Genomic DNA, 225,837 nt, shown 5'->3' on the forward strand with positions numbered 1-225,837 from the left:
AATAAAATGTGCCTTTCCGTTAACAACAAAGTCGAGCTCTAGGCTGACTGCCTTCTGGGGCTGCACAGGACAGAATCTAGCATTACTAACTGTCCAGAAAAAGAAACATGCTTCTTGAAACAAAATCAACCAAGAGTTTTGAGTTGTGTAACAGGGAAGAGCCCACTACAACCAACTAATACCTAAAATGTGCATTCGGTTGCTCAATTCACAGAGAAAGCAATTGTAGACAGTGGTTGCAAAAGGCTATGGCCTGTAGGAGGCACAGATTGGCCTGCAAATGTTTCTATGGCACGCTCCAAACAATGTAATAATGTTGAGTGATTTCAGCTACCTCAAAACCGTGATTTTGGAATTGTCTAGCTAATTCAGAAGACCAAACCAGAAACAAACCGGTTTGAAGGCAAAACCAGAGATTTATTCTCAACGGCCAAAGAGAATGTCAGCGGAGAAAGCACTCCAAAGTATTGACATCCCACAATTGTGAATACAGAGCATTTTTGCTTCATTTGACAGCTATTCAAGAAACCCACACCAGCTCCTGATTAGTTGGAAAACAGTCCAGCTAGGATCCATGCCTATTGTCAAAAGTGTGCTGATATCCTTGAAATCTTTGATTGGTGTTCTAAAAATGGACAAGGGGGTGATGAAGATGGAGCAAGTATTTTTTTCTTGTATTTGTAACTAGGGTTGTGCAATCCAGGTAAACTGCGATCCATTTTGGTGTCCTGGGTTTCAGTGGAGCCCTGATTCATTTTTTTGGGAGCCTTTGAGGGTGATCTGGCTGTGACATCTGTCACCCCATTGATCACCAGGGTTGAGTCAGCTGCTCTGGCTGGCTAGGCAAGTGACCCCTTCCTCCATCACCACTCCATGTGCGTCCCTCCCAAAGCTGCATGCTCAGTGGAAGAGGACAATGTCCCAGGTATAGAAGGAGCATACCGAGGGAGCCTCCCAAATTCGGGAGGGCAGACATCTGTTTCCACTCTGGGGAGTTGAAAAAAATTGTTTTCTATCCAGCCCATTATGGGGAGGAGGACTTTCCAGGCTCCTCTTCATTTTAGACATTTAAGGCCGGGCTGTGGCACAGCTGGTTAGTAGCCAGCTGCAATAAATCACTACTGATCGAGAGGTCATGAGATCAAAGCCAGGGTCAGAATGAGCTCCCAACTATTAATAGTCTAGCTCGCTGTTGACCTAAGCAGCTCGAAACCATAAAACTGCCAGAAGCGTGTGGAAAGGAATGAGGAAGTACTACCATCAAGGACTCAGTGACACAAGTGGACGGTGAAGCAGCAGCTCCCCCTGTGGTCGGAATCGAGGATACCCTCATGAAGCCGGAAGCTGGAAAATGTTAAATTGCCTCTGTGTCTGTCTATATGTTGTATGTCTAATGGCACTGAATGTTTGCCATATATATGTGCATTGTAATCCGCCCTGAGTCCCCTTCGGGGTGAGAAGCGCGGAATATAAATACTGTAAATAAATTAATTAATTAAATAAGCTGTTTCCTACTCTAGAGGAGGGGAGGGGAGGTGCTGAAGGCAGGCAAGCACATACGCTTTCTCTCCCAGACCTTCACGCCACGCACACACTCTTTCCAAGGCATTTTAAGGAGGCAAAGCTGTTTCCTACTCTAGAGAATGTGAGGAGAGGCTCTGCAGCCAGGCAGGCGCACACACTTTCTCTCCTAGACCTGCATACCATGCACACACGTTTTCCAAAGCATTTAAAAGAGACAAATTCTCAAAGCTGCGTGCTTTCTCTCCTGGATGCCACACACGTTTCAGGGCATTTTAAGGAGGCTTCCCATTTCCAAGTAAGGAAGAGCAATGACCTCCTGGAGCTATCCTCCCTGGACTACCTTTAAAACCCCTCTAATTTATTGGCATGCTTCAATCTCCTTTCTGTTTTGGTTTTAATGCTTCCTTAGAGCTATTTCTACTTTCAAGTAAAGGAGAGGTGGTAGTAGTTTTCAGGAAATGAGGGTTTTCTTTTTGTTTGCTGGATCAATAAAAAAAAGATTAAACTGTGATGCCGAATAGGGGAGGAGGAGCTGAGATCAGCTCCTGCTTGCTTTCATGTTGGGCTGGTTTTCGCACCGGGGGACCATTACTGTTGCATGCTCCTGAAGGTACCAAAAGAAATGGTTGAAAAAAAATCCATGCACAAGTCTATTTGAAACATATTTTAATTAAGTCCTCAGTAAAACTATTGTCTAGCTTTACTTTTTCTTTTATTTACTTTATCTACAAAGATACTTGATACATTACTTCTTTCAATTTGCAATAGAGTTGTTAGTCTTGACAAATTTCCCTAATTGAACTAATTGAAATGCATATTGTTTCAAATTCGGTATTGCTGTGTCTCCTCGTGAAGAATAAACCTCATGTGGCTATTGTGCCCAAAAGTACAGAGATTGTAGGATAAAGTTCTATTATAAGTCAAATTGTGGGGAAAACAATTTATTGCAGGTGAGCTCTATAAAGATCTCTGTCTTCAAAAGTGAGAACAAGGATCTGGAAAATAAAAATCTTAATGCTGCTCATGCTATGTGCAGAAGCACTCGAAGTAGTGAAAACCTGGAAAAAAATTAGAGAATCTGACAATAAAAAATTAGTTAAACAGGATATGGGTGATAGCAGTGCCGTAGCCAGAAAAAAATTTCGGGAGGGGTTTTGAAAATTTTGGGGGGGGGGCACATACCCCTCCCCGCTACAAACCTGTCAATATCTGCTTGAGATAGTGCCTGGAGGGACTCTTAATGTTTTGCATCTCATAGACTTAGCATGGGGATTTGGTTAACCAGTTAAAATTCATGAGTAAACGAGATTTTTTTTTATAACTTGAAAAATTTCGGGGGGGGGGGGTTGAACCCCTAACCCCCCCCCCCCTCTCGCTACAGGCCTGGGTGATAGCTCTTTCAGAAAAAGTAATACAGTAGAGTCCCACTTATCCAACATAAACGGGCCAGCAGAATGTTGGATAAGCGAATATGTTGGATAATAAGGAGGGATTAAGGAAAAACCTATTAAACATCAAATTAGGTTATGATTTTACAAATGAAGCACCAAAACATGTTAGACAACAAATTTGGCAGAAAAAGTAGTTCAATACTCAGTAATGCTATGTAGTAATTACTGTATTTATGAATTTAGCATCAAAATATCACGATATATTGAAAGCATTGACTACAAAAATGTGTTGGATAATCCAGAATGTTGGATAAGCGAGTGTTGGATAAGTGAGACTCTACTGTAGTTCAAGGCCCTTCCACACAGCTGAATAAAATCCCATATTATATAGCAGTGCGGACTGATATTCCAGTTCAAAGCAGATAATGTGGGTTATTCTGCCTTGGTATTCTGGCTTATATAGCTGTGTGGAAGAGCCCATAGTAAGTTGAGCAAAAGGAGAATTTAAAGATCTGTTTGATAGCATTTGGAAACCATTTCTTAGCTTCGTATGTAAAAGCAATGGCAAATTTAAACCATTAAACATCCAAGAAAGGTTGTGGTTGAGCAATTAATAAACACATTACAATAATTACATGTAACATACAAAATTAGAGTAATGTAAAAGTAATATAACTGACAATGCTGTCAGGGGTATTTGGGGGTATAGATCTGGAACAGAAGATGTGATAAATGTTATGGAATTTTAAAATATTTTTGAAATATATTTTAAAACATTTTAAAAATATTAAATTGCTGTTCTCTGGTGAGAGCAGGGCAGAGACGGAGAATAAATGAGAAATGAAGAGTGTTTTTCTGAAGTTTCAGTGCTCTGGGTTTAAGAGGAAGGTTTGTCCCACCCTCCAGCTACTGTTGTTTTCAGATCAGTGAGTTAAGCACCTGCGGAGGAGCTTGTACAGAGAAGAAACACAGGGCACACCGCAAAAAAGAGGTAAAAGAGCTGTTTCAATTTTTAAAAACCCTGTTCTTTAATTCATCAATGGTGGGATATTTTTGGCTGACTTATTGATGGTCTGACACATTTATTCTATTCCCATTTTGCCCTTATTCAAGATTTAATATTTTTTTTCTGCCAGAGTGAAAAAATATTCTCTTTGGGCGAGGGAAGAAAATGATTCCTGTTAACACATAACTTTGTATCTTGTGTTCTGTCACACAAAACCTCTTCAAGTGGCGTAGCACAAACCTGCTAATGCATTTCGCTAACCTTTTTGGCACCTGATTTTCATGTTGTTTTTCTTCATCTATTTTTTCTCTCGCTTGTCTAGGCAATTTCATACTTTCGGGGAGCACATGGGATAGAGGGGGATTTAGCCAAGAACGGTTTCTAGAGTCACTTCAAAAATAATTAATACAGTAGAGTCTCACTTATCCAACATAAACGGGCTGGCAGAACGTTGGATAAGCGAATATGTTGGATAATGAGGAGGTATTAAGGAAAAGCCTATTAAACATCAAATTAGTTTATGATTTTACAAATTAGGCATCAAAACATCATGTTATACAACAAATTTGACCGAAAAAGTAGTTCAATACGCGGTAATGCTATGTAGTAATTACTGTATTTACGAATTTAGCACCAAAATATCACGATGTATTGAAAACATTGACTACAAAAATGTGTTGGATAAACCAGAATGTTGGATAAGCGAGTGTTGGATAAGTGAGACTCTATTGTAATTAAATTGCAAGCCAGTGGTTCTCAACCTGTGGGTCTCTGGTGTTTTGGCCTACAACTCCCAGAAATCCCAGCCAGTTTACCAGATATTAAGATTTCTGGGAGTTGAAGGCCAAAACATCTGGGGACCCACAGGTTGAGAACCACTGCTGTAAGCTGTCAGCTTTCCAGTCTTAAAGACATGACACAAAATAAGAAGGAATGGAAGAAAGGAAAACAGCCTGCACTGGCCAAAATGTATTTTGGTGCCTCAAACTTTATCCCTGTTTCTGGGTATAGTTGATTCCACAAACGGCACCAGTTTTCCCTTATCAGCTCCAGTTTGTGAGATACAGAACACAAGCCATCTACCAGTCTTCATCTGATCTCCCATAGACGATAACAATATCTAAGAAACTAAAGCTGATGTGGTTTATTCAATGCAATTTTCTGAATCAATGCCTAACAGCTGGTAAAATGTCTGGGATTTCTGGAAGTTGAAGTCCAAAACACCTGGAAGACCAAAGGTTGGGAACTCCTGGTATAGGTAGTTGCATGCATGAACGAGTAGATGTTGGGAACAGAAACAGCCCATAGATCAGTGGTTCTCAACCTGAAGTCCCCAAATGTTTTTGGCCTACAACTTCCAGAAATGCCAGCCAATTTACTAGCTGTTAGGATTTCTAGGAGTTGAAGGCCAAAAACATCTGGGGACCCACAGGTTGGGAACCACTGTCATAGATGCGTGACCTCCATTCCTGCTCATTACCTGGATGTTCTGTTAAAGCCACTGTCTTGCCTTATTTCAAGTCTTTGTATGTGTCTAGAGGTTTTTTTAGTTCACCCTTTCTGAAGCATGCATTTCTATATACGATCCTAATTTTAAATTTTATTTCAAGCAGTCGTCTTCACGTCGCGTTCCCATCTCAGGGAACACAACGTGATCTCTGAAAAATCTCATTAAAATTTGTCAGGACACGTGTTTCCATTTGCCTTGGAAATTGCTTTAATCATCAGCTGAGACACCACTAAGCCAGTTAATTCGCATTTCCTTCATTTGCAAGTGATAATTTCTGCCATGCGATGGATCTGCACAATCCCTAGCTAGTTGGCTGGAAAGAGAGCAAAAAAGAGGGGAAGCCAGAGGAAAGAAGAAAAAGGTATAATGTAGGAAGATCAGAAGGTATAAATACAGTAGAGTCTCACTTATCCAGGACTCGCTTATCCAACGTTCTGGATTATCCAACGCATTTTTGTAGTCAATGTTTTCAATACATCATGATATTTTGGCCCTAAATTCGTAAATACAGTAATTACTACATAGCATTACTGCGTATTGAACTACTTTTTCTGTCAAATTTGTTGTAAAACATTATTTTTGGTGCTTAATTTTTAAAATCATAACCTAATTTGATGTTTAATAGGCTTTTCCTTAATGCCTCCTTATTATCCAACATATTCTGCCGGCCCGTTTATGTTGGATAAGTGAGACTCTACTGTAGAAGAGAAAGATGCAGTGGAGTCCAGGTGCAGAGGGAGAAGAAAAGAGATACAGTTTTAAATGGTGGCTGTATGTGTGTGTGTAGTTGATTGATTGACAGATAGTTAAACGTTTCCACTTGACATTAAGTCTAGACGAGTCTGACTTTGGGGATTGGTCTCATCTCCATTTCTAAGCCAAAGAGCTAGCATTGTCCATAGACATCTCCAAGGTCATGTGGTCAGCATGACTGCATGGAGCGCCGTTACCTTCCCACTGGAGCAGTACCTATTGATCTACTCACATTTGCATGTTTTCAAACTGCTAAGTTGACAGAAGTTGGAGCTAACAATACGAGCTCACCCTGTCCTGGGGATTCGGACTGCCGACCTTCCATCAGCAAGTTCTGCAGTTTAGCAGTTTAACCTGCTGTAATAAATAATAATGAAATAAAACTTTATTTGTATACCGCTCTTTCTCACCAAAGGGACTCAGGGCAATTTCCAACATAGGTAAAGTATTCAATTACAGAAACATACAGCATATCCCTGAGGCCCCTTATCTTATTGACATTTAACTACAGATAAACGTGAAACTCTAAAATGGCACCCTCTCAGGAAAAAAAAACCCAAAGCATTTCAGAAATTGAAGTTTCCTAGGGAAGAGTTTGGCAGAAAACATGTTTTCTGCCAATAAGGTTTCCATAGAAAACAGTTTTTCTGCATAAAAACATTTTGTGCACACAGAAAACCCACATGTAAGTTTGCATATAGCAATTCATAAGACATTCTTTGCTTCTCGGTAGGGATTTACAAAAATTGTTCTTGTGTGTCCTCAAGTTGTTTCAGGCTTCTGGGGACCTTAAAAGACAATGGTGTGACAAAGTTTTATCTGCAAAATTTGTTCAGAGATGGTTTGCCACTGACTTTTTACGCCCCATCTACACTTATGATGTTGGGCCGGTCATGCTCTCTCAGGTTGGATGTACACTGCCATACAATCCAGTTTCTGAATATAGATTATCAGCTTTGAATTATATACGGCAGTGTAGACTCAGATAATCCAGTTCAAAGCAGATAATCTGGATTCAGAAACTGGATGATATGGCAGTGCAGATCCAGCCATAACCCATATCAAGGCAGGAAATCCCACAATATCTGCTTTGAACTGGGTTATCTGAGTCCACACTGCCATATATAATATAGGATTTTATTCAGGTGTGTGGAAGGGACCTAAGACTAAATATGACTTGTCCAGAGTCACATAGCAGGTTTTCATAGCTGAGAGAAGATTCAAACCATAGTCTCCTTGAGTCCTTTGACTATCACACATGCTGGCTATGTTGGCTCCTTTCCATGCATTAGAAAACCCATTATTGTACTGAGGAACAAATAGTAACAAATGTTCTCTCCATCCCTATTCAATACACATATAATCTATGTACATTTTGATCTGTTCTTACATACACAATTTTTGATATATAACAGAATATGTGGCCATACAAGGCTTTTTGCATAATAAATGATACGTTACTTCAGTTCAAAACTCCATGGAAATAATGAATTTTGGGACCTTGAGTAAGCGAATTATTGTATTTTAAGCAAATAAATGCTCATAATGTACTGATACTAATCTACAAAGAGGTAATTCATTTTGTGTTTTATGAGACCTGCACAGAGTTGTCCTTTCTGGAAAAAGTTTACCAAAACTAGTAAAGGTAAAGGTTTCCCCTGACATTAAGTCTAATTGTGTCCAACTCTGGGGATGTCTAAACCAAAGAACTGGCGATGTCCGCAAACTCCTCCAAGGCCATGTGGTCAGCATGACTGCATGGAGCACTGTTATCTTCCTGCTGGAGTAGTACCTATTGATCTACCCACATTTGCATGTTTTCAAACTGCTATGCTGGCAGAAGCTGGGGCTAACAGCAGGAGCTCACACTGCTCCCCCGATTCAAACCGCTGACCTTTCAGTCAGCAAGTTCAGCAGCTCAGCGGTTTAATCCGCTGAGCCACCAGGGACTCCTAACTGTTACCCAAGCTGTTACAAATGAAATTAATCCAGTAGTGCTTTTGAAAATCATCTGCTCACAAAAACATGCTTATGGACCTTGAAAATCAAACGGAAAGGATAAAACCTTCTTATTCAGCCAGGCTTTTAAAGATGAGGGTTTTTAAGATCAAGTCAAGGGGTGCTGTGATGTTTAAGTTTGAATGTGTTTTAATGGATTTTAACTGTGAATTTTAATACTGTTTACATTTAATTCTGTTTTAATTTGCATATTTGTATATTTTTAAATTGTATGCTAATGCTTTTATGTTAAGCCACTTTGAGTCTCCTTTGGGAGAGTTTTTTTGTGTGTCAGGAGTGACTTGAGAATGCTAGTTGCTTCTGGTGTGAGGAAATTGGCCGTCTGCAAGGACGTTGCCCAGGGGATGCCTAGATGTTTTGGTGTTTTTACCATCCTTGTGGGAGGCTTCTCTTATGTCCTCGCATGGGGAGCTGGAGCTGACAGAGGGAGCTCATCCGTGCTCTCCGCAGAATCAAACCGGCAACCTTCAGATCAGCAATCCAACCTTCAGGTTAGCAGTCCTGCCGGAACAAGGGTTTAACCTATTGTGCCACTGAGGGTTCTTTCGGGAAAGATAAAGCGGGGTATAAATATAGTAGTAGTAGTAGTAGTAGTAGTAATAATACAGTAGAGTCTCACTTATCCAAGCCTCGCTTATCCAAGCTTCTGGATTATCCAAGCCATTTTTGTAGTCAATGTTTTCAATATATCATGATATTTTGGTGCTAAATTCGTAAATACAGTAATTACAACATAACATTACTGCGTATTGAACTACTTTTTCTGTCAAATTTGTTGTATAACATGATGTTTTGGTGCTTAATTTGTAAAATCGTAATCTAATTTGATGTTTAATAGGCTTTTCCTTAATCCCTCCTTATTATCCAAGATATTCGCTTATCCAAGCTTCTGCCAGTCCATTTTGCTTGGATAAGTGAGACTCTACTGTAATAAAAACATTTACTAGCAAGAAATAACGAGGGAAGAAAATGAAGTCACTAATAAGAATAATAAAAAACCCTTCCATAAGCAAAGCATTGAGGGGGAAGGGAGGCCTCTGTTGCTGGCAGCCTGTCACTTTGACCAGATGAATGAGATGTGAAAGTTTGTAGAAGACATCCTTTTTCTCCAGAGACTTTTCTTGCTTTTTAAAAAACCATTCACTCTTTTTCTGAACTTCCCAGATGTATCTCATTATAACAACAACTCTATTCCATTAATTTTGGGGGTAAAAAGGCTATAACAATTTCCCCTTTTCACATTGTAATATTAATATGTGTTGTTTCCCAAAATGTTATTTGAGGGTGGGCAGTCATTGTGGCAGATTTGAAGGCACTGAAACACCGATGTGTTAAGGTAAAGGTTTCCCCTTGACAGCAGTGTCTGACTCTGGCGGTTGGTGTTCAACTCCATCTTTAAGCCAAAAAGCCAGTGTTGTCCGTAGATGCCTCCTAGGTCATGTGGCTGGCATGACTGCATGGAGCGCTGTTACCTTCCTTCTGATCTACTCAAATTTGCATGTTTTTGAACTGCCAGGTTGGCAGAAGCTGGGGCTAACAACGGGAACTCACTTGTCCCACGGATTCAAACCACTGACCTTCCAATCAGCAAGTTCAGCATCTTAGTGGTTTAACCTGCTGCACCACCACGGCCCCTATCTATGTGTTACCGGTTCAATAATTTTCTTTTTCCTTTCTCGAGTCTCGCATTATCTCTCAGAATGGCTCCCATCAAAAACTCCTTCTAACAAATTGTGCAAAGGGAGACCGGGTTGAAGCCTTCCTACCCTGGGAGCTCCGGGTTTCTAGTCTAATTAACAATGTTTTGTCCAATTTTATGACTCCGCATTCAGAGCCGGCCCTAGGTATTTTTCAAGTGTAGGCGAACAGAATTTTGGCGCCCCCCCCCCCCCACCAATCACTGAAAAATAAAAGCGTTGGATAAGCAAAAATGTTGGATAATAAGGAAAGATAAAGGAAAAGCCTATTAAACACCAAATTACATTATGATTTTACAAATTAAGCACCAAAACATCATGTTTTACAGCAAATCAATAGAAAAAGCAGTTCAATACATGGTAATGTTATGTAGGAATTACTATATTTGCGAATTTAGCACTAAACATTGAACTGGGATATAGGGCAGTGTGGACTTAGATAACCCAGATAGCCCTCAGTATTAAAAAAAAAACTCTAAAATCAGGAAAATAAATAAAGAACAACACTCTGAAAATAGAAGAAATCCAGACAGTAAACAATCAGGGACAGCTAACTCCTCCCAAAAAAAGATTCTCCCAGGCAAGAAGAAGCCAGGCCTTGAAGCCACAGGGCCATTAAATGCTAATCAAGGTGATTAATTACAACATTCACACCTGCTTCAAAGATAAGTTCTTTCTCCCACCCTGGACCTTCTACAGATATATAAACCCCACATACCTAGCTTCCAAGTTCCCACAGACCTCACAATCTCTGAAGGTGGGCTCCCGTGGTGCGAAGGTGGGTCTGCGCCGGCCGGAAAGCCCAGCACGGGCACCGGGAGGCCCAGCGTGGCCGCCGGAAGGCCCAAAAGAGAAGGAGATGGAGAGTGGTGCCCTCCTCCCAGGACGATGGCGCCCCTGGGACGATGGCGCCACAGGCAAGTGCCTAGTTCGCCTTATGGTTGGACCGCCTCTGTCCGCATTACATTTAGAATCCACTGCACTCAATTCTGCACATGGTATTTCTTTGCAAACACTGAAGCAACAGCAGCCTTTTAGTTTCAGAAAGAAACTGAGCCACCCCTGAGATCACTTTTCTGTACTTGCTCCTGCAGACTTTAATGGGGCAAGAGAACTTCATACATTTTTCAACGGTTGCTGAAAATGGGCCAGACTCTTAAAGGATTGCCTTTTCTGATGAGAAGAGCATAATAGCAGTCTCTGAAATTTGGAAACAGTCTATGATTATGCCTGAAAAAGAGTTGCCTTTCAATTGCCTTATCTGAGAGCACTTTTTAGCCATTTTGGTTTGAAATTTGATACAGCCTTATAAACTCCCTACATTACTAAGTTTCATGTTGTTAAATTAACAGCCATTCTCAAGAACAGTAGAGGTTTCCGGCTTTTAATGGCAGAAGTTAATTCTGTTGATGTGTTTTTATTGTTTTATGTAGTTATAATGTTTTTAATTGATTTTTTCTGTGTTTTAACATGTCTTGTTGGGCTTGTTCCCATGTGAGCCGCCCAAGTCCTATCCGGGAGATGGAGGCGGGATACAAAAATAAAATTATTATTATTAAGGGTTTTTTTGCAGCTCCTATTCACTAAAGTGGCACTGACATGCCCCTTGCATACTGCAAAGTTCAGATTTGAAATATTTACATGTGCTGTTTATTATTATTATTATTTTATTGTATGACACAGCAAACAAGATAGACATGCTGGATTTCATATCACAAAATCACAAGTCGAACACTTCCCAAGTGTCTAGGACTGTGTGATGTATTTTCGGATGATGCGCACAGATCTCAGTAGGGTGGCTTTTTGCAGTTGGTAGATCGTAATTTTGTCAATGTCTGTTGTTTCCAAATGCCGGCTGAGATCTTTTGGCACGGCACCCAGTGTGCCCATCACCACCGGGACTACCTGCCCTGGTTTCTGCCATAGTCTTTGAAGTTCAATCTTGGGGTCCTGATAGCGACTGAGTTTTTCCTGTTGTTTTTCGTCAATGCGACTGGGATGGCAACATCAATGATCCAAACCTTTTTCTTTTCCACAACTGTGATGTCTGGTGTGTTGTGTTCCAGAACTTTGTCAGTCTGGATTTGGAAGTCCCACAGTATCTTTGCGTGCTCATTTTCCAATACTTTTGCAGGTTTGTGATCCCACCAGTTCTTTACTGCAGGGAGGTCGTACTTGAGGCATAAGTTCCAGTGAATCATTTGTGCCACATAGTTGTGCCTCTGTTTGTAGTCTGTCTGTGTGATTTTCTTACAGCAGCTGAGGATATGATCAATGGTTTCATCAGCTTCCTTGCACAGTCTGCATTTTGGGTCATCAGCTGATTTTTCGATCTTGGCCTTAATTGCATTTGTTCTGATAGCTTGCTCCTGGGCTGCAAGGATCAGGCCTTCTGTCTCCTTCTTCAGTGTCCCATTCATGAGCCATAGCCAGGCCTTCTCCTTGTCAGCTTTTCCTTCAATTTTGTCAAGGAACTTTCCATGCAATGTTTTCTTGTGCCAGCTGTCAGCTCTAGTTTGTAGTGCGGTTTTCTTGTACTGGTTTTTTGTCTGCTGTGGTCTGAGGAGTTTCTGTTTTTTGACTTCAGTCAAAGCAGGTTCTTCACTTTGCTTTACATATTCTGCCAGGGCATGTTCTTCTTCTTTGACTGCTTGTTTTATTATTATTATTACTATTATTATTATTTTGCTTTATCTCTCCCGAAGGAAACTCGAAGTAGCTTAACATAAAAGCATTAGCATACTATTAAAAATATGAAAACATTAAAATAGAATTAAATAAACAGTATTAAAAAATCAGTTAAAATCCATTAAAACATATTCAAAGTTAAAAACCCCTGACTTGATTTTAGAAACCTTGTAAAGGTCTTCAACACTGAATCATAATGTTCCCTGGGCCTCCCAAAAACCGGTAAATTTGTCCTGGGATTTTGCAACCCCCAAGATGGCTGCCATGAGATGTCTGCTGGAAATGTCAGCATTTTTTTTTAAAAAAAGTGTGAATCTTTGAATAAATTCTGTTCCTGGGTTATAGAGGCTGTGTGGCTATCTGGTGTACTTGTGGCATGGAGCAACAGGGTGCTATTCCTGGGTTGTACATGTCTCTGTTCCTCATTGCTTTTAATCATACAAACATAGGGAAGGTTGATTACATGGCAAAACCTTTGTGTGTCACAAACTTTATTAAATGTGCGGAGGACGAGATTTCTCTTGCCAGGATAAAGTTTTCACCCTCTAGCCAACTGTTGTCATGTTTTTAGAATACAACCTTATTTTGCAGTTGACACACAAATATTAACTGATTTCTTACATACCATAACAATCACAGCATACATTCTTCTCTGTTTTTACCCTGTCACGTCACACAAGAAAATAAACCATTGTTTACCCCCTGCTAGGATCTCTTGGGCAGAAACCCCAGACACCCCTACTTACAGGGGAAGGTGGGTTCCAAAGGAGATGGCCTGGAACGGCAAACTTGTTTCTTTCCTCCTTCACATGGGTGAGTTTTTTTTTAAAGATACATATAATGCATACAATACAGTGGTATTACAGCCACAGGGAGGGGTTCTGTTCTGTTGTGGTTGGGAACATCGGAACAGCGGGAGATTAATATGATGTGCCTGTTTTCTCTCTTCGGCTCAATGTCACCCTTGTTCAAAACCACCAAACCTGATCTGTAGGAAGATTGTTGACTAGTAGCATACGTTCATCACAACCAAAGCTTGGATGATAGCAATGCAGTGTGGGAGTCATGTGGCCAGCATTCCTCATTATGGGCTTTCATGCTCAGGGTTGCAAGGTGCTGTAGTCCATTGGTTCTCAACCTGTGGGTCCCCAGATGTTTTGGCCTTCAACTCCCAGAAATCCTAACAGCTGGTAAACTGGCTGGGATTTCTGGGAGTTGTAGGCCAAAACACCTTGGGACCCACAGGTTGAGAACCACTGATGTAGTCCAACAATATCTGGAGGCAACATAGTTTCCTTCCCTAAAATAATGGCATTATGAACATTACAAGCAGAATGGGACACCCCTGGGTTATTGGGTGAGGAGCAGTACGTTTGGGGGTGGGAATATAGCAGAAAGAAAAATAGTGCAATAGCTCCACCTGTTTTTGCTCTGCTTCTGCTCACTATTGCCTTTGATCGCACCCACCATCCTTTCAGCACAATAGATTTCTCTTGGCGGAAGGCAGCCCTTAACTGCATAAGAAGTCAGAGCAAGAAGGACACTAGGAGCATGAAAAATTAATATTTATTTATTTATTTATGACATTCATATCCCGCCATTCTCAACCCGAAGGGGACTTGGGGTGGCTTACATGGTGGCATTATTTCATGCTCAAACAACAACAATTAAAAACAAATAGGTAAAGGTAAAGGTTTCCCCTGACGTTAAGTCCAGTCGTGTCTGACTCTGGGGGTTGGTGCTCATCTCCATTTCTAAGCCGAAGAGCCGGCGTTGTCCGTAGACATCTACAAGGTCATGTGGCCGGCATGACTGCATGGAACGCCGTTACCTTCCTGCCGGAGTGGTACCTATTGATCTACTCACATTTGCATGTTTTCGAACTGCTAGGTTGGCAGAAGCTGGAGCTAATAGCAGGCACTCACTCCGCTCCCCGGATTTGAACCTGGGACCTTGTGATGACTCATGGGCCATGTAGTCCCATTCCTAGTGCTGTTGTGACTGACGAAGAGGAGAACTTGGGTTTTCCTCCATTTCAGCCAGAAAGGGAACCATTTCAGCCAGAAATTGAGCCTTTGCACCTGCAGGAGGCTTGTCTTCCAGAAATCTCCCAAACAAGCCCGGAGTCGAGTTCTCCCCCTTTTTCGCGCCGTAATTACATTCTCCAGCAGAAAGGAGTGCAACAGGCTAATCGCAGGAGTTTGAGAATAGCAGCAAAGCATTCAGATGATTAAAGCCTGTTCCCATGAGAAATTTTAGGGAGTCATACATCTGGACACAGAGATTGACTTTCGTTTCTGGTTCCCCAGAGAAGTGTTCTCTGGTGGGGAAAACAAGGCCTATTTAGGTTTCTTGCTCCCGGAGGGATCTTGCGGAGTCAATTCGTCAGCAACTGGAGTAGTGTGTGTGGACAGCTACTCCGCTTCCAAGCCTTTGTTCCTGATTCAAGCCTTCGTTTTCCAGCCTTGTTCTTCCACGGATTTTGCCTTGCTTTCCAAGACCCAGCCTTGCCTTGTTTCCCGGATTTTGCCAAGTAAATACCACGGATCTTGTCCTTGCTCCTCGTTCCTTGCTGCCTTGTATCCAAGCCTTGTTTTTTCCAAGAATCAAGTTACTTCCTAGCCTCGTTCAAGTTCATGGACTAAAAGACCTTGTCATCTCCCCTCACTTTGCCTGGCAAAGTGAGTGTTTCGGTTATTGGATTACAACTTTGGACCTTAATATTTCATATTGGGCATTGCTTCTTTGGACTAATTTTGACCTTTCCTGAAAGGTCTACTCCTGGACTAATTCATACGCTTGCTTTTATTAACTTTACATATTTCCTTAATAAAGATATTAGATAGATTCTGGCCTCTGTGTATGGTTATTGGTGCTCTGCTGCCTGGGTCCTGACAGTTTGACTCCGCCACCCTAAGCACCAATTAACCTAGGCCAGAATGTCTACCGGAGCCGGGCCGGGAGGCCAACCGATCAGCTACACCATCGACAAGGATGAGGTGGACTGGATCCGTGATAAGCTCAATGCGCAGGATGGGGAAATAAAGGGTTTGAAGGAACGCGGAATCCGTCTCCCGGCCATGGCGTTGCCAACCAAGTTTTCTGGAGAAGCTTCTAAGGTTCATGTTTTCCGTCGTCAATGCCAGGCTTATCTAGAGGCCCGTGCTGCCGAGTTTCCCCAAGAAGACATCAAGGTGGCGTGGGTTTACAGTCTCCTAGACGGGCCAGCGGCCAACTGGGCGACGGCACTGTTCGACCAAGCCTCCCCACATCTAAGGTCAGCGCAACACTTCTTGGACCACCTTAAGGAGACCTGGGGAATCGAGGACAATTTGGAGGCAGCCGGCCACAAACTCCGGCGCCTCTCCCAAGGGGACAGACCCTTGTCCCAGTACATAGCCGAGTTCCGAGTGCTGGCCCACAACACTGGATGGAACGATGTAGCCCTTAGAGGACAATTTCGGGAGGGCCTCAACATTGAGATGCTGGAAGAAATCTCCAAGGTGGATCCTCCCCACTCTCTTGAAGCACTCATTGATCAATGTTTACGAGCTGAAGTCATGCTTGCCAACAGAAAACAATGGGTCCGAGGCCAGAGCGGTAGAGCTGGGGTGAAACCTCCCGCTCCCACCGGCGTCCAGCCGCGCCCAGTATGGAGACCCCCGCCACCAGCCCCATACCCCAGAGGGAGCGAGGAGGTGCCGATGCAGTTGGGCAATGTGCGTCCCAGATTAGATGCCGCCGAGAAGGCCCGCCGCCAACGCCTAAATCTCTGCTGGTACTGCGGAAACGGGGGCCACTTCGCCAGAGAATGCCCAGCCAAAGGGAAGCCCGCCGCCCGTCTGGCGGCGGCGTCCTCCACGGAGACGAAGACGTCTGAGGCGGCTGGCGCACAGCCGGCGGGGGAAGCCAGCGACCGGGCGTAGAGAGGCTCGCCAACCCGGTCAAAAAACCCACTCAAGAGCCGCCAACCGGGGTCCTGTTTCTTCTAGTGGTCACCTTGTGGTCAGCAAAAAAAGGACCCGTCATGGTCCATGCCATGATAGACTCCGGAGCCACCAACAATTTCATTGATAGAGAGTATGCCGACTCTCTGGGATTACAATATCATGACTTCAAGAATGCCTGTGTGGTGCAAGCCATCGATGGCCGCCCCCTCAAGACGGGTCCCGTAAGTCAGTGGTCGGAACCCACCAGAATGTGGATAAGGGAACATATGGAAGAGATTTCCTTCTTTGTTACCGAGGTTCCCCATTTCCCTGTGATTTTGGGTATTCCATGGCTGACACTTCACGACCCAAGCATCTCCTGGTCCAACAGAGAACTGCAGTTTGCTTCAAAATATTGCCAAAACCATTGCCTTGTAGCTAAGATCTGCCATGCCACAGACACTGAACCCATTATCACCTTGCCCAAGAAGTACTCAGAATATTGGGATGTATTCAATGAAAAAGAGGCCGAGAGATTACCCCCACATAGACCTTATGACTGTGCCATTGACTTGGTGGAGGGGGCCCCGATCCCGCGAGGACATCTCTACTCCCTGACTGAACCGGAGCAAGAAGCTCTCAGGGAGTTCATAGAGTCAAACCTTCGCAAGGGATTCATCAGACCCTCTCAATCCCCAGCCGCTTCCCCAGTGATGTTTGTGAAAAAGAAGTCAGGGGAATTACGCTTGGTGGTGGACTATAGAGCATTGAACAATATCACTAAGCGGAACAGCTATCCCCTGCCCTTAATCTCGGACCTACTAGACCGACTTCGAGGAGCCAAGGTCTACACCAAGCTGGATCTTCGGGGAGCGTATAATCTAGTTCGCATCAGAGAAGGGGACGAGTGGAAGACCGCCTTCCAGACTAAATTCGGATTATTCGAGTCCCGAGTTATGAATTATGGATTATGTGGAGCTCCCGCAACGTTCCAGCATTTTGTCAATGACATCTTTCAGGATTATCTAGATCGGTTCTTGATCATCTACCTGGACGATTTTTTGGTGTTTTCTAGATCACAATCAGAACATGAGAACCACGTCAGAATGGTGTTACAACGATTGCGGGATCATGGACTTTATGCCAAGCTGGAAAAATGTGCTTTTGATCTACAGGAGGTAGATTTCCTGGGGTACCGCGTCTCGCCACTAGGGCTCTCCATGGACCCGGCAAAAGTTTCAGCAGTATTGGAATGGCGGGCGCCAACCAACAAAAAAGAGGTGCAACGATTCTTGGGGTTCGCGAACTATTACCGCAAGTTCATTCCAGATTTTGCCCGCTGGTCTGACCCAATCACCAGCTGCATCCGTGGGAAACAGCCCTTCCGCTGGACAGATCAAGCAGAGAAAGGGTTCCAGCAACTAAAGAAATTATTCACGTCCCAGCCAATCCTTCAGCACCCAGATCCTGAAACCCCTTTTGTTGTGCAGGCGGACGCCTCCGATGTAGCAATTGGGGCTGTACTCCTACAACCGGTGGGAGATCATCTTCATCCTTGTGCCTTTTATTCCCGTCAATTGACCGCACCAGAGAGAAACTACACCATTTGGGAAAAGGAACTATTGGCCATAAAGGCAGCCTTTGAAACTTGGAGACATTGGTTAGAAGGGGCCAAATTTCCCATTGAAGTCCATACTGATCATCGGAATCTAGAGCATCTAAGAACTGCCCGCAAGCTAAATCAGAGACAACAACGCTGGGCTTTATTCTTTGAACGTTTTAACTTCCAAATTCATTATGTAACCCCAGCCCAGACCAAGCAAGCAGATGCTCTGTCACGGAAACCGGAATACGCTGCAGGACGCAAGGAGACCTTTGAGTCCCAGCTGCTACAACCCGGGAACTTTGCCACGCTCACAGTGGGGAACACCAAATCCACTCCCATTGAATCAACTCCCTCTACTCCAGGGCCCCTTTGTGCTCAAGAAATCAGGGCTAGTCAGCAAGCAGATGCCTGGGCGCAGGACCAACTTCGCCAAGGACTACATTTTCCCTTTTCGCTTAAGGATGGGCTGCTTTGCTATAGAAATCATGTTTACATCCCCCCAGGACCGGGCAGGGAAAAGGCACTTCGTTTGTGTCATGACTGCAAGCCAGCAGGGCATTTCGGGCTATTCAAAACTATGCATTTGATCCTAAGAGATTTCTGGTGGCCCAAGATCCGCAAGGATGTAGAAAAATATATCAACACCTGCCCAGTATGCCAGCGCTCCAAGACAAGAAGGGAAAAGCCCTCAGGGCTTCTGCATCCCCTTCCTACCCCATCTCGCCCATGGGAAATAATCTCTGCGGATTTTATAACTGATCTACCACCTTCCTGTGGATTCACCACGATCCTAGTGGTGGTGGACCTTTTCACCAAGTTAGCCCATTTTATTCCCTGCGAAGGCCTTCCCACGGCCAAAGAGACTGCAGATCTATTCCTCCAACATGTTTTCAGATTGCATGGATTGCCCAAGAGTTTGGTCACCGACCGTGGGTCCCAATTCACCTCTCGCTTCTGGAAGGCACTACAAAAACTATTGGGCATAGACTCTCGTTTATCTTCGGCTCATCATCCTCAAACAGATGGGCAAACTGAGCGCACCAATGCCACTTTGGAACAGTACCTTCGCTGTTATGTAAACTACCAACAGGACAATTGGGCTTCCCTGTTACCACTGTCGGAGTTTGCCTACAATAATGGGGTCCAGGCTTCAATTAAGGAAACCCCGTTCTTTGCAAACTATGGCTTCCATCCACGTTTCTTTCCTCCTGTCATTGAAACCTCAGAAGTTCCCGCAGCAGAGGACTGGCTGCAGGAACTCACAGCAGTGCAGCAACTTTTGCTCCAGCAACTGGACCAAGCCAAGGAGGACTATAAACGCCACGCTGACAAGCATCGCCAGCCGGGCCCCGAAATCAAGGTAGGAGACCGGGTTCTTCTGTCCACTCGCTTTTTGCCCTCCCACCGTCCCTGCCGGAAGCTAGATGCCCGTTTCATTGGTCCCTATCCAGTGGTGGCGCAACTTAACCCCGTGACTTTCAAACTCCAACTTCCGCGCTCTATGCGCATTCATCCAGTGTTCCATCGCTCCCTGCTCCTTCCGGCGGATGGTGTGCGCCCTGATGCAGACCGGCCGGCCCCTGCCCCTGTTCTGGTGGACGGAGAAGAAGAGTTCGAGGTTCAGGACATTTTGGATTCTTGCTTTCACCGCCGCCGCCTACAATATCTCATTGACTGGGTGGGTTTTGGCCCCGAAGAGCGCTCTTGGGAAGACGCTTCCACGGTTCATGCTCCTGATCTAACCCGCCGCTTCCATCAGGCCTATCCCGCCAAACCGCGGCCTCGCGCCTCGGGGAGAGAGTCCCAGTTTGAGAGGGGGCTTGAGGAGGGGGATAGTGTGATGACTCATGGGCCATGTAGTCCCATTCCTAGTGCTGTTGTGACTGACGAAGAGGAGAACTTGGGTTTTCCTCCATTTCAGCCAGAAAGGGAACCATTTCAGCCAGAAATTGAGCCTTTGCACCTGCAGGAGGCTTGTCTTCCAGAAATCTCCCAAACAAGCCCGGAGTCGAGTTCTCCCCCTTTTTCGCGCCGTAATTACATTCTCCAGCAGAAAGGAGTGCAACAGGCTAATCGCAGGAGTTTGAGAATAGCAGCAAAGCATTCAGATGATTAAAGCCTGTTCCCATGAGAAATTTTAGGGAGTCATACATCTGGACACAGAGATTGACTTTCGTTTCTGGTTCCCCAGAGAAGTGTTCTCTGGTGGGGAAAACAAGGCCTATTTAGGTTTCTTGCTCCCGGAGGGATCTTGCGGAGTCAATTCGTCAGCAACTGGAGTAGTGTGTGTGGACAGCTACTCCGCTTCCAAGCCTTTGTTCCTGATTCAAGCCTTCGTTTTCCAGCCTTGTTCTTCCACGGATTTTGCCTTGCTTTCCAAGACCCAGCCTTGCCTTGTTTCCCGGATTTTGCCAAGTAAATACCACGGATCTTGTCCTTGCTCCTCGTTCCTTGCTGCCTTGTATCCAAGCCTTGTTTTTTCCAAGAATCAAGTTACTTCCTAGCCTCGTTCAAGTTCATGGACTAAAAGACCTTGTCATCTCCCCTCACTTTGCCTGGCAAAGTGAGTGTTTCGGTTATTGGATTACAACTTTGGACCTTAATATTTCATATTGGGCATTGCTTCTTTGGACTAATTTTGACCTTTCCTGAAAGGTCTACTCCTGGACTAATTCATACGCTTGCTTTTATTAACTTTACATATTTCCTTAATAAAGATATTAGATAGATTCTGGCCTCTGTGTATGGTTATTGGTGCTCTGCTGCCTGGGTCCTGACAGACCTTTCGGTCTGCAAGTTCAGCAGCTCAGCGCTTTAACACACTGAGCCACCAGAGGCTCCACTAAAAAAGCAAAAACAAATAAGCAACCATTTAAAACAACATTAAAACAATATATGTAAACATTTTACGACTATTGTGCATAGATCCAAAGCCAGATAAACATATTCATCAATCCAAAGACAATTCCAACTATATTGCACAGGTAATGGTGCTGTGCCAAATGCTTGCTCCCAAAGCCCAGTTTTCACTTGTTTGCGAAATGGCAGGAGGGAAGGGGCTGATCTGATCCTACTAGGAAGGGAGTTCCACAGTCAAGGGGCCACCATTGAAAAGGCCCCGTTTCACCTGTGAAGGTGGTGGAACCGCGAATAGGGCCTCCCTAGAAGATCTTAAACTCCATGATGGTTCATAGAGGTGGATGCATTCAGACAGGTAAACTGGGCCAGGGCCATTCAAGGTTTTATAGGCCAAAGCTAGCACTTTGAATTGTGCTCGGTAGCAAACCAGCAGCCAGTGGAGCTGGCACAATGGTGGGTTGTGTACTCCCTGTAATGCCACTCCCGTTAGCAATCTGGCTACCGCGCGTTGGACTAGTTGAAGCTTCCAAACAGTCTTCAAAGACAACCCCACGTAGAGCGCATTGTAGTAGTCTATACATGATGACACTAAGCAGGTGCCCATGTGTGGAAGAGACCATTCTGGGTGCTCACACTCTTTCCATAAAAGCCACGCTTCCTTCTAGTTCGGAGTGGAACAGAAGAGTTTGTTTCAAGAGGACAGGATGATCCAGAGCAGTGATTCTCAAGCTAGGGTCCCCAGATGTTTTTGGCCTTCAACTCCCAGAAATCCTGGCTGGGATTTCTTGGAATTGTAGGCCAAAAATATCTGGGGACCCCAGGTTGAGCACCACTGATCCAGAGACTTGGAGTGATTCGCACTCCTCCCCCTTGTTGAACTGATTTGTCGGTGGTGGCCAACATTTACCAAGAAGGGTAAGGTAGTCAGTGCCCAAATGCATAGCAGATCTGTTGTAGCTGCTGCCATTACTCCTTCTATTTAAAACCAGGAACAAGAGGCATCTAGAATACAGTAGAGTCTCGCTTATACAACGTAAACGGGCCGGCAGAACGTTGGATAAGCAAATATGTTGGATAATAAGGAGAGATTAAGGAAAAGCCTATTAAACATCAAATTAGGTTATGATTTTACAAATTAAGCACCAAAACATCATGTTATACAACTAATTTGACAGAAAAAGTAGTTCAATACACAATAATGTTATGTAGTAATTACTGTATTTACAAATTTAGCACCAAAATATCACGATCTATTGAAAACATTGACTACAAAAATGCGTTGGATAATCCCGAACTTTGGATAAGCGAGTGTTGGATAACTGAGACTCTACTGTAGTTCAAAAAAAGTACAAATGAAGCTCCAGCATATCACTCCATGTTTTTGCTAAGAGCTGATAAACTGGCTCTTCATAACTCCTGAGTATTAAGTCAAAACTTACATATCGTCCAGTGCCAAAAATCTGATAAACTAAAAAAAAAATGCACTTTGAAAAACAACTACAACATAAATACAAGAAAATGATAGCAGCATAAAGCAGGAAAAGGATGTAGTGTTGTGGTTACTTATGTGACCTTTAGGCCTCATAAGCTTCATGACAAGCATGAAATTCCCTCCCCCCCCCCTTCCCCGCGCAACCATTAAAGGTACAGGAACCAGCTTCAGTTTGCATTGAGAAATATTTTACTTGTTAAGATTTCTTCATTTTGAGCCTCTTTATCTTTCAGAGGTAATGCTTCCTTTTACAATGGCATCAAAGATAAATGTTGCTGCTGACCAAGAAGTTGTTCTTTGCTGTCCAGCTGGTTGTAAAGAAACAATTTCCCCAACTCCAAATGAAGTGGTCTGGAATTATAATGGAAACAGCATAATTAGATACATGCGGACTGGAGTCTATAAAGGTAAGGCTCCACCCTTTAGATATCCACTGCAGGAAAATAAACTTTTGTTTTTATTAAGAACATTCAACTGTTTGTATTTTCTCTCTTTTCAAAGGTGGCACTACTGAAAAATACAAATTTGTGGCTTCTGACCACAAGAATTTCTCTTTATGGCTACCAAATGGAAAGGAAGGGCAATACACCTGTATAGTGAACGGAAAAGAACAGTGTATCTATGACCTTCGAGTGTGGACTGGTGAGTATGATACTGGGATATTGGAGACAGGTAAAGGTTTTCTCCTGATTTAAGTCTAGACATGTCCGACTCTGGGGGTTGGTACTCATCTCCATTTCTAATCCGAAGAGCCGGTGTTGTCTATAAACAAGGTCATGTGGCCACTGGCATGACTGCATGGAGTGCCGTTACCTTCCCACCGGAGAAGTACCTATTGACCTACTCACATTTGCATGTTTTTGAATTGCTAGATTGGCAGAAGCTGGGTCTAACAGCCAGTGCTCACCCTGCTCCCTGCATTCAAACTGCCGACCTTTCGGTCAGCAAGTTCATCAGCTCTGTGGTTCAACCCGCTGCACCACCACAGACAGAGGAAAGGGGAAATTCCAAGTAGTGCTCCTTCTTTCACCTTCGCAGCATTTCCTTGGGAAGAAGACAGGAGACCCTGGTGTAAAAAGAGCTCACAAACTTTTTTTTTTATAGTACTGAAAGAAATTCGAAACAGATATCTCCTGCGAGGTGAAACTGTACTACTAGAAGTGATTTCGTCTGGCAATGAGTATCCTAGGATTGAGTGGTTTAGCCCACGCAACGCCAAAGTGACAGGCAATGAACCACGTTGGGAACTGTGCAACAGTGAGAGGAGGCTGCAGATAAAGAACCTTGAAGTTCAAGAAGATGATGGCACATGGAAATGTCACATCCTGCCTGATGGGCCCTGGTTCTCCTTTGGAGTCAAGGTGATAGGTAAAAGAAACGTGTGAATCTTGGTTTCAAAAATCTGTAACACACCAGATCTTGCAATGCTTCTTTACGTAAAACTCAATATCATCAAGAATTATGCATTCAGTCAATATTACTGAGTTCTTCCAAATTGTAACAGGAAAGGTCAAATATATTTTAAAGTTTGCATAAATGCCGAGGATCTAAAACACAAGCCCTTTTAATTGGAACTTCTGGTTTTGCACAAAATCCAAGCAATGTTGTTGCCAAGTCATTGCATCTGTGTTGTTCTTCTATGTGTTTTCATATCTCTGGCCCCTTCCACACAGCTGAATAAAATCCCACATTACCTGCTTTGAACTGGAATATATGGCAGTGTGGACTCAGATAACCCAGTCCAAACAGATATTGTGGGATTTTATGCCTTGATATTCTGGGGACCCGTCCAGACATTATCTTTATCCCAGGAGCTCCCGCAGCAAACAGAAGGGTGGCCAGATGCCGTTCCCTGTAAACACAGAAGCAATCATTGCAAACAGCAAAAAACGCGAGATTTCCAGGTGTGGGGATATTCCGGTTCTGAGCCGGAAATCCGCTCTTTGAATCCCTGTCTGTCCCTGCACTCGGAAAGCAAGGGATTTTTTATCTTAGTTTCCTCCTGGGTTTCAATGTGTGTTCTTAATTGGTCGGTTCCGGCAGATGTTTTGCGGAAGCCATCTTGGAGGTTGCAAAATACCAGGACAAAGCAGGAAGTATGGACTATGGAGTCAGACATCCCAGGACCAACTGGTCTGTGTGAGGACCTGCTTGCAGGATTTTTTGCCCCTAGTTAAAGTATGTGATTTGGTGCTGTCTGGACCCGCCCTGGGTTATATGGCTGTGTGGAAGGGCCCTAGGATGCATCAAGGTGTTTGTCTGTTTGCAATCCAACCTACTGGCAGAATTTAATTTACCTGGGCAGGCAGGTACAATGCTTTTGCAACTCTTCATGGTTCCTGTGCAAATGTTTCCCGCTTGTGGGTTTAGTATGCAATCGGTTTCATCATTAGAGTGTCGCCTCCAGATGATGTCTGGGATACAAATGGTAACAGTGATTCAGTACTGAGAAAGCCAATGAATTTTCTTGCAACTTGCCAACAATTTAATAATAATAACAACAACAACAATAATAAAACTTTATTTATATTTATTTAAGGGGACTCAGGGAGGATCACATTGTATATATATAAGGCAAACATTCAATGCCATATATACACATAGAACAAAGACAGAGACAGACGCAGAGGCAATTTAACCTTCTCCTGAGGGGATGTTCGATTCCAGCCACAGGGGGAGCAGCTGCTTCATCATCCACTGCGACGGCACTTCCTCATTCCAACAGCGGCTGGATGATTATTATGGAATCATAAATTAGTTAAATTAGCCTCTCCACTTTATAAGTGGTACCTTATTTTCCTACTTGATAGATGCAACTATCTTTCAGGTTGCTAGGTCAGCAATGACCAGGGGCTAATTTTTTTTAATTGTCAGGTGCTCAGCCCGCCATGGGTTGGCCTTGAACTCATGACCTCTTGGTCAGAGTGATTTATTGCAGCTGGCTGCTCACCAGCTTGCGCCATGAGCAGCCAGCTGCAATAAATACCACTCTATCTCCTTGAGAGGACTCAGGAAGGTTTCCAACATGAACATAAAAAACATTCAATTGTTAAAAAACACCATACAACAAAGTTAAACATATTACACATAATAAACAACATCATAAGACAGATAACATAAGACAACATCATAAAACAGATAACTATTTGTGAAGTAATAAATGCTGTTTTTTGAAATCTATTAGGCTTGAATAAATATCGGCCCTTCTGAGAAAAGGTTCATTTTTTATTTATTTTTTAAAAAGGAGTGCTTCCACTTGGGTTGTTATGGGAAACTAGAGGAGAATCTTCTCTGAAGATAAGAACTTGCAGTTAGGATCTGGTGGGAGAAAATGCTCCTTCTGATCCCACACCTGGAACTTAATGGTGATCTTTAATCAGCACCTTAGATCTGGTTCATAAATTGACAAGGAATTTGTCTAAGTCAAATGGTATCTCTATAGTCAATCATTGGGACCCCACATGTTTTACTCATTGGGAAGTATCTTCAGAATTATCTGACAATGCTTCTCATGAGTCCATAATTGTCACCACTTCATTGAAACAGAGCCCCCAGTGGCGCAGTGGGTTAAACCCTTGTGCCAGCAGGACTGCTGACCGACAGGTGGCGGTTTGAATCCAGGGAGAGCGGGTGAGCTCCCTCTGTCAGCTCCAGCTCTCCATGTGGGTACATGGAGCCTCCCATAGGATGGTAAAACATCAAACATCCGGACGTCCCCTGGGCAACGTCCTTGCAGACAGCCAATTCTCTCACACCAGAAGCAACTTGTAGTTTCTCAAGTCGCTCCTGACACAGAAAAAAAACTCCATTAGAAGGAGCCCAATCGTTACATTTTTACATATTATTACATGACTATGTAGAGGGCTTGCAAGGGATAGAGGAATACCATCAGCCATCTCTCTGAACTTGGTAAGATGGCAAATAAAATAAGACAGTTCTTTTTGTGTTCTCTACCATAAAAACAGATTTTCTCAATGTGTTGGGTGACAATGGCATGACGTTTGCAACTATTGATAGCAGAGTGGTCCTTTCGTGCCCATTGAACATTGACCTCTCAAAGGAAAAGAACGTGGGGAACTTTCCAGAACTCCAGAGTTGGGAACTCATGAAGGATAATAAGGTTATTGTAAATGAGAATTTACCAAGCAATGCCAACAGCACTTATCCTGCCAAAGAAATAACCAACGTCCGGCTGGAAGATGCTGGAAAATACCAGTGCCGTTTCATATTTGCAAAAGGGAATTTGAATACATCTATCCATTTAATAGTCATGAGCGGTAAGAATAAATCTTGATCACTTTGTATCACGCTATAGTAAGTTTTGGTTGAAGTTTCTGTATGCCACTGTGTAGTACTGATAATAGAAATATATCCATGAGCAAAAGCACTGCTGTGTTTTCTATTTCAAAAGACGACTGAGTTAAACAATTGGCAGGTTCCAGAAACCAACATATCTATTTTTATTGTCAAAACTATCTCTTCATTCTTTATTTAACTGGAAATAGTTTTAAACCACCTGCATATCTAAACATGCAAGGCCATGACTAAAATTCACCATGCCAAACCAAAAGTTGTTGGAAATAGCAACCTTCTACAAGCCTCCTATACTAATTATTTGTTATGTATATAATTCAGATTGCTTACTATATTGTATATGTATATTTTGATATGCAGTTTTCCCTTAACTCTATATTGTTTGAGGTTGTGGGAGGGACTACAGACCATGTGACCAGATCTGGGACTATTCTGACAGAGATTCCATTATAAAAGTCATAGTTTACATCAGAATCATTACAGTTTAGAAGTAAAGTCAGTGTCAGTGTGCTGCATTGTGTTGTCAGTCTTTATTGAGCCAATGTTCAGTAATGTATTAGGTTGAAGTGTTAGTCTGTATGTAACAAAGAAGAGACTGAAACAGAATCCTTTAGAGAACTTACTGTTTAAACTCTCGACCAATAAGAAATGTACCTGTATGCTGAATACATGAAGTTTGTAAGTAAATCAACTATATTAGTTTTAACGAAGACTGCCTGTTTTTGGTCTCTTGAAAGCATATATTAAAAGCAATATATTTTATGGGAGAGTAGATGTTTTTGGGCAACTGAAATAACAATTCTGAAGATCTACTATATATTTTATGCATTGGCACATCTTTTTTCCCAACAGTTCACAGAGATAACCAGGTATATCTAACAACTGAGAAACCTCATTTGTCTTGCATGAATACTAGTGGATATTTACCACTAAGGAGAAAATTCACTCAAATGAGTATTTATCTCTTCTCAGGAGGATCATACTTTACAAAAGGATTATAATTATTCCAAATAGTGTGAATGCCAATTAATCTCCAAAAGGGTATGGAGATTTCTGGTTTCCCAAAAGGTTAAACTGTAATCCTGGTATTGCAAAGGGATTGACTGGTGCCTGCTGGAAGAGCACTTTGGTTTTCTTGATGTTCAATGAGAGGCCGAGCTTCTCATTTGCTTCTGCAAAAGTGCTTAGAGTGGCTTGTAGGTCTCCTTCTGAATGAGCACAAATTATGTTATCATCAGCATATTGGAGTTCTATAACAGATGTTATGACTTTGGTTTGGGCTTTCAGTCTGCTGAGGTTAAATAGCTTGCCATCTGTCCATAGATGATTTCCACTCCGGTGGGAAGCTTCCCATCAACAAGATGAAGCATTATAGCAATGAAGATAGAAAATAAGGTTGGGGAAATAACACATCATTTGACCAGTGCTCCTTGGTGGTCAGCACACCTAGCCATGAAGATTTTTCACAGTCTTTATATAGAAAGCAGGTTTTTCACATCCTGTGTCTTAATTATAACAGTTTCAGAAGTGTGATGTTGTCAGGGCTTAGCAAGAACAAGAAACTCTGACACTCTCTTTTTCCACCCTCCATTATTTGTAGGCTCTCCAAACTACTCCAAGGTTTACCAAAACCAAAAATGAGCTTATATGCATGTCTGTTTCTTCTAGGAAGGTGCATCCTTGTGTATACATTATAGAGTTTTTCTATTAACGTTATGTTAAACTATGTGCCTTTAAGCCCCCTCTCCCCTTTTTCAATTTTTCCACAGTTTCTGGTAGTTCCCTTGGGCTCCATGCTGATAAAGAAAACATGCCTTTGTGCTGTCATATCTCTGCTTCTCTTCCTGCCACGGCTGAACTGTGCTGGGCACATACGAATGAAACCAGATGTCAATCTCACCTTCCAAACAACACATTTTGTGAGGAGAACGCAACTACAGGGACTTGGACGTGTAGTCTCAAAGTGGAGAACAATATGAAGATCAGTATTAACTACACCGTGGGTAGGTTCCAGCAAGATGGGAGCTCAGGAGAAGCAACAAGGGACTGAGTCCCATTCTTTGATCCCATTAGAATTGAATTGTAGAAGCAATAGAAATCTAATAAGGTCAACAGCTTTGTAAACCCTTTGAATCAAAACAACTGGTCCCCATGGAAATAAATGGATTTAGGCTAGAGGTCTGCATCAACTTACATATTTTACAGATTGGTACTGTTCCATTTTCCAGGCGGAGACCACCAGGGGGCACTAGAGAGAGAAGGATAGTCAGTTTTATGTGGATGGAAATAATTTTCCCGTTTTCCTGTTATTCCCCTCATCAATGTCCCCATCATGGAAACAATCCTTGTTTAAGACATGGGAAGTGGGCAGGGGAAATAACCAACAAAGACGGGAGAAATGGCTTTCCTCCTTCAAGTCACCCTTGTAAAAATGGACTTTCTCTCTCTCTAGTGCCACCTTGTGGCCTCCACCCAGATAATGAAATAGTAGATAAAGGCAAAGGTTTCCCCTGACATTAAGTCTAGCCATGTCCGATTCTGGGGGTTGGTGCTCATCTGCATTTCTAAGCTGAAGAGCCAGCATTGTCTCCAAGGTCATGTGGATGGCATGACTGCATGGAGCACATGACTGCATGGAGCACCCTTACCTTCCTGCCAGAGCAGTACCTATTGATCTACTCACATTTGCATGTTTTCACACTGCTAGGTTAGCAGAAGCTGAGGCTAACAGTGGGCACTCATTCCTCCCCCCAGATTCGAACTGCCGACCTTTTGGCCAGGAAGTTCAGAAGCTCAGTGGTTTAATCCACTGTGCCACTGGGGGCCTCTAATGAAATAGTACCTAAATGTTTTGTTGTTTTCCTGGGTGGATGGAGTGTGATGTTCATGAGAAGTATGTGGACATAGAAATCATCTGCACATGCATCTTGTGCCAACTGCTCTCAAGATATCGATTTTCCTCCAGCAGAGGAGCCAACTGTAAAGATGACATTCCCACTGGTAGAAATACTTTCCGGAGTTGGTGCTCTGCTGTTGCTGCTGATCTTGGCAGGCCTGTGTGGGTGCGCTCTGAAACCTATCAGACGTAAAAGGGTAAGTCTCTGTGTGTGTGTGTGTGTGACCAAAAGTGGAAATGGGAGGAAGAACTGGACTCATCCACACACCGTGAGAAGTATGCAAAAATTAGAATGAACATGGAAGCAACTCTGCTTTCTTTTTTGGCAGCAACGAGCAAGGAGGATGGCCCAGGCTAAGCAGCACTTGCTGGAAAAGAAGACGTGTCAATGTGAAAGGTAAAGCAGTTAGACCAGGCATGGGCAAACTTTGGTCCTCCAAGTGTTTTGGACTTCAATTCCCACAATTCCTAATAACCAACTGTTGGGAGTTGTGGGAGATGAAGTACAAAACACCTGGAGGGCTGAAGTTTGGCAATGCCCAAGTTAGACAAACAGAGGACAATCAGGACTCTTTGCCATCAGTTTTCCCCATGCTTGCCATAGGTGGATGTGAGGGGTTACCAGCTTACCCGTCTACTCTCATACCACTTCATCACATGTACTAAATTCCACTGAGTGCTACACTGAAAATCCGGGAAGCCATTGATCCCACCACATTCGTCTGGCTTCAAGTATAGGAGAGAGCATTCCTTGTGTATTTTTAAGCGTGGTGGCTAGTAGTCTTTTTCAACGTTTCAAAAGGGGGTGGAGAACTGGATTTTTAAAAAATCATCTGCAAGTTTTGCCTTTTCTGTAATGTAGTGGCCTTCATTGAGCCCAGGTTGAAAATGTGGTAAGGAATAGTTCCACCGGGTTGTGTGTTTTCCGGGCTGTATGGCCATGTTCCAGAAGTATTCTCAGTTCCACCGGGTTGTTGTGCGTTTTCTGGGCTGTATGGCCATGTTCCAGAAGTATTCTCTCCTGATGTTTAACCCACATCTATGGCAGGCATCCTCAGAGGTTGTGAGGTATGGAGAAACTAAGCATGGAAGGTTTATATATCTGTGGATGTTCCTGGGTGGAGGGGAAAGAACTCTTGTTGTTGGAGGCCAGTGTGAATATTGTAATTAATCACCTTGATTAGCATTAAATGTCCTTCCCAGCTTCCGCCATACCGTTTCCTCAGGGAGCAAGTTGCCAAAACAATTTCTTTCTTATTAAAAAGCCTTTCCGGGTCCCTCCCTCCCTTCCTTCCTGAGAGAGAGCGGAAAGGCAGCCGATCCATCGTTGTCAGAGAGAGGGGGGAGAGGTAGGAGAAGGAAGGCAGGCGACAGCTGTCAGAGAGAGGGGGGGGAGGAATAGCCCTGCTGCTTCAAAGCCTGGCTGCAATAATACGAGGGTCATCCACAAAGTAGATTATGTTTTGGAATTAAAAATGAACAAAGTATAGGAGAAAACATTTACCATATGCAGTTGAAAGCCACACCCAAATACCACATCTCATGTAGTCGCCGTTCAAATCTAGGCACTTACTATAGCGATGAATGAGCTTTGCCACTCCTTCCCCACTAAATTCTGCCGCTTGCATCCTCAACCAGCTGGTCAGCCCTTCCCGTAGCTGGAAACAAGTGGTTGAGAATGGCAGAATTTAATGGGGAAGGAGTTGCAAAGCTCATTCATTGTTATGATAAGTGCCTAGATTTGAATGGCGACTACGTGAGATGTGGTATTTGGGTGTGGCTTTCAACTGCATATGGTAAATGTTTTCTCCTATACTTTGTTCATTTTTAATTCCAAAACGTAATCTACTTTGTGGATAGCCCTCGTACTATTAAGCAAGTATCCAGATCTTTGGGATTCAGAAGCTGGATTTCATTTCACCCACATCTGTGGCAGGCATCCTCAGAAGCAAGTGGGATTGTTGCAATTGTCACATCAAGATAAAATTCCTTGGAAATAAGGCCCACTGAGTTCAATTAAACTCTAGCACCTTTCAGGACTGCCTGGCCATGTTCCAGAAGCTTTATTTATTTATTTATTTATTTACTTATTTCTTTATTAGACTTGTATACCGCTACTCCCAGTTTGGCTCGGAGCGGTTTACAGAAATAGATTAAAACAATACACTTAGCTTTAAAATAACAATAAAAACAATAAAAACAACAATAAAAGCAACAATAAAAACAGACATAGACCTGAGTCTTTATCTCATTATTATTAGAGGTAGGTGGGAATTTTACAACTGGCCACCTTGGTTAGCATTGAACAGCTTTGCAGCTGCAATTCTGCAATGATCCAAGTATCCAGATCTTTGGGATTCAGAAGCTGGATTATATGGCAGTGCTGATGGGGCCCTAGATAATGTCACTTCAAGATAAAATTCCCTTTGCTTTAAAAAAAACATTGCATTAAACATATTGTATAATTCACACTGCAAAACAAGTGCACATATCCACATGAAATCTTAAACGAGTAGCATCCCCCATTCTTTCAGTTGTACAAGCTTGCTGCGCTTTCCCCAATACATCTGTGCCTAGGTGTTAAGGTGTATAAATTTCTCTTTCATCTTACAGGGAGCTGACAAATGATTACTACCACGCCTGAGACAAGAGGATCAATCTGACATCGACACCGGCTCTATGCCAGCTCATTTCATTAGTTTGCTTTGTTCTCTTTTTTAAAAGTTTTCTTCCATTACTTAACATGCAGTACTGCTAAAGCTCCAAGGTCATGGAAGACTTGTTGAATATGAGAGCGAACACAAATAACCTTGCTCAGATGCTGCTGCAAATATTCTCTGGTGTGATTATTAATACTGAAAGAAGATTCCACATCTTCCAGCTGATTTCCCACAATAGTGTCTATTCAAAATCTCAAAGTGCTGACAGCCATTGTACATTTTAAGTTTTCATTGTGAACACTTTCCTTCTACCTCTGTTTGGAAATTACAAGTCAGACTCAGGAAATTGACTCAGGTACCTGTAATATGCAGACAGTCTGATGTAAATTCGTTAATATGTTCAAAGCTGGTTCAGAAGAAGTAGAGCAATTAGCTTGGGGTTTTTTTTAGAACATAAATTTACTTAATCCATAATTTTTAAACTAACACACAAACTGAATCCTAATTGTATCCATTTTCAGTTTTCAAATTTTGCAACATAGACCACATACAGAAATGTGTACACTAAAGAGGGTAATAGGCAAAAACTGTTTGATATTAAGGGACATCACTTGCAAAAATAATTGCATGAAAAATGGTAAACAAAAATATTTGCATTAGCAGAAAGTCACAAAAATGTGCATGAAATTTCCATATGTACTCTGAAAAAGATTCAAACATATAGTTAGTGAAGGTAGTTGGAGATGGATTGAAAAAATATATTAAAAATAACATTTGTGTCTAATGTTTAATTTGCTTAACAAAGTCATCCATTTTTTTTTAATATAACCATATTGTATTTGAATAAAATATTTTAAAGTGGTAAGTGTCCAATTGCTTTCTTTTGTTCCAGTGCTTTTTATTTATTTATTTAATGATAAATCAAACCACACAATTCACCATTCTGGACACAAAGATCCATATACAATGACTCCACTGTCTGAAAAATCCACTAATTTGAAGACCACTGTGAAGTTATTGCATGAATTACAATGGAGTTTTTACTGGGACCAATAGTTGAGGCTATTTCTCTTGCTTTCTAATTATTACAAGGAAACTGTCACCTTTTATCATTAATAAATAAATAATAATAATAATAAGATTTGTTAATATTTTAAAACACGTTTTCTTGGAAAAAATATGTATGAATGAATACATTTTATACCAGGCTTTGCATTTATGTCTGCTTTTTGAAATGGTTTTGAAAATGGAGCATTTTAACACACTATATGAAAATGAATGATGACCGCTTAAGAATCTGCAAATATCTTCCTGTGTTCCTGGCTATACTGCATCTTCTTTTTAAAATTAAAATCTAATCTAAACATTCTAAACAGTGTCCAATTGCTTTAATGTTTGTGTTCAACATGTGTCAAATCTCTGGAAGATAGATGCAAAATTGTGACTTTTAGAAGCAGTAAACCTGATAAATACCCTAAAAACACCAGATATTATCCAACTTGGAAACTAAGCAGGCTCAGCCCTGGTTAATACTTGGATGAGAGGCCACCAATAAGTACCAGGTATTGTAGGCTTTATTTCAAAGATAGGAACTAGCAAAGCCGCTTGTGAACATTCCTTGCCTTAGGAAACGCTATGGAATTCATGACATTGGTGACAGGCGACTTGAAGGCACAAACACAAGGACATACACAATATAAATGTTAGAGACTGTCTTTTTTCCCTTTCTTTCTCCCTTTTAAATGAATATTCAGAAAATTTTCATGCAACTGCTCTGCACTATAAAGAAGAACACAGAAATGTTAGAAGATGCTTTTCTCCCAATTCCACCTCTAACCATTTCCATGTTACAACATACTCTGTATATTTGAATCTGCAGCAAAGATAATACCAGCCTTTCACTCATTTCTGTCTTTAAGGTGGTGGGGCTTTGCATGGCAGAAGCTGGAAGATGGCAGTACTTGCTGCCACTTCCATTGCTTCCTAAAGGTACAGGTTTTCCCCTGATATTAAGTCTAGTCGTGTCCGACCCTAGTGGTAGGTGCTCATCTCCATTGCTAAGCCAAAGAGCTAGCGGCGTCCGTAGACACCTCCAAGGTCATGTGGCTGGCATGACTGCATGGAGCACCACTATCTTCCTGCTGGAGCGGTACCTATTGATCTACTCACATTTGAATGTTTTCAAACTTCTAGGTTGGCAGAAGCTGGGGCTAACAGCAGGAGCTCACCCTGCTCTCCAGATTTGAACTTTTCGGTCAGCAAGTTCAGCAGCTTAGTAGTTTAATTCGCTGTGCCACCGGGGGCTCATTGCTTCCTTATACCATTTTAATAAGCACTTACTCTATAAGCCTTGTGAGATTTGTAGAGAGATTGTAATATCTGGAAATTTATTTATTTATTTATTTACAGTATGTATTTATATTCCGCCCTTCTCATCCCAAAGGGGACTCAGGGTGGATCACATTGTACACATATAAGGCAAACATTCAATGCCATATAACATAGAACAGAGACAGAGACAGACGCAGAGGCAATTTAAACCTTCTCCGGCTTCCAGCTTCCTGAGGGTATGCTTGATTCTGGCCACAGGGGGAGCAGCAGCTTCATCATCCACTGGGATGGCACTTTCTCATTCCAACGGCATTTGGGTGATTTTTATGGTGTCATAAATTAGCCTCTCCAGATATAAGTGGTACCTAAATTTCCTACTTGATAGATGCAACTATCTTTTGGGTTGCTTAGGTCAGCAGTGAGCAGGGGCTATATTTTATTTTTAATTGTCGGGTACTCACCCCGACATGGGCTGGCCTCGAGCTCATGACCTCTTGGTCAGAGTGATTTATTGCAGCTGGCTGCTAACCGGCCTGCGCCACAGCCCGTGAAAAAGCTTATTTATGTATTTACTTCATTTCTATCCTGTCCTTTTCCCCACAGGGACTCAAGGTGGCCAACAATAATATGACACAACACAACAGAATTAAAAAACACGGCAAATACATATAACTACAAAACTTTTTTTAACCAATTAAATATTTCTGTCATGGATACAAAATTTAAAATACAGTTTTAAAATGAGTTTGAGCCAGCCTGGGTTGGAGTAAGTTCCCGACGATTAATAGTCTAGCTTGCTGTTGACCCATGCAGCTGAAAGACAGTTGCATCTGTCAAGTAGGAATTTAGGTACCGCTTATGCGGGGAGGCTAATTTAACTAATTTACGACACCATAAAATCTCCAGCAGCGTGCAGAAGAATGAGGAGTACGCCATCAAGTACTTGGTGTCACAAGTGGATAGTGAAGCAGCAGCTCCCCCTGTGGCCGGAATGGAGCATACCCTCATGAAGCCAAAAGCTAGAATGCTAAATTGTCTCTGTGTCTGTCTATATATGTCCTATGTCTAATAGCATTGAGTGTTTGCCATGTATATGTGTATTGTGATCTGCCCGGAGTCCCCTTCGGGGTTAAAAGGGCAGAATATAAATACTATTAAAAAAAATTCCGTGTCAGGAGCGACTTGAGAAACTGCAAGTCGCTTCTGGTGAATTGACCGTCTGCAAGGACGTTGCCCAGGGGACACCCGGATGTTTGATTTTTTTATCATCCTTGTGGGAGGCTTCTCTCATGTCCCCAGCTGGAGCTGGAGCTGATAGAGGGAGCTCATCCGCGCTCTCCCCGGGTGGGATTTGAACCTGGCAGCTTTCAGAGCAGCAACCCAACCTTCAAGTCACAAGGCTTTAATCCACTAAGCCACCGGGGGCTCCTATAAATAAATAAACAAACAAATAAATATACAATTAAAATGTCATTTAAGAGCTAATCCTCCCAAAATATCATTTGCAAAATCCACAGCAACCAGCCACTCATCCCCCAAATGCCTAGTGGCAGCGATATATCTTCACCTGCTTGCAAATTGCAGGTGAAAATATATCTGGGGGGCTTCAAAGTCTGGGAGCAGCCACTGAAAAATTCCCTCTCCTTTGTTCCCACCTAATGCACTTGAGAACATGGTGTGTCAGGGAGAAGGCCCTCCCCAGATGATCTCAAGCTTATACATTAAACCAGGTTCAACATCCTCACCTTTAGGGAGCCTGTTACCCATCCACTTCTATCTCATGGGTGAAGTTTGAAGAACGTGGCATGCCTGGCAACAAGGGCTTGCCATTGCCTTCATTACTGCAGTAAACCACATTAAATTGGAATTTGGGCATGCACATTTTTTGATGTTCAGTGGAGGGTGGATCCCTGGAACCAATCCTTCACGGCTACTATGGGTCCACAATATAAACAATGTGATTAGACAGGGAGGACATTGTTCCCTTGTAAAATTCACTCAATGAGGCAGGATAGTTGTACAGAAAGTTGGAAAGTACCCCATGTTTTGAGTCAGCCCATAACCTTTTAAAAATGCCACACATTCATTATATCTGTTGTTATGGCTAAGCTACTGCAGAGATAAGCACGCTAGTCAGAGATACTTGTAGAAGATCATGCAGCCCTCCTCTTTCCTTCTTTAATACTGGGGTTTCCTAGTGTTGTTTCACTTGGGGACAGAGAAATTAAGCAGCCGAGCTTGCAACCAGCTTCTAGCCATATGATAGGGCCTCTCAGGTCTCAGCCCATCTGCTAAGAGAAACCACAAAGCAGGTTGCCACAAGGCACTGCGCAGGTCTTTTTTCCACCTGAGAGTGAAATATGACCAAAAGGTCCTGTATTAGTAGGGCATGTTCCCATGGATCTTCAACCCAAGACCAAGAGAGACCTTAAAAATAGGTGTGAGTGCTATGCAGGCTCCATGTCCTTCCGAAAATGGATCCAGTCCAATGCCAATGCCACCCTCCCAACATTGAAGCAAGGAGGTACACACACCCAAATGCAGGATAACAAGCCGTACAATCCATCAAAGCCTGTAAGCCATAACGTTTTAACTGAGCGAGAGCGAGGAGAACTAGAGCTGTCAGGATGTCAAATGTTCAGTGGAGGCCACAATATCCAATACTTCTTTAAAATGTGTCATGTTTAAACAGCGTGCGCTAACCAGGCACCTTGCTTTCAAACCACAATGCAGCCTTGTTAGCTCCTATAATTCAGCAACATGACAGCGATGTTACTGCGAAAAGAAAAAGAAGAAAGGACTTGGGGGCTATGCACAGAACCTATGGTTTGCACTTTGCCCACCCTTGTTTAACGTAATCATATCCCAGCTTCTTCAGCCTTTTTTCCAAGTGGAAAACGATTCTTCACTGCCATCACTCATTACTGAAAAAGGACAACAAGAAATTACAGAGAATTCTCTTAGTAATATGGAAGTGCTGTAGATTTACATAATGGGATTATGGTGGTTGCTTTTTATATCCAGTCCCTCCCTCATAATTCCAATAGGTGCATTTGCCTTTTTCAGGGCTGCTGAACATCACGTTGGCATGCTCAGTGAGCATTCTGGTAGAGCCGTGGATTTCTTTCCAAAACAGTTAATGCCAATTCAGAAATCTTGACAAACATGTGTGCATAGCTGGGATTAGTTGTCCCAAGGGATATTAAATTGGCAGTTTTCAATGCTGAATGTCACCTGTCTTTTTTTTTTTTTTTTTTTTGCTAATATTGGTGCCACGTCTGCACAATTCAGCGCCTGCTCCTCATTCAGTGCCTTACCTACTTCCACTGGACTAACCTTCCTTTGATCCCTAAGCCGCACATCTTCAGCTAAAAGCTAAATGTTTTTATGAGGCTGGCAAGGTGGCAAGGCTACTTCTGCATGGCAGCAGGGATTTTATCTGATGGCAATCTTATTTCTGTTACTGTGTGAAGCTGTCACATCCCAGTCTCCCCCCCCCCCCCCAAATATGTGACTCATCTTCCTGAAGGGGACAGCTTCATGTTGTCCTTCTGAATCAGCAATGCCCAAATAAATTCACAGGCAGCTTTTTCTCTTATATTTTCAAAGCCTTGGGGGAGGAAGGAGACACAGAGATACATGCAACCTCTTTCCTTTCCTCTTCATTTTGCAGTGTGATCTATGGTTGTTTCTTTTTAATATACCTCTGTTATCACTAAGGTTTTTCTACTGATTTCCCAATTGTTCCCAATTTCATCCAAGCATAAAAGAGGAGCAGGAAAAAGTAATAAAAGGGAGAGAGACTGGAATCTTCAGATTAACAGGATTCACACCAGAGACTGTTGTGGAATACTGCAAGTTTATTTTCTGGTGTGGTTTCTACTGGATGTAGGCCCAGAACCCAGCTGATATTCAGAACTAGTCCCTGATTCCAACCTGCTTTGTGATCTCATAGATATGTTTTCTGTTTGTAGCCCCAACTAGAGTAGATCAATTAAATAAATAAAATAATAAGATTTACATAAATATTGACAAGCAACTAACTTGCTAGTATCAGCCTCTGGTAACATCTATATGCTACCACTATAGTGATTTCAGCTAGGACCATAGATCAAGAGGTCCATGCCAGATGAGTCTTCGCTAAACCAGATCAGCTAAGACAAAGTACAGACGCTCTGGGTTGAAGGCAAAGCTACAGAGTTTTATTACAATTTGGCAAAATAGGATGCAGATACAAGCAATACATTTCAAAAGATGCAAGCATAAATTCACAGAAAATATATGACATCTTATATAGTTCTAATGGAGCCCCGGTGGCGAAGTGTGTTAAAGCACTGCACTGCTGAACTTGCAGACCGAAAGGTCCCAGGTTCAATCCCCGGGAGCGGCGGGAGCGGCCGCTGTTAGCTCCAGCTTCTGACAACCTAGCAGTTCGAAAACATGCCAATGTGAGTAGATCAATAGGTACCGCTCCGGCGGGAAAGTAACAGTGCTCCATGCAGTCATGCCGGCCACATGACCTTGGAGGTGTCTACGGACAACGCCAGCTCTTCGGCTTAGAAATGGAGATGAGCACCAACCCCCAGAGTCAGATATGACTGGACTTAACGTCAGGGGAAACCTTTACCTTACCTTACAGTTCTAATAGCTATTGAGACTTCTCGCTCCCTTCCCTGATTGCTGAAAAAAGAGGCAGGCTAGGATCCGCACCTGCATTGGTGGTGGTGGTGGTGGTGGTGGGTCCCTTGACGTGATAAGAGGAGATTCCCATGGCGGGAGGGAAGATAGCTGGTGGTTGGATAGTTTAAAGAACCAATCCGTTGCAGAAATGCCCTTTAGGAGGGTGTGAAATGGTGACATGAATATGCTGATGGGTTCCTAATTAACTCAAGTGTCCAGTTCCATGTGAAACAAAGAGTTCAAGACCCAAAAGACAGATGATTCCAAACATTCAAGGGCTTGGATGCTCCTATAGGGAGTTGATGAATTCATGTTTGCTGGGCTATTCCACAGAAACAGCAGACTCTCAGCCTCAAGTTAAATGAATCAACATCTTGAGTTCATCTTGGTGACAAAGAGGAGCAGCAGACTCTATCTGCATACACACACACAAAAGTTTTGATATTTATCTGGCTTGGGAAATAGCTGGAGGGACCCTGGCCATGATCTCCTTTTCCAGGGGATTATGCAAACTGAGGGCATGGAAGGTAGCTGCCTTCAAGATACATTTTGATACATTCAATTGACACAATTTATACATTTTATTCTTTAGGAATTGACACAGTATATGAAAGATACAAGTTATACAAAAATAATTAAGTTGATACATTTTATTAAAGGGCTAAATTTGATAGGATTTTTAAGGTACAGCTGCTTTATTTATTTATTTCGAGTCAAAAGCATTGCATAATAAATAAATTTACAAAGTGATGAAATAAAGGAAATCACAAACAGCTAAATAGTTCTAAACCAAAAGCGGGCAACAGCAACCGTATTGTCCATAGCTTTAAACAACTCCTCCTCCGTACATGAGGCAGGACATTGCGGGCAAGCTGCTGCTAGGTCCTCTAGAGATTTCGACACTTTGCAACTTTGCAGCCACAGAAAATGTTTAGAAAATAAAGAAAAAAATCATATAACTCGCTTGAAGTCTCTTTCTTGTCTTTTGGGGAGAGGATGCCGTGGCTCGATAACATCACAGCAGTAGTAAATGTACTACTAGTAATGGTGGCGCTAATAATAGTAGCAATTCTAATAGCATTACTTTTTCTCTCTCATCTTCTTCTTCCTCCTCCTTATCTTTATTATGTCCTAGCAGCTTCCAATCATGACAACTATCAAAAGGTTTCCCAAGACCCCAACAAAAAATAAGTGCCTGAATCCATTTGTTTCCATTCTTTCGGAGGACTATGGGCTCAAAAGTTCAGCCAGAGGAAAGTATTCTGCCATCTCCAATCATCTTCATATCATAGCTTTGCCTAAACTGAGAGGGTCTTATGTCAATACAGTTGGCCATCCATATCCACAGGTTCTGCATCCATAGATTTAAGCCATGTGTCATTTACAGGCAAACTCCAGTTTAGGAAACAAAGCTTTCATAGCATATACACTTTAAGATAACAGAATTGCTTACCATACAATTAATATTGTTAGATCAAGGAATGAATAACTGAACAATACATGTGTAAGAAAAGCAATTCAAATATTCGGTGTGCATTCATTCCATTTGTCAATGTGCAATGCCCGTCCCTCTTGCATGCCCCCCCCCCCCCCCCCAGCTCATAAAACCAAAATCTTTCCCATATCATCTCACACCAGATCTCTCATGGGAAAGGTCTTGGAGCTATTCTCCAATTACTACTTCCTTTTGCAGCTTCGGTCATAAATCTACCAGGCATAGATAAACACTTCCTAGCTAATGAGAGAAAGTGTCATTCTCCAGCAGCCATCCCCTTCCTCAGGCAAGCAAATACCAGTATGGTTAAAAGATGACCCATCATTCATCGCTCATAGAACATAGCCTAGAGAAGCAAGTACATACAACAAATGAGGAATAAACATGGCAGGGCTCATATTCCTGACAGCAGAGCTTGAAAATATGCTGAAAAATCACAAAAGCAAATCTTGCTTTTGCCACACACCAAGCACTATGCTGATGTGTAGGCTATGGCATACCCTGCTGTAGCCACTCAACATTTGACAGGCTGTCTCTGCTACTTGTTTGAGTTGTTCACCATTTTATATAAGGGATGCCATTTTACTATGTCACTGTAGATAATGGGACTTGAGCATCCACAGATTTTGGTATCCACAGGAGGTCCTGGAACCAATCCCAACAGATTTTATTTCACCGTCCTAGTTTCAAAGCCAAGCTGGGTTTCACAAAATTAAGGAAGTTCGTGCTAGTCACAAAGTCCTTCCAGCAGACAAAAGCATTTACCTCACCAAATTCGTTCACCTGATACAATTCTGGATTAGTATCATGCAATCTATTTCACATTATACTTGGCTCAAGGAATGTTCTCCCATGGCACTAATCAGTGTACGAGACCACAGTGGCTATCAGTAGGCTATGAGTTGCTGTGTTTCGGAGCTAAATTTTGAGCCTATGAAGAAAAAGATACATTGTGGACACAGCAATGATTCCTTCTGATCCAGAAAACTTATCCACGGGTAGCCGTGTTGTCCAAACAGCAAAATACAACAACATCCAAAGTTCACAAAAGAGCAACATCTTTCTTGAGCCAATCATGAATGGTCAAAATTCATCATGCAAGCTTTAGAAGCTCCACCAACTTCTCCATAAGGCAAAAGTGTTAAAAATATAGATTTTTTCCTGATTGAATTTAGCACTTTGCCTAGTGAAGAAGCCAATGGAGGCTTGAAAGCTTGCATTATGCATTTTGTACATTTTTGGCAGGCCCAATGAAGAGCACTTATGGAAACGGACCACCGAAATGGAAAAAAAAACCTAAAATGTTATAGGTTTTAGCTGAATATACTTAGTCCACAGCACAGTATGAAGGGAGTACAAGTCACATCTACTAACAACCTGAATCTGGCTCACTGCAGTTAGCATGATGGGGGAAGAAGCAGTTTACATTGGCCAAGCAGGACCATTATAAGCTGCTTGCTCCTAAACTCCACCTCCTGCCAGTAAACTAGTCTGTCTCTGATTGGCTCCCCCCTCCCCCCCCCCCCCCTGCACCATAGCAAAGACTAGAAAAGCCACTTGTGATTCTGGGAACCGGGTTGTGGGGCCTGTGCTAGCTTCACCCACAGCTGTGACCCACAAATCGACTCTGCTGACGAGCTGGGAAATGCATGTCACATCATTTCCCGCATGCTTCCTTTTTCTTGAAAGCAATCAGAGTTTATCTTGTGATAAAACAGCTGATATATTTGCTATTTCAGTACAAGAAAGGTGTCTCTAAATGCAGCCAGAATAGTATTACTCATTTCAGTAACACTTTTTATGTGGAAAGTACATGGCAATGCTCCTCTCATTCACCCTCAGAAGAGTCTTGCAGAATGACTCATTAAAAAGCCTAATCCAACACGGAGTGAATTAAGATGGAAAGACATCTGCAGAGGTCCATGCAGCAGACTCATAGCCCAGCATAGCTCTAAACTGGGAGCCACCAGGGAGATCAGAGTCAGAATGCACAGTGGTGGGCACATGGACCCCAGCGGGTTCTTATCAATTCTGGGAGCCATTTGCACTCAATGACTATGGAGTGACTGGGAATCAATTTAGTTTCTGCCCAATTTCCTGTAGTGAAATAGTCTGGTTGTCTGAAATAGAAACACCCGCCCATGGCTCTCATTCTTTTGTTTGTTATTTCAATGACTCACATATATGGCTATTTATATTATCTCACATTTAAGTGCCTTTCATTTATGGCCATTTTCTTCACTTGGTTGCAGCACTCAGTTGGCGATCATGAGAGCTGGCATACTTTCCAGTGTAGATTAGTTTACCCTGTCACTTGGGAATGTGCATTTTTTGCTTTGATTTCTTTTTCATGTCAGGAGTGACTTTGGAAGCTGCAAGTCGCTTCTGGTGTGAGAGAATTGGCCGTCTGCAAGGTCATTGCCCAGGGAAAGCCCAGATGTTTTGATGTTTTTACCATCTTTGTGGGAGGCTTCTCTCATGTCCCCGCATGGAGCTGGAGCTGATAAAAGGGAGTTCATCCGCGCTCTCCCCGGGTTCGATTTGAATGGGCAACCTTCAGGTCAGCAACCCAGCCTTCAAGTCATCAGTCCTCCTGGCACAAGGGTTTAATCCACAGTGCCACCAAGGGCTTTGATAAAACTAAGACATCTTTTTATGTACGATCTCGAGCAAAGGGCTGGAATGGATTCTGGCTTAAAATGAATTTAAGTGGAATTTCGACAAATATTTTAAAAAACAGAATCCAAAAAAATACAATTTTGAAAGTACTGGATTTGCTCCTATGGGCATTAGGTCCCATTGTGATGACACACCCTTTGGGAAAACTGCAGTGTCTGGCTTTACTCGGAGGCTATCTGTATACCTTATATTAAGATTAAGACCTTTAACATACAGAGGCACTTTAGGCAAGGTGAAAGGATAACCAAAACAAGTTTACTGAAAACAAGATGAATAAAAGGTTAACTTCATCTGAGACTATTGTAAACTAGCTTAAAACAATACATTGGAGATTTTGCTGATTGCAGCAATCTCTCTGGAATCTTTGAAACGCCTCTCTCTCTGGTGTAAAGCAATGGCTCACAAGCTAGAGCCCAAAGGCTGTCTCAACCTTCTTTCTTTGTGAAGCCTAAGCTGGTCAAAGGCTTCTGTTGTCTCTGGGACTCGTGGTATAAGAATACTGCTGAATACAGTGTTTAGTGCTAAGGATGCCTGTTTTGGATTGCTAGGCCTAGGAATTCCAGACAAAAACCAGGCCTGTAGTCTCTATAGCTCTTCTGCAGAAAAAAAGAGGACTCTAGCAAAGAAGCTCTATACAGGCAAAAGGAATAGACCAACTAAGGCTGGCCTCTAGGGGTTTTTATGCTCCATCCAAAACTAATACAAATGGAGGTATCTACTCTATTGGGAAAACCTAAACAGGCAGAGCCAAGACTTCACACCCATGCTCCTTAGCAAACTACTTTTGAAATGGAAAAAGCAGCTTCTGATATGAGTGGAAGAGAGGGTGTCAACTGTACAAAAAGAACAAAATAGGTTACCAGTTTTACTGTATGTTCATCCAATGTACTTTCTTAAATAATCCCAGATGAAGAGTTTTTATGGGGATTTTCCCCTGAAGTCGTAGCTCTTGTGTCTTGATTTATACATTAATTAGCACGAATACATTTGTACTCATGGAGACCAGATAACTGTTGAGGAACCAGAAGGATAATCTGCTAGCCAAAATGACCTTCTTGACATGTGGTCAGGCGCAATGAATAAAACTTGAACCACTAAGCAGCACTGATTGAATGGTTGTGAAGCAGTTGTGCTCAGCATACCGTGCTAGATTATATATCATATTGCATTCACATTGTAAAAAGGCATACTAAATCAAAATCTGTTTCTGGAACCAACTGGCCACCCCTTTCCAATTCTAGCTTTCTAGAAGGATGACATTAGTTGCAAAGTTGATGCTTGCAACTCAGAATGGCAGCTTCAAATTATGTTGACTCCAGGCTTATTGCAGTCAACAGACTGGGACAGAGAGTGGGCAAATCTACCTAGGATGTATGTCAGTCTCCTTATGCCTGAAAATATAATCCTGTTCCTGGATTTAGATTCTCAATTTATATAAGACAAGCACACATCCAAAGTCACTGGTAAACATTCCTGCTCTCATTTGCATTTTAAAAGCAACCACTGTAGTCACCTCTTTGCAGCATGGTGTTTTGCCACCCCATGGGGTGTTTTTGTTCCTCTCTTTAGCTGAATCCTGCCTCTCCTTATTTCCCCCTGATGACAGTTTCAGCCACATAGGCCTATGCAAGCCTCGGCAGCCTCTCCTAGTTTTGCCCACTGTCATTCCCTCACTTGTTCCCCCGCCTTCTGTATCTCAAGATGAGATGAGGCCTTTCTCATTTTCATGCTGAAGCCAATGCGAGCTTGAAGAAAATTGTCCTCATTTCCCCTCAGTCTTCTGTGCCTTTCTTTCCAGTGAAAGGAGGGGACAGAGCAGATACTTTCTGAGTTTAGGAGTGAGTAACTGTCCAAACCCCTGCTTGGCCATAAAACCCACTTTGGGACCTTGGACAAATCACACCTTCTCTGTCTCTGTACAGATCTCATAGCGTGGCATCGTATGGCATAGGTACCATGAGAACTGGGAGATAAAGAGGTGGGTAACATAAATAGTGGCATACCCACGATGCCATCACACATAATTATTCATCTCCCTCCCCACTCCCACTTGAGACAACTGAAAATGCATGTCATCCTACTAGAGCCATGACATAAGAACAAAAAGAACAATTCCTGTAACTACCACAAACTGTGAAACAGCTAAAAATGAAACAATGCTATATAATCTTGTTTGTTTTAATGGCACCAACATGTGAAGTGTATCTCTGCTTGTAGATTCATCCAGTGATTGCCACTGACAGCTACACAGCTCCAAGGAAATTATGTTACTAGGGGCCGGGACTAACCAGAGCATAGGATAATATGCCCGTTAATGAAGTGACCTCTAGCGGCTGTAGCCACAGCTTCTGGTACGTTTGAGCTTAAGTGAACATGGAAAGCCTCGACATAACATGTGAAACCAAAAGAGTTTCTTGCCTTTGCTTTATTAATTAAATATTTACTCATTAGGCATTGTCAAATGGATTTCATTTATTTTTAAGGGGCAAAGGGCAGAGTCTTCTCTTTTCTGGGTTGCGGTGAGTTTTCTAGGGTGCATGGCCATGTTCCAGAAGCATTCTCTCCTGTCGTTTCACCCACATCTGTGGCAGGCATCCTCAGAGGTTGTGAGGTCTGTTGGAAACTAGGCACATGAGGATTACCTCTGTGGAATGTCCAGGGTGGGAGAAATAATTCTTGTCTATTTGAGGTAAGTTTGAATGTTGCAATTACAATCTTCTCTTTTCTCTAGAAAACCTCTGCATACCAGAATTATTTTTGCAGCTTCCTGGTATATTTGCCTTTACAAGAAATTCTGTATCTACAATCTGAGTATTTCTGCAAATATTATACACCAGCAGTGGAGAAGTACAGTCAGTTAGCTGCCTGTAGCATCAAGACCCTGATTTCTGAGCTTCTTGACTTCAACATCCATGCTGCAGCCACCTTTTCTGGGCTGACTCAGGAGCTCAAGTCCATCCCAACAAATACAGAGGTTTTCCAGGTTGGTCTGTAAGGAATATTCACATATTATCTAGTTCTCAACACAGAAAGATGGTTTAAACTTGTTGAGGAATCTCATTTTATAAATTCTCAACTAGATTTCTGTTTGTTTGATGGATTGATTTTAATCAGAATTTGCAGACATTGCAATAATGCAAAACTGATAGGACTGGCACATCTAAAATATATTCTAATTCAGTGGTTCTCAACCTATGGGTCCCCAGGTGTTCTGGCCTACAACTCCCAGAAATCCCAGACAGTTTACCAGCTGTTAGGATTTCTGGGAGTTCAAGGCCAAAACATCTAGGGACCCACAGGTTGAAAACCACTGCTCTAATTGATGTGCAATTTGGTAATATGTAAACAATTGAAACATTTTAGGATGAGATCTTGAGGGTAAAGGGTGGTTATCTATGTGAAACACTACACAATTAAAATTAATCTCAGAGAGTATGAGAGAACATGATTTTAAGGTTATACTTCCTTGGTCTAGAACTAATGCTTAGTTATGCATGCAACAAAAAAGCTAGGTATGCGCTGGGGGAAAATACTATTGTATCCTATGTATGTTGAAAGGGTTTTGATCAAAAATTCTCACTGAACTGAAGAAAATAGCCAATCAAGGGTTTGTGGTACAGCCCTCTATGGTTCTGCTCTCACTTGATGTAAATGAAACCAAATATCTTGGGCATAAAAAGTTTTATCTTTCTTACTTATACAAGTTGGTAATTGCTCATAAGTGGGAGGGTTTGAATAACCTATCACTAGACAATTGTGTGCGTGGGAGGGAAACTGATCACTCACATTTACAGAGAAACTAACATGTCATATTAGAGACAATACAAATGAGTGTTATGATGATAACATTATTAGCGATTGTTTTCTGTTAATCACACATATGTCAACCAATACAAAGATAGCATCGAGCCATGACAGTTGAAGTGGTGTCAAACTGCATTATTTCTACAATTCAAATGCAACCATCTTCTGACACAGACTCTGGATATCAAGAAAGCTGATATCAATAAGCTTAGGAAAATACCGAGTGAGATTGCACTGTCAGAAATGTTCAATGGAAAGTAAATTTATGATGCGTGGGTGCTTCTTACAGATGAAGATATCATTGCAGACAATTCTAGTGATGAAAAGGTATCCAAAGAACCCAGGACAGATGTACAAAGGACACTTAGATGAGCTGAGATTTAGAAAGACCTTGTAAGAAAACAGCAGAATGGGGAAATTACTAAAATCTAATACAAATGAATAACCATTTGATGAAATGAACAAAATTTAGCTACCAGTATTTTAAAAACCCTATAAAATTAGGACAGTAAATAAAGAACAACACCCTGAAAACAGAATTCCAGACATGAAACAATGAGAGCCGGCTAACACCTCCCAACAAAGGATTCCCCTGGGCAGGTTATCAGCCAGGCCTTGAAGCTGCAAAGCTTTTCAACGCTAATCAAGATGGTTAATTGCAACATTCACATTTGCCTCCTGCAGACAAGAGTTCTTTCTCACACACTGGACCTTCCGTAGATATATAAACTTCCCTTGCCTAGTTTCCAATATACCTCTCAACCTCTAAGAATGTCTGTCATAGATTTGAGTGAAACATCAGGAAAAAATGCTTCTGGAACATGGCCATACAGCCCAGAAAACTCACAGCAACTCAGTGATTCTGGCCATGAAAGCCTTCAACATCACAATAGCCAATTTGTATAGGTGGAAAGTAAGAAAAGCTCAAACTCAGATTGGGCTCATGCTTCATCAAGAGATTAAAAATAATTTAAGTTGGGGGCGAGAATGTCTATGTTTAAAGACAGAGGAAGAACAAGGAAATGGCAATGCCACTGCATATAAAATATGGTAAAATGCTAACAGTGTACATGGCACTTTACAAACAGTCAACTCTACATGAATTCAAGGCTCCAGGATCAGATTAACTTCAGGAATACTAAAGAAACTCATAGGTATAATGTGAGAGCTTCCATTGATAACACTACGTAACAAAATTTGCAGAAAATGTGTTCCTGGTTTGAAAGTGCTATTTCCTGTTTACTTATTTTGAAAGCAGTTGTTATATTTTAGAAACTTCGTTTTTGTGGCTTCCACAAACTATGTTGAATTGGTTGAGACACTATGAAATACTCACAGAAAAACTATAGCAAAATGTGCTGCAGGATATCCCTCCTGCAAAATCAAACTTTTTGCAGTTTAATAAACTTTTTCCATGTTTTTATAATAGAGCCAATTAGGAAATGACACTTATAACACAAGAACAGAAATCATGTTCCATAGTGTAATCTTTGAGAATTTTTGGAGGACATGAGAAGTTCATCTTTAAAAGAAGGGCAAAATAAAGGACATAAGCAATTAGTGATCAGTCAGATTGGTGTCAATAACAGGAAAGGCTCTAGAACAGATAAGTAAAGATTTATTCTGTGCAGACTGAGAAAAGAATGCTTCCTAAGAACCAGTATGGATTTCTCAAAAATGAGTAATGTCAAACTATGCTTACGTCTTTTTTATATTTATAAGTTTGGTAGATCAAGGAAGTGCAGGGGATGTTATATATCCTGATTTCAGCAAGGCTTTTGACAAGGTCCCCCATAGTATTCTTGCAGGCAAGTAGGTGAACTGTGGTAGAAAGTGGTATAGTTAGGTAGATGGGTAATTGGTTCACAAACTGGAGTCTATGAACCACAGTAAAACTGGTATGTTTAGTTTAATGAAGAGAAGATTGATGTGTTCTCTACACCAGAAAAAAACCCCATACCTACCTCTATTCTGGTACTGTAGGAACACATAATGTACAACTGCTTTCAGAGGAACATCACTTGTTGCTCCATAGGGGATGGGCTCTGCCAGGGAAGTGCTTGGCAAGGAAGTCATGGAAACTCTAGAGAAGATTGACTCTATCTGGAACCAAGTAGATGGGTTGTTGCTCTTGTTTCTTTGCAGAGAACGGAATGAAAATATGTTATGATGTGTGTACTATGCTTAATTATTTCCATTTGTAGGCTTCCATAGTACTTCATAAATCTCCAAACTTACTTGATCTGTCTATAAGAGATAACAATATGTAAAGGAAACTCATAGGAGACTACTGTTATCTCGAGGAGGTAAACCAAGTGGTGTGCAGTTGCCCCATTTTTTATATCCATTGCTCCTTTTCTTTCTATGTCCCTTAAAAAGTCCTTAAGGAATGAGGTCTCCTTTAAGGGGTTATTTTTTCTTATGCCTACTTTCAAATAACATGGGCAATGTCGGGTACCCAAGTTAGTAGATATATACATATACATATACATTGTTGTTGTTTATGTGTTCAGTTGCTTCCAGCCCACGCCAGAGCTCCCTGTCAGCCATCACCACCCACAGCTCATTCAAGGAAAAGCCAGTCACTTCAATAATACCATCCATCCATCTTGCCCTTGGTCGACCCCTCATCCTTTTTCCTTCCATTTTCCTCAGCATCATTCTCTTCTCTAAGCTTTCATGTCTTCTCATTATGTGGCCAAAGTACTTCATCTTTGTCTCTAATATCCTTCCCTCCTGTGAGCAACCAGGCATTATTTCCTGGAGTATGGACTGGTTGGATATTCTTGTGTCCAAGGGCATCTGTCTTCCTTTACTCAGCCTTCCTTATGGTCCAGCTCTCGCATCCATACGTTACTATGGGGAATACCATTGCTTTAACTATGCAGTCCTTCATTGACAGTGTGATGTCTTTGCTCTACACTATTTTATCAGGATTGGTCATTACTCTACTCCCAAGAAATAAACATATTCTAATTTCCTGGCTGCAGTCTGCATCTGCAGTAATCTTCGTGCCTAGAAATACAAAGTCTGTCACTGCCTTCAGGTTTTCTCCCTCTATTTGCCAGTTATCAATCAGACTGGTTGCCATCATCTTGGGTTTTTTATGTTTAACTGCAACCTAGCTTTTGCACTTTCTTCTCTCACTTTGGTTATAAGGCTCCTCAGCTCCTCCTCACTTTCAGCCATCAGAGTGGAATCATCAGCATATCTAAGGTTGTTAATGCTTCTTCCAGCAATTTTAGCTCCAGCCTTGGATTCCTCAAGCCCCGCACATTGCATGATGTATTCTGCATACAAGTTGAATAGGTACGATGATAGTATACAGCACTGCCGTACTCTTTTCCCAATCTTGAACCAGTCTGTATATACACATAATAAAAGTGAAAAAGTACATGTGTGTATGTGGCAGAGGTGTTCACTTACACAGACAGCCTGCCTTCACAAACAGCTATAGTTCCCACTGAGCAGGAGACAGCCATGGCCCTCACTCCACTGACATGCAGGTTATGATGAGTGCCAAGAACGTGTAGCTCAAACACTGCCCGTGACCTCCACAAACACCATCCTGCCTCCCACCCAAGTGAAGGCTTTCATGTGTGGGCAAATTCACCCTAGATGTTTTTTCCCCTCCAGAATGGACATCCCAGGGTTCCTTAATTTCCATGACCCTGCCCACTGCCTCTCCCTTAACCCTTTCCTGGGGCACACAGTTCACAGAGGAATTGATCAGTAACTGAACAAGAGGTTTGGGGAGAATTCATGATTTACAAGAGTTGTACTTGACCTACATACAGAGAGCACTATTAACCAACGATGGATTTGGACCACACTTGCCATGGATGATGGGATTTGCAGTACCTTCACTGATACTGTGACCTCCAAGAATGGACTGGGACCAAACTTGGCACAGAAAAACCCCATGAGCAGCTGAACATACTTCAGGGGGTAGTGGGAATGGACCTTCATTTTGGGAGTTGTAGTTCACCCTTATCCAGAGAGTCCTGAACCCAGCTGATGACGGATCTGGACCAAACTTGGCCAACTGTAAATACTGTCAGGGTTCGGGGGTGATTGCCCTGGGAATCTGGGAGCTGTAATTCATCCTTATCCAGCAAGCCCTGAACCCAGTCGACGATGAATCTGGACTAAACTTGGCAACAGACCCAGCATGGCCAACTGTGAATACTACTACTACAACAACAACAACTAATAATAATAATAATAATAATAATAATAATAATAATAATAATAAGCCTTTATTTATATGCCGCTCCATCTTCTCGAAATGACTCAAGCCGGTTTCCAGCATGTACAAAACAGTCTATTGTCAAAGCAGCATACAATGGCATGAACGAACAAACACAATAAAAACAATATCATAAAACAGCAGTAAAAACAGTTCAATCTAAAATGAAAATTTACAGTACCAATCAACATGAAGGAGTCCAATACAGTAATCAGGGCTGCGAGGTAGACATAATCAATTAAAAGATAGGTAAAGACTTGTACTTCAGAGTATCATAGGACCCAGGAGTGGATAGTGTGTAAACCAAGGTCAACATGTTGAACAGCCAACTAATCTTGCTCAAAGACCTCCCGGAACCACCAGGTTTTCAGTTCCTTGCGGAAAGAGAGTAATGTAAGTGCTTGCCTGATCTCTTTAGGGAGCGTGTTCCAGAGCCAGGGGACCATCATCGAGAAGGCCCATTCTCTCATCCCCACCAGCCGTGCTTGGGACAGTGGTGGGAGCAAGAGAAGGGCCTCCCTGGCAGATCTTAAGGCCCGCGCTAAATCATAGGGGGAGATTCGATCAGGGAGATAGGCAGGGCCAGAGCCGTATACTGTCAGGGTTTGGGGGTGATTGCTCAGAGAATCTGGGAGTTGTAGTTCATCCTTATCCAGACAGTAGTGAATCCAGCCAATGACAGATCTGGATCAAACTTAACTGATATTACCTACAAACAATGCCTTCTTCTAATAACCGCAGGATTCCCAGGCAATATATGTGTATATAATAATATAAAAGGTAAAGGTTTCCCCTGACGTTAAGTCCAGTCATGTCTGACCCTGGGGGTTGGTGCTAATCTCCATTTCTAAGCCGAAGAGCCGGCGTTGTCCGTAGACACTTCCAAGGTCATGTGGCCGGCATGACTGCATGGAGTGCCGTTACCTTCCCGCTGGAACAGTACCTATTGATCTACTCGCATTGGCATGTTTTCGAACTGCTAAGTTGGCAGAAACTGGAGCGAACAGCGGCTGCTCCCACAGCTCCTGGGGTTTGAACCTGGGACCTTTCAGTCTGCAAGTACAGCAGCTCAGTGCTTTAACACACTTCGCCACCGGGGCTCCCATATAATAATATATATGTACAGTATTTATTTATTTATTTGTTACATTTATATCCCACTCTTCTCACCCCGAAGGGGACTCAGAGCGGCTTACAAATAAAATGAACATACAATATATCACTAGCATAGCACAATATAAGCATTAAATTACTATATTGTACTATATCATTATATGGTAATATTATTTGTAATATTACATTTAATATATAATATATAATTAATATTATTATATTGTATTATTAGTAGTATAATATTATATTCCATTAGAGTTTTTCTTATCCAAGACTCGCTTATCCAAGGTTCTAGATTATCCAATGCTTTTTTGTAGTCAATGTTTTCAATATATCGTGATATTTTGGTGCTAAATTCATAAATACAGTAATTACAACATAACATTACTGCGTACTGAACTACTTTTTCTGTCAAATTTGTTGTAAAACATGTTTTGGTGCTTAATTTGTAAAATCATAACCTAATTTGATGTTTAAAAGTCTTTTCCTTAATCCCTCCTTATTATCCAACATATTTGCTTATCCAAGGTTCTGCCTGCTCATTTAGCTTGGATAAGTGAGACTCTACTGCATATAATCCACAATTATCTGGGTTTGAACTGGGTTATCGGAGTCCACAGTGCCATATACTCCAGTTCGATGTGGATTTTATACAGCTGTGTGGAAGGGGCCCCAGAGGCATCCTTGGTGCTTCATATTATTCCTCAACCTATAAAGTTGGTGAATATGAGCTTGCTGGGTTGTATTTCACTTTAGTCCTAGCCAGCCTAGCTAGTGGTGAAGGAGTTGTAGTCCAATGTAAGGTAGAAGGTTACACATTCTAAATGTTGGCGCTACTGACTGACTGACTCTCACTACCCGCCCTTCTTCTTCTTCTTCGTCGTCGTCGTCTTCTTCCTCCACGCGTGGCCCGCGCGCCTCCCTCCCTCAGGAGAGACGCAAATCTCTCATCGGCCCTGAGCAGGAGAGGACTCCGCCGTCGCGCGCCCTCCTCTCTGCTTCCCTCGGGAGGCAGGCCACGCGCCAGGGACGCCAACGGCACCGGCACGCGCGCACCCGCTCAGGGCAGGAGGAAGGGAGCGCGTGCGTGCGTCCGAAGGGGAGGGGGCGCCCCCCTCCCCCCCAATCCCTATCCTTTCCCTCTCGCGCTCGGGCGTCCGAGGCTTAGGGCTGGGCTGCAGGCGAGCAGCGAGGCAGGCAGGCGGGCGGGCGGCAAGGCACGCACGCACGCGCCAGCCAGCGCGAGGCGAAGGATGCTCCCGTCGCCATGGCAGCGGCGGCGGCGGCACCAGCAGCGTTGAGAGGTAAGATGGGTCCCCCTGCTCTTGGCTCCCCCTCCTCTCCTTCTTCCTCTTGCTTCAAGGGGTTGAGGCCAAGCGCGGCCTGGCAGGTGTGGCCGCCCCTGTCTCTCTAGCTCTCTCTCTCGCCCCCTTTCTTTTTTTTCTGCCCCCCTCAGCCCCCTCCCCTCCTTTCCAATCACCAGGGTCGGTTCCCCCTCCCTTCGCTTCTCCTCCCCCCTCCTGTTCAGTGGTAACCATGGCAACTTGTTTGAGGTCACGCTCCCACCCGAAGCCCAGGGACCAAAGGGCAAAAAGCAAAGGATCCCTGAGCCTCCCTTCTTTGGACACCATGCCTTCCCTTTCCCCCAGATCCCAACTGCAAGGCCTCATAAGGCTTTTTTCTCCTTTTTTTCCCATGCCACAATGCCCTTTCCTCCCCAGGTAGTGTCATCTCGGTCCCCTTTCCCCCTCCCTTTTGTTATGCCTCTCCTCCTTCCCTCCTCACCAGCTTGCGAGTTCACTAGTTTCCCCTGCCAGACAGAACTTCCCATCTGGAACGGCGGGGAAGGTTAGTGGGAGGCGGCATTTCGCCACAGGAAGCCTGGTTAGTTTGGGGGGTTTTTTTGTATGGTAAGGGGTGCCTTGTAGTTGGGAATCCGCCAGCAGAAAACCAGAGTGGGCCCAGTTGCCAGGCTTGTCCCAAAGGGGAAAGAAAGGGCAAGGGAGGAATTGGTTTTGCAGAATATCAAGGCATGGGCCAACTTTGGCCCTCCAAATGTTTTGGACTGCAACTGCCACAATTCCTAACAGCCAGTAGGCTGTTAGGAATTGTGGGAGTTGTAGTCCAAAACACCTGGAGGGCCAAAGTTTGCCCATGCCTAGAAAAGCAGCTCCAAAATGCTCACAAGTTTTGCATTGGGTTGCTGTGAGTTTTCCGGGCTGAATGGCCATTTTCCAGAAACATTATTTCCTAATGTTTCGCCTGCATCTGTGTCAGGCTTCACAGCCTCTGAGGATGCCTGCCATAGATTTTATTTATTTATCTAATTAAATTTTTTATATCCTGCCCTTCTCACCCCAAAGGGGACTCAGGGTGGCTTACAAGAAGGGCTCAATTCTTTTTTAATTGTTTTTAATAATAATAAAAATAATTTTATTGTGAAATATATATATATATACACACACACACACACACCGCTGAGCTGCTAAACTTGCTGACTGAAAGATCGGCAATTTGAATCCAGGGAGCAGAGTAAGCTCCCGCTGTCAGCTCCAGCTTCTGCCAACCTAGAAGAAAACATGCACACGTGAATAGGTATCAATAGGTACAGCTCCGGCGGGAAGGTAATGGCGCTCCATGCAGTCATGCCAGCCACATGACCTTGGAGGTGTCTACGAACAATGCCGGCTCTTCAGCTTAGAAATGGAGGTGAGCACCAACACCCAAAGTCAGACATGACTGGACTTAATGTCAGGGGAACACCTTTCCCCATACACACACAAATAGAAACATACAATATTTGATATTCCACAATCAGAATACAAGTATTTTCCCCCAGTCCCACCTCCTACCCATTCCCACCCATGAACTCTCACCCTTGACTTCTCTTTATGTAATATTATTGTAAAGGTACAGGAATACTATTGAATATTTATACCTCAGTATGATCAAGAATGTAATCATTTCCCTTGGTTTCACCAGCTATTCTGTTATCACTCAGAATCTTATTAATCTTACACATTATTTAATTATTTATTACAGCATTTCTACCCCACCTTCATCATGTCTCCTCCCAGCCTTCTCTTCCTCAGGCTAAACATGCCCAGCTCTTAAAGCTGCTCCTCATAGGACTTGTTCTCCAGGCCCTAGATCATTTTAGTCATCTTCCTCTGAACACATTCCAGCTTGTCAATATCTCCTTTCAATTGTGGTGCCCAGAATTGGACACAGTGTGGTTCCAGGTGTGGTCTGACCAAGGCAGAATAGAGGGGTAGCATGACTTCCCTGGATCTAAACACTAGATTCCTATTTATGCAGGCCAAAATACCATTGGCTTTTCTGCTGCCACAAATGTGCCATTGGGAGCAGCAGGTGCCAGAATAAATGTGTGCAGACTTAGGGTAAGGTATATTGGGTCCTGGGTATATTGAATGTACACACATGTCAACAGGGACTGAGGACAAACAGTGGATGACTTAGTGGATACTTGAAGGTGATATGCTTACAAAAAAGAGAAAAGAAAACTACTGTTAATCAGAAAACCATAGCGTAGTTTAGTAACAAGAACGTTTTCACATCAAGTCACAGTATAGACAGAAAGACATGGTTATATTCTAAGGAGGGCTTGCAACCAGGTTCAACAGGATAGCAGAAGACCTTCTGTCAGCCTTTGGTGCCATTGAACAGGAAGGGTTGGAAGGCTCTTCCACACAGGAAATCGCACAATATCTGCTTTGAACAGGCTTATCTGAGTCCACACTGCCATATATTCCAGTTCAAAGCAGAAAATGTAGGGTTTTATTCATCTGTGTGGAAGGGGTGTGAGACAGGATTCCAAGCAATGCATTGGCCCATGTGATAGGTAGAACTGTGACCTATCTCATAGGAAGCAAAATGGCGTTGATACAGATAGGAGGTTTTTGTTTTGTTTTGTGAGGCTGACCAAGGTCTTTCTTCCCCTCAACCCTTGAATGGTTGGGCCCAAGAGCAAAATGAATAACCACGAGGCAGGCTGGACTGAGGCTATCGGACAAATTTGGTCAGTGAGACAAGACTGCGATGAGGCTTCTGTGGGACGCTCAGGACTGAAAGAAGCTGGGCAGCAGGGCCAAGTAAAGGATAGTGCCAGGATCATGGTGGGAGCTCTAGGCCAAAATTGCACGTAGGGCCTGAGAGCTGAGGAAGAGAAAGCTGTGGCCTGATCACAGGAGGAGATAAACGGATTAGCAGAGCTAGGTGGATCACAAATGTTAACAGGGATGCAAATAGCATATGTTTTGGAAGTGGAGGGAAAAGAGGGCATGAGCTATCATTACTTCAGAACCATGGCCTTGCAGTATTCCAGAACTGGAGCAGAAAGATTTCATCTAAGACATGTCTGTGTCTAAGGCCCAAACTCCAAATGATTTTGTTTCCTCATGTATCAGTGCTAATTAACATGGGACAATTCAACAGGAAAGTTGGTCTGCTAAAGTGCCAATGATGTGCATTTTGCTCTCACTAGTGTCCTTGGGGTTGTGACTGGAGGGTCTGCCGTGTGTCAGAACTTTCTGCCATCCAGATGGCAATCCATGACTAACTGGGGAACCCGCTGCTTGGGACACTGGCATTCTTTGCCTCATGATAGACTGCCTCTGAGAGCAGAATCTGAGACCTGGGGAAAGAGGCAAAGAGGAACCAAAGAGCTACAAAGGAAACTAGGAACCTTCCCATCCTCCCACACAAGCTGGTACTTTCACCTTCCAAGGTAAAAAGAGCACACAGGCCTGGTATGCGGTTGAATTTGCTGCATATATTCCACTGTTGTGCTAATGCAGTGATGTGGCACAATAGGTGACAAACTCTTTTAACAACTCATTGTGTGGGCTGGTGAATTGGAATGATTTCTAGGGGGTGGGAGGAGACTGGAAGAGATGGGGCTGTTTTCTGATGTTTTCCTTTTTCTTCTTTCTACAGCAAGAAGAGTTTTTTAAACCCTGAGTTGCCAAGGAACTATGGGAAAATAATTAACCCTTCCTACAATTCTCGTCTGGCTATCTACAGATTCCAAACCATAGCAGAGAATTCTTGCTGAGCTCAAGGAGTTGGCAGGTGAACATGTTAGGCTCCTCTGATGACTGGAGTGCTCCCTGGCCAGCTCAGGCATTTGGTGATGGATATCTAGTATTGTGACTTGTGAGAACCAGGCTTTACAGCTTCTTCTCTTCCCTTCATATATCCATTGTCTTTCAGAGAGAGGCAAAGCTGAGTGGGCTGTTAAAGAAAGGTAATAATTTTTAATTATGTGAAGGAGACAGAGAGAAAGAAAGAGAAGGAAAGACAGGAAGCAACAGGGGGAAGTGGTGACCGTAATTAAATCTGTTTCTGCCCCTTCTTTACCTTGTACTTTAAAAAAAATCTTATCGTATTTATTTTGAAGATATATATCTTGCTTCCCTGTGTGTTTGAGGCAGCTCAAAACTCCGTAAAAACAAATTGCAACAAAACAATCTAAAATAGATATTTAATACAATTTTTTTAAAAACCCCAGTAGCACAAATTCAGATCCTATCTCCTCTGCAAATCCTTGCAGGAGCAAACCCTCATACTCCAAAAGAATGACAGTTCATATCAACAGCAAATTGGTAATTGCTTAGGCCAATGCTAAAACGGATTTAACACATACCAACTGAAGGCCATAAACAACTAGGCTTATATTTTCATGGGGAAAAAAAATCTAAACTGGATAATGAAGTACAGACTAACATCCTTGTAAGTAGACCTGCATCTGTAAAAATTGGAAGGATCCTTCAGTTCAGTGCAGATGCTAACTTTCCCTTAAAAACAAAAATGGGTTTTCACAGATAATCCAGAAATCTAGTTTCCCCCCATTGTTCCTCTGTTTTCTATGCATTTTATTAAAAAGAAAATCTGGAATTAAATTCAGTATAGAATTCAATATAAAAGAAAGTAATCTAAGAATAAGAATGGGGGAAGAGAAGACATGAATCAAAAGAAGGATAATTAAGATATCAGAAGGAGAGGTAAGGACATTCAACAGTGTAACAAAGAATAGTGCAAGATGTCTCCCAGATGTTATGTCTACATTTCTCTCCTATTTCCCTTTGGTAGCTGATAAAATAGCAATACTGGCTCCTCTACAACACTCTGGTGCGTAATCCTTTGTGGTGCTTTCTAGAGCTCAAGGAGGAGGCAACACCATGAATCGTGGGGGAGGCAGCAGCCCCATGGAGGAACTATCTAAGGCTACCCTGCATAATAACTCGCTGTGGTGGCTGGCTTGTGGGCTCCTTGCTCTGTTGGCCAACTCCTGGATCATCCTGAGCATCACGGCCAAGCAGCAGAAGCACAAGCCCCTAGAGTTACTGCTATGCTTCCTGGCAGGCACGCACATTCTCATGGCTGCTGTGCCGCTCACCACTTACGCAGTGGTACAATTGCGACGTGAGTCCTCCGACTACGACTGGAATGAGAGCATTTGCAAGGTCTTTGTCTCCACCTATTATACATTGGCCCTGGCCACGTGTTTCACTGTGGCCTCCTTATCCTACCACCGCATGTGGATGGTGAGGTGGCCTGTCAACTACCGCCTGAGCAATGCCAAGAAGCAAGCCCTGCATGCCGTGATGGGCATCTGGATGGTGTCCTTCATTCTCTCCACACTACCGTCCATTGGCTGGCACAACAATGGGGAGCGTTACTATGCCAGTGGCTGCCAGTTCATTGTCAGCAAGATAGGCTTGGGATTTGGTGTCTGTTTCAGCCTACTTCTCCTTGGAGGCATAGTCATGGGCTTGGTGTGTGTGGGCATCACTTTCTACCAGACGTTGTGGGCACACCGAAGGCACCACAGATGCCATCACCAAAGAGCAGAGGAAGCAGCCTCTTCTTGTCCTTCAGTTCACAACACCTTCAATGTGCCAGCCATTGTGGTAGAGGATGTCAGAGGCAAAAGACGATCATCCCTGGATGGATCTGAATCCGCCAAGACTTCAATGCAGATGACCAACCTCATCAGTGCCATTGTTTTTCTGTATGACTCACTAACTGGAGTTCCCATTTTGGTAAGCAGTTCCTCTTTCTGTTGTTTAAAACACTTGTTTACTGACTTTATATATTTCCAAGTTGATTTGTTTGTCAGAGTGTCTAGCAAGTGTTCGTTGAAGGTTGCAGATTATTTGGGGCCATAATTCAATTCATGTGAGGCATGCAACCAAATCTGCTGCTGCATTCTCTAGCATTGCCCAGTATCCTGGCTAAAATATACCTGAACACACTTTTGCATGCAAACGTTACAGGAAAGACTAGTAGTGATGGACAAAATGTTTTTTGAGGAGAAACTTCTTTGTCAGTACTGATAATCTCAATGAAAGCCCCTGCAAGCTTCTGGTCCCCTGAATCACAGTTTGAAAACCACTGTCTTAGAAATCAACTAATTTCCTTTTCAGCAAGAATGAGACAGTGTGTGTTGAAAGTGGTATTGTAAGACATAATTGTCCATGATGTACACAAGAAGTGTGGTTTCTTTCGAGGGTATTTTGCTGCAAGCTACATCTGCTGGTGGGAAGACCAAGGCCGAAGTTTGTAAAGGACAGGTCCAAAAGGGCTATTTACACACTCCCTCATTGTCTGGTGCCCTGATGCCCCATTTCCTCTGTCTCTCCATTCTCTCCCTGTCTTCTCCCCCACTTCTTCTCACCCCTTGTATGTCTGCCTATTCTCTGATCTATGTGTCTCCTCACTTTGTACAATTCTCTCTCTTTCCTCTCCTCCATCCTTCTGTTTGTTCACTTTCCCCGTTATCCAAGGAGCTTGGGTTGTAGGAAAGAGCGATATTGTTCTCTGTCATCTCCTTCTCCCCAACACCATTCTCCCTGTTTCTAAGCTGTCTCTCTTAGATGACAAGAGGAGGGAGGGCAGTGGTGGAAGGACAAGTGACTCTCCTCATGACTCACACACACAGACATACACACGGTTCTCAGTTGATCCATGGCATATGGGCATGAAGCAAGGTAAATGGGAGTGTGGATATGAGCAGTGTTTAAGCAGAGAGTTAGATGGAGAAGGCATAGTGGCCATTCCTGGACAACAGCCAGAGGCTTCCTGTCCTGAACTTACTTATTTGGCTAATGTGTCCCACTGTTTCCTCTCAACCACGAAGGGAAAGGGGAGGCACTTATAAGGTTTTGAAGCCCTACAGAAATATTTTTAAAGCTGTTTGCCAGACAAAACTGCCATCAAGTCTGTGCAACATAAACAGCAATTCATCTATCATCCCACATGAAAGAGAATGAATGTTATTACTCTACAGCTTGAGAGTGTGTTCCTATGCATAGCCTCTAGAGGGCATAATCTTTGTCCAGACTCTTCAGTTTCCACTAAGACTGGAAGATCAAAATAACTTCAAGGAAGGGAGTGGAAAAAGAGAGGGGGAGAGGGAGAGAAAGACAGGCAGACAGGCAGACAATGACACAAAGGTGTTGTGCTTTGAAATACAGGCCTTTGATAATCTGACATAACATTATCTTAAATAATAGGCATTTAGCACTGGATTGTATCCTGAATATTTATACCATTCTTTTCCATCTACTCAGGGCCCTTCCAGGCAGTCCCTATATCCCAGGATCTGATACCAGATTTTCTGTTTATCCCAGATTATCTGGCAGTGCATACTCATATAATCCAGTTTAAAGCAGAAAACCTGGGATCAGATCCTGGGATATAGGGCCTGTCTGGAGGGGCCCTCAGTATCTTCAATGGCCATATCTTCTTTCACTCCTTAACTTTTAGTCTCCATGCTTCAGCTCACATTGTACATGCAGTCATGCACACACCATTTCCAGGCCCAACTACTAGACCAGCAGTGTACTAAACTGGTACCAAGTGTGGTAGCTGCATTTTATTTCAAAAGATGGATGCTACTATTTAGTAGCAGATTGTATTATAACTATGGAGTATCTTCTAGTATATTCCAAGAAAGAATGCAGAAGTACAGTCTTGATCCTCTCTGTGCCACAGTGCAATCAATTTGTTTCCTGCCACAAATAATCAAGCCTCACATATTTTCATTACCCAGTCCATGTTATGTGTACAGACTCATTGTGAGATAGATAGATAGATAGATAGACAGACAGACAGACAGATTGGTTGATTCATTGTCACACTATAGCAGTACTTTCAACGTGAAAACATTTATATTCATTTTTTAAAATCAGCATTATCTGAATCATGATAGCAAATCAAGTTGATAGAATCACAGTGTTAGAAAGTGCCAGAGGGGATATTATTCCAGTCCCACACTATGCAGGAATACACAACTAAAGCGTTCCTGATAAGTGGTCATCCAGGTAGTATAAAAACCTCCAAAAAGGGTCTATTATCTTCTGAGGCATTCTTTTCCACTGTTGATCAGCTTTAGTTGATCAGCTCTTACAGTCAAGAGGTTCTTCTAACTCAGTGAGTCCCAAGGTGTTTTGGCCTACAACTCCCAGAAATCCCAGCCAGTTTACCAGCTGTTAAGATTTCTGGAAGTTGAAGGCCAAAACATCTGGGGACGCACAGGTTGAGAACCACTATTCTAACTATTTAGGAGCAATCTCTTCTCCATCCCTTCATCTTCTAGTCTGTGTAGCAGCAGAAAACAGGCTCCATCTTTCGCATGATATCCAGATATTTAAAGATGGCTCTCATTTCACTGCTCGGTCTTCTCTTCATTGAACTAAACATACCCAGCTCCCAAAGCCATTCTCTTAATAGGTCTTGGTTTCCTGATCTTTTAACTACCCTAGTCACTCTTTTCTGGCTACATTCCACCTTGCGACTCTTCCAAGTGAAGTCTGACCAAAGCAGAATAGGGAGGATGGGTTGAGGCCAGTAGTGGTCCCTGGCATATCATAACCAGCAGTGTCTCAGAGTCACGTTAATGTTGTCCAAAGTGGTACTAAATTCCATCTATGGATATATACTGGTAGTTGACAAGTACCATAAAAGAATGTTGGAAATAACTTTGAAGAGAGAGTTCAAGAGAGCATGAAACTGTTAGAGATCCTGGTTACCACTCGGAGGGGGGGGGGGGGGGGATCAAGCCTTTCTGATCTGTGATTCCCTCAGTTCAAGCATTATGTTCCTATTAATGTGACCTAGAATTGCTTTTTTGTTGCTTTTGATTTTAGCCACCACGTAACCTATTGACTCATGTTTAGCCTGTGACCTACATGCAGAAAGGCCCTAGAGCTTTTTCACATGTACTACTTTCAAGCCAGGTGTCAGTCATCCTCTATTTGTGCATTTCTTTCCTGCCTAAATGTAGTAAATGTATCCTTGTTGAAATGCGTTTTATTAGCCCTACAATCTATAAAGGCTCCCAGTATTTCTCCCAAAATGCCTCTTTTAATACTTCTCCAGAAATTCTGATGTGCAATAAAAAGGAGCATGAAAAACCACCCACTATCTAAAGATTTCAAAAGCTGTTCTCACAGTGGCCTCTTTTGGACATCCTCATACTATGCGGGAAATCACAGAAACCTTAGCTTATTGTGAGTTGTAGCATGCTATTTCCCACTGTCAGTTTGTACCTCAGCACAACAAGTTGCTAAACAAACTATGTCTTGTTTACTGCGGGCCCCTTTCACACAGTCATATATCCCAGAATATCAAGCTTTGATCTGGAATATCTGAGTCCACACTGCCATATATTCCATTTCAAAGCAGAAAACGTGGGATTTTATTCATTTGTGTGGAAGGGACCAGTGATGTCTGAAACCACTGCTGTGGTTCATATCCTCCTCCTTCCCTCATCCACAAAGAGAGAAAGAAATCATAATGCAAATAATGGATTCATTCTGTGACCTTTGGAGGAGAAGCAAGCCAGAGTGCCAGCTGTTCGTGGGACTGGACATCACTTTCCACATCTTCCACTTCCCTGGTTGTTTAGTCATTGCTGTTGCAAATTGGTTAAGTCAGCGTTTGTCAGCACCCTGCCCTGACCTTACCTGGATTATCATGCTGTTCCAATTCACACTTGAGTTGTAGTTTCCTTTCTCCATAGTGTTTTCTTAGATTGCTTTTGGGAGAAGACAGGAAAAAAATTCTATCTCTATCCAATGTTCTGGCAGAGGGAACAGGTGAAATAACAATTATTGATCTGGGTGACAAGAAGAAGAATTATTGCAGTTGTCTGGTTCAGTAAAGCTCCCAGGGATCCTTGCTCACATTGCTTGTTGGAATGTGCATCCTTACAGATATGTATTGCAGCATTGAAGAATAGAGGCATAGAATTTTCTAACTATTTTTTTTACAAAATACATAACAGAATATGTTAGCACACTGGGGAATGTTTGGAGGGAGCCCTTGCTGGCAAATGCATAGTGACAGAGTGCTCAGAATGTAACTCCTTTTTTCTTAATTACCAATAAAAGGATTACAGAGATCTGTGTGTATTAATTTTGAAGCACCAATCTGGTGATGTCACAAGTACTGTCTGGTGCTTGTAATCCTTTTGCCACTGTGTGTGTGTGTGTGTGTGTGTGTGTGTATGTATGTATGTATGTATATATATATATATATATATATATATATATATATATATATATATATATGATTACCCTAGAACCAATATCTGGGTTTTCCACTGGCAGGTAGAATGCTGTTGATGTTCTGGGAAAATGTTTTGTTGAAGGCTTTCATGGCCGGAATCACTGGGTTGCTGTGAATTTTCCAGGCTGTATGGCCATTCTCTCCTGGCATTTTGCCCACATTTATGGCAGGCATCCTCAGAGGTTGTGAGGTCTGTAGAAAACTAGGTAAGTGAGGTTTATATATCTGTGGAATATCCAGAGTGGGAGAAAGTACTCTTGTATGTTTGAGGCAACAAAGGATTCCCCAAGGCAGCAAGCAGCCAGGCCTTGGAGTGCAAGGCTATTCTATGCTAATCAAGGTGTCCAATTGCAAGATTCATGCTTGCCTAGTCTCCAACAGACCTCACAACCATTGAGGATGCCTGCCATAGATGTAGGAGAAACGTCAGGAGAGAATGCTTCTGGAACATGGCCATACAACCCAGAAAACTCGCAGCAACCCAGTTTTGGGCAAATATACCCTATATACTCCTGAATAAATCTAGGAATTGTAGTGAAAAAATTAACCCCCAAAAACTTGGTTGAGTTATCCATGAGTCAATATGAGTACAATACCTTAATTCTTATTTTAAAAAAAGGTACAATTCCCTTCTCTGTGCAGAGTGACAAAAGGTGAGTTCTTAGGCTGGATCTACACTGCCATATAATCCATATTATCCAAGCAAATAATCCAAATTATCTGCTTTGAACTGGATTATATGAATCTAAACTGCCATATAATCCTGTTCAAAGCAGACAATCTGGATTTCATATGGCAATGTAGAAGGGGCCTTACACTGTCCTGGAAGAAGCTTAAAAGAAGCACCAACCTCCTCTACTCTCTCCACTTTTTTAATGCCTGGGAAATGGTGATGGTGCTCAAGGGTAGCTGATCCTTTGAGGTGCATTGGTGCTTTCCCCTCTCCATAGAATGATCCTTAATTTACCCATAAATCATATCAAAATCTTAAATTTCCCCCAAAACCTCCCCTCAGTTTATACATGACATTGACTTGTACATCAGCATATACAGTATTATCCTCGAATGCTTCCAAGTGAAGGCTTTGTCCTGAAATTTCCCTTGCACGAAGCACATATCTTGGGGGTGTGCAGATGCCATTATTTTTCATTTTTAATCCATCTGTGCTTTTTCTACCTCCTCCATCTTTTTTATCCTATCAGCAGAGATAGATTAAAAGGGTTCCACAAAGCTTTTTCATCAGTAAGCCTAAGAGCTCTTCATCATGATGTGCCTGAAGTTTGAATCTGATACACCAAATAACTATACTATACATTTATTTTGTGGAAGAAGAAATAAATGGCAGTAGCCACACATGTTCTATGGCAAAAGCCCTGGCCCTTTAGCAATGTACACTTTGCTTTGGTGCATACATGGCTATTGCAATTATAGGCAGTCATAAAACAGCTGTAAATTATGTTTGTGGTGAATCAGAGACTGTTGTTGTTTCAACATACAAAATTTTAACTTTTAAGCACTCAACACTTATCCCACCTTCAATTAGAATCATAGAGTCATAGAGATGGAAAAAATTACACGGGTCATCCACCCTAACTCCATGCCATGCAGGAAGACACAATCAAAGTACTCCTGACATATGGCCATTTGTCTTTGTTTTTTTTAAAAAGAAAAAGACTCTACCACACTCCAAGATAGCATATTTTACTGCCGAACAGCTCTTACCACCAGGACGCTCCTTGTAATGTTGAGGTAGCATCTCTTTTCCTATACATGCAGTCCCTGAGTTACAAACATATGACTTAACAAATGATTCATAGTTAAGAGTGGGAGAGAGACAACAGGAAGTGAAGGAAGTGAGAGAAATCTACCCCAGGAAGGGAAATTCACTTCTGGAAGAGTTATCATGAGGAAAAGGGATCTCCACTGAAGCTTTAGCACTAATCCTTGTTTCTACAACAAGCCTTTTTTTTTCAAAATCTGGAAATCTGAGACAGAAAGTGAGGTGAAATCTTCTGAACAGAGGCTAGGAACACCACAGGGGTGTTAACCCTTCCCTATGCTATCCAAAGCATGCATGCATGTGTATGTATGTATATGTGTGTGTATATGTGTGTGTGTGTGTTCCAGCTTACATATAAATTCAACTTAAGAACAAACCTGCAAAACCTATCTTGCTCATAATTTGAGGACTGCTTGTAGCTTGAATCCATTATTCCACAACCACGTCTCTGGAGCAGCAGGAAACAAGTTGGCTCCCTCCTCAATACGACCGTCTTTGAAATATTTGAACATGGCTATCATGTTCCCTCTTAACCTGCTCTACTCCAAGCTAAATAAATTGATTGTACTCTCATGTACATTTCCTGCTTCTGCCCTTGGGACACTAGTAAGAAAAAAATCTGTGTGTTTCTACAAGTGAACAGTTGAGATTGAAGTATTCATTAATTCCACACATCAGAATTAAGTACCCATTTCATATTTTGTTTCCCATAGAGTCCTGGAGGTGGGGGGTTAGACACCTTCTAATATTATTATATTACCAATGAAGTGAATGCAGTTTGTCTTGTCTATATAACCAATACTATCAAAATAATGGCTTAATTTCTTATGAAGTATGTGTTTTTATTTTATCACACTCTTCTCCCTGATCAAACATAGTCAATATTGTTTTAAAAGAGCATGAAACCTGAAAAGGTGTTTTATCAGATGGATGAACGTAAACATAAGTATAACCAATACAATTAAATTATGCACAGCAGTTCCTCTTTTAGCATTATGAGACAGAACATCTGTCTCCAGATGTAGTGAATAGAGAGCCTGGCCGTGAACTGCTGCCGCCATTGTCTTCCTGTTGACTGTCTCCTTGCTTTGCAGGTGGTGAGCTTCTTCAGTCTACGCTATGACACCGCTCCCACTTGGATGGTGCTGGCTGTGCTCTGGTGCTCCATGGTGCAGACCCTTCTTCTCCCATCCTTCATCTGGTCCTGTGAGCGTTACCGGGCCGACCTCCGTACAGTGTGGGAACAATGTGTAGCAATAATGTCAGAGGAAGATGGGGATGAGGGTGAGCCCCTCCAATCCAGTAATCCTGTGATGTGTGTTTGAGGAGGAGGAAGATGCATAAGGCAGGCAGGAGGGACAAACTGTGGGAAAGATGGGAAACTCACCACATTAGAACAAGAACTCAGCAAGTTACTCTTTATGGGCCAGCAGATGTCAAGCATCTCTCACCAACAAGACGTTCTTCCTAATGTATAGTCAAAATCTCCTTTTTTTGTAGTTCCAACTATTCAAAACAAATTGCAAGGTCAACAAATCCATGACTAGTTCTCCATAGGTTTGGCTCGATTTTAAAGATAAATGAAAGCACAAGAGTGCATAAAACATATCATTTCCTGGAGCTAATCCCCCCTTACTTTTCTAGTGTAAATCACCACTGGATCTACTGTTTACCACATAATACACTCTCCACCACCACATTTGCTTTTTAAAAATATATGAGACATCTAGTCTAGGAGTTGGGTTCTTGTCATCCCAATTAATTAGAACTATAGTTAATTCAGTGTTTGTTTATGAATGGGAATAAATTATATTTAAAACAGCAGATAGGTTTTATCACCAAAAGCAATGGGCAAATGAAATTGGAACATCTAAATATCTTTCATATGGACACATCTTTGGAAAATTCTGCTATAATATCTCTGTTAACTGCTTTTGAGGAGCATTTCTGGGTTTTATGCAGCTCTGTTTTCTTTAAGGTGGAACTTACATGAACAATGTCTCCCAGTAATTGTGCCCTAGTACCAGAATTGACACTGCTTTGCTTCCAAGATCAGATAGGCTTATAGAATATTTACAATTCCCTGAAAACTTTGTCCATGTAAGCTCCACCTTAAAGAAGGCGCCAGTTCCTGCCTAATCTTGGAACCAACGCAGGGTTGGTCCTGGTTAGTACTCCGATTGGACACCACCAATGAATACAGGGTGCTATAGGTTCTATTTCAGAGTAAGGAACTGGTAAAATCACCTCTGAAAATTCCTTGATTAAGAAAACACCATGAAATTCATAGTGTTGCCATAGATCAACAGGGCATAGAAACACATACACTAGGACACTATGGCACTGGAATCATCCTATAAGGCAAGAGGCAAATGCAGACCCCCCCCCCCCCCCTCTATTTCTATACCTTGTAACAGATTTCACTAAGATACAGTAGAGTCTCACTTATCCAACATAAACGGGCCGGCAGAATGTTGGATAAGTGAATATGTTGGATAATAAGGAGAGATTAAGAAAAAGCCTATTAAACATCAAATTAGGTTATGATTTTACAAATTAAGCACCAAAACATCATGTTATACAACAAATTTGACAGAAAAAGTAGTTCATTACACAGTAATGCTATGTAGTAATTACTGTATTTATGAATTTAGCACTAAAATATCATGATATATTGAAAACATTGACTACAAAAATGCATTGGATAATCCAGAACGTTGGATATGTGAGTGTTGGATAAGTGAGACTCTACTGCAGGGGTCCCCAAACTAAGGCCCAGGGACCACATGTGGCCCATCAAAGCCATTTATCCGGCCCCTGCGGCAGCGGTAGCTCCCTCTCCGCATGCGGCGTGAGGGGGGAGGGAAAGGCACACGCCTTTCCCACCTCCTCCCTCGCCTGGTGCGCGCCTTTCAAAGCTTTGTTTGTTTATAATGGTATTTTAATTATTATTTAATTAATAATAAATTATTAAGGGGTGCTTTTGATGCACAAAGGCAGAAGGGGGTTGGACTAAATTGCCCAAGGGGTCTCTTCCAACCCTATTATTATTATTATTATTATTATTATTATTATTATTATTATTTTATTATGACACAGAAAACAAGATAGATATGCTGGATTTTGTATCACAAAATCACAAGTCGAACATTTCCCAAGTGTCTAGGACTGTGTGATGTATTTTCCGATGATGCGTGCAGATCCCAGTAGGGTGGCCTTTTGCAGTTGGCAGATCTTAATCCTGTCAATGTCTCTTGTTTCTAAATGCTGGCTAAGATCTTTTGGCATGGCATATTATTATTATTATTATTATTATTATTATTATTATTATTATTATTGACACAAAGACATAGTATAACCCAGCAAAATCTCAAGTTGAACACTTCCCAAGCGTTTTGGACTATGTGATTATTATTATTATTATTATTATTATTATTATTATTATTATTATTATTATTATTATCAACATTGAGGCTGGGTGGCCATCTGTCAGGGGTGCTTTGCTTGTGCTTTTGGTGCACAAAAGTAGAAGGGGATTGGATTAAATAGCCCAAGGGGTCTCTTCCCACCCTCTTTATTATTTTTATTATGATGATGATGATTATTATTAACATTGAGGCTGTATTTGTTCCCTTTTTTTTTACTTCAAAATAAGAGATGTGCAGTGTACATAGGAATTTGTTTATAGGGGGTTTTTTTCAACTATAATCCGGCCCTCCAATGGTCTGACGGACTGTGAACTGGCCCCCTGTTCAAAAAGTTTGGGGACCCCTGCTCTACTGTATAACAAAAAGCTAGTGGTCTTGTGTATGAAATTTCTAGCTTACTAAAATAAAAGTTCATATTGTTTCCCTTTTTTCTTTTATCATTTCGCCATTATTGTGCAATTTCACCAAAATTAAACTGAAAAATCATGTGTGCACTGGGTAGAGCATAACTGAACAGGAAGGCATAGTTAGTGAGGCAGTGCAGAAGAGGGATCGCAGGACCATGCATCACTAAAGCAGCACCATAGCATAATTGCAGAGAAGTATGATAGTGATTGTTTCAATATAAGCATGTTTCCATTTGCTTCAACAGTGTGGTTGCTGCGAGGTAACAGGCTACTGTGAAAGGGGGCTTGATCTCTCAGTTCACTAGAAAACAAAAGCTGGGAGATTAAATTCGTTAACTAAAACAAAAACTATGATGAAAATTGACTTCAGTTTTGGCCCTGCCTCCATGCATTACTTTATCAACACACACACACAGTTATAGAGCTGTTTGACTGTGTTTATGGACTAGAGGTGTTGATGGGCTTGTGTGTGGACTGGGAGTGTTACAGTGACAGCCTGTGGGCATACTCCATAGCTAGTTCCATAATTTCACTGATCACATTGTACAATGTAATGTTTTCAGAACTTGATGTAGTATGGGAAATGCCCATTTAAATAAGCATGAGCAATCCTTTTCCTCAAGTGCTCTAAAGATCATATATCTATCTTCATACCACATCAACTTATTATTTCCTAAATAGAAAAACATGGAATTGAAAACAATCCACCAGCTTGCCCATCACCATGTTCCTAGGCAACATGCCCTGTGGCAATAGTATCCCTGCCCAAACCTGTATGCAGTTGTGGAGTGCACCTCTCCCCATTGGTACTTGCTGAAGGATTAAGATTTGCTGAGGGGCCAACCCTCTGTGTACTACTAGTGAGAGCATTATACTAGACCGAAATATGGAAGAGGATCTTCTCAGTTTTGGCACCAAACTGAGGAATGCTGTACCATTGGAGGCCCACCTGACACCAACACCCATGTCATTTAGATACCACCAATGCCCAAGGACTGTTATACAGTATATAATTTCGAAAACTAGAAGCTATTTTAACATATTATGCTATATTGTGTAACACATTTGTAGCCATTATTTTACTGTTTTTAAGCTGTTCATCCTCTTTGAATGCTATTTGTAAACCACGCTGTGGGTAAAATGTGGGCAAGCCATCATTGTGGCAATTAATAACATGGAAGCAAGGCTGCAATGTGAGTGATATGATTATCAGACCAGTTTTGTATAGGATTATTTATTTATTGGCTACATTTATATCCTGCCCTTCTCACCCCGAAGGGGTCTCGGGGCGGCTTACAAGTTATATGTACATACACTGTATTTCATTATTACCATAGCACAATATAAGCATTATATATTACTTTATTGTACTATACCACTATATTGCAATATTATTAGCAATATTACATGTAATATAAATATACAATTATAATAGTGCATTATTATTATATTGTATTACATTATAATATTATCAATATTATATGTATATACAATATATTATATTATTAGTATAGCAATATAATAATATATAATACTCATATTATTAGTATAGCATAATATGAGTATTATATATTATTATATTGTTATATTGACACAGGAGACAGAGTGGAATGGTGTCTTCCTGGCCCCCTTCTTCATTCTGGCCCAGAGTGGCAGTTAGTCTTGGGTGGGAGGGCTCCCATCTGATGACATAGGAGTCATGGTGGAATGATGTCTTCCTGGCCCCCTTCTTCACACTTTACAGCAGTAAGTGTTGAATTTTGGTGGGCAGCTGAGAAAGCTGGTTCACCACAACTAAAGATAAAGGTCACCTAAAAGCACAAGTAGACATGCACTACAATGATCGTACTAACTTCTGTATGTGTGGAGTGGAGGAAACTAAAGAAATGGGGCAAGAAGAGATTGTTAACTCCTGTTGTGTTCTAGATGGTACTGGTGATGACTATGGTGATGGAAGGATCTGCAAGGTGCGATTTGATGCCAATGGTGCTGCGGCATTGAAACGAGACCCCAGGGATGCTAAACTACTGCCAGTCCATCACATGCTTTTGCCCCATGACAGGGTGCACTACCTGCAGGTGAGATGCCCACACTTCTAAAATCTGCTTAGAAACATTGTTCATCTGAAAGACAGCTAGTTCATAAACTTGAAATCTGGAAATAAAGGAGACCACCCCGGACTGTATCAACCTATTTTATACAGATGTCAAGTTTGGTTCGTGTAGATTTGAGATTCTCGAGTTCCCAGGGAACTGAAGTAGTCAATTCTGCATGCAAAATATGCACTGTACCACAAAGCTATAGGGTAAAGATAAAGGTTTTCCCCTGACATAAATTCTAGTCGTGCACGACTCTAAGGGTTGGTGCTCATCTCCATTTCTAAGCCGAAGAGCTGGTGTTGTCTGCAGACACCTCGAAGGTCATATGCCCGGCATGGCTGCATGGAGAGCTGTTACCTTCCTGCCGGAGCGGTACCTATTAATCTACTTACATTTGCATGTTTTCAAACTGCTAGGTTGGCAGAAGCTGGGGCTAACAGCGGAAGCTCACTCCGCTCCCTGGATTCGAACTGCTTACCTTTTGGTTGACAAGTTCAGCAGCTCAGTGGTTCAATCCGCTGCACCAACAGGGGCTCCTCTAAGCTATGCCCACCCTTTAATATCCACTTTTACAGTAAAAAATAAACTTTCCCTTGACAACAGATATTCTAGCCAGTAACTGTGAAGGTACTGAGATCATTGTTAAAGAAACTGACACTAATTTTAATTGTATCCATGATTAATTCAAATTATTTAATCATTTCAATACCTATCAACATTTTCAAGTATATTAATACAAGTTACCATGCATCTTCTGGCTGTGAATCATCAGGGATAAAGAGAGGGGAGGAGCTTGATCAGTATTCTTTTTATTGTATTGGTCCTTTTAATGTTACACTCATCTGTGGATGGCAGATAATAATAATAAACTTTCTTTATGTCCCGTCACCATCTCCCCGAAGGGACTCGGGGCGGCTCACAAAAGACCTCTAAGGAGCCACACATAAAATAGCAGTACCTAAGCATAAGAACAATGCAATATATGTTCGACCGAATACAAAGCAAACGACGATAAATTTATCAGACGATACATTTTAAAATTATAAAACACAGTATAGTCTCTGGATAAACTGGACATCTTCAAATTACGAACTAAAGTGCTGGAGTAAACAAATAGTCCTCATATGTAGCCATTGTGGACTACTCAAGGTCAAAGGCCCATTTAAAAAGCCATTTTTTAGGCTAGAGTGAAAGGTTTGGAAAGTGGGGGCTAACCTAATCTCTCTAGGGAGAGCATTCCAGAGCCAGGGAGCCACCACCGAGAAGGCCCTCTCTCTCGTCCCCATCAACCGTACCTGAGACAGTGGTGGGACCGAGAGAAGGGCTTCCCTGGCAGGTTTCAGAGCCTACACTGGTTCATAGAAGGAGATGTGGTCTTGAAGATAGATTGGACCCAAAGCATATAGGGTTTTATGGGTAATAACCTGCACTTTGAATTGGGTCCGGTAACTTGTCGGAAGCCAGTAAAGCTGCTTTGATAGGGGCGTAGTATACTCCCTATAGCTGTCCCCAGTTAGTAATCTGGCAGCCAACTTTTGCACTAACTGCAGTTTCTGAGCCGTATTCAAAGGCAGATCCATGCAGAGTGCATTATAGTAGTCCATTCTGGATGTAGCTAAGGTGTGGACCACCATGGCCAAGTCAGGCTTTTCGAGATATGGTTGCAGCTGGTGCACAAGTTTTAACTGTGTGAAAACCTTCCTGGCCACCACTGACACCTGAGTGTCAAGCGTCAATGCCGAGTCCAGAATAACACCCTGGAATAATTAATTTTATTTGTGTTTAATGAATGCCTTGCCTTTTGTTTTAGGTCCCTATTTCTCGCAGGATGTCCCACGATGAAACAAACATTTTCTCTGCCCACCGCTCTTCTCCTTCCTTCCTTCACAAGTGGTCCTCATCGGATGACATCCGTGTGGCTACCCCCTACAACCCTGAAGGAGCCCCTGGCTTTCTACCTCCTGAATTTCACAGCTACCATCACCGTCGAAGGCCTCCAGAGGATGAGTTCACTACTCTTCGGCAGTTCTTGGAATCTGGATTGGCCATCCGGGCTCCAGGACCCGGCTCCACAGCCTGCTTCTTTCGCGATGAGATTACCACCTTCATTGATGAAACACCCATGCCTTCCCCGCGCAGCAGTCCACGCCATTCGCTCCTCCCGTTCTCAATACAGCAGGAGGGACAAAGCTCCCCAGCTGAGCAGGACGGAGATATGGACAGGGATAGACAATGTTCACTGACTGGTGGTGAAAACCTAGACCTCAGCAGTGGTGAACAAAATACTGATCAATGGACCACAGCAGCTTATGAGGCACAGACCTTCAGAAAGGTCAACCTATGAACTGGAAACAACAAGAGTTACTGGATTTTAAGTAAAGCTTGAAATGTCTAACCAATCCTAGGACCCAAGGGTAATTTAGGTCCTCATGTCTCTCACCATGTTTATGGGGGAGGAAAATACTGCCAGTCTGTTTCTTTCTGTGGTGTGGAGGAAAGGAAAAAAGGATCAGGGAGCAAATTGCATTGTTGGAAGGAACCATGATGCCCTGCTCTCAGATGATAAATACATACACGGACCACCACAGCTCACAGAGGACATTTTTTGTCAGTTCCACCCCGTTGGTAGGTGTTAGCACCACCCATGTCTCCCCTATCTTAGCTCCACCCATTATGAGAAACACACATTGATTGCCAAGTATGGGGTAGGAAGGTATTAAAAAATTGTATTTGGAGTGTCACATGTGCTTGGCTTTGTGTGTGTGTGTTTTATTCATTTTTTTAAAATGTATTAAAAGATACGATCATCTGGGAGTATGATCCACTGAAAACCATGGGATGGACTAGAAATATAGAGGAATTTGCTGTGAGCATGTGATTAGTGTGACTTTAAACAGAGCCAACTAGGAATCGCGGTGGCGCAGTGGGAACCCTTGTGCTGGCAGGACTGCTGACCTGAAGGTTGGGTTGCTGAAGGTTGGCGTTTTGAATCCGTGAGATGGGATGAGCTCCCATCAGTCAGCTCTAGCTTGTGGGGACATGAGAGAAGCATTCTAGCAGGATGGTAACACATTTGAATGTTCCCTGGGCAACGTTTCTGTAGACGGCCAATTCTCTCACACCAGAAGCGACTAGCAGTATGTTCTCAAGTCGCTTCTGACACGATTAAAAAAAACGGCCAACTGAAAAAGAGAGGTGTTGGAGCTACATTTGCAGGAACTATAGAATACGTTAGATACTAACGGGTCAAAGATTGTTACATTTTATAAATATACAACATACTAACATTCCATAATGCTTCACAAATAAATATAGGCCACTATTTTGGAGGTGTAGCTAATACTCCAAAAGTCATGACCATAATTCAAAATGATCTTAACAGGTCAGAGATCTGGGCCAAAACTAACGAAATGAATTTTATCAAGGAGAAAAGTAAGATACTACACTAAGGCAGGTAAAAGTTAAATGCCCAGATACAGGATGGGTGACACCTGGCTCAACAATACATGCAGGGCCAACAGCAATCTCCACTTGCAGGTTACAGATGATAGAGAGATGGTATTTTAGTGCTAAGTTGGGGTCAAATGTCAACTGAAATCTCAGCAATCATTTCTATTGTGTCAGGCAGTCCATTTCCATCTTCATAGCTTCTGTTTCTTCCATTGAAATTCGCTCCAGTTATCCATTCTGAAGTGCCTGAAATGAAAATGATAGTTACTGCACAACAAGAATTTAAAATAATAGGCCTTGCTCACAGCTTTATGATTTCTAGAGTGTTAGATATGTTTCCTATTTCTCAATGTTCTTTTCTTATCTGAAGAAGCAAATCTTCTCTTCAAGTCCCCACCAAACCTTTCTTTAATGTATCTGACTGGATGTGAACCTTCCCGTGGGTCTTCTGCTGTATGTCTTCCTCATATAAGATTTCCCTGTTCATGAGTTCATGTTTATTTTTCTGGTACCCACATTGTTTGGTTGCCATTCCTCTTTGACAGCACAAAGGCAATATGGGAGGGAAGGCAAAAAGATAGATGAGCCTTAGGAGCCAGGAGAAGAAGTTAGCCAAGGAAGTGTGGCAAATGTTAAAAAGGAGGAACTGCATCAGGAAATATAGGAGAAATCCAGAGAAGAGACTGTTACAGGTATTTTTAAAAATCATCTAATGACTAATGTGCTAACATTTTTGGATAGTACAGAGAATGTCAGATGGAGAATGAAGAAGCTGCACATTATCGTTGCCAGGGAAGAAGGCGAAAGTCCTCGCCATTTCCAGAAGTAATTTATTTTGCATCATGAATAAGGGACTTCAAAGACATCGTCATTTAAAAGAAACATATTTTAAGATACGTATTGCTTGATCTGAATAGAAAACAAGTGCAAAGCAGACTGCAGAGTCATATTTACACTCATCCACTCATCTCTCCCTTGCACAGTGTTACGACAGCAACAGTGTTACCATTGCCATCCTTGGCTCTTTTCAGATCCTTGTAGGACTCCACAAACTTACAAAGGACAGAATGAAGAATTTGTCACAGACATAAAATATACCCTTAGACTCTGCTATTGACTTCACCAGATTGCAGAGAGAGGAGTATTCTCAAACATCTCGCTACTCTGTATGTCCTGATTACAATCACTTTCGTGCATTAAATACATTGAAGGGCCCACGAGGGGTTTTGCAAATTAAATCCCAACCTGGACATCGAGAATTTGAGTTACGTAAGAGATTGGTGTGGATGCATGCAGGTCTTATTAACATGGTGAAATAACAGCTCGATTAACAAGACAACCGCAGAGCATTCAGTCACTAGTCAATTTCGAGCTGATCTGGCCATTTGGACCAAGGACATTCATACTGTGCCCCACTACTCTCATTTTTTTGCCTGAAATGACTGTGTCCTCAGCCCAAACTTAATTGAGATAAGACAAGTCGTACACCGGTCAAAACACTTTAGAATAAACTAGAGCTTAGGCCCTTTTTTAATCCTTAATGTAACATTATCAGATTATTTGTGCGGGTAATGTGCAATTCTAATTGATTTTAAAGCTAGAGGGACCCATTAGTCTTCTATTGCCTGCCCTCTTACATAACCCAAATACACTCACTCATCCCTGTTCTAAAGCCAGAATTCTTGGGGGAACTGAATGTATGTATTTTATAAAGCTAAGAGCTGCGGAATCCATTATTTCTCCAGGGCAGTTATTTCCAAGTTAATTTCCCTCTCTGGAAAACTCTTCACTGCTCTCAGTATTTCTGAGAATTTTGCTGGCTCTTGGCAGAGATCATTAGGCATTTATTTACATGTAACAATACTCTACCCTTCTTTTATTTTACTGGACTTACAGCTCATCTTTATATAAATAATTTTTGTTGGAGAATGTGTATATTAGCAAGTGGAACCTGCGGCAGAATAATGTAACATGGGTCCCAGTTACTGGACAAAGCTTTTACGGTGCCACCAGACTGCCCGGCCATCTCATTCGGCGCAGCAAGGTGGCAGCTGATCTGTGATGCCATGTTCAATAAGCACTTTGCTAATTATTGTACTTTTACTCTTAGGGAGAGAACAGAATGATTTTCTGCCTCAGGTGCCAAAAATCACTTGGCTGACCCTGGGCACCTGTCAGGGGAGGCTGTGCGTCATTCTGTCTGAAAGGAAATGGCACTTGGACTGCCCATTTGCATTCAAGGGATTCCAGGGAGGAGGAACTAGAATCAGAAGTGTACTAAATTGTCCTTATATTGCTGTTGCTTTCACAGTACTCTGATTGTTACCAGCTTCAGTTAGCATGATTACTTATGACGATGGTTTCAATGTGACATAATTTTGTTGTTTTGCAAAAACATACCTGCAACTAGTCCAGATGAACAGCTGCCTCTCAATGTTGCACCCCATCTTAAAAACAGTACCAAGCTGTCTTCCTCCCACAATTGAATGAAGAGGCACGGACAGGCAGCATTAGGAACATTTGGGATTTTTTAAAGTCCACAACTCACCTAGTTTGGAGGCTGCTGTGTTTTAAAAAGGAAAACAAACACATGTTTTTACATGGTTTAAAAATGGAGATAAAATAAGTTAACTTTTATTTTTACATGGTGCATTATAATATATTTTATTACAATCACATCCATCTTTCTTTCAAGGTTCTGGAAGCAATGTATGCTTTTCCTGATTCCACCTCCTGTCAGTTGCAGACTGTGTCTAAAAATATTGTTCAGGAGACAAGAGGGAGCACTAAACATAAAAGCTATCGCTTATGTTTTATAGGAAACTAGCTTAGGTACCTGACAATGCCCAAGATACCCTGTTTCCCCTAAAATAAGACATCCCCAGAAAATAAGACCTAGTAGAGGTTTTGCTGAATTGCTAAATATAAGGCCTCCCCCAAAAGTAAGACCTAGCAAAGTTTGTGTTTGGAAGCATGCCCGTCAAACAACACCAGAGCATGCAGGATTGGTAAATGTATGTACCATAGATAGTTGTACATAGAAATAATGGTAGTAACAAGAACTTCTTGAAAGGATTCACAGTTTGTCTGGTTATGCTGGTTTGTGATGACAACTACTGTAAAGTATATGATAAATTTTCATTTTTTATTCAACAATAAATGTGAATTCTTCTTCATGGAAAAATAAGACATCCCCTGAAAATAAGAACTAGCACATTTTTGGGAGCAAAAATTAATATAAGACACTGTCTTATTTTCGGGGAAACAGGGTATATATTTTGTAATGCTATTTATTAGAAATAGTCATTGTTTGCTTTTAGATGTCATGAATGGTCCCATTTGAAATACACATGATTCTCTGGATGTGGGTGGATGACAACTCCCATCATCCTCTAGCAATCCCCATCAAACCTTGCCTGTATTTTAAGTTGTTTATGATGAATATGTGTGCCAAGTTTGGTCCAAATACAACATCAGCAGATTTCACAGGGTCTTCAGATGTGTATGGACTACAATTCCCATCATCCTCTGTCAAGCCCCCTGCCAGTTTTTTTAATTGGTCATGATGAGTCCAAGTTTGGTCCCAATCCTGGAAAATACATACATAGATACATATTTTGAGGGTTGCTGTGAGTTTTCTGGGCTGTACGGCCATGTTCCAGAAGCATTCTCTCCTGATGTTTCGCCCACATCTGTGGAAGGCATCCTCAGAGGTTGAGGAATCTGTTGGAAACTAAGCAAGTGAGGTTTATATATAATGAAGAGCAAATGAAGACGCTCAGTTGCAACACCCCTCTTTTTAAAGGCAACTCTTTTTACCTTCGAGGTAGCCCGGTTCCCAATGAGGCGCTGAGAGGGAGGAGATGAAAGATATAGCAGACTTTATTTTGCAAAATAGAGACCTGCAGGCAGCCTGAAAAAAAAGTGCCACCCCGAGACACAGCTTGGTTGGGGCTTTATAGGATTTCCAAGGTTATTTTAACACCTCCCAAAATCCTTTTTTCCCAAGCGCTCTTTCCTTTCCCCTTTCATCCTCCCATGGTACCTTTGATTAGATGCTTATCAAAACACTTCAGGAAAGCACATTTTCCCAACTACAGTCATTCAATATATCAATATACCATCTGGGCCTTTTCTCTTCCTTTGAGACATCTATTTTGGTGTAATTCATCAAACACTATTTTGTTTGAACTGTCTATATCTAAGACTTGATTTTGGGGTTATTGTCTTGTCCGCTGTCTTGTCTTGTTCGCCTGTGTGAGTTCCTTGTCTTGACATTCCAGACCTTCAATTGATTCCATTTTGCATATCTAAGGAAGTGATGGGGCTGCTTATTACTGGGATCTGTCTCCTTGCATGTGTTTCTTTGCTCTGTCATGTTTCATTGGTGCCCCTGGCATTCCTCCAGGCTCCCAGTGCCGGCAGGACTGATGACTTGAAGGTTGGGTTGCTGACCTGAAGGTTGCTGGTTCGAATCCAAGCCGGGGAGAGCACGGATGAGCTCCCTCTATCCGTTCCAGTTCCCCATGCAGGGACATGAGAAAAGCCTCCCACAAGGATGGTAAAAACATCAAAACATCCGGGTGTTCCCAGTGCAATGTCCTTGCAGATGACCAATTTTCTCACACCAGAAGCAACTTGCAGTTTCTCACGGCATTCCTGACACACACACAAAAATGTTTCATTGCCCTATCAGCCTGTGTTTTCACATGGCAGATTCTTCAGTCGATTCCTTCTAACACTAAAGACTAAGGCTATTTGTTTATCAAACGAACTCTCCACACTACTGTTATTTATTAATCAAACTAAATCATACCCTCGTTCCTTGTCCCCTTCAATATAACCTAGAACATAAAGGCAGAAAATCCCACAATATCTGCTTTGGTCTGGGTTATCTATTGCTGTGAGCCGCCCCGAGTCCCCTCGGGGAGATGGGGCGGGATATAAGAATAAATTTATTATTATTATTATTATTATTATTATTATTATTATTATTATTATTATCGGAGTCCACACAACCTTATATTCCAGTTCAAAGCAGAAAATATGGGATTTTATTCACCTGTGTAGAAGGGGACACAGATAATCTAGTTCAAAATGTTGTGGGCAATAGGAGAAATAATACCAGAAGAAATCCTTTTGTGAGGCTTAAAAAGGGGAACGGTTTATTTTAAAGCAAACCAGCTGGAACTGACTCTAGCGCGGATTACTCTAAAAGGCACTAGGGTGCGGACAAAGAGCTGTCCTTCTCTACAATGTTCCCTCACTACTTCGCGGTTCACTTTTTGCGGATTCGCTGTTTTGCGGTTTTTCAATAAACTCTAAAATACTATTATAAATCATAAAAATTACAATTTACAGTCTAAGGAAGGGAGGAAGGAGAAGCCAAAGGGAGAGAAAAGGAGCTCAAGTGGCAACGGGAGGAGGAGGAGGCGATTTATCAACACACAATTGGTTGATAAAGACTTAAAATAGTGTATAACTACTAAAAAAATGTATAAATATTAAAATAAATGTAGTATCCCTACTTCGTGGATTTTCACTTATTGCGGGTGGTCCTGGAACCTAACCCCAGCGATAAGTGAGGGAACACTGTATACATTTTCAAAATACAATCAAAGAGCATACTTCTACATACACATCATCAGTACGTCACTTTACGCGTCATAAAAAGCTCATTTTACCTTTTCTACATACATGGGGCACATATATGCATGTCTTGGCATTTTTCTATCTAGAACACTCTGAAAGCAGCTTGCAGGTTCAGCTATAGAGATCAATCAAGGGAGGCTTGCCTTGACCTGTCAAGAGGGAGGGAGAGAAAGACCCACTTCTTACTTTAAGTGCATGGCCCATACCAAGCCATTCCAGGACTCTGGAATGTATAGATTGTCATGGATTATAATGATAAATTGTGTGCCCACGATCCAGAGTCACCTGCAGAACAATAACATGCCACTCAGGTTTTCAGAAAAAAATAGGAACTTTAGTGATTCCAAGAGATTTAAAAAACCAGTAGTACCGGTATTTACAATGGTCCCTCTGATCACTTACAGAAGTCCACAGTCAAACAGTCCTTTCTCAGTCCACAAATCTGCTTCAGAGAAGAATACAGTCCTTGTTCTTTATCCTCTTTTCTCAGCAACAAACAGGCCTCAAAATAGCAAGGCCTCTATGAGTACACAGCTCCCCTCAACAGCAGTATTCAGTCAGCACTGAAAAAACTTGTCCAAACTGGTTCTGCAGCAGCAGAATAAAAACAGTATCAAAATCAATCCCCTGGTCTTTGCAGGCTCAGCCTTCATGCACTTCATTTTCCCGGTAACACACACAGCACAGTGCCTTTGCAAACCATGACATAGATAACAGCCCCCCCCCCCCCCCCCGGCCCAGGTCCCTGTCCTGCCAGTTTGTGCATCTCTAAGAATCTAACACATAGAGCAGTGACTCTCAACCTTTGGGACTCCAGGTGTTTTGGCCTAAAACTCCCAGAAATCCCAGCCAGTTTATCAGCAGTTAGGATTTCTGGGAGCTGAAGGCCAAAAACATCTGGGGACCAACAGGTTGAGAACCACTGACATAGAGAGTCTGATTTGTCTACATTTCACGGCTTCTAATGTGCATACAATATATATTTTCCAGTTCCCTATCAAAAGCAGATACTGTGGATTATCTCCATGGATATTCTGGGTTATATGGCTGTGTGGAATGTATCCTAACATCACAAAAGCCCAGGATTCTGCAAGAGGCAGCCACAGGGTGGAAAGGCGCACTCCCTGCCAGCCAGGCCTCCTCCAGCTGCGTGGGCCTCCAACTCCCAGAAGCCCTTGCCAGCTGGCTCGATGTCCAGGAATTCTGGGAGTTGGAGGCCCAAAGAGTTGGAGGCAGCCCGCTCTAGACCTACGACGTGTAGTGCGTCTGCTTCCCTCCTGCAGGGGCACTCCTCTCCCCCTTCCAAGGCGGCGTTTTTGCAGGCTTTCTTTCCTAGCATCCTCCCAGCTTTCTCTCCCGGCCATGCCTGCCTCCTCCGCTTGCTTCCCCTTCTTCCTCCTCCTGCTGCAACTGCTGCCTCTGCCTGAGGCGTGGGGTGCGGGTACTGACCCGCTCCGGCCCTTCGACCTGCTGTACGCGGACGGGGTGCGGGCCTACTTCTCGGGGGACTGGCCGCGAGCGGCGGAGCTGCTCCAGCGCTCCTTGCACAGCCACGCGCGGCTGCTGGGCGCGCGCCGGGGCTGCCAGCGGGGCTGCCAGGACGAGGCCCGCTTCGGGGCAGGGCGCGCGCCGCCCCCGGGGTCCTGGGAGACCGGCTTCTTCGAGCGCGTGCTGCTCCGGGCCGAGTGCCTGGAGGAATGCCTGGGGCGCCAACTGGGCGGGCAGCCCTCCCTCCACCGCGCCAGCCCCGAGATCCAGCGGGACTTCCAGCAGCGGGAGCCCTACAACTACCTCCAAGTGGCCTTCTTCAAGGTGAGGCCGCTGCCTCAGGCCCGCCCTCCTCCACCTGGTTGGGTACTTATTTATCCTGTCAGAAGCGAGCCCAGAGTACAAGTTGTAATGTATTTGAAAGCACACAGTAAAAAAAAACTTGGAATTATACTAAATGTCCTTTGACCAGAAGCTGGCTACTTGGAGTGCCTCTGGTGTTGCCATAAGGTCCTCTATTGTGCATGTGGCAGGGCTCAGACTGCATTGTAATAAGTGGTCTGTGGTTTGCTCTTCTCCTCACTCGCATGTTGTGGACTCCACTTTGTAGCCCCATTTCACAAGATTAGGCCTGCATGTCATGGTCGCAGAGTGCAGTCTGTTCAGCACCTTCCAAGTTGCCCAGTCTTCTGTGTGCCCAGGAGGGAGTCTCTCATCCAGCGTCATCCATTGATTGAAGTTTTAGCCTGCCACTTTTGGACTCTCGTTTGCTGAGGTGTTCCTGCAAGTATCTCTGTAGATCAGTGGATTTGTAGCCCCAGCCCCAGTCCTGCCCTTTAGTCCTAAAAGGCCTCTCAGGAGAAGTATAGAGGCTCAGCCCTGTCTCGGGCTCTTGGAAGGAGGCCCCGCCCCTTCCCTAGCTCCGCCCCCTGTGTCCCAACAAGCACCTCAGGAGAGGTATAGATTCTCAGCCCTGTCTTGGGCTCTTGGGAAGAAGCCACGCCCCTCCCCTGGCCCCACCCCTGTGTCCTAATAGGTGCCATCACCGTCCCCCTGGATCACTGCAGCGCCCACTAGGGGGCAGTAGCGCCCACGTTGGGAATCACTGCTGTAGATCTTAGAAAACTATTGATTTAAAATGTTGCCTTGCTGGCTGATATCCAAACAGAGGATAGGCCAGAGGTGTCACCATTTTAGTCCTTTCATTGCTGGCTGCTACTTCTCAGCAGATGTCAGGTGGTGCAATGCTGGCTAAACAGTATACAGTAGAGTCTCGCTTATCCAACATAAACGGGTTGGCAGAGCATTAGATAAGCAAAATGTTGGATAATAAAGAGGGATTAAGGAAAAACCTATTAAACATCAAATTAGGTTATGATTTTACAAATTAAGCACCAAAACATTTTTTTACAACAAGTCTGCCACTTGTTTGGGAACATGGCTGCACTTGTGCTGTTATTGGGCATGTTGGCCCACTGTGCATTGCTGCCTAGAGAAATAGCAGTGGATCTTGGCGGGAGGCAGACTGCATTGGATAATACAGAACGTTCGATGAGCAAAGGTTGGATAAGCGAATCTCTACTGTCATTTCTTCAGTGGTGTGGGACGTACACATCCTGTGATAATGTGGTATGTTGCTTTAAGAGCCACATCCACTGTTTTAACATGGTGAGATATATTCCACACTGGGCATGCGTATTCAGCAGCAGAGTAGCAAAGCGCAAGGGCAGATGTCTTCACTGTGTCAGGTTGTGATCCCCAGGTTGTGCCAGTCAGCTTTCGTACGACATTATTTCTAGTGCCCACTTTTTGCTTGATAATCACACAGTGCTTCTTGTCAGTCAGAGCACGGTCTAGAGTAACTCCTAGGTATTTTGTTGTACTGCAATGCTCCAATGGGATTCCTTCCCAGGTAATCCTCAGAGCTCGAGATGCTTGTCGATTCTTAAGGTGAAAAGCACATGCCTGTGTTTTAGATGGATTAGGAATCAGCTGTTTTTTCCCCTGTAATAAGCAGTAAGAGCACCTAAAGCTTCAGAGAGCTTCTGTTCAACCAATTCAAAGCTCCCTGCTTGGACGGTGATGGCACAATCATCAGCATAGATGAAACTCTCTGTCCCTTCTGGCAATGGCTGATCATTTGTGTAAATATCAAACATTGATGGAGCAAGCACGCTCCCCTGAGGCAGACCAGTCTTCTGTTTTCGCCATCTTCTTCTTTGGCCCTGGAATTCAACAAAAACCCCTGTTTTGTAGCAGATTTCCTGGTTAGGTACATCCTTTCCAATGCAGGCAGTCCCCCGACTCACAGTTAAGAAGGGAGCTGAAACAACAGGAAGGAAGAGAAATCTTCCCCCAGGAAGGGAAATTCACTTCTGAAAGAGTTATTCGCATTCATTTTTCAATGAATATTATTATTATTGTTTATGTTTATTTATATCCTACTTTTTCTGGCCATACGGAGACTCAAAGCGGCTCACAACAAAAAGCATTGCAATACAACCTCAAATATACAAGGGTGGGTCAAAAAGTTTTGCCTCCTGTATTATAAAAACGTTATGAATGAACATACTTAACAGCAGAAGTTGCTACAGATCATAGCCTGAACTATCCGCTATGCAAAACTACCACCCAACATAATAGTCACCATTCATTTGTACACATTTTTGCCACCGTTTAACCCAGGCATCAAAACCATTTTTGGAAAAATGAAGTGTTTTGCTTCTGCCCCTGTTCAGAAGATTTCACTGCACTTTCTGTGATAATTGGATTTTGAAAAATTTGGCGTGTTGTGGAAACAAGGATTAGCGATAAAGCTTCAGTGGATACACCTTTTCTCCATTATTATCATAATAACAACTCTTCCAGGATGAATTTCCCTTCCTAGGGGTAGATTTCTCTCACTTCATGTTGTCTCACCTCCGTTCTTAGCTATGAACTGTTTGCAAGTTGGATGTTTATACCTTGGGGACTGCTTGTATTATATTCGTATTGTACTGCTAAGGTTGGGTAGAGGTTTGCCTCAGGTGCCAAAACAACCAACTGGCTATAATGAAGCTGAAAAAACAGTTTTGACCCTGTTCAAGACTATATCTCATACTCCGTTATGCTGAGTAACTTGCATATTTGTTGGGTGGAGCAAATGGTCCCATCTACACTGTCATACCATACAGTTTGAAACTGCTTGTATGGCCAATGTAGACTCAGATCATGCAGTTAAGCTGCATTATATGAATCTACACTGACCATCAAACAGCATTATATTGCAGTCTAAATGGGGCCTACTTCTTATCTTGACATGCCAAAGTCACAAATCCGTTTTACATTAAATAAGATGACTGCTTGACTTTCACTTTAAATGTAACATCACCTATGAAATGCTTTTTAAAGCCCTGTAACATGTCAAAATGTACTGTGTAAAACCCGAGTCCAAGCGTGAGTATTTGGTGGTCTCTTTTCCTTGTTCCCCACCTCTTCAAACTAGGATGGTCCTCTTGCAATTGAGAGCTGCTTCTAAATATACTGTTTCATTCCTACAGCTTAAGAGATTGGATGAAGCAGTATCTTCAGCTCACACCTTCTTTGTGGCCAACCCACAACACTTGCAGATGCGTGAAGACATAGAGAAATACCATCGTATGGCTGGGGTGAAAGCAGAAAGTTTTCGGGACCTGGAGGCCTTACCACATTGGGTAAGAAAGATTTTAAAAGGCAGCTTTTGCACAAGCCAAGTTGCTTAAGGGGGAGTAAAGGAATTCTGCCGTGGGGGCTTATCCCAATCCAGAGCTTTCAACCTTATTTTTAAATCCACTACATTGGTGTTAAAAGAAAAGGTCATTTATGTTTAATTATTTCCACTCTTTAAAAAGTGATATATTACATTACTTGTTAACAGTTTCTAACTTACTAAATTACTCTGTGTGTGTGTGTGTGTGTGTGTGTGTGTGTGTGTGTAACTCTCAGGTTCCCAAATGCTCCAGAAATGACACGTTACTTTACTCCAAATATTAACACCACTCAAAGTAACTATGTCAGTGGTTCTCAACCTGTAGGTCCCCAGATGTTTTGGTCTTCCGCTCCCAGAAATCCTAACAACTGGTAAACTGGCTGGGATTTCTGGGAGTGCTAGGTCAAAACACCTGGGGACCCACAGGTTGAGAACCACTGAATCATGTGGACACTGGTTATTTTTACAGGGTATTTCCAAGCTCATTTCCTTTATCTTGTTTACATTGACTTTTGTTCTGAAGTACCAAAATGCAAACATGCAGAAAGAGATATAAAAATAAAGAATTAAAGGGAACAAAAACAAGTCAAGCAACAAGCGATTTTGGAGAGTCAAATGTTCCCAACCCCAGGTTATGATCATTTCCCCATGGACATTTTTCTGATTGTCCCCTTAAAGATGCTGTTTGCTATGCTAAAGAAAACTGCTTAGTACCACAAAGAAAAAGGTGCCTCCCCCATCTACACGTGTAATGTGGTTCCAATCCAAGAGGCAAACAGATCAAATACCAAGAGGCAAGAGGCACTGTAAAGCATTATATGCTTTGAGGAACAGCCAGAGAATTCTAGGTATATTTATTTTTGTGAAATCAACTTCTTACCTGGTTTTCAACTTCTAAGCTTCCTTTCAACAGAAGAGCAATACAACAGTCATGTTAAATTCAACATTAGTCCTACTTGGAATAGGTGCATGGAAATGAATTTAACTTATTAGCCACTATTTAAGTGTATTCCAGGAGCCCCCAATAATGCAACGGGTTAAACCGCTGAGCTGTTGAAGTTACTGACCGAAAGGTTAGTGGTTCGAATCCAGGAAGTGGGGTGAGCACCCACTGTTAGTCCCAACTTCTGCCAACCTAGCAGTTCAGAAACATGCAAATGTGAGTAGATCAATAGATACCGCTCCGGCGGGAAGGTAACGGCGTTCCATGCAGTCATGCTGGCCACATGACCTTGGAGGAGTCTACGGACAACGCCGGCTCTTCGGCTTAGAAATGGAAATGAGCACCAACCCCAGAGTCGGATATGACTAGACTTAATGTCAAGGGCAAACCTTTACCTTTAAAGTGTATTCATATTGATTTCCATTTGTCTAGGCCCAGCATAGGCAGACTGTGGCCCTCTAGGTGTTTTGTACTTCAGCTCCCACAATTCCTAACTGCCCCTATGCCTCCTCTAAACCTTCGTTGTTAACGTCCACTTTTCTGTTTGCATGGATTTCTCTTTTTTAAGGGTTCTGTCACCTCCATCCTGAACTTTTATGGGCCAGAGCCACATTTGCCACTTCATTGAGAGTCAAGCTTCATGTAATGTGGAATTTCTGCTATTGGATTGTGTCCTGATGCCTTTTTCCATGTCAGTGACTGGGTTGGAAGTGAGACAGACAATTGACTCAAAGCGGAAAATATCTTAACCTTTTGTACTTATATAATATTTGGAATCCATTTCTGTCATCGTCTCTTTGGGGGAAAGAAGACAAATATGGTACAGCTCTTTGTCTTCATTTCTTTAAAGTGGGTAACAGGTCCAGAGGGAACAGTGGCAAAATTGAAAGAACTAGACATGCCTACTGTCCAGGCTGTTTTCCAACCGTAATCATGCTCTGTGGCATCTTGCCTTGAGACGCTTCTGACTGCCCTTCGCTCCCTGTGTGACAGTGTCTTCCTGGGCTTTCCTGAGACATTAATGGCATGGCTTTGATCTGTGTCACTACAGGTGGCATATGAAGCTGGGGTGCACCATTACAGTCAGGATGACTACCAGCAGGCGGTGGTAAAGCTGGAGGAATCACTCAGAGAAGGACTGCAGGCACTGGAGGACTGCAGGGCTCTTTGTGAAGGACCTCAGAATGAAGAGGAGGAGAAAGAGGAGGAGGCTCAGCTTGGCCTTTATGAAGCAATTGCAGGTAGAAGCAAAAGTCTTAATCAGGCATGGGCAAATGTTGACCCTCCAGGTGTTTTGGACTTTAACTGCCACAATTCCTAACTGCCAGTATGCCATTTATTATGTTCCTATAAATTGAAAATCTGTGGTCAGATTCGGATGGTGAAACCGGAAATGTATAAATATTGATGGCATTTGCCTGCTGTGGAGAAGGCATTTCTTTGAAATAGGTGACTTCTAGCCATCTATGGAAATGAATCCGTTTTGCAGAAGCACATAGCTCACGCATGGGCAAACTTCGTCCCTCCAGGTGTTTTGGACTTCAACTCCCACAATTCTTAATAGCCTGCCGGCTGTTAGGAATTATGGGGTTCAAAGAGTAAAACATTTGGAGGGACAAAGTTTTCCCATGCCAGAGATAGATGTGCTGTAAGTGCAGCCTTGTGATCTTACATTTCTCTCCATCCTCACCCCTTGATCTTTCTTCCTTTCTGCCTTCCAGCCCATTACATCCAGGTCTTGAAGTGCAGGCAGGAGTGCATCCTCGGCATTGCCACCAAGCCAGGGAGGGTATCATCCACAGAAGACTTTGTTCCATCTCATTTTGATTTGCTGCAGTTTGCTTATGACAAAGGTAGGCAAGAACAGCTTTTGCTGAGAAGGAGCGTGGAGATGCATGCCTATGTGGAAGTGGAGTGACCGATGGGGCTGTCGTAGTGACCAAGTCAACCTTCCCTCTTTTAGTTGGGAATCACGCTGCTGCTGCGGAATGTGCAGCTACCTACTTGCTCTTCTTCCCGTCAGATGAAGGGATGCTCGGAAAGCTGAAACGGTTTCAAGCAGAGATTGGGGAAGAAGCAACCGTTACAGCCAGAAAGGTGCTATGCATTTTTAAATGACATCAGTTTTTTCTGTATCAGTGGTTCTTAAACTGTGTTCCTCCAGGTGTTTTGGACTTCAGTTCCCAGAAATCCCAGCCAGCTTACCAGTTGTTAGGAATTGTGGGAGCTGAAGTCCAAAACATCTGGATTTGAGAACCGCTGCTCTATGTCAACCAATATATCGTATTTCTTCAGTTAGAAGTTAGTTGTAAGATGCACCCTAATTTCAGACCCAACAACAACAAAAATGCATAAGATACACCTGCAATTCTAAGACATATCTCATTTTTAGAAGTGTTTATATTGGGGGGAGGGAGTATTTCTTAGAATTGAAGAAATACAGTAATATTTTTGCACATCCAGAGTGTTGTTACAATTTTCCTGATGTGCCCAGGTGTGCATACCTGTCAGCTAGCCATTTACTGAACCTCTTCTTGGTCTTGATCTGCAATAAGTTTCCACTACTTCAGATCCCCCCAAAATGCAAAACATGGGGCTGATAAGGAGCATTTCATTTTGAGCACAGGAATCAAACTGGACTCTATTTTAAACATACGGCATGTGTCTATCGTCTTTTTTAGTGCTGAAGGAGCTGTAAGAAGTATGTGGTCTGTGAAAGTTGTTAAGTCCTCCAGGGTTGCTATTCCGGACGGAAGTCCCCCAACATATTGAACAAAAATAACTACTTTCTAAAGTGAGGATGAGTTGTGTAAGGCCGTTCTCCAATATCCAGTATTTTGGGTGTTTTCTTAGGGCCACAGATCTCAAGAATTTTGCACCTTCTCTTCGAAGCCTATGCAATCCCAGTGTGCAGATTGGGACCAGCATGGCATGGGAGACCTTTAAACCTGCGCTTGACTGTTCTATTTTCAACCTTAGAATACTTGAAAAAAGATGGAATCTTTCAGGTTCTCTAGAGTTTGTTTTATTTTTTAACTTTTATTAAGGGATAAAACTTACTTGTATAGGAAGTCCCCAGGTTATGAAACAAGATAGGTTCTGCAGGCATGTTCTGAATTTGTATGTAAATCTGAACTGGTATATATTTTTTAAAGTTTTGGATAGCATATAGACAGGTTAACACCATTTGTGTTTGTGTGTGTGTTTTGCTGTCTACCAGTGTTCAAAAGATTTCTCCTCACTTTCTGTACCTGTGATCATTGGATTTTGAAAAGTGTGGCTTGTTGTGGAAACAAGAATTGGTGGTAATGCTTCAGTAGAGGTACCTTTCCCCCACGATAATTCTTTCAGGAGTTAGTTTCCCTTCCTGAGGGCTGATTTCTCTCACTTCCTGTTGTCTCACCCCCATTCTTAACCATACATCAGATGTAAGTCAGATGTGTGTATCCCAGGAACTTCTTGTATTTATTCAATTCTAAGACACACTCCCCCCCCCCCCCCCATATAATCATCTCTAAAATGAGGTCTGTTTTACAATCATGTACACTTTAATATATACTGTATTTTTCAATTCCAAGACAAACTTTTTTCCTATATGAACATTTCTAAAAATAGAGTGTGTCTTGGAATTGTGGGTACCGTATATACTTGAGTATGAGCTCAGTTTTTCAGCCCTTTTTTAGGACTTTTCAAACATTTCATGCTGGGGGGACACTTTTTAGACATGCATCATTTCGCTACACATTCAGTTCTAGTAAACCAAAGGTTTATTTATTTACTTTTATCCTGCTTTTCTCCCCCTAATGGGACTCAAAACAGTGTACATAAGACCATAACAGATACGTAATACATAATACAAAACCCCTCATTCCACAACCCAACATATAAACAATTAAACATACATTGTATAAACCCAAATTACAAAGATATAAATAAACATAAAAGACACGTATATCATTGTCAGTTTGAAAAACTCTATACCTCTGGCCACTGAGGCTATCTTAACATTAAAACATAAGCTGCACAATTCAGAGCACCATAACTCTGGTTATATAAGCCTTGAGGCCTTGAGGTTAAATCCCTTGAGAGATATGGAGATATACATACATTGTATTAGCAAAATGTATACAGAAACAACATATCTCATGAAAGCCTTTCATTTATATTTTTAAAAATAAATGATTTATTTATTGCTTATTTCACATTGACTCAGAGCTGTCTTGGTATAAGTTGTGTGACACACCTACACACTGTAGCTGACACACTAATGTGTCCTATCACACTGTTTGGAAAACTCTGCACTACGGGAATGTAAGTTGGTGTCCAGATTTACCAGAAAGTACCACTGTATTCGATTATTTCTTGGTCACCCTTTCTGCCAACCTAGCAGTTCAAAAATATGCAAATGTGAGTAGATCAATAGGTACCGCTCAGGCGGGAAGGTAACAGCGCTCCATGCAGTCATGCTGGCCACATGACCTTGGAGGTGTCTATGGACAATGCCGGCTCTTCGGCTTAGAAATGGAGATGAGCACCAACCCCCAGAGTCAGGCATGACTAGACTTAATGTCAGGGGAAAACCTTACTTTACCTTTTTCACCCTGTACAATCCCCAAAATTGTCAGTAATAAGTGACATTCATGGTATTTCTAGAAGAGAGGGAGAGAATGGCATCAGGGATAGAATTACCTATTGTCTTAATTGTATGCTTTGCACTAGATAGAGGAGGGTAAAGTAAAGCAGTCGATACTCATTTCCATTTAAAATAACTTTCTACCACTGCTCAATTTTTCCTGAAGGTGTTAGATGTTAATAGCTTCCTTCCATAGGCGAGGGCCGAGTTGATTCATTGAGGCTGCAGGAGATGGAGCTAGAGATAAAGCTCTCTTCATGCGCACCACTATCCTGTAGTCTGTTCATTAACGCATCCCTCTCCCGTTATCTCTCCTCCCTCTTGTTTTCTCCTTTCCGTTCCTTCCTTTCCTCTCTTTCCTATCCCATCTTCTCTCAGAATGTTTAAAAATAAGCAATAAACAAGCCTGAACCATGTATTTAATTAACAAATAACTTGACCTTAAGCTACTGACAGTTGCCCACTTTAAGGCTAGCTGATCGTATTTATTGGCAGGGTCTTTTTAGTTAAGCAGGCTAAACTGGAACAACTTTGCAATATGGGTTTTGGTGTTAATTTAATAGCTTTGTTTCATCCACAGGCCATTCGCCTTTATGTGCAGCGATCTCTTCTGGAGAAGAAATTGATTTACTATGCAGTGGAGCACCTTGGCGAGAGTTTTAATGACCCTGTAAGTAGCCATAATCTTCTCCGGAGATGAGTTCTCTGTGACCTCATTGCATCACAGTGATTTATTCATTTTATTCCTCAAGGAAACTCGCTTTGACAAAGCATTTTCTGCATGACCTCTTTTTCCCCCTCCTATTCTGGTGCCTGAAATAAGTGAAATGGGAAGGACTTCTGTCTTGAAGATATTTCAAGCTTTTTCAAACTACTCTCTATTTTGAGGTGTCAGAAATTTACAAGCTATAATATGGTGATATAATAGAGTGGAACCAGAAAACAACACAGCAGTAAAAACAGACCTGAGGCATAAACACAGCAAAGCAAACTAAATAAAAGTCAGGGAAGGCAATGTTATTTTAACCCGTGTTAATATGAGCACGGTGGTGTAGCGGGTTAAACTGCTGTGCTGCTCAATTTTCTGACCGAAAGGTTGGCAGTTCAAATCTGGGGAGCGGGGTGAGCTCCCACTGTTAGCCCCAGCTTCTGCCAACCTAGCAGTTCAAAAAATGCAATTGTGAGTAGATCAATAGGTACCACTCCGGCAGGAAGGTAATGGCACTCCATACAGTCATGCCAGCCTCATGACCTTGGAGACGGACAACGCCGGCTGTTCGGCTTAGAAATGCAAATGAGCATGGAGATGAGCACTAACCCCCAGAGTTGGACATAACTAGACTTAATGTCAGGGGAAAACCTTTACCTTTTAACATGAACCCTGAAGTGTGAGGGCTAACTGAGGCTTAGGCCCCTTCTACACTGCCATATAATCCAGTTCAAAGCAGATAATCTGGATTTTATATAATAATGTAGATGGGGTCGTGGAACCAGGTCTCTGATTTTATTTTATTTTTAGGAATCGTGGACTCCTGAGGAAATTATCCCTGAAAGCATAAAGGAAAAATACAAGTAAGGCCCACAGCAGCAGTTTATTACACAGTTGGTATGTAATCATGGCTTGAAGAATAGCAGTGATTCAGAATCTGTGTTGGGAGTGGGCAAACTCACAATTAAATAGAAGCCAAGAATGGAACATGTGGCTTTCATTTATTGTTGAGCTTCTTTTGCTCTGTTTGTTTTTTTAATCGGTAGGGAAGATCAAGAGAAGCAACATGTGAAGACTCCAGATATGGGACACCAGGGTCAGAGGGGTGAGTAGCCAAAAAAAAAAAGCTCATGGTAATAGGCTTAGGAGAATGGTGGGAATTTCACCATTTCACTTTCCTGTCTCACTTGGCAAGGTGGATCCAAAATTTCTTCAAAAGCTGGCTAAAGAGCTGATTTAATCTCTGAGGTGAGGGCAGAAGGTCAGAGTGATTTTGGGGGAAGTCATCTTCTACTCCTAGACTTATATAGGGGCTTTTGTTTGTTTTAGCTGTGTGCTCTTCCTGAGCACACACACTAAAGAGACAGGGCTTAGAGGCAGAACTAGCACTAGCTCTATATAACATCTTCATGGTGAGTCTGTGATCTGTAGTGGTATGTGTTGAGGGTTGTAGAAATAAATAAATAGAAGCTTTACCACAGTTTCTGAATCAAGATAAACCCTGCAGTATAATAAAATGTCACTAAGGCTTGTGTAAAAGTAACAGAATCTTTACTTCAGTTCAAAAGTTCAAACAGGGCAACAATATATATAGCAGTCTTTTTTAATTCACACAGAGAACATAGGGAATAAACAGTCTCTTTGAACAGTCTTTAAATATGCCTCAAATTGCCTTATAAATAATCAGGCTTCGGAGGGTATGGCAGCCATTTACTTCCTGACAGTTTCCAGTCAGCTGCTCTCCTCCCTTTCCGAGATGAAAGAGGCAGTTAAAACTGTTTGACTCAGCACCAAGCTAGAGACAGCAGCCAATCAGAATCCTGGCTCCTGACTGGCTCAGCCAGTCAGCTGTTGCCACATGCCCTTTCCAGTCAACTCACCACATCATGGTGCTTCTTTTACAAATCTTCACAGTATGCGCCTTGTGTTGTGAGCAATCATATTAGTAAGAGTTCAACAAGAGCTCCACTAACAGTCAAGAACAGGCATTGGCAAACTCCGGCCCTCCAGGTGTTTTGGACTTCAACTCCCACAATTCCTATCAGCCGGTAGGCTGGTATGAATTGTGGGAGTTGGAGTCCAAAACACCTGGAGGGCCAGAGTTTGCTCATGCCTGGTCAAGACCCACAGGCATTTTACACTAGTGCTTAGTGGGGAAGTTTTGACATTAAAACCTTAAAATTATTGAATATGGATGTTGAGAAGGCACTGTCATCACCTGCAACAGCTGTGGTATGTTTGTGTTCTTGTTGGAGGATGTGGGCAACTACACCTGCAACAAGTGCAAGTTGGTGGCTTTTTTGGAAAAGAAGATCCAGCAGCTTAAGCATAATAGGGAGCATGAAGCTCTCTGGAAGCTCCCTTATCTAGACAACCATAACTGGATCCTTTTCAATATCGGCTGCTAACTTTTGAATTGACAGAATGGAGCAGAATGTGCTGGATGTGCTTGAGGAGGAAGCCAGTTTCCAAATAGGTAGACATTTGGGGGAATGGGAAACACAAAAGGACCAGTGATCTTTCTGTGAGTATGGTGCTACAGAATTGATAAGGAACAGAAGCATCAAATTGTTGCCAATTGTGAGGCCACCCTGAGTCCTCTTCGGGATGAGAAGGGCAGGATACAAGTATGGGAAATAAATAAATAAGAGCAACAGTATCAGTCCTCAGAGAATGTGTAAATGATCTTGGAAGATTTGGCCCCTGCCAATCCCCAAAGGAGACATGAGGTGTTAGGGGAATTGCTGCAGAGGACAACAGGTCTGGTTTGTGAACCTGACAGGATGGCTTGAGAGTTGTGCTGTCTCCTTGGAGCAAAAGTCTATGATGTAACATAGAGCAGTGGTTCTCAATGTTTGGTCCTCCAGGTCTTTTAGACTTCAGCTCCCACAATTCCTAACAGCTGGAAAGCTGGGAATTGAAGTCCAAAACACCAAAAGGACCAAAGGTTGGGAACTGCTAACATAGAGGTTGACCAAACTAAATGTGTCCACTGAGCCCTTCCTTTTGATCTATGTGGAAACCATGGCACTTCAAAGCATAGCCTTCAGGATATCACAAGAGACTATGAGGCTCTGGGTAGGAAACTGAAGGACTTAGATGCACCCTGGACCTTCCACAGATACATAAACGTCACTTACTTAGTTTTCAACAAACCTCACAACCTCTGAGGATGCCTGTCATAGATGTGGACGAAACATCAGGAGAGAATGCTTCTGGAACATGGCCATACAGCCAGGAAAGGTCACAACAACCTAAGGTACATTCTATCAAATTAGTTGGGATTGAGATACATTGTTTCATGAAGGACATTTTGAAATATAGTAGAACCCTTCTTGTTGAGATTGTTGGATGATCAGAGTGAGAAACAATATGAAAGAATTCTGCAATGTGTGATTACCACTTTCAGAAGACAAAACAGAAATGAAAATACATAGCTATTCTGTCGCAAGAGGGTTGGCTGTTGAAAATGTATGTTTTGGGAGAAATTGATAAACTGATGCATTTGATCAAAGCAAATTTACTAATTAAGTTCAAGCATGACTGGCAACTATTAATTTCATACTATTAAAGTCATTGCGGGAAGTTGTCAGTACAGTATTTGGATTTGAAGATTAGTAGATGTTAAATACAAGTAAAAATAGATCTTTGTTATGCCAAAGTTTGAGGAAGTTGGAGAAAAGTTTAATTATTATCATCAACATTAGAAAGAACTTCCTAACAGTAAGAGCTGTTCAGCAGTGGAACTCTCTGTCCCGGAGTGTGGTTGGGGCTCCTTTGGAGGCTTTTATAGAGGCTGGATGGGTTGCTGTGAGTCTTTTGGGCTCTATGGCCATGTTCCAGAAGCTTTCTCTCCTAACGTTTCACCCACATCTATAGCAGGCATCCTCAGAGGTTGTGAGGTATGGCTGGATGGCCATCTGTCGGGGATGCTTTGAATGCAATTTTCCTGCTTCTTGGCCAGGGGTTGGACTGAATGGCCCATGAGGTCTCATCCAATTCTATGATTCTTACTGGCTAGTTGTAAACTCTTTTAGTTTGTAGTTCAATATAATTTTGTAGTTGTGCTTTCATTATGTAATATGTGTGTTTCTCCTTATGTGTAGCTTTATACAATGTACATTTTTATTCCTTGTTTAATAAAGATATGTTTAATGAGTGGAATGCAGGCTATCCCACTTCCATCTCAAGCTTGGTTGGTGGGAACGAGAGAGCAGGTCTTCCTTCTCAGTGGCTGTCCTTCAACTATGGAACTCCCTGCCCCGGGAAGCCACAATGGCTCCCTCCTTGCTGTCCTTTATTTAGATAGGCTTTTAAAGATGAAGGTTTTAAAGATCAGTTCAAGGAGTTCTGTGGTTTTTAACTTTTAATTTGTCTTCATGGTTTTTAACTGGGATTTTTTTTAAATACTGTTTACATTTAATCCTGTTTTAATGCTCACATATTTGTATATTTTAAATTATTATGCTGGTGCTTTTATATTAGGCCGCTTTGAATCCCCTTTGGGGAAACAAAGTGGGATGTAAATAAATATGATGATGATGATGATTATAATTATGATAATATAGCAGCTAAAAAGCCAGTATGCATGGTGTCTAGATTAAAGGAAGTATGTCTATTCTACTTTGGTCAGAACATCACCTGGAATAATGTGTCTCAATTCTGAGCAACACAATTCCAAGAGGGATATTGACAAAATGGAACATGTCCAGAGAAAGTTGACCAAAATAGCCACAGGCCTGGAAGCCAAACCCTATGAGGAATGGCATAGGGAACTGCATATGTTTAATGTGTTGCTGAAGGCTTTCATGGCTGGAATCACTGGGTTGCTGTGAGTTTTCCGGGCTGTGTGTCCATGTTCCAGAAGCATTCTCTCGTGATGTTTCACCCACATCTATGGCAGGCATCTTCAGAGGTTATGAAGCCTGTTGGAAACTAAGCAATTGTCTTCTTGACACAAGTGTAAATGTTGCAATTGGCCACTTGATTAGCATTTAATAGCCTTGCAGCTTCAAAGCCTGGCTGCTTCCTGCCTTGAATCCTTTGTTGGGGGTGTTACCTGGCCGTGATTGTTTCATGCCTGGAATTCCCTGTTTTCTGAGTGTTCTTCTTTATTTACTGTCCTGATTTTAGAGTTTTTTAAATACTGGTAGCCAGAGTTTATTCATTGTCAGATATATAAACCCCACTTGCCTAGTTTCCAACAGACTTCACAACCTCTGTGGATGCCTGCCATAGATGAAACGTCAGGAGAGAATGCTTCTGGAACATGGCCATACAGCCCAGAAAACCCACAGCAACCTACTGGATATGTTTAGATAGCAGAATATAGGGTTAAAGAGGGGATATGATAGCCATGTTGAAATATATTATTGTGTATTTATTTTATGCATTTTTAGGCATCTTGTGCCATATGTAAGCCACCCCGAGTCCCTTTGGGGAGATGGAAGCGGGGGTAGAAAAATAAAATAGTTGTTATTATTATTATTATTATTATTATTATCTATTGTATGACACAGCAGACAAGATAGATATGCTGGATTTCGTATCACAAAATCACAAGTCGAACACTTCCCAAGTGTCTAGGACTGTGTGATGTATTTTCAGATGATGCACGCAGATCCCAGTAGGGTGGCCTTTTGCAGTTGGCAGATCGTAATTTTGTCAATGTCTATTGTTTCCAAATGCCGGCTGAGATCATTATTATTATTATTATTATTATTATTATTTGAAAAGGTTCCTATGTTGAGGAGAAATAAGCCCTTTCCTGGTGCTCCAGAGACTAGGACATATATTATTTAGGATTTGGCAGTAATTCAAACTGAAGTCCTTTTTTTAAGGGACCCAGTAGTTCTGAACAAATAGTTGAATCAGATGGGCTCAGAGGCTGTTTCTACACAGTGAAGTTGCAGATATCAAGCGGGAAATAAAAGTGACGGATAATTAGATGATTCTCGGCTATTTTTGGCAAGCCTCACTGGGGGCCCTCCCATGTGCCTGCGGATTCAGCTGCTCCCTTGTGGCGGCAGTGTTTGTTTGTATTTGCTTGTGCGCTGTATTCATGCAAAGACGGACTTTCCTTCCCAAGAGCCTGCCACCCAGCAGAGCATGTTTGATGGTGGATTACATGATGTCTCTTGGGAATCCCAAGATCTGTGCTGCTCAAAATTTTACTTTTTTATTGTTTACAGATAGGTTCACATAGTCGGTTTTTGCCGGTTTCTTAGAAGCAGGCAAAAGCAATTAAAAACAGAAGAAAGTATTAACATAATACACACAAAATGTCATCTCTATCACAGGCATGGGCAAACTTGGGCCCTCAATTGTAACAATTCTGCGACCACCTTTATTGCAACCAAACTTTTGTGTGTGAACGATTTCAGCATCACTTTGCTGTATTTGTTTTTCCCAGAGCCACTTCCCTTTGAGGGCATCACCATTACCATGGATTCCCAGCAACTCAATGGTTCTCAGAGGGTCGTCTTGGACAGGGTCCTGACTGAATCTGAATGCAAAGACATCCTCCGTTTGGCTGAGGTGAGGACAAGGGACAAGACAGCACATACGCAGCACCCCCAGCTCTAACAGACACAACTGACCAAAGGAAAGGGAAACAAGAGCCTTATGGGTCCCCTAATTTGTTCCCTCTTGTTTCAGGCAGCTGGAGGAACAGGAGATGGATATCGTGGTAGGCGTTCCCCTCACACCCCGCATGAGAGATTTGAAGGCTTAACAGTATTAAAGGCTTTGAAGGTAAGTGTTTGATGGTTCTAGTGTGGTCCTAGTCCTCAAGGTGGAGGGCTTTTCATTGGAACTTCCCAGCGATAATAGAAAGCCCTGAACTAAACCCAAACTCATTTGCAGATTAAAAAGGAATTAAATTGAAAATGGATATACTGTATGTTAAAAAGCAATGCCAGTTATGGTGTGTATGTAGACATGTTTAGATGCAGGCATGCAAACATGATTCTCCCCTAACCCACTCGTGAGGGCAGGAAGATGCTCCAAAATGCCCCTTGAAGATATTTTTCTGTGGGTTGTAGTGAGTTTTCCAGCTGTATGGCCATGTTCCAGAAGCATTCTCTCCTGACGTTTTGCCCACATCTATGGCAGGCATCTTCAGAGATTGTGAGGTCTGTTGGAAATAGGTAAACTATATATATTTGTATATTTTAAATGGCTGTGCTGATGCTTTTATGTTAAGCCATTTTAAGTCCTCTTCGGAGGAGATAAGGCAGGGTAGAAATAATAATAATAATAATAATAATAACAACAACAACAACAACAACAACCAGGTGACAGTCGCATTGATGAAAAACAAAAGGAAAAACTCAGCCGCTATCAGGACCTCAAGACTGAACTTCAAAGACTCTGGCAGAAACCAGTACAGGTGGTCCTGGTAGTGATCGGCACACTGGGTGTCGTCCCAAAAGATCTCAGCCGGCATTTGGAAACAATAGACATTGACAAAATCACGATCTGCCAGCTGCAAAAGGCCACCCTGCTGGGATCTGCACGCATCATCCGAAAATACATCACACAGTCCTAGACACTTGGGAAGTGTTCAACTTGTGATTTTGTGATACGAAATCCAGCATATCTATCTTGTTTGCTGTGTCATACAATAAAATAATAATAATATACAAAATCCAGCATATCTATCTTGTTTGCTGTGTCATACAATGTCGTGTCAATAATAATAATAATTATACCTGATAGACCGACTTCTTCTTAATCTGATTTGACAATAATTGAGATATGCAGTAAAGTGATCCCTATGGTATGGAATATGCATTCCACATATTCCAACCGTCATGAATATTAAACATTAAAAGGCTGAAAAAAACATTTATTTATCTTATAGAACCTTCCCTTTTTAGTCCAGCCCAAAATCTGTTGCTAAGCGTCAAGAAAAATTCTGTGTTGTGTTTTATGGGTTTTTTTTTGTAATGTTGTATGTTACCCAGTGATTTTTGCCATGAAAGCTTTCAACAACACATATTCCTCTGTGTTTGAAGTTCCACATGTGATCATCAACTTGGCTCGAAGAAGCAGTAATGCATTTGTTTGGAACACTTTGTCCTTTAAAAAGTGCTTGTAATATTTGCATGGAACATTTAGGGACATTTGGATTGAAAGATGAGCAATAGTAGAAGCCCTTGGAGGTGGGGCACAAGCATGGATGAGCAGAGGACAAAAAGAATGATGATGGGAAATTTAAAAAAGACAAATGTTAGTCCAACATAATTGAATGGCATGTGTGTGAGGGATAGAGAAGAGCCTGGGAGAAAAATAATCTGAAGGCATATGTGCCACAGTATTTTGCATGGCATAGGGCAGTGGTTCTCAACCTGTTGGGCCCCAGGTGTTTTGGCCTACAACTCCCAGAAATCCTAGCCAGTTTACCAGCTGTTAGGATTTCTGGGAGTTGAAGGTCAAAACATCTGGGGACCGACAGGTTGAGAACCACTGGCATAGGAAGTTGCTTAACAGATCTGTGCATCAGCTTGCAAGTGTATTTCATTCATTCACAGGGCATAGGTGTGACTGTCTCTCTCATGCTAGTGGAGGTTCCTGTCTTTCTTCTCCTCTTTTGCCTTTACTTGGTTGCTCACAGAGTCTTGTAAGTGTTGGTACTTTAGCCCTGATTTCATGAATAGTAGTGGGAAATCCCTTTTGTTATCTTTAGCCTTTAGGGCCTCTCTGCAGTTTTGGGAGGCAGCCAGTTGTATAGAAGGAGGAGAAAGCTTTAATACGTTGCGCTGATCAAGGAATCTGGTAGATAGTGGGGCTTTATTTTCCTCTCTCCCTTAAAAGGTGTAAAAGGTTAATTCAAATCAGAAGCAAAAATACAACACCTAAATACTTTATTTTTTTAAAAAAAAACTGGATCCCAAAATGAACTGTGCTTTGGATTTTGAGAAGCCACAAATAGGTAAAGGTTTTCTCCTGACATTAAGTCCAGTGGTGTCCGACTCTGAGGGTTGGTACTCATCTCCAATTCTAAGCTAAAGAGCCAGCATTGTCCATAGACACCTCCAAGGTCATGTGGTCAGCATGACTGCATGAAGCACTGTTACCTTCCCACTAGAGCGGTACCTATTGATCTACTCATAGTTGCATGTTTTTGAACTGCTAGATAGGCAGAATCTGGGGCTAACAGAGGGAGCTCACCCCGCTCCCTGGATTTGAACTGCCGACATTTTGGTCATCAAGTTCAGTGCTCAGCAGTTTAATCTACTGCACCACCAGGGGCTCCAGGGCACTAATCATCATCATCATCATCATCATTATCATCATCTTATACTCTGCCACCAGCTCCCCAAAGGGATTCGGGGCAGCTTACATATGGGACAAAATGACCACAAAACATAGATACAAAACATCCATTCAAACAAAACACAATTAAAATAGGAATATAGTGAAATATAACATAACAAATAGAGGGTGAAAGGAAGAAATGTGCCAAGAGAAAAGAGGCACTCTTTCACCATTATAAGTGTGTTCCTGGATCTTCATGCAAATCAGTCCTTTCTAAATGAGATGATATTCACCAATAGTGTGTCTTGGTGTTGCATTTTCTCTTCTAGCTGGCAGAGGAGGGGGCTGTGAACTGGAGGGATGCTAAGTTACTTCTGCAAGCCAGTGAAAAATCCAGGAAGATTGTAGAATCCTATTTCACTCCTGGGAGAGACCTTCATTTTTCATTCACTCATCTTGTGTGTCGCACTGCTGCAGAAGGTAAGGGACTCCTTGAGCTTTCTCTATACCAGGCATGGGCAAACTTTGGCCCTCCACGTGCTTTGGACTTCAACTCCTACAATTCCTATTCATTTTTTTTTTTTTTAGAAATTAAATATAAGAGTTTACCCTAACATTCAAACAAAACAAAAACATACAACGTATTACACACAACAAACCCTGCACGCACCCAAAACCCCTATCCCACATAAAATAAAACCCCTTCCCCCCCCCCTGCACCCTTCACCATGACTTCCAACCCTGAAGCACTATGAAGCCTTTAAGCCAATTTATCTATCCTTGTTAATAGTAACCCTAAATTCCTAATGGAACTCCTCTATGTTACTGACTCCTTATTCAGATATGCTATGGCCAGCTTCCATGTTTCTAAAAAGTCCTCATTACTTTTGTTCTTCCTATTGTTGGTAAGTTTGGCCATTAGCATATATTCCCGCATTCTTTCTCTCCAATCCTTTTTAGTTAAACCTTTTTCCCCTTTCCAGTCTTTGGCTATGGTCAATCTTGCTGCCACAAAGCTATATTGGTATATTTCTTGCTCCTTTTGGTTATTGTTTTCTCTATGTAGACCTAATAGACACAATCCTGGGCTTTTTTAAATCTTATTATGTAGCATTTTATTAGTCTCTTTAATTACCTTGTCCCAAAATGCCTGTATGGTCATACACGTCCACCACATGTGGATGAATGTCCCTTTCTGTTTCCTACACCTCCAGCAAATAACTTGTTGTGATTTATCTATTTTTGCCAATGTTGCTGGGGTGATATAGCATCTATAAAACATTTTATATTGATTCTCCCTAATTGATCCAGATATTGTGAATTTGAATTCTTTGTTCCATAGGTACTCCCAGTTATCCAATTCTATTGGCCTACCTAGGTCCTTGGCCCAGGATATCATTACTGTCTTGACTGTATTATCCTCCATATTATAACTTAATATGTATTTGTATAATCTGGATATTAACCCTTTATTTCCCTTTTCCCATATTCTTTCCAGTTCTGATTTTTTAGTTGCGAAACCAACCCTCATATCTTTTTTATATCTTTCATGCAATTGGTGATATCGAAACCAATCATTAATCTCCCATTCTTCCCGCCCTTTTAATTTCCATACTTCATTTTCTCTAATAAGGTATTCTTTATATGTTCTTGTTTCTACACTTAAGGCTGGTCTTATAACTGCTTCTAATGGCCTCAACCAAAGGGGTGTTTTCGGTTCCATACCTTTTCTATATTTTTTCCAAATGTCTAATAGTCCCCCTCTAATTATATGTTTATTAAAGTCTTTATTTAATTTGTCTCCATCGTACCATACATATGCATGCCAGCCGAATCTTAATTCATATCCTTCCAAATTTAATAGGGTCTTATTTTCTAATTTTATCCATTCCTTCATCCAGGACAGAGCTGCAGCCTCGTAATAGGTCCTAAGATCGGGTAAGCTTAGCCCCCCTCTTCCTTTATCATCAATTAAATTCCGGTATGCTATCCTCGCTCTTTTTCCAGCCCAAATAAAATCTGTAATCTTTCTTTTCCATTTCTCAAAAAATTTTATTCCTTTGATAATGGGTATATTTTGAAACAGGAATAGCATTTTGGGGAGTACCATCATCTTTATTACTGCAATTCTGCCCATCCATGTTAGTGGGATTGTTGCCATCTAGTAAGATCTTTTTTAATTTCTTCCCATACTTTGACGTAATTATCCTGGAATAAATTGATATTTTTGTTTGTGACCCATATACCTAAATATTTTACTTTTGGGATCACCTCGCAGTCTGCTGCGGCCTCCAGTTTCTTACAGCTTTTAGCATCTATATTTTTTACTAAAAACTTAGATTTTTCCTTGTTTATAATAAATCCTGATATGTCACCATGTCTTTGAATAATGTCCAATACTTTTTTAATACTTTGTAGTGGGTTAGTTAGAATACAGACTATATCGTCTGCATAAGCCCTAATTTTTAGTTCTTGGTCACTGATCTTTAAACCCGTAATTTCCTTCTCTTCTCTTATTCTGACATTTAAGATTTCCAGACCCATAATAAATAATAGTGGGGACAGCGGGCAACCTTGTCTGGTCCCTTTTTGTATGTCGATGTAATCTGATAGTTGACCATTGATGTTTAACCTTGCTCTTTGATTAGTGTATATAGCCCCTACTGCCCTTTTGAATTGGTGGCCAACTTCAAATTTTTCTAACACTTTTTCCAAATAATCCCATCTAACATGGTCAAAGGCTTTTTCTGCATCAATAAAGAACAATGCCAAATCTCTATTTGGGTCTTTTTCTGCTACTTCCAGGGTGTTCAATATCAGTCTGATGTTTTGATTTACTTGTCTTCCTGGGAGAAACCCCACCTGGTCTTTATGAATGATCTGTGCTAGAGCTTGCTTAATTCTATTTGCCAATATAGTGGCAAATATTTTGTAATCGCAGTTCAGCAATGATATTGGTCTATAATTTTTAATTAAGTCTAAATCTTTATCCTGTTTAGGGACTAAAACAATTATGGATTCCTTCCAAGATTCTGGAAGTTCCCCCTTTTTCAAGACCACATTCATCACTGACACCAACTGTGGTACTAGCTCTTCCTTAAACGTTTTATAGTATAGGGTCGAAAGTCCATCTGCCCCAGGGGACTTATTTACTTTAGCCATATTTATTGTCCTGATTACTTCCTCTGGTATAATTGGTTTGTCTAAGTCAGCTTTCATTGCTTCTGAAATTTGTTTTAAGTTTGTCCCCTCCACATACTGGGAGATTGTCTTAATCTCCCCCTGAGTTTTTTTGTATAAGTTGGCATAATATTCTTCGAATAGTTTTTGTATCTGTTGTGAATCGGTGACAGTTTCTCCTTTATTTTTTATCCTCATTATCAATGGTTTTTTCTTTGCATCTTTTATTTGCCAAGCTAATAATTTCCCTGGTTTGTTTGCATTTTCAAAAAAGTTGTATCTATTATACATAACTTTCCTTTCTATTTCACTAGCAATTAGCTGTTCGTATTGTTGGTGCAATTTTTTTAGTTCACCTTGTAGTCTTGTCTTTGTACCTTTTTCTTTTTCTATTTCTAATTCCTTTGTCCTGATTTTTGATAACAACTCCAGTTGGGCCTTATTTTTTCCTTTGTACCAGATCGAGTTTTGTTGTATCAATAACCCTCTAATTACTGCTTTACCAGCATCCCAGACTATTCCCTCCTTCATTTCTTCTTTAGCATTGTCCTTAAAGTAATTATTAATCCCCATTCTAATTTTTTCCCTATGTGACTTGATTTTCAAAATATAATCATTCATTCTCCAGGCTCTGTTTCTTTTATATCCCACTCTTAATTTCATTAATATCGGATTATGGTCGGCTAATACTCTTGGTAATAATTCAATCTTCTCTGTTTTACCCACTAGTTCCTTAGTGCCAAATATCAGATCAATTCTTGAAGATGTGCCATGTCTATGTGAATAGTATGAATACTCTTTCCTTGTTGGATTGTGGACTCTCCAGATATCATAAAGTTCCCAATACTGAATTTCCCTTAGGAAGGATCCTGGGAGTCGGCCTTCCTTCCTGTCCTTTTTAACTTTACTATCTCTGTCCTCTTTGGGCACCATGACTCCATTAAAATCCCCCATCCATAACATTTCCTTTTCCCCATATTCTGCTAATATACGTGTCAATTTTTTATAGAACAGTTTTTGTTTGTTGTTTGGTGCGTAGACTCCAACTAATAGTACAGGGGCTTTTTGTATATATACTTTAATTATTAATATTCTGCCATCCTCATCACAGAATATTTTCTCTGGTGCCAGATCTTTTTTTATATAGAAGAGTACTCCATTGGTCTTTTTACTGTTACATGCTGTGAATAAATGGCCCAGCCTTTCTCTTTTTAACAGGTGACTATCCTTGTATATCAGATGTGTCTCAACCAAACACACTATGTCTGATTTGATTTTCTGCAAGAAATGAACCACTTTCTTACGTTTATAGCCATTATTCAAACCGTTAATGTTACAAGACATGATTTTTAAATTTTGTACAGACATTTGAATCTACTCAATCCCATCCCCCCACCTTTTCCCCATCCCAGTCAGCAAAAGAAACATATTGTATTTCCCAATAATCAGTTCATTACTCTTAATGTCCCTTTATTTGTTAGTCTGTTCCCCCACTTTTTTCATCTTCTTCCACTTCTTCAACTTCATCTTCCTCTTCTTTTTCTTCATCTGTCTGGGTGCCCTCCTTCTCATTTTCCTCCTGCTCCTTCTGCTTTCGCTCTTTCCTTTCCTGTGGCACCCCTTTACCCATTCTGTGCCCCTGGCTCTCATCGCCTGCAAGCTATTGTTCTCCCCCCGGAAAGTCCTGGGCATATTTCCTTAGGAACTGTTCAACCTTCCCTGCATCTGTAATATAGTGTCTCTTTGACTTATGGTAGAAGGAGACACCCTTTGGGAAGAGCCAACGAAAGGGGGTGCCTTTGTTCTTCAGTTTAACCACCAGTGCATTGAATTCTTTCCTTTTTCTAAGAAGCCTTCCCGGGATCTCCTTCATCATTAATATTTTCTTTCCCTCAATCACAATTGGGGTTTCATATTGTTTTTTCAGCACTATCTCCTTAAATGTTTTGGCAACAAATTGTACTATACAGTCCCTAGGTACTTTTTTTTGTCTTGCGAAGGCTGAGTTGATTCTGAAACAAGACGAAATTGAAGCATGAATAATGTCCAGATCTTGCTCTTTCAGCAGCCCTGCCAATATATTAGCAATGAAAGAGATGAGACTTTCTCTTTCCAGGCCCTCCTTAAGACCTCGTATCCTCAAAGAGCACTCACAGGCTTTCAATTCTTGCATCACTATGGCATCTAAGACCTGTTCATGGTGGTCTTCATAGGTTTGACTCTGCTCTTCCAGTCTTTCCACTCTTTTTTTAACAGATTTTTGGTCTTTGTCCAGTTTTGCAAGTTTATTGTCCATTTGGTCTTGCCTATTAGCAATTTTTTGTAAGTCCTGCTGCACTGCTCCTATTGCTTGTGTCAGATTTTCAAACATTGATCTAATCTCCAGGAGGGTTTGGTCTGGTGCTGCTGCTGCTGCTGCTGTAGAGACTTGTTTTTTTATTTTTTCAGATGCTGCAGAGACTGTGGCATAAGATGATATCAGGCCTTTCATCCCCGGCCCCGTCACTTTGGGGGAGCGTTTATCCATTTTTTTCCCCACTCCTTTTTGTATCTAGATCTTGACTTTTTTTTCCTTTTCCTCTCCTTCTCTCTCCTCCTTCTTGCTCAAGGCCATTCGAGGCCGTTCAGTTCTGTAGACAAAACTCCTACAATTCCTAACAGCCAGTACACATTCAGGGCTTGAGCATAAGTATTCTACAGAAATGAAGAGTATTCCTTATCACTAAATGCCATGTACTGAACTACTACAGCGTAAGTGTGTAATAAGTAATAGGTGATGAATTTACTGTTGCAAAATGAGCAATTAATAGATTGTTTAAAGTAATGCAAACAATGCAGGCAAATTCATTCGGAAGGCTGAGTATAGGTGTGGTTCCATCATATGAGATGCCTATTCCTGTCTTACACGTGGTGGGAAGGTTTGGGAGCTCAGTTTCTGAGAAGGAGGTCACTGGAAATCTATGGCGTTTATGTACTAAAGGTGTAATTTGTGACATCACAATGAAGGCTAACTGCATTGAACTGGATTATATGGCAGTGTAGACTCATATAATCCAGTTCAATGCAATTAATCTACACTCTAAAACTGCATTATATGGCATTGTAGATCCAACCTTACACAAGTAGAAGCAATAGCATGAGAGTTCACAGTGTTCACACTGAAGGCCAGACCTACTGTAATCACTCTTGACTGCAAATTTGGATCAAGAGTTAGTGAAATTAGAAGAGAACAGTTAGGTGGATTTTTGTCTACAAACATCACAGAAGACCTGTCCCAGCACTAGTTATCCAGATTTTCTTTTTAAAAAACTGTCTTCATTCAAAAACATGAGTAATACAGGTTCAGCAACTCATATCTGAAATCCAAAATACTCCAAAATCGCCCACATGGTTGACTAATATGGTGGTACTTTCTTTTGGTTCAATGTACATGAACTTTGTTTCAAAATAATTTGAAAAAAAGTATATTTTCAGGCAACGTGCATAATGTATGTATGAAACATAAATGAATGCTGTGTTTAGACTTGGATCCCATCAAGATACAAATCCAGGCATTCCAAAATCTGAACTCCCAAAACACTTCTGGTCCCAAGGATTTTGGTAAAGGAATGCTCCACCTGTAACAGAAAGTAAAGAAGAAGCATGCCCCTTTCTTGTTGTTTTTGAAGTTATGAAAGGATGGTGTCAAGAGCAAAACAATTCATTGCTCTTGTTCCTTTAGGAGAACAGGATGGTCGGATGGACCTTAGCCACCCAGTGCATGCCGACAATTGCCTTTTAGACCCAGAAGGAAACACATGTTGGAAGGAGCCCCCTGCCTACGTTTACAGAGACTACAGGTAAGAGGCTGCAGATTGGGAGTACTGACTGATTCTCCTCTTTGTTGTCTCCTGGAGATAAAGTCAGGCCGAGGGATCAAGGAGTTACTAAAGTAGAGCCAACTGTATCTTCTTTACTAGTGTCCTCTTGCTGAAGAAGTAGGGGACTCTGTTTTGCTAGTGTCATTTGCCCAACAATCAGAAAATGTGGAAGGCCCTAGCAAAGCACGGTGAAGAGGATGCAGCACATTTTCAGAAAATAACCCCAGGGAAATACATATACATATAATATATTAGCTTGGGTACCCAGCGTTGCCTGGGTTATTTGAAAAAGTCAATTTTTACTTATACAAAATGCATAAGATTGTGAATTAACTACAACTGGCATAATGCCAAGCTAACTCAGATCAACTCCATGTTATTTTGCTCTAGATGCATCATCGGTGGGGTTCAGTGTGTTCTCTGGCTATAGGGTAAACTACCACCATGGTGAGTCAGTCCCCTCAAACCCCTCCAGTAGGTTGAGTTAATCATGGGTGTTGTGTTTGCCAAGTTTGGTCCAGGTCTATCATTGGTGGGGGTCCCAGTTCCCAGGTTGTGGATGAACTACAACTCCCAGAAAGGAAGGTCAGTTCCCCCCAAACCCCTACAGTAATCAAATTTCAGCATATCAGGTATGTGTGCCAAGTTTGGCCCAGATCAGTGTTTGGGTTCACAGTGCTCTCTGGATGTAGGTGAACTACACCTTCCACAAATCAAGATGAATTTCCCCCAAAGACCTCCAATATTTTTGCTGGTCTTGGGGGCTCTGTGTGCCCAGTACCTACAACTCCCCTCAAATTCAAATTTGGGCATATTGGTCCAGATTTATCATTGTTTAGGTTCATAGTGCACTCTGGATGTAGGTGAACTACAACTCCTATAAATCCCTCCAAAGACCTCTAGTATTTTTCTTGGTCATGAGGGTTCTGTGTGCCAAGATAGTTCCAGGTCCATCGTTGGTGGAGTTCAGAATGCTCTTTGATTGCAGGTGAACTATAAATCAAGGTGAATTCCTCTCAAACCTCTCCAGTATTTCTAATTGGTAATGAGGGTTCTGTGTGCAAAATGTGGTCCAGACCCATTGTTGGTGAGGAGGTCACAGTGCTCTGTCTTCATGCAGGGTAAACAACTATTTCTATCTTGTTGAGTCAGTCGCCCAAACCTTTCCAGTATGTCCAGTTGCTGATTGATTCTCTGCTTGCTGTGTGCCATAGAAAAGAGTAGGAAAGGGTTAAGGGAGAGGCAGTGGGTGGGATCATGCAAATTCCATACCAATAGAGAGAGTAAGGAACACTGGGATGTCCATGGTGGAGGAAACACATGTAATCTAAGATGAAATTGTCCCCGAATGGAAGCCTTCACTTGGGTGGTGGGCAGTATGGTGTTTGTGGAAGACATCGGCAGGGCTCTTGGACATGTTCATGGTGCTTACTATAACCTGCGATGTCATTGGAGGGAGGGCCATTGGTGTTTCCTGAGTGGTGGGAGTTTTAACTTTGTGTGGAGGCAGGAGCCTGTCTAAGCGGACACCCCTGCCACATACACACATGCATCCTTTCACATTTATTATGTGTATAGATGAAGTAAAAATGGATTTACAGTATATCCCAGGCTCACTTAATCTAAAAGTATTTTCAAATCATGGGCAACTTACGTCCAAGTTAACAGGATCACAATTCTAAAGCCTCCAGCTTGCAATACCTGTAAATCCATCTAATATGTGAGCTAAATGGGTGATGTAGTCTTTGTTTTCCTTGACTTGGGAATTTTAGAATTTCTTGGTGTCTCAGTTAAATATCAGTTATTTTTTCTTTGTCAAAAAAATGAATCCGATATTCATGTCTCTTGTGCAAATTTTGGGACTGGCGTCTTTAGTCGTAGACACATGGTATTTACTAGATCTATTCACTGAGATTATCGCTTCAAGCCTCGGATGAAAGAAGTCAGTGAAAGCTTATTTAAACTGCTATTCCCTTCTCGCTGTGCTTACCACAAATACAGCTATTTTTCTGAAATGAATTGGTGTATTTGCTCAGGTCAGCAACCTCCTTTCTGAACACATCCAGTTGATAGTCATTTACGAGTGCTGCTTTGGTTGTGATATTCTTCCAGCTCCAGGATAATTCCCAAAGTAAATATTCATGGAATAAATGAGCAGATATAAACTTTGAGGACTGAACCCCCAGATCATCTGATCTGGCATTTTTGCCTCCAGTCCTGGTATCAAGCCAGCAGTATTTAGTTAAAGATAGATCATACAATTATTTTGTCTGACTGGGAGAGGAAAACAAAATCCAGTTTTAACCCCATAGAGGAGAAGTAAAACTGCTTCGCTGGCTTACAGGATTTCTCAGTCTTTCTTAATGCATGAGGAAATCTTTCTGTTTACATACTTGAATTACCATATATTTAGAAAAATCTAAAATATATCATACTCCAAAGGGTTTCCCCCAGCTCCCCTCCTTCCTATTATTTATTTATAGTATTTATATTCTCATCCCAAAGGGGACTCAGGGTGGATCACAATGCACATATACATGGCAAACATTCAATGCCATTAGACATATGATATATATAGACAGACACTGAGGCAATTTAACATTCCAGCTTCCGGCTTCATGAGGGTATGCTCGATTCCTAGCCCCCCCTTTGCATGAGGCCTGCTACAATTTGACTACCATGAGCAAACAATGGGCCAGGAAAGGAAGACAAATAATATAAAAAAAACCTTTTTTATTGGAGTTGATTGTTTAACTTTGAAAAACTTGTATCACATGTTGTTTTAACCATTTTGTTTTAACTTGCATCATCATCTGTATTCGGTCCCATTTCGGAGAAAGACATAATTGTAAAAGTCATAAGCTTCTGACTGTTTGGAGGTTTGCAAAAGAAACCAGAAGACTAGAACACAATAAGTGGATTTGAATTACAAGAACAGGGATTCCAACCTCAACATTAGCAGGAGTTTCTTGGCTGTAAGACTTATTCAACAATGGAATGAACTGCCTTAGAGAACAGTAGACTCTCCATCTTTAGAGGTGTTTAAATAGAGGCATCTTTCAGGGGTGTTTTAGTTGTGTACTCTTGCATGGCAGGGGGTTGGGTAGGATGCCCTTTGGAGTTCTTTCCAACTCTGTGATTCTAAGGACTGGACTCTCCCGTTACCAAGGGAAGGAGGCAGCACGTCAAATGTGCAAATTGACTTTATGGTGGGTCTATTTCCTGTTGAACTTTTTTTTTCTTTTGAGCTCATGGGGAACTGTTGTAGGCCCCAATAAAGCAGTGTGAGAGAGTGGTCTCTTCCAGTATCCCTTCTTGCTGCCTCCAGACTTTCAAAATCTTGTGTGCATGTCCAAACAACATGTGCAAACAGTACTGTGATCAAGTTTTTTGGTTTTGTTTTTTTTCGTGTCAGGAGCAACTGGAGTTGCTTCTGGAGTGAGAGAATTGGCCGTCTGCAAGGACGTTGCCCAGGGGACGCCTGGGTGTTTTGATGTTTTACCATCCTTGTGGGAGGCTTCTCTCATGTCCCCGCATGGAGCTGGAGCTAATAGAGGAGCTCATCCACACTCTCCCCGGGTGGGATTCGAACCTGGCAGCTTTCAGGTCAGCAACCCAACCTTCAAGTCACGAGGCTTTTATCCCCTAGGCCACCGGGGCTCCACTGTGATCAAGTTAAACAAAATGTTGATGGCAACCTTCTTCAAGCCTCCACTAGTAATTTGAATATACAGTAGAGTCTGTATTTATGAATTTAGCACCAAAATATCATGATATATTGAAAACATTGACTACAAAAATGCCTTGGATAATCCAGAACCTTGGATAAGCGAATCTTGGTTAAGTGAGACTCTACTGTAATTCTGTTTGCCTACTGTATTATATATGTATGTTTTGGTATGCAGCTTTCCCTTTATGTTTCTTGAGGTTGTGGGAAGGGCTGCAGACCACATGATCAGATCTGGGACTACTCTGAACTTAGGCTCCTTTTTGGACTTCAGACTCCAATAGAGGTGTTAGGAATTGTGGGATCTAAAGTCCAAAACTCCTGGAGGGCCGAAGTTTGCCCATGCCTGCACTGAAGTTTCTGCCAGAAATGTCGTTTTTGGTTTCTATATTTTTAGGCCGGCAGGCATATGTTAGAAAGAGAAAGCTTAGCCAGATCAAACTTCACTTCCACCTCTTAGAAGGAAGGCGTGTCCACCAAACTTTTTGATGGCCTGTCTGCACATCACTTGACAGTTGAAAGTGAGCAAAGAATTGTTGAATGATTTCCAGCAGCCACCCATGACGCATAACTGCTACTCTGACATTTCTCTGCAGTGCAATCCTCTATCTGAATGACGACTTCCAAGGGGGGAACCTCTTTTTCACCGAAACAGATGCCGTGACTGTGACGGTAAGTCTGGCCTGAGGTGGGGCAATGGGACAGGAGAACAGGAAGGTCTCCTTGGCAACCAAGGGAAATTCAGATTTGGCAGTCAAAGGCAAATGCAACCAAATTACACCCTGCGACAGATATTAACATCTTTACTATGGAGAGGAGTACGATTAAGTACATCTATATGCACCCTCACCTAGCTGCTAACACCTGTTAAATCTGTTGCTCAACATCTCCCCCTCTAACAATTTTTAGTTGAATTTTAGAAATTTTTAATGAGATTTTAAGGATGTAATGTTTGTAAGTATGTGGATTATGTCTTGTTTATTTCCATTATTTTATAATTTATTGAGTTGTTTTGATTTGTTTATATATTGAATGTTTGCCTCTGTGTATTTTGTTGCAAACCACCCTGAAACCCTTCAGGGAGATAGAGCGGACTATAAATAAAGTTTCATTCATTCATAGCATTTCCAGTGTGCAACTGGTCTCTGCATTTCTTTCCTCCTCTTTAATTCACCTATCCAGTCCTGTATGGCACACTTTGCTCTAGAGCAGGGAAGGTGACATCTCACCCTCAATTGTTCATAGAGGGGACTCTCATTTTGGAATCCCAAAAAGAAGGTAATTGCAGACAAAAGATAAGAGTCATTTATTTACCAGATTTCTCCCTCTCTCTCTCTATCTCTCTCTCTCCTAGGCCCAAGTGCGTCCTAAATGTGGGAGACTGGTGGCTTTCAGCTCTGGTGGGGAGAATCCACATGGGGTTTGGGCCGTGACCCGTGGGAGGCGCTGTGCCATTGCCCTCTGGTACACCCTCTCTCCGGAGCATGCAGAGCAGGTAAGGGAGGGAGCCCAGGGACATTATCCAGATGGCACACATTTGGGTAAAATGATGGGAAAACATCTATCCAGTCAACAGTGTATAGAAATGGGTTGCTGTAAGTTTTACAGGATGTATGGCCACGTTCCAGAAGCATTCTCTCCTGACGTTTCACCCACATCTATGGCAGGCATCCTCAGAGGTTGTGAAGTCTGTTGGAAACTAAGCAAGTGGGTTTATATATCTGTAGAATGCCCAGGGTGGGAAAAAGAAATCTTGTCTGCTTGCGGCAAGTGTGAATGGCCTTGCAGCTTCAAAGCCTGGTTGCTTCCTGCCTGGGGGAATCTTCTGTTGGGAGGTGTTAGCTGCCCCTGATTGTTTCCTATCAGGAATTCCCTGTTGTTGTTTTTTTTAGTATTCCTCTTCATTTATTGTCCTGATTTTAGAGATTTTTCAATACTGGTAGCCGGATTTTGTTCATTTTCATGGTTTCCTCCTTTCCGTTGAAATTGCCTACATGCTTCTTGTGGATTTCAATTGCTTCTCTGTGTATGTAGTCTGACATGGTGGTTGTTAGAGTGGTCCAGCATTTATGTGTTCTCAGATAATATGCTGTGTCCAGGTTGGTTCATCAACTGCTCTGCTATGGCTGATTTCTCTGGTTGAGTCAGTCTGCAGTGCCTTTCATGTTCCTTGATTCGTGTTCAGACATTGTTGCATTTGGCGGTCCCTATGTAGACTTGTCCACAGCTACATGGTATACGTTAGACTCCTGCAGGGGTAAGAGGATCCCTCTTGTCCTTGATGAATGTAGAATTTGTTGGATTTCCTCAGTGGATCCGTAGATAGTTTGTAGGTTGTGTTTCTTCATCAGCTTCCCTATGTGGGTGGTGGTTCCCTTGATGTATGGTAAGAACACTTGTCCTCTGCGTGGATATTTGTCTTTCTTCTCGTGGCTTGTTCTTGGTCTTGCAGCTCCATATTGGTTGTGGACTTCCACAGAATAAAGTATCTGTTGTTACCTATAGCACAATTTAGGAATGCTTTAGGAAACACCATTCTGTTCAATAGTCAGTATTATAAGTCTACCTTACAGCATTCCAGTTCATGCTTAGAGTCAATGCACATGCAGTGTCCCAAAATTCCCTTAAATTCTATTATTTTAGCAACACAGCCTCCCTCCACTGCCATTCCCATGTTGTTATAGAGGATGAAAAGGATCTCATTTCCATTTAGAGGAAATGCTGCAACCAGCTACAGAAAGAAAGCTGGGCATTTTTCTGCTCCCCCAACAAAATGGAAGTGGCCATGTTGCAGGGAGGCTGTGCTGTAAAGGTAAGCTTTGCAGGGACCCAACAGTGGGGATGTAGCAATGTCTCTGGATGCATCCTCTCACCCCCATGTCATTGCAGAAGGAGACTTTCAGCTAGCACAATACTATTCTACAGATTCTTTCCTTTTTTATGCTTGTAGGAACGGGCTCCAGCAGAAGAACTGATGAGACAGAAGGAGAAAGAACAAGAATCTTCGCAGCCAGATGACAAAGGCAAAGCTGGCCCTGGATATAGTGATAGGGACTCACCAGAGCCTCCTGTTCCCAAGGGAAGAGCCAGATCCCACAGCCAAAGGACAAGAGCAGATTTGGGGTCTGGAGTACAATCCACGCGGCTGCGTGCCAGAGATGAATTCTGAGCATATTCATCATGTGCGCGTCAGAGACCCATAGAAATGAACAATCTGTTAGTGTTTGTAGCAGTGCCAGCCTTTCTACAATGGACTTCATAAGTCTGCTGTATTAAGAGGATGTGAGAATCCAACTTTCTGCCCTGGGCTACACTCACCATGTTAACCTGAGAATCACTTTTGTATTAGCCAGGAGGCCAGGCCTGCGAGACAGTGTAGAAGAGTGGCTAAAAGAGACTGATCCTGTTCAAATTTACCATTGCTTACAAGCCAAAGTTCTCTCTAAGGCTGTATTGTGACACTTGAGTGTCTTGGCTGTAGTATGTAGGTGTGTCACACAAATATGAGTAGGATGAAAGTCTTGAAAATGTATATTATTGTTTTTACAAATCATATATTTTTTAAAATATGAATAAAAGGTTTTCATGAGATATGTTGTGTTCCCATACATTTCATTATTACAGTTTGTGTACAGTATGTATCTATCTCTTACAAGTTGATTTAGCCTCCCATTTCCTAATAAACCTGAATTACTGTATCGTGAAATGATACATGTCTAAAAAGTATGTCATCAACATGAAATATTTGGATAGTTCTGCTGTAAGGCATAGCCCCTTAGCTATGATATTTGAATAGTGCTTGTTAGGATTGTTCTGTGTTGGGGAAAACTACCCAAAAAACAGCAGAGCATCCAAAAATACAAAAGCAAGATACTTATGGTTGAGCATTCAGCTCGCAGCAAGCAGAGCGTGAAAGTGCCATGTGGCTGTAAAGAATTTAGAGCTTAGGAGGCAAAGATCCAGAGTTCAATCTTTAAGATTACAAAAGGTTTATTTACAAAAATAATTATATTTCTTAATAGTTAATAACTGGGTCCTAGCTACTCTATAACTCCATCTCTTCTTGGGTTCACACATCTCTCCTGACACACAAGCAGAGAGAGATCTCAATACACACAGCACACATTAAGATGCAAAAGTCAAAATCAAAGACAAAAGGCGTGCACCTGCAAAGTATCCATTCTACATACAAATCAGAATGAGAGCAGAAACAGAGAGGAGAAAAGAAATACATACATTCCAACTGTCATTCAGGAGTCAGTGGAAAAGGGATTTCCTCTCAGCCTATTCTAAGCTAACTACTCCTCATTGAGGACTACAGACTTGGGCAGTGTGGGGTTGAATTCCAACAGCGCCAACCATACAGGGTTGTTGTGAGGATGTCTGAGATAATATGATAAGTGTTTGGGATCTTCTGAAGCACTATGGAAATGTTCAGTATTCTCCCAGCCTTTCTTTTTTAACAGATATGCTATAATGCATTGCAACACTTCCAAGTCTGCACTAGGTTTTGAGTGGATTGGTGCCCTGCTTCCAGATTAATTTCAAACACACATTCTAATAATATGCTTGCTTTAAAAATAAATATAATTCTACATACGTTAATTCGGAGATGTGGAATTCTGCATTCAGAACAACTAGTTCGCTGATAATACATATTATCAGTATTGCAGATTACATATTTTTCCTGCTGTATGGTGTTGGCTTGAAAGCAAAAAAGGTTGTTGGAATCTGAAGTAATCTATTTCAAACCTTTGAATGTGTAACAATGCATTGTCGAAGGTTTTCATGGCCAGAATCACTGGGTTGCTGTGAGTTTTCCGGGCTGTATGGCCATGTTTCAGGAGATAATGCTTCTGGAACATGGCCATACAGTCCAGAAAACTCACAGCAACCCAAGAACTGTAGCAACTCGAAATTTACACAATAGGAAGTAAACTCTATTCACATAAATGGGATTCTGGGTCAAACTCAATGTTTGGCAGTAAAGCAGGTTTGGAAACTAGGCTCATTGCCAAAGCTCTGCCAAACGACTGGAGAAGTCACTGATTTCAGTGAATAAAGGAGGACTTTCCTGCACTTTTTTCTGTGCAGCTGATTTTTCTTATGATGCAGTAAATATTTCTTAGTAATAGCAAAGGGCGAGTGTTATTGAGGCAGCAGGATTTTAAAATCCCACTTTATACTATTGCCTCGTGCTTTCACTCTATCACTTTTGGATGTTCAGTTTTGATCTATTTTCCTTGATCTGAATTTGCAGAGAGCAGCCTTTACTTCTTGCTAAAGGTATAAAGCAGAAATGGGGATCTTCGGGTGTTTGAAACAATTGACTCCAAAAAGTCATTACTGCTAGCCATGCAATTTGTAGCATATGGTAGTTGAAACCCAGAATTTACAAAGGCCCCTGATTTTACTATAAAAGATAATATCCAAGTGTATGAAGGAGAGAAAGCATGGGAGTTAAATCAGCTGTAGAGTAGCAGTTCTCCAACATTAAGAGCCATGGCTAAGGGACTCAACATGATATGGGAGCCATTCCTTGGTAATCCAAGAGTATTCTGTACAACATGTTGCTCATGTTCATTCTGATATCATTGCCAGGGAGAACATGGTGCAACTTGTAGTTGTCATACAGAACATTTGCTACAGCCAACCGTCACTGTTTCTGCCCCTCCAGGCAGTGTAAGATGTTGTCTTTCCTGACATTTCGCCCACATCTATGGCAGGCACTCTCAGAGGTTGTAGGTCTGTTGGAAATTAGGCAAGTGGGGTTTATATAATCTGTGGAAAGTCCAGGTTGGGAGAAAGAATTCTTGTCTATTTGAGGCAATTGTGAATGTTGCAATTAGCCATCTTGATTAGCATTGAATAGCCTTGCAGCTTCAAAGCCTGGCTGCTTCCTGCCTGAGGGAATCCTTTGTTGGGAGGTGTTAGCTGCACCTGATTGCTTCCTATCAGGAATTCCCCTGTTTTCTGAATGTTTTATTTATTTACTGTCCTGATTTTAGAGTTTTGTAATACTGGTATCCAGATTTTGTCCGTTTTCATGGTTTCCTCCTTTCTGTTGAAATTGCCCACATGATTGTGGATTTCAATGGCTTCTCTGTGTAGTCTGATACGATAGTTGTTATAGCGGTCCAGTATTTCTGTGTTGTCAAATAATATGCTGTGCCCAGCTTGGTTCATCAAGTGCTCTGCTATGGCTGACTTCTCTGGCTGAATAATAGGAAATCGCTAGGAATTGCAAGGGACTATTTTTATCCCTCCTCACCTTCTGGTCACCAGGACCTTTAAGCTGAGATGAGTATTGCGTGGGCTGGAGATGGGCCATTTTTATTTATGCATGGATTATATTGACATGCTAATTATCAACAGGTAGCCTCTGGACAGCTTACAGATCAAAAAACAAAACACCACAGTTGACCGTGTCTTAACCCCCTTAAGGTGGGATATGCCCTGTCAGACAAGATAGGTCATGATCTGTCATTAGCAACTGTAAATGTGAATCCCCAGCAATTACTAGATCGTAAATCTAATTTAACAAGCTCACAACGAATGAGCAAGATTCCACTTACAACACCATGTACGAGGGTTGAATGAAAAGTAATGCCTCCACCTTCGTAACTCCTCAACAGATGGCAGTCCGGGTATGCAGCAGGTACTGGCTTGTTCAGTAGATTCTCCTCTACAGTTCCATTTGGTGGGAAGCCTTAGCATTGAACGGTTGTGTTGTTAAAGTGTGAAGTATGGAACCCTGTGCAGACAGTCGGTCAACGCGACTTAAACAACATGCAGGACTTAAGCCCTGCCTTTACACTCACTTCTCTTCTGCCGATGGAGAGTTAAACTTTCAGAATTAGTGGTATCTTAAGCCCTGCCTTTACACTCACTTCTCTTCTGCAGATGGAAAGTTAAACTTCTCAGAATTAGTGGAATCCTAAGCCCTGCCTTTAAACTCACTTCTCTTCTGCAGATAGAGAGTTAAACATCTCAGAATTAGTCATATCTTAAGCCCTGTTTTTACACCCAGTTCTCTTCTGCAGATAGAGAGGAAAACTTCACAGAAAGAGTGGCATCTTAAGTAACTCTGATGCTTTTAATTCAGGTCGTAATGAAGGATATAAGTACAAAACATGCCATGTTTTTAAGGGGATTTTATTTATAGAAAAAAAAATCCCTAAAAATCAAGGGATGACCCAAACATTATAAAACTTGGTGGGCAAAGAGTGGTAGGTGTGCCCTCCATGTGGGACAATTATCACCCCTCTAGCCTTAAAACGGAGGGAAGGTGAGCCTGGGAAGGATGCTCATGTTGGCTAATGGTATGAAAATTTTTGTTCTTTCAGACCCAGAACAAAAAAGCTAATTTGGAAAGGCACCCATTTTGGAAAGGCGCTTGAAAACGGGGCCTGATGAATGAAACAAACTGAAACGGATAGCAATTTTATATAAATGCTCAAGACTACCAAAAATCTTGCCCATATTCACTGCAACAATGAAATGGGAGCCAGCAGACACCACTGTTTTCTGACTTAGCCAAAAAGTTGGGGTTAGGATAGGCAGTCCACAGACCAAAGACAAAACTCAGATACAGTTCTGTGAATTGCTTCTCAGTGTCAGCTCTATATAACATTGTTGCCATGTTCATAGTTGAGCAGTCAGTGCAGTTGCAGTAACTTTGCTGAATGGCCAATATTACATTTGGGGGGGGGGGGCAGAAAGGCAAAGAACTAGGCTTGCTAATAGTACGTGCAGCCATTTATATAGAGACCTGTTTTAACCTACAGTTCCAACCTGATGGATGCTGCTGCAATGGAGGAAGCAAAAGGAAGCAGTGTAGCAATTGTGTTGCTATTGGAAGCAAACCAAATGATTTGGGATGCAGAGACCTGGAGAAAGGTTAAACAGATGAACAGCCCTGCCTACAGCAAATACAAATTGGGTGCGATTAAGAAAGAGAGTTTCGAGTTTCCAGGATTTACTCTTTTTTTTTCTTTTTCTTTTTGGCTGACTCTCCCTACATTTCCATATTCTTGGTTTGAATCCACATGCCTGTCAGATCACACAAACAGCAGGGACGACGAGGACTTTGGATTGTTTACAGGTTTCTAGACCAGGATAAACACAATCTACTGTTCCTGCATGGGAGGATTATCATCCAGAGATGGGATTATATTGTAACCAAACAGAAGCGGAGAGGGACAGAGGGAGGAAAAACAACGATAGCGATGACCCCATTCCTGAGGAAAGCTAGATCCTGGCAAGCAAAGGGTGCCTCTGGGCTAGTAGCAGTTCAAAGGGCTATCTAGGTGCCGCCCATTATTGCAAGGGACACAGTATAGGATGTGCATGTTCCCTTATGAACTGAGCACTCTGGAAAGTGTGTAAAGTAGTTGTATTTATGAAAAAGGGACATTTTATTTATTTATTTACAGTATTTATATTCCACCCTTCTCACCCCGAAGGGGACTCAGGGCGGATCACATTGCACACATAAAGGCAAACAAGCCATAACATAGAACAGAGACAGAGACAGAGGCAGGCACGGGCTGGCCTCGAACTCATGACCTCTTGGTCAGAGTGATTTGTTGCAGCTGGCTGCTAACCAGCCTGCGCCACCGCCCGGCCTTTTATTTTACCTTTCAAAACCTGCTTTGTGTAAATTTAATTTACACAAACTTACTTTTTTATTTAAACACATTCTGAAATCACTTCCATGACTTTGAAAAAGGTATTAAAATGTTTTAGGGCAAATCTTAGGATGGGGCAGAAAGATGCTATAAAGTGCTTGTATATTACTGTAGCAATACATGTTAAGCTGCAGAAGGACCAGAAAACTCAAGAACATCTGGTAAACAAAAAGGCTGAAGAAATCCAACATCTTGCAGATGTCCATGATGCATTGGGATTCTTTAACGCCACAAATATTATCTATGGTCCAAGAAATCATGGTGTGCACCCTCTATGCTCATCAGATGGAACTAAACTTCTAAAGGACTAAAAATAAACCTCCTTAACTGCAGCTCCAACATGACTGAAGAGGTTCTCTCGCAAATCCTGCAACAACAAACCAGGAATGAGTTTGCAGCATTGCCTAGTTAGGCGGAAATCACCAAAGCAATTAGCCAATTTAAAAAAATAAGTGTTGAGGCTTGTGAAGCCTTTGAGGATGAGGACTGGGATTTTCTGTTTGAGTCTGGTGTTTCTGTGGGGGGAAAGCGAAAGTGTTTTTCAAGAAGGTAGGAATGTTTTTGGATTGACTCTGAATGGAATGTGGAGGAGACAAGGAAGGTTACCGATAACCTAGCATTTTTACAGATCAGAAGAGTTAATGCGAAACAGAGATGAATTCGGTGTTCCCAGAGACTGAAAAATTAGCAAAGGGAACCCAGGTGTGAGAAAGAGTGATGTCATGGGCAATACGGAGTAATCTTAAGGAATTGGAGTCAATGTTCGGTGAGGAGATCAATGTTGGATTTTCATGTGTCAAGCTGTCTGTCTTGGAAGCTCCGAATTAGGAGTTCTGTTCTTGGGTCTGTATCTTGTTTTCCCGATTAAGTTCCATGCCTTTTGTAATCCAAACAGAAGACATGGAACTTAAACAGGAAAACAAGATACAGACCCAAGAACAAAATAAACATATGAACATTACATTCATTGACCTTGCACTTTATCAAAAGCCTTGAAATCATGTATTTTCATATGCCCGAACCTTTTTGACGATAGTGGTGGATGTTTTGTACTATCACCTAATTTGTCTTGTTTATTACGTGTTTTATTGTATGCTATGTTTTATTTGCTTATTTTATTTGATTATTGCATTATTGTTTTTTAACTCTAGATATCTATTGTAAATGTTATATTTATATGTAGCTGATGTGAAGGTTGCCAGTTTGAATCCAACTCAGGGAGAATGCGGATGAGCTCCCTCTGTCAGCTCCAGTTCCCCATGTGGGGACATGAACGAAGCCTCCCACAAGGATGGTAAAAGCATCAAAACAACCGGGTGTCCCCTGGGCAAAGTCCTTACAGACGGCCAATTCTCTCACACCAAAAGCAACTTGCAGTTTCTCAAGTTGCTCCTGAAACGAAAAAAAAAATCCAGTGTATGACAACCCTAAGGTAAACCAAACTTCTTATGGAGTTTTCTCAGAAAGAGTTGTTCAGAGAGGATTTGTCTTTGTCTTCCTCTGAGGCTGAGAGAGTGTGAGTTGTCCAAAATCAACCAGTGGCTTTGTGTGATCAAGAGAGGATTTGAACTCTGGTCTCCTGGAGTCCGAGTTCGACACTCAAACCATTGGACCTTCTGTTACTTGTCTTTTCATTTGCTCAAAAGCAGGCAAACATTATGCGTTGAATCTAGACCATGACACAGAAAGACAGAAGTTTAGCATTTTCTCATGTGTTGTTTCCCTGTGTCTTTGTCTATGTCCCACCCAGCTTCTGTTAGCAGTTGGACAGCTCCCTTTCAAGTGGCAAAGGGCTAAAAGAGCACAATTGTCAGTTTGGATGTAAATGTAAGTAGAATTAGGAAAATCTGTTGAATGTGCCATCAGTGGCATTTGATTCAAGTGAAGCTAATCCAGTCTCAGCAAGTTTGAGATGATAGAAAGCTAAGTGAACACTTCCTGATGGTACAGCACTGCTGAATACATGCTTTTGCTTGATCCTGCTAAGATTTTTTCCACTACTGTTGCAGCTGAATGCAAGATCTCCTCCAAGATCTTAATGCAGGTTTATTTGTGGAAACAAGGTATTTCAGATAGTCCGGAGCTGTTTCAACAGGAGTGTAATGTGTTTCCTATAACCTGTCCTAATCAGCAGTCTGGCCACAAGATTTTGGATTCACTGAAGTTTCCAGTTTCCAAAGACAGTCCCACGTAAAATACTTTGTAGTTATCCAAACAAAATGTAGTCAAGGAACGTGTTATTTTAACCAAATCTGGTGTTTTCAGGAATATGTGTATTTGGCACATTAGTTTTAACAGTGCAAATGTACTCATGGCCACTGACAAAACCCAGTCATCCAGAATCAGGGTTGAATCCATGAGCATAGCCAAGCTATAGACCTGAGTTTCCAAAGGGAGTGACACTCCACCTAGTAGAAACTAAATCCCTACAGGGTTGTTGTATGTTTTTTGGGCTGTATGGCCATGTTCCATACTTCTGGAACATGGCCATACAGCCCAAAAAACATACAATAACCCTGTTATCCCGGCCATGAAAGCCTTCGACAACACATTAAATCCCTACACTGCCATTTTTTGTGTGTGTGTCAGGAGCAACTTGAGAAACTGCAAGTCGCTTCTCGTGTGAGAGAATTGGCTGTCTGCAGGGACATTGCCCAGGGGACACCCGGATGTTTTGATGTTTTTACTATCCTTGTGGGAGGCTTCTTTCATGTTCCCGCATGGAGCTGGAGCTGACAGAGAGAGCTCATCCATCCTCCCCCTGGGTTGAATTCAAACTGGCAACCTTCAGGTCAGCAACCCAACCTTCTAGTCATCAGTCCTGCCGGCACAAGGGTTTAACCCACTGCGTCACCGGGAGCTCCTTGTTCTGCCATTGATCTGACTAGACCATCTCAGTCCTCTCTGGATTAAGTTTCATCCAGTCCATTACTAACAACAGGCATTGATTCAATACTGAAACAGCTTCCTTAGAGTTCGATGGAAGATGTGGCTAAGTGTTATTGATATACACCTTGCCCTTAAACTCTGGACAACCTCGCTCGGTGGCTTTGTTAAATATACTCTTGCTGGAAAGAGAAAAGAGAGGGAAAGCCTTTCGCCTTTCCATCCTGTTTCTGTATTTATCCTTCCCTAGCCAGATACCTTTCTCATCCTATGCTTTCGGAGCTAATTTCAAATCCAGTTGTGTATGACCCAGACTTTTTTTTTTTTTTTTGCCGGAGGGGGGAAAGTTGTTGGGATCTTTGTCGAAACTCAGGTACATGTGAGGTGGCTGGCTCTTGCAACAATTTAGTGGCTACCTCTGGCCCAGAAGTGGCCCAGCTGATTAGATTGATGGCTTCCTGACGTCAGACACGATCCGTTAAAAGGTATTTATCTCAAGCTTGGGCCAAAGCTGCAGGGAGAGATTAAAAGAGATTGAGGCCAAGATAATCCTTCTACAGCAGCATCCCAGAACACACAGCTGCCAAAAGGCCTTCGGTCCAATGCTTTTGTCAGCCTGTCACCACACACTTTCGTCTTCTGGTTCTGAACAAGAGGCATTTCCCTCGAAAGTCTGGTCCCATTGGCACCCTCTCCTAACACCTGCCTCTGAGGTGGGTCCCACCAGAGCTCAAAAAGGGTCTCCATACACCATACTTGACCCTTCCTCAGCCATTCCCTTTAACTGCCACACTATATGTAGATATAATTTTTTTCTGGATTAATCGGCGTTGTATTAATGCAGTACTAATGCACAAAAACAAATTATATCAAACCCTGTGGTTGTGTTTTTCTTTCTTCCAAAAGCACATTACTCTCCCTCGCTGTCCCCTCCCCATCCACCTGCTTTGCATTAAGTCCCAATCCGATTTCCCCAACTCGCTGGTGTCTGATTTAATTTGCCTGATGCTGCTCCTGGAATTGGCCCTCCCCCAAACCCTTGCCCTCCCTCCACCGTATCTCAGCTCCCCACAGGGAGACCTATCCTGGGAGAGGATGAGACACTAGGAGAGTGAGGGAGAGATACAAGGCGTGTGGACTGGCGGCTGGTGCCGGAACAGGGACGGCAGAAGTTAGCTAGTGCCGGGTGGCCAGCGTCTCCTGGGCCGAGGGAGCCCACCTCCCCCCCGCTGGGAGCTAGGGGGTCCTGAGCAGGAGGAACCCGCCCGTAGAGTACGGTAAGGATGTCTCCCCCCAATATCCCTCACCCCCAAACCCACAACCTCTTGCTCTTCCTCCCTTTCCTCCTTGGACCTGGTCTCTGAATCCTTCGCTTCTCTTACTGATTTGGAATACAATTCTCTTCTGGTTGTCGGTACAGTATGTGGAAAAAGGCATTCCTTTGGGTGTTCCTTGGAAAAGAAAAGCTCAATTAGAAAGTTATTGAAAAGACCATGTCTTTAGAACAGTTTTTCTTTCTCTGCCTTCACACGCGACACTTTCCGAACCTTCATGTCTATCATACGCATTGTCACTCCTGAAGCCTTCCTGTTCTAATGCATCTCATCCTATGAACTCATTAGAAAATAGACACTCGGGGACCTGGAGGCAAATAATTTGGGGTCAGTTCTCCTGAAGTTAATAAGAGGCTTGCAACACAAACATGGCAGAATTCCTACATATTTTCCTATGAATTTTTTTTTACTCTTGACTCACACTTCCAAGTGCCTTGATGGAATCCCATCACTCTTTGCACGCTCCCTGTGCTTGCACCACTTTTTAGTGTTCATTATTGTTTCCTTTGGAGAAGATATCTAGAAATATGGACTGTAGAACAGAGAAGAAGAGATCAGGGTAATTTTATCCTGGCCTTTGATCTCTCTTCTGGCAGGAGGTGGTGGATCAGCTCTCTATCCCATTCCAAAGGAGCTCAGGGTCAACAGGGCAACCAAGTACGGCCCGCCCAGGGATTACATAGAGCCCCAAGACATCTGCTAATCCCTCGTCCTTCCATACCTTTCTCTTTTCTATTTACAGCACCCTAATAGGGACCTCACTACACTTCCTGCCTCGAGAGGAAATCTTGGGGTGTCATTGAATTGCAAGGCAAGGGGAGAACCTGACCTGTCTCCTGAGTCTGTTCGTTCCACATATTGACCAGTCTTTTTTATACAGGTGGCAAAGTGTGTTAAAGCACTGAGCTGCTAAACTTGCAGACCGAAAGGTCCCAGGCTCAAATCCCGGGAGTGGTATGAGCAACCGCTGTTAGCTCTAGCTTCTGCCAACCTAGCAGTTCGAAAACATGCCAATGTGAGTAGATCAATAGGTACAGCTCCAGCAGGAAGGTAATGGCGTTCCATGCAGTCATGCCGGCCACATGACCTTGGAGGTGTCTATGGACAACGCCAGCTCTTCGGCTTAGAAATGGAGATGAGCACCAACCCTCAGAGTCAGACATGACTGGACTTGACTTCAAGGGAAACCTTTACCTTTACCTAAATAAGAACCAGAGAGTTAGTGTTAGAAGGGCAAGACAGCACTTATTGCTGCTGTTATAATAATATACAGTAGAGTCTCGCTTATCCAACATAAACAGGCCGACAGAACGTTGGATAAGTGAAAATGTTGGATAATAAGGAGGGATTAAGGAAAAGCCTATTAAACGTCAAATTACATTATGATTTTACAAATTAAGCACCAAAACAGCATGTTTTACGACAAATTGACAAAAAAAGCAGTTCAATAAACAGTATCGTTATCTTGTAATTAATTACTGTATTTACTAATTTAGCACCAAAATGTCACAATGTATTCAAAACATTGACTACAAAAGCATTGGCTACTAAAAGGCAGACTGCATCGGATAATACAGAATGTTGGATAAGCGAGACTTTACTGTAGTTATGTCTGAGTAGTTATCCTTCAATCCTATATGTTATTTGTGTATGGATCAGCTTTTGGTTCATAGAGAGTTGCAACAACCACAGTCAGGGCTTATTTATGCTACACTACACTGCAAACACACACCTAGAGCCGTCTAGTAGCATTTACAAGATTTTAAAGATTTTATTTAGCACAAATCAAAGACATACCAATAAGATGCAGGCCATAGAAGCTTCTGGCCAACAAAACCTTTAAGATACTGCGAGACACTTTGTGGTTTCTGCTGCATCAGACTAATACAGCTAATAATAATAATAATAATAATAATAATAATAATAATAATAATAATAATAATAATAATAATAAAAACTTTATTTATACCCCGCCACCATCTCCCCAACGGGGACTCGGGGCGGCTAACATGGGCCCATGTTAGCCGCCCTAGACATGCAGAAATTACAAGATCCCAACTCATGCTACAGTAGAGTCTCACTTATCCAATGTTCTGGATTATCCAACGCATTTTTGTAGTCAATGTTTTCAATATATCATGATATTTTGGTGCTACATTAGTAAATACAGTAATTACTACATAGCATTAATGTGTAATGAACTACTTTTTCTGTCAAATGTGTTGTATAACATGATGTTTTGGTGCTTAATTTGTAAAATCATAACCTATTTTGATGTTTAATAGGTTTTTTCTTAATCTCTCCTTATTATCCAACATATTCACTTATCCAACGTTCTGCCGGCCTGTTTATGTTGGATAAGTGAGACTCTACTGTACTTGCTCATCAGATGACGTGTGTGGAAAGTATTGAGATTAAGACATAGAGATAAGGTAGTTTCCTGAAGTAAGCAAAGGTCGGTTCTTCCATTTTCACTATATTCTTTACTAGTGTATCTGATAAGGGACATGTTCACATAGTTGCTTAACAAGCTCCAGGTTGAGACTTATTTCTCTACACATCACAGGCAATATGTGCCTGTAATGAGCACTGAACAAGGAGCTTAGAAGGTTTCATCTACAGTAGAGTCTCACTAATCCAAGCCTCGCTTATCCAAGCCTCTGGATAATCCAAGCCATTTTGGTAGTCAATGTTTTCAATACATCGTGATATTTTGGTGCCAAATTCATAAATACAGTAATTACAACACAACATTACTGCGTATTGAACTACTTTTTCTGTCAAATTTGTTGCATAACATGATGTTTTGGTGCTTAATATGTAAAATCATAACCTAATTTGATGTTTAATAGGCTTTTCCTTAATCCCTCCTTATTATCCAAGATATTCGCTTATCCAAGCTTCTGCCGGACCGTTTAGCTTGGATAAGTGAGACTCTACTGTATATTTGCTGTCATTGCCAGAAACGAAATAGTGTTCAGTTCTACTATAAATACTACTGCAAATGTAGTAAGTCGTAATGTGAACCAATTCTTTAGCTTGATCTAGAGCACAGTTTCCCAAACTGTGTTGATCACAAGTAGGTTCGGAAATGTCACTTGTTAGGTCACACACAAAAAAGGTTGTGTCCCTCCTTTCTAGAGATCTATCTCTGTCTTTTAATATACTAACATACTATCACTGCCCCCTCCCCATCAAATTCATACTGCTTATGTACTAGATTAACACTAAATAACAAAACAGAATGTAAAGTCTTTCAGTGTTAACTGCTGGTGTCGTATCTTAGTGACTTCTCTTGCAGGGGGAGAGAGGAAAAATAGGGCTTTGCCTATTTACAGGTAGGTCCCGAAAGGTAAAGTGAGTTGATAGGCATTTATTACTTCTGCATAGGAGGCATGACTCTAGCACTGGCTCCCAAATGATGGTACTCCAGCTGATTTGGACTTCCAAGTCCTAGAAGCCCTAGTAAGCTTGGCCAACAATAAAACATTCTGGGAACTGAAGTTCAAAACCAGCATTTGGGAAACATGGCTGCAGGATAATATACATTATCTAATATCCTCACTATATAGCAAACACATTAGTTCCCAGCAGTAACTTAGTAGTGTAGTGGTGCTCATCGTGACATGTCCCAACGAAGGGCCAACATTTCAAGATGATGTATTAATCCATATCGGCAAACCAGTTCCGGCAGTTTTCCTCTCTGCCAAGAGCAAGTCTTTTTTTTTATAAAGCTAAAGGCTTTTATTGTATATACTCGAATATAAGCCGACCCAAATATAAGTCAAAGCACCTAATTTTACCACAAAAAGCTGGGAAAACTTATTGACTCGAGTATAAGATGGGAGTGGGAAATGCAGCAGCTACTGGTAAATTTCAAAATAAAAATAGATGCCAATAAAATTATATTAAGTGATGCATCAGTAGGTTTTTGAATATTTACATAAAACTATAAGCCTCTGGTAGCTCAGTGTGTTAAAGCGCTGAGCTGTTGAACTTGCAGACCGAAAGGTTCCAGGTTCAATTCCGGGGAGCCGAGTGCGTGCCTGCTGTTAGCTCCATCTTCTGCCAACCTAGCAGTTCGAAAACATGCAAATGTGAGTAGATCAATAGGTACTGCTCCGGCGGGAAGGTAACAGTGTTCCATGCAGTCATGCCGGCCACATGACCTTGGAGGTGTCTATGGACAATGCTGGCTCTTCGGCTTAGAAATGGAGATGAGCACCAACCCCCAGAGTCGGACACGACTTGACAACGTCAGGGGAAACCTTTACCTTTACCTATAAGACGAGAGTGGGAAATGCAGCAGCTATTAGTAAATTTCAAAATAAAAATTGATACCAATAAAATTATCTTAATTGATGCATCAGTAAGTTTTTGAATATTTACATAAAACTATAAGATAATAAAACTTCAATAAGATAAGACTGTCTAACTCTGATGTTCTATATACTTGAGTATAAGCTAACCCAAATATAAGCTGGTCGGGAGCCTCACTCAAATATAAGCCAAGGGGGCTTTTTCAGCCCTAAAAGGGCTGAAAAACTCAGCTTATACTCGAGTATATACGGTAATTGCTTATTTGAGACCAAGCCCCAAACCCCTTTGCCAAATGCTCTTTATTATCTCAAGGAAAATGATATATTGTTGATGGGAGAAACAGTATTCAACTCCTCTCAGGATTGCAGATGTGGGGAGTGGAGGTGGTCACCCCATCCTTGCTCATTTAAATTTGGTGTTGCTCCGGCTCCCTGGGCCCACTGGTTCCACTACATTGCTGCCTTGTTATGAGGGCGTATTTCCCAGACATGGCAGAACAATGAAGAGAAAGCAACAATGCATATTAGCCATTCATGTCGGGTAGGGGTATGTGTGTTATCTCAGTGGATGAACAGGTATTGAAAATTGTGATAGAAGACACATTACAGTTCAAAAGAAGGGAGCTAAAAGATCAAGCAACCTGGGAGTAAAGCAGCCACTTTGATGTAATGAGTTGGTGTGCTAAGAAGTGGTGTGGGGTATACAGTAACAATGGGTTAAATCCTTGTACCGTCAGGACTGCTGACCGACAGGTCAATGGTTCAAATCTGGGGAGAGTGAGTGAGCTCCCTCTCTCAGCTCCAGCTCCATGTGGGGACATAAAATAAGCCTCCCACGAGGATGGTAAAACATCAAACATCCAGGCTTCACTTGGACAATATCCTTGCAGACAGCCAATTATCTCACACCAGAAGTGACTTACAATTTCTCAAGTCACACCTGACACATACAAAAAGTATCAAGATGGCCACTCAAGGCTGATGGATGGAAATCTGAGCTGCAGTGAGCTAGGATTGATGGGCGATGATGTCCAGCGACTTCTCGGTGTTACTGAACCCACCGACTGAAATGAGACAGGACAGACTATGTGAAGATGTTTCAAAAGAATGAAATTTCACTATGGTTTGCCTTAACCAAAGCAAAAGTACGGATGTGGGAAGTGATTCAAACCAAAACAAATCTAGGAAATAATGCAGGGTTCTCAATGGACACTACACCCTAGGAAGATACAGTACAGAGAAAAGAGTGTGTGAGAGCAGAGAAGGTGTTTGTTGTTTCGTAATATCTGACTGACAACCATAACAACCTACATAATAACATTCAACAACAACATTCAGTGCATTTGACCAAAAAGAAAGAAAGAAAGAGCTGTGATGAAATGGCACCAGAGCAAACATTTTTTTTCAACTCAATGGCTGGAAGAATAAGTTACCAAAATAGAGATTGCACCCAAAAAAGCTGAGAAGCATTGCTGTTTAGAGAAGACAAATCTGCTGATGTTGTCTATTACAACTCCTATATGCGTCATTGACAACCCAAGAAAAAAACTGGCAACAGGGTTACCATGATACCTTGCGGCCTTTTTCACTGACCAAGGAAGACCAGTTATGGACTGTGTTTGATTTGCATATACTGGATTGGGGTAATTCATAATATTTTGTACTTGGGTATGGTTCAAATTCTGGCTCAACCATGTGTCTTTGGGATAGCTGCCTTTATTTTTAACTACACAAACCGAGCAGGGTTATTGCAAGGACAAAATGGGACATATGCATATGCATGGCGCTGGGCTGGGCTGCAAGGATGAAGAGTAGACTCAAGCTATGATAAATGGAAGCATTTGAATTTGACTTGAAAACAGGGAAACATGAATCACTCTGGCCTATGTCCATGATTCCAGCACTGCAGACTAAATGAATGAAGGCAGGCAGCCATCCAGATGGCGGTGCCAAGAGCCTTCTCTCTGGAATCACCCGTATTTATGAGAATTATTCCAGAAGCATCATAAATCCTTGCGTAGGAGATCTTTCTACAAGTACTTGAGCCACTCTGCATGTATAAAGCTTTTGGAGCAGAGAAACTCTGTCTTGCTTGAAGGGCAATGCCCTTCCTTGAGGTCCGGTAAACTGCCTCTCCCGAGACATCATTGCGTTGCCAGTCCAGAAATGGCTTCCTGCAATTTACTGTGAGGTTGAACAGAGCGGTGGCTTCAGGGGAATGTAAAGTTATTCTTATCCTGAACAGTGGCTCCTTGTCCTTCTGAAGTTGGGAACAATTCCCAGCCCTCATTTAGATTGTTCCCTTGGAGAGATTTAAAGGTTTCACTGGAGACCTGAGCCTAAGCTGCCCCATCTCTCCCTCCGGCTATATTTAGCTCTTCCTATCCCTCCTTAGAAGTGATCCTCTCCGTCCTCCCCTAAGTAACCTTAGTAACCTCTCCACCTTCATGGTGCTATTGCGCAGTATGCTGGAGAAAGCCATCGCCAGCCATATGCCCCCTCCCAAAATACTCATAAAGGCTTAAAAACAGAAATCAGATAAAAAGAAATACAATTCTGGAAATAGCACAAGGAAAATATGAGTACATGGGGGAGGCAGAGGCAATAGAGACAGGGTGGTATTTGGATGGTTGTGGTGGCGCTGAGTGGGGGCCAAACGGGAGAGAAAATGTGGACAAGAAATGAAAACTGCTGCAGAGATGTTTTACCACCAGTCATACAATTGATGTTTAGCTAATCTCTGCAAGGAGCCCAAGGTGGTGGGTTAAACTGCTGAACTTTTTAATTTGCTGACCGAAAGGTTGACAGAATCATAGAATAGTAGAGTTGGAAGAGACCTCATGGGCCATCCAGTCCAACCCCCAGCCAAGAAGCAGGAAATCGCATTCAAAGCACCCCCGAGTTTGAATCCGGGGAGTGAAGTGAGCTCCCGCTGTCACCTCCAGCTTCTGCCAACCTAGCAGTTCGAAAACATGTGAGTAGATCAATAGGTACCACTCTGGCAGGAAAGTAACGGCGTTCCATGCAGTCATGCCGGCCACATGACCTTGGAGGTGTCTACGGACAATGCCGGCTCTTCGGCTTAGAAATAGAGATGAGCACCAACCCCCAGTCGGACACAATTAGACTTAACTAGCTGTGCCCGGCCACGCGTTGCTGTGGCAAAGTGGTGGTATTGGTTAAAAATTGTTGTGTAATTTTTATTTGACTTTATTTGCATTTTTTATTAATTTTATTGTAAGTTATATTTTTATTTATTATATTTTATTATTTTCTTGTATTATTTTTAGTTATTTTCTGTTATTATAGTATTTTATTGTATTAATTTTTTTAGTGTTTTTTATTATTTTTTATTGGGTTGCTAGGAGACCAAGTTGGAGGAGCTTAGCCTTCTAACTGGCAGCAATTGGATAAAAGCAATTATTCCTCTCTCTCTAAATAGGACTTTATTTTTCTTTTCTTTTTGTTGTATCAATCTAGAGGCGTGGATGATGGGTTGTGTCGTCAAATTTCGAGGTTGGGGGGCCTGTAGTTTTGTTGTTTTGTGGGTCGCCGTGATGCCATCACTCTTTTATATATATAGATGTCAGGAGAAAACCTTTATTTTACCTTAAACTCTGCAACAACAGATGCTATGAGCAATATTTCAGAGGAAGGAATTGGCAAAACCAGAGAGTCTCTGCAGAAAAGGCTGGTGGACTACTATAAATGAGTATAGATGAGGATGAATTGGGATGAGATGTGAATTTACATTCCACTTACTGAAAATCCTCGGGCAAGTGATTTCCAGGTTTTCCCTCTTAGAGAAATACTATGTATGTTTGCCTGGGAGTCTCTTTTATGGCCAAGGGGCCATAAAAGACTAAGTGATATTTATAAAGAAGGGCATCTTTTTTTTTTACAGCTAGATAACATTGAAAGTTTAGGTTTTGATTGCGTTTTTCATCCATTGCTTCTCTGTGTGTGTCTGTATGTCTTCAAGTCACCTGTCAACTTACGGCGAACCCATGATTTCCATAGAGTTTTCTTAGGCAAAGAATATGTTTGTGGTTTTGCCTGTTCCTTCCTTTGGAAAAGAGCCTATGGCACCTGATATCCATTGGGTGTTTGTTCATTTAAATATTAAGCAGGGCTGGCCTTGGTTAGCTTCAATAACACTATATAACACAATTTTTGTTCCTGGGTTATAAGTGCCATTTCTTAATTGGTTCTATCATTAAAAATATGGAAAACATTTATTAAACAGCAAAAACTTTGTTTTCATGGGATATTCTGCAGCATATTTTGCTATAGTTTTTCAATGACTATCACATAGAGTCTCAGTCAATTCAACATAGTTTGTGGCAGTGACAAAAATGAAGTTTCTGGAGTATAACAACTACAATAGAGTCTCACTTATCCAACGTTCTGGATTATGCAACGCATTTTTGTAGTCAATGATTTCAAAACATTGTGATATTTTGGTGCTAAATTCGTAAATACAGTAAGTACTACATAGCATTACTGCGTATTGAACTACTTTTTCTGTCAAATTTGTTGTATAACATGATGTTTTGGTGCTTAATTTGTAAAATCATAACCTAATTTGATGTTTAATAGGCTTTTCCTTAATCCCTCCTTATTATCCAACATATTCACTTATCCAACGTTCTGCCGACCCGTTTATGTTGGATAAGTGAGACTCTACTGTATTTTCAAAGTAAGTGCCATACAATTAAACAAGAAGCAACACTTTCAAACAAGGAAGAGATTTTTTTTTTCAAATCTTGTTACATAGTGTAATCAGATGGGATCTGGTGTCTTTAGGGTATTTAGGTCCTGACCAATTGCTGTCTATTTCCAAATACAGTAGAGTCTCACTTATTCAACATAAACGGGCCGGCAGAACGTTGGATAAGCGAATATGTTGGATAACAAGGAGAGATGAAAGAGAAACCTATTGAACATCAAATTAGGTTATGATTTTACAAATTAAGCACCAAAACATCATGTTAAACAACTAATTTGACAGAAAAAGTAGTTCAATATGAAGCAATGCTACGTAGTAATTACTGTATTTATGAATTTAGCACCCAAAAATCACAATATATTGAAAACATTGACTACAAAAATGCGTTGGATAATCCAGAATGTTGGATAAGCGAATGTTGGATAAGTGAGACTCTACTGTAAATATACAGATTTATTACAAAATCATAACAAAGACTGGACAGTGTTTTGCTCATTCTGGAAACATAAGGTGCATCTTAAACATAAGGTACAACACGTCTGTTGTTGGTTGAATCAAGGGTAGGCATCCCTGGGCTTGCTGGAAAGGGAAGGGTTGACCAAACCTTCTTGATCTTTTGGGCAGTTCAAATTACAAATGGACAACAGAAAAAAATATTGTCTAGGATTTACCTATAAGGCATCTGAAACCTTTTTACATGCATCAGTTCAGTAACTGGGGCCCTTTCTATACAGCTGAATAAAATCCCACATTTTCTGCTTCGAACTGGAATATATGGCAGTGTGGACTCAAATAACCCAACTCAAAGAAGATATTGTGGGATTTTCTGCCATGATATTCTGGGTTATATGGCTGGGTGGAAGGGCCCTGGGTATTAATTCAGAAATAAATGCATTATGACCATGAGTGCCTGAAGGTGAGGGTTCTTCTGTGTAGCCCACAGTCTATTCTGACAAGGTACGGTTCCCACAGCACAAACCAGATGGGGAAAAGGACACCCAACCATTTGCAAAGTGCTTGTGCAAATAGGCTCAGAAGGATGAGTGTGCTCTCTCTGTTGTATTTGGATGGGTTGAGAGTTGCCAGACTAGTGGTAGAAGCAAGGTTGGCAGAGCTTAAAGGAACAAATCTAGCTTGGAAAAGCTTGGTATATGATTTCAAGTCAACTGCAATTTATGGTGACCCTATCTTAGAGGCCCTCGGTGGCACAGTGTGTTAAAGCACTGAGCTGCTGAATTTGTGGACCATATGATCACAGGTTCGAATCAGGGAACGGAATGAGTGCCCGCTGTTAGCCCTAGCTTCTGCTAACCTCACAGTTCGAAAACATGCCAATGTGAGATCAATAGGTACTACTCTGGAGGGAAGGAAACGGCGCTCCATGCAGTCATGCTGGTCACATGACCTTGGAGGTGTCTACGGACAATGCTGGCTCTTCGGCTTAGAAATGGAGATGAGCACCAACTCCCAGAGTCGGACACAATTGGACATAACGTCAGAGGAAACCTTTACCTTTACCTATCCTAGAGGAGTGTTGGTATTTTTGGCAAGATTTATTCAGAGGTGGATTTCCATCACCTTCCCCCTAGACCAGTGGTTCCCAATCTCTGGTCCTCCAGATGTTTTGAACTTCAACTCCAAAAAGTCTGAGTAAGCTTACCAGCTGTTAGGAATTGTGGGAGCTGAAGTCCCAAACACCCGGAGGACCAAAGGTTGGGAACCACTGCCCTAGACTGAGTGTGACCTATTTACTCAAGGTCACCCAGTGGTGTTTAGGGGCTGAGCAGAGGCAATTTGAACCCTGTCTCCCAAAGCCCTAGACCAACGCTTGAACCACAACAGCACACTGGCCCTCCTGTTTTGTGGTGGATTGGTAGATGCAGTAATTGCCTTGTTAGCCATAATACAGAGCTATTGCATTTGCAAATTAAGTATAAAATGGCTGGAGGAGTCAAAAGGTCTTTGCTTGGTACTTGGAAGAACAACAAAATAGGTGCCAAAATAGGTGGAATTTCTGGGAAGAGCATTCCATGTCTGAAGTGTCATCTCTGAGCAGATCCTATTCCTGGTGACCACCTACCATAACTCATGTGGTAGCAGAACAGAGCTCCTGGTGGCACAGTGGGCTGAACAGCTGAGCTGCTGAACTTGCTGACCGAAAGGTCTAGGGAGTGGGTGAGCTCCTGCTGTCAGCCCTAGCTTCTGTCAACCTAGCAGTTCGAAAACATGCAAATGTGAGTAGATCAATAGGTACCGCCTCAGCACGAAAGTAATGCAGTCACGCCGATTACATGACCTTGGAAGTGTCTATAGACAACACTGGCTCTTTGGCTTAGAAATGCAGATGAGCACCAACCCCCAGAGTCGGACTCAACTAGACTTAATGTCAGGGGAAATCCTTTACCTTTACCTTTAGCAGGACTTACAGAAGGCCCTCTCTCTGTTGAAATGACTAACCAGTGGCAACTATATTTGGACACCGTCGGCCCTTTACGTCTCCTGACCTCATAGTCTCTAAGCCTCTTCTTGTGGATAGAGACTCAGCTGAGCCACTGTGGGGCCTCAAAGGACTCTCATTTAGGATTGGGTTTATAGCCTGGCTGTGCTCCATTTGCTACCTGGCTTTATTAAAGAGCTGATTGTCACATTTACTGCAGCACTCTACTAAAGAGCTGATAGTCACAGGAGCTCCAGAGTCAGGAAGATGAGGCAGATTGATCACGTTGACAAGGAGCTTGACAGTCATAGCCCATACTGACCCTTCAAGTAGGCAAAAACAGTCAAGGAGGATTCAAAATGGTTGTAGTATCCAGAGAAATTAAAAGGGAAATCCTGTGGTGCCTGACATCAGAAAAGACGCTCTATCTAATAATCTACTTGTAGGGCTTTCAGGAATCCCTGCGTATAGCAACACCAACAATTACACTGAAAGACTAAGAGATGATGTGATATTGAAAGCAAAGGGACCCTCTTAGTTTATATCATCTCTAAGAACGAACCTCTCAGTCTCGCTTTCCCTTCCTCTTTCTCATGGAAATGGGTCCAGAAACAGTTGCTAAACTCCCAACAAAAGATTCCCCCAGGCAGGAATAGCCAGCCTTTGAAGCTGCAAGGCTATTCAATGCTAATCAAGCCGACCAATTGCAACATTCACACTTGCCTCCAACAGACAAGAGTTCTTTCTCACAACCTGGACTTTCCATAGAAATATAAACCCCACTTGCCTAGTTTCCAACAGACCTCATAACCTCTGAGGATGCCTGACATAGATGTGGGCAAAACGTCAGGAGAGAATGCTTCTGGAACATAGCTATACTGCCCGGAAAACTCACAGCAACCCAGTTTCTTTTCTGATGCTTCTTCAGTTCTTGGAGGACTTATTCCTTCCTTATTCCTGCAAATTAACTTAATGCAGGTTGGCTAATATACTTTTTCCCCCCTGGTTACATATTTGTGCTAGAGGTCAATGATAAAAGGGTCGTTATCTTAATTGTCTGCCCAAGTGTATTAATAGACAGGAATTTCTCATTTGTGGAGTGGTCACACAAAAGCATGACCTGTCAATTTTAGGATAATAGATCCATAATAGCTTGCTGACTCCAGGGAGAGGCACGCAAATGTAAATAACTCCTTTGGGTGTTGTAGCCTATCTGCAAAAAAGAAAAAAAATGTTGAGAAGCAGCCACAGACATGAGAACTGAGATAACTCCGATTTACTCCAACAAGACAAATTCACCAGTATTACATGAAAAAAAGAAAGAAAGCTATGCATGGGGTGTATACACTAACTTTTCTGGGGTAGCAAAGGACTTTGCAATGTTGCAGTGGTTGTTTTGTGACTTTGCGATGCACTGTCCCTGGCAGAAACAGCCACTCCCTGAACCAAATAAAGTGATTTCTGACACCAGGCAGCTTTACAGGGATCAGCAAGTGAAATGCAAAACATTCAGAAAACAGCCTGAAAGCTGACACTCATCTCAAACCATAACAGATGCTAGCAGGTTTGCAGCTGCTCAGAGAGGTTGTCTTTCCTTAGTCAAAAAAGGCCAAGAAAGCAAAGAAACAGCAAGCAGGAGACCACATTCATATCAGGAGCCATGGTGGCACAATAGGGTAAACCCTTGTGCCGGCTGGACTGTTGACCTGAAGGTTGGGTTGCTGACCTGAAGGTTGTTGGTTTGAATCTGTGAGATGGGATGAGCTCCCATCTGTCAGCTCTAGCTTGCAGGGACATGAGAGAAGCCTCCCAGCTAACACATCCAGACATCCCCTGGGTAATGTCTCTGTAGACACTCAATTCTCTCAAACCAGAAGCGACTTGCAGTATGTTCTCAAGTCACTTCTGAGTGACATGATTTTAAAAAAACACTCATGAACCATAATTGGAACTGACTAGAAGGGGTGGGATGGAGAGCGAAGCTCCACAGTGCAGGAGATGATTTTGACGATATATTCAGGTATAGGTGTATTGTGGTGCTAACACAAAGGAGACTCTGGGCCACTTGTGCATTTTCAAACTGCTAAACAGGCCTCCTCAACCTGCAGCACTCCAGTTGTTTGGGCCTCCAACTCCCAGAATTCCTAACCATTGAATAGGCTGGCTAGGTTTTCTGAGAGTTGGAGGCCCAAACATCTGGAGGGCATCTGCCCAGTGTGGTTTCCACAGGCTCCTCTCTTTCAGTACATCTAAACTGCCAGGTCAAAGAATTCACTATCTGATTGTCTTAGCAATACCAGCAGCAAACAATACTGCTGCAATAGAAACACCATTTCAGGATTTCTGATTTATTTATTTATTTTACTTGAGAAGCTGCAAGTTGCTTCTGGTGTGAGAGAATTGGCCGTCTGCAATGATGTTACCCAGGGGACGCTCGGATATGTTGTCAAAGGCTTTCATGGCCGGATTCACAGGGTTGTTGTGTGTTTTCTAGGCTATATGGCCCTGTTCCAGAAGTATTCTCTCCTGACGTTTCACCCTATGAAACAGGCATCCTCGGAGGTTGTGAGAGGTCATAGCTCACAACCTCTGAGGATGCCTACCATAGATGTGGGTGAAACGTCAGGAGAGAATGCTTCTGGAACATGGTTATACAGCCCAAAAACACACACACAACAACCTGACACTTGGATGTTTTGATGTTTTTACCATCCTTGTGGGAGGCTTCTCTCATGCCCTCGCATGGAGCTGGAGCTGAGAAAGGGAGCTCATCCACGCTGTCCCCAGGTTGGATTCGAACCCTCAACCTTCAGGTCAGCAATCCAGCCTTCAAGTCATCAGTCCTGCCGGCACAAGGGCTTAACCTACTGTGCCACTGGGGACTCCATGATTTCTGATGTGCAGGAAGGATGTCTGATATTGTGTAGAGTATTTGCATTATCTTTCCAACCTCTGTATGAAGATATTGTTTGAAATATTGAGTCAAACCCAAAGTGGTTTATTGAGTTTACTTTCAAAGTAGTTTACTGAGTTGATTCTCAACTCAAGAACAGAAAACGGAATGTTGGTTAACAAAAAAAAAGAGAGATTTAAGAAGATGGGCTTAAAGTTAACTTTAAAAAATGTGGCATAAGCACCGAGAACTGGCCCATGGGCATCTAACTGAAGGTCAGATGATATCAATGGTGTTATGGATTTTGAAGAGGCATAAATAGAGGGCAAAAGGGGAAAATATGCCAAGAGGAAGGATTGGCAAGCAAACTTTTATCGTTACTGCCTTCTGTCTGGAAATCCATGTCTTCATTGTGAAAAACCATGCAGATCCAGAACAGATCTTTACATTAATTTACAGACCCACTGCCAAAACTCTACCTCTGGAAGGCACTGATATCCAAAAGCATGTGGACAATTTCAACAGAAAGGAGGAAACCACAAAAATGAACAAAATCTGGATACCAATATTTAAAAAACCTCTAAAATCAAGACAGTAAATAAAAAACAATACTCATAAAACAGGAATTCCAGACATGAAACAATCAGGGCCAACTAACACATCCCAACAAAGGATTCCCTGAGGCAGGAAGCAGCCAGGCTTTGAAGCTACAAGGCTATTCAATGCTAATCAAGCCAGCCACTTGCAACATTCACACTTGCCTCAAGCAAACAAAGAGTTATTTCTCCCACACTGGATTTTACACAGATATATAAACCCCACTTGCACATTTTCCACCAGACCTCACAACCTCTGAGGATGCCTGCCATAGATATGGGTGAAATGTCAGGAGAGAATGCTTCTGGAACATAGCCATAAAACCATGAAAACTCACAACAACCGAACAATAAGACTTAATCACAAGTGATCACCTAGGATGATGTATGATCTTTTTGTGTGTGTGTGTGTCAGGAGTGACTTAAGAAACTGCAAGTCACTTCTGGTGTGAGAGAATTGGCCATCTGCATCGACGTTGCCCAGGGGGCACCCAAATGTTTTTGATGTTTTACCATCCTTGTGGGAGGCTTCTCTCACGTCCCTGCATGAGGAGCTGGAGCTGATAGAGGGAGCTCATCTCCATTCACCCCGGATTCGAACCAGCAATCTTCAGGTCAGCAACCCAAACTTCAAGTCAGCAGTCCTGCTGGCACAAGGGTTTAACCCATTGTGCCACCAGGGGCTCTAAGTACAGGCTATAATAGGCTAACATTTGCAGCCAAGTATGATTGTCCTCCAAGGGGCAGAGGCTTGGTAGTGAGTCCGCAAATGACAGTAAAGACCTATTCTGGATCCACATATTCTTTCGCAGTGAAGACATACATTTCCAGGTGGAAGGCAGACATATGTATGATTGAGTCAAACCCATGAGGAATTTGCAGAGATGTCTGCGGAGGTCAATTTAATCAGTGCTCTCACTTGAGGCCAATACGAACAATCAGAACAGACAAGAATCAAATTTGAGTGCCAGGAGAAAACAGGACTGTAGCTGGACCACTTCTCTCCCATGAGCAGTTCTCATGAGCGGCCACTAGGGGGCGCAGTGGCGCAAGCAATCCTCATCCTTGGGCATGTCTTTCTTGCTGAGCGAGTGAAGGGACTGCGCCCGCCAACAGGGGGCGTCCACACACAAGGCTGCCTCACTTTCCTTTCAAGAGAGATCTCAGAAACGAAAAAGAACAAGCCAGGAGAGTAAAAACAAAGATCCACCCAGAGGAAAAGTGTTCTTACCATACATCAAGGGAAATACTGACAGCATAGGGAAGCTGATGAAAAAACACAACTTACAAACTATCTACAGACTAAGAAAATCCAACAAATGCTACATTCAGTGAAGGACAAGAAGGATCCTCTCACCTCTGCAGGAGTCTATCTTATAGCATGCAGCTATGGACAAATCTACATAGGTACCACCAAAGGCAGCAGCATTGCCCGAACACGAATCATGGAACATGAAAGGCATGGCAGACTGATTCAACCACAGAAGGCAGCCATAGCTGAGCACCTGATGAACCAACCTGGGCACAGAAAATTATTTGAGAACACTGAAAAGCTGGACCACACCAACAACCACCATGTCAGACTACACAGAGTAGCCATTGAAATCCGTAAGCATGTGGACAATTTCAACAGAAAAGAGAAAACCATCAGAATGAACAAAACCTGACTACCAGTATTTTAAAAACTCTAAAATCAGGACCATAAATAAAGAACAACACTCAGAAAACAGAGGAATTCCAGAAAGGAAACAACCAGAGCCAGCTAACACCTCCCAACAAAGGATTCCCCCAGGGAGGAAGCAGCCAGGCTTTTAAATGCTAATCAAGGTGGTCAGTTGCAACATTCACACTTGCCTCAAGCAGACAAGAGTTCTTTCTCCCACCCTGGACAGTCCACAGATATATAAACCTCACTTGCCTAGTTTCCAAGAGACCTCACAACCTCTCAGGATGCCTGCCATAGATGTGGCGAAATGTCAGGAGAGAATGCTTTTGGAACATGGCCATGCAGGCTGGAAAACTCACAGCAACCCAGTGATTCCAACCACGAAACCCTTTGACAACACATCAAAGCAGTATGTTTCACAATGGTAAATATTGCAACTACAGTAGAGTCTCACTTATCCAACCTTCGCTTAGCCAGTGTTCTGTATTATCCAATGCAGTCTGCCTTTTAGTAGTCAGTGTTTTTGTAGTCAATGATTTCGGGCTGTGGCGCAGGCTGGAGAGCAAGCCAGGTATAACCAGCTGCAATGAATCACTCTAACCAGGAGGTCATGAGTTCGAGGCCCGCTCGGAGCCTATGTTTGTCTTGTCTTTGTTCTATGTTAAAAGGCATTGAATGTGTAATGTGATCTGCCCTGAGTCCCCTTTGGGGTGAGAAGGGTGGAATATAAATGCTGTAAATAAATAAATAATAAATATATTGCGATATTTTAGTGCTAAATTCATAAATACAGTAATTACTAAGTAATGTTACTGTGTATTGAACTGCTTTTTCTGTCGATTTGTTGGTGCTTAATTTGTAAAATCATAACGTAATTTGATGTTTAACAGGCTTTTCCTTAATCCCTCCTTATTATCTAACATTTTCGCTTATCCAGTGTTCTGCCAGCCCGTTTATGTTGGATAAGCGAGACTCTACTGTATACAAAAAGTTTCAAAGGGTTTAATGAGTTATCAACTAATGATTTTGAGCCAGAAACAAATCTTTTTTAAAAAATCACTCCACAACTGAATATCACATCAAACCTTTTGTCTTCGAATGCCTGAGGCTTAGGGAGGTTGTGCTCTGGAAGAGGCATCTAGCAGTAACCCTTTGAAATTCTATGGCCCAACTTTTCAAAGGGTGAGCAGTTCATTTGTGGGTATTTCCTAGAAATAAGGATTTCAAACTGTGTCCATCTTTTTGAAACACTGTATTTTATTCTCACTGCTGTGACTTTAATGAACAATAGGTAAGTCTCATATAAAAGGCATCCAAAGTAAGGTGTATGCTGAATGTGGTCAGAGCCATGGCAAGTTTACCCTGCCAACAACACTGTGTTGCGAAAACATGGAAAGAGTATAGAAGTGTCTTTTGATTCTCGAAAACTAGAGCTTACTGGGGAGAACTGGTGCCATTTTTGGAACAAGCAGGTCAAATACACACAGAAACAGGGCTAACATTTGAGGCACCAAAATGTGTGTTGGCCGGTGTAATCCAGCCAAAGATTTTTCTGAAATTCTGCAAGGGAGATATTACACATGTAAAAGGTAAAGGTAAAGGTTTTCCCCTGATATTAAGTCCAGTCGTATCTGACTCTGGGGGTTGGTGCTCATCTCCATTTCTAAGCCAAAGAGCCGGTGTTGTCGCTAGACACCTCCAAGGTCATGTGGCCGGCATGACTGCAGAGAGCACCGTTACCTTCCCGCCGGAGCAGTACCTATTGATTTACTCACATTCGCATGTTTTCGAACTGCTAGGTTGGCAGAAGCTGGGGCTAACAGTGGGAACTCACCCTGCTCCCCGGATGCAAACCGCCAACCGTTCAGTCAGCAAGTTCAGCAGCTCAGTGTTTTAACCCGCTGCGCCACGGGGGCTTCATTACACATGTACTTACTGTATTGTTATAAGTGTGTAATTTTAACTTTCTATATAGAGTATAGTCAAGTCCTATCAAGCCTTGTTGTTTAGTATTGTGATATGGCCTAAGGGCTAATCAATAAAATGTATTACTATTATATGTAACCTGGCCATTTAATTCAGTCAGTTAAATGATTCCCTCTGTTTTCCCTTTGCTTTGAAGCCAACTGCCTACCAAACAAGTCTGTACGTGCAGTTCTGTAACGAAATCTCCATCATCTTCCATAACCCAGAGATTCTCAAACTTTTTCAGCCATAGTGTCCTTTTTGAAGCAATATCTTGTGGAGCCCCAATAAATGTTTGTATATTATATTACAGTAGAGTCTCACTTATCCAACATAAACACATTGGATAAGTGAATATGTTGGATAATAAGAAGGGATTCAGGAAAAGCTGATTAAACATCAAATTAGGTAATCATTATACAAATTAAGCACCAAAACATCATGTTATACAACAAATTTGACAGAAAAAGTAGTTCAATGTGCAGTAATGCTATGTAGTAATTACTATATTTACGAATTTACCACCAAAATATCACAATGAATTTAAAACACTGACTACAAAAACATTGACTACTAAAAGGCAGACTGCGTTGGATGATCCAGAACATTGGATAAGCGAATGTTGGATAAATGAGATTCTACCGTATATATAATACAGTAGAGTCTGTCTTACCCAACATAAATGGGCTGGCAGAACGTTGGATAAACAAAAATGTTGGATAATAAGGAGGGATTAAGGAAAAGCCTATTAAATATCAAATTACAGTACATTATGATTTTACAAATTAAGCACCAAAACATCATGTTTTACAACAAATCGACAGAAAAAGCAGTTCAATACACTATAACATTATGTAGTAATAACTGTATTTACGAATTTAGCACCAAAACATTGCAATGTATTTGAAAGCACTGACTACAAAAACATTTACTACTAAAAAATTGACTATAAATAAAGATAGAATTGCATAAAATGAATTTACAGTAATAACTTTGTCGGAACTTAAATTGGTAAAAGGTTCAGTCCTTGCTGCCCAGAGAAAGAGCTGTGGATCTGGGTGAGAGGCAGACTGCGTTGGATAATCCAAAATATTGGATAAGCGAAGATTGGATAAGCGAAACTCTACTGTATATAATGTACATATATTAGGTATGGGCAACTTTTGGACACAGGGGCCTTGTTTCATTTTACAATCTGATAGACAGGCTGGGCCAGTGGCAACTAAAGCACATGGGGAAAAAGGTCTGGGCAGCGAGGGAGGCGAGAGAGAAAGAGTCTAAACCCTGGAGGAGGGTGCTGCTGTTTCAGCAGCTCCAAACCAATTTCCCTGCATTTCTCAGAAAGAGGAGGAAAGAGGACGAGGAAGCAGATGGTGTTGCACTATTACTCATGGAGCCCTAAGGGCTCTGCGGAGTACAGTTTGAGAATCCGTGTCATACTCTATCAGGAGTGATTTGATTGTGTTTTCCTGCACAATTCTCTCTTCTCTCAGTTATTTGCTCTGTCCTCATGAGGACAATCTATACCTTAAAATACAAGGGTTATCCAGAAAGTAGATTACGTTTTGGAATTAAAAATGAACAAAGTCTAAGAGAAAACATTTACCATATGCAGTTGAAAGCCACACCCAAATGCCACTTCTCAACATAGTTGCCATTCAAATCTAGGCACTTATCATAGTGATGAATGAGCTTAGCAACTCCTCCCCCACAAAACTCTGCCGCTTGCGTCCTCAATGCAGCATTTTGGCGACGATGCGCAGCTGCAGAAGGGGAGACTGGCTGGCTGAGGACACAAGCGGCAGAGTTTTGTTGGGGAGGAGTTGCCACGCTCATTCATTGCTATGATAAGTGCCTAGATTTGAATGGCGACTATGTTGAGAAGTGGTATTTGGGTGTGGCTTTCAACTGCATATGGTAAATGTTTTCTCCTATACTTTGTTCATTTTTAATTCTAAAACGTAATCTACTTTCAGGATAACTCTCGTATCTTCAGTACTTATGTGGACTCTGGTCACCTGCAGTGTTTTTCTATTCTTCCAGTGCACATTTGTGGGACACAAACCTCGAACGCCGCCTATCCATATTGTAAGGCTGCTGCTTTTCTTGCCTGATTGAGATAACTGGGGAGCTGCATTTGATTTGGCAAGGTTAATAATTAATTAATTAATTAATTAATTAAACTTTATTTCTTTCACACCATCATCTCTTAAAAGGGACTCAGGGCAGCTTACAAAGCTCTCATAATGTAACAATACATATTGTGCAATAAATACAGATACATCAGTATCAAAGGAAAACATAATTTACATCATCAATACATAAAAATACCACAATAAAATCAATCAACTCTTAAATAAACATCAAAAAGGTAAAAAAGTAAAGGTTTTCCCAGTTGTGTCCAATTTCTAAGCCGAAGAGCCAGCGTTGTCTGTAGACACCTCCCAGGTCATGTGGCCGGCATGACTGCATGGAGCGCCGTTACCTTCCCACAGAAGCAGAACCTATTGATCTACTCACATTTGCATGTTTTCAAACTACTAGGTTGGAAGAAGCTGGGGCAAACAGCAGACACTCACTCACTTCAGATTCGAACCTGCGACCTTTCGGTCTGCAAGTCCAGCAGCTCAGCACTTTAACATGCTGTGCCATTGAGGATGTCAACATCAACAAAACGTTATAGTAATTATAAACGTAAAATGAATAGCAACCCACCAGTCATATAAAGTGCTTTCAGTGAATAACCGCTAGGTCTACAATTTAAGCCTTTTGGGCTCTACGCCTACTGAAAAGCTTGGTTACATTTGGTTATTGAAAAGGTTACCCTCTGACTTGGCTGCCTTTGAATGCCAGTTCTTGTAGTATGAAAGATGTGCCACCCTCATAGTCTCGATCTCCCCTGGCACAAAGTAAAGATGTCTACAGGCAGGGCAAACACTGCTCATGGAACTGGAGAGTCAGTCTGTGTCTGCTCTGTGATGAATAAGAGTCCAGAGGTACATCCAAGGAGGGTCAGGAAATATTTGATTTTTTTGGGAAAGGGATAGCGTTTAAAAACCTTAATATGTTTCTTTTATGTCTCTACAGGATCCGGAAGACACAGAGAGGGCAGTCCAAAGCTAGTCTGTCAACATGGGTGAAATAGAGCAAATGAAGCAAGAGTCAGAGCAGCTCAAGAAGCAGATTGAGGTAATGCGGGGAGACACTGGAGAGAAGCCTATAGACCACTGCTTCTTAAACTGTGGGCCTCAACCAAAAATGGGGGTCCTTTGCTCAGTGAAGGGGTCCTGAAAAATTGGCAACAGTAAAAGGTTTCTGAACGCCACTCATTTACACAAATCTAGTAGCAATAATAATAATAATAATAATTATTATTATTATTATTATTATTTTATGACACAGCAAACAAGATAGATATGCTGGATTTCGTTTCACAAAATCACAAGTCGAACACTTCCCAAGTGTCTAGGACTGTGTGATGTATTTTCGGATGATGCGCGCAGATCCCAGTCGGGTGGCCTTTTGCATTATTATTATTATTATTATTCGTGTCAGAAGCGACTTGAGAAACTGCAAATTGCTTCTGGTATGAGAGAGTTGGCCATCTGCAAGAACGTTGCCCAGGGGATGCTCGGATGTTTGATGTTTTACTATCCTGTGGGAGGCTTCTCTCATGTCCCTGCATGGGGAGCTGGAGCTGACAAACAGGAGCTCACCCCGCTCCCCAGATTCTAACTGCCGTCACAAGGGTTTAACCCATTGCACCACCAGGGGCTCCATGATGATGATGATGATGATGATGATAATAATAATAAAAATAATATTTTATACCCTGCCACCATCTCCCCGAAGGAATTCGGGGCAGCTCACAGAAGCATTTCAAAGTGCCGCATATAAACAAACAGTAGATGAGTATATAAACAGCGACATAAATTTAAAAAAACAACACCCATAACACAGATAAAATCACATCTGTTAAAATTGTAAGATTCCTAAAATGTAGTAGAACCTGCAAATGTGCAGCGTTTACAATGGATTCTGCAGAAAATGTTTCTGCTGTACTCCACAGAAAAGGAGATTAGTCTGTTTAGCAAGTCTTGCAAATGCTGATTTATTGTCAGTAAATGTTTTATTTCTATACCTATTTTATAAACCTGTATACCTATGGTCACGTAAAATTTCTTAGGTGGAACTGGCTGCGGTCTAGATGAGACGTCTTCTCATTCCTAGAGCTGAGCCACAGACCATGAGACTGGGGGAGCCGCGATGGCGCAATGGGTTAAACCCTGTGCCAGCAGGACTGCTGACCTGAAGGTTGGGTTGCTGACCTGAAGGTTGCTGGTTCAAATCCACTAGATGGGGTGAGCTCCTTTATGTCAGCTCTAGCTTGCAGAGACATGAGGGAAGTCTCCCAGCAGGATGGTAAGACATCCAGGCGTCCCCTGGGCAACGTCTCTGTAGATGGACAATTCTCCCACAGGAGAAGTGACTTGCAGTATGTTCTCAAGTTTCTTCTGACACAATTTTTTTTAAAAGCCTCAGACCCACATCTACAAGCAGGGAGAGTATCAGAATGATCACTTACGGAATGAGGATTACAATAAAGCAACACTTTCCTCCTAGAATTTTATTCCACCTCCGACAATTCTGACTCTTTCTCTCTCTGGTTGCAGGAAGCTCGAAAAGCTTGTGCAGACACTACACTTGCTCAGGTAAGTGTGGCAAAACTTTACCTTGCCAAGACAGAATCAAAAGTCATCTGGCACAAATCTCCAGCAAGGAGTGGGGTTACTCGAATCATTCAACGTGGTTTAGGAGAGGGGATGTTCTTCCACTATCTGAATTTGCCGGGCTAATCTTCCCTTTTCTATTCAGCTCGTCTCTGGGATTGAAGTGGTCGGGCGCATACAGATGCGCACACGGCGAACCCTGCGTGGGCACCTGGCCAAGATCTATGCTTGTCACTGGTCCACAGACTCCAAGTAAGTGTTTTCCTCGGCTGTCTCTTGAGGTGCCCAAGAGCCCTTTCCTTGGCACACCACTGTAATGGTTTTTCACCTGATTCCACCTGAACATTAGGAAGAACTTCCTAACTGTGAGAGCTGTTTGGCAGTGGAAATCTTTACCCTGGAGGCTCCTTCTTTGGCGGCTTTTAAACAGAAGCTGGATGGCTATCTATCGGGGTGCTTTGAATGCAATTTTCCTGCTTCTTGACAGGAGGTTGGATCGGATAGCCCATAAGGTCTCTTCCAACTTCTATGACTCTCGTGATAATACATTCCTGCCACAGAGGAAGACACAGACTGTCAAAGCCTCTTCTTACCTCTTTTCTTGATGTCTGCTTATAGATAAATTGGCTTTTTTTTGTTTTGTTACTGATGTTTCAGATAGGTCAATTGGGCCCGTGTGAAATTAAACACGAAAATAAGGAAAGTGCATGCTGCTTGGAATGTAATAAAAATGAGCTGGGGCTTTCAAATTGTCGCACAAAACTTTGGGTTCATTTCTTTTCCAGTAATTCATATGTGTCATTCAATGCTGGGACAACATAATTACATTTATATATAGTCTTACAATTAAAAATGGCCCTTTGAAGGCCACCATAAGACTGAGGTGGCCCTTGATGAAAATGAGTTTGACACCCATGCATTAAGCTTTTGAATAAACCCTTAATTTCCATCTCCAGTAGAAAAGAAGGTTTATAACTTTGATTACTCTAAGGCAGTGATTCCCAAAGTGGGTGCTACCGCCCCCTGGTGGGTGCTGCAGCGATCCAGGGGGGCGGTGATGGCACCCATTAGGAGATGGGGCGGGGCCAGGGGAGGGGCGGGGCCTCTTCCGAAGTGCCGGAAACAGGGCTGAGCCCCCTGAGGCGCCTGTTAGGACAAACAGGGGGTGGAGCTAGAGGAGTGGGCGTGGCTTCTTCCCAAGAGCTCGAGACAGAGCTGAGAATCTATACCTCTCCTGAGGCGCTTGTTGGGACACAGAGGGCGGAGCTAGGGAAGGGGTGGGGCCTCCTTCCAAGAGCCCAAGACAGGGCTGAGCCTCTATGCCTCTCCTGAGAGGCCTTTTAGGACTAAAGGGCGGGCTTAGGGGTGGGGGCGGGGCCTCTTCCCAAGAGCCTCTGTATACCTCCCCTCAGGCGCTTGTTAGAACACGGGGTGGGGTATAGAGGTTCAGCCCTGTCAGGCACTTGGGAAGAAGCCCCGCCTCCTCTTCTAGCCCCACCCCCTGTGTCCTGGTAGGTGCCGCAGGACAGGGATAGAAGCTCAGCCCTGCCTCAGAGCTCATAACTCCGCCCATCCCAGTCCTGGCAGCCCATTTGTGGCCCCACCCACCTCCCCCTCCCTCTCCCAGCCCTGCATCTTGGACTAGGGGAGAGGCTCAGCCACACCCTCTTGAGCAGGAGCCACGCCCACCCCTCTAAGCCACGCCCCACTTTCCAGGGGGTGCTGAGTAATATTTTTTCTGGAAAGGGGGCAGTAGGCCAAATAAGTTTGGGAACCACTGCACTAAAGTAAAGGTTTTCCCTTTACTAGTTGTTCCCGCTCCCCAGTTTCAAAGTGCCGACCTTTTGGTCAGTTAAGTTTAAGGTTTAACCTGCTGTGCCACCGCGGGCTCCGTTAATTACACTATGTAATACAATTTTTGCTCCTGGATTATAAATGTCATTTCCTAATTGGTTCTACCATAAAAACATGGGGAAAGTTTATTAAACTGCAAAATAAAATTGTTTTTGCGGGAGGGACATCCTGCAGCAGATTTTGCTATAGTTTTTCAATTAATATCTCATAGAGTCTCAAGCAGTTTAACATAGTTTTTGTGGCAGCCACAAATGGAGACTGCCTAATGTCACTGGGGAGGGAGTTCCACAGCCGAGGAGCCACCACTGAGAAGGCCTTGTCTTTTGTCCCCACCAATCGCGCTTGCGAAGCAGGTAGAACTGAGATCAGGGCCTCCCCAGACGATCTTAAGGTTCTAGTAGGCTCATAAGAGGAGATGCGTTCTTGGATGATAGGTAGAAGCTCTTATGTGTGCCCATGAACTCAGAATCACCCTGCAGAATGATGCACCACTCAGCCACTGCAGAACAAATAACACAGGAACCTTTATTAAGTCAATGAGATCAACAAAAATGGTATTTATAATAGTTCTTCTGATTACAGTAGAGTCTCACTCATCCAACATAAACGGGCCGGCAGAACGTTGGATAAGCGAATATGTTGGATAATTAGGAGGGATTAAGGAAAAGCCTATTAAACTTCAAGTTAGGTTATGATTTTACAAATTAAGCACCAAAACATCATGTTATACAACAAATTTAACAGGAAAAGTAGTTCAATACGCAGTAATACAATGTAGTAATTACTGTATTTACAAATTTAGCACCAAAATATCGCGATGTATGGAAAACATTGACTACAAAAATGCATTGGATAATCCTGAACATTGGATAAGTGAGTGTTGGATAAGTGAGACTCTACTGAACTTACAGGAATGAGCAGTCATAAGCAGTCCTTTCTTGATCCATAAATATGCTTCAGCAGCAAACAAGGCCTCAGAAATAGTCAGGCCTCTCTGAGTACAGAGCCATCTTCTCTCCAGCCAGTACTCAGTAGACTCACACACACACAGAGAGAGAGAAACTGTTCAAACCAGTTCTCCAGCAGCAGGACAGCAACAGTTGCAAACCGATTCCCAGGTCCTTGCAAATTCAGCCAATCGGCTTCATGCATTTGATTTTCCAGACAACACACATATAGTATCCTTGCAAACCATGACACTTCAGACCCCATTTAGTACAGCCATACTAACATGCTTCTGCTCTTCTCCCTTAGGCTTATGGTCAGTGCCTCGCAAGATGGAAAGCTCATTGTGTGGGACACATACACAACCAACAAGGTAAGGGCTTCTTACACAGGTAGGTAGATATTCCACAGGCCAGAAATACCACAAAGGAAAGGGTAGGAACTCCCCTGAGAGCTAATGGCACGTCATCCCGCAGACTGCTTTCCTGTCTCTCAAGTCCTACCTACTACAGCCAACGTTTCTTTCTTTCTTTTCCAACGGAGTCCAAACTCACTTTGGATTTCCGCCCTCTCCTCTGACCTCAGGTCCATGCCATCCCTCTCCGCTCCTCCTGGGTCATGACCTGTGCCTATGCCCCATCAGGGAATTACGTGGCCTGCGGAGGTCTCGACAACATGTGCTCCATCTACAACCTCAAGAGCCGCGAAGGGAACGTGAAAGTCAGCCGGGAACTCTCGGCACATACAGGTGAATATTTGGGCTGGGCACTGAACCATCCAGCACAAGCTTGGAAAGCCTGTAGGTTGGATGGTACACTCTCTGAAGCCAGAAACCAGGTTGTTGGGGTTCTTACTGTTCCTCCATATGACTTACAGAAACAGGATAAAGCACCGACATTATAGAAAAAATGTAGATTTATGTAAAATTAAATAAATATGCTTTGTGCGAGCCTAAAGCTGAGGGACAATGAGTTGCACTCTCTCAGGCTGGATCTACACTGCTACATAATCCAATTTCTAGGAGCCCCAGTGGCACAATGGGTTAAACCCTTGTGCTGGCAGGACTGCTGACCGACAGGTTGGAGGTTCGAATCCGGGGAGAGCATTTGAACTCCCTCTGTCAGCTCCAGCTCCCCATGCGGAGACATGAGAGAAGCCTCCCACAAAGATGGTAAAACATCAAATATCCGGGCATCCCCTGGGCAACGTCCTTGCAGACGGCCAATTCTCTCACACCAGAAGCGACTTGCAGTTTCTCAAGTTGCTCCTGACATGAAAGAAAAAGAGAGATTCTGTTTCTGAATCCAGACTATCTACTTTGAACTGGATTGTTTGACTCTATACTGCCATATAATCCAGTTCAAAATGTTAGGATTCTCAAGCTGTTAGGGAAAAACTACCCAAAAACAGCAGAGCATCCAAAAATATGCAGAGACAGGATACTTATAGTTGAGCATTCAGCTCACAGCAAGCAGAGCATGAAGTGCCATGTCTATAAAGAATTTAGAGTTTAGGAGGCAAAGATCCAGAGTTCAATCTTTAAAATCACAAAAACTTTATTTACAAAAATAATATCTGTATTTCTTAATAGTAAAGAACTGGACCTCAGCTACACTAACCAACCCCATGTCTTCTGAGGTTCAAAAGATAGGGGAAAAACAGCAGGCACGACATCTTTCCTGACACACAAGCAGAGAGAGATCTCAAAACACACAGCACACACGAAGATGCAAAAGTAGAAATCAAGGACAATAGACATACTCCTGCAAAGTGTCAATTCTACACAACTAATCAGAATGAAAGCAGAAACAGAGAGGAGAAAAGAAATAGATACATTCCAACTGTCATTCAGGAGGCAGAAAGGATTATCTCAGCCTATTCTAAACTAGCTAACTACTTCTCATTGAGGACTGCAGACTTGGGCAGTGTGGAGTTGAACTCCAACACAAAGCAGGTAATCTAGATTCGGAAACTTGATTATATTGCAGTGTAGATGGAGTCTCAGACATTATGTCAGTGTTGTCCCAGGTACATCCAATTGGTCCATGAGCATAAATATTTCCCCTGAACGTTTCATCTGGCAGATGGAGGGTCATTTGGCTGTTGTGCAGGAGCTGGTCTGAAGCCTTTGGTGCTTATGTTGGGGAATCCAACATAACCAGGCTAGTGGGACCATGATGCATGCTAAAATGTGTATAGGGTTTGGGCTTTTGTGCATATAATGTTTTCTCTCCTCAGTAATAATCACATTCTGTTATAGGCTACCTCTCCTGCTGTCGATTCCTGGATGACAACAATATTGTGACTAGTTCTGGAGACACTACATGGTAGGTCTATCCACCCAGTGTATGGGAATGGAAAAATTGAAGAAAGGGGAAGGGGTGTTTTTCCGAATTGCTTTTTTAAAAATAAAATTAGAAAAATAGTTCACAGGATATTTTCCTTTAAGTGATGACTTAAATATTGAAAATGAGGTGTTCATAAATTTACTCTGTCCATATATTTTTTTTAAAAAAACTATATAGCAGGTAGTTATAGGTAAGACTTAGCATGGTTTTAAATGACAAAAGAACAGGAAAAAACTGGGAGTTTTTGGTCATCCTAGAAGTGCCCTTAGGAGGTTGTAATAAATAGAAGCTTTACCCCAGTTTCTGAATCAAGATAAACCCTGCAGTATAATAAAGTGTCACTCTGGCTTGTGTAACAAGTAACAGTATCTTTTCTTCAGTTGAAAAGATCAAACAGGGCAACAATATATATAGCAATCTTTCTGAATTCACACAGAGAACATAGTAAATAGACAGTCCCTTTAAACAGTCTTTAAATATGCCTCATTTGCCTTATAAATAATCAGGCTTTGGAGAGTATGGCAGCCATTTCCTTCCTGACCATTTTTCAGTCAGCATCCTCTTCCCTCTCTGAGGTGAAAGTGGCAGTTAAAACAGTTTGTCTCAACAGCAAGCTAGAGACAGCAGCCAATCGGAATTCTGGCTCCTGACTGGCTCAGCCAATCAGCTGTCGCCACATGCCAGTCAACTCACCACATCATGGTGCCTCTTTTACAAATCCTCACAATATAGCAGGTAGTTATAGGTAAGACTTAGCATGGTATTAAATGAGAAAGGACAGGAACAAAATCTGAGAGTTTTCGGTCATCCTAGAAGTGCCCTCAAAAAGTTTTATGGTTACAAAACCAAGACATGGCATTCTTAGGTCTAAAGTTGCTGATTTTATTTCCTATATAGTTGTAGTTATCTTTTTGTATCTTTGCTTGATTTGTTGGCGGCCTCGACTTCTGTTCTAAGCAAAGGTGTTTTAAAGGAAATGTTTGAAATATGTGATGTGCATAAATACAAAATCTCAGACAAGTGCGCGTCCCAATTAGACGAAGCCTCGTCGTTCGGAGTGCCTGATGCCTTCCTTCTCCTTCCCACAGTTGCCTCTGGGACATTGAAACTGGACAGCCGAAGACAACCTTCGTAGGCCACACTGGCGACTGCATGAGCCTGGCTGTCTCCCCAGACTTCAAGCTCTTCATCTCTGGGGCCTGCGATGCCACAGCCAAGCTATGGGACATCCGGGAGGGAACGTGCCGCCAGACGTTCCTGGGACACGAATCGGACATCAATGCCATCAGTGTAAGTTTCCTCGAAAGGCCAGGGGCCCCAGGTTGGAGGGTGGGCTGTGGCACGGTCACGGCTGGAGGTAACAGGTACCAGGAATGGAAGAGACTGAACTGTAGGATAGACAGGAATTGTTTATCCTCTCTGTGCAGTTCTTCCCCAACGGTGAGGCCATCTGCACTGGCTCTGACGATGCTACCTGCCGCCTCTTCGACCTCCGAGCAGACCAGGAGCTCATTACCTATGCGCACGAGAGCATCATCTGCGGAATCACCTCCATCGCATTCTCCCGCAGCGGCCGCCTCCTCCTGGCTGGATATGACGACTTTAACTGCAACATCTGGGATGCTTTAAAATCAGAGCGTGTGGGTGAGTAGTCCTCAGATTCACACCTCTAGTCATGCATTCCTGCCACTGTGCTGTATGCACCTCTTTCTCAGAAGAGCCAGCTCAAAAACAAAGGTATTTTGCTTTCTATCATATGGGGCAAGGAATTCCCTTTTCATTTGCTGAGAGCTTATATCAGTCCATGACATGGCCAAAGCATTTGGGGGGGGGGGTCATACTAAAGAGAGACAGAACATGTACAAGGTTTCTCGTGCTTAAGCACAGTCTCATATCAAACACCCTCTATTCACAGAAAGCTTGATGTTCAGGAAAAGGGGGCACAGGGACTACCAAGTCAAGTGACACCTTAGAGCAGAGCTTTCCAAATTTTTCATGTTGGTGACACACTTTGTAGATATGCATCCTTTTGCGCCACGGTAATTCAGTTTTACTGGCAAACTGGAGGTTAAACCAACCAACAAGAGTTTCCATACAATATATATATATTCTACTAGCTTGGGAACCCAGTGATGCCCGGGTTATTTGATCAAGGCACCATTTGTCTTTGATTGTTAGGCATTCTCAGTTTGGAGCAGGTGAACTTCAATTCCCAGAATTGTGGGTCAATCCTCCCCAAACCCTGCCAGTATTCAAAGATAGCCATTTTGGGTCTGTGTACCAAGTATGGTCCAGATCTGTCGTTGGCTGGTCATCGCCTGGCTGCAGTGCTCTCTGGATGGGGGTGAACTGCTACAACTCTCAGATTCCAGGGCCAATTGTCCCAAAACATCTGTCAGTATCCACAGCAGGCTATGTTAAGTTTGTGTGCCAAGTCTGATCCAGATTCATTGTTGGCTGGGTTCAGTGCTCTTTGGATGCAGGTGAACTACAACTCCCAAAATCAAGGCCCATTCCCACAAACCCCTGCAGTATGTTCAGTTGGTCATGAGGCTTCTCTCTGCAAAGTTTGGTCCTGGTCCATTGTCGGTGGGTCACTGTTTCTCAGAGCCGGCCCTAGGTATTTTTCAAGTGTAGGCGAATAGAATTTTGGCGCACTCTCCCCCCCCCCCAACCAATCACTGAAAAATAAAAGCGTTGGATAAGTGAAAATGTTGGATAATAAGGAGGGATTAAGGAATATCCTATTAAACATCAAATTACATTAAGATTTTACAAATTAAGCACCAAAACATCATGTTTTACAACAAATCAACAGAAAAAGCAGTTCAATACATGTTAATGTTATGTAGGAATTACTATATTTGCGAATTTAGCACCAAACATTGAATAGGGATATTGGGCAGTGTAGATAACCCAGATAGCCCCCGGTATTAAAAAAAACTCTAAAATCAGGACAATAAAGAAAGAACAACACTCTGAAAACAGGAGAAAGCCAGACAGTAAACAATCAGGGACAGCTAACACCTCCCAAAAAAAGATTCTCCCAGGCAAGAAGAAGCCAGGCCTTGAAGCCATAGGGCCAGTAAATGCTAATCAAGGTGATTAATTCGAGTTATTTCTCCCACCCTGGACCTTCTACAGATGTATAAACCCCACTTACCTCACAATCTCTGAAGGCCCCAAAGGCGGGCCCGGCACAGGCACCCGGGCAGGCCCGGCGCTCCAGCGAGTGCTGGGCCACCCGGTAATTGCTGGGCCACCCAGTGCTCGCTGGGGCGCTGGACAGAAAGGGAAGGCCTCACCAGGAAGGCGTTTGGCGGCTTCTCTCCTCTGCAAATCGGCGACCTCGGCTCCTTCCTTGAGGAGGGAAGCGCGGCGACGGAGGCAGGCTGCAGGAGACAGGAGTTGCTTCGATGGTGCCCCCAACAAGATGGCGCCACAAGCAACTGCCTAGTTGGCCTGGTGGTTGAACCGCCTCTGCTCTTTCTCTGGATGCAGGTGAACTATAACTCCCTTTCCCCCAAACTTGTCCAATATGCTCTTTTGGTTATGGGAGCTCTGTGTGCTGGAGTGCTCATTCATTGCAGGTGAACTATAAATCCTAGTACCTACTACTTCCAAATGTCCAGGCCAATTCCCCTCAAAACCCACCAGTATTCAAATCTGGGCATATCGGCTATGCATGGCAAGTTTGGTCCAGACCCAACATTGTTTGGGTTCATAGCATTCTGGGTGTAGGTGAACTACAACTCCTGTACATTCCCCAGTAGGAGTTCCAGTGCTCTGACTTGATGCAGGGTGAACTACAACTTCCACCATGTGGGGTCAATCCCGCAAACTCCTCCAGGAAGTGTAGTTTTGCTGTGTTTGTTCTGCAGACAGATTAGAAAGGGAAGGGCAGTAGGCAGGGTCATGCAAATTTCACACCAATGGAGAACCCTGGGATGCCTGCCTGTGGTGGTGGACAATGCAAAATCTAGGATGAAATGGTCCCCAAATGAAAGCATTCCTTAAGTGGTGGGCCATAGTGTTTGGGAAGGACATTGACAGGGTTTGAGCTGCATGTTCATGGAGCTCGCTGTAACCGCAATGTCAGTGGAAAAGAGTGACTTGGTGGTTCCTCAGCACTGGGAACTGCAGCCTGTTTGTGGAGGCCGGAGGCTGTCTGTGTGAACAGACACCCATGCCACATACACACACATATGGTTTTTCACTTTTATTATGGATATATATATATATATAGATAATATAGATATAGACAATATATTATGGATAGATATGCATCTCAATCAATGAATTGTGCAAGCTATAAAAGTTATAACACATTCAAACAGTGCTAACTTGTTTATGAGAGTGGAGGGAGAACATTTTTCATGTGACACACCTAAGGACTGTTGGTGTCACACTACTGCAGTGGTTCCCAACTTGTGGGCTGCGAGACCTAAAATTAGGTCTGCGAGACATACAGGGGGGGGAAATGTTTCTTGATGTCTTTGTTTTTAGGCCTGTTCCTGAGGTTACTTGGGATGCTGATTCAGAAAATTGTATTGGCCAGACCACATCAGCAATAGATTACTAAATACGGTTTTCTATGTGTGAGCAGATGGTGACTACTGGATGGCATATGTTCTGTAACAGAAACTAGAGCTGATGTGGTCTATCCAATGCAATTTTCTGAATCAGCACCCCAAATAACCAAACCAAATATAAAGTTGACCAAAAACTGATCCATAACCCTTTTGATACTAATATTGGAGAGTGGTTCCTGGTCAAAGTGGTCCCTGTTAAAAAAAGAAAAGAAAAAGAAAGAAAGGTTGGGAACCACTGTACTAGTGTGTTTCAACACACAGTTTGGAAAGATCTGCCTTAGAGAGATCATTTGATACAATTTGGTTGCTGTCCACTCTCAGATACATGGTCCATAGGCTTCAGTCCATGGGCATTTAATGCTCTTAATTTAGAAGTGCCTGGCAAGAGACCAAAGGGACGACTGAAGCTTCGCTGGCTAGACACGTTGCACAATGACATGGATGTTGGATATTAAAGATGTAAATAAATAGAAGCTTTACCACGGCTTCTGACCCAAAGTTTACTTTGCAGTGTAATAACATGCCACTTAGGTCTGTAAAATAAGTAACAGTAACTTTACTTCAGTTACATAGGTCGAGCAGAGCAACAATAGTCTCTCTGGCTTCTTACAGAGAACAGAGGGAATAAACTGTCCTTTTTAAAACAGTCTTTAAATATGCCTCATTACCTTATAAATGATCAGGCTTCAGAGAGTCGGCAGCCATTCATTCCCTAGCTCTTTGCTATCTGAGGTAAAATGCCTGCTCAAACCGTTTCTCTCAGCAGCAAGCCAGAAACAGTAGCCAATCAGAATATTGGCTCCTGGCACACTTAGCCAATCAGCTGATGACACATGTCTTTCCAGTCAACCCATTACATCATGGTGCCTTTTGCAAATCCCCACAATGAAGACTACTCAAATACACCCTGATGAGGTGCACAACTGGGTGAAATGGCGCCAACAGACCAGTAAAGCGGACCACGCCATCAAGAGGGACTAACGCTGAAGAAGAAATTGACTAATAAACTTGCTTGACTATCAACAAATCTTCTGAAGATGTCAACCACAGATGCAGGTGAAACATCAGGAGAAAATGTTGCTAGAACACAGCCCGGAAACCACACAACACCCCATCACGTTACCTGCCTGTTATTGAGAGAAGTTAACATTTGAAATCTGAAATGTGAATACAGATTTTTTTGTTTTCTCTCTTGTTCAGGAATCCTGTCTGGGCACGACAACAGGGTGAGCTGTTTGGGAGTAACTGCAGATGGCATGGCCGTGTCTACTGGTTCCTGGGACAGCTTCTTGAAAATCTGGAACTGAAGATGACGCGAGAGAAGATAACAGGGAGCCCTCCCCAGGCATATTATATATTGAATACGACTACTACTATTACTGACATTTCTGCTTGTTCTATGCAGACCTAACAGCCCAAAAGACACTTCCCTACCTAAAGGAGAAACTTGGAGAGAGGGTTCGTTCACATAGGCCAAGTTTCTCCAAGCCCTCTCCCTTTCTCCCTGCCCCAGCTCAGGGGTCCCTCGCAACTGTGACTGTTTTCAGGGTGATGCCTCAGTGAGACGGGGCCTCCTAGGAGCCCTGCCAGGAGCTTCCTTCACATGAAGGTACAAGACACAATGAGATCCCAAACAGCTTTCTGAGGCTCCGGTATCAAGAGGCACTCTGATCCCCATTGGGGACTTATTTCAACCCTTTCACCCACTTGTCTTCCCAACAAGGTCCTCAGACACATCACAGGCAGTTTAACTCCCTCCAGGATACATAGCAAATTTCAGTCACGTGGCCTTGTGAGGCTACTACAGCTAGGCTTCTGCATTGATCTTTATTCACTTTTCTTTCAAATAAGGGCAAGGGAATGATTTAGCTCACTGCTTTAACCTATACATTGCACAGGGAGGGTTGCTGCCCGATCTTGAGCACCAGAGCCAGGGAGTGGTTAATGTAAATCCTATTTATTGTCTGCCTGTAGCCATCCCTTCTCACACCGCCCTAGAATTCCTCGCCCATTATGTACTGTTTATGCTTCCTACGCCATCATTCTTTTGGTTTCCTTTAGCCACTGCTTTGAGATGTAACTGTATCATACAGGAGTTTTATAGCCCAGGCAAAATAAAGTTGACACATAAGATGGACTGACTCAAGATTCATCTTTTGGGAGATTTTGCCAGGAAAGCCAGTATAAAACTATTAGACACTATCTTGGGGACCCAGCGATGCCCGGGTTATTAGAAGACGACATTGTTTGTTTTGGGGTATTAAATATCAGTTAAGTTTGGTCCAGATTGGTCGTTGGCTGGGTTTAATCCTCTTTGGATAAGGGCGAACTACAATTCTCTCTTTCCCAGGGCAATCACCCCTAAACCTTGGCAGTATTCACAGTTGGCCATGTTTGGTCTATGTGCCAAGTCTGGTCCAGATCTCACGTCAGCTGGGTTCAGTGCTCTCTGGATAAGCGTGAACTATAACTCCAAAATTCAAGGTCCATTCCCACTAACTCCTGCAGTATGTTCAGTTGGTCATGGGGCTTCTCTGTGCCAAGTATGATCCCAGTCCATTGTCAGTGGTGGTCACAGTATCAGTGAAGGTACTGCAAGTCCCATCATCCGTGGCAAGTGTGGTCCAGATACATAATTGGTTGGGGTAAGAGTGCTCTCTGGATGTAGGTTAAGTACAACTCTTGTAAATCATGGTGAATGCTCCCAGATCTCTTGTTCAGGTGCTGATCAATTCCTCTGTTAGCTGTGTGCCATTGGAAAGGGTAGGAAAGGGTTGAGGGAGAAGCAATGGGCGGGGTCATGCAAATTAAGGAACCCTGGGATGTCAATTCTGGAGGAAAACATCTAGGAGGTAATTGTTTCTGCATGAAAGCCTTCACTTGGCTGGTGGGCAGGATGGTGTTTGTGGAGGACTTTGGCAGGGTTTGGGCTACATGTTTATGGTGCTCACTATAACCTGTATGTCAGTGGAGGGAGGGCTATTGGTGTATCCTGCTCAGTGGGAACTATAGCCTGTTTGTGGGAGCCAGAGGCTGTCTGTGTAAGTGGACACCTCTGCCACATACACACATACACATTTCACTTTTATTGTGTGTATAGAAAGATAGATTATCAAGGTTTGAGGACAGTAGCATGGGTTCAGGCTAACAAGGTGGAGAACAGGGCTGGGAAAGCTCATAACTTAGTTATTTTAACAGCAGCTGAGAAGGAAGTGTTTTGTGATTCTCACTGAAGGTTGGGTTGCTGACCTGAAAGTTGCCAGTTCAAATCCACAAGATAGTGAGTTTCCATCTGTCAGCTCTAGCTTGCGGGGACATGAGAGAAGCCTCCCAGTAACACATCCAGACGTCCCCTGGGCAACGTCTCTGTAGACTGCCAATTCTCTCACACCAGAAGCGACTTTGCTTCTGACACGATTAACAAAAATCATACACCTATTCAAACCGTTGCCTGCTGTGTGTGCTTGTAAGTCCTATTTCTCATATGCTCTACCCTTAATAGTAAAAGTTTTAATAGTTATATATTTCAACAAATTAAGTACTAAGCAAGGGCAGTGAGTTAGGCACTAAAAGCAAATAACATTTGCCACTTCTGGAAGAAAAAGGAAGTTCATTTCCCTTTCCTAATCATACTTCAGTAAATATGAAACAGGAAATAATGCTAAAAAAATAATTATTTTGAACAATGAAAGGATCCATTCCAATTCCTAGATTACTTTTGAACTCTCGATTATCCGAATGCATCTTTACAATCCTATTCATATTCTCTTTATAAGATTCTCGTAAACAAAGCATTTCAAATATAGGATCACTCCAGGCATCACATGAAACCACGGTTTGCTTTGAATGCGAGAATGTTTATTTTCTCATTCTATTCTTTCAGCATCATGCTCATGTTTCTACTGTGTAGGTGTGGTTTACAAATTGAGATATTACTTCAGGTCATGACCAGCATTTATAAACACCTTCAAGTCATAGCTTACAAGTTTATGCTTTGCCAACTGATTGCAAAAAAGAATGGTTCATTCAGACATTACCTTAAAACAGTTTTTCAGTTTTGCATGATTGCTGAATGTCTTTATTGCAGCAAGTCTGGATTATATGTATTATATTCCATATCATTATGCAAACAGATTAGGCAGATAGCAGGATGCTTACAATGCTCTGATTAGTTTGAGGTCTAGGCAGGATTTAAGGTTCCTTCCTAGCTTATAGATGAGTGTTCTCAGCAGCAAGATGCAAAAGCCCATGTGCCATCTTAGGGCACCCTAATAATCTTGCTGTTTCCATACCTTTCCCATCCAAACAGAAATTCATAGAAAAGGCAAAAAGGGAGATGTCTCTTGGTACAACAGACACAAGATGTGATGTGAGTGATACTTCTGAGCACAATAACAAGGATGCTGAACGGCTTGCACAGAACCAATTCCCCTACTTTGTAGTAGATGGTAAAGGCTTCTCTCAAGAAGCCAATTAAGTGTCTAGCAAAATAAAAAATAAAAAATGCAGATTACACACTTGGATTTTTCTTATAAGAGTCTAAAGCAAGTGTTTGCCCACATACACAGTAGAAGGGTCTCTACTATCTGTTTAAAAGGTAAGATAGTGCTTTCAGGGGAGCAATTTGATCAGATGGGGTGATCTTTGCTCACTCATTTCATCCCCACACTCTTTCCTCCATTTTGTGAAGAACTACTGTTCCCATGATGTTTGTCGAAGCACACAAGTTTGAATCTATTTCCCCTAAGTACAGATCCATAGCATTTCTAAAGCTGCAGAATAACATGGAGTGGGAGGATGTCTTATTACAAAGTCAAGTTTATTTTCCAGACAGACAACACAGAAATTTGGCAGTAAAAGGAAAGTAATTTAAAAAAAATGCTAAATACAAGAATCTGTACATGATTAAACAAATACAAAACTAGTGAGGAAAAAATATTTGGAGACTACAGTACTTTCTGCCTTGTCTAGAACAGAACTGACAAGCCAAACTGCAAAGGAGGCGAAGTCCGAATACCATATCTCCACCTGCATATGTTGGAAGCTTTCTTGCTAGAGGGCAGTAATCACTGGAGCCTCTGAGAGAGAGACTAGTTTTCCACCAAATGCTGCCGCTGATTCTCCTTGTTGAAGGAAGGCCAGTTATAGCTTCCTGCTTTGAGGACCCTTCCAGAGTTGAACATTCCTTCCTTGAGTTCCACTTGGCCATCCGCTGCTGATAAACACCTTTTACTCTGGAGAGAAAAGAAAATAATGTCAGCATCAGAAATAGCTAATGCATTACCTGTACTATCTGATTCACCTGAGCCATAAAGTAAGTGAGGAAAAAGAGACCACTAAGATACCTGATTTCTTTTGTGGGGTATAGTCGTGATGAGATTCCATCCCCATCCAAAAGAGGTTGTTAACCCGTGCCTTAGAACATATTCACAGAAGAAATTAACAGCATTACTTGGGAGGACAGGAGATGGGAGTCACTGCTTCAAATGACTTTAGTGCAATTCTGTTTTCACTTTTCCCTCATGTAGAGCTTTCCAAACATTTCATCTTGGTGACAGACCATTTTTAGGTAAAGGTCTTCTCCTGACATTAAGTCTACTCATGTCCAATTCTGGGGGTTGATGCTCATCTCAGTTTCTAAGCCAAAGAGCCAGCGTTGTCCGTAGAAACCTCCAAGGTCATGTGGCTGGCATGACTATACAGATCGCCGTTACCTTCCTGCCAGAGCAGTACCTATCAATCTACTCACATTTGCATGATTTGAACTGCTAGGCTGGCAGAAGCTGGGGCTAACAGCAAGAGTTCACCCCACTCCCTGCATTCAAACCGCCGACCTTTCGGTCAGCAAGTTCAGCAGCTCAGCACTTTAACCCGTTGCGCCATGGGGGGCTCCGGTGGAGTAGTGGGTTAAAGCCTTGTGACTTGAAGGTTGGGCTGCTGATCTGCAAGCTGCCAGGTTCGAATCCCACCCGGGAAAAGCGCGAATGAGTTCCCTCTATCAGCTCCAGCTCCATGCGGTGATACATGAGAGAAGCCTCCCACAAGGATGGTAAAACATCAAAAAAGCATCCAGGCGTCCCCTGGGCAACGTCCTTGCAAACGGCCAATTCTCTCACTCCAGAAGTGACTTGCAGTTTCTCAAGTCGCTCCTGACATAGAAAAAAAAACCCGGGGGCTCCTAAATCATTTGTAACCATGCATCATTTCACAACACAATAATTCAATTTTACTAGCAAACTGGAAGTTAAACCTACGCCTTATGAGAGATATGAACACATCCATAAACTGTAGGAACGTAATGTATAGGGAAACAACCTATCTCACGAAAACCTTTCATTTATATTTCAAAATATATGATTTACTGCTTATATTTCAAACACTGAGGTTTTTTCTTATGTATGTGTGACACATTTACACACTACAGCTAACACACTAACGCATTGCAACACACAGTTTGAAAAGTTCTGCCTTAGTATATACCATATATATTTATTTATTACGGTTGATGACCAGAAGCAAAAAATGAACAAATGTTGCAATAGGAACATATACATTTAGGTATTAAGAAATACTGTCAAAGTAAAGTTAAAACCCAGTATTGAATATGGAGCGTTTTCTCACTCCACCAAAAATAATTAGCTTCCAGAATGGAAGTAAACCAACACTGCAGTCAGATAAGCCTCATATGGCAAAACGTCGTGAGGGGCTCAACAGACAAAGGCAGATTCTTACTCCGTCTCTGAGAGAAACAATTTACTTTCTGCCAGAGTGCAATTGGATGCATTCACTTCAACAGTAGAAAGGGAGTGAGAAGGATTACATAAGGCTAAGCAAATCCAGCCACTGGCTCCATCCTCTGCTTCCTCTTCCCTTCCCCAGTAATGCAAACTATCCTTCCCTTGGCAACACTACCCAGGAGTGTCTGCTGCCATGGAGGAATGGAAACCAGGTGAGGAGATCAAAAAACAGATTTTTGGTTTTTTGAAGGCTGGTATGGTTGGTTTCCAGAGACTGACACATACCACAGAAACTACTCCAAGTTTCTTAGAGAAAAGTCACAATACAAATCTATTCAATAAGAAAAGAATCTATCTATATATATAAAAGAGTGATGGCATCACGGCGATGGACAAAACAACAAATCTACAGCCCCCCCAAACTCGAAAATTGGCAACGCAATCCATCATCCCCGCCTCCAGTAAGATACAACACAAACAAACAAAAAACACAATCACAACACCAAAAAAACACAACAGGCGATGTGCGCATGCGCACAAACACAATCCTCCCAACTCTTCCCCCGCGTGCGCGTGCACACACAAAACCGTCCCCCCTCCCTCCCCCTCTATCGCCGCCTCCACCGCCGAAGCCAGAGACTCGCCAGGAGAAGGCACATCTCCGCCTCACGAGGCTGAGCTCCCCATCCTCGAATTGGGAGTTCCACTCCAAAACACCCGGAGGGCCTATGCTGGCCCGCCCCTGGCCTCACATCTCGCCTGGGAAACAAAAAAGGCTACTTTCCCCCTCCCTCAGTACCTTCCCGGTGTTTCGCGCCAACAATGTTACCTCCGCTTGAGGCGCTTGGGAAAGCGAGTCCTGCCTCTCTCTGTGTGTGTGGAGGTTCCTTTCCCACCCCTTTTCCTTCCTCTCGGCCCTGCAGCGGCGGATGAGCGCCCCATCGCCCGCCTTCCCGGCCCCGTTCTCCCCCTCCTCCTCCTCGCCGCTGCTCAGGCCTCCTCCTATCCTCCTCCGCGGGAAGAACATGGAGGCCGGCACCGGGAAGCGCGAGGCGGGGAGGAAGCCGCTACGCCCCGGGCCTGCGCCTCCACCGGAGCCCGCTCTTCCCTGGCCTACCAGGCCTGCCAACCCACCACCACACCGGCGCCGCCTTCGGTAGGAGAGGGAGGGCCGGGATGGAGGGGCAAAGGAGAAGGGCAGACCTTACCCCACCACGCCTCCCGCCTGGCCCCTGAGCAGGTACAGAGCGCCTTCTTCTCCTCTTCTCTTATTTATTTACCCTTTTCCAGTGCCCGGGGATGACGCAAACGCCTTCCTTACAAAATTATAAATATACAGTAGAATCTCACTTATCCAACATAAACATCCCTGCACAACATTGCATAACTGAATCTCTTGGATAACAAGAACAGATTCAGGAAAACCCAATTAAACATCAAATTAGGTAATCGTTATACAAATTAGCCACCAAAACATCATGTTATACAACAAATTTGACAGAAAAAGTATCACAATTTAAAACACTGACTACAAAAAAATTGACTACTAAAACGCACACTACGTTGGATAATCCAGAACATTGCATTACCAAATGTTGGATAACTGAGATTCTATTGTAAGATGAAATAATTACTGTGGTACAATAATGCACAACAATATAATCTCTAAAATCAGAACACTCAATAAAGAACAACACTCTGAAAACAGGGAAATTCGACACAGGAAACAATCAGGGCCAGCTAACACCTCCCAACAAAGTATACCCATCACCAAAGTCTGCCAAATCCTCTGTTCTCTGACGCCCACAGACACTAGAAGCACATAAAATATCACAAACAACACCACTCTGAAAACAAGGGAATTCCAGACAGGAAACAATCAGGGCCAGCTAACACCTCCCAACAAAGTATACCCATCACCAAAGTCTGCCAAATCCTCTGTTCTCTGACGCCCACAGACACTAGAAGCACATAAAATATCACAAACAACACCACTCTGAAAACAAGGGAATTCCAGACAGGAAACAATCAGGGCCAGCTAACACCTCCCAACAAAGTATTCCCATCATCAAAGTCTGGCAAATCCTCTTTTCTGACGCCCACAGACACTAGAAGCACATAAAATATCACAAACAACACCACTCTGAAAACAAGGGAATTCCAGACAAGAAACAATCAGGGCCAGCTAACACCTCCCAACAAAGTATTCCCATCATCAAAGTCTGGCAAATCCTCTTTTCTGATGCCCACAGACACTAGAAGCACATAAAATATCACAAACAACACCACTCTGAAAACAAGGGAATTCCAGACAAGAAACAATCAGGGCCAGCTAACACCTCCCAACAAAGTATTCCCATCATCAAAGTCTGGCAATTCCTCTGTTTTCTCAGGACCACAGACAGTAGAAGCACATAAAATATCGCAAACAACACCTCTCTGAAAACAAGGGAATTCCACACGGGAAACAATCAGGGCCAGCTAACACCTCCCAACAAAAAATTCACTCAGGGAGGAAACAGCCAGGCTTTAAAGCTACAAGGCCATTACATGCTAATCATTTTTCCTCATTCCAGCATTCATACTTGCCTCCAACAGACAAAAACAATCAAAAATTTTGTATATTCACAACCTTTAGGAAATAATATCCCCTGATGGTGCAGCGTGTTAAAGCGCTGAGCTGCTAAACTTCTGGACTGAAAGGCCACAGGTTTGAATTGGGGGAGCGGAGAGAGCCCCCACTGTTAGCTCCAGCTTCTGCCAACCCAGAAGTTCGAAAACATGCAAATGTGAGTGCATCAATAGGTACTGCTCTGGCGGGAAGGTAACACCGCTCCATGTAGTCATCCCACATGACCTTGGAGGAGTCTACGGACAACGCCGGCTCTTCGGCTTAGAAATGGAGATGAGCACCAACCTCCAGAGTCAGACATGACTGGACTTAATGTCAGGGGAAACCTTTACCCTTGCCCTTAACTACCACCAATTCCTCAATACTTTATTTCCCAGACCACCAGACTTCGCCACAGCAACGCGTGGCCGGGCACAGCTAGTATATATATATAAAAGAGTGATGGCATCACGGCAACTCACAAAACAACAAAAGTACAGGCCCCCCAACCTCAAAATTTGACAACACAACCCATCATCCACGCCTCTAGGTTGATACAACAAAAAGAAAAGAAAAACAAAGTCCTAATTAGAGGGAGAGCAATATTTTTTTTTATCCAATTGCTGCCAGTTTAGAGGTCTAATCTCTGCCCACTTGGTTGCCTAGCAACCAATTCAGCCAAAGGACAGCCAGGATTCAGTTAGGGGACAGGCAGATTTAGGCCTTACTTAGGCTTCTTCCACAGATTATCTAATTTGCACTGGATTATATGGCAGTGTAGACTCAAGGCCCTTCTACACAGCTATATAACCCATTTATAATCTTATATTATCTGCTTTGCACTGGATTATCTTGACTCCACACTGCCATATAATCCACTTCAGTGTGCATTTTATACAGCTGTGAAGAAAGAGCCTCATATAATCCAGTTCTAAGCAGATAATATAAGATTATCAATATACAGTAGACTCTCGCTTATCCAACATAAACAGGCCGGCAGGATAAGTGAATATGTTGGATAATAAGAAGAGATTCAGGAAAAGCCTATTAAGCATCAAATTAGGTAATCGTTATACAAATTAAGCACCAAAAACATCATATTATACAACAAATTTGACAGAAAAAGTAGTTCCATGCGCAGTAATGCTATGTAGTATTTACAGTAGAGTCTCACTTATCCAACACTCGCTTCTCCAACGTTCTGGATTATCCAACGCATTTTTGTAGTCAATGCTTTCAATATATCGTCATATTTTGGTTCTAAATTCATAAATACAGTAATTACTATATAGCATTACTGTGTACTGAACTACTTTTTCTGCCAATTTTTTTTTTGTCTAACATGATGTTTTGGTGCTTAATTTGTAAAATCATAACTTAATTTGATGTTTAATAGGGTTATCCTTAATCCCTCCTTATTATCCAACATATTCGCTTATCCAATGTTCTGCCGGCCCGTTTATGTTGGATAAGTGAGTACTGTATTTACAAATTTACCACTAAAATATCACAATGGATTTAAAACACTGACTACAAAAACATTGATTATGAAAAGGCAGACTGCGTTGGATAATCCAGAACATTGTATAAGCGAATGTTGGATAAGTGAGATTCTTCTTTAATATGAAATAATTACTGGGATAGAATAATGCAGAACAATATAATCTCTAAAACCAGGACAGTAAGTAAACATGGGAATTCCACACAGGAAACAATCAGGGCCAGCTAACACCTCCCAACAAAGTATTCCCATCATCAAAGTCTGGCAAATCCTCTGTTTTCTCAGGGCCACAGACAGTAGAAGCACATAAAATATCACAAACAACACCACTCTGAAAACAAGGGAATTCCAGATGGGAAACAATCAGGGCCAGCTAACACCTCCCAACAAAAAATTCACTCAGGGAGGAAATAGCCAGGCTTTAAAGCTGCAAGGCCATTACATCCTAATCATTTTTCCTAATTGCAGCATTCATACTTGCCTCCAACAGACAAAAAAAAAACCAATCAGAAATATTGTATATTCACAACCTTTAGGAAATAATATCCCCTGATGGTGCAGCGTGTTAAAGCGCTGAGCTGCTGAACTTCTGAACCGAAAGGTTTGACTTGGGGGAGCGGAGAGAGCCCCCACTGTTAGCCCCAGCTTCTGCCAACCCAGAAGTTCAAAAACATGCAAATGTGAGTGCATCAATAGGTACTGCTCCGGCGGGAAGGTAACGCCGCTCCATGCAGTCATCCCACATGACCTTGGAGGAGTCTACGGACAACGCCGGCTCTTCGGCTTAGAAATGGAGATGAGCACCAACCTCCAGAATCAGACATGACTGGACTTAACATCAGGGGAAAACGTTAACCCTTTACCTTAACTACCACCAATTCCTCAATACTTTATTTCCCATAACACCAGACTTCGCCACAGCAACGCGTGGCTGGGTACAGCTATAGTATATATAGGATTGTCAAGTTCCAGTGACCCTTCTAAGAATAAGAAGGACTAATCTTATTCATTTATATTTTTCCACTAAACTGCCAAATCTTGAGGAAGCCTGCTGCTCAAATCGAGTTGGGAATGTATTTTTTGGCATCAAATGTAGTACGTCATTAAATTATTGAATGTGAAACGATATAAAAGCCTCATACATACCCTGTGTGAATGACTGTAAAGCATGTATTGAAAATAATAAGATGCAATTACAGCGGAATTCAGGTTTGACGATGGACGGATTGGAACAAACCAAATAAAATTGACACTAAGAGTATGGCAACTGGCTACACCATCCAACCCATGTGATAGCACTTGTTTTAAAAGGCCTGAAGCTTTTCAAACGTGATTGCTCTTACTATGCTTAGATGCTCAAAGATACAGAGGCAAGGGGAACCCTCTAGCTCAGCGGTTCTCAACGTTGGGTCCCCAGGTGTTTTGGCCTACAATTGCCAGAAATCCCAGCCAGTTTACCAGCTGTTAGGATTTCTGGGAGTTGAAGGCCAAAACATCTGGGGACCTACAGGTTGAGAACCACTGTGCTAGCTTTTGTAGTCAGCAGAAGAATAAGGACTTTTCTCCTAAAACACATCACCTGATGAGAAAGAAGGGCACTTGGGGAATTGTCATCTCGCAGGATGCTCAGCGGAGACCGCCCAGCACCTGTCGGCACTGTCCGCATTTTGCTGTTGACCCTGCGTCTCGTTGGTTTGACCCCTTGGAAAAGAAAGAGCAAAAATTAAGGGCACTGGAGCACACAGCACATCTTAACACGCAAGCCAAAGAGCTTTGGTGCAGCTCTCCCATATCCTTATTTCCTAGTCATGCAAACGTTTTCTCACACCCACCCACCATAAATCTAGGAAATGCAGTTAGAGAAGCTGGGTGCATTTTGCTGCACCTAGCAGCAGGCTATTTGAATTGCATTCCTGATTTTTTTTACTCTTAGGCACAGCCAGGGAAGGATCGTTGGCCTCATATTTTGTTGTGAAGATACCCAGTCCTTTGGGGTCTGTTTGATGCAACAGGATATACCTTATGTCTACAGTAGAGTCTCAATTATCCAAGCCTCGCTTACCCAAGTTTCTGGATTATCCAAGCCATTTTTGTAGTCAATGTTTTCAATATATCATGATATTTTGGTGCTAAATTCGTAAATACAGTAATTACAACATAACATTACTGTGTATTGAACATTACTGTGTACTGTGTATTGAACTGCTTTTTCTGTCAAATTTGCTGTAAAACATGATGTTTTGGTGCTTAATTTTTAAAATCATAACCTAATTTGATGTTTAATAGGCTTTTCCTTAATCCCTCCTTATTATCCAAGATATTCGCTTATCCAAGCTTTTGCCGGCCCGTTTAGCTTGGATAAGTGAGACTCTACTGTACTTGTGTTTTGCGGAATTTATTTCCCTCTTCCTGCCCCACTACACATAGAATCATAAAGTTGGAAGAGACCTCGTGGGCCATCTAGTCCAACTCCCTGCCAAGCAGGAAAATCACATTCAAAGCACCCCCAACAAATGGCCATTCATTTATCATATTGACATACATACTTGACATCCAATTTTCCCTTTACTCAGGGGACTCCAACTAGTTAGAGGAAAAATAACATAATTAATCCAAGGATCGGGTAAGCACCTGCAGGAGGAAGGGCACTGGTGAGAGGAGCTGGCTTGGTCACGGCTGCAACACTGATGGAGGGCTGCTCATTTCTCTCCTCTTCTGCCCCTAGGGGATCCCCCTGTGAGACTTCCACACACTTGGTCTCTTCGGAGGCCACTTCTGCCACAGACTCAATGTCAGGCTTCTGGACCACATGATGAGACTCCTCCAGGGACAGTTTCTCCTCCATGTTTTCTGCTAGAAAGTCTTCACTGAGCTGCTTCACTGGGGAGCAGGTGACATCTGGAAGGGAGGTAAACCCCAGAACACAGGGTACTCATGTGAGATCTCATTCCAGCAATAATATCTTAGTGCAGCAAGAACCTCACTTTCAGCCCTAAACTTTACTGCTAGGGAGTATCTCAAATAGCCAATCAAAAAAAAAACTCAGGAATGTTAGTCATTTCGCTATCACCAAGATATAAAAAAGACATGGGGGTGGGATTCACAACCAAAAAATTAGAATTGGAAAGAATATGGGAAAAGGGAAACCAAGGATTAATCTCCAGATTATACAAATACATATTAAGCTACAACATGGAGTACAACAGAGACAAGACAGTAATGATATCCTGGGCCAAGGACCTAGGTCAACCAACAGAACTGGATAATTAGGAACACCTATGGAATAAAGAATTCAAATTTACGCTATCGGGATCAATTAGGGAGATTCAATATAAAATGTTTTATAGATGCTATATCACCCCAGCAACGTTGGCAAAAATAAACAAATCCCAACAAGGTATTTGCTGAAGGTGTAGGAAACAGAAAGGGACATTCCTCCATATTTGGTAGACCTGTGAGACCATACAGGCATTTTGGGATAAGGAAACTAAGAAGACAAATAAAATGCTACACAATAAGATTTTTAAAAGCCCAGGATTGTGTCTATTAGGTTTACATAGAGAAAATAATAATCAAAAGGACCAAGAAATATACCAGTATAGCTTTGCCACAAGATTAACTATAGCCAAAGACTGGAAAGGGGAAAGGTTTAACTAAAAAGGATTGGAGGGAAAAATGCAAAAATATATGCTAATGGCCAAACTAACCAATTATAGGAGGAACAAAAGTAATGAGGAAAAATGGAAGTTGGCCATAGCATGTCTAAATGCAGACAGTGACATAGAGGTGCTCCAGTAGGAATTTAGGATTGCTATGAACAATGATAGATATATTGGCTTAAAGGGTTCATAGTGCTTCAGCATTGAAAGTCATGGTGAAGGGTGCACGGATGTGGGGGTAGGAGTTTTGGGTGAGTGTATAGTTGTGTGTTGTTTGAATGTTATGGTGAACTCTCATATTTTAAAAACAAATTTAAAAAATCCCAGGAATATCCTGACCCTAAGTGGGCAATCGATGAGAGGAGCTGTCTAATTCCTGCCCCTTTGGTTTATATGTCAGGAAAAGGTAGATAGACCCAGCAGTCATGAGAATAGAGGTAGCAGTCCTACAATAAAAGGTAAAGGTTTCCCCTGATATTAAGTCCAGTCATGACCGACTCTGGGGATTGGTGCTCATCTCCATTTCTAAGCCGAAGAGCCAGCGTTGTCCATAGACACCTCCAAGGTCATGTAGCCGGCATGACTGCCTGGAGCACCGTTACCTTCCTGCTGGAACGGTACCTATTGATCTACTCCCATTTGCATGTTTTCGAACTGCTAGGTTGGCAGGAGCTGGGGCTAACAGCGGGTGCTCATTCCGCTTCTGTGATTTGAACCTGGGATCTTTCAAGTTGGCCAAACAATGATTCCCCTACAAAAGAAGTAGCCAGGCTTCAAAGCAGCTCTTTGATTGAGGGTGCTACTCCAGCAAACGAAACAAGGATTCCCCTAGGTATAACACAGCCAGGCATTAAAGCTGCAAAGCTATTCAGTGGAATTCAACCAGACCAACTTTGGTAGAAGGCGGCCAAGCTTTGAAGCAGTAATACTATTATTGAAGCTGACCAACCAAAGATTCCCCTAGGTAGCAAGCAGCCAGGCTTTGAAGCAGCGAGGCTATTCATTGTATTCCAGCTCACCAAACAATGATTCCCATAAGAAGAATACGGCCAGGCTTTGAGGCTGCAAGGCTATTCACTGCTATTCTACCTGGCCAACAAATGATTCCCATAAGCCACAGCAATGCGTGGCTGGGCACAGCTAGTCTATATATATAAAAGAGTGATGGCATCACGGCAATTCACAAAACAATAAAAGTACAGGCCCCCCAACCTCAAAATTTGACAACACAACCCATCATCCACGCCTCTAGGTTGATACAACAAAAAGAAAAGAAAAATAAAGTCCTAATTAGAGGGAGAGCAATAATTGTTTTTATCCAATTGCTGCCAGTTTAGAGGGCTAATCTCTGCCCACTTGGTTGCCTAGCAACCAAGGGACAGCCAGGTTTCAGTTAGGGGACAGGCAGATTTAGGCCTCACTTAGACTTCTTCCACAGATTATCTAATTTGCACTGGATTATATGGCAGTGTACACTCAAGGCCCTTCCACACAGCTATATAACCCATTTATAATCTTATATTATCTGCTTTGCACTGGATTATCTTGAGTCCACACTGCCATATAATCCACTTCAGTGTGCATTTTATACAGCTGTGAAGAAGGAGCCTCATATAATCCAGTTCTGAGCAGATAATATAAGATTAGAAATATATAGTAGAGTCTCACTTATCCAACGTAAACAGGCCGGCAGGATAAGTGAATATGTTGGATAATAAGAAGGGATTTAGGAAAAGCCAATTAAACATCAAATTAGGTAATCGTTATACAAATTAAGCACCAAAACATCATATTATACAACAAATTTGACAGAAAAAGTAGTTCCATGCGCAGTAATGCTATGTAGTATTTACAGTAGAGTCTCACTTATCCAACATTTGCTTCTCCAACGTTCTGGATTATCCAACACATTTTTGTAGTCAATGCTTTCAATATATCGTGATATTTTGGTGCTAAATTCATAAATACAGTAATTACTATATAGCATTACTGTGTACTGAACTACTTTTTCTGACAAATTTGTTGTCTAACATGATGTTTTGGTGCTTAATTTGTAAAATCATAACTTAATTTGATGTTTAATAGGGTTATCCTTAATCCCTCCTTATTATCCAACATATTCGCTTATCCAATGTTCTGCCGGCCCGTTTATGTTGGATAAGTGAGACTCTACTGTACTGTATTAACAAATTTACCACTAAAATATCACAATGAATTTAAAACACTGACTACAAAAACATTGATTATGAAAAGGCAGACTGCGTTGGATAATCCAGAACATTGTATAAGCGAATGTTGGATAAGTGAGATTTTTCTTTAATATGAAATAATTACTGGGATAGAATAATGCAGAACAATATAATCTCTAAAACCAGGACAGTAAATAAACAGGGGAATTCCACACAGGAAACAATCAGGGCCAGCTAACACCTCCCAACAAAGTATTCCCATCATCAAAGTCTGGAAAATCCTCTGTTTTCTCAGGGCCACAGACAGTAGAAGCACATAAAATATCGCAAACAACACCACTCTGAAAACAAGGGAATTCCAGACAGGAAACAATCAGGGCCAGCTAACACCTCCCAACAAAAAATTTACTCAGGGAGGAAACAGCCAGGCTTTAAAGCTGCAAGGCCATTACATCCTAATCATTTTTCCTAATTGCAGCATTCATACTTGCCTCCAACAAACAAAAAAAACCAATCAGAAATATTGTATATTCACAACCTTTAGGAAATAATATCCCCTGATGGCGCAGCGTGTTAAAGCGCTGAGCTGCTGAACTTCTAGACCGAAAGGCCACAGGTTTGAATTGGGGGAGCGGAGAGAGCCCCCACTGTTAGCCCCAGCTTCTGCCAACCCAGAAGTTCGAAAACATGCAAATGTGAGTGCATCAATAGGTACTGCTCCGGTGGGAAGGTAACGCTGCTCCATGCAGTCATCCCACATGACCTTGGAGGAGTCTATGGACAACGCCGGCTCTTCGGCTTAGAAATGGAGATGAGCACCAACCTCCAGAGTAAGACACGACTGGACTTAATGTCTGGGGAAAACCTTTACCCTTGACCTTAACTACCACCAATTCCTCAATACTTTATTTCCCATACCACCAGACTTTGCCACAGCAATGCGTGGCCGGGCACAGCTAGTTTTTAATAAACCTTTTGAAACTTATGAATTGAACTCTGCATCTTTGCCTTCTTAGCTCAATCATTCTTTTACAGTCACAACACTACACCTTCTGCTTGCTGTGAGTTAAATTGCTCGGTTTTGTATCTTTAAATATTCTGCTATTTTGGGGATTTCCCTAACATTTGTCACTCTTGTACTCACCAGCCAGCACAGCTTTCATGGGTGTGCGTGAAATCCCAGGTGTTGGGGAGCGAGGATCCCAGCTCAAATCCTGTTTATTGGCAATCACGTTATTGTCATCCTTCAGAATAGTAAGGGGGCTTTCCTGGGGTGAGTTTTGCACCTGAGAAGGATTGAACAAGATCATGATTAATGCTAGATAGAAGTGGAGGAAGCAGAGGCAAGTACTCACAGACACTTGCTTTGTAAGGACAGGCGTAGAAGTCTTCCCATACCTCAATGGGAGTTCTCAGGATCCCAGCTGTGGGTGACCTTGGATCATGGACATATGTCAAGTGCTTATTAAGCAAAGGTTTGCAGGTGGGCGTTGCTGGGCAGCTCTCAGAAGCCCCCATGTCAGTCAGAAGTCAGGAGGGCGGTTCCTCAGAGCAGTTCCCACAGGTAAGAAACTCTGCAGAAAGAACAATTGTTATTATCTGGATCCATTTCAATCTGGTTTCAGGCCTGGCTATAGGACAGAGACAGCATTCGTCGCCTTGGTAGATGATCTACGAAGAGAGCTAGACAGGAGGAGTGTCCTTGTTAGTTCTCCTAGACCTCTCAGCAGCTTTCAATACCATCAATCATGGTATCCTTCTGGGTTGTCTCTCTGAGGTGGAACTGGGAGGCACTGTTTTACAGTGGCTCCAGTCCTTCCTGAAGAATCATACCCAAATGGTGGTGCTGGGGGACCCCTGTTCAACTCCTTGACCGGTGATCTGTGGGGTCCCATAGGGTTCAGTTGTGTCCCCCATGCTGTTTAACATTTACATGAAAATTACATGAGAGATCATCCGGAATTTTGAAGTTCGATATCAAATTTACGCTGACTACATTCAACTCTATTACTCCTTCCCACTGAATACCAAGGATGCCGCTCTGTCCCTAAACCAGTGCTTGTCATCAGTAGTGGATTGGATGAGGACTAATAAACTTAGATTACTGCAGCACTCTCTACATGAGGCTGCCTTTCAAGATAGTTTGGAAGCTGCAAATGATCCAAAGATTGGCAGCCAGGTTATTAACTGAAGTGCCATACAGGACAACTTCCATGATGGGGCAGCTCCACTGGCTACCTGTCTGCTTCAGGGATAAATACAAAGTGCTGATCATTACCTATAAAGCCCTAAACGGTTTGGGCCCAGATTATTTGAAAAACCGCATCTCCGTATACAAACCAGCTTGAGCACTGTGGTTGATGGGGGAGGCCCTGCTCTCAAGCAAGGTTGGTGGGAACGAGAGAGGGGGCCTTCTCCATGATCACTCTCTGCCTTTGGAACTCCCTCCCTAAAGAAATAAAAATGGCACCACCCTCCTCTCATTTAAAAAGCTTTTAAAATGTGTTTATGCACCTTAGCATATGGAGAGGAGGAAGACTAGTACACCTTTATATATATATATATATATATCCCCGCCTAGGTATTGAACACTTTCTTCAGCCTCTGGAAATTGTGTGATACCTTATATTATGTTTGTATGAGTTCAATTATGTATTATTTTATTTAGTTTTATAAGTTTATTTTGAAATTGTTTTATCCACCGTTTTGATTTGATTTATCATTGCCAGTTTTCGGCATTGACTGTTTTGCCACTTTGTTACTTTTGTTGGAAACTGCCCTGAGTCCCCTCAGGGAGATAGGGCGGGGTACAAATAAAGTATTATTATCATTATACCCAACTATCTCCCACAAACGGTTTAACATAAAAGCATCTCCATAACCATTTAAAATATACAAATATAGGTAAAAGTTTCCCCCTGACATTAAGTCTAGTCATTTCTGACCCTGGAGGTTGGCGCTCATCTCCATTTCTAAGCCGAAGAGCCAGCGTTGTCCGCAAACACCTCCAAGGTCATGTGACTGGCATGACTGCATGGAGCACTGTTACCTTCCCACCGGAGCAGGACCTATTGATCTACTCACATTTGCATGGCTTTGAACTGCTAGGTTGGCAGAAGCTGGGCTAAAAGCGGGAGCTCACCCCACTCCCCAGATTCGAACCGTCAATTTTTCGGTCAGCAAGTTCAGCAGCTTGCAATTTAATCTGCTGCACCACCGCAGGCTCCATCATATATACAAATACAGTAGAGTCTCGCTTATCCAACCTTCGCTTATACGTTCTGTATTATCCAATGCAGTCTGCCTTTTAGTAGTCAATGTTTTCAATACATTGCTATGTTTCGGTGCTAAATTAGTAAATACAATCATTACTACATAACATTACTGTGTACTGAACTGCTTTTTGTAGGAAAACATGATATTTTGGTGATTAATTTGTAAAATCATAACATAATTTGATGTTTAACAGGCTTTTCCTTAATCATATACAAATATACAAACATTAAAACAGAATTTTAAAAATTCCCAGTTAAAAACCATTAACACATTCAAAGTTAAAAACCACAGCACCCCCTGAATTGATTTTAAACACCTTCATCTTTAAAGGCCTGCTTGGATGAATAGGTTTTAGCCTGCAGCTGGAAGGACATTCTGGTTTCCCTAGGCAGGGAGTTCCATAGTTGAGGGGCAGCTACCGAGAAGGCCTGCTCTCTCGTTCCCACCAACCAAGCTTGAGATGGAAGTGGGACGAGGGAAGGGCACTAGGCCCAAGCGCACCCTTTCCCCCTCAACTCACGCTCCTCCACGAACAGCCAGCCAGCCTCCCTCACCCTTCACTGCGTTCAGCCGCAGTTTGAATCTCGCGCCTGCCCCCGCCCTCTCCAGCTTCCCGGCTCCCCCGCTCTCATTGGACCAAGCAGCTGCCACTCACCTACGACCCCGCGACGTCCGTTGGCAAGCCTCCTGGGGTCTTCTTTTCAATCGTCTGGCCTCCAGTGTGGCCCTTTCATTGGGTGACGGCGTTATCCATCATCAAGACAGACAGCGCCGGAACTTAATGTTGCTTCTTTATTGGTCAGTTCGGGCAAATACAAACCCACGTCACCCAATCGCACTGAGCACGTTAGGGAGGGCCCACAAAAGAGATTGAACTTTTCCCATTTGCCGGAATGGTGATTGGATAAACCAGCTGTCCATTTAAGGAATGGCTCGAGAGGAAGGCTAGACGGGCGAGAAGTAGGAAAATTCAGGCTCCGCCTTGTCTTTCTTCTGCGCTGATTGGCTGGAGGGGAATGGCCGTTTGCTGCTCCCTGATTGGTCGGCAACTAGCTGTGGGCGGTGTCGCAGAAAGCAGTTGTCATGGCGGAGCTGAACGAAGCGTTACTCTCTGTGCTGCCCTCCATCCGGGTGCCCAAGGCCGGGGACCGCGTCCATAAGGATGAGTGCGCCTTCTCCTTCGATACCCCGGTAAGGCGCCAGGAGAGCCAGGCGGCTTCCAGAGGGGCTCCAATGATCGACCACCGGGCTTCGGGGCGGAAGGGAGGGGGAGGAGGAGGAGGAGAGTCGGCCGCGCAAGGGGTTGTGGGGCTTGTATTCCTCCCTGGGAGGCCTCCCCTTTGAACTTACGGGTGGAGAAGGGATGGAACACTGCAAGTCCCATGAGGCTCAGCGCCTTCCTTCGCACATTTATTTGGCTCAGGGACTCTCCCAAGGCAGTCGTTACGAGACGCCGCAAGAGGAGCAAGGCTAAGGGCGTGAGAGAGATAGAGAGGGCGCGCGCGGGGCATGCTGGGAAGTGGAGTCCTCCGCCCATGCCGGGCTTGCTATTGCAGCCTCTCAGGAACTACGAGTCCCAAAGTCCTTCGGGCTGGAGGAGGACTTTTTGTGTCATAGTTACCTTAGAGTTACGTCACTTCTGGCCTCCAACTCCCAGCATACCTGGCCATTGAACAAGCTGGCTGAGGCTTTTGGGAATTGGAGGCCCAAAAAGCTAGAGACAGTTGGAGGCCTGGCCCAGGGAGAACCCTGAGCTTTAGCTTCGGGAGAGAGGAAGGCGCCCGCTTGCCTTAGGCCTCAGGCCTCCCAACGCTCCCTGGCCTCGCCAACTCTTAGGTGGAGTCTCTCATTGGTTTTGTGTTTGTTGTCGCCTTTCTGGGGTGAGGCATGGCGAGCACCATGTTTCGTTTCCACCATTAGTCACTCCGAAATGAGAGGCACAGCCAGAAGCTGCAAGGAAGAAATCCCTGTGTGGCCAATACGATGCCAAATAACCTGGTCCTGAATGTATAACTAATACACAGTAGTGCTACTGACTGGAATGAAAAGTAGATGGATTTTTTTTAAAGCAGAGGCCGGATGGCCATCTGTTGGGTGCTTTTAGTTTTCCTGTATGGTAGGAGGATGGACTGAATGGCCCATGTGATGTCTTCCATCTATAATTCTATGAAAATAATAAGATTCAACCATTCAGACCCAGCTAAATAACATTATTGAAATTACTGTTCTAACAAACATCACCACATATTATTACACTATTAGATTTCTTATTGCTCTAAATTTATTTATTTAAAACATTTATATTCCACCCTTCTCATCCTGAAGGGGATTCAGGGTGGAGCAAAACATATATACAACAAACATTTAGTGCTGGAACATAAAATAAACTATAAGGTAAAGGTAAAGATTTCCCCTGACGTTGAGTCCAGTCGTGACTGACTCTGGGGGTTGGTGCTCATCTCCATTTCTAAGTTGAAGAGCCGGCGTTGTCCGTAGACACCTCCAAGGTCATGTGGCCGGCATGACTGCATGGAGTGCGGTTATCTTCCCGCCGGAGCGGTACCTATTGATCTACTCACATTTGCATGCTTTCAGACTGCTAGGTTGGCAGGAGCTGGGGCTAACAGTGGACGCTCATTCCGCTCCCGGGATTTGAACCTGGGACCTTTCAGTCTGCAAGTTCGGCAGCTCAGCGCTTTAACACACTGTGCCACCAGAGGCCCCCAAGTAAACTATAAGCATACATAAACACTTAAACCAAAAACAATTATCTCCACTTTAAAATTGGTTGTTTAAAAACCATCTCAGATCTTGTATCTCATGAACCCCTCCAGAGGCAGGAGGGGGGACGAAGACGACTTTGTTTACTGCACACAAGGAGAGCTCAAGCTATGAAAGCATATACAGTAGAATCTCTGCTATCCGACTTACGCTCATCCGACACTCCATATTATCCAACAGATCTTAGTGAGGAGGAGGGAGAGAGAAAATGAGGGAGGGGGGAGGCAGCAAAGGGAACAGCAGCAGCAGAAGCCTGGCCACCTCTTCCAAGCTCCTCCTCCTGCCGCCGCCACCCTTGCCACCCTCCCTCGCTCACCCGCTCATCACCGAGCCAGGTGGCAGCAGCGGCAGAACCAGGACCTGGCCCAGTGAGGCAAATATCCATAAATGGTTACCAGATAAAGTTGTCCCCCTTCTCTGTTGTTTATTTTGACATAGAAGACCTACTGAGAGGTATAAGACAAAATGCCAAAGGGATGACAGTGGTAGCAGAGGCATTACTGCCAGTGTTGGTGCCACATCTACTCTCCCTTTCCAACTCTACACATAAATACTAAATGCCTTTGCATGCCTGGGTCTTCTGGGTGTGTCACGTCTTCTATTGTGAGATAAAGAAGAAATAAGACTAACAGGATTTGTACCACTGGCATTGTCATTACCATCAACTCAGTAGGGTGTCATAGGATTAACAGCATTCTGAAACTTGATTATATGGCAGTGTGGATGTAGCCATAGTAGTGGCAATGAGATGAGTTGGCCCCTCCCTCACAACCAATGCAATGATTCCATGGGGATGCCACACGTTCACCCAGCTCAGGATCCTGCCATCCCCACCACACACATATAGTAGCATATCATCATAGGTGATCATGTGTGGCTGAGTATGATAGTCTTCCAAGGATAGAGTCTTGGTGGTGGGTCTGTAAGTAACTGTTAAGAGACCTAACCTAGATCCAGATGGTTTTTCACAGTGAGGACATAGATTTCCAGATGGAAGGCAGTCCCTACAAGTGTTTGCTTGTTGCTCCTTCCTCTTGACAGTTTCTCCCTTTCGCCCTCACTTTGTGGCTCTTCAAAATCCACAGCACTGTTGATAACAGCTGACCTTCAGTAAGACACTTGTGGACCAGCGTTTCCCAGTTCTCTGTGTTTAATCCACAATTTTAAATGTTAGCTTTAAGACCATCTTTAAATTTCTTTTAAAACGACATCCTATTTTCTGTTCTAGAACTGGGTGTAAAGTAACTGTTTTGGGAGACAGTGATCAGGTATTCATATAATATAGGCAGTCCAGCGAAGTTGGTGGTGGAGGTTCATTGCTTCTTCCAGAACCCTGGGATTTGTCTGCCTGTCTTCCCAAGAGATTTGCAAAAACAGAGAGCAACATTTGAAGATGTTCCTTATTTTGTAGGTGTACAATAGAGTTGGGAGGACACTAGTTTTATAAACAAGCATCTTGGTATCCCCACAAATGTCTCAATCCTCGAATACTCCCTGCTTCATTTGAAAAAATGTTGTGCTCTCAGGGCTCAGACAGTGTTGTATTTCAGTTTTGTTGTCAGCTTTTGTGGAGATGTGGCTACCTAGTTAGCAGAAATGGTCAATGTTTTCTAGCATTACACCATTAAGGTGGCATTTCAGGGGGATTTGGTGGTGCCTGCTGGTACAGCACTTTAGTTTTCTTGATAGTAAGTGAGACGCCAAGCTTTTCACATGCTTCTGCAAAGGTGTTTCTGCAAAGGTGCTTGTAGGTCTTCCTCTGAATGAGCACAAATTACATTAACATCAGCATATTGGAATTCTATAGCAGAAGTTGTTGTAACCTTACTTTTGGCTTTTGGCATGCTGTGGTTAAAGAGCCTGCCATTTGTGATTTCCACACCAGTGGGAAGCTTCCCATCAACAAGGGAAGATGGAAAATAAGGTTGGGGCAATAACACATCAGTGTTTGACACCTGATCCGACTTTAAATGGATCACTTTGGGAGTCGTTGCTGTCCAAGATTGTTGTCATCATGGAGGAGCCACAAAATGTTCATCTATTTTTCAAAAAGATGGTCCAGAGAGCATTGTGATGCACTGTGTCAAAGGCCTTTGCAAGGTCAATGAATGCCATGTACAGAGGTTGATTTTGTTCCCTGCATTTTTCTTGGAGCTGTTGTGAAGTGAAGATCATATCCATTTATCCTCTCAAGGGGCAGAAGCCATTCTGGGTTTCGGGGGATGTTTTCTGAAACAGGATTTTATACAAGTGTTCCATGTATAAGGCTATAAGTAAGTAGTATTAGCTATGCCGTTTTCCTCATCCTCTGCCTTTACCAGTGGGCAGAATTGGACAATGAGTCATGTTTCCACCTGCTCTTCCATTTCATTAGAAAGATCATTTGCCCTGTCAGCCAGTAAACTGTAACTGGGCTTAGGAATGGTTTGAGCTAGACCAGGCATGGACAAACCTTGGCCCTCCAGATGTTTTGGACTCCCACAATTCCTAACAGCCGGTAGGCTGAAGTCCAAACACCTGAAGGGCTGAAAGTTTGCCCATGCCTGAGCTATATATATCTTTATTCAAGATAGAGTAAAGAATGGAAACAGTTGTGAACCTACAATTAATTGTTTTACTGATTTTGACAATTTTACACTATTCATTTGATGCTCCTCTTATTCAGACATGTTGGAGACTAGACATGCTAAAAGACTAGCATGTTGGAAAGAAGGTTCCAGCCTGGCTTTCTTACTACCATGCTAACTTGGAAAACATTGGAATATATTTAACCTGTGGAGCATTTAATGCTTTGACTTCCCCATTTACAGGCTCTGAAAGCAGATGATATTATACGGAGGATGCCCAGAAATTGGAGTTCCTAGCTCAGTAATTTTTAAGTGGGTATTACTATAGGCAGTGTAGATAGAAAATAACAATCATATGAAGTCTTTTATTTATGTGTTCTTTCATGATATGTTTGTATTGCATTTCTTGCCCAAAGCACACATTTTTTTAGCTGAATAAAAGATCCTCTTTTGATCACTTTGAGTCATGTTCCCTTTTTTCTTTACTGGATGACATACAGTTGTAAAGGCTCAACAATCTGTTCAACCATCTCTCAGTTGCACTGTCTTTCCTGTTATACAGGAGTCTGATGGGGGTTTGTATATTTGCATGAACACATTCCTGGGCTTTGGAAGGCAATATGTGACGAAACATTATGAGAAGACAGGCCAGAGGGTCTACCTACATCTTAAGAAGACTCGCAAATTGGTAAGAAAAGCAGTTTTTCTGCCTTGCATGCTTAAAGATTGTAGAATCATAGAGCTGGAAAGGGCTCTGTAGGTCTTTAGGTCCAACCCCAGTTCAATGCTGGATCTCTTAACTACAGCATCTCCAGCATGTAGCCTGCAATCTCTTTCTGAAGATGTCCAGAGAAGGCGATCCCACCACCTCTCTAGGCAGTTGGTCCTACTGCTGACTATTCTCACTGACAAAATGTTCCTTCTAATGTTCAATTGAAATCTTCTTTCTGAACACTTAAAACCATTAGAGATAATTCTGCTTTCTGAGGCAGCAGAGAACAAACCTGCACCTTCCTCCCTCTGACAGTACTTGAAGTATTTAAAGAGTGCAGTCTTGTCACCCATTAATCTTCTCTTTACCAGGCTGAACATCCACATCCTTAAATCTCACCTCATATGCCATATTTACTTAAATCTAATGCTCAGTTTTTTTGGCTCCAAACTTAGGCTGCCCATTAATTCACATCATACAGTAGTCTTAGTGCTAAGCCAAGACCAAAAGGGGAGCTGTACCTGGAGCTCATATTTGTGGGACATCATCTCTCATTTAATTGCCATGGCTCAATGCTGTGCAATCGTGGGATTTGTAGTTTGGTGAGGCATCCACATTCTTTGGCAGAGAAGGCTCAATGCCTTGTCAAACTACTGCCCCATGATTCCATAGCATTGAACCAAGGTAGTTTAAGTAGATTCATTCTACAGCATAGAGGCATCCCAAGGTTTTCCTTTTCATTGCTAGAAACTTTGGTGCTCTAACACTTTTGTTTTTAAAGACGGACAGGCAGCAACTGCAATGCACCCTTTTTTGACCGAATGGCAAAGAATACACATTTTGCTGTAGCACATTACATTTACCAGCAAACACTTTTCATTTGATTCTATGGCACATTAGACTTGAGTAAATATGAGTATTTTTTTTTCCTCCATACTGTTAATCATCTTTTTTGCCCTTCTCTCGACCTGCACTAAAGTATCTTTCTTCTTAAAATAAAACATCCAGAACCAAAAACAGTATTGCAGCATTTATTTTTGTGGCCTTAATGTAAAATTTTGAATTTATCTCTTTATTGATTTCGGCCCGGTTTCATCGTTTACTGAGTTTTGTTGAGTTCTGTTCCTGTCTTCCAATGTGTTAGTTGTCTGGCTCAGTTCTGTATCATCTGAAAATTTGATAAGGACTCTATTCCATCAGTATTGAAAAGCATTAGTCTCAGAACAGAACCCTGCAGCACATCTCTCAAGTTTTCTTTCCCATTTGATACATAGCCACTGATGGCAAGCAGGATTTTCCAATCAATTGTGGTTCTATTGATGGTGTTTCCAATTAGTCCATGTTTAGTCAGTTTGCTAATAAAAATGTCATGATAAATGTTCTCTACAGTAATCCCACCATTTACTAAACTACTGACCTTACTGAAAAAAATGCATAGAATTAGTTTGTTGGGATTACAAATATATTTGCCTTCAACATAATGCCACTCCCCTTCTGTTCTTCCCTATTATTTTTGGACAGATAATATCAATGAATTTTTATATTCCAATCATGGAAGCTTTCCACCAAGTCTGTGTTGTTTATTTATTTTACCATATTTCTTCCCCTCCCTTCTCAGCGTTGTGGCAGGGGGACTCAGGGCGGCTTTACATATTGACACAATTTGATACCATCAAAACAGACAATCGGTAAAACACATTAAAATCAAACAATTAAAACAATTAAAAACAGGTATAGCAATTATTAAAATTACATCATCCAAAGTTGTAGTCCAGGGTCATTCCAAGTTATAATTGCACACATTTAAAGTTCATTTATTGCACTGCAGATTCTCCAAAAGCTTGGTCCCAATGCCATGTTTTAACTTTCTTCCTGAAGGCTAAAAGGAATGGGGTTGATCCATTGTCATACCTATAAAGTCATATTTATCTTCCTGCTCATTTCAAGCTCATTCCCCCCCCCCCCCCCTAAACTCTGCACTGGTGTATTAATATCTAAAGAATTGTGAGTAACTAACCTTTTTTTGGTTCTTCTATAGAAAGAAGAAGACACCAACTCCAGTGCTGGAGATCCTCCAAGGAAGAAACCAACCCGTCTAGCAATTGGTAAGAGGCTAGTTCTGATCTTCTGTTATGTTAAGGAACATGAACTTGCAAACTGATGAGCCGCAGCAAACGTGGCCAACTTCGGCAACTCTGGGATCTTTAGGAAGAACACATGTCAAATTCCTGCCATCAACCATGAGAGGAAAATATACAACTGATCAGTTATGCAATTTGGAGTAGGATTTAGTTGGCCATTTAAAGGCTTTTTCAAGTCTTTTGTACCTATTTTTGACCTGGAATAGCTTCTGTTTTGGTGTGAACCAGTGCACTGGGTGCGCCTTGCAGGTAGCCTGTTGACTGTTCATCTTGGGCTACAGTTTTCCTAATAGCTAAGTCAGTGTAGCTTCATTTCAGTACACTCCTTTACGTACTTCTCACTGTGTGTTTACTTAATCAGGATCTCTGGTGGTGGAATTTGTATTTTCTGCTAGTTGTGTCTTTAGAGTTTTTAATATTGTCTCTGAGTGGCTCTTGTTGTCTTTTTTTGTAGGTGTGGAAGGTGGGTTTGACATCCCAGAGGAGAAATATGAATATGATGAACATGTCAAAATAGTTATTTTACCAGAGCACTTGGATATTCCTCGGGATGGACTGGACAGTCTGCCAGACATGGTCAAAGACAGGGTAGGTGCTTCATTTTGCCTGAGATCAGTGGAGGAGCTCATACAGTCTAGAATACTTTGTGTGGGTGACATGCCCTGATAGAACCCTGTTATAGCTTCAGGAGTATTAGTCAAACGGGGAGGCCATACTTTTAGATCAAGGAAGAGGTGTCTTTGGTGGGAATATGAGCCACGTTTTTGTCTCCCAACACCTGCCATGGGCTGCACCAGGCTGATAATGGGGGAAATGTGTTTTTAATGAAAAAATAAAACTAAAAGTGACAGTTGTCATGTCCACTTTTGATTTGGTAAAGCTTTTGAGTTCTTCTTCAGTTCTGTGAGCCCAAACTGCCACTCTTGGATGCTCTCCTTTTGGGGGACTGGAAATTGGGTTGTTGTTGGTGGTGGGGTTTTGTGTGTGTGTGGTTTTTTTTTTTTTTTGGCATTTGTGAGGACATTTGATAGGGTATAGGGGCCAAAAAGGGGATTTGGATGCCACACGCATGACATACTTTTGGCACCTTTTCTTTAGACTTTCCTTTTTCCTCTTTCCTGTCCAGATTTCTAGTGCAATTGAAGCTATTCTAACTGCAGACTCTGCATCACGGAAGCAGGAAGTGCAAGCTTGGGATGGGGAGGTTCGGCGTGTGTCTAGACATGCCTTCTCACTCCAGCAGCTCCAAAATGGTGTGCGTATCCCTCCTTGGTGAGTTTGACTGCATCCCCCTTAGCAACCTCTTCTTTTACCCCATGGAGTCATTCAGTAACATATGACTCTCCCTCTCAATTTTAACTGAGACCTGTACCCCAAATTCTTAATAGTCCCTCATGTAGGCTATAGAACGCAAGCAAGTGAGTTTTCCTACAAGACTGGCTGAGCTCATGCATGCTTCCTGATGAAAGTGGCTGAGAGCAAATACTTATCTTCCTGCACAGTGGCTGGAAATGCAGCAAGTGTGATATGCGAGAGAACCTGTGGCTCAACATGACAGATGGGTCCATCCTGTGTGGACGGCGCTACTTCGATGGCAGTGGGGGCAACAATCATGCTGTGGAGCATTATCGGGAGACTGGCTACCCATTGGCTGTGAAGTTGGGAACTATCACTCCTGACGGGGCTGGTAAGGAAGGCATCTCCTTGCAGCGACAGGTTTGTCCTGTAGTTTCCAGCAAGGTTGCTGCTGGAAGACCACCTTCGACTTTGGGTTTTTTAGACTCTGAGGAGTTCTTTGCTTCCCTTGAGCTGAAGGTGAAGAAAGAAGGTCACAATATCATGAGACCAGTCTTTCTGACCTAGACCAAAATTGACTGTTCTCATCCTCACCACTGTGAAGTATGTGGCAGTGTTTTCCTCTCTGTGGAAGGCTTGGTAGTGAACCTAGTGTACAAAATGTCATAGAAGTTTGCCTGCTTCACCAACAGTGGCCATCTCCTCTTGCAATGAAGAAATCAGAAGTGGATTTTGCTGCTCAGACAGCTTCTGGCATTTAGGAATTGGTTCTTTAGCTCTTAGGAACCTCATGAGCTTCCACATGTTAGATGTAGGTTAACCAATAGCTTTATCTTTTTATTTATGTATTGGATCTGGCATTGAATGTTTACCATCTTTTGTTGTAATCTGCCCTGAGTCCCCTTGTTCTTATGTGTAGCTTTCAGGCATAATGTCTTTTTTAGATACATTTGAAATCATACCCATCGTTTCCCTGCTTGATTAAATTTTGAGAGGACCTCCTGGAAACCATCTAAAACTTGTTTTGCTGTTATTAAGATGCATTCAGCTGCAAAGGACCGGTTAATTATTCTGTTCTTGGGTTAGGAGGGAGCTTGTGTAACTAGAGCAGCAAGAGCTCTACCTAGTGGAAAGTCTTTGTTTTTCCCCCTCCTTACTTCCTTTTTTCTTTGTAGACGTCTACTCTTACGATGAGGATGACATGGTTTTGGACCCCAACCTGGCTGAGCACTTGGCTCATTTTGGGATTGACATGCTCAAAATGCAGAAGGTGAGATGGGCAATATAAAGCTTAGTCCCATAGTTCTTCACATTTGCTTTCTGAGTAGGATGTGGGCCTTGTAAATGCTTCAAATGTTTCCTAAACAATGGAAAGTGATGGCTTCCTTTCTCATCTGACAGCCTATAATCTGTTTTTCAGTTCTAAGTGGGGAAATAATGCTTTACATTTATACACTTTACTGGTCCTATTATGACTTACAGCATGCTTTCATGAAAATCACCAGGCACCTGCCTCCTCTAAATAGTTTCTGTGATTCTTCTTTTCCAGACTGACAAAACGATGACAGAGCTAGAGATTGATATGAACCAACGGATTGGCGAGTGGGAACTGATCCAGGAGTCTGGGGTGCAGCTCAAGCCTCTCTATGGCCCTGGATATACAGGGATCCGTAACCTGGGAAACAGCTGCTACCTCAATTCAGTAGTGCAGGTGATCTTCAGCATACCAGACTTTCAGCAGAAGTAAGTTGATCACAAAAGGCCTCCCAAGTCTGTAGTTATGGGGAAGTTACACACAAGAGAGGTTCTGTAGGTTTATTGTAATTTTTTGGCATTAACTGATTTCACTTGTTCATTTTGTATTGCTAATAAGAATACGGTAGTTCAGGGACTAATTGGATTGTAGTTTTGAAAATTTTTTTGCAATTGCATTTTGTATGAAATTCAAAAAATGCTTTGCTTTAGAGCAGGTCCACCACATGTGGAAGAAAGTTCCAAAGATTCTTTTCGTTGTTTAGATGTTGTTCCTTTTTTTGTTTTCTCTGCAGGTATGTAGACAAGCTAGAGAAAATTTTCCAGAGTTCCCCTGCAGACCCTACACAAGACTTCAACACCCAAGTGTATGTAATGCTCTAAAATTGGCAGGGAGCCTTTCCCAGCACATAAACCAAATAGGAAAGACCTTTTTGGGGGGGGGGGGGGGGGAATGACACGTTCTAGTTGTGGGCAGGGCCACAGCAAAATGTGTGTTCACCATCTGTGAAGCTTTTAATACCTGATCAACATAGCCCTGCCCATTGCAAATGAGATAAGAGCAGAGGAAACTCAGTGATCATCTCTATTAGGTCGATGGTCCAAATAATCCTGTGTTTTGCTCGAAAGGAATGAGCTCAGGGACTGTTGTTATCCTGGGTACCTACATTTATCTCCTTATCATCATTATTATTATGTTTATTTATACTCTGCTTTATCGCTCCACATGGAAACTCAAAATGGCTTAACATTAAAAGCATTTCAATAAGTTTATAATCTGCAAATATACAAACATTGTAACAGAATTAAATATCAATGGTGTTTTAAAAATCAGTTAAAATCCATAAAAACATGTTCAAAATTAACAACCACAGAAGCCCCTAACTTGATCTTAAAATCTTCTTCTTTAAATGCCTGCCTGAATAAAAAGCTTTTATTCTAAGCTACCCTGACATGTTGTTGCTGCCAAATTGATTTAGAAATTTGGATCTAGTAGAAAATTCTAATGAAATTTGAATCTAGTAGTGAGGGATAGGCTACAGCTAAGCAGCACTTCTAAAAAAAATTCTACCAGAATTAACAATGACCAATAAATGCATCTTTCTTCTTGAAACCATTATAATCTTTTTGCCATGTCTTAAAATGTATTGACATATATATGGTATTTTACTACTACTATTTTACTTTTTTCTTATTCCTTTTCCTTATTCACTCCAAGTACTGTGGGGCTCCTCTTTGTATTCTGTGCAAATCCCTTTCTCATAGTTCATTAATGAGAAGGCTATACATGCTGAATCACGGTTTCAAGTTTTCTGTAGAGTCAAAAAGATTTAGGAATGTAACTATTGAAAACTTAGAATAAGCTGGATCCTCAGAATGGGGAGGGAAACAAACACGGCCCAAAGTTGTGTGTTTCCGGGCTGTATGGCCATGTTTCAGAAGTATTCTCTCCTGACGTTTCGGCCACATCTATGGCAGACATCCTCAAAGGTATACCTCAAAACCTCTGAGGATGCTTGCCATAGATGTGGGTGAAACGTCAGGAGAGAATACTTCTGGAACATGGCCATACAGCCCGGAAAACACACAACAACCCTGAGATTCCAACCATGAAAGCCTTCAACAACACATTAAACACAGCCCAAGTAAGTGCTTGATGCCATAAGCTAGAGATTGTTCTTGGAAGATTCTATACCATACTCCTGGCAGAATTACTTAAAATCCCCCATGCGTGAAGACTGAGAATGTGTGGCTCTCCAGACATTATAAAACAGATCACTTTGACTGCATAACAAGTAGAAAGAGTACTGGTAGTGAGGTACACGTTTCTTCTCAGCCTTGGAAGATAGACACAGGAGATATTTTCAAATTCTTGGAATCAAACACCGAACCTTTACTCAGGTAGATTAGAAAGGCTTTATCGTAATTTTGTTTATTTACTTAATCTCAGGATTGTTTCAATTTGCTTTGCTTTTGCAGAGCCAAGTTGGGCCATGGGCTACTATCTGGAGAATATTCAAAACCTTCTTCTGCAGAAGGAGAACAGCAGCCTGAGCAGAAGGTAAGGGCGAGAGGTCCATTAGAAAGTTACAAGGAAGTGCTAACTGCTAATTAGTAGTTTCGCAGGGGTATTCAGTTTGAAAAATATTCTCATTTAATTTTTTTTCCTTGCAGGACATTCAAGATGGCATTGCACCACGCATGTTTAAATCTCTTGTTGGTAAAGGGCATCCGGAATTTTCTACCAATCGACAGCAAGATGCTCAGGAGTTTTTCCTGCACTTTATAAACATGGTGGAGGTAACAACTTCTGGGCCTGAGAAATCAAGGTTTTTGTTTGTTTTGTGCTGCCTTTCAGATGGACTTATTAGGAATGTGTTTGGACTAGAAATCATATGGAAGACAAACAATGTAGAGAACACCACACAAAAAGTTGTTTCAGTAAAGAGAAAGCTGTTGGCAGCATTGCTGGAAGTGTGTGAGAAGAGTTCATTTGCCAGAGGGCCTTCTTTGTGGGAAAGAAATATTTTTTGATAGTGGGAGACCTGAAAGCAACCCATATTGCAGAGGGTTGTGGGTTGTAACTAGATTGATAGACACCTTAGAATAAGTGGATTTCTTCTTAAAACCATTGACAATGACCCTCCAGAATCTTCTGAATTGCATGTATGTTATTTAGCAGTTAAAATGAATATAGAAAGTTTTTCTGGGAATAGAAATTTGAAAACTGTCGGTTTTATTTGACAGAAATGGCTTTAGTTGAGAAATTACCTTATTCATAAAGTATTTCCTCTTGATATGTCATCCTAGTGCTTCTGTTGACTTGAATCTTTCTTGTTTTATTATAACTACTTCCCTTCCCCAGAGGAATTGCCGTAGCTCTGAAAATCCAAATGAGGTCTTCCGTTTCTTAGTTGAGGAGAAGCTCAAGTGCTTAGCTACTGAGAAGGTGAAATACACTCAACGTGTCGATTATATCATGCAGCTGCCAGTGCCCATGGAAGCAGCATTGAACAAAGGTGGGCAGTCCTCATGGTAGTAAATAGTACTTTTCCAAAAAAGTTTCTTTAGTTGGGTGTTAAAGCCAGAATGTGGGTCTTGGAGAGAGTGGGATATGCAAAAACAGCCATCCTCTTTTTCATACAGAACAAAGGACCTTCGCAATCACAGGAAAATGGTGACAGATAACTTGTTTGCTTTCTTCACACCAAAGTCTTGGCTGAGCTAAGAATTCATTCATTTGGACATTTTTACACTACACTTTCCTAGTGCTACATTCCACTTTAACTTCTATGGTTCTGTTCATTTATTTATTTATTATATTTCTATACCGCTTTGAAGGGACTCAAAGCAGCGTACAACATAATAAATGGCAGAAATTCAATGCTGCACATACATAATAAAAGCAATACATAATATTTCTAAAACAATGAATTAAAACCATTAAAAACTATACCAAAACATCAAACATGGATATAAAAACATTTAGACATTGCACTTAAGCGTTTCTATGGAAACTTTTAGGGAGAGGTATTCAGAATCCTCAACCAGAGAGAGCTTCCTCTGCACATGTGTCAAACAAAACGATCATGGGCCAAATCCAGTCTTCCATGTCACTATGTGGACCTCCAGATGCTGTATTCCTCATCATTAGACGTCATGACTACAGCTGATGGGAGTTGTGATACGGTAAAATCGGAAGGCTGCAGTCTATTGGATTTGAATTTACATACAAGGCTGGTGGATATGTTGGCTAACATTAAAATATCATTTAACCTTTTCCTAACCTTAGAGCTACAAGTACTGTTGAGGTACAATTACCATTGTCCCCAGTCTGCATGGCAGATAATCAAAAGTGATGGGAGTTGTCATCTGGGTAAAAACTAAAGAGCACTGATCACCGTGTAAAAAAATATAATTGGCTCTCTCTATCCATGGATTCTCCATTTGTGGATCCAGTGGCTCTTTGCAGGCAACCAGAAGGCTGATGCGGCCCTCAATGAAAATGTTTTTATTTATTTATTTATTTATTAACTGTTTTTATATACTGCTTTTCTCGATCCTTGGAGGACTCAAAGTGGTTTACAACATATTCATGGCAAAATTCAATGTCAAACATACACGTGAAAACAAAATCATAATATCAAACAATAACATAACTGTAAATTAAAATCATTAAAACCATTAAACATAAAGCATAAACCCCTATATTCCATAAGATGTTGCCAGGGCAGTTAGAGTGGAATATAGCACTATAATTATGCAATACAAGGGTACTTCTGGCTTCTCTGTAAACCTTTAGCTATGTATTGACTAAGCAGGTATATCATTCAGCTATAACTGGCATGGGCAAACTTCGGCTCTCCTTTGCCCATGCCTGAGCTATCTGTATCCAGTGCTATAGTGGAAATTCTGTCTGCTGTGTTTTTGTCCTAGGACCACATTTGCCTCTTTAGAAATTGTTATCTATCAACCTGTTCCTTTTTGTACCCTTTCCCCACTCCTAGATGAGTTGCTGGAATATGAAGAAAAGAAAAGGCAGGCAGAGGAGGAGAAGCAGCCCTTGCCTGAGTTGGTCCGTGCCAAGGTGCCTTTCAGCTCCTGTCTTGAGGCCTATGGAGCTCCAGAACAAGTAGATGACTTCTGGAGCACAGCCTTGCAGGCCAAGTCTGTGGCACTCAAGTGAGTGGGTAACCACAAAATGCAGTTGGCTATGAGTCAGCAACAAAGCAGGCAGGGAAGATGAGCTAAGTTTGTCTTCAACTATATGAAAACTTCTCTCATGATGAATTCTGTTTTTATTTTTATTATATTGCCATCCAGTTGTTACTTTTATTATTGCTTTGAGCATTGCATGCTTGTCCTGTCAGTGGTATGCCATTCCTTTGCTCTTCTGTAAAGATCAGATTGTTTTATATTTCCAGATAGATAGGATAAAAGCTTCTGTTTTCTATGCAATTTCTTTAGTCGCTTAAAAACATACGGTTTAGAGGAAAACACCAGACATGGCAGTACAGTTCTAGTTGGGTAGATCTCAGCACAAAGCTTCATCAGCAGGCCACTATGGTAGAGAAACACCCAGGTGACCTGACATGGTTTTCACTTTTCTTAAAGCTATAGGAGCTTTCCAAACTTTTCATGTTGGTGGCACACATTTTAGACACGCATCATGTTGTGACACAGTCATTCATTTTTTACTAATAAAACAGGTTAAGACAACCCCTGATAAGAGATACAAACACGTACACACATTGTAATAACAAAATGTATGGGGATGCAACATATCTCATAAAACTTTTGATTTATATTTTTAAAATATATGATTTGTAAGATACAGTAAATAACATTCATTTCTAAGATTTTTGTTACTTAAGAATAATATGTAAATTCAAGAATTAAAAATATATGTAATGAAATAACTTTTTACCATTTTAATGAGATGTATGAGATTGATGGGGTGAACACAGCTTTTGAATTTTTGGTGGAAGATTGAATACAGACACTCAAATTTTGTAATCAAGCATTTTTAAGCTTCCACATCTCAGTGGCATTACTTATTTCAGCCTAATGTGTTGTAACACACTGTTTGGAAAGCTCTGCTCTAGACAGACATGGCTGGTGGCATTGGTATTGGCCATGTGCTTCTAGGGATAACTTTCTTTCAGGAATTCATAATAGACCAGAGTAAAGTCAGTTCCAAGGAGCTGTGAAAACCTTACCTGTTCTGCCATTGGTACAGTAAACCTGAAATACTTCAAGGAGAGTTGGCTTAAAAGTAGCAGTCATGTTTCTGTGAAAAACTAAAGACATGTCAAAGGCTTTCATGGCTGGAATCACTGGGTTGCTGTGAGTTTTCCAGGCTGTATGGCCATGTTCCAAAAGCATTCTCTCCTGACATTTCGCCCAAATCTATGGCAGGCATCATCACAGAAACCCAACTAAAGACTTGTTTACAAGAAACACAAATGATGTGGTTGTGTCCACTATTTTAGCATCCACGCAACAGGGATATTTTCCGAAGTACCCCCAGGCTGTGAACCTTGTTCAGGACAGAGTGATCTGTTGTGTAACTCCTTTTGGTCCCAAAAATCACATTTGTATTTGTTAGATATGAGTTTCATTAATGTTGCTATTGTTCCATGGTACTTTTTAGATAAAAGGGGTCTTATTGCAGTAACCTATAGGTTTGGCAAATATATTTATCCTATAGATCACAGCATGTGGAAAGTAGAGAAGTATGGAAAAAGTTAGAAACTAGGCTTGAAACTTCCAGTCCCATACTGAATCTCTTTTGTTTTTTCTCCTGTCTATTTCAGGACAACCCGGTTTGCCTCCTTTCCAGATTATCTAGTGATCCAGATCAAGAAATTCACTTTTGGCCTAGACTGGGTACCTAAAAAGCTAGGTAAGAAGGAGAGTAAGAGAGCACAATATTTGGCAGCCATCAGTTCTGCTGTTCTGGATATGTTCCCATTGGCCTTGTTTGTATCATCTTATTAGATGTCTCCATTGAAATGCCGGACGAGTTGGACATCTCTGCACTTCAGGGGACAGGACTACAGGCCGACGAAGAGGAGATGCCAGATATCGCGCCCCCGCTAGTGACCCCAGATGAACCCAAAGGTAGCCTGGGTTTCTATGGCAACGAGGACGACGACTCCTTCTGCTCCCCTCACTTCTCCTCTCCAACATGTTAGTGATTCTTCTCCTCTCTTCCTGGAGCCTTAATCTCTCAGTTCCACCTTTCTCTCTCTCTTTCCTTGTGTCCTGTTACCTGTGTTAGTGTCTTCCCTCCTCCTTGGTCAGTGGCCTTCCTTACCACTGAATTGTTGCTTAATTACATGCCTTACTTTTTCCCTCTTATCTCAGGCTGTTCTCACCAGAACTATTAATCAGGAGGGTTATGCTTTCTGTCAAAGTTTGTGTTCCTGATTGGTGGCCTCTCACAATACTTGTGGTTCCTTGGAAGTTCTTCAAGACATTTCTTAAATGCTAAAATAGACATGGTGGTTTGTTTTTGTTTTTGTTTGGGTGGGGATAGAAGGGCCAAATTGGTTCAGGGCAAATAGGCAAAGACCAACAGTGGCTGGAGCCACCATAAGGCCAGCAGATGACCCCAAATTGGGAAGGATAGCTAATACTCAAGAAGACTGGATCTGAATTGTAAATGACCTCAACAGACTAGAGACCTGGGTCAAAACTAACAAAATAAATTTCAACTGAGAATTGTAGAATACTACACTCTGGCAAAAAAAAAGATTGATACCAGATGGGTGACACTTGCCTCATCAACAATCAATGTGAAAAAGATCTCAAGAGTCTTAGTCTCAAGAGTCAAGTTGAACCTGAGCAAACAATGTGATGCAGCATCTAAAAAAGTCAATGGGTTTTTGGGCTTATTTTAATTTTGTGTCAAAACCATTGCATAAATAAGAATAGAACTGGTAAAAATAGAGGGAAAACAAGTGGTTAAATAATTTTTTTATCAAAAATGGGCAACAGTGACTGCATTGTCTATAGCTTTAAACCGTTCCTCCTCTGTGCATGAGGCAGGGCATTGTGGGCAAGCATACAGATGATGAGTTGTTTGTTCTGCTCCACAATTGCACAAGGTGGAGGATTCTTCTAGGTCGTGCCATTTTGCAAGGTTGTCTTTTGATCTGCCGACTACACTTCTGAGTCTGTTCAGGGGCTTCCAAGTTGCCCATTCTTGGTTTGCCCCTAGAAGCAGACCCTCGTGTGTGTGTGTGTGTGGGGGGGGGGGGCATCCATTTGGAATTTCCTGGTTTAGCTGCCCAGAGGGATACTCCTGCTGTTGCTGGTGGAAAATTAAGAGGAGTGGTGGTTCTTACGAAGCTTTTCCTTGATTTGAGTCTACTGGGAGGAGGCTGATAGCCATGCAGAGGATGGCTTCCTCAGTGTTCAACCTTATTTCTCTCTCAGTTAGCAGCATCTTCCCATTACACATTGGAGGGCAATGCTAGCTAGCTTGATTTTGGGTTGCATCAAAAGAAGTGTCTAGATCAAGGGAAATCATAGTCCCACTGTATTCCGCTTTGGTTAAACCTCACCTGGAATACTGTGTCAAGTTCTGGGCATCACAATTCGAAAGAGAGATTGACAAATTGGAAAGTGTCATGAGGAGGACAACTAAAATGATCAAAAATCTGGAGACCATGAATTCCTATGAGAAGTGTCTTAAAGAGCTGGATATATTTAGCCTGCAGAAAAGAAGGTTGAGAGGAGACTGATAGCCACGTCATAAGGAAGAGGGAGCAGGGTTGTTTTCTGCTACCCTGGAGACTAGGACATGAAAGGAGATTCCACCTGAACATTAGGAAGGAATTCCTGACTATAATTTCTGTTCAGCAGTGGAATTCTCTGCCTTGGAGTGTGGTGGAAGCTCCTTTCTTGGAAGCTTTTAAACAGAGGCTGGATGGCCATCTGTCAGGATGTTTTGATTGTTCTTTTCCTGCATGGCAGGGGGGTTGGACCGAATGACCTGTGTAGTCTCTTCCAACTCTGTGATTCTATGACTCTCTATGGTCTGTGAGATGGCTGCTCCAATAGCATACATAAACTCATGTAAACACATGCTCACACACTCCTGGGAGTTAATTTCTGAAGCAGGAAGTAGCTCTGATCCATTTAATTTCTCTTCCTCCCAGAAAAGTGTATTGGATATTTATGTCCCCCATCTGGTAGGCTGACTGAAAACCTCCCCTGGCAACAATGAAGGGCTTCTCAAAACTAAAATTCACCATACCAAAGAGGCACAGCAGAGAACATTTCTACAGGGATCTAGGATTTTTATGTAATGGTGTCTAAAGAAAGAGGCAGAAAGAGAAAGGAATACAACTTTGTGAGCAAAATTGAGGGGGGACCGCCTTCTAAGGGTAGGACCCAACAGGTTACAAGAGATTTCCTATCCTTGGTACCTTATGAAAGTAGTGGAGAGTAACACTCCAACAAAAGTTTTAGGGTTTTTTTTGTGTGTGTCAGGAGTGACTTGAGAAACTTCCAAGTCGCCTCTGGTGTGAAAGAATTGGCCGTCTGCAAGGACATTGCCCAGGGGACACCAAGATGTTTAATATTTTATCATCCTATGCTAGGCGTCTCTCATGTCCCCACATAGGGAGCTAGATCTGAGAGACAGGACCTCACCCTGCTCCTCGGATTCGAACCACCAACCTTTTGGTCAACAGTGCTGTTGGCACAAGGGTTTAACCCATTGCACCACTGGGGGATCCACTCCCAACAAGAGTTGCTAGAAATTATTTCACTTCCTGGAACAATGTAAACCACACTGCCAATCAGTCAGAAACTTCATGTTTCCCTTAGTCATATTGTGTGCCTTCAAGTTGTTTCTGAACTGAAGGCCATACATGAACTTAAAGCAAACCTTTGCAAGATTAATTGAGAGGACATTTGCCATTGCCATTCTCTGTGGCTAGTGGAGAGTGTTTTTCTCAAAATAACCCAGTGGGTGTCCATAACTGAATCAAGATTTCAATGCTGACACAGAGATATCAGAATCCTAGTCCAAACCACTATGTTACCCTGGCACTTCTTGATCTTTTTTATCTTTTCATCAATATCACCTTAGTGAGCTTTTTAAATCAAGAAATGAAAAGGTTTTGGGTGTGAATTGGCTGACATGCTTTGGAGGGCATGGTTCTAAATTTACTTAATTTATTAATGTCATGCTCTTCTCCCAGCATGAGAGACAAGCAGATCAAAAACAAAGTATGGATTAAACAGCTCATACTATGTAACGAAAGACCAGCTCAAACCTATGATAGAAAAGTTAGAAAACCTCTTAGGGAATATGGGCTGTTAGGCTCAAATAACCCTCAGTTGGGGCAATTCCACCAAAATATAGCAGAGTACTAGGAGTAAACTCCTTAACCAGCAGAAACTTACTTGTGATGCGAAAGGATAAGTTCCTATTCCTTAGGATACTTCAGGATTGCAGAGTCAGAACTTTAGTTCAAAAATATTTATTGAAGTAAAAGAAATACATTCTTGATAGAAAAGTTCTTGGATCTAATTAACTTACTAAGTCTCATCTTCTGAAGGAGGTAAAGAGTAAAAATATCCATGCAGTTACATTTTATCTAGAGAGAGGCAAAATACATCCTTACTGGAAGGAAGAAAAGGCAGAAGAGAAGCCTCAAAATAGTCAACCCAGGGCAGTTTAAACAGAAGAGAAAGTTCCCCTCACAGAAATTCCATTACTAAATCATCAAAGGGAAGGAGACGGTAGCTAGCAGTAAAGAACAAAGGCAAAGCTCTTTAGGAAAATATGCATAGGAATCTGAAGGAAAGAATCCCTCAGCTTAGCCCTGTCTCCAGCCTAGCTACTCATTGAAGACTGAAAACTGATGACACACAAAACTGGTGCGGCCCAGGGATGAAACCCAACAAAACCATTATAAAGGAGAGTGGGCCCACAAAAGTAACTGTTAGGGCCACAGGGTAACTGAAAAGTCCACATTTTGGGCAATCCTGATCTAGATACATGACATTTTAGAGCAGGACTGTATAATATGTGTGACGGAAGCACCTTCTGGGTTGGCCCTGCAAAACCAACCCTTGGACTTCCATTAATCCCCTTGCCCTTTAACCTCAGGACCAGTTCCTGGATCTTAGTACTCAGGCTTCAAAGCAATCCCTTTTATGGTCAAATGGCACCGTTGATGGGTGGACTGGCTGTAGTATGCATGGCCTTATTAATTTTTCAATGGAATGGCCATGCTCAGTTGTGGAAGATAAAGAAATAAAGATTTCTTATATAAAAATGAATTAAACAAGAAGTTCCTGGATTCCATCTAAATCAGTGGTTCCCAACCTTTGGGCCTCCAAGTGTTTTGGACTTTAGCTCCCATAATTCCTAACAGCTGGTAAGATGACTGGGATTTCAAAGTCCAAAACACCTGGAGGCTCAAAGGTAGGGAACCACTGATCTAAACATTAGGAAAAACTTCCTTACGATAAGAGCTATCTGGCAGTGGAATATGCTGCCTCAGAGTGTGGTGGAGTCTCCTCCTTTGGAGATTTTTTAAACAGAGACTGGATGGCCATCTATCAGGAGTGCCTTGATTGTATAGCAGGGGGTTGACTGGATGGCCCATGTGGTCTCTTCCAGATCTATGATTCTCTGCATGTGCAGCTCCCAGACACATGCATTCTCAGATCAAGCTGCTGGAGTGCAGTTTGACAATTGTTTGGTGTGATTGATGCATTAGATTGCACTACAAGAGGGATGCCATATGTTTTCTTCTCTGGAAGTATTGAAGCAGAGCAACGAAGGCCATCTATCAGAGATACTTTGTGTGTTTTTGCATAGTAGAATGGGGTTGGACTGTATGGCCCTTATGTTCTCTTCCAACTCTGGAATTTTTTCCATGTTCATAGTTCGCAAAATACTTCAGATCTCCAACCTGTCTCTGACTGTCCTACATCTTTTTCCCATCTGACATCTGTCTCTCACTTTAGCAGACAAACCTCTACTTTGTATCCTCCACACTCCCATAGGATAGACTGCCCTTCACAGCATTCTCTGAAGCTGCAATTGGCTGGCCTGACCAGGCTTGCCCCAGCTTCTTTCTTCACAACATGTCACCAGCCTGCTAGCTAGCTTTGTGATATAATTCTCCAGGAGTCTGACAGCCTTCCCAGGCTTTTGTTCATTAAGATGCAGTGGGACAAGTCCTACAATGACCTGTGTGTAATGCAGCAGCTGTCATCTTTGTGGGTGTTTCATGGAATCAAATTATGCAAGTTCAAAGGACTTTAGAGGGAAGAAGACAAAATCTTCAAGGTGTATATTACTCCCATCCTGTTCTGTTTTTAAGTTTAGGATATTGAGATTACACTTTCTTTTTTAGGAAGATGACAAAAATAGGAATCATATTGTGATAGTATCAGGTGGGCGGACCAGATGCAACATGCATTATCCAACTTTATTACTGCCTGGGTTTTATACAGGAATAGTTGAGAAATTGAGTTGAACTGTGTGCCTTTGTTTGTCTTAAGAAATGTAAATAGATGCTACACATCTCCAGAGATGACAGTCCCATGCTTTGAGATCCACAAACACAGGCATAATAAGGGAGATGGAAGAAAAACGGCAAAAGGGGGAGTTGAGTGGGACAGATAGCCATGGCCATGCTGTTCATTGGTGAGAAATGCTATTTTCTGAGGACATCTAACCCCTTTCCTTCCCTCTACAGCCCCCATGCTGGATGAGTCTGTGATTACCCAACTAGTGGAGATGGGCTTTCCAATGGATGCTTGCCGCAAAGCCGTGTATTACACTGGGAACAGTGGGGCTGAGGCGGCAATGAACTGGGTCATGTCACACATGGATGATCCAGGTACGTCAATGATGTGGAGACACCGGACCTCACGGAGTACCTTCTGTTGGGCTTAGGCCAAGATAGTAGCACCCTGAAGGCAAAAGATGCAACTGTATTCATGGATCAAGCCTTTTAAAGACTTTTTCTCTCTCTTTCTTAGATTTTGCAAATCCTCTGGTTCTTCCGGGATCCAGTGGACCAGGTTCCACTATCACCTGTCCAGATCCCCCATCCGAAGATAGTGTAGCAACCATCGTCTCCATGGGCTTCTCCCGGGATCAGGCTATGAAAGCACTAAGAGCGACAGTGAGTCAAGGATGAAAATTTTAAGCTTTTTATTACCGTGGCTTGGAAAAACAGATGTAGAGTTCCTAGCTTGACTGTCTCTCCTCTCTAGAACAACAGTCTTGAGCGAGCTGTGGACTGGATCTTCAGCCACATTGATGATCTGGATGCAGAAGCTGCCATGGATATCTCTGAGGGACGTTCAGCAGCAGAATCAATCCCTGAATCTGTCCCTGTAGGGCCAAAAGTGCGTGACGGACCTGGAAGTGAGTATGGCAGGAGGATCTGGTTTTGTACCTCTGCACTGACCCCAGATCTGTTCTTCATTACAGTTCACATTGCCTGATACACTATCAGAAATGCTAGTGCTTCTGATGGTTTTTCCTTTTGGAAAACTATAGCGCTCAATGTGTCCTGTATGCTTCCAAGGGCAGAAGAATAAAGTGGTTCTTTTATTCTTTCAGAATACCAACTCTTTGCCTTCATCAGCCACATGGGTACATCCACTATGTGCGGCCATTACGTTTGTCATATCAAGAAGGATAGTAGGTAAGGAGAAAATGGGGGCAGTACAGGATACTGGAGGGGAGATAACTGAGCAACAGTTGGGATTAATTGACTAGAACAGTGTTGAACCCTGAAAGCAAAGTAGTAGTACTTCTATGTACATTTCCTTCAACTGCCATCAAAAAGGGGAAAAACTGGCCCTGGGACTGCCAATAAACATGGCAATGTGTCTATTCAATTATTTTGAAAACAAACACCTAAACCAAAGTAATTCAGAGTCCTTACAACTGATTATGCCAACCTCCTTTGCTTATGGTTTTATTCTTTTAATAATTCCATTTTTGTGTTGTTGAAGGCTTTTATGGCTGGAATCACTGGGCTGCTGTGAGTTTTCTGGGCTGTATGGCCATGTTTCACCCACATCTATGGCAGGGATCCTCAGAGGTTGTGAGCATATTATTTGAGAACACAGAAATGCTGGACCATTCTAACAACTACCATGTCAGACTACACAGAGAAGCCATTGAAATCCACAATTATGTGGACAATTTTAAAAAACTCTAAAATCAGGAGAGTAAATAAAGAACAACATTCAGAAGACAGGAATTCCAGGCAAGAAACAATCAGGGCCAGCTAACCCCTCTCAACAAAGGATTCCCCCAGGCAGGAAGCAGCCAAGCTTTGAAGCTGCAAGGCTATTTATTATTTTATTTATTTACAGCATTTATATTCTGCCCTTCTCACTCCAAATGGGACTCAGGGCGGATTACAATGCACATATACATGGCAAACATTTAATGTCATTAGACATACGACATATAGACAGACACAGAGGCAATTTAACATTTTCCAGCTTCTGGCTTCATGAGGGTATGCTCGATTCCAGCCACAGGGGGAGCTGCCACTTCACTGTCCACTTGTGACACAGAGTACTTGATGGCAGTAATCCTTCCTCATTCCTTTCTGCATGCTGCTGGCAGTTTTATGGTGTCGTAAATTAGTTAAATTAGCCTCCCCTCATGAAGCGGTACCTAAATTTTCTACTGAACAGATGCAACTGTCTTTCGAGCTGCTTAGGTCAACAGCAAGCTAGGCTATTAATGGTCAGGAGCTCAATCCGACCCGGGCTTTGATCCCATGACCTCTCGGTCAGGAGTGATTTATTGCAATGGTTACTAACCAGCTGCACCACAGCCCGGCCCAGGCTATTCAATGCTAATCAAGGTGATCAACTTGCCTCGAACAGACAGGAGTTCTTTCTCCCATCCTGGACATTCCACAGATATATAAATCCCACTTGCCTCATTTCTAACAAACTTCACAACCTCTGAGGATGCCTGCTGTAGATGTGGGTGAAACATCAGGCGAGAATGCTTTTGGAACATGGCCATATTGCCTGGATACTTACAACAACCCAATTCCATTTTTGCTTGTGAGAGGGGGTGGCAAGGAAATCTCCAGCTTCTTGGGCTTCGGCTCAACGAAAACATTTTTTTTCTTGGTTTCTTGGATTTTTGGCCTGTTCCTGGGGTTATTTGTTGAGCTGATTCAGATAATTGTATTGGACAGTGCACATCAGCTCTAGTTTCTTAGATATGGTTATCATGATTTTCTATGGGCAAGTAGATGTGACTAGTAGAATCATAGAATATTAGAGTTGGAAGAGACCACATAGGCCAGGGGTCCCCAAACTTTTTAAACAGGGGGCCAGTTCACGATCCTTCGGACCGTTGGAGGGCCGGACTATAGTTGGCCACCGAGCAATAATAATAACAACAACAACAACAACAACAACAAAAAAGAGAGTTGAAAGAGACCCTTTGGGCCATTGAGTCCATTCCCCTTCTGTCTTTGTTCACCGAAAGCACAAGCAAAGCACGCCTGACAGATGGCCACCCAGCCTCAATGTTAATAATAATAATAATAATAATAATAATAATAATAATAATAATAATGAGGGTTGGAAGAGACCCCTTGGGCCATTGAGTCCAACTCCCTTCTGCTTTTGTGCACCAAAAGCACAAGCAAAGCACCCGACAGATGGCCACCCAGCCTCAATGTTAATAATAATAATAATAATAATAATAATAATAATAATAATAATAATAATAATAAGGGTTGTAAGAGAAGAAGAGACCCCTTGAGTCATTTAGCCTAACCCCCTTCTGCCCTTGTGCTGTGGGGGCCGGATAGATGGCTTCGATGGGCCGCATCCGGCCCCCGGGCCTTAGTTTGGGGACCCCTGACATAGGCCATCTAATCCAACCCACTGCCTTGCAGGAAAACCACAAATCAAAGCACGCCTGGGAAATGGCCATCCAGCCATATATTCTATAGATGCCATATGTTCTGTATCTCAAAAACAAGAGCTGAAAGAGGTAAACTGGTGCCATTTTTGGAATTAGCAGGTCAATATACCCCAAAACAGGGCTAACATTTGAGGCACCAAAATGTGTTGGCCAGTGTTTTCGTTCACTTCAAAGCATACTTGTAATCCTAAGGAATAGAAGCTTACTTCTTAAACAAACTCAAGATTTGAGTTTGTTTTCCAAGAGGTGATAATTATGGGGAGGGGGAAGGTCTTTCTTGTGAACTGCGGCATTCATAACTGCCCACAATCTCTATTTCTACCACTGAGTTTTCCTTATCTTTGTGTTTTCTCTCTTTGTTTTCCAAACTTTTCTGGCTTCCAGGTGGGTGATCTATAATGACCAGAAAGTCTGCGCCTCCGAGAAGCCTCCAAAGGATCTTGGTTACATCTACTTTTACCAGAGGACCATCAGTTAGGATCTTTGCCCTCTGCGATGGAGCCGGATCCAGCTCTGTTGGCAGGAGGAGGGAGGGTGGCAGTGATGAATGCAAAGAGCAGGGCCAACTCTCAGCCCTTACGTGTCTGTGTACCACTGCTGCAGCCCTAGATATGAGATTCCTCCATATGTCAGCTGTGGTCTGGTGCTCCTGCGGACACTGATGGTGGGGGTGGGTGAGTGCGTGTGTGTGTTGATCTGAATCTCTGTGTTAAAGCAAGCAAGAAGAAAAAAGTCTCTCACGGAATCTGTCACCCCAGGAGCATCCATGCACACTCTCTCTTCCTGATGTATCTATGTAATACTTCTGGACAGTTTGGAAAGGGGTGAGGGCGGAAGGGAACATCTGGCTTTGTGCCACTTTACATCTAGGACAGGCTCCCCCCCTCACCCTCTTCAGAGATTGTGCAGGAAAGAACCTGGTCCATAAAATACCAACTGTTCTTCATGTGCCCCGTAAATGCCAAAACACACAGAAAACACAAATAAAATATATACCCCCTCCAGCATTCATCTGTCTTCATTACTTCCAGCCTTCTTCGGCTTTATGTTATCAGTGGACACTAAGGAGAGTCCTTGAACTGTGAACAGGCCTTAGACTTGGGACTGAGACCAAAGGTAATGAAAACAAAATGGAAATGAACTCTATTGTGGCTATGGAAGAAACCAACCAGGCTCTCTTTATCCACTGCTGCTTGCGCTAGTGCTTCCCAATTTCCATTCAAGAATTCAGGCTACTGTAGCACTTCACATTCTGCCGTGACTTAAAGCCTGGCCTCTGATCCACTTTGTAGTTTTCCTCTGAACCTCCTTACCCAGTCCTGCTGGCCAGGATAGCCAGCAATGGGAGCTACAATTTGCAGCAGATTCAAATAGCAGGAAAGAAGATTCTACCTTGACTTCAGGAAGAATTTCCTGATGGTAAGAACTGTTGAACAGTGAAATATATTACCCTGGAATGTGGTGGAGTCGCCTTTTCTGGAGGTTTTTAGTCAGAGGCTGGGTGGCCATCTGTCAGGGGTGCTTTGATTGTGTTTTCCTGCACGGCAGGGGATTGGACTAGATGACCCTTGTGGCCTCTTCCAACTCTGTGATTCTATGTATTTCTTCCTATCCTGTCATTCCAAAGGAGCATGCTAGACCTCAAGCCCTTCTAAACTGCCATATATTAATGAGAGAAAAATAGAAATAGACAAACTAAAATATTTGAAAGAAAAGGAAAACAACAGGCCCTATCTGCACTGCCATATAATCCAGTTTTTTAATCCTTATCTGCTTTGAACTGGATTATATGGCAGCGCAGACTCCTATAATGCACATAGCGGTATACAAGTTTAATAAATAAATAAAAATCTGCTTTGAACTGGATTACAGTAGAGTCTCACTTATCCAAGCTAAACGGGCCGACAGAAGCTTGGATAAGCGAATATCTTGGATAATGAGGGATTCAGGAAAAGCCTATTAAACATCAAATTAGGTTATGATTTTACAAATTAAGCACCAAAACATCATGTTATACAACAAATTTGACAGAAAAAGTAGTTAAATACTCAGTAATGTTATGTAGTAATTACTGTATTTACAAATTTAGCACCAAAGTATCACGATATATTGAAAACATTGACTACAAAAATGACTTGGATTATCCAGAAGCTTGGATAAGTGAGACTCTACTGTATATGAGTTTACACTGCCGTATAAATAGGGTCGAAACAGGGAACCTGTATTTTATAAGGCAGTATAGAAGGGACCTAAGTGGTTTTATTTTATCCATTTTATGCATACCAGTGGATGTTTTATGCCACATTTATTTATTATTTGTTTATTTACTACATTTATATCCCACCCTTCTCACCCCGAAGGGGGACTCGGAGTTTTACTTACTTTAGAAAGTAAGCAGCAAGAAGAAATGCTAATAGCAGCTGTGTAAAACAATCACAAAAAAGGCAGCCTGTGTTCACTCAACATGGGCACTTGTAACTTAAGCTGGACTTAAGCTGGCAGAGTTGTGTGGTTAAGAAGATGCTTGTAAATGGTTTAATTTTAGAAGTCTTACCAAAAACAAAAAAATAGGAATTCAAGAGTGCTGTGTTGAGTTTTCTTACGAATGGAGAGTTGTGGATAAATAATACCTGTTGGAAAAAAAAACAGGAGTAGTAAGAGGGAATCTCTAAATTTTAGACCCCAACATGCAACACGAAACATGAATGATCCTTGCGTGTACTGGCTAGCACACCAACAGATGGCAAACTCCTCTTTCTTAGTAGCAATTCATCTGTGGACACTTATTGGTATATTGTGCCATAAAATGCCCTTTCCAGAGATCTGTGTTATTTCCAGAAGAAGCAAAACTATATGTTGTTTTGTCAACACTTTCTGTTTGTTTCCTCATTGCATCAGGCCGAGCCTGTCTCCTAAAGTGCTCTCTTCCTGCTTTTAAGGGTCAAAATGTGCTGGTTGGTGGTGGTGGTGGAGGAGAATGGAGTTTCAGGGCCAGACATGGGGTAAAGTTAAAAGTTTTCCCCTGACATTAAATCTAGTCATGTCCAACTCTGGGGGTTGGTGTCCATCTCCATTTCTAAGCCATAGACGTCTCCAAGGTCAGTGGCCGGCATGACTGCATGGAGCACCGTTATCTTCCCGACAGAGCAGGAGCTATTGATCTACTCACATTTTGCATGTTTTCTAACTGCTAGGTTGGCAGAAGCTGGGGCTAACAACGGGAGCTCACCCTGCTCCCCAGATTTGAACCACCAACATTTCGGTCAGCAAGTTCAGCAGCTCAGCGGTTTAACCTGCAACGCCACTGAGAAATCTGCATAGGGAACACCAAACACAGCATTGCCCAAACACAAAACAAGAAACATGAAAGGCACTGCAGATTAACTCAACCAGAGAAGTCAGCCATAGCAGAGCACTTGATGAACCGACTTGCACACTGTATATTATTTGAGAACACAAAAATGCTGGACCACTCGAACAACCATCATGTCAGACTACACGGAGAAGCCACTGAAATCCACAAGCATGTGGACAATTTCAACAGATGGCAGGAAACTATGGAAATGAACAAAATCTGGCTACCAGTAATAAAAAGCCTCTAAAATCAGGACAGTAAATAAAGATCAACACTCTGAAAACAGGAATTCCAGACATGAATCAATCAGGGCCAGCTAACACCTCACAATAAAGGATTCCCCCAGCAGGAAACAGCCAGGCTTTGAAGCTGAAAGGCAATTCAATGCTAATCAAGGTGGCCAATTGCAACATTCACACCTGCTCCAAACAGACAAGAGTTCTTTCTCCCACTCTGGACATCATTCCAGATATATTCCACATTCCACTTGCCTGGTTTCCAACAGACCTCACAGCCCCTGAGTATGCCTGCCATAGATGCAGGCGAAACGTCAGGAGAGAATGCTTCTAGAGCATGGCCATACAGCTTGGAAAGCTCACAGCAACCCAGTGAAAAAGCCTTGGACAACACAGAACATTTTCCAACTAGAGAGCCCCTCGCCTGTCTCTCTGCCGCCTCCACAGGGCAAGGGGGCGGGGCCTGTGTGACGTCACGAGGGCGAGGGGGCGTGGCTTCGCCCAGGCGTTGTTATAAGAAGGACCGCCGCGCCGCGCGACCTTGCCTTCTCCTCTTCACGCTGTTGCCGCCTTCTTCCTCTCACGATCTATCCGCACCATGGCGCCAAGGAAGTTCTTCGTGGGCGGAAACTGGAAGATGAACGGCGACAAGAAGAGCCTCGGGGAGCTCATCCAGACCCTCAACGGGGCCAAGGTCTCCGGGGATGTCGGTAAGGCGGGGCCGGGGAGCGGCCGGGGAAGGAAGGGGTCCGCACCAGGAGGGAGGGGGAGCGTTGCTGGGGAGCGGCCCAAGCCACGCCCCCTGACTCGAAGCCACGCCTCCTCCCGCCGCGTGCCCTGCTGCACGTAGAGGCTACAGTACCCAATACCATACACTGCTGTGTCCTTTACAAAGGCCCGGAAACTGATTGTTTACTTTGGCCTATATTTTTCACATGCATGCATTTCACTGGTGGATTGTAGACATTCTGCCTTTCGTGAGCATTTCTTCTTATCATTATTATTTGCAACATTTATATCCCGCCCTTCTCACCCCGAAGGGGACTCAGGATGGCTTACAAGTTATATATACATACAAGACATAATATTATTAGCATAGCACAGTATAAGCATTATATATTACTATATTGTACTATACGACTATACCACAATATTATTAGTAATGCTACATGTAATATATAATATATAATTAAAATAGTGTATTATTATATTGTATTACATTATAATATTATTATCAATATTATATGTATATACAATATATTACATTAGTACAGCATAATATTAGTATTATATATTATTACTAGCTGTGCCCGGCCACGCGTTGCTGTGGCGAAGTCTGGTGGTCTGGGAAATAAAGTATTGAGGAATTGGTGGTAGTTAAGGTCAAGGGTCAAGGTTTTCCCCAGACATTAAGTCCAGTCGTGTCTGACTCTGGAGGTTGGTGCTCATCTCCATTTCTAAGCCGAAGAGCCGGCGTTGTCCGTAGACTCCTCCAAAGTCATGTGGGATGACTACATGGAGCGGCGTTACCTTCCCGCCGGAGCAGTACCTATTGATGCACTCACATTTGCATGTTTTCGAACTTCTGGGTTGGCAGAAGCTGGGGCTAACAGTGGGGGCTCTCTCCGCTCCCCCAATTCAAACCTGTGGCCTTTCGGTCCAGAAGTTCAGCAGTTCAGCGCTTTAACACGCTGCACCATCAGGGGATATTATTTCCTAAAGGTTGTGAATATACAATATTTCTGATTGGTTTTTTGTTTGTTTGTTGGAGGCAAGTATGAATGCTGCAATTAGGCAAAATGATTAGGATGTAATGGCCTTGCAGCTTTAAAGCCTGGCTGTTTCCTCCCTGAGTGAATTTTTTGTTGGGAGGTGTTAGCTGGCCCCGATTGTTTCCTGTCTGGAATTCCCTTGTTTTCAGAGTGGTGTTGTTTGCGATATTTTATGTGCTTCTACTGTCTGTGGCCCTGAGAAAAAAGGATTTGCCAGACTTTGATGATGGGAATACTTTGTTGGTAGGTGTTAGCTGGCCCCGATTGTTTCCTGTGTGGAATTCCCCTGTTTATTTACTGTCCTGGTTTTAGAGATTATATTGTTCTGCATTATTCTATCCCAGTAATTATTTCATATTAAAGAAGAATTTCACTTATCCAACATTCGCTTATACAATGTTCTGGATTATCCAACGCAGTCTGCCTTTTCATAATCAATGTTTTTGTAGTCAGTGTTTTAAATTCATTGTGATATTTTAGTGGTAAATTTGTAAATACAGTACAGTAGTCTCTCACTTATCCAACATAAACGGGCCGGCAGAACGTTGGATAAGCGAATATGTTGGATAATGAGGAATTAAGGATAACCCTATTAAACATCAAATTAAGTTAATGATTTTACAAATTAAGCACCAAAACATCATGTTAGACAACAAATTTATCAGAAAAAGTAGTTCAGTACACAGTAATGCTATATAGTAATTACTGTATTTATGAATTTAGCACCAAAATATCACGATATATTGAAAGCATTGACTACAAAAATGCGTTGGATAATCCAGAACGTTGGATAAGCGAGATACTACTGTAAATACTACATAGCATTACTGCGCATGGAACTACTTTTTCTGTCAAATTTGTTGTATAATATGATGTTTTGGTGCTTAATTTGTATAACGATTACCTAATTTGATGTTTAATTGGCTTTTCCTGAATCCCTTCTTATTATCCAACATATTCGCTTATCCTGCCGGCCTGTTTACGTTGGATAAGTGAGACTCTACTGTATATTTCTAATCTTAAATTATCTGCTTAGAACTGGATTATATGAGGCTCCTTCTTCACAGCTTTATAAAATGCACACTGAAGTGGATTATATGGCAGTGTGGACTGAAGATAATCCAGTTCAAAGCAGATAATATAAGATTATAAATGGGTTATATAGCTGTGTGGAAGGGCCTTGAGTCTACACTGCCATATAATCCAGTGCAAATTAGATAATCTGTGGAAGAAGTCTAAGTGAGGCCTAAATCTGCCTGTCCCTTAACTGAAACCTGGCTGTCCCTTGGTTGCTAGGCAACGAAGTGGGCAGAGATTAGCCCTCTAAACTGGCAGCAATTGGATAAAAACAATTATTGCTCTCCCTCTAATTAGGACTTTATTTTTCTTTTCTTTTTGTTGTATCAACCTTGAGGCGTGGATGATGGGTTGTGTTGTCAAATTTTGAGGTTGGGGGGCCTGTACTTTTGTTGTTTTGTGAATCGCCGTGATGCCATCACTCTTTTATATATATAGATATTGTTATATGGACACAGGAGAGATAGTGGAATTTTACCTTGAATGCATTTAAAAGAAGTGAGGTAAAAATGCTTCTTTCCAGCTCAGGAATATTTTCTTCATCTTACCTTTGGGCTACCTCCCACATTAATCTTGTCCATTGAAATCAATTCATATTTAGTTTGGTTGTATTTCATGAGCCTTTGTTGGGAGGTGTTAGCTGGCCTTGATTGTGCCTGGAATTTCCCCAAGCAGGAAGCAGCCAAGCTTTGAAGCTGAAAGACCATTCAATGCTAATCAAGGTGGCCAGTTGCAATATTCCCATTTGCCTCAAACAGACAAGAGTTCTTTCTCCCACCTTGGACATTTCACAGATATAAAAACTCCACTTCCTAACAGACCTCACAACCTCTGAGGATGCCTGCCATAGATTTATTTATTTATTTATTATTTACAGTATTTCTCACCCCAAAGGGGACTCAGGGCGGATTACAATGCACATATACATGGCAAATATTCAATGCCATGAGACATACGACATATAGACAGACACAGAGGCAATTTAACATTTTCCAGCTTCCGGCTTCATTAAGGGTATGCTCGATTCCTGCCAAAAGGGGAACTGCCCTTGATGGTAACTTCCTCATTCCTTTCTGCATGCTGCTGGAAATTTTATGGTTTTCTAAATTAGTTAAATTAGCCTCCCTGCATAAAGCGGTACATAAATTTTCTACTTGACAGATGCAACTGCCTTTCGGGCTGCTTAGGTCAACAGCGAGCTAGGCTATTAATGGTCAGGAGCTCAATTCAACCCGAGCTCGCTTCAAACACATGACCTTTTGGTCAGTAGTGATTTATTGCAGCTGGCTATTAACCAGCTGTGCCACAACCAGCTGTGGGCAAAACATCAGGAGAGAATGCTTCTGGAACATGATGACACAGCCCGGAAAACTCACAACAAACCAAAGATTGAAATGTACCTTAAAAAGCCTAACTTGATCACACCTTAATTGTATCTAGAATGGACTACTGTAATGCACTCTATATGGGGCTGCCTTTGAAGACGGCTCGAAAACTGCAGTTAGTGCAAGGGTTGGCAGCCAGATTATTAATTGGAGCTGGTTATAGGGAGCACACCATGCTCCACTGGCTGCCAATGAGTTTCTGGAGCCAATTCAAAGTGCAGGTAAAGCCCTATATGCTTTGGGTCCAACCTGTCTTCGAGACCGCATCTCCTTCTATGAACCGACATGGGTTTTAAGATCTATCAGAGAGGCCCTCCTCTCAGTCCCACCTCCATTTAAGTGCAGTTGGTGGGGACGAAAGGGGGCCTTCTCGGTGGTGGCCCCCCAGCTTTGGAATGCCCTCCCAAGGGAGATCAGGCTAGCCCCCACCCTCCAAACCTTCCACACACAATTGAAGACCTGGCTTTTCCGACAAGCCTTCAACCCTGTTTAGACTCTCTAATAATACATATTAGGATCTTCCGATTCTATATCAGCACTTTACAATTGTGAGAACAAATACTGCTGTTTTTTCTACAGCAATTGCTGTATTTTATTGTTTTTACCAGGGGCCCCTGGTGGCACAGTGTGTTAAAGCGCTGAGCTGCTGAACTTGCAGACCAAAAGGTTCCAGGTTCAAATCCTGGGAGCGGAATGAGCGCCCGCTGTTAGCCCCAGCTCCTGCCAACCTAGCAGTTCGAAAACATGCAAATATGAGTAGATCAATAGGTACCGCTCCGGCGGGAAGGTAACAGCGCTCCATGCAGTCATGCCGGCCACATGACCTGGAGATGTCTATGGACAACGCCGGCTCTTCGGCTTAGAAATGGAGATGAGCACCAACCCTCAGAGTCGATCACAACGGGACTTAACGTCAGGGGAAACCTTTTACCTTTACTGTGAATTTATGATGTGTTGACTGTTTATTGTCTATGTTTTGTTTTGAACTTGTTGTATTTTGCATGTCACACCTTGAGTGTTCTGTGACTCCCCCCCCCCAAGTCCCTCTGGGAGATGGTGGTGGGATATAAATAAAAGATTATTATTATTATTATTATGTCAAACAACACATGCCAGGCTGTTGGTAATGGTTGCACTGCCCACAGAATGCCAACTTCTGTGTCTAGGGACACTTCTCTTTGCCAACATCAGGGGCAGGCAGAGATACTGCAGTTTGTGGATTGCCAGGCAAAATGGTATTCTCTTATATTTTGTTAGCAAGAGCACCTCTAACGAAGGGGAAGTTGTGTATGCCCAACCGTCTTCCTTATATGTGAATGGTCTCTTGCCGTCTTCCCAAGAAATAAGGGGTTCTATCTCCTACGTTCTCCAGTTGCATAACTTCCAGAGTGAACATTAGTGGGAAAGGAGGAAAGGTCTGCCAGAGCCTGAGGTTCACTTGGCAGACAATGTTGCTGTTACCTCAGAAAGGGCAAGCTGGGCTCAAACAGGGCTGTCCTGAAGAAATGTCAAAGGGTCTGGAGGAAAGGGGAGCCTAAATATAGGTGGCAATGGAGATGCCTAAAAATACTGTACTTAGAGCTGGAAACTGTATCCTTCCAGCCTGCTAAAGGTCAGGAGACAGGCACAAATGGAGAGGGGTGATTTTATGGGCCCAGCTATTCTCCTTATCTGTCTTTTATGCCGCTTGCTTGAAGAAGAGCAGGGAGTAGGAGTCAGCAATTGCATTACCAACTCTATGATTCTATGATTCTAAAGCTTTAGTACTGAATGAAACCATTTTTAAAGGTATCTTATTCTAAGGAGTGGCTTTGACAGATATCTGCATTCTGACCCCATTAGCACAGCTTTCAGGTTCTTCATTGATGCTCCTCATGCCAGTTATCACTTAGTTTCTCTCTGTTATGGTTACCTAAAGTATCCACATACAAAGCTGTAAACCATGAAATTCTCCAGCCCAGTACAGGCCATATTGCTAACCATATTGCACTCCAGCATTTTTGCAGGATCTCCCCCAAATGAGACACAGGCAAATGTTGCTTTAGGATTAGAATGGCAATCATTTTTTATACATTTCAGTTGTCTAATTGTCTGGGGCACTTGTTTTAGTGTAATTAATGTTTTACTAATGTAACTATGTTTTATTTACATTTTTGTATTTGTCTTTTTTATCTTAATCCTAATTCCATTTCCTCTTTAGTTACAAGTTTTTTGATGTTATTATTTTGATTTGTGTGAATCTGATTATGGCATTGAATGTTCGCCTTTTTTGTATGCCAACTCCCCCTTAGAATCCCCCTAGGGAGAAAGGGCCGTCTATAAATAAAGTATTATTATTATTGTTATTATTATTATTATTATTGTATGACACAGCAAACAAGATAGGTATGCTGGATTTCGTTTCACAAAATCCCAAGTCGAACACTTCCCAAGTGTCTAGGACTGTGTGATGTATTTTCGGATTATTATTATTATTATTATTAGGCTCTGTCAAGCAGCGATGAACTTGCTATGTCTATCTGGAATGCTACTTGTACTGTTTCTGATTAGTGGGGAAACAAGGATGTTTTGTATCTACCATCTAGTTGTGAGCAATAGGACAATATCTTTAGCTGCCCACACAATTGCCAGGAGCTGTTTGGGTGACTAAATACATGGTAAGAGCTGATAGAAGATCTTGAATGGATCTGAATTGGTTAATAGGCTGGAGGTTTGGATGGAGTAGTGGTCCTGCTCATTTCTTAAAGAGGCCCTGTCATATGCACATATGAAACTCTCAGAAAGGTTCTTGAGTCGAAAAATGAATTCTTCTCCTATTTTGCAGCCACACCATCTGCTTCACATTAAGGGCTGAGTCATGGTAGAAAGGAAGCTGCTACCTTCAGCCCTTTGAAGGCCTGTACCAGGAAAATCCAAGGATGAATACCTCCATATTTACAGTCAGAACTTAAATTTAAGATTTGCCTTTTCCACTAAATCAAGATTGGATAATGTGCAGACCTCCAAATAGGTGTTGAATTATAACTCCCAGAATTTCTCATAGTTGCCCATTCTGGTTAGGGATTATGGAAACTACAGTTCATCAATATTTAGAAGGCCACACTTTGTTCTCTCCCTTCCCCACCAGCTCTAAAGATCTTGTATGTTGCATTTTATAAGATGACTAGCTGTGCCCGGCCACGCGTTGCTGTGGCAAAGTATGGTGGTATGGGAAATAAAGTATTGAGGAATTGGTGGTAGTTAAGGTAAAGGGTCCCCTGGGCTGACTGGGTTGCTAGGAGACCAAGTGAGCGGAGCTTAGCCTTCTAACTGGCAGCAATTGGATAAAAACAATTATTGCTCTCCCTCTAATTAGGACTTTATTTTTCTTTTCTTTTTGTTGTATCAACCTAGAGGCATGGATGATGGGTTGTGCTGTCAATTTTCGAGGTTGTGGGGTGTTTACTTTTGTTGTTTTGTCCGCTGCCGTGATGCCATCACTCTTTTATATATATAGATTTCGATTCTGATGTTCACAGTGCTCGGTGTGATCAGCTAGTTCAGTAGATGTAATCATGTCTACATCTTTCCAAAAACTTTTAAACTTTACCTGTGCTATACAACAACAACAACAAAAACCATACTGACACTAGCAGGTAATAATGATTATCTGCAACTTCTGATAAGTAAAGCAGAGCACATGAGTGAACCAAGCTGGCTTTTGTCCAGTCTGCGGGTAACACTAACTGGCAGGAATACCTATCTGTTTCATGACCAATATTATTCTAAGCAGCAAACGAGTCCATGCATGGTGAGGGTGTGGCCACACCTATTAATCTAACGGTCATGCAAGCTAGAACTGGCAGGGAAAAAAATTCTGGTAGACATTTGAATCAGTGGCATAGGAAGCAAATGCCTTGTGACATTTAAAATCAGTTTCTTTTTATCTAGCTCAGGGTGAGTGGCCACAGTGGATCCAGAGTCCAATTTTCTGCCCTTAGGACTATTAAGAGATCATACAGATTGTGCAAAATTTCCTAAACCACAGGCAGAGGGAGTGACAAAGTCAGAAGTGGTAGTATCCCATTCCTACAGTGTTTCATCAATTCTAAAACACTTTTTCCACATATAGATCTCTCTAAAAATAGAATTTCAAATCATACATAATTAATGATGATGTGGTATGTGTATGTTTATGAAGGGTTTTTTTCTGTTGGTGGTACTGAAATCAGTGTGCATTTTACAATCAATGACATCTTAGAATAGAAGAAATGTATTTTTTTTTAAGTGATTATCTTTTATTAAAAAATGATTAATCCTGGTGGGGTGGACTGTAACCTATTTAAAAGGTAAAGGCAATTTTATAGTCAATTTAATTCATAGCTCCTGTCTGCCTGCGCCCTTTCATTTTAGGCAAGATCTCCATTCCCATCCACAAAAATGATTTATCTGCCGTACCTGTTGAGCGTAATATGGCTACAGAGCATTCCTCTAGGAAGTGTTCCAATATTTAATTTTATACCCTTCTCAAAAAGGGTGTTATGCAAATACAAACAGATCTGCCTCAATATACATAATAGATATGTGCACCATATAGGAAAACAAACTCAATCTTTAATTTTGAAATCCATGATATTTCAAATGCTATTAAACTAACCTAGATTTGTAGTGCCTACTCAGCCACAGTCTCGGCTTGCATAGTTCTTCAAACAGCAGGGAAATGAGGTCCTTTCCAATGCAAACAGCAGCCTGACTGTCTGAATTAGGCCAATGTGAATGAGGCCTACTGCAAGGTCAGTGACTTAGGACAAGGGGTGGAGTTGTGAAGGGGGATTAAGATGACACCAAAGGGAGACTAGAGGAAGGAGTAAAGCAGGTTTAAGATTTTAGCATGGCCTGTAGTGAATCCAATCCTTCCTGTGAGTAAATGGATTATAATCCACAGACGCTCATGCTAAAACATGCTAGTAATAGTGCTAGTCTTTTTTCTTAGAGAGAAAGGATTAATTGGAAAAGGAGAGCTGTGACCTCTCAGTGAGTATGAGAGGCTTTGCTGGTGGGAGAAGTAGCCCTTTATGGGCCAGGTGGCCATTGTGTTTTCAGGTGTAACCCCTTCCGTCTCTTGCTTTCCAACATCCACTCATGCAGTATTGTCATCTCTCAAGCTCAGCCCGGGACAGGCAGAGACACTCTCGCTTGATCCTCTGAGATACAAGAGTTGCTCACCCAACCACAGTTAGGCAGGGTGGCCAGTTCAGGGTCATCTCAGGCCCTGAGGCAGTGCCATTAAGGATTTCTCACTAAGTACCAATCATAGTTGCTCACGGCTTGTCATTCAAAGACATGCACGCAGATGAAGTTAATGTATTTTCTATTTTGGAAATTAAAACAGTCTGTTTCTTCCAGTCTCTGATTCTTCTGGGATTTTCTTTGTCACAACCATCTTTCAACTTCCGAGGTCACTTCAGTCACTAGAAAAATAATGGGTGTTGAAGGGGAGATAATGGAGCAGCCAATTTGGGAAAGGGGAAGGTAGTGAAAAATCAAGGAGAAAGTAGTACAGTAGAGTCTCACTTATCCAACGTAAATGGGCCGGCTGAACGTTGGATAAGCGAATATGTTGGATAATAAGGAGGCATTAAGGAAAAGCCTATTAAACATCAAATTAGGTTATGATTTTACAAATGAAGCACCAAAACATCATGTTAGACAACAAATTTGGCAGAAAAAGTAGTTCAATACGCAGTAATGCTATGTAGTAATTACTGTATTTACGAATTTATCACCAAAATATCATGATGTATTGAAAACATTGACTACAAAAATGCGTTGGATAATCCAGAACGTTGGATAAGCGAGTGTTGGATAAGTGAGACTCTACTGTATTAAAATACTGCAAGGTGGCATGAGCTTATCAGATAGGTGAGGCTTAAGTTTGACATCTTTAACTAGAGAAGTCATACCACCTACTACTAGTTGGGCAGGCTTTGTAAGTACTTTTCTTCAAACTGGACTGGAGTGAGTATGAACATATACAGTTCATATTTGCATAGATCTGACTTTTCTGACTGAAACTAGTTTGACAGGAGATGTCATCCTTTCTTCAAAGGATGAAAAAGCAGTGGAGCATCAGGCAAAATTTGATCAATATTTTAGTTTTTGAGAGAATTTTTTAGCAGTACCCAAAAGATGTTCACAATGGGTCACATCATAAATATGTCCCTTTTGTCATTTAATCCCTCTAATAACCTAGCGAAATACGATTAGCTGACAGTAGTGACTTTTAACTCGGAGACAGCCTGAGTGACCCTTGGCCTAATTTCAAAATTGCTGTATAAACAATCAGTTTGGCAAGGAAAATCTGCCAACAGTATTGGCAGCATACTGAGCAGGGAGTAAAAGATAAGACGTGGGCTGAGAATAAAAGGGATGGTGCTGCTCACTGCTGTCATTGGCTGTGGCCTCCAATAAATTGCTACCAGAGAATGTGGGCTTCACAAAAGGGAGGGAAAACCTGTTCCTTATACTTGCCTTAATATTTGTAGTAAATATCACTGTGCCAGGGTGATTGGTACTTTTCACTATCATGCTATATGGATGTAAGAGATGGGATTTGCTTTGCATACTGTGAGCATCATGGTTACGCAAGAAATATGGCCACAAGCCTCATGTACAACAAATGAGTCAAGAATGGAGGTTGGGGTGGGAAAGATCTTCATCTGAGGGTTGCTATGAGTTTTCTAGGCTGTATGGCCATGTTCCAGAAGCATTCTCTCCTGACGTTTCTCCTACATCTGTGGCAGGCATCCTCAGAGATTGTGAGGTATATTGGAAACTAGGTCAGCGAGATTTATATATCTGTGGAAGATCCAGGGTGGGAGAAAGAACTCTTATCTGTTGGAGGCAAGTGTGAATGTTGCAATTAAGTGCCTTGATTATCATTGATCATTGATTATCAGCTTCAAAGCCTGGTTGATTCCTGCCTGGGGGCATCCTGTGTTGGGTGGTGTTAGCTGGTCCTGATTGTTTCATGTCTGGAATGCCCCTGTTTTCAGAGCGTTGTTATTTATTTATTTAGTTTTTTAAAATATTGGTAGCCAGATTTTGTTCATTTTCATGGTTTCTTCCTTTCTGTTGAAATTGTCCATGTGCTTGTGGATTTTAGTGGCTTCTTTGTGTAGTCTGACATGGTGGTTTGTGTGATCCAGCATTTCTGTGTTCTCAGATAATATTCTGTGTCCAGGTTGGTGTCCAGGTTTGTTCATCAAGTGCTCTGCATCTTACAGATCCACTGAGTCTGCTTCATCCCAGCTTTGCTTTTCTCTTTTTCCCCTCAGAGGTTGTTTGCGGCGCTCCCACCATCTACCTTGACTTTGCCCGCCAGAAGCTTGATGCCAAATTTGGTGTGGCTGCACAGAACTGTTACAAAGTGGCCAAGGGAGCTTTCACAGGAGAAATCAGGTGAGTCTGCTGGAACTTTATGGCCAAGTGGACTTTCTGGTGACGGTTTGAGACAGCACATAAATTGTGTGACCTTTTCCTCTGCATTTCCCCCCTAGTCCTGCCATGATAAAGGATATTGGAGCTACCTGGGTGATCTTGGGACACTCTGAAAGAAGACACATCTTTGGCGAGTCAGATGAGGTAGGTGGATTGTGTTGATCTAGCTGGAAATCCCACATGAGCAGAGCGTAGGACCTGATGGCACGTAGGCCATCCAACTCCATTATTGTATGATTTGCTGCTTCAGCATTTCCCTCTTCTCACTACTGGCTGCGGAAGACAGATATTTTTGCAGGGATTAAGTACTGAATTTGCACAGTAGTTATAACTCTCTTTCTGACCTGTTCCCAGCTCATTGGGCAGAAGGTGGCCCACGCCTTGGCTGAGGGTCTTGGTGTCATTGCCTGTATTGGGGAGAAACTGGATGAGCGAGAGGCTGGCATCACAGAGAAGGTGGTGTTTGAACAGACCAAGGCTATTGCTGGTAAGAGGGCACTGGTTACTTTCTGACAGATGCCACAGTTTGTTTTCTTAATTACACATTTCATACTAAAGTGAAGGCTGTTATTTATTGTTCAGCTGCACATTGCCATTAAAAAATCTTGCAGAGCAAAGAGGAACACATAAGAGAACTCATAAATTTCTAGGAAGAACTTCACCATGTGCTGACTTTAGCCAAGTAAATGACACTGGTGCTTACACAATTCAGTTGTTGTATTTGGAAATATTGGACTAATTATGTAGTTACAGACAAATTGCCATGTGAACTCATTCATATTCAGGAACCATAAACATTTGGGTCAGCTATTTTAAGTGAAGCAGATTCTTCTGCATCCACTGACAAAAAGAACTCCAGGGTTAGAAGAGCCATTCGCAAATTCATATATTTTTCAAAAATAGATAAATGTTCTTCCATTGTATGGATTTATAATGTAAGTTTTGACAAAGGCCTAAACCAGGGGTCCCCAAACTAAGGCCCGGGGGCCAGATGCGGCCCATCGAAGCCATTTATCCGGCCCCCACAGCACAAGGGCCGAAGGGGGTTGGGCTAAATGATCCAAGGGGTCTCTTCATCTCTTACAACCCTATTATTATTATTATTATTATTATTATTATTATTATTATTATTTTATTAATATAATTAATAAAAATGGCTGGGTGGCCATTTGTCAGGGGTGCTTTGCTTGTGCTTTTGGTGCACAAAGGCAGAAGGGGATTGGACTAAATGGCCCAAGGGGTCTCTTCCAACTCTTTTTGTTGTTGTTGTTGTTGTTATTAATTATTGCTCGGTGGCCAACTATAGTCCGGCCCTCCAATGGTCTGAAGGATCGTGAACTGGCCCCCTGTTTAAAAAGTTTGGGGACTCCTGGCCTAAACACTATTTAGTGTAGAATAGATTCTCAGTATTGTCCTGCACATCCTCCATTTAACTGTGCTTACCTTTCTCTGTAACGAGCATTGAGCCTGTACTCCTAAATAATACTCCTCCCTCTCTTCTTCCTAGATAATGTGAAGGATTGGAGCAAAGTAGTTCTTGCCTATGAGCCAGTTTGGGCCATCGGAACTGGCAAAACTGCAACACCCCAACAGGTAGAGGGAAACAATGTTTCCAAATCTCACTTCCCTTGTGTGAGGCCAATTCTGGAGGTGGGGAGAAATACTTCAGAAATGCACCATATGCATTATATTGGACTGAGGATCCTTAACTGGTTGCAGTAATATAACTCTTGGGATTCTTGCAGGCCCAGGAAGTTCATTTGAAGTTGCGGGGCTGGCTGAAGAGCCATGTGTCTGATGCTGTTTCGCAATCAACCCGAATCATCTATGGAGGTAAATGGACTCTCCTCTTTCCAATTCAAAAAGCAAATGTGTCAAAAGACGTTCACCTTCGTCTGTTGGGTGCACATCCAGTTTCTGGTATTTTAGCTATGCTCAGGTGGGGCCCGGTGATGGAACCTGGCCAGATAAATACCCCTGAGGCATGGAAAACGTGAAAAAAAGGGGAGAGTTATTTTGAAATTCCCTTTAATTGCAAAATAGTTGCAGATCAATTAATTGAGTCAGCTTTATATTTTGAGGCCTATATTGACATTTTCTAGTTCCGCTTAATTATGGTGATTCCATGGGCTTAATCAATCTTGAATTAACAATGGGTAAAGATACAATCTTATATATTTATCAGCTGGAGACACTTATTTCTGAGTAGATTTGTCTAGCATTGCACTGTAAACCCCATAGTTTCCAAAAGGTCATTGATTTAAAGGGCATTGGTGTGTTCTTGCAGAATATAACCTTGTAATAGAAGAGCTTGTTTTTTCTTGTATTTACCTGCTGTGTTTTTCTTCCATCTCATTTTTGTGATTGCATTTTATTTTTTGCAGGGTCAGTCACAGGTGCCACCGCCAAAGAACTGGCTTCTCAACCTGATCTGGATGGCTTTCTTGTTGGTGGAGCCTCTCTCAAGCCTGAATTTGTAGATATAATCAATGCGAAACACTGAAATCTATCATACAGTTAAAAGCTGGGGAGTGCCATCATGGTGTGGATATAGATACTGTAAAAATAAATGCCCAGCCTCTGCATTCAAGAGCAGTGGCTTTAACCTCCAACCAGTTTCCCCACACTTGCTGTTCTTTGTCCAATTCCGCTGCTGAACACAATTATTGCAAAGACACGCATTGGTTAGTCAAGAGTCTTGGTCTAGTCAGAGCTTTTTTCACTTCCCTCTATTTGTGAGTGGAATGTCTTGCTCTTCCCTTATCCCCATAAGCTGTTTTCTAACCATTGTCTGTACTGTTGCTGTAGGCCCACCTGCCCCTTTGAAGAAGGGATGTTGCTTCTTGTTTTCAGCCAGTTTAGAGCTGGTGCCCAGTGACCTGTGTTGTTGTACACTGTACATCTGTTTCATGTTCCATAAGCCAACAATGAAAGGAAATAAACAAAGGGAAAGCAATGTGTAAGAGAATTATTACTGCAACGTGTGAGTAAAACAACTATAATAATTTCACAAATGCCTGGAGACATCCTTAGGAAAATTGCAGAAATTAGACACTTTGATTATCCCCCTTCCCGAAAAGAATATACTAGTCTCCGAGCTGCCTCTACTGCAGTGAGATTTGCCTGCAAGGATTATAAGTCGTGTTAAAATGGGGGCATATATGCAGCATGCTTGAAAGAAACTCGTGTCCACTTTCCCTCCTTAATTTGCTGGATCTTGCCTTAACTCCCAAGATTTCAGGAGATTTTTAGTTCATCCTGCTGTCCCTGGGATAAAATCATTTAATCACCACTTCTTGGAGTATGGAGTCATGAGTCCCTAACAGATAAAATCCACCCACAGTCTTGACATTTCCTCCTTCCTCCATTCCTTTTATGTTAAGAAATAAGAAGGCAGGTACACCCCCTAAATTTGACATGGAAGAGAGATGATACTTCAGCAGAATAACCAGTAATGAGAAATGTTGGAACTTAACATTCAAAAATATTTGTAGAATCACTAGGTTGCTACCCTTACTGTAGCCTCATGCTTGAAATGCTTTAAAACATCCAGCACAGTAATGCCAGCACTATTTTAAGGAGATGCTGGGCACACTTACATCCAAAATGCCAGAAGTAATGTCAGAAGTAATTTAACCTGTTGGCCCTGAGGTGGCGAGATCTTTATTTGTAAGCATCCCAACATACTGCAGATGTACATGCTCATGAATGTTCAGACCCAAGCTATAGTGCACTGGCTGGAGTTTTAAAAAATCCTACTAGGAGAAGTAATAATGCTCTTTTGCAAGAAAATCCCTTTGCTGACATGGAAAATAAAGTAATAAAACAGATATAGGACTTCAGCGTGGAAATACAAACATATGCAATGTGGGAAGATTAAAGGAGAATGGGGCAGCTTAAAATGCAAATGACACAAAGGAGCAATTGGCTTGAAGGCACAAAGTGAGATGTTTGGTCCGCCTAAGGAAGAAGACAAAAACCCATCTGGAGGTTAATCTCAAAAAGTAAGGACCTATATAATGTTTCTTTTCCCATCTTCAGCATGTGAGGCAGTCCAAACGGCAGCAGGAAACCTGTCACTCAGAAGGGCTGCAACATTTCAGCTCTGCAGCCTTCCCCACAATTCAATTTTCAAGCATTGACCATGAACACAGCATATTATTTGAGAACACAGAAATGCTGGACCACTCGTAACAACCACCATGTCAGCTACACAGAGAAGCCATTGAAATTCACAAGCATGTGAACAATTTCAACAGACAACAGGAAACCATGGAAATGAACAAAATCTGGCTACCAGTATTTAAAAAAAACTCTAAAATCAGGACAGTCAATAAAGAACAACACTCCGAAAACCAGGATTCCAGGCAGGAAATAATCAGGGCCACTTAACACCTCCCAACAAAGGATTCCCCCAGGAAGAAAGCAGCCTGGCTTTGAAGCTGCAAGGTTATTCAACGCTAATCAAGCTTGCCAATTGCAACATTCACACTTGCCTCAGGCAGGAGTTCTTTCTCCCACCCTGAATGATCCACAGATATATTATAATAATAATAATAATAATAATAATAACTTTATTTTTATACCCCGCCTCTATCTCCCCGAAGGGGACTCAGGGCGGCTTACATGGGGCCAAGCCCGAATAAAAACAGTAGCAGTATAAAACACAGCAATAGACAACAACTTGCACAATAAAAAAATAAAAAAATAAAAATAAAACATTAGCCAATAAAAAACAAGAACTAATAAAAACATGGATTAAAACTGAGAGATTGTAAAAGTAGACTGGGTAAAGTGCACCATATAAATATTGTAAACACAAGGTGACTGATAAAGTGTGGAAATTCTGGAAGTGCAAATTGGGATGGGAATAGACCCTGTGTCTATATCGAGTTGACAAAGGTAAAAGGTGCAAACCGGTACAAGAATGGTCACAGATACAGATTGCTTCTGGATTAGCAATCTTTATCTAAAGGCTTGAGTAAAGAGCCAGGTTTTCAAGCTCTTTCTGAATGCTACCAGGGTGGGGGCTTGCCTGATTTCCCTGGGGAGCGAGTTCCAGAGCCGGGGGGCCACCACGGAGAAGGCCCTCTCTCTCGTCCCCACCAACCGTGCTTGTGACGGAGGTGGGAGCGAGAGGAGGGCCTCCCCCGATGAACGAAGAGATCGTGCAGGTTCGTAGGGGGAGAGGCGATCCCTAAGGTAGGAGGGTCCCAAACCGTTCAGGGCT

General features: G+C 42.3%; 7 protein-coding genes and 1 long non-coding RNA gene across 15 annotated transcripts; 6 read left to right on the forward strand and 2 right to left on the reverse strand.

Annotated features, from left to right (window-relative positions):
• The first annotated feature begins 2,086 nt into the window (after positions 1–2,086).
• LOC100567219 (T-cell surface glycoprotein CD4) lies at positions 2,087–33,205 on the forward strand. Of its 2 annotated transcripts, XM_008120240.3 has the most exons (11): positions 2,087–2,134; positions 3,822–3,906; positions 13,298–13,401; positions 22,708–22,881; positions 22,976–23,116; positions 23,579–23,842; positions 26,440–26,751; positions 28,558–28,791; positions 29,754–29,881; positions 30,014–30,081; positions 32,298–33,205. In XM_008120240.3, the coding sequence occupies exons 3-11, from the start codon at positions 13,359–13,361 to the stop codon at positions 32,326–32,328; spliced, it is 1,395 nt and encodes a 464-aa protein (XP_008118447.2). In that variant the 5' UTR covers positions 2,087–2,134; positions 3,822–3,906; positions 13,298–13,358; the 3' UTR covers positions 32,329–33,205. The 2 variants fall into 2 exon arrangements, with proteins under 2 accessions (XP_008118447.2, XP_008118449.2); XM_008120242.2 differs by lacking the exon at positions 2,087–2,134 and having other exon boundaries at positions 3,470–3,906; positions 29,757–29,881.
• Positions 33,206–53,658: 20,453 nt separating this feature from the next.
• On the forward strand, positions 53,659–74,745 carry gpr162 (G protein-coupled receptor 162). Of its 3 annotated transcripts, XM_062971776.1 has the most exons (6): positions 53,659–53,999; positions 57,652–57,961; positions 58,874–59,759; positions 67,165–67,354; positions 71,832–71,983; positions 73,815–74,745. In XM_062971776.1, exons 3-6 carry the CDS (start codon positions 58,896–58,898, stop codon positions 74,346–74,348), a joined length of 1,740 nt encoding a protein of 579 aa, XP_062827846.1. In that variant the 5' UTR covers positions 53,659–53,999; positions 57,652–57,961; positions 58,874–58,895; the 3' UTR covers positions 74,349–74,745. The 3 variants fall into 3 exon arrangements, with proteins under 3 accessions (XP_062827846.1, XP_008118450.1, XP_008118451.1); XM_008120243.3 differs by having other exon boundaries at positions 53,660–53,999; positions 57,652–59,759; XM_008120244.3 differs by lacking the exon at positions 57,652–57,961 and having other exon boundaries at positions 53,663–53,999.
• A 505-nt stretch (positions 74,746–75,250) lies between these two features.
• Positions 75,251–82,671, reverse strand: LOC103280622 (uncharacterized). Its single transcript, XR_507439.3, has 4 exons — positions 82,556–82,671; positions 81,139–81,255; positions 77,855–78,017; positions 75,251–75,700 (listed from the first exon to the last, which is right to left on the reverse strand). It is a non-coding gene; the product is annotated as an uncharacterized LOC103280622 (long non-coding RNA).
• Positions 82,336–116,225, forward strand: p3h3 (prolyl 3-hydroxylase 3). Its single transcript, XM_003227115.4, has 15 exons — positions 82,336–82,918; positions 86,134–86,286; positions 88,316–88,505; positions 88,986–89,117; positions 89,228–89,361; positions 92,478–92,567; positions 93,417–93,469; positions 93,653–93,711; positions 99,019–99,143; positions 99,264–99,359; positions 102,197–102,347; positions 108,769–108,886; positions 113,231–113,306; positions 113,989–114,129; positions 115,585–116,225. The coding sequence occupies exons 1-15, from the start codon at positions 82,469–82,471 to the stop codon at positions 115,801–115,803; spliced, it is 2,187 nt and encodes a 728-aa protein (XP_003227163.1). The 5' UTR covers positions 82,336–82,468; the 3' UTR covers positions 115,804–116,225.
• Positions 116,226–124,719: 8,494 nt separating this feature from the next.
• On the forward strand, positions 124,720–160,751 carry gnb3 (G protein subunit beta 3). Its single transcript, XM_003227101.4, has 10 exons — positions 124,720–125,487; positions 147,237–147,338; positions 148,823–148,861; positions 149,025–149,131; positions 151,988–152,051; positions 152,264–152,426; positions 153,939–154,005; positions 155,115–155,316; positions 155,454–155,670; positions 159,819–160,751. The coding sequence occupies exons 2-10, from the start codon at positions 147,282–147,284 to the stop codon at positions 159,923–159,925; spliced, it is 1,023 nt and encodes a 340-aa protein (XP_003227149.1). The 5' UTR covers positions 124,720–125,487; positions 147,237–147,281; the 3' UTR covers positions 159,926–160,751.
• Positions 160,752–163,418: 2,667 nt separating this feature from the next.
• On the reverse strand, positions 163,419–179,493 carry cdca3 (cell division cycle associated 3). Of its 4 annotated transcripts, none has more exons than XM_003227103.3 (6): positions 179,247–179,493; positions 176,714–176,889; positions 176,460–176,601; positions 172,099–172,365; positions 171,047–171,168; positions 163,419–163,852 (listed from the first exon to the last, which is right to left on the reverse strand). In XM_003227103.3, the coding sequence occupies exons 2-6, from the start codon at positions 176,831–176,833 to the stop codon at positions 163,709–163,711; spliced, it is 795 nt and encodes a 264-aa protein (XP_003227151.1). In that variant the 5' UTR covers positions 176,834–176,889; positions 179,247–179,493; the 3' UTR covers positions 163,419–163,708. The 4 variants fall into 4 exon arrangements, with proteins under 4 accessions (XP_003227151.1, XP_008118452.1, XP_008118453.1 ...); XM_008120245.3 differs by lacking the exon at positions 179,247–179,493 and adding an exon at positions 179,112–179,221; XM_008120246.2 differs by lacking the exon at positions 179,247–179,493 and adding an exon at positions 179,146–179,170.
• Positions 179,494–179,624: 131 nt separating this feature from the next.
• On the forward strand, positions 179,625–206,310 carry usp5 (ubiquitin specific peptidase 5). Of its 2 annotated transcripts, none has more exons than XM_003227104.4 (20): positions 179,625–179,782; positions 184,502–184,627; positions 186,690–186,756; positions 187,247–187,380; positions 187,919–188,064; positions 188,295–188,479; positions 189,264–189,358; positions 189,638–189,831; positions 190,137–190,208; positions 191,821–191,902; positions 192,016–192,141; positions 192,707–192,860; positions 194,349–194,523; positions 196,158–196,246; positions 196,342–196,533; positions 202,077–202,220; positions 202,363–202,508; positions 202,600–202,753; positions 202,952–203,036; positions 205,688–206,310. In XM_003227104.4, exons 1-20 carry the CDS (start codon positions 179,675–179,677, stop codon positions 205,779–205,781), a joined length of 2,568 nt encoding a protein of 855 aa, XP_003227152.2. In that variant the 5' UTR covers positions 179,625–179,674; the 3' UTR covers positions 205,782–206,310. The 2 variants fall into 2 exon arrangements, with proteins under 2 accessions (XP_003227152.2, XP_003227153.2); XM_003227105.4 differs by having other exon boundaries at positions 196,342–196,464.
• Positions 206,311–209,402: 3,092 nt separating this feature from the next.
• On the forward strand, positions 209,403–223,563 carry tpi1 (triosephosphate isomerase 1). Its single transcript, XM_003227106.2, has 7 exons — positions 209,403–209,604; positions 220,445–220,568; positions 220,667–220,751; positions 220,962–221,094; positions 222,115–222,200; positions 222,353–222,440; positions 222,992–223,563. Exons 1-7 carry the CDS (start codon positions 209,493–209,495, stop codon positions 223,108–223,110), a joined length of 747 nt encoding a protein of 248 aa, XP_003227154.1. The 5' UTR covers positions 209,403–209,492; the 3' UTR covers positions 223,111–223,563.
• Positions 223,564–225,837: the final 2,274 nt, after the last annotated feature.

Source organism: Anolis carolinensis, chromosome 2 (assembly GCF_035594765.1).
Source record: "Anolis carolinensis isolate JA03-04 chromosome 2, rAnoCar3.1.pri, whole genome shotgun sequence".
NCBI classification, from domain to species: Eukaryota; Metazoa; Chordata; class Lepidosauria; order Squamata; family Dactyloidae; genus Anolis; species Anolis carolinensis.

Bases quoted from the DNA above. Each gene is read 5' to 3' on its own strand.
- cdca3 (XM_003227103.3), bottom strand. From the start codon at position 176,833: ATGGGGGCTTCTGAGAGCTGCCCAGCAACGCCCACCTGCAAACCTTTG. The intron at 176,602-176,713 runs GTATGGGAAGAC...AATCCTTCTCAG, and splicing joins TCCTGAGAACTCCCATTGAG to GTGCAAAACTCACCCCAGGA. The intron at 172,366-176,459 runs GTGAGTACAAGA...CCTCCCTTCCAG, and splicing joins CATGAAAGCTGTGCTGGCTG to ATGTCACCTGCTCCCCAGTG.
- tpi1 (XM_003227106.2), top strand. From the start codon at position 209,493: ATGGCGCCAAGGAAGTTCTTCGTGGGCGGAAACTGGAAGATGAACGGC. The intron at 221,095-222,114 runs GTAAGAGGGCAC...TCTTCTTCCTAG, and splicing joins ACAGACCAAGGCTATTGCTG to ATAATGTGAAGGATTGGAGC. The intron at 222,201-222,352 runs GTAGAGGGAAAC...GGATTCTTGCAG, and splicing joins AAACTGCAACACCCCAACAG to GCCCAGGAAGTTCATTTGAA.
- gnb3 (XM_003227101.4), top strand. From the start codon at position 147,282: ATGGGTGAAATAGAGCAAATGAAGCAAGAGTCAGAGCAGCTCAAGAAG. The intron at 152,052-152,263 runs GTAAGGGCTTCT...CTCTGACCTCAG, and splicing joins ACACATACACAACCAACAAG to GTCCATGCCATCCCTCTCCG. The intron at 154,006-155,114 runs GTAGGTCTATCC...TCCTTCCCACAG, and splicing joins AGTTCTGGAGACACTACATG to TTGCCTCTGGGACATTGAAA.
- p3h3 (XM_003227115.4), top strand. From the start codon at position 82,469: ATGCCTGCCTCCTCCGCTTGCTTCCCCTTCTTCCTCCTCCTGCTGCAA. The intron at 86,287-88,315 runs GTAAGAAAGATT...GTGTCACTACAG, and splicing joins TGGAGGCCTTACCACATTGG to GTGGCATATGAAGCTGGGGT. The intron at 99,144-99,263 runs GTGAGGACAAGG...CTCTTGTTTCAG, and splicing joins ACATCCTCCGTTTGGCTGAG to GCAGCTGGAGGAACAGGAGA.
- usp5 (XM_003227104.4), top strand. From the start codon at position 179,675: ATGGCGGAGCTGAACGAAGCGTTACTCTCTGTGCTGCCCTCCATCCGG. The intron at 188,480-189,263 runs GTAAGGAAGGCA...TTTTCTTTGTAG, and splicing joins TATCACTCCTGACGGGGCTG to ACGTCTACTCTTACGATGAG. The intron at 202,221-202,362 runs GTACGTCAATGA...TCTCTTTCTTAG, and splicing joins GTCACACATGGATGATCCAG to ATTTTGCAAATCCTCTGGTT.
- gpr162 (XM_062971776.1), top strand. From the start codon at position 58,896: ATGAATCGTGGGGGAGGCAGCAGCCCCATGGAGGAACTATCTAAGGCT. The intron at 59,760-67,164 runs GTAAGCAGTTCC...CTTGCTTTGCAG, and splicing joins TAACTGGAGTTCCCATTTTG to GTGGTGAGCTTCTTCAGTCT. The intron at 71,984-73,814 runs GTGAGATGCCCA...CTTTTGTTTTAG, and splicing joins ACAGGGTGCACTACCTGCAG to GTCCCTATTTCTCGCAGGAT.
- LOC100567219 (XM_008120240.3), top strand. From the start codon at position 13,359: ATGGCCTGGAACGGCAAACTTGTTTCTTTCCTCCTTCACATGG. The intron at 13,402-22,707 runs GTGAGTTTTTTT...TTTATCTTTCAG, and splicing joins TTCTTTCCTCCTTCACATGG to AGGTAATGCTTCCTTTTACA. The intron at 23,843-26,439 runs GTAAAAGAAACG...CCATAAAAACAG, and splicing joins CTTTGGAGTCAAGGTGATAG to ATTTTCTCAATGTGTTGGGT.